At 44.3% G+C, this 288,358-nt stretch overlaps 3 protein-coding genes across 6 annotated transcripts; 2 read left to right on the top strand and 1 right to left on the bottom strand.

The window, feature by feature from the left end:
• Nucleotides 1–18,408: 18,408 nt before the first annotated feature.
• Nucleotides 18,409–97,287, top strand: borcs8 (BLOC-1 related complex subunit 8). Of its 3 annotated transcripts, XM_048559682.2 has the most exons (9): nt 18,409–18,519; nt 20,824–20,936; nt 22,768–22,832; nt 26,231–26,338; nt 29,401–29,428; nt 38,848–39,452; nt 87,014–87,200; nt 91,010–91,208; nt 92,383–97,287. In XM_048559682.2, the coding sequence occupies exons 1-6, from the start codon at nt 18,483–18,485 to the stop codon at nt 38,932–38,934; spliced, it is 438 nt and encodes a 145-aa protein (XP_048415639.1). In that variant the 5' UTR covers nt 18,409–18,482; the 3' UTR covers nt 38,935–39,452; nt 87,014–87,200; nt 91,010–91,208; nt 92,383–97,287. The 3 variants fall into 3 exon arrangements, with proteins under 3 accessions (XP_048415639.1, XP_048415641.1, XP_048415640.1); XM_048559684.1 differs by lacking the exons at nt 87,014–87,200; nt 91,010–91,208; nt 92,383–97,287 and having other exon boundaries at nt 29,343–29,428; nt 38,848–38,945; XM_048559683.1 differs by lacking the exons at nt 87,014–87,200; nt 91,010–91,208; nt 92,383–97,287 and having other exon boundaries at nt 29,316–29,428; nt 38,848–38,945.
• On the bottom strand, nt 35,258–51,004 carry tmem221 (transmembrane protein 221). The gene is made up of 3 exons (XM_048559681.2): nt 50,636–51,004; nt 42,504–42,589; nt 35,258–36,241 (listed from the first exon to the last, which is right to left on the bottom strand). The coding sequence occupies exons 1-3, from the start codon at nt 50,947–50,949 to the stop codon at nt 35,742–35,744; spliced, it is 900 nt and encodes a 299-aa protein (XP_048415638.1). The 5' UTR covers nt 50,950–51,004; the 3' UTR covers nt 35,258–35,741.
• A 53,408-nt stretch (nt 97,288–150,695) lies between the features above and the next one.
• Nucleotides 150,696–286,119, top strand: mef2b (myocyte enhancer factor 2b). 2 transcript variants are annotated; one of them, XM_048560102.2, is made up of 10 exons: nt 150,696–150,801; nt 151,965–152,143; nt 214,805–214,931; nt 225,146–225,349; nt 234,464–234,604; nt 241,414–241,594; nt 271,514–271,683; nt 273,169–273,271; nt 277,010–277,154; nt 280,060–286,119. In XM_048560102.2, the coding sequence occupies exons 3-10, from the start codon at nt 214,878–214,880 to the stop codon at nt 280,370–280,372; spliced, it is 1,311 nt and encodes a 436-aa protein (XP_048416059.1). In that variant the 5' UTR covers nt 150,696–150,801; nt 151,965–152,143; nt 214,805–214,877; the 3' UTR covers nt 280,373–286,119. The 2 variants fall into 2 exon arrangements, with proteins under 2 accessions (XP_048416059.1, XP_048416058.1); XM_048560101.2 differs by lacking the exon at nt 150,696–150,801 and adding an exon at nt 151,627–151,821.
• Nucleotides 286,120–288,358: the final 2,239 nt, after the last annotated feature.

Below are 288,358 nucleotides of genomic sequence, written 5' to 3'. Positions count from 1 at the left end.
TGATTAGTAAGGGGATCAAACGGTAAATGGAGAAGACAAGAGAATGTAGAAACATGAACACCATGGTTGAATAACAGAGTAGGCCTGATGGGCCAAATGGCCAAATTGTGCTTCTGTATCTTATGGATTTAGCAATCTCAGTACTCGGATTTGTGTGTGTGGGCTTAAACCTTTGATAACTTGTGCAATAAGAAACAGACAATAGGAGCAGGAGTAGGCCATTTAGCCATTCTATTTGATCATGGCTTATCATCGAACTCTGTTCCAACATTTTCCTTATTCCCTTTAGCCCCAAGAACTATAACTGCCCCTTGAAAAAATTACATGTTTTGGCATCAATTGCTTTCTGTGACAGAGAATTCCACAAGAAATGTTTTGACGAAACTTTTCTTGCTGCTCTTGTCAGGATATCTTGCAAGAATACCAATAAAGGGGCAGCTCTGTTGTGGCACAATGGCAGTGTGCAAACTCTGGGCCAGAAGGTATGTGTCCAAGTCCCACGTGCTGTAGGGATTTACACATCTGAATTGGTTGGTTCAAAATATTTACCCATAAAGAGGAGAGTCATCCTGCAGAAGAAGAAGATATTGTTTGGTTGGCACGTGAACTCTGATATGCAACACCACTATCGATCTCTGTTCTCTCAAACAGCTTAAATTTTTTTTTCCTCTGAAATTGGTATTGCAAAATGTCCTGATGTGTGCAAGTTGCAAAGCTTTGTCAGTATGTCTTTTTTTTCAGCAGCACTCAGGTTCTGTACCATTAAGCATCTATGTCACCCTGGTGTGTGTGTGTGTATATATATATATTCTGCCTTTCCCACAGCTAACTGTTGAAATGAATGTGATACAGGTGAAAACATCAGATTTGAGCAGCAAAGCAAAATCACAAATTAGGGAGGGTTATTGCTAGTGTGTTTTTCGCTTGACGTATCAATGACTTCTGTGGTACAATGGAATAAAGGAATCCAGCCAATATAAGAATTTTAAGCAAACAAGATTGCAACTTGTATGTTTCAATAAGGTCACCTCTCTTTCTTCTAAACCCAATGAGTACAGGTACAACTACTTGTAAGATAATCCCTCCATGCCTCAGGATCAATTTGTGGACTTCCTCCAATGCCAGTATGTTTTGTTTTAGATATGGGGGCCAAAACAGTTAATGGTCTTCCTGCTGTGGTCTAACTAATGCCTTGTATAGTTTTACCAAGACTTGCTATTGTTATACTCTGGATAGACGGCAAGGTGAGGGGATCTGAATGAATAGCAGATGGAGTCTGGAGGGATTGGTCAAGGAGAATGATCCGAGATGTTAGGGGAACAAGGCTGTGGTTCACAGCTTGTGGAGGAGTTGTCTTGGAACATAAATGGGAGTTGGATGGAGGCCAGTTCCACAGTGCTTCTCCGGCAGACAGTAAGCTAAACCTGGCGACACTGGTTTGGCACTGAATTTAGCTTGTTTCTGGAGTGAATGAAGCTGTCCTTCACTCACTCTTGTGAGAAAGGCCACTTTGATTTAAATATATTTTGATGCAATCAAAGCTTTACATCAATGCCAAAAGCCCATCAGCTCGTTTCAGCTTCACCAACCCAGCATTACAATTTTACCATCTCCCTAATGAAGCATTGGCTGTTTCTTACATGCATCCAGTATCAATAGATTTTACAGAATAGGATGAGGCCAATCGGCCCAAACTGCCTTACGGAAGACCTGTCTAATTAGTCCCACTCGCCTGCTTCCTTGTAACCCTACAATCTCTCCTAGCCACAATCTCTGAAGATCCTGATACCAGCTCTCATTCACCCACTTTTTGATGTGTCTGAAACTTGCTGTTCTCAATACAATCCTTGTGCCCTCCCCCCACATCTGTGTTGCATTCTTCAGAGCTTTTGTAGACTGCTGCTGGTTTGCCCATTCCATTCCATCAAGTGTGTTTCCAAGCAGTGTAAATACTGGATTCAGACATGTTGCTTTCTTTTGCAGTACCTCTGGCCCTAGAGTTTGTCTTATCTAATCACTTTCCTGGTCATAGGAATCAGGGAACATAAGAATAGGGTATTCTACTCTTCAAAGCTACTCCATCATTTTAGATCATACCATATTACCATGCTATTCCCATATCCCTGAGTATCGTTCACAACCAGATGTCGTTCTCTGTCTTCAAAATTAATGACTAGACTTTCACGGCCTTCTGGAGTAGGGAATTCAAAAGGTTTGCAACTCTCTGAAAACATTCCTCCTCATCTCAGTCCAAAATGGCTTGTCCTTTGGTTGAGACTGAGCCATATGGTTCTTGACCTTGTGACTGGGGAAACAGCCTTTTTTACATTGACTTGCCTATCACTTACAGAATTTTGTAAGTCTCCATGAGATCTCCTCGGAGGTCAATCCTACATCCCAGGAATCTTGCAGACATCTGACAAGTATATCCTTCCTTCGGCAAGGCGACAAGAACTGCTCAAAATACTGCAGTCTCACTAGACTTCTATGTAGTTGAACTAAGACTTTGCTTTTGTACTTATTGTTGCTATAAAGGCTGACATGATGTTTGCCTTCCAAATTGCTTGTTGTACATGCATGTTGCTTTCAATGACTGATGATTAAAGATAGGTCCCTTTGGATATGAACACTTACCAACCTGTTACCATTCAACAAATGTTCTGCGCCTATCTCCTCCTACCAATATAGATGACCTCACACTTAAGCACACCATATTCCATCTGCCATATTCTTGCCCACTCATAGCCCTTAAGAATCCCCCAAATCCTCTTTACATTCTCCTCACAACTCATGTTCCCACCAGAGATAACAAGGTGTAGAGCTGGATGAACACAGCAGGCCAAGCAGCATCATAGGAGCAGGAAAGCTGACACTTCAGGCCTAGACCCTCCTACCTACATCCATGACACCACCACCTCCTCCAGGACTTCCAATTCCCCGTCCCCAACACCTCATCTTTACCATGGACATCCAGTGCCCATACAGAGGGCCTAAAGGCCCTCCGCTTCTTTCTGTCCGGCAGACCCGACCAGTCCCCGTCCACCGACACCCTCATCCGCTTAGCCGAACTCGACCTCACCTTCAACGACTTCTCTTTCGATTCCTCCCACTTCCTACAGACAAAGGGCGTGGCCATGGGCACCCGCATGGGCCCAAACTATGCCTGCCTCTTTGTAGGTTACATGGAACAATCCCTCTTCTGTATCTACACTGGCCCCAAACCACATCTCTTCCTCTGTTACATTGATGACTGTATTGGCACCGCCTCGTGCTTCCACGAAGAGCTCGAACAGTTCATCCACTTCACCAACACCTTCCATCCCAACCTTAAGCTGGACCATCTCTAATACCTCTCACTCCTTCCTGGACCTCTCTGTCTCTGCATTTCTGAAGAAGGGTCTAGGCCCAAAACGTCAGCTTTCCTGCTCCAATGATGCTGCTTGGCCTGCTGTGTTCATCCAGCTCTATACCTTGTTATCTCAGATTCTTCAGCATCTGCAGTTCCTGCTATCTCTGAATCATGTCCCTACTGGGTTTTGTTTGGAGGTGAAAATATTATGTCCAAATCATTAATATAGATTGTAAATGTCTGGGGTGCAAGCATTGATCCCTGAGAATGATCCCTTTGTTTCTGCTATCTGCCTAATTAGCCAATCTTCAGTCGTTGCTTGTAAATTACAACCAATTCCATGCACTTTAATTTTGTTCACTAACCTCTTTTTGTGGATTTTGCTAAAACCTTCTGAAAATCCAAATCCCACCACATCTGCTTGTTCCCCCTAGTGACAACCTCAAAAACTATCATGTTTGTCAAAAAAGATTTTCCCTTCCCAAATCTATGTTAGAAATCACACAGCACCAGATTATAATCCAACAGGTTTATTTAAAAACACAAATTTTTGGAGCCTCACTCTTCCTTTAGTGTTAGACTATAACCTGGTTTCGTGTGATTCTGACCTTGTCCACCCCAGTCCAACACCAGCACCTCCACATCGTAAATCTGTGTTGACTCTGCTCACTCAGACAGTTATTTTCTAAATATCCAGGAGTCATGTCCTGTTGGGAGCATGTTATCTCCCTTGACCCTCAGTCAGAATGTTATGGGTTCAGGAACCACTTCAAAGATTTCAACAGACTATCTAGGCTGACAATACCAGTATAGCACAGAGGGAACATCATACTGCCAAGTGTGGTCCTTTGAATGAAATATTAAATTAAGGACCCAATCTGCTGTCTTGGCCAGGTGGAAGATAAAAATGTTATGGTACAATTTCAAAGAGGAGAAAAGGAGTTGACTCTGGCGTCCTAAACAGTATGTATCACCTTCAGCAGTCCCAGGTGGTCAATCATGATTGTTTTGCTGTTTGATTCCTTGCTATGTATAATTTGGCTGCTGTATTCCCTGTGTTACATAATTAGCTACTCTTTAAAAGTGCTTCCCTGGCTTTTGGACATCCTGAGGACGTGCAAGGTGCTGTACAAATTAAATTCTTTCTTTCCTCCTACAGTTTTCCCCATGGAGCACAGAACCAAGGGTCTCGGAATGACCTTTGACGTTGGGTGCAGTGTGCGTACCTAGTAAGTGAAACCCTGCAGCAAAACTTTCTCAACAGCACCTTCCAAATCCACAACCTCCACCAGCTGGATTGATGAAAGCAGCAGGTACATGTGAAACCATCACCTCCAAGTTCTGCCCCATCCTAATTTGCAAATTTATCATCATTCTTTTAATGTCACTGGTTCAAAATCCTGGAACTCCTTACCATGCATCACTGTTAGAGTCTTCATTCCAAAGTCAGAAGCAGTTGAAGAAATTGGCTCCACAATGTTTTCTCAACGGTAACAAAAGATGGGCAATTTATGAACACTGTATATCAGAAACAAAAATAGAACTTCCTGGAAAAGCTCAGCAGGTCTGGCAGCATGAGTGGAGAGAAACCAGAGTTAACATTTCAGGTTGAGTGACCCTTTCTCAGAACTGGGCAATTTCTGCCAGCTTTGTCAGTTACGCTCACCTCCTCACTTACAATTCATTCCAATGTTCCTAATTCCCAAAGTGACAGTGCACCTCAACTCCCTGCATCAAACAAGAATTTCTTCACAGTTCAGTAAGTGAGCATCCACCCATTGGTTTCACTGATGCTGTATGTCACTTTGTCAGGTTTATGCTTGGACAGAGGAGGGAACTAGCTCTGAGGTTCTGGTGTTTGAATGGAGTCATAGAATCATACTACTTGGAAGCAGACCCTTTGGTCTAACTAGCCCATGCAAATGACGTTCCCAAATTAAACTAGTCCCACCTGCCTACACTTGGCCCATATCCCCCCAAACCTTTCCTATTCATGTACTTATCCAAATGTCTTTTGAATTTTGCAACAGTATCTGCATCTATCACTTCCTCTGACAGATCATTCCACAAACAAGCCACTCTCTGTGTGTAAAAAGTAGCCCCTCATGTCTTTTTTAAGTCTTTTTCCTTGCACCTTCACAGTATGCCCCCTAGTTTTGAATTCCTCCTACTGAGAGAAAGGACCTTTGCAATTCACCTTATCCATGCCCCTAATGATTTTATAAACCTCTATAAAGTCACCCCTCAACCTCCCATGCTCCAGGGAAAAATGTCCCAGCCTATCCAGCCTATTTTAAAACTCAAACCCTCCATTCCCAGCAACATCCTGGTAAATCTTTTCCAAACCCTCTCGAGTTTAATGATATCCTTCCTATAACAGGGCAACCGGAACTGCACTCTACTCCAGAACAGATCTCACCAGCATTCTGTATAAGGTCAACATGATGTCCTAACTCCTATACTCAAAGAGCTGCGCAATGAAAGCAAACATGCTAAATGCCTTTTTAACCACCCTTCTACCTGTGATGCAAATTTCGAAGAATTAAGTGCCTGAACCCTTTGGTATCGAATGGATAGACTAACACAGCCCAAACCTGTACTTTATGAAACATGTAAATAGTATTTCAATGATTGAGAATTTAATGAACTCAACCAGATAGCCTATGATCCATGGACAAAATGCAAGATGTTATTCAGTCTTACACTTTTATTTTGTAAATTTACGAGACCTGCATTTTGCAATTAGTTATAATTAGAGGTATAATCACCACAGTCTCACTGTCTCATTAGAGGTGGTGATTTGACCTGAGGGCCATAATTCCTCGGGAAAGGAGGGAGATTGAGAAGGAGAGTCCTTCATGGTGACCTCAGCTGGTACAGGAATTGAACCTATGCACCTGGCATCACTCTGTTTTGTAAGCCATCCGTTTAACTGACACTCGTAACTGTGTAATCTTTTATTATCTTACATTTATGTTAGTGATTGCCCACAATTATGCCATGAATTTTGATTACTTGTTTCATTGATATTTTCCTCATTAATGTGTTCAGCAATGTTATAACTCTAGAGCAGGTGAGATTTAAACTATCATCAAAATTAGGGGCATGTTGCCATGATGAGTGTAGCTATGGTCTCAGCAGTTATGTGTAGCAATATGGCAGAGGAAAAGGTGGCGAATTCCAGAATGATTTATTTTTGTCACTCCGTCATCTCTTGTCCTTGCTGAGTCCTGCATTGATGGAGGTGTAGGGTATCCCTCACATACAACTAAACATCAGTGGAATCTGTAGTGTGTAATTTGTGGGAAGCAATGTTTAAAGCGGTTTGAGCATCATATTAAACTGCTGCTGTTGATAGCTCAACAATAGGCCATTAAATCCCTCACAGGAGAAAAGACTAGATATCACCTTCATTAATAATGCAAGAAGTTGACTTCAAGGGAAATTACAGAAATCAATCGTACCTTAGGTTAGTGGAACTGATGTAGGGAGAGGAGGGAGGCCCAGGTTTAAGTCCCATGCACCCTGTGTGAGTTAACGGATCTCAGCAGGCAGGGTGGTGCAGCAGTTAATGTTAGTGGGTGAGCAATACAGAGGCCTGGATGAATAATTCAGAAGAACGTAAGTTCAGATATCATCACGGTGTTTTTAGCATTGGCACTCATTTTAGAGAAAATCTGGGAGGTTCTAGGATGTTGAAAACCCGGCTGGTTAATTAATACAACAACTATTTATGCCTTCAATGTAACATCCCAATTTGTTTCAGAGCAGTATTTGGAAACAAAATATGGCACTTGAATCATTCAAAGAGTCATTAGGTGGCATGGTGGCTCAGTGGTTAGCACTGCTGCCTCACAGCACCAGGGACCCAGGTTCAATTCCATCCTCAAGTGACTGTTTGCACATTCTCCCTGTGTCTGCGTGGGCTTCCTCCCACAGTCCAAAATTGTGCAGATTAGGTGGATTGGCCATGCTAAATTGCCCGTAGTGTTCAGAGATGTGTAGATTAGGTGTGTTGGAGGAGGATGGGTCTGAGACGGATGCTCTGAGGGTCAGTGTGGACTTATTTAGGCCGAAGGGCCTGTTTCCACACTGTTGGGGTTCTATGAAAAGTCAGATATTTGTAGCTCAGTCAAAGAATCTTGTTTTAAAGACCATCTTAAAGGTGTAGAGTAGGGAAAGATGTTAGGAAGGATGGTGGAATATTTAAAATCAGACAAGATCAAGAGGTCAGAATTGGAACAGTGCAGATCTCTCAGAGGGTTGTAACGTTGGAGGAGATTACTGAGTTAGGGTGGAATCAGGCCATGGGAGGATTATAAAATGAGTGTGAGCACTTTAAGAACAAGATGGTGCTTGACTTGGAGCCACCGTGGGTCAGCAAGTGAGTGAGGTGTCAAGTGAACACGACTTGATATGAGTTAAAAACAGGTGTCAGAACTTTAGCCTAGGCCTCAGGATCAATTGCTCCGTTACCACTTCTCCACCACCTTCTGAAGTATCTGGAGTCATATGTAGGGCAGAAAAGGTAAGGATGGCAAATTTCCTTCCCTAAAAAGCATTAGTGAACCAGATGGGCTTTTACAACAACGGTTACTTTTTAAAATTCATTTATGGGATGAAGTTGTTACTGGCGAGGCTAGCATTTATTGTCTATCCCCAATGGGCAGTTCAGTGTCAACCACATTCCTGTGGGTCATATGTCATAAACGGATTAGACCAGGCAGTTTCCTTCCCTGAAGGACATTAATGAAGCAGATCTTTTGGTTTCACAGTCATCATCAAACTCTTAATTCCAGGATTTTTTTTAACATTCAAATTCTACCATCTGAGATGACAAGATTTGAACCCAGGTTCCCAGAATGTTAGCCAGATCCCTGGGTGAACAGTCCAATGATAATACTACCAGACCATCATCTCCTCAAAGAGGGGAGGATATAATTTTACTGCAGTTCTTTATTGAATTCATGTGTCACCATCTACTGTGTTGGGATTTGAACCCCTGTCCATAGAACATTAACCTGGAGTTGAGGAATTTCTCGTCCGGAGATATTAACGCAACAACATCACCTCCCGCTACCTAAAATATCTCTCAGATCACCTCACGTTCCACCCACTTGGGACAGCTTGGGATAGACAGCACGTGCCTGTCACATCAATAACGTCCACAGTCCAAAAGAATTAAAGTACAAAACAAAATAGTTATAGATGCTGCTGTGCCAAACAATGAATTGGGGGTGGGGTGGGATTCCCAGCAATTTATCTTCCAGCAGGCAGAATTTATTTACTTAGCACTTTCGACAAATAAAACAGTTGTGACTACAGTTTGTACATCCATTGCTGATTGTGGCCAAAGCAGCGGTTTTGATTTTCATAGAAAAACACGTTCAACTCTGTTTGGGTGATGGTGACCCCAGAAGCCAAACCGAGCATTTATTTCACATGTCAGAACAGATTGCAAAGCTTCAACTGAAACAGGAAACTGCAAAACAAAGTAACAAATTAACAAAAGGATCTGTCAGGGAGTGGAGGAGCTGTTAGGAACCTGACCTAGTTCCCAGCTGTTTTCTTCATGAAATGATGAAGGCCTCAGACTGTGAGCCTAATGTGATATGTACATCTTTAGGAACAGCTCTGGTGCTCGTTATGAAAGGCTAGAAGGGGGTGCTGGGGGGAATTAAATGATTACATGGTGCAAGCACAAGGTAATGAGGATGTGCTGTTGTGGCTGGGGTCAGGGGTGAGTGGGGCTAATGTCGCTGGCTTGTTTTCCAGGCTGTGTGAAGCGTCCAGGTTTGTGCAGCGTAGCCTCAGTGGCAACATGGGAAGGTTAAATCCTTGTCCTCATCAATTTCCTCCAGAGGCACCATGAGGAAACTTTCTTTTGACACAGCGAATGTACTGCCTGGAAAGGCGTTAGCAGATGCATTGTTAACTTTCAAAAGAGAAATATTCCAAAGGGAGAAAATTCACAGGATTTTGGGGAACAGCTGGGGGAGGACATCCAATCAGAATAGCTCCACTGGGCACTCAGCAGGGTCAGGAAGGGCTGTTATGCTGTGCAATCCCTAGTTTCTGATCTAGAACTTGCCTACCAGTGTGAAAAAGCCCCTTTCCCACTCTGTAGGCCTGTAAAAGTTAAACAACATCTCGCACCTCGAGCAGTAAAGTGCCTCAGTCCTCCCACAGGAGGGCTATGTGCCAGATATCAGACACAGAGACGAAGGAGATTTCACAACTGATTTTAAGGAAGGGAGAAAGGTGAAGAGGAATTCTAGATGTTAGGTTCCAAGGGGAGCTCTTGTGGTGCCAGTCTCCCTGCCCTGAGATGAAAGCTCTGGTTTCAAGACCCACTCAAGACTTGATGACCAAGGGAAATACATCCACACATGCTGAGTATGTGTTATTATAAAGACACAATGCAGTAATCTGAAATGAAAAGACAAAACACTGGAGAATGTTAGCAAGTTCTGAAGAAATCAAAAGTGTGTTTTTTTTTGAAGAGTCACATTGGACTCGATGTATTGACTCGATGTATTAACTCTGTGTTCCTGCTTCTACAAATGCTACCAAGACTTGATAAGTAACTGCAGCATTTTCTCTTTTTATTTCCATATCGGTTGTAGAAGGTAATGGTTCTGGAGGGGTTAATGTTAGCCACTTCATTAGGCTGCATCCAATCTGATGACTTCAAAGGCTCCTGGGTGGAGAACGAGAAGTTTGAAATTCTGATGGGGCAGGGTGTCATTGCTGCCCCTGATAATCTGAATAATTTTAAGTCTCCCACGTTGCAATGGTTATATCCCTATCTTTAAGCCAGGAGGCCCAGGTTCCAGTCTTACCTGCTCCAGGGGCAGGTGATATCATGTCTGAACACAATGATAAGGAAAATATCTTGAAAGATTCTCATCCATTAGAGTTTGTGTTCACCAAAGACTTAAGCTCACTCACTGAGATTGAAATGATCAACATGACAGCAAAAGGACTGTTATATTACAGTGGTAGTGACTCCACCTCTGGACCTGATGGTCTAGATTTAAATCCCATCTACTCCATATATACAACATAACATTTATAAAGAATGTCCGGAAATGAAGCATCTGTTGAAGTGGAGGCAAAATGGTAAAGTTACCGGACTTGTAATTCAAAGTTTGAAGATCTGGGTTCAAATCCCACTATGGCAGATGGTGGAAATTTAATTGAATTAAAAGTCTGGAGTAAAACTTGTAATCACTGTCAATTGTTGTGAAAACAAGTTATTCGGTCACTAATGTTCTTTAGGGAAGGAAACAGCCATCCTTACCTGGTCTGGCCTACATGTGACTCCAGACTCACAGCAATGTGGTTGACTCTTAATGGCCTCTGGGTAATTAGGAGCAGGCACTAAATGCTGGCCGAGGCACATTCCAAGAACAAATTAAAAAGTTTTATCCTCATTGAACTGGTTCACCAATAAGTTAATATCACCCTGCAGATCCTTCCAACTTACTCTAACAGCAGGCAATAAAAGCAGGAGTTGGTCAGCCAGGGTGAGTTGGCTTCTGGAAGTGAAAGATGCGAACCATTGTTTGTGCTAAACTATAGGTTTACAATAAAACAGTTGTAAATATCTGAAAGCTTTTGTTGTCTAATTTAACATGCAGAACTTATCTGAAATATTCTAGGGGTTCAGCATCATAGTGTCTTGTCACAAAGCTCTAGGTCTGTGACAAGACAGCTTGTCTTGTCACAGCTGTCTGTGGGACATGGCCCACAGACATGGGCCATCGCTGTCTGGGCCATCTCATCCCTAAATGCCCTTGAGAACATGGGTGTGAGCCAATTTCCCGAACCTCCATGTGCTGTAGGTAGACCCATAAGGAGGGAATTCCGGAATTTTGACTCAGTGATACTGAAAAAACGGCAAAACATTTCCATGTCAGAATGGGTAAGTGGCTCGGAGGGGAACTTGAAGAGGGTGGTGATCCCATGTATCAGCTCCCCATGTCCTTCTAAATTATAGTGGTCATGGATTTGGAAGGTGCTGTCTCAGGGATGACCTCGTAGAGGTTTATAAAATCACAAAGTTTAGGGTGAATAGCCAAGATCTTCTTCCCGGCATGGTTTTAAGGTCATAGGTGAATTTCTGCAGTGTATCTTGTAGATAGTACACTGCTGCTACTGAGCATCGGCGGTGGGGGAGACTAGATGTTTGTAGATGTGGTGCCAATCAAGCTGGGTGCTTTGTCCCAGATGGTGTCAAATGTTGTTGGGGGCTGCATTCATCCAGGCAAGTGGGGAGTATTCCATCACACTCCTGTCTTTTGCCTTGTAGAAGGGGATAGAGGAGTCAGGAGGTGAGTTACTTGTTGCAAGACTCCTAGCCTCTGATGCAGGAATTATGTCCCTGCATGAGTTTCCACATTGTCAGGAGAGAGGGTGAGAAGTGCAGAGAGGAAAAATAAGAAATGCAAGCGAAACGAAGACTGTAAATATATCTCAGTGAAACAGAGACAGCAAGCTAACAGCCTGGCACCCTGCTCTTACACAGGAACTGCCATTTAGTGTCATTAATATTCAGTTGAAACCTGAGACCTTTTTCAAACAGAGTGCTCATTCAATCATCCTAGCAGGACAGTCTGAAAGCCAGAGATAATGGGGACTGCAGATGCTGGAGATTCCAAGATAATAAAATGTGAGGCTGGATGAACACAGCAGGCCAAGCAGCATCTCAGGAGCACAAAAGCTGACGTTTCGGGCCTAGACCCTTCATCAGAGAGGGGGATGGGGGGAGGGAACTGGAATAAATAGGGAGAGAGGGGGAGGCGGACCGAAGATGGAGAGTAAAGAAGATAGGTGGAGAGAGTGTAGGTGGGGAGGTAGGGAGGGGATAGGTCAGTCCAGGGAAGACGGACAGGTCAAGGAGGTGGGATGAGGTTAGTAGGTAGATGGGGGTGCGGCTTGGGGTGGGAGGAAGGGATGGGTGAGAGGAAGAACCGGTTAGGGAGGCAGAGACAGGTTGGACTGGTTTTGGGATGCAGTGGGTGGGGGGGAAGAGCTGGGCTGGTTGTGTGGTGCAGTGGGGGGAGGGGACGAACTGGGCTGGTTGAGGGATGCAGTAGGGGAAGGGGAGATTTTGAAACTGGTGAAGTCCACATTGATACCATATGGCTGCAGGGTTCCCAGGCGGAATATGAGTTGCTGTTCCTGCAACCTTCGGGTGGCATCATTGTGGCAGTGCAGGAGGCCCATGATGGACATGTCATCAAGAGAATGGGAGGGGGAGTGGAAATGGTTTGCGACTGGGAGGTGCAATTGTTTTTTGCGAACTGAGCGGAGGTGTTCTGCAAAGCGGTCCCCAAGCCTCCGCTTGGTTTCCCCAATGTAGAGGAAGCCGCACCGGGTACAGTGGATGCAGTATACCACATTGGCAGATGTGCAGGTGAACCTCTGCTTGATGTGGAATGTCATCTTGGGGCCTGGGATGGGGGTGAGGGAGGAGGTGTGGGGACAAGTGTAGCATTTCCTGCGGTTGCAGGGGAAGGTGCCGGGTGTGGTGGGGTTGGAGGGCAGTGTGGAGCGAACAAGGGAGTCGCGGAGAGAGTGGTCTCTCCGGAAAGCAGACAGGGGAGGGGATGGAAAAATGTCTTGGGTGGTGGGGTCGGATTGTAAATGGCGGAAGTGTCGGAGGATAATGCGTTGTATCCGGAGGTTGGTAGGGTGGTGTGTGACCACCCAAGACATTTTTCCATCCCCTCCCCTGTCTGCTTTCCGGAGAGACCACTCTCTCCGCGACTCCCTTGTTCGCTCCACACTGCCCTCCAACCCCACCACACCCGGCACCTTCCCCTGCAACCGCAGGAAATGCTACACTTGTCCCCACACCTCCTCCCTCACCCCCATCCCAGGCCCCAAGATGACATTCCACATCAAGCAGAGGTTCACCTGCACATCTGCCAATGTGGTATACTGCATCCACTGTACCCGGTGCGGCTTCCTCTACATTGGGGAAACCAAGCGGAGGCTTGGGGACCGCTTTGCAGAACACCTCCGCTCAGTTCGCAAAAAACAATTGCACCTCCCAGTCGCAAACCATTTCCACTCCCCCTCCCATTCTCTTGATGACATGTCCATCATGGGCCTCCTGCACTGCCACAATGATGCCACCCGAAGGTTGCAGGAACAGCAACTCATATTCCGCCTGGGAACCCTGCAGCCATATGGTATCAATGTGGACTTCACCAGTTTCAAAATCTCCCCTTCCCCTACTGCATCCCTCAACCAGCCCAGTTCGTCCCCTCCCCCCACTGCACCACACAACCAGCCCAGCTCTTCCCCCCCACCCACTGCATCCCAAAACCAGTCCAACCTGTCTCTGCCTCCCTAACCGGTTCTTCCTCTCACCCATCCCTTCCTCCCACCCCAAGCCGCACCCCCATCTACCTACTAACCTCATCCCACCTCCTTGACCTGTCCGTCTTCCCTGGACTGACCTATCCCCTCCCTACCTCCCCACCTACACTCTCTCCACCTATCTTCTTTACTCTCCATCTTCGGTCCGCCTCCCCCTCTCTCCCTATTTATTCCAGTTCCCTCCCCCCATCCCCCTCTCTGATGAAGGGTCTAGGCCCGAAACGTCAGCTTTTGTGCTCCTGAGATGCTGCTTGGCCTGCTGTGTTCATCCAGCCTCACATTTTACAGTCTGAAAGCCATATCATTAAAACAAGCCATTATTTCATTTTAGATGTTTTGAGGCAGCATGGTTTGGGAGTGGGGAAACACAGGAGAGAGGCTGCAGTCTGGGCAGAGCTGACCCTCCCTCCTGTTTCTTACTTCCCTGAACAAAGGTGCTGGCTCTCCATGAGGGACAGCTCCCCACCCCGTATTCATTCCTGGCATGGCCAGAAACCAATTACAGGGACTGAATTCCATCATGGAAAACAGTTGTGTGAATTTTCATATACACCTGAGCAAATGGTAATTGTTTACTTTCAAAAGCCGAGGCAGTGAATAGGAATGGGCTGCTCGACTGGGTAAGGCATCAGGGTCTACCTCAATTTTGTCCTCAGGTGACATTTGCACCTCTGTGGCAGTTACCATCAGTGGAGAGAGCCCTGACAGATTGTTTCACTGATGCCTCCCACAGGGAATCAGCTATGTTGCCAGGGTTGAAGGGTTTGGGCGAGAGGGAGAGGCTGGATAGGCTTGGGCTATTTTCCCTGGAGTTTTGGAGGCTGAGGAGTGACCTTATAGAGGTTTATAAAATATGAGGGGCATGGATAGGGTGAATAGCCAAGGTCTTTTTCCTGGTGTAGTGAGAGGGGATAGATTTAAAAGGGACCTGAAGGCTAGCGAGTTTTGAGAAGATTTGTAGCTCAGGTTGAGGTTCTAGATGTGAGTTTGCTCGCTGAGCTGGAAGGTTAGTTTTCAGACGTTTCGCCACCATTCAAGGTAACATCGTCAGTGAGCCTCCGATGAAGCCTAAACAGATAAATAGAAAGCGGGGCATAACACCAGCGCGTCGGAGGCTCACTGATGATGTTACCTAGAATGGTGACGAAACATCTGAAAACTAACCTTCCAGCTCAGCGAGCAAACTCACATCCAGGACCTGAGGGTAACTTTTTCATGCAGAGGGTGGTGTGAGTATGGAATGAGCTGCCAGAGGAAATGGTGGAGAGTGATATAATTACAATATTTAAATGGCATCTGGACAAGTATATGAATAGGAAGGACTTGGAGGGATATGGGCTGAATGCTGGCAAATGGGACTAGATCAGTTTAGTATATCTGGTTGGCGTGGATGAGTTGGTCTGTTTCCATGGTGAATAACTCCATGATTCTACTGAAGCTGAAATCATCAGATGGGTTTAGTCTGAATTGTCCCAGGACAAATTTGGCAGGAGCTCATCATGAGTGAGGAGGGTAGTGTGCCAGAATGCCACTTTCCACGGCAGCTGTCACCGTTCAATCTAAATCAATCCTTGCTCAAATCCATAAACATAGTTTCATTGACTGACAAGTGGAGAGATACCACAAGCTCAAACTCCGGCCGGTTGACATCTTGCAAACCCAGAAGGATTGGCTGACAGTGTACTTCGTGTGTGCCATCTTAATTGGACCTACCAAAGGCAGGAACACAGGAGAAAGCGACTCATTCTCCCCCTGCCCCCAGAGGTTTGCTCTGCAGTAAATCATGTCCTTTGGGTTCCTCAATCCATTAACCAATTTCACCTTCCCCGACGAAAATCAACTGATCTCAGGCTTGAAATTTTCAAACAGTCTCTAGTATCCACAGCCTCTGATAAGTCCACAGGATGGGGACATCACTGACTGGGCCAGCTTTTATTCCCCATCCCTAATTGCCCAAGAGGCAGCTGAGAGTCATCAATATTGCTGTTGGTTTTCAGTCACACATAGGCCAGGCCTGGTAAGGATAGCAGATTTCCTCTCCCCAAACGCCATCAGATGGGTTTTTAATGACCGTGGTTAAATGGTCAGTATTAGATGAGCTTTTTACTGAATTCAAACTTCAGCACCTGCCGTTTGCTGAAGGTTCTGGATTACTGGTTAAGTGACACTGTTAAAAAACCATCACACCTGGTTTACTGAGATAACAAGGTGTAGAGCTGGATGAACACAGCAGGCCAAGCAGCATCAGAGGAGCAGGAGAGCTGACGTTTCGGGCCTAGACCCTTCTTCTGAAGAAGGGTCTAGGCCCGAAACGTCAGCCCTCCTGCTCCTCTGATGATGCTTGGCCTGCTGTGTTCATCCAGCCCTACATCTTGTTATCTCAGATTCTCCAGCTTCTGCAGTTCCTACTATCTCTGAAACAATTTTAACCCCTGGTTTACTGCAGGACTATCTTTCAGATTCCTATTCCAGATTTTCCTCTCGAGGTGCGGATCTGATTTTAAGATTACATCCTCTTGTTCTGGGCTTTCTCCTGGCTTTCTGCAGCAATTTCTGTTTTTGTGTGTTTCAGGTTTCCATCATTCCCAGTCCTTTGTTTTGTTTTAAGTTTATTAGAAATTGGCATTTATTTGCCATACCTACTGAGTGTCTCCAGCACTTTCTGTTTCCATTTGATTCAGATCTTCACCATTGCCAGGCATACAGCCATAGAGTATAGAGATATACAGCATGGAAACAGACCCTTCAGTCCAACCCGTCCATGCTGAGCAGATACCTGAAGTAAATCGAGTCCCATTTGCCAGCATTTGGCCTGCCCACCTCTAAACCCTTCCTATTCATGTACCCAACCAGATGCCTTTTAAATGTTGTCACTGTAACAGACTCCACCACTTCCTCTGGCAGCTCATTCTATAAATGCACCACCCTCTGTGCGAGAACATTTCCCCTTACATCCCTTTCAAATCTTTCTCCTCTCACCTTAAACCTATGCCCTCTGGTTTTGCACTCCCTCACCCCAGGGAAAAGACCTTGTCTATTCACCCTATCAATGCCAGTCATGATTTTATAAACCTCTAAGGTCATCTCTCAGTCTCAGATGCTCCAGGGAAAATAGCCCCAGATTACAGCCTCTCCCTGTAGCTCAAATCCTCCAACCCTGGCAACATCCATGTAAATCTTTTCTGAGCCCTTTCAAGTTTCACAACATCCTTCATGTAGCAGGGAGACCAGAATTGAACGCAGTATTCCAAAAGTGGCCTAACCAATATCCTGTACAGTTGCAACATGACCTCCCAACTCCTATACTCAATGCACTGACCAATAAAGGCAAGCGTACCAATCACCTTCTTCACTATCCTGTCTACCTGCAACTCCACTTTCAAGGAACCATGAACCTGCACTCCAAGGTCTCTTTGTTCAGCAACAATCCCCGTGACCTTGCCATTAAGTGTATAAGTCCTGCACTGATTTGCCTTTCCAAAATGCAGCACCTCACATTTATCTAAATTAGTGCTACACCTGCCCCTAAACCTCCTCCCTCACCCTCATCCCAGGCCCCAAGAAAACTTCTGCATTGGACAGATGTTCACCTGCACATCTGCTACTGCAGTATATTGTATCCGCCGTTCCTGATGCGGCCTCCTCTACATCGGGGAAACCAAGCAGAGGCTTGGGGACCGCTTTGTGGAACACCTACTCTCTGTTTGTGACAAATGACTGCACCTCCCAGGCGTGAACACTTCAACTCCCCCTCCCACTCCTTGGATGACATGTCCATCCTGGTCGTCCTGCAGTGCCACCTGTTCCACCCGAAGGTTGCAGGAACAGCAACTCATATTCCGCTTGGGAACCCTGCAGCCCAATGGTATCAATGTGGATTTCACAAGCTTCAAAATCTCTCCTCCCCCATTACATCCCAATACCAGCTCCACTTCTACCCACCTCCTCGACCTGTCCATGTTTTCTCCCACCTATCCACTCTTCCCACCTCAACACCGCCAAACCCATTTCGTAGCGACTAGCCTCATCTCCACCTCCTTGACCTGTCTGTCTTCCCTCCCACCCACGGCACCTTCCTCCCTCCTCTCTGACCTATCACCCCCAACTCCCCACCTTCACATACCTTTACTGGCTCCATCCCCACCTCCTTGACCTGTTCGTCTCCACTCCCACCTATCTGCTCCTCTATCCACCTTCTTTCATTGCCTCCCCCTTGCTCCCTATTTATTTTAGAGCCCCCTTCCACTCCTCCATTTCCGAAGAAGGGTCCAGACCCAAAATGTCAGCTTTCCTGCTCCTCTGATACTGCCTGGCCTGCTGTCTTCATCTAGCTCTACACCATGTTGTCTAAATTAAACTCCATTTGCCACTCTTCGGCCCTTTGTCTTGTTTCAAATTTCTTACAAATTGGCATTTATTTGCCAGACCTGCTGAGTTTCTCCAGCATTTTCTGTTTATGTATGTTTCAGATCTGCAGTGCTTTGTTGTGAATGACCACAGGAATGAGCCCTGACTTTAATTTCATTCTGTAACACAAGGTGAAGCTATCGAAAGGAAAACCTTGATTAAAGAAAAAACAAATGAGGAATTAGAATGAAATTTAGTCAAATAAGAGACAATTCAAGGGAGCCCTTCGTCTGTGGGCAGGCTGTGGAGGCGGAACTATTGTTGATGGCCTTTGGTTTCCTAGAGGGGAAGGAAGGACGGGCGAGCACTTCCGGGGAATGGGGACAGATTGAAGATGGAGGATCAGGAGATGTACCTGAAAGTTAAGAAAGGTGAGAGTTTTAACTGTGGCTCCTAGCAGGAGGCAGTTAGTGAGAAGCCGAGGGTGGAATCAAAGGGGCAGGACTCGAAGCAGTCGGCTGCGGAGAGCAGAAGGAGGACATTTTGTATTTGTGTAGCGCCTTGCGCATCCACAGGCCGTTCCCTCAGCCGCTGAAGGACTCTGGGTGCACAGTCACGGTTAGGAGACAGGACACTGCGGGGGGGGGGGGGAGAGGGGGTACAGCCGCACACAGCAAGATCCCACCAGGAATCTCATTTTCGTGATTAGATTAGATTACCTACAGTGTGGAAACAGGCCCTTCGGCCCAACAAGTCCACACTGCCCCACACCCACGACACACTCCCGATTCCACACTCCCCACTCCCCCTCCCGTCACAACACACTCCCCCTCCAACACTCACTCCCACCCACCAACACCAAAACTCTCAACACTCCCCCACCCCTCACCCCCAAAACTCCCCCCACATCCCAAGCTCAACATCCACCCCCCCCCCTCAGAAAAAGAACTCACTCCTATTCGGAATATTGCTGCGGGATCTTTAGTCTTTGTCTGAGAGGGCAGAACGTCTCATTCAGTGGGGTGGGGGTAGGGCCATCATGGTCGCTGTTTGTGGAATCTTGCTGTGCATTTCAGAGATTCTTTTGGGTGTTGTGGGCGTTGTTAGTCCTCTGCCCCTAATTGCTATCAAGGAGATGATGGTGAGCTGCGTTCTTGACTCACTGCAGCCCTTGGGGTGTGGGTGCATCCACTGTGCTGTTACTGTATGAAGCACTTTGAGATCTCCTGAGGTTATAAAAGAATTTGAAAGTCTTGTCTTTTTTTTTGGGAAAAACAAAGTGATATTAGAGGGGGAAAGGAAAGTAAATCACTGCTTGACTGGATCAAGGGTCAACTGGCAAAACCTCTAGGCGTTTGACCAGCTAGAGTTGGCAATCCCAAGGGAGACAGTGATGTCAGTGTCAGTGTCTGGGGAGTTAGCACAGAAAGGAGCCAAAGAAAGAGTGAGAGGCCCCTCTCAGTCATGATGTTCTCTACTCAGGCCTCTGAGCCACTTCATTCTAATTACCTGCAAAGTTCAATCTTTGTTTATTCTCCAGAACCTGAGTTGCCCTTTTCATTCACATTGTGTATCTCAGTTATTTGATTTCATGCTAGAAAAATATTAACATATACAGTCGTAGAGTTGTACACACAGAAAGAGACCCTTTGCTCTAAATTGTCCATTCTGACCAGATATCCTAAATTAATCTAGTCTCATTTGCCGGCATTTGCCCCATATCACACTCACCCTTTCCATTCATGTACCCATTCAGTTGCTTCTTGAATGTTGTCATTGCACCAGCATCCACCACTTCCTCTGGCAGCTGATTCCACACATGCACCACCCTCTGTGTGAAAAAGTTGACCCTTTGGTACTTTTCAAATCTTCCCCAGCTCACCTTAAACCTATGCCCCGTGGTTTTGGATTCCCCTACCTTGTGGAAAACATCTTTACACCCTATCCACGCCAGTCATGATTTTATAAACTTCTATAAGATCACCTCTCAGTCTCTGGCGTTTCAGGGGAAATAGCCCAAGCAGGGAATTAAATGGTTAATCATGCAATTTTACATGATGCTGAGGTGAAGGAAGGGTATTATTAAGAAAATCTTTTCAAATAAAAATATGTTAAGTTGCCCTACTCTGCTGATTTAATGTTCTGCCCCTTCTAACAAAATAGTAGTAGAAGGATTTAAAGTGGTAAAAATATGAACTGCTTTCAAATGGCTAATTTAAATTGAAGCTAAAAGAAAAGGTTTGCCTCACAATGTCCCAAACGTTTGTCTGTAGCAACTTGTGTTTATAAAATGTCTGTTATGGAATAGTATATCCCAAATGGTTCTCTAAAAAATATTTGGTGTCAGGCTGTAGAGATGGTAGGAAGATAAGTAGAAGCTTGGACAAACAAATAGGTTCTTAAGGGAGCAAAGAGATGCCAAAAGCTATAGTGGGGCCGTGGAGCTGGAGGCATGGATGATGGCTGGAGGCTAGAATTAGTTGAGTGCAGGCATCTTGCAAAATTGTGGATTTTGAGAAGATGACAGAGAGGAATAAGACCATGGAGAAAAGTGAAAATAAAAGTGAGAATTTTGAAATTGAGGCCTTGCTTAAGCAAAGTGCCTCGTGTTTTGTTTTACAACCTGACCGACCCTTTATAAATGCAAGTTGTCTCAATAACCTCAGTGGGATTGTTGCCTGAGAGAAGAGCAGCCCCCAATTCTCTGACAGTCTAACTCCTGGTCTATTCTCCAGTTACAGATAAATTCACCGAAAGTATGTACTTCTTGGCCAATGAACCATCATTGGCTCTGTACCGATTGCAGGAGCATGTGCGAAGATCCCTCCCAGAGCTGGTGCAGCACAAGGTGAGGCAAGTTTAAGGGAGTGTTGCAGAATTATTGGGTTACAGTTGTGTCATTTTCACTGTCTAGAACTGGTGAAAAATAAATTCAGCTAAAGTCTGACTCACCTGAAACTCTCTCCACCATCCAGCTGTTACTTCCAAGCTCCTCTTCCTTCCCAGCCACCTTGTCATCAATACTTGATATTTGCAGTCAGCGGAAACTCTTTCACTACAGAAGCCATCTGGACAATTCTGAATGTCCTAGCTGGACTTCCTGCAGAGTAACCACAAGTAGGCTTGTTTCTGACTTTTTAAAAAAATAAGTTCCTCCTCCTCCTACAGTCCTCAGAGCCACCTAAACCTGATGACATTGATGCTGGTGTGACATTGGCCAGGACTGGGAAGATTAACATTAATTTTTCTTTAATCCCTTCATGAGATGAAGGCATTACTGGCTAGCCCAGGATTTATTGTCCATCCCTAATTTCCCAGGCGACCTTTAAGAGTCAGCCACACTACTGTTGGCCTGGAGTCACGCATAGACCAGACCGTGTAAGGATGGCAGTTTCCTTCCTTAAAGGGCATTAGTGAACCAGGTGGGTTTTTTCCAACAATTGACAATTAATTCACAGTCATCATTGTACTCTTAATTCCAGATTTTTTAAAAATTCAGATTCCGTCATTTGCCATGGCAGGATTCAACCCTGGGTCTCTGGATTAATAGTTCATCAATAATACCACTTGGATGTTGCCTCGTTGAGATTTTCAGTTTGGCAGCAGACAGGCATGAGATTGCTCCCCTGAGCCATCAGGAATCACGACCATTTCTCCTGCAGTGTAGGTGTTGACCCACCATCCCAGTAATGTTTAGTCTTTAGTGGTGAGCACCTCCAAGCAGCTGTGCAGTTTAGAGGGAACATTAGTGTTGACCCCGCTGCAACATTTGCTCAAATTTTGTTACCGCCTGCGTACAGCAGTGACTTCTGAAAGCAGAAATTAACGTTGCAATCAGCATGCTGATTGCCGTGTGCAGAGCATTGGAGCAGCTGCAGACATGTGCGTTCTGGGGGAGCATTACCTGCAGACCTCCTGCTTCTCACCGTCAGCTTATTAGGGCAGCAGATGCATGGAAAGACTCCATGTAGACAATCACCATCCTGACTTGGAAATACATTGCGGTTCCTTCAGGGTCAAAATTTTGGAATGCCCTGCCCTATTGCATTGTGGGTGCCCCTGCAGCACATAGACTGCAGCGGTTCAAAAAAAAAGCTCATCATCATCTTCACCAGGGCTCTTAGGGAGGGGCAGTAAATGTTTGGCCAGTCAGGGACAGCTGTATGCCATGAATGAACAAAGAATTAACTAGGTGGGGAACTGGAGAATAAGGGAATGAGAGATGGCCTCCACAGATTCACTGTCACTGTTGGTTTGCTGGCAGTCAGCAAGAGAGGGGAGCTGCACAAATAATGGTGCCTGCATATTCCTGAATTTAAAAGCACCTTTACATAGCAAGCACACAGGGAACAGCTCGCCCACTCAGACATTCTATCACACACAGGTGACAGCTAAAAGCAAAACAAACATTTCTGTTGTTAGCTATGGAACTAACAAAGTCCCTTGTGGGTAAACCATAGTCACAGGCCCACTTCAGATTCTTTTGGTGTTGATAACTGGGTGTCAATGCCATGGAGACCACCCCACTGGATGGATGGCACAGGGAGTGCCGGTGTAAAGCAGATATGGTTCTGCTCAGACCAGCTTTATGAAGGCAAAGGCCTTTGATTACTTATAAAATGTTGTGTTTACTCAGCGATGATGTGTGTTAGATTTTCCTCCTCTTGCTCCCCCTGCAGACAGACATGCAAGGAGTGGAAGAGCAGTGCCAAGGTGCGATCTATACTGTTGAATATGCCTGCAGGTGAGACGATAGCCCAAGACAATATATTCTAAATATTTATTGTGTGAAAGGGACTGAGTATAAGATGCTTATATCAACCCTAGTTTGAATTACACAAGTTAATTGTTGCAGCTGATATGACAGCGATGTTCTAATAATCTAGGCCTCCAGTAAAGAAGAACTGTCCCTCTGAAGACTGTGTAGTGATGCTGGCTGGTGTATCCTGGTGTGTTGCAGTAGTGGTCTAAAGGAGCATTAGGCTAGAGCTCCCATTGTCAGATAGGCAGCTTACCATTTGTTAGCTGGGTTTGACTTAGGTGACAAAGTGAGTTATTAATATGCTGCTTAGGTCTATCGAACCTGTTTCTACCAGGGGCACTACTGTCCAGGGACAACAAAAGAAATATCTGTAGCATCAGCTGATTGTGGCCATTGTACTGTTCTGTAAATGGCCTATGTCTTTACACTTAGGCTGATCAGGGTGAGGGATGTTAGTGTTGGGAATTGAATGCTTGATCAGGTTGTACAATTACAGCATCTAACATTCTCGTTTTATTGGCAGTACAGGGTTAGCTATAGTGTCAAGTTAGCCTCCGCAATATCCCCATCAAACACTCCCATGAAAAAAACAGCACAGGTTCAATACAGAGTAATGCTTCCTGTACTTGTTTAAGCTGACAGTTTTCTCCACACTTTCTGTCAAACACTCGCAGGTCAGGTACAGCACATGGTTAAGTACATATAGAGTAAATGTTCCTCTATCCTTTTAAACTGAAAGTAAAGCTTCTTCTCCACTGTCCCAAAATTATTAACCGAAAGGAGAGGTTGGATAAACTTGGATTATTGTTGCTAGATCATCAGAGGCTGAGGGGCGACCTGATTGAAATAAATAAAATTATCAGGGCATGGCTAGGGTGGATCGTCGGAGTCTCTTTCCCAGGATGGATATGTTAAATACTAAGGGGACATAGGTTTAAGGTGAGAAGGGAAAAGTTTAAGGGAGGTGTGTGAGGCAGGTTTTCTATGCAGAGCATGATAGATGTCTGGAATGTGCTGCTAGGGGAGGTGGCAAGCAGATATGGTAATAACATTTAAGAGGCATTTAGACAGACACACAAACGGGCAGGGAATAGAGGGATATGGACCATCTACAGGTAGATGGCTGTGCTGTATGACACTATGACCATTAATCAGAAACTCAATTGGAATTGTCACATAAACACACACAAACACGCCATAACAGCAGATCAGAGGCTAGGAATACTGCAGCAAGTAACTAATTTCCTGACTGCCCATGGTCTGTGCATCATCTACATGTCAGAAGTATGATGGAATACTTCCCACTGGGCAGCTCCAGCAGCACTCAAGAAGCTTGACAGCATCCACGACAAAGCAGCCCACTTGATTGGCAACACATCCACTCCCTCCACCACCAACACTCAGTGACAGCAGTGTGTACCATCTGCAAGATGCACTGCAGAAATTCACCAAAGATCCTTAGACAGCACCTTCCAAACCCACAACCACTTCCATCGAGAAGGCCAAGGGCAGCAGATACATGGGAACACCACCTCCTGCAAGTTCCCCTTGAAGCCACTCACCACCCTGCTTGGAAATTTACCTCCGTTCTGTCTGAGTGGCTGCGTCAAAATCCTGGAATTCCCTCCCTAATGCCACTTTGGATCAATCTTCAATACATGGACTACAGCAGTTTAAGAAGACAGCTCGCCACCAGCATCTTGAGGGCAACTAGGGATGGACAATAAATGCCCAGTGATGCCCGCGTCCCGCGGGTGAATTTGCAAAGTGCATGGGGTTAGATACAGCAGGAATTTCCATCTACACTGTCCCCAACAAATGCTTCCAAGAAAGCTTAGATACAGAGATGATGTGACTCTGAATTGAACCCTCACCAGTAGGGTCAGGGCAGTGTTCGAGTTAAGGTACTAGCATGGATTGAGGATTGGCTGCCTGACAGAAGTAAGAGAGTTGGGATAAAAGGCTCTTTTTTGGAATGGCAACCAGTGACAAGCGGTGTCCCGCAAGGTTCAGTGTTGGGGCTGCAGCTGTTCACTTTATATGTTAATGATCTGGATGAAGGGACTGGGGGCATACTGGCGAAGTTTGCCGATGATACTAAGTTAGGTGGACAGGCAGGTAGTACTGAGGAGGTGGGAAGGCTGCAGAAAGATTTAGACAGTTTAGGAGAGTGGTCCAGGAAATGGCTGATGAAATTCAATGTGAGCGAATGCGAGGTCTTGCACTTTGGAAAAAATAATACAGGCATGGACTATTTTCTAAACGGTGAGAAAATTCATAAAGCAGAAGTATAAAGGGATCTGGAAGTGCTAGTCTAGGATTCTTTAAAGGTTAACTTGCAGGTAGAGTCCGTGATTAAAAAAGCGAATGTAATGTTGTCATTTATCTCAAGAGGGTTGGGATATAAAAGCAGCGATGTACTTCTGAGACTTTATAAAGCTCTAGATAGGCCCCATTTAGAATACTGTGTCCAATTTTGGGCCCCACACCTCAAGAAGGACATACTGGCACTGGAGCATGTTCAGCGGAGATTCACACGGATGATCCCTGGAACGGTAGGCCTAACATACGATGAACGGCTGAGGATCCTGGGTTTGTATTCAGTAGAGCTTAGAAGGTTGAGGGGAGATCTAATAGAAACTTACAAGATAATGCATGGCTTAGAAGTGGTGGACGCTGGGAAGTTGTTTCCGTTAGGTGGGGAGACTAGGACCCGTGGGCACAGCCTTAGAAATAGATTCACGCCTTTCTCTCAACTACAGTACTAAAAATGAATATGTGGCTGGAGGTGCAAATTTACAGTCCAACTTCACAAAGATATAGAGAGAAATGCACTGCAAATATGATGGCGAAGAAATGCTGACTTAATGAAACCTCCCGTGGGGAGTATATATTTTTGAAGTTTGAATGAAATAGTCTGTTTATAGCAATTTAGAACGGAAATGAGGAGATATTTCTTCAGCCAGAGAATGGTGGGCCTGTGGAATTCATTGCTGTGGAGCGCAGTGGAGGCCGGGACGGTAAATGTCTTCAAGGCAGAGATTGATAAATTCTTGATCTCACGGAGAGTTAAGGGCTACGGGGAGAGTGCGGGTAGGTGGAGTTGAAATGCGCATCAGCCATGATTATAGGCCGAGTGGACTAGACGGGCCGAATGGCCTTAGGCCCACTCCTATGTCTTATGGTCTTAGTGGCATTTTTCCAATGCCCAGTGAAAACTCAAACTCATTTAATAAAGCAGTATTCTTCTGATCAATGAATAGAGTAGTCTTTCTTCTCAGCTATTAGGCCTGTCACTCTAGTGTCTGACTGCTGCTGGCATCTAAAACGAAGGAATTAATTCTGCTTTTTTATTTCCACCTCCTCCACTCCCTCTGTAGTGCTGTGAAAAGCATGTCCAACAGTGGGGCTTACTTCAAGAACATTGAGGGTCTACTCCGACACGCTATCAGTATCAAGGACCAGATGAGCTCTCTACAGAGCCGCAGGTACTGTGAGGGTCGTGGGTTCAGCTTGGTGCGCCCATCGTTTCCAGCCCCTGTTTTTTTAAGTTTCATTGTTCTGTTGTCAGCTTGGGTGTGTATCAGGAGGTATCATTGAAAGCAGGGAAGTCATGGACGCTCATTGCATTGGAGTGAAGGTAGAATTTGTAGGAGACAAACTGTCCTGATTGAGTGAAGTGACCTGACAACTTCTCGAGGGCTTGGGGAGGGGGGCAGGGGGGACAGTACAAGAGGTGGGATACAGGTAAATCGGAGCCACATACTGGCCACAGTCTGCAATTAGTGTGACAGACGACATTGGCAAATCTAAGCGAAAATGTTGATAAACACTTTACAGTGATTACAACTCACTTATTTTGTGATCACGCCTTTCTCTCAACTACAGTACTAAAAATGAATATGTGGCTGGAGGTGCAAATTTACAGTCCATCTTCACAAAGATATAGAGAGAAATGCACTGCAAATATGATGGCGAAGAAATGCTGACTTAATGAAACCTCCTGTGGGGAGTATATATTTTTGAAGTTTGAATGAAATAGTCTGTTTATAGCAATTTTTAGTTCTGTGAGTACTGAGCGTCTGCTTTAGCATCAGGTGCGTTTTTCAGTGTTTGTGACTTTTCCCCGTTACACCTCTTCCTATGACCTGGGTGCTTTCATCAGTACTTGCGCAGCAAATTGTGTGTGTGAGAAGCGCTGATAAGTTCTTCTCTATGCAAACAGTGTTTGATTGCATCAAAATCATCCACACTTTTGTGTGGCCAAGTGAAAGATTTTTCTTCAGTACTGGAAGACTATAGTCTGCAGTGTGTGTGGCAGTGATGGTGTGTCTAACTAGTTGGTCCCAGGAATTCTTTAACCTCAGGTTTTGAAGAAATTAAACTTTCACACTGTCCCCTCTCATGTAGTGTTACTCAACTTCAATTTGGAGTGCTGTTTCATGGGTTCTTCCCCGGTGCCCCTATACCTCAGTACAAGAGGCCATTCCTCAGAACTGAGCCCCAGTAGCCAGTGGCACAGAGAGATTCAGAGTGCTGCCTTATCCTCCCTTAACGTCCACTGCGTTTTGCTACAGGAAGTTACTGAACAAGAATGATGCAGAAATTCTGGCTAATAGTCATAGACGTCTTCTGCATGGAAACAGGCCCTTTGGCCCAACTTGTCCATGCTGCCCAGTTTTCAAAATTTAAACTAGTCCCATTTGCCTGTGTTTGGTTAATATCACTCCATACCAATCCCATCTATGTACCTAAAGAAATAACGGGAACTGCAGATGCTGGAGAATCTGAGATAACAAAGTGTGGAGCTGGATGAACACAGCAGGCCAAGCAGCATCATAGGAGCAAAAAAGCTGATGTTTCGGGCCTAGACCTTTTCTGATGAAGGGTCTAGGCCCGAAACATCAGCTTTTGTGCTCCTAAGGTGCTGCTTGGCCTGCTGTGTTCATCCAGCTCCACACTTTGGTACCTGTCTAAATATTTCTTAAATGACAAAATTGTAATCTTGTAATCGCTTCTGCCACTACCCCTGGCAGCCTGTTCCAGACACACACTACCCTCAGTGAGGAAGAAATTGCCCCCTGTACCCTTTTGTATGTCTTCCCCTCTCACCTTAAACCGAAGCCCTCTACTTTTAGACTCCCGTCCCACAGGGAAAAGCACTTGGCTATCTACCTCATGATTTTATGGACCTCTACTAGGTCACCCCTCAGTTTCCTATTTTCCTGTAAAAAAAAAACAGGTCCCAGCTTATCCAACCTCTCCTCATGACTCAAACCTTCCAGTCTAGGTAGCATCCTCGAAAATCTTTTCTGCACCCTTTCTAGTTCAATAATAACCTTTTTATAGTGGGGCAACCAGGACTGCGTGCAGTACTCCAAAATGATAATTGAGTCATTGTGGGAATCACACTTTCATTAATGAGACTATGATAGATTGAGAGACTGGACAGAATGAGTCCGTCTTTTCTGAGGGTTAGAAGATTGAGATGTGATTTTATTGAAATGTGGAAAATTCTTATTTTGATTTGATAGGGTAGATGGCCTGAGGCTGTTCTCTCCCCTTCCCAAGAGTCTAGATCTAAGAGGTCAATTTTCAGCTGAAGGATTGGGACATTCGGAATAGAGATGCGGAAACATTTTCTCGGTCTGGGGATCGTGAATCTCTGGAATTCTCTACCGCAGAGAGTTTTTGAGTATGTTCAAGAGTGAGATGGATGCATAGGTTTCAGATTCTGAGGGAATGAGTTATTTGATACTACAGCAGGACTGTGAAATGAAGTGTGAGTTATAATCTTAGTAAATGGTTTGAGGGGCTTTATGACCTACTGCCATTCCCATTCAAGGGTTATTAAGGGCTGTGAGCAAGAAGCAGGACAGTGTGGTTGAGGATTATTATGATCTTGCTGAATGATAGTGCAGACAGAATAGGCTGAATGGCCTGCTTCTGCTATTTCTCAGGGTCTATTCATGTGGCTATTATGGTTGTGCCCTGAGGCATGCCCTTGGTGGTGGCAAAAGTGGTCATAGTCTTACAGGACCATAGACCTGCTCTCTCATTAGAGAGAGATGACTGGTGGTGATTTAACTTAAGGGCCACCACTCCTCAGGAAAGGGGAGAGGTTGAGAAGGAGAGTCCTTCAGTGTAATCTGAAGCAAGCCGTTGGGATGTCACCATTTTATTTCCGAGCACGCTACACTCATTGCACCTTGTATTTTAAATTACTTCTATGGAGTCACAAAATATTATGACCTGAAAGAAATCTATCTCATTCCTAAGCATTTGTCGGATGTTAGATTTTCAGAATCTGAAGGACTGATTAAGCTTGTATGTGTGGCAGGACTAAGTTTGTTCCCTGTTTTGTAACTTCATTTAAATTGCACGATTTAAAATGCACCCTCAGTACTCCAGTATTTTTGTTGCAATTTGGCATTTTGTTTTCTTTCACCCCACCACTGCATGCAGCTTTAGTGATGTGAGTGTCTGTTACAGTTCCGTTGTTACACAGGCAGTTCCTGAACCTCCCTCCTTCTCTTCTTCCTGAGTGCAGAGCCAAGCGTGCGCCCCTTCCTTTCCAGGTTAGTATTGCTGAAACTGGGAGCTCAACCAAAATCTAACACCAGGCTTGAGGCCTACGCGGCTTCAAGTACAGTTGAATCTTGATGAATGCTTGACAAATGCAGACCTTCCAACCTGCCACCGTTTTTGAGCAATCTGCTGAAATAATTCAATCATAATAAGTATGTCTTTGCTTATAGTTTTGTATCAGACCCAGTTAAAAAAAGGATTAGCGGCAGTCCAAAGTTGAAATCAATATCTGAAACACCAGTCGATATGTTTATACTTCAAGGCTTTGGCTTTATTACCACTGGAATGAAAGTTAACTCAAGGTTGGGAGCTCTGTTCATGTGTCAAGAGTTATATTTTTCTCTCCATTTTCCTTCCGCCCTAAACTGTTCAATCCACTCCACACACTCCTCTGATCTGTAGCGTTGGTGGAAGAGCAAGGGCGACACCATATTCCTAACAAGGATTTTCAAAGTATTTTAAACATCTTGAGCGTTTGAGCCTGACACTGTTGCATTGTTAAACTGTAAATCAGTATGTCACATGGGATAGATGAGGCATTTGAGGTCTATCGAGAGTAAGTGAGATCAAGCTCAGATTTCAAAGATTCACAGATAGGAAGATGGACGTAAGGAAAAGGAGAAGTAGGACACTTAGCCTATCAAGTGTGTTCTGCCATTCAGTAAGGTCTTGCCTGATCAAATTGTGGCTTTCATGCCCCCATCTCCATAACTTCTGATTTTCTTGTCCATCTTGCTTGCCCTTGTAACACTGACTCCTTGATCAAACACCTGTCTAACTCAGCCTTGACCACGTTCAACGACACAGCCTCCATTGCTCATAGGTGGAGAGAATTCCAAACACTGTCAATCTCCTGAGAAAAGAAATCTCGCCTCTTATTTAGAAACTGTGCCCGCCCCTTCTAAAGTCTTCAATGGAGGGAGCATGTCTGAGTACCCATCCTTTCAAGCCCTGTCGGAATCTTACGTTTCTAGAAGATTGCCTCTCATTCTGCCAACCTCTGTGAAGTCCAGAATCCACCTTTCCTCATAAGCAGAACAAACTCTATACTTAAGGAAGTTGAGGATTTGCGAGCTTTGTGGTCCTAGGAGAGAGAATGTGTTAAGAGTGATGATTTTCTGTTGGAATGCAAGGTGAGTTTAGGATTAAAGGTAAGGCATGATCATCATAGTCTACCAGACCATCGGTCTGCTCTCTCATTAGAGAGAGAGAGAGAGAGAGAGAAAAATGACTGGTGGTGGTTTAACTTGAAGGTCATCATGCCTCTGGTGAGGGTAGAGTCTTTCATGGTAACTTCAGCAGGTGTGGGAATTTAACCCATACTGTGTCAATCTTCATTATTTAGGGTTGCAACTCAATTGAATATATTAGCTTTGTTCATATCGTGGTATGGGAATGTTGCTGCAAATATTAATGCCCATCACTAATTTACCTTGAGAGGGTTTTGGTGAGCCATTTCCTGAAATTGCAGAACTCTTGAGATGCAGAAGGATCTGGACATTCTGGTGCATGAATTGTAAAAAGTGCAGCAACTAATTAGGAAAGTTAATAAGAATATAAGGGAGGGAAAGTGAATACAGAAGAAGAAAGGTTATTCTGTACTCATGCAGGGCGTTGGTGAGACCACATCAGGAATACTGTGTACAGTTTCGTTGTTTCTACTTAAGGAAGATGTAAATGTGTTGGAAGCAAATCACAGAAGGTTTACCAGAATAGTACCTGGAATTGGGGTTTGTCTTATGAGGAAGAGCCGAACAGTTTTAGCTTATGTTTGCAACAGTATGTGAGAGTAAGAGGCTACTTGATTGGATTATATAAATGCTACCTGACCCGCTGTGATGTTCAGCGTTTGTTGACATGATACATTATGGGAGGACCTAGAATTCAAGACTATTGTTTCAAGCAACAAGAATTGTCCATTTAAGACAGGAATAAGGAGATTGTATCTTTCCACAGAGAATCATGAGTCTTTGGAGCTGTCTTCCTCAAAAGATGGTGAGAGCAAAACTTCTGAATATTATTAAGACTGAGGTAGATAGATTATTGATAAGCAAGGAGGTGAAAAGTTTTTTTTCATTCACTCGTGGGCTGAGGGCATTGCTGGCTGGCCAGCATTTATTGCTCATCCCTTGAGCAGGTAGTGGCGAGCTGCCTTCTTGAACCACTGCAGTTCATGTGCTATGGGTAGCCCTACAATACTGTTAGGAGGGAATTCAGGATTTTAACCCAGCAACGTTAAAGGAACGGCAGTATGTTTCCAAGACTGGTTGGTGAGTGGCTTAGAAAGGAACTTGCAAGTGGTGGTGTTCCCATCGTGGGTAGGTCAGCTGTGCTATCTTTGGGTGGTGGAGTAGACTCATGGGACCAAATGGCCTACTCCTGCTCCAGAGTTACATGTTCATTTGACAACTGAATTTTTTTTATTATTCCCTTGGGACATGGGTGTCTTTGACTAGACAGATATTCATTGCCTGTACATAGTTGCCAGGCCTATCTAGTTTATATCAGAGGGCACTAAAGAATCGACCACATTGCTGTGTTTCTGAAGTAATACGTAGGCTGGACCAGGTAAAGGTGGCAGATTTCCTTCCCTAAAGGACATTAGTGAACCTGATGGGATCTTGCGTCAGTAGTTTCTTCCTGTCTTATTCCAGTTTATTTAATTCATTAAGTTTTAAATTTTCCAGTTGATGTGGTGGGATCTTAACTTGCATCACTGATGTTTAGTCCAGAGTTCAGGGTTACGATTCCTGTGACGACAATCTGTAGGAACAGATGCATCAGATATATGACCCCACACACCCACCCACCCACCCCCCACCCTCACAGTGTCAAAGATGATTGCTCAGCATCTGCATACTTCTATTTTTTTTTCATTCATTCATGGGATGCGGGTGTCACTGGCTAGGCCAGCATTTATTGGCTGTCCCTAATTGCCCAGGGGGCAGTTAAGAGTCAGCCACATTGCTGTGGGTCTGGAGTCACAATGTTGGCGAGACCAGGTAAGGATTGCAGTTTCCTTCCCTAAAGGACATTAGCCAACAGATGGGTTTTTTCAACAAACGACAACAGATCATCATTAGCGTCTTAATCCAGATTTTTACTGAATTCACATTTCACCATCTGCCATGGTCCCCAGAACATTAGCTGAGTCTCTGGATTAATAGCCTTATGATAATGCCACTAGGTTACTGCCTTCTCTGTGGCACCTCCTTCCAAGGCCATTGGGAAGCAAACAAGCTGAACTTTTGCCCTTGAATGTCATCTTTGACTTGTCTTCCAACATTCTTATAACAAATAATGTTCAAACAAAACAGGAAAAGAAATCACCTTTATCTTAAAGCCCTATGTTTATTCTCCTAGAGGTGCTTGCAGCAGGCCTCTGGAAATCAACCTTTTGATAGCTGCAGACTCTGGGGACAATACTGGAGCATTGGCCACCCCTGGGAGATTGTGAGGGATGTGGCATTTAAAACTTCAGAGAGGAGACTAGCAATAAAACAGAGAAAAGACATGGAGTAGTTGGGATTAAGCCAGAGATGGCAAGTTAGAGATCAGAGCAGTGTTGCACGTGGAGAGGTCAGAATGGGCCCTCCACTGGTATTGATAAAGCACTCTGAGAATGTCAGGTGTGAAAGTGATAGAGACCAATCAGATTGAACAATGATGACCCAGTGCTGAATGAAGGGGATTTGGTTGGCGAGGTGAGGGGGGGGGGGGGGGGGGGGGGGTGCTGACTAAGTTGGCGGAAATGGTGACCATCAGTAATTTCAAAAGGAAATTGTATTGGCACTTGGATAGAATAAACACGCAGTGCTGCTCAGGTAGAGTATGTGGATTCAGTTGCTGAATAGCCTCCCTCTGTGATATAACCGGCCACTGCAAAGTGGATTCAGTCTGGTGATACGGCATTAACCAGCCATCAATCCTTCTGAGCAATAATGCAGTCAGGATGGCGATAAACAGAACTAAGGCCTAACAGATCTTGGCCCTCATTGCCAAGACTGCTGGTTCTTGCTGATTGGTTAAGGAGTCAGTCTCTCTTCCTTTTAACTTGTTTAGCTAAGCCTGAGTTTCTTTCCTTCTGTAGTGTGGATGCAACAAGTGAAAATAATGCTGTTTGCAACTGGGCTTGTATAGTGTTTTTTTTCCCCCCCTGACTGGACAAGAGTTAGCAAATGACTTCTTTCTGTAATCCATTACAGAAAGTGATGTGAGCATGCCCTGAGCTTGAAGAGAATGAGTGTCGTGAACATCGTTCCCAGCCTTACAAAGTTAGGTGAGCTAAAGGCAGTCATTTATTCTTCTTCAACCCTTCCTGATACCTCCCTCAATCCCGACTCCACCTGCAGAGCCCCTGATTTTTCACTTGACCGGTTGGGCAAGGTTGGGAGACAAGTGACAGTGACAATGAATCCCTTCATTTGGATTCCATCAACTTGAGTAGTGGGCTCACCACCTGCCTCAAAACAAAGAGGTTTCTAGGCCAGCCTCAAGGCTGACGTGGAGAGTTTAGATCACACTTGGAGAGGAGCAGCCCATTTGGTCTCGAGCCTCCAGAGCTGCTGTTGACAAGACATGCCCTCCCCACACCTCCACTGAAAGGTGTGTGACCTAGCTATTGTTCAGAGGAGGAGCGGATTGAGCAGGATCACAATGCTGCAGGAGATGGAGTGTCCCACCCAATTGCTCTTGATCTGGATGTCATCTTTGGCAGTGAATATTGGTAGGCTGTTTGACTGTGGAGGCATCACAGCTCAGCTCAAAGCTTCCGTTTGTTTGTTCTGGGGCTGCTAAGGGCTTCTGTGACTAGCACAAGTAACTTGACATGATTCTGCATTTGTGGGCATTCCAAATCGAGGACTTATTTCTTTATATATTTAGCAAATGTCAGATCCTGGAAACCACCTTGTTTTCTGAGCTTGAGGTAATTGGTCCACCATTTAGTCTGTGGAGGGCTATCTGTTAGTAATGTGCAGCATTGTTTGTTCTTCTCCACATGTGTGTAAGCAGGTTTAGACTGAGGTCCCAGCTGCGCAGTGAGCCTGGCTTGTGTTGAACCTGTGCTTGTTTAGAGGCTGCTGTTTGATGGATGGGGATGGTTACTGGGAAATTGGTAACTCTTGCTGAGGCAGGTTCCTACAAAAGAGGTGCAGGAATAGGAGGTGGGTCATAAAATCCATTGAGGTTTTCCCTGTGGCTCATCAGCTGGAGTAGGGTTCAAATGTGATGCCTTTCAGTGTCAAGCAGCTTGATGACACCTTGTAGGATTTGAATGCAAATTTAAAAAGTTGTCTAGGACTGCTGCCACTTTTTCTTTTTTAGTAACCCTTACATTGTAAAGTGGAAAAAGGATTAGTTAAAAAATATATATGTACATCTGCAAAATATATATTTTTAGGTTAAAACGGACTGCCATTAAGACACACCTCTCCTCATTTGATTAATTCTACCTGTCCTTTTAAGCAAAACAAAAATTGCCCTGGTCAGTAAATAAAATACAGTAAACATTTCCACTTATGCCTGGTGCTTTTGTGCTGTTTCTTTCCTCATGAAGGTGGGACTCCTGGCTCTCTGAAATTGGCTTAGAATTTGCTGCCAAAATAGTTTCAAGGGGCTGACACTTCTCAACGGTTAAGGAGAGGCAGTGATACCCTGTAAATTGATCATGACCACAAGCTGCTGGACTGTATGCAGTAACCCCTCCCCCCCGTTAGCCACATGTAAACAGCAGCTTGCTCGTAATTTCACCCTGAGTTTTGTGAAATTGCTACATTTTGTGCATGATTAATCTCAATGTAGAAAATCAGAATTGCAACTTAGTGTTAAGTAATGTTTTAATGAGAAAGTTTACATTCTTGCTCACCTTCTCCTGCCCTGGAAGAGAACAGTTAAATCTCCAGATTCTCATTCCTTTAGTAAATTGTTAAAAGATTTTGAAGTTTTTTTTGTATACATTTCCTTTCAAACCTTAATCCAATCATCATGTCCCTCTCTTTATTTCTCTTCTGAACTTTGTTCGATTCTGATTCTCCCTACATCTTTCTCCATCGCTCCTTTCCTCCATGTTTGGTTCAGGAAGTTAGTCCTGTCATTTACTGACATGCCAAATACCCTGTTGCCTGAACCCTGCAATGCCAAAGCCAAAATCTCTCTCTGACCTGAACACTGAGGTTGTAGGGGAGCAGAGGGGGAAATAGGTTTAAGAAGTCTTCACTAACGGGGTCATGCATGCTCCTGTGGGATCTGTGCCAGTGTTGCCAATCGCCACACCAGCCTGATTTCTGCTGGTTGACACTGAGCTCAGACTAGTGTTGAGTCTTTCCGACATACGGTCCCCTTGTGTGCCAGTACCCGCCTCATTTCATGTGTCACCCCGTCCCAGGGTCCGGTGCTAGGCATGCTGCGTCCTGCTGAAAGCGCCCGGGCATGGCCATACCCATCCCGTCCAGTTGGTGTGGCTCCAGCTCGGCTTGCCGATGTGGCCACGTAAAAGGCTTTCTGCTCGCGGTAGCGTTCGTAGGCTGTCTCCCTGCGAAAGGCAGGCAAATGTGACTCCTCATCCTCCTCGACCTCGGCCCGGGGATCCGAACGCTCCGGCTCTGGCCAGCCACCCCTTGGAGCGCGGTTATTCTCGAACATGGTGGTGCTGTGCTCTGGGAGTCGGCTCCTGTCAGTGCACCGAGCCTTCACCACGGCGTGGATGATGATGATGAAAAGCACCAACACCCCAGCGGCAAGGACTCCAGCACTCGCCATTGCACTCTCCTTCTCAAACTCCAACAACACGTAAATGGAGAACGCTGGAAAAGAAAGCACAGGCATCTCCATATAAAATCTCACAGACCCGACAATAAGGTACAGCCCAAATCTCTGAGCTTTAGGACTGCAGCCTGGCAAAATCCAGGAGCTGCTCCTTTCAGTTCATTGCTTTTTGAGTCTACCTAAGGTCAACATCTGAGATACTGAGACCAGCTATGGTACAGGGTGAGGTACAGAGTAAAGTTCCCTTTATACTGGCCCATCAAACACTTGGAAAACAGTTACAGCATGGGGCTAGTTACAGAGTAAAGCTGCCTCTGCACTGTCCTCATCAAACACTCACTGGACAGGGACAGCACTGGGTAAAATTCAGGGTAAAAAAACACTTTTAAACTCAAAATAATCTGCAAATAAAGTTCCCCCGACATTGCCCCCATCAAATACTTTCATGACAGGTGCAGCACATGGTTGGACAGAGTAAACCTCCCAGCCCAGCCACAGAAGGGATCGTCATTTGGCTCCTGGGAGACTATCATAACAGCTACATAGGATTAAAGCTCTTAGCAGTGTGAGACAGAGGCATATTCACATTACAATCCAGTTTGAGCACTGCCTCTCGTAGTTTAGTGAGATTGCACTCTAAATTGACCAGAATGAAAGTGGGGCACAAATAGTTAAATTATGAGAAAAGGTTGCCCTGATTAGCCCTGTGTTTTCTTGAATATGATAGATTAAATTGTAATGTTCAAGATGATTTACAAGTTCATAGGCTCATTAGAGAAATAATTCTTTCTCATGGGGGAGCCTGGTACAGAGGATGATATCAGGAAACAGTGCACAAAAATGTTAGTGCAATGTGAAACTCTGTCCCCTCCAAATTGCTGTAGATGCTGGGAACTGATTATGTGGTTCAAATTGAGAATGAAAGCTTTTGGTTGGTCAAGACTTTGAAGGACTATAAATCCAAGACGGGACGATGGAGTTGAGAGACAGATCAGCTATGAACTACTTAGAGTCATACAGCATGGAAACTGACCCCTTGATCCAATTCATCTGCACCAACCAGACATCCCAATTTGACCTAGTCCCATTTGCCAGTGTTTGCACATATCCTTCTAAACCCTTCCTAATCATGTAGCCACCCAGACGCCTTTTAAAAGTTGCAACAGCCTCTACCATGTCCTCTGGCAGCCCGTTCCATACACATACCACCCTCTGCGTGAAAAAGTTATCCATCAGGTCCTTTTTAAATCTTTCCCCTCTCACCTTAAACCTATGCCCTCTAGTTTTGGATTCCCCTATCCAGGATGGAAAAGATGGTGGCTATTCCCCCTATCCATGCCCCTCATGATTTTATAAACCTCTATAAGGCCTTCTGTCAGTCTCTGACACTCCAGGGAGAAAAGCCCCAGCCTATTCAGCATCTCTTTATAGCTCAAATTCTCCAGTCAGCGCAACATCTGAGTAGATGTTTACTGCACACTTTCAAGTTTAACAAAATCTTTCTTATAGCAAGGAGACCAGAAAAGTATGCAGTATTCTAAAAGTGGCCTTACTGATATCCTGTACAGCTGAAACATGACCTCCCAACCACTTGAATGGCAGAACTAGCTCAAGGGGCTGAATGGCCTCCTCTTGCTCCACGTACTGGAATCCTGTTAAAGAGGATCTGGTCTGAGGCTAGAGAACCTCATTTTGCCCAGCATGCTTAGCTATATTTTTAAGGTTCCAAAGCAATTCCCCATATATTTGCTACTGCTTGACCCTCTGAGAAATTTCAACCATTGCTCCTGTCAGCTTATATCAGTTGAAGGGATTACTTTCAATTTTGTGTTTTACAGTTCAGTTGTCTTGCCTGTATCTTGAAACAGGAAGACTGACCCTAGTTTCAAAACTGCTCTTCAGATTTGGAGTTTTCTCTCAGACACTTCTCTTTGTACAGCTTTAGATCAAAATGCCATTTCAAAGTGTCCTTCACTTAGAGGAGTCAGCAGTGATTTGTCACTGCTCTGACTGGAAGGTTGTGGGTTTAATACTCTGGAACTGTGTGCCCCTGATCTGGGTTGAAATGGCCCCCACAAGGGAATGGTGCACTGTCAGAGGTGCTGACCTTTGGATAAGATGTCAAACCAAGATCCTTCCTGCCCTCCCTTTCCTCAGAGCCCTAAATGGATTCACTTTTTAATTACAGCAAACTTTTTATTAATCGGACCAGGAGTTAATCAAGACAGCCACATAATCAATGTAAAAACACACATTAAGAAATAGAAACATAATGCAAGGGATACACACATCACTGTTATATTTTGTTTACAGTATAAATCACTTAAACAATAATGCAACTTTAAATAAAACTTATCAGCAGAGAGCCTTCTCACTCACACCTTTGACTGATCTGACATTGTGGAGATCGTAATAATACGGAAACTTCTGGTATTTGAGGGATATAATTTTTACCAGTTTATTAAGAGTGCTGGTTCATAAAGTACCAGTTAAAACAAAGTTTGCTGTATTTAACTTTTCTTTTGAAAGTGTTGATCATCAGCTTGTGCCCTCTGGACTTTAGGGTCAATGTTTACCTAACAGGATCGTTTTCCCACTGAGTCTGACACTAACGTGGCTGATGTTTGGTTTGGTTTCTCTGCAGTGTTGGATGGTGTATTCAGTGAACAATGGTCGCAAAGCTCGTTCTGGGTCGTGCGAAGAAAAGGAATCAGATGGAATAAGGTTCTGAAAGAGTTGGACAGTTAACGGCACTGGTGTATCTACGCGTGGGTGTGTTTGTATGCGTATTTTCACAAGCATAAGATACCTTTTTACTTTGCCGAACGCAACTTCTCATTCTTCCCGACGGCAGTTTACAACAGCACTGATGTGGAGAAGCTAACTGATATGATTTCCCAATGGTCTGTCTCTCCGTTCCCTCAAAAACGCTTATGCTCAGAGAATGAAGAACTAATTTAAGTTACTGTATGAAGGAAATCTGCTCCCTTTATCGTCCTGGCTAGCTACTCCCTCTCCGTGGTACCAAGAAGGCACAGGTCTGTTTCCTGCATTTGCTAAAATATCCTCACTTCCAATCTCAGGATACAGAGACCGTTGAGAACAGAAGCTGATCGAGGAAAGGTGGTTGTCATTTCTTGTATGGGTTCGCCTTGACTGAAGCATCCTGTGCATGTTACAGTAATAAATAAATGGATGGAGAGAGAGCGAGACAGGTCAAACTGCTTTGGTTTTCTATCTTCGTCACAGGTTGGTAACGCCATTGCATACTTTAGTCTAGGTCGTGCTTCACCAATTCCCTGTAACCCTGCACTAGCTTACATTGAATGTTATATAACAGGAAGAGGCCATTCAGTCCATTGGGTATCTGCAAATGTTTATGCTCCACAGGAGTCTTCTCCCTCCTTTTATCACTCTATCACTGTCTCCCATCCCTGGCCCTCTTATGTTTATCCAACTTCTCCATGCATCAATTCTGCACATGTTGATCATGCCCTTTGGTCGTAAGTTCCACAGTCTCTATTGAAAGAAGCTTATCCTGAATTTCATAGTATCCCTGCAGTGCAGAAAAAGGCCACTTGGCCCAATGAATCTGCACCAACCCTCCGAAGAGCATCCCACCCTCCCACCCCAGCCCCCTAACCTTGCATGTAGGGTGTTTATCATGGCCAGTTCATTTCACCTGCACATCTTTGGACTTTGGGAGGAGACTGGAGTACCCGGAGGAAACCAGCACAGATACAGGAGAACGTGCAAACTCCACGCTCACCCAAGGCTGGTATCGAACTTGGGTTCCTGGCACATTGAAGCAACAAGTGCTAACCACTATACTGTCCAATTTATTGGAGACTTATATTTGTGTAGCTCTGGTTTCCTTCTCAAGTGGAAATACTTTCTCTTCATTTTCCTACTAGGTTACTCCTCCACCATCTCTACAGGAGAGAGTCCAAGCTTGTTCAGTCTTTCAGGATAACAAAGTGTGGGGCTGGATGAATGCAGCAGGCCAAGCAGCATCTTAGGAGCACAAAAGCTGACGTTTCAGGCCTAGACCCTTCATCAGAAAAGCTATTCTGATGAACGCAATCAGAAAAGCTATTCTGATGAAGGGTCTAGGTCCGAAACGTCAGCTTTTGTGCTCCTAAGATGCTGCTTGGCCTGCTGTGTTCATCCAGCTCCACATTTTGTTATCTCAGATTCTCCAGCATCTGCAGTTCCCATTATCTCAGTCTTTCAGGATAATTATTTTTGTTAACTTTTTCATGGCAAGTGGGTACCACTAGCAAGGTCAGCTTTTATTGCACATCCCCAGTTGCCCTGCAGAAGGTGGAGGTGAGCTATCGCCTTGAACTGCTGCTGTTGTTGGGATATTGAGATATTATGTCACAGGGTGGCAGGTTGTGGGGCGATTCTTGCGATTTGCCTGTACCTACTGAGGTGCTGATTTCAGTGCTAAGTATCAAAGCGAATAGCACCTCATTTCCACTCGGGAACTCTACAGCCTTCTGAACTCAATCAAGTTCAACAAGAAAAAAGGGCTTGAGGCACCTTTTCCCTTATCCTTACCCCAAGCCCCACATACCAGGCCTTGTTATCACTTGCTCTGCTATTACACACACCCCATCGTTACCCACTAATAGTCCCCATCAGCAGCTATTCATTCTCCCAGGCTGATTGTTATCCACTTCTTAGACTGTCCAACTGTTCTTCTCTCTCTTTGGGCTCTACTCCACTTACATTTACTCTCTCTCTCTCTCTCTCTCTCTCTCCCCCCCCCCCCCCCCCCAACCACCCTATCTTCTGCATTAAAAAAATTTCTTAGCTATCATCTGTTCTGAAAGAGCAGTCACTGCACTTGAAGCATTAGCTCTGATTTCTTTCCACAGATGCTGCCAGACTTGCTGAGCTTTTCCGGCAATTTCTGTTTTTATTCCTAATTTCTAGCATCAGCTGTTCTTTCAGTTTTTACTTAGAACATCAGTAGGATTCTCTGACCCTGACCTAACCAAGTGCAACCTAAGGTGCTGCAGGGTTCACCACCCTAAGGTGGCTCCCACTTACTTGCTGGAGGTTGTTTTCGGATTGGAGTTGGAGAGCAAGAGGAAATGGGTGAGGCCATCTGATTGTTTACTGGGCAAACTCCCCCTTTTATTCTCCAGGCAATACTGACAGTCCTGCTAGTGACCACGGGTCAGCAACCTGGCAAACAGTGAACTGGGACTGACTGTGATCCCACTTCTCCAGACACTGCCACCTCTGCTGGTCTAACAGGTTGCTAAGCCTCTCCGTCTAGTCTCACAGGATAAATGGCCAATTGCCTGAGGCTTGAGAATGGGTGATGTGGTTGCCAATGGGTTTGAAAGGAAGTATTTGCTGATATATACTGCCTTCTGCATTTTTTTGGACATGGCACTGTGCTGAACACCTGATGATTGAAATATAGCCATCCCTGTACAGGAAACGTGACACAGCAAGATCCCATAAAATAACAATGAACAGTTTGCTCATTGTTCTGATAGTGGCAAAAATGAAGGTTGTGTATTGTCCAGGAATGTTCTGTTCCTCAAAAAGAGTACCATAGGATCTGTTCCCTCTGGTGACATGTGGAAACAGCATCAGTTTAAAGTCCCTGACAAAAGGTGGTACCTCTGACAATGCACCAATCCCTTAGTACTGCACTGGGCAGTGTCCGCTTGCATTGTGTTTAAGACTCTGGCATGGGGATTGAACCTCTGGTCCTACAGACTCCAAAAGAGAGAGCTATGCACTTGAGAAAGAAATAACAAAGTGTGAAGCTGGATGAACACAGCAGGCCAAGCAGCATTTTAGGAGCACAAAAGCTGCTTGGCCTGCTGTGTTCATCCAGCTTCACACTTTGTTATCCCGGATTCTCTAGCATCTGCAGTTCCCATTATCTCTGACCACTTGAGAAAGACTTGTGTTTCTGTGATGATCTCAGGACATTGCAAGATGCTTTACAGCTAGTTAGTTGCTTTTTGAAGTATAATCACTTGTAATGTAGGAAATGCAGCATATCATTTGTGTGCAACAAGTTCCCACGAACAGCAGTGGTATAATGACCAGATGAGCAAGTGTTTATGGGGAAGAGGGGGTGGGGAGATAAATATTGATGCAGGACAATGTGGAGAACTCCCCTTGCTTGTCTTCAAAATGGTGCAGTCTAATCTTTCACATCTCCCCAAGTGGCTCTTAGCCTAGTGTCTCATTCGAAAGAGAGCCAAGGTGACGTCTCGGTTGTTGTGTGCGGGAGTGTTTGGGGGAGGATGTTGTTTCACAACGTACCTGCCAGATATACGATAACACCCAGACAGAACGCACTGAGGGCCACATGGCGGGAAGGGCGGCTATTCAAGAGAATCCAGTCAGATCTGGAACGGAAGAAACAGAGCCACAATCAAAATACTCACTGAGAGCAGTTATATACAGTTTTACACAAGTAATACTTACAATAGTGCATCTGCTACAAAGTTACTGATCTTTTCTTTTATATTCCTCTGTGACCCAGACCTTCTCAGTTTTTGTGGTGTCCTTAAATCCATCAACATTCAGATGTCCTAACCAGACCAACTCCTGCTTAATTTCCCCAGTTTTAATCTCTTCATTAGTAGTGACTCTATCTTCAATTGCCATGTTCCGGAGCTCTGGAGTCTCCTCCTTAACCTACCTTCCCTTATCCCTCATTGAAGAAGCTTTTCACGGCCTACTTCTATGTTTTCCTAAATGGCTTGATGCCAGACTTTATTGGATAATGTTCTTGTGGAGTGCCTCGAGATGATGTAATATTTTTGAAGGTGCTATAAACATGGAATTTGATCTGAAGCCTTAACAGCTTCCCTGCATTGGGATGCCTTATTTTCCCTTCCAATTCTATTTTGATTTAGTCCTTACCCTCTCCCCTCACTCTCTCATTCGTGTAAATGTTGCCCCAACCAGGCCTTGGCTTGGCACTGGTCCTTTGGTCACATGGGTACTTTCCTGGTGGTGGAGTATTAATAAAGTTATTTACACAACTCATGTTTCTCTGTGTCCTGCAGCTACACACACACACACACGGGAGGCTAGAGGACAGAAAGAAAAAGCAGACCTATGTGATGATAAGGGATAGTAAGAACTGCAGATGCTGGAGTCAGAGATAACACAGTGTGGAGCTGGAGGAACACAGCAGGCCAGGCAACATCAGGGGAGCAGGAAAGTTGACATTTTGAGTTGGGACTACCTGTGATAATAAGGCCTGATGTATGTGGGGGTTGGGGTAAGTACATGGGCGAAGGTGTCTCGAGCCTTAAAATTGTTGAAATCAATATTGAGGCTAGAAGGCTAGCGAGTTTTGAGAAGATTTGTAGCTCAGGTTGAGGTTCTGGATGTAAGTTTGCTTACTGAGCTGGAAGGTTAGTTTTCAGACGTTTTGTCACCATTCTAGGTAACATCATCAGTGAGCCTCCGACGAAGCGCTGGTGTTATGTCCCGCTTTCTATTTATCTGGTTAGGTTTCCTTGGGTTGGTGATGTCATTTCCTGTTCTTTTTCTCAGGGGATGGTAGATTGGCTCCAAATCAATGTGTTTGTTGATGGAGTTCCGGTTGGAATGCCATGCTTCTAGGAATTCTCGTGCGTGTCTCTGTTTGGCTTGTCCTAGGATGGATGTGTTGTCCCAATCAAATTACCACCCACTTCACTTTCAATAGCAAAACCTACAGACAAACCAATGGAACACCCATGGGATCTCCAATATCAGGGCTCTTAGCAGAGGCAGTAATACAGAGACTCAAACAAACAGCTCTGCCAATCATCCAACCCAAACTTTGGGTCTGCTACGTGGATGACACCTTTGTCATCACTAAACAAAACAAATTAGAGGAATCTTTCAAGACCATCAATAATACCCTTTACTGGCATAACATTCACAAAAGAGGAGGAAAACAACATCAAACTGCCATTCCTAGATGTCACAGGAGAGCGAACAGCCAATGGGGAACTTCAACCCAGCGTCTACAGGAAAACAACACATACGGACCAAATACTGAACTACAGGAGCAACCATCCCAACACCCACAAACGAAGCTGCATTAGAACATTATTCCAACGAGCCACCACACACTGCAGCACAAAGGAACTACGCAGAGCAGAGGAAAATCACCTATACAGCGTATTCAAAAAGAATGGGTACCCAATGAACACAGTCTGCCAATTTCTCAGTAACAAACCCAAACAAACAGACAAAATGTGCCCAGAAACCATAACCACTCTCCCCTACGTCAAAGACATTTCCGAAATGACTGCCAGACTACTCAGACCTCTTGACATCAGGGTAGCCCACAAACCCACCAACATACTAAAACAGCAGTGAGTTTTGAGAAGATTTGTAGCTCAGGTTGAGGTTCTGAATGTGAGTTTGCTCGCTGAGCTGGAAGGTTAGTTTTCAGACGTTTCGTCACCATTCTAGGTAACATCATCAGTGAGCCTCCGACAAAGCGCTGTTGTTATGTCCCACTTTCTATTTATGTGTTTAGGTTTCCTTGGGTTGGTGATGTCGGCTTCGTCGGAGGCTCACTGATGATGCTACCTAGAATGGTGATGAAACGTCTGAAAACTGACCTTCCAGCTTAGCGAGCAAACGCACATCCAGAATGAAAACAGCAGCTAATGAACTTAAAAGACCCTATGCAGACAACAAGCAAAACGAAAGTCATTTACAAAATACCTTGCAAGAACTGTGACAAACACTACTGGACAAACAGGCAGAAAGCTAGCCACCAGGATACATGAACATCAACTAGCCACAAAACGACATGACCCACTATCACTAGTATCCTTACATACAGATGAGGAAGGACACTACTTTGATTGGGATAACACATCCATCCTAGGACAAGCCAAACAGAGACACACACGAGAATTCCTAGAAGCGTGGCATTCCAACCGGAACTCCATCAACAAACACATTGATTTGGAGCCCATCTACCACCCTCTGAGAAAAAGAACAGGAAATGACATCACCAACCCAAGGAAACCTAAACACATAAATAGAAAGCGGGACATAACACCAGCGCTTCGTCGGAGGCTCACTGCTGATGTTACCTAGAATGGTGACGAAACGTCTGAAAACGAACCTTCCAGCTCAGCGAGCAAACATATCTAGAAGGCAGTAGAGTTCCAAAGAGGAAAATGAAGTGCTGTTCTTCCAGCTTGTGCTGAGCTTTGCTGGGGCACTGCAGCCAGCCTGTGACACAGATGTTGGCCAGGGGCTAGGGTGGTCTGTTGAAGTGAAGAAATTTACAGCAGCCCTTTAACAAGGAGATGGATCTACTGAATGTCTTGTACACGGTTAATCGTGTGTCAAAAGTCTGGGTTTTCATTTCTGAATTCTGGAGTCTATTTAAATTTCAAGTCTGAACTCTTGATGGGTAGATTATCAAGGGATCTGGGAGCAAAGGATGGTCATGGAGTTGAAGTTAAGATCAGCCCTGATTTGACGAGTGTGGGCTCAAGGGCCTGAATGGCCTCATCCTATTCTTACATGTGACCTTTTCCTTGAATCTCTGGAGTCAACATTTTGTGAATATCTTCAGGCACATCATTATTTAATTAGGGGAAATGAATACGAAACCACTGTGGCAGTGAATTTTACACTATTGTAATGTAATGGAAGAATCAGAAGGCTGTTTGGTCCATCAATCATTTACTTATCCACATGCAAAGAATAACCAGGGATTTTAGCAAATTCCGGACAAAACTGCAAGCAATACAAACCTTTTTAAGGGACTTCTTGAGAATCAAAAATTGTTGCAGAGTTAGTGGATTGGTTGGGCAGCTTAGAAGGCAGTAGAGTGCGTTTGCTCACTGAGCTGGAAGGTTAGTTTTCAGACGTTTCATGTCCCAAAACATCCATGAATTGGAGAGGAATTTCTTCAAGGTTCATTTTCTTATATTTGAGTAGTTATTTATAAGCCAACTTGTGGTGGAATCCTGTTTCTGGCGTCAGCTGTGGATAGTACACCCATATGGGTCTTGGTTCAGGGATTGAGCACAAAAAAGTTTTCTGATTCTCCAGTGCAGTACTGCTAACCTTCAGGTGCAATGTTTTCCTGAAGTCCCATCTGCCTGCATGGCTGAATGCAAAGGATCCCATAGCACTGTTTTGAAGAACAGCACTCCTGAAAGCCTGGCAAATACTTACCCTGCAGTCAATATTTATATGGCTGTTTTGGGAGATGGCTGTGGATAAACTGAATTTTGTGTTTCTTACAATGCAACACTGACTACACATCAAAAGTATTTCACTGGCTGTAAAGCACTTTGAGAGATCAGTGATTGTGAAAAGCGTTATATAAAGTCAAGTCATTCTTTGCTTTGTTATGTGGCTCGGTGTGAAACTGAAAAAGCTCCTGTGAAGTATCTGAAGATACTGCATTATGTTGAGGACATTTTATATGCAGCTTCGTTTCCAGAAATGCTCCGGAGGAGCTTTGTGAGGTATTCTTATATGGAATGGCTTTACACTGTGACCTGACGAGTCCTTTCACCCAATACTTTTTCGATGTTTTCTCTCCTTCCTCTGCCTCTTCCAATCTGAAACCAAAACCACCCCCAACCAAACTGCGATTTTAATTGAATTCTTGTTAAACAAAGTCAGTGGCAGAGTAGCAACAAGTGATGGATTGAAGTAAGTTCACACACACTGAGATTCTGTTTCAAAACAGTTATTGCAAACTGGCAATGGCCACAGAGCAGACAGGTTTAAGGTGGCACGTTCATTCTGCACAGGGCCAATCTGGCTCCCTACTAGAGAGGCCAGTCCTGGGGGTCTGCCTATTGAAGAAAGGCTCACACAAAGACTGCGGCTCATTATACTCCCTGCTCACGCAACTCAGAGCTTTCTCCTATGTTATGACTGATTACAGAACTAGGTTTCTCAGCAAAAGCAGCCTGTTCTTTAGACAAGCTCAATCTGTGCTGCCTCCGTTCTTGCATGCCCTGACTGTTGTGATGTAGAGAGATAGACGCAGACAAGCAAATAACTGAATCACCGCACTCCTGGGGAGGCAGAGAAGCCATCTTTTAGACAAGATAATAACTTAGGTCCTATCTGCTCTCCCAACTGGGCATTAACAATCCTCTGGTCACTATTCCCATAAAAAAAAGCAGGGCAATGCTCCCCACTAACTTGGCCAATATTTATCCCTGAACCAACATCATCAAAAAAAAACCCGGCCATTGTCTTGTGCAAAACTTAGAAGTTGTGTTTCCTATATAATTCCATATTTGTGCTCCAGAAGTACAGGAGTTAGTTTATACTCTTTTGAGTCAGGACTGAGGATAAAATCAGTGAACATGAATATTGAGCAGTTACTATAATGACCAGACAATATATTACCAGCATTAAACTTGACAAAGATTCGAACATCAGCGGGCTTCCTTGCTATGATTTGCAGTATTCATCCTACGGCCCAGTAGCCACAGAGTGTTGTTCTCCAAGCAACACAACCTGACCTGGACTGTGACTCATCCTGGCCAAGGGCTGAGCCCACATTGCACGGTTCGCACTGGAGTTATACAGCAAACAGACTGAACCAAGCACATGTTGCCTTCTCAAGGTGACTTCACAGAACTATGTGCCACTCTGCTGTGGACTGAACAGGACTTATATTCCAGTGGTTCAAACCAAAATTACTGGAGAAACTCAGCAGGTCTGACAGCATTTTGTGGAGAGAGAAACAGAGTTAATGTTTCAAGTATGACATAAGATTCGTATCAGATGCAAAACATTACCTCTCTCTCTTGCTGTACAGATGCTGCAAGACCTGCTGAGTTTTTCCTGTTTTTTACTTTCAGATCTCCAGCACCTTGTTTTCATTTTATTGTGCTTATCTTTTATCTAGACTAGGACAGTGGATTGGTTAAAGAATAAGAGGCCATGGAATTGACAGAGGAACACAGCAGGCCAGCAGCATCAGTGGAGCAGGAAAGCTGATGTTTCAGGTCGGGACCCTTCTTCAGAAATCTGAATAAGGGTCCCCGACCAAAAACATCAACTTTCTTGCTCCTCTCATGCTGCTTGGCCTGCTGTGTTCCTCCAGCTGCATACTGTGTTATCTTTGACTCCAGCATCTGCAGTTCCTGTGATCTCTGAGTGGAATTGATGGAGTTGCCCTTGCAATCAATTGGCATGGACAAGACAGAGTGAATGGCCTTCTGTGCTGTGACAGTTTAGTCGTTCTTGTTGGGTCTAGTCTTATGTCATCCGCATGGATGGAAACTCAGTGAACCCGTCTGCAGCCAACATCACAGCCTGAATCTGTATCCTGTTTACTGCTGGAAGACTGGAACATTCCCTGGTTTAATGAATCTGGCAAACTTGTTTCATTATTGCCACGATGTCTGCATCAGGCATCAACATTATGGTGCGCTGCCCAGACTTTAGCCAACCGCCCACCTCTAGTCAAGCAAGTTGGTGTGTGACTGGAGTCACATGGACCATTGTTGTTCATGACAACAAAGAAGTCAAGGCCAAAATGTAGAAGGTGAGTGTATGGAACGAGCTGTCAGAGGAAGTGGTGGAGGCTGGTACAATTACAACATTTAAAAGGCGTCAGGATGAATAGGAAGGGTTTAGAGACATATGGGTCAAATGCTGGCAAATGGGACTAGGTTAGTTTAGGATATTTGGTCGGCATGGACGAGTTGGACCGAAGGGTCTGTTTCTGTGCTGTACGACTCTAAGAGATAAAGCTCTGGAAGCTAAAGGGGTCAAAGGGTATGGGGAGGAAGCGGGAACAGGGGACGGAGTTGAATGGTCATTGAATGGTCGAGGGGGTCAAAGGGCCGAATGGCCTGCTCTTGCTCCTTTTTATCACGAATGAACCTGTTTCGTGGTCCAGTTTCTCATCTCTATACTGTCTTCAAATTCTTACATTGCCACAATGACGTTTAAATTTACATGCTGAGGATTTTCAGTTTAAGCCTGGCTTTCAGTCACACTAATCCTGTGCACAATGCTATAAAAACAGGGGCATGTTTGCACATGTATTGCTGCCTCGCCCCTTTAGTTAGATTTGACCCAGAGATGAGCCTTGAGCCATCGCTGAGACTACCTTTTCCTGACGACCGCATTGTCTGCCTTTTTCCTCACCTTAGCTTCTAAATCGCTGAAGCCTTCATCTCTACTTCTATTACCTTGGAACTCAACTGTTTCAACCGCCCACAGTCTAAACCCCCTCTCCCCATAAACTGAGGCAATCCAAAACTCTCAGTTTGAGCCCCCGTGCTCACCAACGTACACTGGGTTCCCAATCAAAAAATGCCTTGATTTGAAAACTTTAAATCCTTGTTCACAAATCCCTTCATGGTCTGGTCTCTCCTTGACGCTAATCTCCAGCCTGACAATTCACCCAGCTGTCATCAATCCCCCAAAACTTGGCCTGCAGGCAACCTCTAATTTAATCAATTCACCACTGAAACGGACATAACATGGTGTAGAGCTGGATGAACACAGCAGGCCAAGCAGAAGCAGAGGAGTAGGAAAGCTGACGTTTCGGGCCTAGACATTTCTGATGAAGGGTCTAGGCCCGAAACATCAGCCTTCCTGCTCCTCTGATGGTGCTTGGTCTGCTGTGTTCATCCAGCTCTACACCTTGTTATCTCAGATTCTCCAGCATCAGCAGTTCCTACTATCTCTCACCACTGGAACAGAGGTGAGGTCCCAATCTTTGGAATTCCCTCCCTAAAATCCTCTCCCCCCCCCCCCCGCTCTCCTCCTGTAAGAGGGTCCTGAAAACCTTCTTCTTAGATAAAACATTTTTGTGGGGAATGAGCTGCCAGAGAAGGTGGTGGAGGCTGACACAATTGCAACATTTTAAAGGCATCTGGATGGGTATGTGAAAGGTTTAGAGGGATAGGGGCCAAATGCTGGCAAATGAGACTCGATTAATTTGGGATATCTGACCGGCATGGACGAGTCCGGCCCAAGGGTCTGTTTACGCGCTGTATATCTCTATGCCTTGTCCAATTATCTCATGTGGTTTGATGTCAAATTTTGCTGAATAAAGCTCTAGCAAAGCTCCTTGGGTTTTTTTTTACAGCATCATCGGCGCAATATCACCAGAGGGCCATAGATTCAATTCTCACCTGCCCCAGAGGTGTTACCTTGGACAAAATAATTTTTAAAAGATCTATAAATGCAAAAGGATGGGCACCAATTCAGAGGATTTGGAAAGCGCTAGCGCAGCTAGAATGGGACGAATGGCCTCCTCCTAGGTCGTCAGATTCCAGGATTCCACCCGGAACGATATGAAAACCTTGTGAACTTGTTCTGTAGCTTGTCAAAGCGAGTCTCCACACACCAGATTTTGTCAGCTCGGTCCCCCTTGACAACTCCGGCTAAAAAGGCAGGGTCCTGATCTCTGGTCATCCTTTTACCTGTCTGGTTGTCCCCCGCAGAGATCGGCGGCCAGGTAGCCTTGCATCAGGGCCAGGAGCAGGCAGCAGAGGTGCAGGGACACCGAGAGAGATGCCAGCCCCTGCGACACCGAGCGCAGGAGCCGCCGAGGCAGCCCGCCGGGCACGGGCGACAGAAGCTCACCCGGCTGCTGGCACCGCAGCTGGAGCAGGAGCACGGCCGACAGCAGGGCCATGAGGCCGGCCAGGGTCGCCAGCGAGTGCACGGCAGCCAGGCAGCGGTCCGTGGACAGGTACCCGGAGCCCGGAGCCGCCCTCCCCACCGCCGGCTGCATAACTGCATCAGCGTGAAACTTTTACACAAACTTTCCCTCTTAACTTCTGAAGCCCCTTCACTTCTTTAGAGCAGTCATTTCCGGTCATTTATTGCATTTTAAGTACACGGTTTGAAGTTAAAAAAAAACGTGTTTAGCATAAAATAATTAAATGAACTCAGACATTCTAATGAAAAAAATTACATTTATATAGCGCCTTTCACATATTTCGTGCCAAAACAGGTCAACGATGTAGAACAGTTACTGCTATCCAGAAGCAACAAATTTTCACACAGTAGTTTTCATAAACAAAAGTGGGAGTTTTGTTACTTATTGGCGAGGCCAGCATCTGATGTCCATTTCCGATTGCAACCTAGATTTTTTTCACTCATAGAATTGTTACTGTGCAGAAAAAGGCCATTCAGCCCATCGCGGTTCATCACTGAACATTTGACTTAGTGCCAATTCCTGCCTTTTCCCTTAGTGTAACGCATTGTTTCTATTTAAATAATGATCTAACACTAGCTTGAACCTGCCTTCATCCCATTTTCAGGGAGAATTATTCCACCCCCTAACCAGGTCAAGCTGTTGTAGTCCCAGAGGACTGTTCCCTCATTAGAGAGAGGCACTGGTGCTGACTTTAACCTTGGGAGAGGGGTGAGTTTGAGAAGCTGGCACTTGCATGGTAAGCTCAACCGGTAAGGGTCTAGGCCTGAAAAGTCAGCCTTCCTGTGCCTATGATGCTGCTTGGCCTGCTGCGTTCATCCAGCTCCACACCTTGTTATCTGGGAATGGAATATGTTCTACTGGCACCACTTTGCACATGAGGCAGCTGGCCAGCCAACTGAGATAACTGACCCCCTTCACACTCTGCATGAAAAAGAAATTTCTTCTCACCTTGTATTCGCTTCTTTTGCAAACCACTTTAAACCCATGACTTCTGCATCTTGATCCTTCAAGTAAGGGCAGTTTCCCCCTTTCCACTCTGTCCAGGCCCTTTATAATTTTCAAAACATCTATCAAATCTCCTCGTAACTTCTTTTCCAAGGAAAACAGAGCCCCCCTCCAGTCTTTGAAGTTTCCCATCCCCGAAATCATTCTTGTAAATTGCTCTGTGCTGTCATTAATGAATTCATGCCCTTTACAAAAGTGTGGTGCCCAGAACTGTACATGATGCCCCAGCTGAGGTTTGGCTAGTACTTTATGCAAGTCCAGTATCATGACATTGCTGTTATACTCAATGTTTCTATTAATGAAGCATAACACGGTGGCTCAGTGGTTTGCACTGCTGCCTCACAGCACCAGGGACTCAGGTTTGATTCCACCCTCGGGCGACTGTCTGTGTGGAGTTTGCACATTCTCCCTGTGTCTACATGGGTTTCCTCCCACAGCCCAAAAGATGTGCAGGGTAGGTGAATTGGCCATGCTAAATTGTCTGCAGTGTTCTGGGATGTTTAGGTTAAGTGGGTTAGAATGCAGGGGTAGGGGAACGAGTTAGGGTGGGATACTCTTTGGAGAGTCAGTGTGGACAAGTTGGGCCGGATGGCATATTTCCACACTGTAGGGATTCTGTGAAAGTACTGTATGTTTTATAACAGCTCTATCTAATCTGCCACCTTTACTGACTGATGTACCAATACACCCAGCTGTCTCTGCCCTCTGCACACTGTTTAGAATAATACCCTTTAATATATAGTCTTCCCATATTCTTTGCACCAGGAGGTAGCATCTTGTAATTTTCTGCGTTCAACTTCATCTGCCACCTGTCTGCCCACCCTAAAGACCAAACTCTGAAGAATTTCACTACAAACCTGCAATACTCCCTATTTCCCATTCCTCAGCCAAAGTTGTATCCATGTTGCAATTAGTTGCTTACTCCAGAGCTCTAACTTTTCTTACATGGAAATTGTGCATTGACACCTTTTGGAAGCCCAAGTACACCACATCAACAGAATTACACTCATCAATCCCTTCCAGCTATCTCTCTAAATAATTCCAGCAAGTAGAGACCTGAATGTGTCCATGCTGTCTTTTCCTAAGTAATCCACATTTCTCCAAGGGACTAATAACTCTATCCTGGATAATTGTTTCCCACTGTGACCCCATTTGGATTTTAAAACTGGCGACCACCCAGTGAATGGTGAGGAAGCAGGAGGAGACCCACAAGAGCAGGAGAAAGTGGCAGTGATGGTGTGGAGTCATTACTGTTTCTGAACACGCAACTCTGAAAGTTCAGTTTACAGGGGGTCCTCACCCTCACTTTGGGATAATCTGGAGTTTGTAATGTGTGTTAAGGAATTGAGGACGTCTAAAAAAGCAAGAAAGGCAGAGGACATTAAGTATGAGGTAGCTAGCTGATCATGTAAAAGAAGATTGCAAGAGCTTTTAGATATCTAAAAGGTAAGGGAGAGAAGCAAGAGTAGACATTGGACCACTAGAAAATGAGGCCAGAAATGTAGTAATGGGGAATGGGGAAATGACAGTGGAACTGAGTAGGTACTTTGCATCAGCTTTCACAGTTGAAGATGTCAGTAGCATACTAGAACTTCAAGAGAGCCAACGACAGAGGTGGTGCAGTGGCCATCACTTTGGAGAAGGTGCAGAGGGAGTTGACAGGTCTGAAGGTGGATAAATCACCTGGACTGGCTGAACAGCATTTCTGAAGAAGATAGCTGAGGAGATTGTAGAGGTATTGGTGGCGAACCTTCGGGTATCACTGGAGTCAGGGAGGGTCCTAGAGTACTGGAAAGTGGCTGATATAACACTCCTTATTAAGAAGAGAGGGAGGCTGAAGACAGGATGCAATAGGTCAATTAGCCTGACCTCAGCCACTGGTAAAATTTTAGAGTCTATTATTAAGGATGAATGTTATGGACTGTACCAAACCACCTCAAAATATATTGAGAAGATAGCCTGGAGACTACCTTTTTATTATTTTAAGGGTAAGATGTTGCATTCCAGATACAATTTGATTGGTCAAACTATTCGACTTTAAGCAAAACACACTGTATTTTTACATTCCACTGAAAATACAGACAATATAAAAATAAGAGAATTGGCTCAACCGTAACTCTATCAAAATGCTTAACAAAATATATGTATTAACTACTACTGATGAACTGATCCAATTTAGTAACATCCTATAAACACACCCTTGGCAAAGGCAAATTCAATAAAATACATTGTAACACATGCAATTCTAGCAGTAGGAAGAGAACCCCAGCTTTTAGCTGTATAGAGAGAGGGATAAGAGCTTCCTCATTCAGCCTCAAGACCCTAGCAAAAAAACCTCTTAAACACCCTCTTAAAGTCATAGTATCATCTCATGAGATTGCAAAGTACTAGTACAGGTAAAATAGGATTGAGGCAGCACAGCTTCATTATGGGGAGGTCATTCCTGAAAGACCTGTTGGAATTCTTTGAGGAGGTACTGAGCAATTTAGATAAAGGAGAACCAGTGGATGTGATCTATTTAGATTTCCAGAAGACCTTCGAGCCAGGAGCTGCGAAATAACATAAGTGCCCTTAGTACTGGCGGAAAGGTAGTGGCACGGTCAGAGGATTAGCTGACTGGAAACAGGCAGAGAGTGGGGATAAAGGGTTACAGAAAGGTAGCCAGTGACTAGTAGAGTTCCACAGGGGTCAGAGTTGGGACTACAGTTATTCATGTTGTACATTAAGGATCAGGACTAAGGAACTGAGGGCAATGTTACCAAGTTTGCAAAAGAAACAAAAATAGGTGGTGGGACAGGTAGTGTAGAGAATGCAGGGAGGTTGCAGAAGGACAGGCTACGCGAGTGGGCTAGAAATTGGCAGATAGAACACAATGTGGAAAAGTGCGAGGTCATGCATTTTGGTAGGAAGAATAGAGGTGTAGACTATTTTCTAAATGGGGAAATGTTTTGGAAAACTGAAGCGTAAAAGGCCTCTGGAGTTTTCGTTCAAAATGCTCTTAGGTTAATATGCAGATTCAGTTGTCAGTGAGGAAGGTAAATGTAATGTTATCATTCATTTCAAGAAGTCTAGAATATAAGTGCAGGCAAGATGAGGCAGTATAAGAATCTGCTGACCTGCATTTGGAATATTGTGAGCAGCTCTGGACCCTCTAAGGGTCTGAGGACCTAACCACAATCCTATCTAAGGAAGGATGTGCTGACATTGGAGGGGTTCAGAGGAGGTTTACAAGAATGATCCTGGGCCTGTGCTCGATGGAGTTTAGAAGGATGTGGGGGGATCTTATTGAAACTTACAGAATCCTGAAAGGCCTGGGTAGAGTGAACATGGAGAAGAGGTTTCCACTAGCAGGAGAGACTAAGAGCTAGGGGCACAGTCTCAGACTGAAGTGATGACTATTTAGAACCCTTGAGATGAGGAAGAATTTCTTTAGTCAGAAGCTGTTGCATCTGTGGAGATCATTGCCAGTAGAGAGGGCTGTGGAGACTAAGTCATTGAGTGTATTTATGACAGTGATACATAGGTTCTTGATTAGTGAGGCAAGCAAGGGTTATGGGAGAAGGCAGGAAAATGGCGTTGTGAAACATATCAGCCATACTTGAATGGTGTAGCAGACTCAATGGGCTGAATGGCCTAATCCTGCTCCTTATTTTATGGTTTATTTAATGTTTTGCTCAGAAGGGCTCCCCTGCACTTCAAAATAGTGGGCAGAATGTCCTGGTCCCAGAGGTGGCATCTTTAGGTTGGAAGAGGCATTGAATTAGCTGATGTACCAGGTGATTAGGTGATGTACCAGTCTCCTGCTGCCTTCTCACCTCCACCACAAATTACATCTGGGCTGGAAGGCCCATGGTAGACTATTTCATTCTGCCACCCTTTGTGGATCTTCAGTGGCCAATTACTAATGACGAAGTGTCCTCCTGCTGCTTCTGGCATGAACCCAGTTGCAGGCAGATCTGTCACGGTGCAGTATAGATGACAGCTGCTACTCCATGGGAAACCTTGTCAGCTTGGGATATGGGGTAGGCAGACTCTCAGTTAAAGAGCCAAGTCAAGGGTTTGGACATCAGGAAGTGAAAGGGAGGAAGGGCAGTGGTGCTGGAAGCCAACTCCCCCCAACCACAGTCATGGCTTCTGATCTGTTTGCTCCTGCTCTTTCTGCAATCCCTTCCCCATCCAACGTGAGAAATCCTACCCCACTGGAATCTCTTTTCCCCTGGTTCTCTGTATTCTGGAACTCAGGAGGTGCTGTTCTGCCAGCAATGACTGTGTTCTCTGGGGTGCTGCTGAGCAGAACAGTTGCCAGTCTCTAATTGGCCAGCAGATCTCACCGGGTGTGACTTATTCATGTCGGTATCAGAATTTATCACCATTCAGAACAGCTCGGCAGGATTCAGCGGTGGGTAACCTTTCTACATCTGCAGTCAATGTGCTGTAGTAGACCCACAAAACCCAGGAAGGACTGCCAGGATTCTGACCCAGGAAAACTGAAGGAATGACACTATGTTTTCAAGTCAGATTGATGAGTGTCTTGGAGGGGGAAGTATCGCTGGTGGTTGAAATAACTCCACGGAGGCCAGTATCCAATTACCCAGTCACGCTTAGTTCACATATGAACAGTGCTTGACTACAGTACTGCCTCATACAGAGCCAGGCACCATAGTGTCAGTATCCTTGACACTCTTGTTTATATCTGTCAGGCAGGGCTCCCAGATTGGACCAGGTTAACAGCCCCAATCAGGGAACTCCTATTCTATGATGTCCAGCTTGCTGACCTTGTTACACTCACTATAATGGCATTGCTATGTATATGCTGCCCTTGTCCTTCTCGATGGTAGTGATTGAGCATTTGGTTGTGCTGCCTAAGGAGCCTTGGTGAATACGTGTAGTACATTTTGTAGATGGTACACACTGCTGCTGCTGAGCGTCAGGGATGGGGTGAGTGGTTGTTGAAGGTGGTGGATGAGGGACCAAACAAGGGGGTTGCTTTGTCCCACATAGAGTTGATCTTCTTGAGTGCTGTTGGAGTTGCGCCCATCCAGCCAATTGCAAGGTACTCCATCACACTCCTGACTTGTACCTTGTGGATGGTGGACAGACTTTGAGGAGTTACTCGCTGCAGGATTCCTAGTCTCCGACCTTCTCTGATAGCCACTGTACTTATATGCCTAGTTACAATTCATTATCTGGACAATAGTGAACACCAGGAGTTGGATGATCAGAGGATATTAGTAAGAGGCTTCAATGGAGCTGTTCTAATTGTTTCACTGAGTGAGTGGAGTATTTCCAGAGCCAGGAGGATCAGTAACTGTAGCTGATTAGCTGATTGGCAATAAATGGCAAAACAATTTAGAGATGGAGCATTTTTTATGCAGTGAGTTGTGATGTGGAGCACAGTGCCTGAAAGAGCCAAGAAGAGAGATTCAACAGGAACTTTCAAAAGGGAACTGGATATATTTGAAAAGGAAAACTTCACAGGGCTAGGTGAAAAGGGAAACGAGTGGGAGGGATTGGGCAGCACTTTCAAATAGCAGGACACGATAGGACAAATGGCCTCCTTAGCAATAGGACCCTGTGATGATTCTATCATCTTCCTGAGCCAAATTAGTCATTTTTCCATCTTGAAGTCATAATATTATGGGTTCAAGTTCAAATCCAAGCACTCGAGCAGAAGAATCCGAGCCAAGGCTGCTGGTATAGTTTTGTAGGAACGCTTGGCTGCTGAGAAGGTTTTCAACTGATGTTAAACCTAGGCTCTGTTCGCCCTCTCATGTGGACTTAAAAGATGTCACTCTGTGGAAGGAGAACAGTTTCCCCTGATATCCTGATCAAAATTCATTTGTCAACTAAAATGACAAAAAACCGATTATTCGATCAGTATCACATTGCGGTTTGTGGGAGCTTGCTACACCTCAATTGGCTGCTGTGTTTCTTATGCTACAACACTGACAATACTTCACAAGTAGTTCCTTGGCTGTAAACTGCCCCAGGATGCCTTAGATCATTGGCAATATGATTGAAATTCATGATTTTCTTATTTCAAATTTACTAACTTCAAGTTCTGCGAAGAGAAGCATTTGACTATTTAGAATTTGAAATTTATAATTGGTAATCTCCCTTTAATAACTTGGAGAACCGAAACTATAAATGAAAAATTCAATACAAAATAAAATGAGTTTGTCAGCTTTGAAGTAAAAGCTGTGTTTGCTCCCCTAGGTTCAGATATTTTTATTCAAATAAAAAATAGCAAATTTGCAATGGATTCAATATTCAACATATTATTGTTTCGTTGTAACAGATAAGGTCCCTTTTCTGTTTGCTTTCTCGATTCTCCTTCTTCCCTTTACTCTTTTCTCTATTTCCCCATTTCCCCTCTTTCTCATTCTATTTTAATTATAAGTTGCTGATGTGCAGCCACTGACCCAGATGCAGTTTCCCTTCTTATTTCATTTGCATTGTCTAAGTTTCCCAGAGTTTCCATAGCAACGGAGATTAGCACGCAGCTCCAAACTGTGGGAACCTGATCCGAGAAGCGGAAAGAATTTGTGTTAACTGTTTAAGGGACTGAATGGAACTTATGCAGCACCATTTTAATTAAAATTAAAACCATTGCTTCTCACATTGGACCGAACCTGAGACCTGAATTCTGCCTCTCCATGAAAACGTGGAAGGGGCTCCATTATCCTGCTCATCTCCTTAATGTGCTGATTCAACCTGACTCATAATGTCACAAACAACAACCCCACCCCCACCCCCATTTCCCTCCCCAGGTACTCAACAGGGTGGCACAATGGCTCAGTTGATAGCACTGTTGCCTCACAGCACCAGGAGCCCCAGTTCGATTCCAGCCTCGGGTGACTGTCTGTGTGGAATTTGCCCATTCTCCTCGTGTCTGCGCGGGTTTCCTCCAGGTGGTCCAGTTTGCTCATGCAGTACAAAGATGTGTAGGCTAGGTAGACTAGCCATGCTAAATTACCCCATAGTGTCCAGGGATGTGTACTGTAGGTGGGTTGGCTATGGGGAATGCAGGGTTACTGGGATAGGGTAGGGGGTGGGTTTCGGTGAGATGCGCTTTGGATGATCAGTGTGGACTTGATGGGCCAAAGGTATCCACACTGTAGGGTTCTATAATCCAAGCTATTCTTCACCTGAGCGCAGATATGGATGCTGCAGGCTGTTCACTTGTGTAGGCATCACCGCAGTCAAATCTGATCATAGATTGTAGAATCATAGAATCCCTACAGTGTGGAAACAGACCCTTTGGCCCAACAAGTCCACATCAACTCTCAGAACATCCCACCCAGACCCAATCCCCCAATCTACACATCCCCAAACACTACGGGCAATTTAGCATGGCCAATCCACTTAACTGCACATCTTTGGACTGTGGGAGGAAAGCAGAGCACATGGAGGAAACCCACGCTGATACGGGCAGAGACAGTAGGAACTGCAGATGCTGGAGAATCTGAGATAATACGGTGTAGAGCTGGATGAACACAGCAGGCCAAGCAGCATCAGCGGGGCAGAAAAGCTGATGTTTCGGGTCGAGACCCTTCCTCAGAAATGGGGGAAGGGAAGGAGGTTCTGAAGTAAATAGGGAGAGAGGGGAAGGTAGATAAAAGATGGATAAAGGAGAAGATATGGTGAGAGGAGACAGACAGGTCAAAGAGGCAGGGTTAGAGCAAGTAAAAGAGAGTGTAGGTGGGGAGTTAGGGAGGGGATAGGTCAGTCCAGGGAGGACGGACAGGTCAAGGAGGCAGGATGAGGGTAGTAGGTAGGAGATGGGAGTGGGGCTTAAGGTGGGAAGAATGGTTAGGGAGGCGGGGATGAGCTGGGCTGGTTTTGGGATGCGGTAGGGGGAGGGGAGAGTTTGAAGCTGGTGAAGTCCACATCGATACGCCTTGGACTGCAGGGTTCCCAAGTGAAATATGAGAAGTTGTTCCTGCAGCTTTTGGGTGGCATCATTGTGGTAATGTGGGAGGCCCAATTCTCTCTGTGACTCCCTTGTCGGCTCCACACTCCCCTCCAGCCCCACCACACCCGGAGCATTTCCCTGAACTGCAGGAAGTGCTACACCTGCTCTCACATCTCCCCCTTCACGCCCATCCCAGGCCCCAAGAAAACTTTCTACATCAAGTGGATGCTCATCTGCACATCTGCTAATGTGGTATACTGTATCCACTGTTCCCGTTGTGGCCTCCTCACCTACGCTCAGTTTGCAACAAACAACTGCACCTCCCAGTCACGAACCATTCCGTAGATGACATGGCCATCCTGGGCCTCCTGTAGTGCCACAACGATGCCACCTGAAAGCATCTCAAAATCTGCTTGGGAACCCTACAGCCCATTGGTATCAATGTGGACTTCACAAGCTTCAAAATCTCCCCTCCCCTGACGTTTTTCCAAAACCAGCCCAGCTCATCCCAGCCTCTCTAACCATTCCTCCTACCTCAAGCCCCACCCTCATCTCCTACCCACTAACCTCATCCCATCTCCTTGACCTGTCAGTCCTCCCTAGACTGACATATCCCCCCCCAACTCCCCACCTACATTCACCTTTACTGGCTTCATCCCTACCTCTTTGACCTGTCTGTCTCCTCTCACCCTATGTTCTTCTTTATCCATTTTCTATCCGCCTCCCAGTCTCTCCCTATTTATTTCAGAATCCCTTTCCCCTCCCCCATTTCTGGAAAAGGGTCTCAACCTGAAACATCAATCTTTCCTGCTCCTCCAATGCAGCTTGGCAGACATGGGGAGAATGTGCAAACTCCACACAGACAGTCACCCGAGGGTGGAATCGTACCCTGGTTCCTGGTGCTGTGAGGCAACTGTGCTAATCGCTGTGCCACCCTAAATCTTTGTGAATAGCCAGCTGGCATCAAACAGAGCTAAGTGAAGGTAACAGCAGACTACATATTTTCATGGTCATGTTGCAGTTGAGTCAATTGAGAACATGTGAGTTTAAATCTCACCACATTCATTTGCAAAGTTTTGAAAAATTAATCCCTTGTTTCGAGAAGGGAAACTGCCTTCCTGCCCATGGTCTGCCCTCTATAGTGACCTTGCTAGCTAGTGCACTGCACAAGCAGACTGTCTGAGATTAAAGTACATGGGAGGTAGAAATAGGCTAATAAATGCAGACTCGCCGCGTCTCAATTTAAAAAATAACAAAATATATGCTGGATTCTGAAAGGGAATTGGCATTTTCACTGAACGAACAAATGAAACAATCTGGATAACAATTTGAGAGCTAGCACTGATTTGATAGGCTGAATGGTCTGCCACAATACTTTGTGTTCATGCAGGAGGTATTACTGCATTGTGATTGGGGAGGGCTGTCATAGAGTCATAGGGTCATACAGCACGGAAACAGGCCCTTCAGTCCAACCAGTTCATGCTGAACATAATCCCAAACTAAACTAGTCCCACCTGCCTGCTCCTGGCCTGTATTCCTCCAAACCTTTCCCATTATCCAAATGCCTTCTAAATGTTGCAACTGTACCTGCATCCTCCACTTCCTCTGGAAGTTCATTCCATGCGTAAACCACTTTCCCATTAAAAAAAATTGCCCTCATGTCTTTTTTAAATCTCTCTACTCTCTCTTTGATAATCTTCCCTTCATTTTGAAATCCCCCACCCTAGGGAAAAGACAATGACTATTAAATCTTTCTATACCCCTCATTATTTTATAAACTTCCATAAACTCACTCCTCAACCTCCTACACTCCAGTGAAGAAGATCCCAGCCTATCCAGCCTTTCTTTATAATTCAAACCTTCCATACCTGGCAACATCCTGGTAAATCTCTTCCTAACCCTCTCCATATCAATAATACCCTTCCTACAACAGGGAGACTAGAACTGGACACAATACTCCAGAAGAGGCCTCACCAATGTCCTGTACAACATCAACATGACTTCCCAATTCCTACACTGAAAGGACTGCCAAAGAACTCAGGGGATCCCTCTCCCACTGCAACTCTCCTGTAATCTCTTTGTCCTTGAAACTGCTCGACCATGTCCTGAAGCAAACCAGGTATCACAGCCACAGCACCTTCCTCAGCACCTGCCTACGGAACCCTTTTTCTGACGAAGGGTCTAGGCCCGAAATGTCAGCTTTTGTGCTCCTAAAATGCTGCTTGGCTTTCATCCAGCCGCACACTTTGTTATCCCTTTGTAACCACCCTATCTACATGTGACACAAATTTCAAATAAGTATGCACCTGCACCCCTATGTCCTTCTGTTTGATATTTTCTCAAATGAAAACAGAAAGTGCTGGAGAAACCCAGTAGTTCTGGCAACATTTTGCATGATTAAGATTAAAATCTCTGGGTAAGAAAAGTTTATATTCATATATAAGGTACTATTGAGAGCTTCTTTCTTTTAAGCTAAATATCACTGAGGGCATACAAAGACACTGACTGTGGCAGGATCAGTCAGATGGATGGGTGACTATGGTAAAAGGTAAGAATGTAGCTCAAAAGTTCCCTGTGGCTAATCATCTCTCAAACAGATAGCCCATTTTGGGTACAGTTGAAGGGGATAGTCTATCCGAGGGAAATATAAATGGCAGTCAGACCTTAGACACTAAGAATGACTCTTATGTTAAGCAGTGTTTGATAAAATTTAGAAGAATAGTTTTTATGGGGGACTCTTGTAATCTTTAGTAAAAGGCAAAACATTTGTATGACCTCAAGAGACACCACAGTGTACTGGTTTCTAGATTGCCTTCATTGGGCTGTAGTGGTAACTGTTGTAATTCAGGATTTGGTCTCTGTGTTTAGTCTTTCAGTGTACATTGGTAAGGAATTCACCGCTGTTCATTTGTACCATCATTGCGTCTAGAAACGGGAGTTGATTGCTGTTCTCTTCTTCCCTGGTGAACTTGATCCTGGTGAATATGCTGTTAATAAGGTGGTGTGTTTCTTCTAACCTTGCTCGTTTAATGATCAGCCATGTATGTAACCCATAGTTCAAGCTGGATCGGGGTGGTGAGGGGCATTTGTGCTCCGGCCTTTGCATAACAGCTGCCCCTGTGAGCCCCAACACGGGCGAACCAATGGGTGTTCCACTAATTTGTTCAAGTACCTGGCCGTTGAAGACAAAGTGTGTGGAAAGGCACAGGACTAGTAATTTTAGCATGCTGTCCTTCCTGATGGCTTCATTGGAGGCTTGTAGTTTTGCACTGTCCTGTAATGTGGCCAGTTTCTCCTTTGTTACTGTCAAGTCGATAGAGATGAATAGTGCTGGAATGTCCAAGGATACCATCATTTCCTCCGTGTTGATTTTTATGTTTCTGATGTTGTCCAGGAATTCCTGTGCTGAGCGTATGGAGTGGGGTCAATCCTTTGGTGAGGTGTTTTAATCTTTGTTGTAACTCCGTGCTAGCCTGTGTGTCGATGTGCCCAGCAGGGAATTTATGAATTTGGGGGGGGGGCGGTGTCAGATTTGTGTGTTTTGGGTAATCTGTAGAACTGGGGAGGTGTTTGATCCATCAGGTTTCATTTTTAGGAAGTCTGTTCTTGCTATTTGGCCAGCATGTTGCAGTTTCTTTCGTCTTTTGGTGAGTCTGTTCCCTGACTGTGGTGTGGGGTCTGACCCCCTCTGTTGGCAAGTTCCGGTATCTGCAAGTAGTTTTTGTGCTTTGTTTTTACAATGTTGCCCGATTTGTTCATTATAACCATAAAGCAGCCTTTGACTGCTGGTAAGATTATAATGTTCCTGTCCTTGTTTAGTCCTTCGAGAGCTTGTCTATTTGATGTGTTGAGTGTGTTTGCTGGCTTGTCCTGCACTGACGATGTCACTTAGAGGGGAAATGAAACGTTTGCATGGAAACCAGTCAGCTCGGCAAACCAAACAACAGCTCCTGAGCTACAGATCTTCATCAAACCATTAATCTCAGACGTTTGTAAGAATATTAGTGGTGTCACAGTAGGGCATTTTAACTTTCCAAACAATGACTGAGAAAGCCATAGTGTTAAAGGTTTGGATGGGGAGGAATTTGTTAAATGTGTGCAAGAAAATTTTCTTTATCATTATATTTCTACTAGGGAAGGAGCAAAACGTGACCTTCTCTTGAGAAATAAGGCAGGACAAGTGACCGAAGTGTTAGCAGTGGAACACTTTGGGACTAGTGACTATCGTATTATTTGTTAAATTAGTTGTGGAAAATTATAAGTCTTCTGTAAAAGCTAAAGTTCTTACTTTGGAGTAAGGCAAGTTTTAATGGTATGAGACTAGAACTTTTCAAAAGTTGATTGGAGTGAACTGTTCACAGGTAAAGGAATGGCTGACAAGTGGGAGGCTTTCAAAAGTGTGATAACAAGCATTCAGAAGTTTTATGTTCCTGTTAGTGTGAAAGGTAAGTGTGGTAAGATTAGGGAACAATGAATGAATAAAGTTAGAGGTTCCAGTCAAAATGAAAAAAGAATCAGATATTAGATATATAAAACTGGGATCAAATGAATGTTTTGAAGAATATGAAGTGTATAGGGGCATTCTTAAGAGGGGAATTAGGAAGGCAAAGAAGGGATGCAAAGGAGCTTTGGCAGATAAGATTATGATGATCCAAACAGATTCTACAAATACATTTAAGACCAAAAGAGCAATGAGAGAGAGAGAGTAGGGCCCCTTAAAGATCAATAAGGTCATCTTCGTAATGAACCACAGGAGATAGGAGAGATATTAAATGAATATTTTATGTCAATTTTTACTATGGAGAAAGAAATGGAGGCTAAAGAATGCAGGGAAATAAATGTTCGTGTTTTGAAAACAGCTCTCAGAGAGGAGATGCTGGAGGTCTTTGAAAACATAATGGTAAATAAATCTCGAGGACCTGATCAAGTGTATCCCAGGACATTGTGGGAAGTTAGGGAGGAAATTGAGGGACTGTTTTCAGAAATGTTTGTGTCATCTATAACCACAGGTGAGGTGCCAGAGGCCTGGAGGGTGGCTAATGTTGTGCCTTTATTTTAGTAATGAGAACCTGGTAACTATAGACCTGGGAGTCTGACATCAGTGGTGGGTAAGTTTTTGGAGGTGATTCTGAAAGATAGGATTTACATGCATTTGGAGAGGTAAGGAATAATTAGGGATAAGGGATAGCCAGCATGCTTTTGTGCATTGGAAATCAAGCAAGGAAAACTTGAGTTTTTTTTTGAAGAAGTAACCAAAAACGATTGAGGAGGGTACTGCAGTAGACATTGTTTACAAGGACTTTAGTAAAGCCTTTGACAAAGTTCTGCATGGTAAACTAATTAGTAAAGTCAGATCTCATGGGATTCAGGATGAGCTTGCCAGTTGGAAACAAAATTGATTTCTACAGGAGGAGACAATGTGGTGGTGGAGGGCTGTTTTTCAGACTGGGGGCCTGTGACCAACAGTGTTTCACAGAGATTGATACTGGGTCTACTTTTGTTTGTTATTTATATAAATGATTTGGATGGGATAAAGGAGGCATTGTTAGTAATTTTGTGGATGACACCAAAATGGTTGGTATAATGGACCATGAAGAAGGTTATCTAAGATTACAAAGAGATCTTGATCAATTAGGTCAGTGGACTGAGGAGTGGCAGATGGAGTTTAGTTGGTTTACATTGATTAATTTTGGTGAAACAGACAAGGGCAGGACTTATATAATTAATGATAGGGCCCTGGGTAGTGTAGAACAGAGAGACCTAGGGGTTCAGATACATAATTCTTTGAAGTTTGCGTCACTTATCAACAGGGTAGTTAAGAAGGCATTTAGCACACTTACATTCATTGCTCAGACCTCTGAATATAGGAGTTGGGACATCATGTTGAGGCTGTGCAGGATGCTGGTGAGGCCTCTTTTGGGGCAGCTCTGGTCTCCCTGTTATTGGAGAGATATTATTAAACCGGAGAGGGCTCAGCAAAGATTTACCAGAATATTGCTGGAATGGAGGGATGGAGTTGAAAGGAGAGGCTGGGACTTTTCTAACTGCAGCATTGGAGGTGGAGGGGTGACCGAATAGATGTTTATAAAATCATAGGTGAATAGCAAGGCGAGGGAGTTCAATATAGGGGGTATTTTTTAAGGAGAGGGGGAAGATTTAAGAAAGCAAAGGTCAACTTTTCTTTTCCCCCAGAAAGTGGTTCAGGTGTGGAAAGGACTGCCTGAGGAAGTGGTGGATGCAGGTACAGAAATAGGATTTAGAATACATTTGGATAAGTACATGTATACAAAATGTTGGAGGGATATGGGCTACCTGCAGGCAGGTGGGAGTTTAGTTTAGTTTGGGAACACAGTCAGCTTGGACCAGCTGGACTGAAGAGTCTGTTTCCATCCTGTATGATTAAATGACTAAAGGATTGCAGTTGCTGGAAATCTGAAACAAAAATAAATTGCTGGAGAAACTGGAAGCACCTATGGAGAGAGAAACAGAGTTAATGTTTTGAGCCTGGTTAATATTCTTCATGAAATAACTCCACAGAGGCTGTATCCCATCACCAAATCACTCTTTACCTACACATGCAAAGTACTCACACTGGTCCCCTGACACTCCTATTTATAGCTGTCAGCCAGGGCTCCCTGATTGGATCAGGGTTAACAGCCCCAATCAGGGAACACATCTTCTATAAGATTCACCTGGCTGACCCCAGAACCATCACTATACTTCAGAATTAGAGATAATGGGAACTGCAGATGCTGGAGAATTCCAAGATAATAAAATGTGAGGCTGGATGAACACAGCAGGCCAAGCAGCATCTCAGGAGCACAAAAGCTGATGTTTCGGGCCGAGACACTTCATCAGAAAAGGGGGAGGGGGTGAGGGTTCTGAAATAAATAGGGAGAGAGGGGGAGGTGGACCGAAGATGGAGAGAAAAGAAGATAGGTGGAGAGGAGAGTATAGGTGGGGAGGTGGGGAGAGGATAGGTCAGTCCGGGGAGGATGGACAGGTCAAGGAGGCGGGATGAGGTTAGTAGGTGGGAAATGGAGATGTGGCTTGAGGTGAGAGGAGGGGATGGGTGAGAGGAAGAACAGGTTAGGGAGGTGGGGACGAGCTGGGCTGGTTTTGGGAAACGTCCCCTCCCCCCACAGCATCCCAAAACCAGCCCAGCTCTTCCCCACCTCCCTAACCTGTTCTTCCTCTCACCTATCCACTCCTCCCACCTAAAGCCGCACCTCCATTTCCCACCTACCAACCTCATCCCGCCTCCTTGACCTGTCCGTCCTCCCCGGACTGACCTATCCCCTCCCTACCTCCCCACCCATACTCTCCTCTCCACCTATCTTCTTTTCTCTCCATCTTTGGTCCGCCTCCCCTTCTCTCCCTATTTATTCCAGAACCCTCTCCCCATCCCCCTCTCTGATGAAGGGCCTGGGCCCGAAACGTCAGCTTTTGTGCTCCTGAGATGCTGCTTGGCCTGCTGTGTTCATCCAGCTCCACACTTTATTATCTTAAATGTTGGATCTCGTTCATTCTGTGTCATTACTCCAATACACATACAGCCTTTGCTGGGCAGTCACCTCAATGGCTCCCTCCCATGGCCTTTGTTAATAATGCAGTGTTCAGCCGATTGGTCAAAACTCGCTGAATAATGGGTAAATTCCAAAATGGTGGCAAATCATCCGCTTGTTATAAAAACCTCTGATTTTACACTCCATTGAAACCCCAGTCAGCCGTTAAAATGCACACTGAGAGTTTTTAAGTGCCTATTTTTCACAGGTATCTTATTAAACATTGCAATTTAATTACGAGAGGATTTAAGTTTGAATTTTTTTCAGTGTGGACAGAGGCCATTCAGCCCATCAAATACGCACCAACTATCCAAAGAGTGCCGCACTCAGACCCAGGCTGCCACCCCATCATAGTTTACCTCGTTCTCCATGGCTAATCCACCTAGTCTGCAGATTCCTGGATGCTATGGGGCAATTTAGCATCGCCAATCCACCTAACCTGCACATCTTTGGACTGTGGGAGGAAACTGGAGCACCGGGAGGAAACCCACGCAGACACGGGGAGAATGTACAAACTCCACACAGACAGTCACCCAAGGGTGGGATCAAACCCAAGTCATGGGGTTCACAAGTAGGGAATATCATGTTGCAATCATACAGTGCCTTGGTGGGACCAGACATGGAGTGTTGTGTGCAGTTTTGGTCTCCCAACATAAGAAATGATATTTATGTCACAAAGGGGGTGCAGTGGATGTCCACTAGGCTGGAACCGGTAATGCAGCACTGTCCTGTGAGGAGAGATTAATTCAGTGGGGCCTGTATTCATGAGATGAATGAGAGGGGATCTGACTGAAAAGTGTAAAATTCTAACAGGGCCAGACAGACTAGATGCAGGAAAAATATTTTCCCTGATTGAGTCTGTACATTGTAGGTTCAGGTACAATTCCAGAGTCTGAGCATAATAAACCAGGTTAGCACCCAACCGTAGTTACTGAGGGAGAGCTGCATGCTCAGAAGTGTCAACTTTTGGATTGGGTTTTTAACGGTCCCAGATGGAATATAGATCCCAGGATGCTCTATTGAGGAAAAGCAGGGAATTACTCCTGGGTTTCCTGATCCTGGGGGGGTTTCCTGACTGTTATCAATCACTCGATGAACTTCACAGACGAACTTATCTGGTCATTCCTGTCCCTCTGCTTTTTGGGATCTTCCTGTCATATTTCCTAGTTACAGTCATGACTGCAGTTCAGAACCATTGGCTATAAAATGTTTTGGGATGTGCTGAGGTCATGACAAGTGCTATATAAATGCATTCTTTTTCTTTCAATCACTGCCTACTGGAAATGCACAGTGACCCTTGAGGACAGGGGTTGGCTCAGAGGTGACACCCACTCCAGTTGAACTCCAGCGAGTCTCAGGTTTTGTCCTACACTCTTTATCAATCACCTTCCCTCCATCATAAAGTCACAAGTGGGGATGTTCAATTGCACAATATCCAGAGCTATTCACGATTCCCCAGTCTGTGCCCATATGCAGCCAGATCTGGTCCCCAACGTCCAGGCTTGGGTTGTTAAGTGGCAAGTGATATTCACAAATGCCAGGCAATCCAAAAACAAACGGAATGTAACTATCTCTACGTGATGTTCAGTGGCATAGTCATTGTTAAATACCCCACTGTCAATATCCTGGGAGCTACCATTGACCAGAAACTGGACCAGACAGACAGTACTGTGGATGCAAGAACGGATCAGAAGCTGGAAATTCTGTGAGTGATTCACTCACCTCCTTTATCCCCAATGTCTGTCCCTCATTTACAAGGCACAAGTTGGGAGTGTGTTGGAATATTTTTCACTTCCCCGAATGAGTGGCAGTTCTAATAACACTCAAGAAGTTTGACACCATTCAAGAAAAAACAGCCAACTTGACTGGCACCACATTCGCCTCCTTTGCCATTGTACAATTGGCAGTTTACCACCACCTTCTCAAGAGCAACTCGGGATGGCCAAGAAATGCAGGCCCAACCAGCGATGCCCACAGCCCACAAATGAATAGAAAAAAAATCGGTGTGTACCATCCACAAAATGCATTGCAGCAATTCACCAAAACTCTTTCGACAGCACCTTCCAAACCCACAACCTCTACAAACCAGGAGGATAAGGATGGCAGATACATGGGAACATCAGCCCCTGCAAGTTCCTCTTAGCATCCTGACTTAGAAATACCAACAATTCTTCATTGCTACTGAGTCAAAATCCTGGAATTGCCTCCCCTCCAGCACAGCTTTGTGTATCTACCCTAGATTCTCTGCATCAGCTCAAGAAAGCAGTTCACCACAACCTTCTTAAGGAAAAGTACAGTTTGTCAATAATTTCTGGCTTAGCCATTGATGCACATGTTCCTTGAAAACACGTTTTTAAAATCTGGAGGCAAGAAGATATCACATGAGATTCAATAAATAACAGGACTTGCATTTATCTGCATAAAACATTGGTTAGGCCCCAACTAGAGGATTATATGCAGCTCTGGAAACCACTTTTTGGAGAGCTGTGGTTGCAGTGGAAAAGTGCAAGTGAAATTAATCAGGATATTGTCTGGACTGAGGTAATGGGAACTGTAGATGCTGGAGAATCCAAGATAACAAAGTGTGGAGCTGGATGAACACAGCAGGCCAAGCAGCATCTCAGGAGCACAAAAGCTGACGTTTCAGGCCTAGACGCTTCATCAGAAAAGGGTCGAGGACTGAAACATCAGCTTTTGTGCTCTGAAACATCAGCTATTGTCTGGACTGGAGAGTTTTAGTTAGGAAGCGACTTGGATAGCCTGAGATAGTTTCCTTATAGCAGAGAGAGGACATGTTTGAGATGTATAAAACTACAGGGGGCATAGACAGGGTAAATAAGAAGAGACCTTCCCCCTTGGGTGGAGTAGATTGAAGTTAAGGGGCAGAAGATTTAGAGGGAATGTGAGGAAATCATTGTCACCTAGAGGATGGGTGGACATCTGGAGTTCATTGTCGGTAAGAGTGATAGAGGCAGAAACCCTCCTAACATCTAAGAAGTATCTAGGGGCCCACTAGCAATGCCAAGGTTATGGCCAAATGCTGGAAAAAGGGACAAGATAAATTAGGTATCAAAGTGTGGAGCTGGATGAACACAGCATCAGAAAAGGGTCTAGGCCCGAAACGTCAGCTTTTGTGCTCCTGAGATGGCGCTGGGCCTGCTGTGTTCATCCAGCTCCACACCTTGTTATCTCGGATTCTCCAGCATCTGCAGTTCCCATTATCTCAGATAAATTAGGTAGTTGCTTTTGACCCGCGCAGATTTAATGGGCCAAAACGTCTTTATTCAGTGCTGTAGATCTCAATAATTCTCTTGTACCTTCACAATTTCAGGACATTTCAAAGCCCTTAAGGCCAATTAATAACTCTTTTGAAAAGTAGTACCTGCTGTAAGTCTAGAGATGCCACAGACAATTCTCATGCAGCAAATTCTGACAGACATCAGTGTGATAATTCCAGGATAAAGTATTTTTGAGTGTGCTTGGTCGATAGACAAATGTTACTCGCTGGGTAAAAATTCTGCCTTTCTTTGTAATTGTGCCATACATAATCTTGTTTGAATATATTTGCTGCATAAGTCAAAGACGTGGATGGATTGAGGGTGAAATGCCAGCAGACCACAACAGGGGGAGCTAGTCACCAACAAATGGGGCGGAGGCGAGTCTAGCAGCTATCATTGAGGCAGGGTGGGACATTCACCTGAAACACAAAAGGATCTGTCCATTAGGTACAGTGACTTCAGCCACTTCATTTTAACTTCATCAGTTTCTCTTAAAATACATGCATCTCTGCTCTCCAAACGTTTCAATAACAACTCGTTTGAATACGTTTTGAATCTCTGATTTTAATCACTTCATCATTGGTGTTTGTGTTTTTTGCTGCCTGGGCCCCATGCTCCGGTGTTTCCCCTAAACCTTTGCCATCCTCCCCTCCCTTAAGGACCTCCTTAAACCCTATCTCTGTGACCAAGCTCCTGTTTGTTTTGTGATAATGGGAACTGCAGATGCTGGAGAATCCGAGATAACAAAGTGTGGAGCTGGATGAACACAGTGGCCAAGCAGCATCTCAGGAGCGTGTCTCTGCTAAGTTTGTTGATTGTCCTATCTTGGTGTTCAAATATACCTCTCCAAAGTAGCAATAGTTCCAGACTTGGCTACAATGCCCTGGAAAGGTAGCCAATATGATGAAATAGAGATAATGGGAATTGCAGATGCTGGAGAATCCAAGATAACAAAGTGTGAAGCTGGATGAACATGGCAGGCCAAGCAGCATCTCAGGAGCACAAAAGCTGACGTTTCGGGCCTAGACCCTTCATCAGAGAGGGGTCAAATGAGTTAGGGGCATGGATTGAAAAGTGGAGTTGCACTGTTGTTGCCATCACAGAAACGTGGTTAAGGGAAGGGTAGGCCTGGCAACTCAACCTTTCAGTGTATAGGATCTTCAGGAAAGACTGGGAAGGGGGTGAAAGAGGAGGTAGTGTCACATTGTTAATGAATAATTTCAATGATGAAGGATGAGAGATGACTTGACAGAGGTGTACAAAGTGATCAATGGTATAGTTGGAGTGGACAGCCAGAGACTTTTTCCGAGAGTGTAGATAGCTACAATGTGGGAACATAGTTTTAAAGTGAGTGGAGGTAGATATAGGGGAGGTATCAGAGGTAGGTTCTTTACTCAGAGCGTGGTTGGGGCGTGGAATGCATTGCCGAGGAGGGTAGTGGGGTCGGCCTCATTAGGGTCATTTAAGCGGCTATTAGATAGGCATACGGATGATAGTATAAGGTAGGGGTGGAGGGAGTTCGATAAGCCTTAGGTTAAGGGTAAAATTTCGGCACAACATCGTGGGCTGAACTGTTCTATGCTCTCTGTTTTGAGGAAGCTGTTACTGTAGTGAGGAGAGACAATGTCTTGGAAGAACCCTGTGTGGGCATAGTTTAGGAATAAAAAGGGGACAGTGACTCAAAAAGGACTGTATTATAAATCCCCTGTCAGTGGGCAATAGAGGAACAGACATGCAGACAATTCACTGAGGTGAATAAAACCTGCAGTAATAGGGTGATTCTATTGGGAAATTACAATTTCCCTAATATTCATTGTGATTGTCATATTGTAAAGGGTTTGGAGGAGCAGATTTCTTTAAATATATTCAGGACAACTTTTTATACCAACATGTAGGTGGTCTTGCAAGGGACAGTGCAGTGCTGGACCTAACTGTGAAATGAAGCTGGACGGCGTTTGAGGTGGCTCTGGGGGAGCATTTTAGCAACCACAACACCGTATGGTTTCAGTTTGATATGGAAAGGAAAAACATGATCTGCAAAAATCAACTTTGGATTGAGAGAAGACAGATTGTATTAATATAAGACTGAAACTGGCCAAAGTAGACTGGGAACAACTTTCTTTGGGAAAATGTGCTGCAGAATAATGGGGAGAGGTGATGCATGTTAAGGGTGGGGGTGGAGGGATGGAATTGAGTAGCGTGCACTGGGTTCACTAGGATGATCCCTGGTAACTCTTGTGAAAAGGCTAAACAGGTTGGGACTCTACTCACTGGAGTTTAGAGGAATAGAACATTGAACATTACAGCACAGTACAGGCCCTTCAGCCCTCGATGTTGTGCCGATCTGTCATACTGATCTGAAGCCCATCTAACCTACACTATTCCATGTACGTCCATATGCTTATCCAATGAGAAATGTTCTCATTGAAACATGTGGGATTCTTAAGGGTATGGACGGGGTACATGCTGAGGTGTATGTTTCTCCTAATGGGACAGTCTAGGACCAGAAGGCATTGTCTCCGAACCAATTTAAGACTGAGATGAGGAGGAATTTCTTCTCTCAGATGGTTGTGAGTCTTTGGAATTCCTTGTCACAGAGAGATGTGGGGGGAGAATCCTTGTGTATATTTTATGTGGAGACAGATAGATTCTTGATCAATCGGGGGCTACAGGGAAAGAGCAAGTAAGTGGACATGAGTGTTGTTGGATCTACCCTGATCCTATTGAGTGGCACAGTAGGTTTGAGGGAAAGAATAGCCTACTGCTGGACCTATTTCTGATGGTCTTACAGGCCCAATATGTTCCCTTTAAAGTGAAATGAAGAAACAACAAGCCCAGAGGATCCTAGATGTCTCGGAATATCTGGACTGGATTAAAAGGAAAGGAGAGTCTTTTGGTAAAAACAAGGGGAGCAAATCACTGGAAGTCCCAATGGAATTTAGAAAATGTAAGGGAGAACTCAAGAAAACAATGAGGAGAACAAAGTGGTGGCATGTCAAAACACTGATGGGTAAAATTAATGTGAACCTCAAGATAATTTATAAGTATATTATGGGGAAAAGAAAAACCAGGAAAAGTGTAGGACCCATTAGGGATCAAGGGACAACTAGAGGACAGTAGTAGAGAGAGAAATGAATATTTCACATCTATTTTCAATTAGGAGAAAGGTGCAAGTGCAGAATTCAAGTAAGTGGACTGCGAAAATTGACATATGAAGCAAGGAGATATTGGAGGTTGTGGTGGATTTAAAAGTGGACAAATTCCCAGCTCCGGATAAATTGTATCCAAAGCTGCTGTGGGAGGTGAGGGAGGAAATGACAGGGGCCCTGACCCAAATTTTTAATTCCTCTCTGGCCACAGGTCAGGTGCCAGAGGGCTGGAGGACAGCTAATGTGGTTGTACTTTTCTAGAATGGCGATAGAGATTCACCAGTGAACTAAAGACCAGTGAGCCTCACATCAGTGGGAGGGGAAATATTGGAGAAAATTCTGAAGGAGAGTATTTATCTCCAGTTGGTGAGGCGAGTTTTGATCAGGGATACTCAGCGTGGCTTTGTCAGAGGGAGATCATGCCAAACAAATTTGATAGAATTTTTCAAGGAGGTGACGAGGTGTGTAGATGAGGGTAATGCAGTTGGTGTAGCTTATATCAGAAATAATGGGAACTGCAGATGCTGGAGAATCTAGGATAACAAAGTGTGAAGCTGGATGAACACAGCAGGCCAAGCAGCATCTCTCTGATGAAGGGTCTAGGCCCGAAATGTCAGCTTTTGTGCTCCTGGTGTAGCTTATATATGGATTTCAGCAAAGCCTTTTACAAGGTTCCACATTGGAGACTAGTAAAGAAAGTAAAAGCACGTGGGATCCATGGTAACTTGGCAAGTTGGATCCAAAATTGGCTTTGGGATGGGTGCCAGAGGGTGATGGTAGGGGGCTGTTTGTGTGCCTGGGTCAGCCTGCAGTGACGTACCACAGGCATCAGTGCTTTGTCCCTTATTGTTCATGTCATGTATGAATGATCCAGAAGAAAATGTAGGGGTGGAGGGCATAAGTAAGTTTGTGGATGATGCGAAGATCGGCCTGGTAGTTGACAACAAGGAGGAAGGCCATGGTTTACAGGAAGATGTAGACGGATTGGTCAGATGGGCAGGTAAGTGGCAGATGGAATTTAACACTGGTAAGGCGAGGTGATGCACTTTAGAAGAAGTAATAAGACATGGGAGTACTCAATGAGTGGCAAAACATTAGGAGGCTCAGTGGAACAGAGGGATCTCGGGGTACTTGTCTACAGAACCCTGATGTCAGCAGGACAGGTTAATAGGGTAGTTAAGAGGCTTAGGTGACACTTGCCTTAATCAGCCAAGGCTTAGATTTATAAGGGCAGCGCAGTTATGTTGGGGATGTACAGGACTCAATTAGGCCATAGCTGGAGTACTGTGTGCTGTTCTGGTCTCCACACTGTGGGAAGGTTAAACTTGCACTGGAGTGGAGTGCAGAGGAGGTTCACCAGGATGTTGTCTGTGATGGAGCGTTTAAGCAAAAAAGAGGGGCTGGATAAGCTCGGGTTATTTTTTGGAGCAGGAAGGATGAAGGGGGGCCTCTTTGAGGACCTGGTTGAGGTGTATCAGATTATGAAGGGTGTGGACAGGGTGACTAGGAACTAGCTGTTGCCCTTCGTGGAAGGGTCAACTCAAGGGAGCATCATTTTAGGATGAAGTACAAGAGGTTTAGAAGAGATTGGAGGAAAAATGTTTTTACCTAAAGGCTGGAGGGGTGTCAGGAATGTGCTGCCTGGGATGGTAGTTGAGCCAGGAAACCTCCCATTCTTTAAAAGGTTCTTAGATGAGCACTTGAAATGTCATAACCATCAAGGCCACGTGCCTAGTACGGGAATTGCAAACAGTGTTGGTAGGTTGGCGTAAACTTGATGGGCTGAAGGGACTCTTCTGTGACTCATTAATGAAGAATGGAAAAAGCACTTGTGCCTGTAAAAAGAAAAGTCATTTCTGAAGAAGGGTCTAGACCCAAAATGTCAGCTTCCCTGCTCCTCTGATGCTGCTTGGCCTGCTGTGTTCCTCCAGCTCCACACTTTGTTATCTCAGTGCCTGTAAAAAGTTTGCTTCCATCCCGACCAAAATTATTCTCATGCTCTACCTTTTTCATTCAAATTCTGGGCCATCTAACTGAGACTAGCATTCCCCCTAGAGAATGTTGCACAATGAGAGGTGCTGGATTTGAGACGGAATGTTAAATGAAGTTCTGCCTGTCCTCGCTGCTGTGTGTTAACAAACCCGTGGCACTATTTTGAAGAAACATTAGGAGAACTCTCATCAGTGTCATTGATCAATATCTGTCTCACAACTAAACTTCTGTTCCTAATCACCTTGATGCCTCTGGGATCTTACTGCGTGCAAATTTAGAATCATCGAATCTCTACAGTGTGTAAGTAGGCCGTTCAGCCATTGAATACACAGCAACTTTCTAAAAAGCATTCCAGCCAGACCGCTCCCACCCCTACTTTGTTGCCACATTTCTGACATTGAAACATTGGTTATAATTGAAAGAAAACTGTTCTTGATTGGCTGTAGAGTGCATGATGCTGTCCTTCTTGCCTTTTGAATTGTGAAACAATAGGAAGAAAGATTTGCATTTCTACTGCGGCCTCTTTGAATATTGCAGATCTGGTCGCTCCATTATAAGAAGGATGTGGGAGCATTGGAAAAGGTGCAGAGGAGATTTACCCCGATGTTGCCTGGTCTGGAGTGAAGGTCTTATGAGGAAAGGCTGAGGGACTTAGGGCTGTTCTCATTGGAGGGAAGAAGGCTAAGAAGGGATTTAATAGAGACATACAAGACGATCAGAGGATTAGATAGGGTGGACAGTGAAAGTCTTTTTCCTAGGATGATGACTTCAGCTTGTACAAGGGGGCATAGCTACAAATTGAGGGGTGATAGATTTAAGACAGATGTCAGAGGCAGGCTCTTTACTCAGAGAGTGGTAAGGGCGTGGAATGCCCTGCCTGCCAATGTAGTTAACTCTGCCACATTAGGGGCATTTAAACAGTCCTTGGATAAGCATATGGATGATGATGGGACAGTGTAGGGGGATGGGCTTAGATTAGTTCACAGATTGACACAACATCGAGGGCCGAAGGACTTGTTCTGCGCTGCATTGTTCTATGTTCTGTGTGTTCTATAGCACCCTTCATAATCACTAGCTGTCTCAAAGAACGTCACAGCCAATGAAGTACTTAGTGACTGATGTAATGTGGGAAATGCAATGTTCAATTTGCACACAGCAATACCCACAAACACCAACACGACAATAGTCAGATATTCTGATTTATGGTGTTGATTAAGAGATAAAGATTGAGGACACCAGGAATAACTCTCCTGCTACTCTTTCATATAGTGCCACAGGGCGTTTTACTGCCGGTGGGCTTGATGTCTGGGCTGAAAGATGGCACTGTAGCAGTCCCTCGCTATTCCTGTCAGCTTTGATTGTGCTCAGCCCTTGAGCATTTTGAACCACGGACCTTGAACCTCAAGGACGAGAGTCTTGATAAAAATCCCAATTTCAAATCTAGGAGTGAATGTCTGTTCAATTTGTAAAGTTTGTCCTCGAATGGTTTCTGTTCCTCGCAGGGGAGGGAAAACTAGTGTAAATTCAGCCCGTGCAATATTTCTCACTGTGCCACCTGCCTCCACACACAGTAGATACTGCAGTATTCAGGATGCTCTGCTCTGTTCTGCTCAAGTCCTGAAGGCAGCAGCTGCTGTAAGGTCAGAGTCTGAGGGTTTCCTGTTGAGGTCTCAGTGCACACTGAGACAGAACCTGACAGATAGGCAAGCTGAGTGCCTGTGGTTAGAGAGACCGCCCAGAAAGAATAAAGAAGCACAGAGAGTGTGAAAGAGGGAAGGACAGAGAGAAAAGAGAGAAACAAACAACAAAAAAAAAAGCAGACAAGGAGAGAGAAGTGAGGGACAGTGAGAAAAAGAGCACAAAGGCAGGAAGAGTGAGACAGAGAGAGAAAAATGGATGTGAGACTTTTGGAGCAGGAGAAAGTCATTAGCTCCTTAAACCTGTTTTGTCAGATCACGGGCTAGTCTGCTCCTTATCATTTATGTTCCTTTTCTGGGATGCTTTTATTTCCCAGAAACGTATTTGTCTGAAAGGCTTGAAAGACTCAGTTGATCCCAGCATCTGTAGCCTCTGAATGGCTTACACTTCTGCAACACACTGAGTGCGATTCTCAACTTCCTCCTAAATAGCCCCACGCCTGACTCTTCAAGGGGTCTTCCCAGCAAACAAAACTTTCTCTCTGTGTCTGCACCTATTGAATCCTTGCAATGCCTTAAAAGGTGGAAAATGGATCTAATTTAGATAAATGTGAGGACAGGCAAGCTTGGAAGGGCAGAATTTATACAGTTAATGGTAGGGCCCTCGGGAGTGATGCTGAACAAAGAGACCGAGGCGTGCAGGTGCATAGTTCCTTGAAAGTGGAGTCACAGGTAGATGGAGTGATGAAGAAAGCATTTGGCATGCTTCCCTTCACTGGCCGTTGCATTGAATAAAATAGCTGGGATGCCATGTTATAGCTGTACAGGACATTGGTTAGGCTGCTTTTAGAATACTACTATAGGAAAGATGTTGTGAAACTTAAAAAGGGTTCAGAAAAGATTTACAAGGATGTTGTAGGGTTTGAGCTACAGGGAGAGGCTGAATAGGCCGGAGCTTTTTTCCCTGGAGTGTCAGAGCTGAGGGATGACCTTATAGAGGTTTATAAAATCATGAGGGACATGGATAAGGTGAACAGCCAAGGTCTTTTCCCCCAGTTTAGGGGGGCCCAAGATTAGAGGTTACACGTTTAAGTTGAGAGGGGAAAGATTTAAAAGGGACCTAAAGGGTAACTTTCTCATGCAGAGTATGGAGCGTGTGTGGGATAAGCTGCCAGAGGAAGTGGTGGACGCTGGTACAATTTCAACATTTAAAAGGCTTCTGGATGGATCTGTGAATAGAAAGGGTTTAGAGGGAAATGGGTCAATGCTGGCAAATGAGACTCAATCAGTTTAGGATATCTGGTCAGCATGGAGGAGTTGGGTTGAAGGATCTGTTTCTGTGTTGTACATCTCTATGACTTTGATGAGTTCACATACCTGCCATTCTAAATTAAAGTCAGCTATGGCATTCTGTCCTTACAATGTAAGTGCCTGAATAGAAGAGTACAGCACAGGACCAGGCCCTGCAGCCCACTGTGCGTGTACTGACCATGATGCTATTCTAAACTAGCCTCAGTTGCCTGCACATGGTGTGTGTTCCTACTCTCCCTGCCTGTTCATGTGTCTGTCCAAATGCCTCTTAAATCCTGCTGATGTATCTCCTTCTACCACCTCCTCTGGCAGGCACCTACCACCCTTTGTGTAAAAAACAACTTGCCTCATGCACCTCTTTTAAATGCCTCACCCTCTCACCTTAAACCAATGCGCTTATTATTTGACATATCCACTTTGGGAAAGAGACTTCAGACATTGCCTCTAATAATTTAAATACTTCTATCAGGTCACCCATAAAACATAAGACCATAAGACAGAGGGCAGAAATTAGGCCATTCGGCCTTTCGAGTCTGCTATGCCATTCAATCATGGCTCAATCACCCCTCATCTCAAGCAAAATCAGTCCAAATTTGTCCAACCCCTCCTTACAGCAAATACACTCCAATCCCGGCAAAATCCTGGTGAATCTCTTTTGCACTTTCTCCAAAGCTTCCACATCCTTCTGATAGTCTGATGACCAGAAGTACACACAATACTCCAAATGTGGTCTGACTAAAGTCTTTATGGAGCTACAACATGACTTGCTAATGTTTATACTCAATGCGGCAACCAATAAAGACAAGCATTTTGTAAGCCTTCTTTACCATTATCCACTTCTGTTATCAATTTCAGGGAGCTATGGACTTGAACCCCAAGATTCCCCTGGTTATCAATGCTGCTAAGGGTTCTGCCTTTTTCTGCATACTTTCTTCTTGTGTTTGACCTTAAAAGCCATCACCTCACAGCTGCCTAGCTTAAAACTCCATCTGCCATTTCTCTGCCTATCTTTCCAGCTGATCTATATGCTGCTGTATCCTTTGATAACATTCTTCACTATCTACAAATCCACCAATTTGCATGTCATTCGCGTACTTACTAATCGAATCACCTGCATTTTCAAGAAATCATCAATATATGTTACAAACAACAGCAGTCTCAGCACTGATTCTTGTACAACATACTGATCACTGACCTCCAGTTAGAAAAACACCCCTCCACAACTACTGTCTACCTTCTATGATCGAGCCAATTTTGCACCCAATTCACCCTGGATCCCTTAAAACTTAATTCTCTAGATCAGCCTACCATGTAGGATCTTCTCACATGCTTTAGTAAAGTCTACATAGACAACATCAACTGTCCTACTCTCGTCAATAATCTTCATTACTTCTTCAAAAAATTCAATCATGTCTGAATCTTCACTGCATCAGTTCCAAGAGGTGATGAGCTAGAACTGAGTGCAGTTCCCCCAGAAGGGCTTTAAACAATGCTTTGTGCATCTGAGCAGAGAAGAGAGAGCAGGAGAAAGAATATGAAGAAAGTGAGACAGATTAACTGATACAGAAAGGAAAGAGTGATGGAAAACGTAGGACCAGAGATAAAGAGTGAGGGAGATACATGGAGAGAAAATGACAGATAATGTGAGAAAGACAAAGAACCAGAGAGTGTGGTCACTGTAAGACTGTAAAACCCAGGAGCCCCCTTCCCCTCCCCTATTTCTGAAGAAGGGTCCTGACCTGAAATGTCAGCCCCGCTCCTTCCACCACACTGACCAATCCCCACCACTACCTACCTACACTCACCTATCACCATCCCACCTACCTTCCATAGCCCAGCACCCCTTTCTATTTATTTCAGAGCCCCTTCCCTTCCCCCATTTCTGAAGAAGGGTCCTGACCCAAAACATCAGCTTTCCTGCTCCTCCGATGCTGCCTGGCCTGCTGTGTTCATCCAGGTCGCGCTGTGTTATCTCTGACTCCAGCACTGGCAGTTCTTACTGTCTCTGTAAAGCATAGGAGCAGCCCATCAAATCTGCTCTGCTATTCAATAAGATCATGGCTGATCTGATAGTCAATTTCACTTTCTTGTCTTTTCCCCATTACCCTTGATTCCCTTGCTAATTAAAAAATCTGTCTGTGTCAGACTTGAATATATTTAATGACACAACCTTAACAGCTCTGTGTGGTAAAGAATTCCACAGTTTAACTCCCCTCTGAGAGAGGAAACTCCTCATCATCTCTCTGTTAAATGAGCAACCCCTTATTCTGAGATTATGCCCTTCGGTTCTAGACTATCCCACAAGGGGAAACAACCTTTCCATATTTACACTTCCAAGCCCACTAAGAATCTTGGGTATTTCAATAAGGTCGCCTCCCATTCTTCTAAATTCCTATGAGTACAGGCCGAATCCACTCAATATTCCCTCACAAGAAAATCCCTCTAAACTTCGAGTTAGCCTAGTGAACTTTCTCCGGATTCCCTCCGATGCCAGCAAATTTTTCCTTAGGAACGAAGCCATCAACTGTTTATAGTGTTCTAGGTGTGCCTGCCCCCACCAAACATTGCCAGGGCCAGGTATGGAACAGAATTAGTGACAGAATAAAGCTTCCTCTTGACTTCTTCCATCAAACACTCCCAGTACAGGGATAGCATGACTGTAGAAACAGAGTAAAGATCTCTCTACTCTTTTAAACTGAAAGTAAGCTGAAAATAAGGCACCCCTGACACTGTCCTTATCAAACACTCCCAGGACAGGGACAGCATGGGGTTAGATACAGAACAGCCACAACTGAATGAAACAATAGTACAGGCTTGAGGATATGAATTACCAAATTGTGTTCCTGTTTTCTTTGATACTTGGCCTGGATACAGAGTAAAGCTTTGATTATTGCTCTCTCCATCAGTGAAACAGCTCCTGTGTGTCGATCCAATTGAATCTTTGATTTTTGTAAACATTGACTGCCTTCAATATAGTTCATAGACCTGAAGCTGACCTATGCGTGTAAGGTTCTCCCTTAGGGTTAATTAGTGTGGTGCCAGGTCAATAGGAGCTTTCATTAAACTGTAACAATTGCTGCTTGATCCTTAGGTCTTGCTCCGGTTGGTATTGGTTGGAGGAGGCTAGTGGATGGAGAAAAGGGAAACAGTACAAGGGGTGCTCTATCAATTTTAACTTCAAAATCCTTTGGCAAGGTTTGAGTTGCAATGTCTGTGAAAAATCCAGCTCCATATCACCCCACCAGCTTGTTACTGCTAGGTACTGGGACATTGATCAGGGTACTCTGGAGTGAGCTGGCAGAGATATGATGCACTAAAGTGCCTGCCTCTGTAATAATTCTCTGACTGGGGATTAAAAATCAACTTTGGGGTTTGCTGAATCTTTCCTGAACTAGTTACCTCATTCGTCATTTTATCTGACGGCTCTAGGTCAGGCGGAGGCAAAATTGACCTAACATATGACCATATGAACAAGAGTAGGCCATTGACCCTTCGAGCCTACTCTACCATTTAATGATCTGATTTTAACCTCAACCCTCTACATTGCTGAATATCCCCAACAATCTTTGTTATCTCATGATATCACACATTCATTGTAAATGGCAAAAGAATGGCATGGAGAAGCGGAGATGTGCCTCTTTTGTGAAGCAACTTATCTGTGGAATGCAGTGTCTGTAAGGGCATCGAAAGAAAATTTGAAGGTAGCAATCAAAATAGAATTGGATAGATTCCTTGAAGGGAGACCATTTACAAGGCTATGGGTATGGTTTTGATCAGTCAGCTTGGTCAGACATGCAACGGGATGTGAAGGGCGCATTTTCAGAGAGAATTCAGACCTGTTCAAACTTCCCTGAGCAGGATACTCTGAGAGTGTTTTGCATTTTCACACTGCCCTTTGACAGGATTATAACACTAGTCCATTAAGGATCGGTTAGCCTTTCTCTCCACACATGACTCTACAGGAGCACACCTCTTGTATGCCAATGTCTGGGACAATGTCTGGCCCAATGCCTTTAGTATGACACCAGGCACCCTTTCAGCATAGACCTGCTTTTGGAAGGACCATTGAAAGACAACATGAACATTCATGGGAGACGGTGATGTGTTGATAATGTCACTAGACTGGTAATTCTAAAAATCAGGTTCAAATCCTTTCTGGTAGCTGATGGAACCTAATTTTAATGAATTTGGTATTATGAAGCTAGGCTTGGTAATAGCAATCAGTACAACAATCATCAAATCTAAGACAATCATCAGAAGTTATATGGTCACTGTTACACCAGCTTTTAATTCCAGATTTTAAAAAATTTAGTTCTGAATTCACAATATGCTGTGATGGGAAACCATCCCACATCCCCAGTGCATTACCCTGGTGGGTCAGGATTACTAGCCTAGTGACATTATCACTATGCCATCATCTCGCCAATGCCCTTGGGAAAGTGGTGGTGAGCTGCCTTCTTGAAGTGTTGCAGTGTTACGAGTGTACATACACTCAGTTGCTCTGTGGGAGGCAGCTCCAGCATTTTTGACCCAGTAGCAATGAAGGAATGGTAATATATTGCCAAGTCAGGTTGGTGAGTGGCTTGGAGAGGGACTTTGCAGGGACTGGTGGATCTGCTGTTCTTGAAAGGGAAGGAGTTGTCTAAGGAGCCTTGGTGAGATACCACAGTGCAGGCTGGTGAGCCTTACGGCAGTGGTAGGTAGATTGTTGGAGAAGATTCTTAGGACTTGGATTTACTCACATTTGGAAACTTATGGACTTACTAGTGATACACAGCACGGCTTTGTGTCGGGAAGGTCATATCTCACAAACTTGATTGATTTTTTGAGGAAGTGACAAAGAAGAATGATGAGGGCAGGTTGGAAGATGTTGTCTGTACGGACTTTAGCAAGACCTTGACAAGGCCCCTCAGGACAGGCTGATACAACAGGTGAGGTCACATGGGTTTTGCAATTTGTATCCAAAAGATGGATACAGAATTGGCTTGTTCTTGAAAGACAGAGAGTAGCGGTGTTTTTTCCGACTGGAGATCTGTGACCAGTGGTATTCCGCAGGGACCAGTGTTGGAACTTTTGTTGTTTGTAATGTATACAAATGATTTGAAGGAGAATGTAGGTGGCTTGATTCGCAAGTTTTCCAGGTGACACAAGATTGGAGGAGCTGTGGATAATGAGTAGAATTGCCAAACGATACAACCGGATATAGATAGTCTGGAGATTTGGGCAGAGAAATTGCATTGCAGTTTTAATCCAGACAAATGCGAGATGATGCATTTTGGGAGATCTAATGTGAGATGGAAGTATGTAGTAAGTGGCAGAACCCTTGGTAGCATCAACACACAGAGGAATCTAGGCAAACAGTCCACAGTTCTCTGAAAGTGGCAACACAAGTGGATAAGGTGGTCAAGAAGGCGTATGGCATGCTGGCCTTCATTGGCCAGGGTATAGAGTATAAAAATTGGCAAGTCATGTTGCAGCTGCAAAGAACTTTATTAAGGACACATTTAGAATATAGTTCACAGTTCTCATTGCTCCACTACCAGTCGGAAATGGTGTCTTTGGAAAGGGTACAGAAATGGTTTACTAGGATGTTACTTGGTTTGATAGATATTAGCTTTGCGGGGAGAGCTAGTTTTATTTTCGCTTGAATGTTGAAGGCTGAGGGGTGACCTGATAGAAGTTTACTAAACCATGACAGACATCGGTAGAATGGATAGTCCCAGGGTAAAAATGTCAATTACTAGGGGACTTAGAGTTTAAGGTAAAAGTGGGTAAATTTAAAGGGGATGTGAGAGACAAGTCTCTTCCATTGAGGGTGATAAGTGTCTGGAATGTCCTGCCAGAGGAAGTTGTGGAGGCAGATATAGTGGCAACGTTGAAGAGACACTTTGACAGATATATTCACAGGCAGGGAATAGAGGGATATGGACAGCGTAGAGGCAAAATGCTTTTAGTTTAGAAAGGTACCATGTGTCCATGCAGTCTTGGTGAGCTGAAAGGCCTGTCCTTGTGCTTTGTCCTTTATTCCTGATGACAGTACACACTGCTGCTGCTGTGTGTGGTGGTGGAGACAGTGAATGTTGAAAATAGTTATTGGGTGTTGATCAAATGGGATGCTTTGTTCTGAATGGATTAAAGGAATTGACAGGGGGCAAGGAGTGTGGAAAGAATTCAGAAGAGACATGGGGAGGGGTGGAGCACAACCTTAAAACTTAGGAAGGACTCCCTCACATTAGGAGGAATTGGAATTATATCTAAACCCTTCTTGAAAACATTCAATGTTTTGGCTTCAAATCCTTTCTGCAGCAGATAATTCCACAGGCTCCCCACTCTCTTGGTGAAGACATTTCTCCTCATCTCAGTCCTAAATGGCCTACCCCATATCCTTAGGCTGTGAACCCCTGTTACTGGATGATCTCCCATTCAATGTGATCATGGCTGGTTGTCTGTCTCAGCTCTATCTTTCTACTCTTGTTCCATACATAAATGTTTTGAGGACCTAGAAATTTATTCATTGCTTTCTTAAATATACTCAGTTTGTGGCCTCTGCCACTTCATGTTGTCACTGCTCTCTAAGTGAGGATATTTCTCCTCATCTCACATCTTACCCTTATCCTGAGATTATAACACTCAGTTCTAAAATCACCCTTCATGGGAAACATTATCCCTGCACCCATTGTATCCATCCCTGTCAGAATTTCTTTTAAACTCTAATCTTGTCTACAGGCCTAGTTGAGCTAATCTCTCCTCATACAACAAACCTGCCATCCCAGCAATCAGCCAGTGAACCTTTGATGCACTCCCTCTATGGCTAGTAGGGGTTTTCTTTGATAAGGAGACCAAAACAGTACATGTTATTCCAGATGTCGTTTCACCAAGGCCTTGTACAGTTCCTTGCTCCTGTGTGCAAATTTTCTTGCCTTCCTAGCAGCTTGTTTTCACTGACTAGCGTACAAGGACATCTGGTCCCTTTGTAAGTCGACATTCCCTGATCTATCACCATTTAAGTAATGCTCTGCTACTTTGTTTTTGCTTACAAAGTGGGTAAGCACATACTTATTCACATTATACTGTATTTTTCATGTACTTACCCATTCACCAACTTGTCTAAGTCACTCATCTTGATGCTGCCAGGCCTGCTGAGACTTTTCAGCAATTTCTGTTTTCATCACATTATTTTTCCTATTCTCTGTTTTCCACCAACTAACCAATTCTCCATCCATGCCAATATATTACCACCAAGCCCACGTGCTTTAACTTTGCGTAATAAACTCTTGTGTGGACCTTATTCAAAAGTTTCCTGAAATACAAATAAACAATACCCACTGGTTCTCTCTTATTGATTCTGCTGGTCACATTCTCAAAACAAATTTGAATAGGTTTGTCAAACATTACTTTCCTTCCGTAAATCTACGTTGCATTGTCAAATCAAGTTGATACTTTCTAAATATCCTTATGAATAGACTCAAGCATTTTCCCTGCTACTGATATTAAGCTAGAATGTAATTCCCAAGTTCCTCTCTCCTTCTCTTTTTCAAACAGTGGGGTCTATTGGCATTAAGCTGGCACTTACAGACTTTTGGAAGATGACAACAAATGCATCCACTATCAGGCCCTGGAGATTTATCATCTTTCAGTCTCATTGACTTATCCAGCAATATTCTTTACCAATACTAATTTCCTTCAGTTCTTCCTTCCCAATAGAGCTTGTTGTTTTGATTGTAACAAGGTCAGCCAAGAGGATCTCATACAATATGAGCTCCCTGATTGGGGCTGTTAACCTGGTGCAATCAGGGACCCCTGGTTGACAGATATAAACAGGAGTGTCAGAGATTCTGTTCACTCTGAGGAAGCTAGATCAGTGTTAAGTGGGCAGCACTGTGGCATAGTGGTTAGCACTGCTATCTCAGAGCACCAGGGACCAGGGTTAGATTCCACTGTCAGGCGACTCTCTGTGTGAAGATTTCACATTCTCCCCGCATCTGTGTGGGTTTCCGCCCACAGCCAAAACATGTTAGGTGGATTGGCTATGCTGAATTGTCCAGGGATGTGTCGGTTAAGTGGATTAGCCATGGGAAATGCAGGGCTACAGGGAAAGGATAGGGAGGGTGACCCTGGGTGGGATACTCTTCCACAAGTCGGTGTGACTTGTTAGGCCAAATGGCCTGTTTACATACTGTAGGGATTCTATGATTCTCCATGTATAAATAAAGGGGGACTTGGTGACAGGATACTGGGTTCTGTGGAGTTATTTCACTAACTCTTCCTTTGCTTGCTTGTGCAGTTATTTGTGACTCTTTCCATGAAGACTGAACAAAACAATTATGGAATCATACAGCGTGGGACAAACCTTTTCGTCTATAGGAGAAAGTGAGATCTGCTGATGCTGGAGTCAGAGATAACACGGTGTGGAGCTGGAGGAGCACAGCAGGCCAGGCAGCATCAGAGGAGCAGGAAAGTCAACGTTTCAGGTCAGGGCCCTTTGGTCCAACCAGTTTTTGTGCAACTTTAAACAATTCCTCTTTTCATCTGATGCTATCCTTAACTTCTTTTGTGGGGCAACGGTGCTTTTACAGATGGCCCAAATTGTTCCAAGCTGTGCCCATGAGCCATGGAAAAACACTGAGAGTTAGCCTCTTCAGAGATGTAAGTGAAAGGGAGTGAGAGGAACAAGCTGGGGTTAGATTATGAGATGACAGAATGAAGGCATTACCTGTTTATCAGAAGAGGTCAGCGAGGTTACTGAATACTGTCATGCAGACATACTGTCAATGACTATGTAAAGCGGTTCTGGTAACTTGTGGGTGATGGAAATCTAATGGGTGTTCTTTCAGCCTTTTGTGTTTACACTAAATACCTGAAATTGTTGGTTTTGCTGAGGTTGGAAATAATAAAAAAGGACATTAATATAGTGCAAAATTATTTACAACAGCTTCTGAATGCTACGTCTTTGGGTCTACCATCTCACTTGCTCCACCATCTTTCATATTTTGCCTCCCTTGAGATAGAATTGAGTTGCGGGCAGCTGAAAAGCTTCATTAGAGTTGTCGAAGTCAGAGGCAACATCCATCCTATGGCTGTAGCTGGCTCAGATGGATCAGCTTCAATGTGGAAGCTTTTTGTGACTGAACAGACTAATGAGTAGCAGTAGTAAGTGTTCAGCCACATGGACTGCCGTAGTTTAAGAAGGCTACTCAACACCACCTTCTGGTGCAACAGGGCAAATAGCAAATTATTGTAAATATTGATCCAGCCAGTGCTGCCCACATCCCATGAAGGAATAAAAAATACTCAATTAACCATCACTGATCTCCTCCCTCAACTGTCCTATCCCATATATCTCCCAATTCCCTTTGGACTCAAAACTCCTATCAATGTCAGTCTTGGATATACTCAATAACTTAGCATCTACATTGAGTAGGGAGTTCTAAAGATTCATAACTCTCAGAATGAAGAAATTTCTCCTCATCTCAGTCCAACATATGAACATATTAGAAGGGATTCTCAAGGATTCACTGTCATTACCTGCGGAGATAAGGACATCTGCAGCCCAGCGTCACAATTTTCTGACACAGATCAAAGCCTGAGAGGTTTTATTGGGTCAGTGCCATCAGAAATGAAATGATGCCATCTAGATCTTGGAAGCTTTGCCAGGAAAGTGTCATGAGGTCATTATAACATAGGGGATAGGAGTAGGCCTTTCAGCCTTTCAAACCTGCTCTGCCATTCACTAAAGTCATGGCTGATCTGATTGTAGCCTCAGCTCCATTCTCCTGCATGTCCCCCTCAGAACATGACTCCCTTTTTGATCAAAAATTCAAGTCATCTCTTGGCAGTTCCATTTTCAGTAACTGATTGGGTCGCAGCCTTGCCTCTGAATCTGAACATTGTGTGTCCCACCTCTGATCTAAGAATGTGAGGACAGAATGACACACCTTTTAGTCCCAAAAGAAGACTGAAAGAGTAATTCACTGTCTTCCAGCTAAGATATTGGATGCCTACTTTCACTTGGATGCAGATTTTTAGTGGCACTATTTCAAGGAAGGACTGTGATGGTTCTCCCTTGGATCCTGGCCAAGATTTGCCCCCAGTCAGTGTTGCTAAAAAGAGATTATGTACTCATTATCACACTGGTGTTACTGGGAGATTCCTGTGTGTAAATAGGTTACTGTGTTTTTTTTACAAACATATTCATGATACGCGGCAGTTGTTGGAAAATGCAACATTTATTGCAAACATTTGTAAATTCCCCATATTAGAACAGCAAGTTCCATTTCAAAAGTACTTTATTGTCTGTAAAGCACTTTACAGCATTCTGGGAGTGTAAAGGTTGCCACATAAATAGAAGTTTTTATTTTTTCTTGGTATCTTCCCTTGGTTGTTTTGTAGCTGTAAGAAAGTCTGGACTGTTAATCTCCCTCTCCAGGTGTTCTGTCTGTGGTGAGAATCATCCTCAGTGTGTCGCTCATGTGGTTAATCCTACTTCTCCATTCTTTCAACTATGTACAGTTGGGAATAATCAAAGTGGCCAAGATTTTATTATGTGGTACAACAGGCTCGAGAGGCTGAGTGGCCTATTCCTGCTCCTATAATACATCTGTTTATATTCTATATGCATGAAAACTTTCCCAACAGAAACAATTAAATCAATAAATATAACACTGGAAAGGCAATTGAGGAAATCAAATCTGTGTAGGCTTTATTAAAGATCTATCCAATTATTTCCACTTCCTCCTGCATTGTCACCATAGTGTACTTTTCAATTGTATACATTCATCTTGCTTTGGTTGGTGACTATTGAATCTGCTTCTCTAGTGATAATAACAAGGTCAGCCAGGTGGACCTTTTAGAACATGAGTTCCCTGATGGGTGCTGTTAATCTGGTCTAATCAGGAAGCCCTGGCTGACAGACATAAGCAGAAGTGTCAGAGGTTCTGTTCACTCTTGACAGCTGGCTCTGAGGGAGCTGCGACAGTGTCATTTCACTCCACATGTAAATAAAGGGTGACTTGCTGATGGGATCGTGACCTCTGTGGAGTTATGTTAGCTTCCATTGCAATTTCAGACAATGCATTCCAGATCATAACAGCTCACTACCTCAGAAATAAATCTGTTCCTTTGGTTTTCTACAGTGGAAACTCTCTTTTTACTATTTACTCTTGTCAAAACTGTTCACAATTTCAAGTGCACCTGCTAAATATCCTCTTAATCTTGTCTGTTGTAAGGAAACCAAATTCATTCCCTCCAATATAAACAACGTCCTCTCCTTCACCTACATATGTAATAAGGCTGTGTTTACATGGCTATTCTGAAGGCTGGCTTCTGAGATCTGTGTGGGAAGGCGGTGATGCAGTGATAATGTTACCAAACTTGCCATCGCCAATATCAGACCAGTGCACTGGAGCCACGTGTTTGGTTCTTATCACGGCAGATGGTGACATTTGAATTCAATAAAAAAAATTCGAAATAAAGAGCTGGCCTAATGATGACCACGTCCTCGCTGTCAGGAAAAAACTATCTGGTTCACTGGTCAGGGAATGAGGAATGAAAGAGTGAGAAACTGAGTGGGTCGAAAGTCCACAAAGTCGGGGGGAGAGGGGGGGGGAATGCTTCATAAAGCTGCAGCGTGACAGCAGATGGCGAAATCGATAAAAACGATCCCACGTCTGTGGCGAACGGTCCAGAATTGCTGGATGTCCCCGCCTGTGACTGCGATGGAGGATGGCGCTGGTGAGGGCCTGCTGCTGCAGATCTGATGTCCATTCCTCGTGACCACTGTGGCAGCGGCTTTATTGAAGGCTTCACCGTTGGTGGGTCTGGTCGGTTCCCCCTGGTTTCAGTAGTGGCTATAGCGGCAGTGGTACAAAGGTTCTGGTTTGCTCCGCATTGCTTTGGCGGCTTCGGGTGGCGATGGATTAAGCGGCGGCTTCATGGTTGGTGGCTTGATGGGTCCGGTCTGTACCTCCTTGTTACGGCAGTGATGTAGTGGTTTTGGTGTTGGTTTCAGCGGTGCCAGAGTGGTGGGTCCTATCCAAAAATCATGGCTCTGGCAGCCTCCGGGGCAGCTTCGGCAGCAGCGTTCTGTAACCACTCCATAAACCCAGGAGCTGTGGAGGGAACAAAACATAAACTTGTCCCAACTTTGTGTCAATTATTTCTTCTAATAATTTCCGTAATTGAAATGATGCCAAATTGTGACGTCTTATTCACATCTCACCGAATTTTCTTTAATGCAAGTGACAATAAATTGCTATTCTGTTCTATTTTCATGCCCTTTTAGGGAAGAAAAACCTATCAGCCTCACCTGATCTGGCCTAAATGTGACTCCAGACCCAAAGTGATGTTGTTGATTCTTAGCAATTAGAGATGAGCAATATACGTCCACAACCTGGAAGGAATAACAGGCTTACCCAAAGCTCCTCAGCTGAAAGCAAACCTCTTGAATTTATATGGTGCATTCTGCTCTGGTCTTCCCTCAGGTTTGAACTCATATCCTAAGTAAGAATGCCTTGAGACACAAATTACAGGATTCGTAGTGGATGTGAGTTTGCTCACTGAGCTGGAAGGTTCGTTTTCAGACATTTCATCACCATTCTAGGTAACATCATCAGTGAGCCTCCGACGAAGCGCTGGTGTTATGTCCCGCTTTCTATTTATCTGGTTAGGTTTCCTTGGGTTGGTGATGTCATTTCCTGCATTGGTGATGTCATTTCCTGTTCTTTTTCTCGCGGGGTGGTAGATTGACTCCAAATCAATGTGTTTGTTGATGGAGTTCCGGTTGGAATGCCATGCTTCTAGGAATTCTCGTGCATGTCTCGGTTTGGCTTGTCCTAGGATGGATGTGTTGTCCCAATCAAAGTGGTGTCCTTCTTCATCTGTATGTAAGGATACGACTGATAGTGGGTCATGTCGTTTTGTGGCTGGTTGATGTTCATGTATCCTGGTGGCTAGCTTCCTGCCAGTTTGTCCAATGTAGTGTTTGTCACAGTTCTTGCAAGGTATTTTGTAGATGACGTTCATTTTATTTGTTGTCTGTATAGGGTCTTTTAAGTTCATTAGCTGACAACAACAGACAACAAATAAAATGAACGTCATCTACAAAATACCTTGCAAGAACTGTGACAAACACTACATTGGACAAACTGGCAGGAAGCTAGCCACCAGGATACATGAACATCAACCAGCCACAAAACGACATGACCCACTATCAGTCGTATCCTTACATACAGATGAAGAAGGACACCACTTTGATTGGGACAACACATCCATCCTAGGACAAGCCAAACCGAGACATGCACGAGAATTCCTAGAAGCATGGCATTCCAACCGGAACTCCATCAACAAACACATTGATTTGGAGTCAATCTACCACCCCGTGAGAAAAAGAACAGGAAATGACATCACCAATGCAGGAAATGACATCACCAACCCAAGGAAACCTAAACAGATAAATAGAAAGCGGGACATAACACCAGCGCTTCGTCGGAGGCTCACTGATGATGTTACCTAGTATGGTGACGAAATGTCTGAAAACGAACCTTCCAGCTCAGCGAGCAAACTCACATCCAGAACCTCAACCTGAGCTACAAATCTTCTCAAAACTCACTAATTCTGGGTGGAATTAACCTCTCGATTTTTATCATTCATTCGCAGGAACTGGATGGTGCAGCCACCTGTTGTATATTTGGGGTGGTCCTCAGAAGGTGCTGGTGAACCAGGTTCTTCGATCACGACAGCCATTCCAAGAGCACATTGAAAGTCAACCATGCTGGTGTGTAGGTCAGAGGTCACTTGTAGGCCTGACCAGAAAAATTGGCACATTTCCTTCCCTCAATTATTTTGGTGAACTAGCTTTGTTTAACTATTATTTAATTGTTTTGTGGTCATTAATGTATAAACTGATACAATATTTTCAATATAGCCATGCAGTAATTACATCCTCCCCTGATTATTAATGGGGACTATATTATTAGTCCCGTAAGGCAGCCACTGCACCAGTGCACTGTTGGAGTCCATTGTGGCTCAGTTAGCTCTCACCTCTGAGCCTAAAAGCCATGTGTTCAACCCAAATCCAGAGAATTGAATAACCTGATGAGCTATTGAGGGATTGCTGTGTTAGTGGAAATGTTGTTACTTGGGTAACACATCACATTGATGCCAGCCTGAATTTTCAGGTAGATGACAAGGATTCAATCTCATATTTTGAGGAGGGGCAGAGGAGTTCTCCCTGGTGCCCTGGGCCCGTATTTAACATCCATGAAATCAGATTATCGTGCCAACCATGGCAAATAATTTGGTAAGTGAATAGAATGTTAGCCTGTTGTTAGCCCTTATTGAAAGGGAATGGAGTGTAACAGTTGGGAAGCCTTGCACAGATCTACATGGGGCATTGGCGAGATCACACCAGAGAACTGTGTGCAGTGAATTGAGGATGTGGGAATGGCAGAAGAATAAAATTGAAGGCCAAGATGAGCAGTGATAACATTGAGTAGGTTCAACAGCCCATGCAGTCTACTCCTGCTCCTGCTTCCTCTGTTCTTGCGCAGATTTGGACACCTTCTGAGGAGGCATTTACTTGCATTGGAGGCAAGTCAGAGAAGATACACTTGGTTGCTTTCCTGAGATAAAGAGGTTGGACCTGTGCTCGTTGAGGTTCATGTCCCGTTATCAAATTGCCTTCAATGGAATCTTATTGTGTGCAAATTGTCCACCACACTTCATACACTACAGCAGTGACAACATTTCAGAAATACTTTGGATTGTGCTTTAAAAAACTGAGGCTCTGGTTTCTTTGCTCCTATTTCCCGTGTATAAGCAATCAACAAGTATTGAGAGCATCCTGCTCATGATCACTCTCTGAAACTCCAATCTGTCTCTAGACACATTGGCGTTTGGTCTCACTTCCTCACACAGATGTTTTCTGAAGGCAGTTACAACCAGTTACATTTTAAATTCATGACTTTTTTTTCACATTTGAATCTCAGATGCACAGTATAAACTAGAGACGAGTCCTGGCAAAAAGGAGTATGACTTGAGATTATTAACACAGTGTCAAAATGTTTCAAAAGCCTCTTTGTTTGGGAAGACAAAGTGTAGGGCTGAGAATTGCTGTGCGGGATCCCACTCAGAGGGAATTAATAACAAGACGTGTTATATCAGGAAACAGTCATTGACTTACAGCTCATTGGAACACATGGATGCCATTTTGCCCACATTGCCTATGTTGTTCTTTGTTGAAAACAGTTATGTTTAGTCCCAAGTCATTTCTTCTTGTCCTTTTCGCTGTAAGTTCCTTCTGTTCAAATTACTGTCTAATTCCCTTTTTAAAAATGCTTACAAAATCAGCTTCCAACATTCCAGGTGGAGTATTGTGATTTCGACAACTCTCTGAATGAAAGAAAAAATTCCCTCATTCCTCCACTAGATCATTTGCCATTAATCTTAAACGTCTAGTTAGGATGCCAATTCTGACAGGTTATTGGAAGTGAAGATGAATGAGGGAGTGGGTTAGTGAAAGGTGGGGCATTGATTTTTGTGGGAAACAGGAAAGGAAGATTTAGAGATGTAAACATCAAAACTTTGTTGATGAAATCTGCTTGCATACATGAATACAGCACTCTGGTCGTTATTTTAATGGTTGAGTTGTCACAGGATGTGAACTCACACTCCCATTATAACAGTATGGAAAATTTGATCTCAGTTTTAAAAACTGAAAGCTAAAGTTGTTATGTGTAAACTGCCACCTCATAATCTCAACTGTCCTTAGCTGGCCTGACCTAAATGTGACTAGTCCCAAAACAACCAGGTTGACTCTTAATTGCTATCTGAAAAGCTCTGGAAGGTGATACCCAACTGTATTGAGGCAAAGATGAATGGGCTAATAAAATTTTATTGAGGCATCTCAATGTGGAGAATGCAGAATGAAGACAGTGCAAAGATTGTGGATGATACGAAACCTTGAAAGCATTGTAATATGAGGAGGACAATGCAGAACCACAAAAGGATGTAGGCAGGTTGACGGAATGCATAGATAGTGTCAGATTATGATCAATGAAGTGTCGACCGTGCACTTTGGGTTGGAAGAACACGGACAGAGAATGTAACAAAAGGGATGCAAATCTAACAGGGGTGTCAGAACAGAGGCATCAGGGTGCGTATGTGCGTAGATCATTGAAGGTGGTGAGACAGGTGGAGAGAGAAGTGGATAAAACATGCAGTATCCTGGACTTTATTTATAAAGATGTAGAGTACAAGAGCAAGAAAGTGATGTAGAACTTGGATAAGATACTTGATAGACCCCAGCTGGACCATCATATACAGCTCTGGGTGCCACATTTACTGGAAGGTTGTGATCACATTGGAGAGAGTGGAGAAGAGAATATTTCCAGGAATGAGAAACTTCAATTATGCAGACAGATTGGAGAGGCTGAGACTGTTCTCCTTTGAGAGAAGAAGGCGAGGAGGAGATGTGGTAGAGGTTTGTGAAATCACGAGGGAGCTCAATAGAATAGATGTGGAGAAACTGTGACTGCTCTAAAAGGAAGAAAGAGCGAGCATAGATTTAAGGTGATTTTCAAAACAAACAAATGTGAACTGGGAAAACTGTTTTTCATATGGTTTCTTTGGGTGTGGAATCTCCTGCCTGGAAATGTGTTGGAAGCAGATACAGCTGAAGCAGTCATTAGGCTATTGGATGGTTATTTAAATAGAAAAAGCATGCAAAGTTACAGGGAAAAGGCATGAGAATGGTACTAAGTCATTATACATATTTGAAGATGTAGTAAGGACATAATCTAAATGGCCTCTTCCTGCACCATTAACAATTCTATAAAGTTGATTTCTATTGCACCTTCTGTAATTTTACATTTTTAGAACATACCTTGACAGGTTTTATGAATAATGTATAATTTTGAAGCAGAATTGGATGTATGGCCTACAAATGCTAGGCAGTATTGCGTACCAGCAACGTTGATATTCTGAGAGTGAATTTAGAGAAGTGTATCTATGTTAGAGAGGTAAGAAGGGCCTACGTAACAAGCTTGTACTTATTTAAAGGAGTTTCAAAGAGCTTTCTGTATTGTGAGAACAGCATTTGAGTCTAGAATGAGAGTATTGGCTTTAGCCAAGTTCAAGCATTGAGGAGAAAAGAAGGCTTGAGAACGAAATCTTGAGAATTTCTGTGAACCAGTGTGCACATGTATGTAAATGTAAGGAGCCCAGTTCGTGATAAATGTGTTTGCATGTGTTTTCTAAAATTAGGAGGTTACTGCAAAGGCTCAAGATAGATTAGCTGGCCATGTAAGCGTGAGTTAATGCTTTGCTTAGAATTCATCGTGGGTCACTCTCTCGCTTGCATTCTGCAGAAATATCCGAGTCAGGGTTTGCATGGGTGGAACCACCTGTCTCAGGCGATAAACCTTTTCCTCAAAAGAGATGGACTAGGGTTCACCGCATTGAGACAGGAATACTATTTCTGTTAGTTATCACTGCACCGCAATAGCTGCAAAAGCAGTATTGAAAGGAGAAGTTAAAAAACAAGAGATTGGGGTTGGATAGCTGTGATGATCAGAACTTGGACCTTGGAGGTTAACTCTGTCAGAGCTAAGTGCCATTGCACAGCCAATCCACAACTGCACAGAATGTCAAAGCAGATTGTGCAAAAAAAGAACTACATTGGTATAGCACCTTCCATTGACATTCCCAGCATCCCATGACGTGTGCTTACTCTTATAATGTAGGCAATGCTGCACTCAATGTACACTCAATAATGTCCTGTATAAGGGGAGGTGATCTGAAAGGAGACATAGTTTAAATTCTCCTTTAACAGATCACAGGTCTGCAACTGAAGCCCTCTTGCTATACTGTGCTGGGGAACATCAGTCTGGATTTTGTGTTCATTTCTCTGAAGCAAGTCTTGAACCTATGGCCTTCCAAGATAGGAATTAAAGCACTGCCAGTTGGTCAAGGGGTAGTCCAAATTAGGCCTTTAAAAGCAAAACTGTCCCTAATTTGTCACTGAAGTAGCAACTGCATTCGGAGATGGTACAGCACCTAACGGTAAAGGGATAATTGTCACCTGGGTTGAGTATCAGTCATTTAGTTGGTGCAGATATTTTCAGTGCAATGTTCTCCCCAGCTTCCCACCAATACTTTGTTTTAAGTCATCCATGGGATATTTGCACCTCTATTGCCCATCCCTAGTTGCCCTTGAGAAGGCGGTGGTCAGCTGCCTTCTTGAACTGCTGCAGTCCATGTGCCATAGGTAAATCCACAATGTTATTAGGGAGGGAATTCCAGGATTTTGACCCAGCAACACTGAAGGAATGCCAATATATTCCCAAGTCAGGATAGTGAGTGGTTTGGTGGTGAACTTGCAGGGGGTGGTGTTCCCAGAACCTGCTGCCCTTGTCGTTCTAATGAACCTTGTCTTAATTTTACTTATATTTATGTATGACTTCTGTCATTGTTATAAGCACCATGTGTGGTGAATTACACAACTTTTCACTGTATTTTTCACATAAAAGTCCACGTGACAATAAATTTCTATTTTCTATTCTAGATGGAAGTGGTTATGGGTTTGGAAGATGCTATCTAAAACGCCTTTGTGAATTTCTGCAGTGCATCTTGTAAATGGTATACACTGCTGCTACTGAGTGTCACTGGTGGATGGAATGGATGTTTGGATGTGGTACCAATGAGGTTAGCCAAATGGACACAAAATTGGCTCAGAGAGACAGACAGAGGTAGTGGAAGGTTGATTTTCAGACTTGAGGCCTGTGACCGGTGGTGTGTTGCACAGATCAGTGCTGGGTCCATTGCATTTATGTAAATAATTTGTATGTGGATATAGGAGGGATGGCTAGTAAGTTTTCAGGTGATACCAAGTTGGTGGTGTAGTGGACAGTGAAGAGTACAAAGGGGCTTTGATCAGATAGGCAAATGAGTGATAAATGGAATTTATTTTAGATAAATGTGAAGTGCTGCATTTTGGAAAGGCAAACCAGGGCTGGACTTATATACAATGGTAGATAGGACCCTGTGGAGAGTTGCTGAACAAGGAGACCTTGGGGTGCAAGTTTACAATTCCTTGTAAGAGGAGTCACAGTGAGACAGAGTGGCGAAGAAGACTTTTTGTACAGCTGCCTTTATTGGTCAGTATATTGAGTATAAGAGTTGGGAGTTCATGTACAGGACATTGTTTAGGCTACTTTTGGAATACTGAGTGCAAATCTGATCTCCCTGATGTAGGAAGGATGTTGTGAAACTTGAAAGGGCTCAGAAAGATTTGCAAGGATATTGCCAGGGCTGGCGCATTTGATCTGCAGGGAGAGGCTGAATAGACTGGGGCTATTTTCCTTGGATCTCAGAGGCTGATGGGTGATCTTATAGAAGTTTAAAAAATCATGAGGGGCATGGATGGGGTGAATAGTCAAGGTCTTTTCTCTGGGGTAGGGGAGCCCAAAACCAGATAGCATAGGTGTAAGGTTAGAGGGGATAGATTTAAAATGGACATAAGGGTCAAATTTTTGACGCAGAGGGTGGTGAATGTATGGAATGAGCTGCCAGAGGAAGTGCTGGAGGCTGGTACAATTACAACATTCAAGGAGCAACTGCATGGGTACATGAATAGAAAGGGTTTAGAGGGATATGGGTCAAATGCTGGCAAATGGGACTAGATTAATTTAGGATGTCTGGTTGGCATGGATGAGTTGGAAGAAAGGGTCTGTTTCTGTGCTGTACATGCCTATAACTCTGTGACTGTCAGTGGACTGCTTTGTCCACGATGGTGTCAGCTTTCCAGAGTGTTGTTGATTAATCCATCAATCAACTTCAGAAAAACAGAACTCCTGGCCATTATCACATTGCTGTATGCTGCACACAATTCGGTTGCCCACGTTCTCTACATTACACCAGTGACTACATTGCAAATGCACTTTTTTTGCTGAAAAGCCTTTGGGATGTTCTGGAATTTTGAAAGTTTACAACAATAATAATTTCTCTTTACAAATTGGTTGACCTCAGGGAACATGTTACTGACTGTAACTGTGTGAATTGTGACTCTTTTTTGCAAATTTCTGTCTTGATTTAAATTCGGGAACATTAAGAAGAGAAGGTCACCTTATCTCATTAAGCTTGCTCCAATGAGATCATATTTGACTTCACCCTGACTCAATATTCCGAGCTTTTCTCTGTATCTCTTGATACACTTATTCAATGGAAATGCGGCGAACCACAACAAAAATTCTTGGAGAAACTCAACAGTTCTGGTAGCATCCATGAAAAGAGAAACAGAGTTCATTTTTTGAGTCCAGCGACCTTCTTCAGAACTCAAGAAATCTCTTGATCTCAGTCTTCAAAGTACCACTTGTCCCATTTAGTATCAATGATCTTTTGGGGGAGAGGGTTTCAGATTGCCACCAGCCTTTTGTGTGAGACAAAGCAATATGAAAAATGATCAATAATGTGATATGCAGAAATGGCTGGGCCAGTCTGCAAAGAGGGAACTTAGATCTTAAGTGGTAAATTCTCCTTTTCGAAGCAGATATCTGATCACAGAAATTGTCAAACGCTTTGACTTGATATTTGTTAGAATTTTGGCTCCTCAAACTAGTTTCAATTGAAACCCCAACTCGGGTATAATTTGCATTTCTAATTTAAGCATTGACACATGTTGAATGCTGAGAGGCTGAAAGCTACAGCTAACTGCTCCTGATCCTTTTCTATTTTTGCATTGTATGGGTTATTTCTCTTTGATGTTTTAATATCCTTCCCTACCATTTTTCATCCCCCTCTCACAACTGTTGGTTGATAAATGGGCCAGTTACCTCTCCCTTTCAGTTGGTGCCTTGCCCAGTTATCATTTGTAAGCTTAGTCAATGAGAGTGGGCAAAAGAGATCATTCCTTTCCTAAACGTGCTTAGAGCCAACTGACCACCGTTGGAGATTATGGCAGAGACAAGGAACTGAAGTTAGTATGCCCCTATTCTGAATTTCTCATTTACCGCCTCAATCTGCACTGAGTGGGTCAATGGTCGGATTGGACTGCTTAATCCTGCATGATGTATGAGGTGAGGGACGCCATTAGTGTCCCATCCAAATACGTTTGCAGGAAGTACACCCAACTCTTGCTCCTCCAAGACTGTGTTAGGGAACTGGAGCGGGAGCTGGATGAACTTCGGATCATTTGGGAGGCAGAGTCAGTGATAGACAAGAGTTTCAGGGAAGTAGTTACTGGATGTGAGTTTGCTCGCTGAGCTGGAAGGTTAGTTTTCAGACGTTTCGTCACCATTCTAGGTAACATCATCAGTGAGCCTCCGACGAAGTGCTGGTGTTATGTCCCGTGAGCAAACTCACATCCAGAACCTCAACCTGAGCTACAAATCTTCTCAAAACTCGCTAGCACCTATGGGCGCAATACGCTAAAAGTAGTTACTCCTAAGTGTGAAGAAAGCTGGGTAACTGTTAGAAGGGAGAAAAAGCAGTCAGTGCAGGGATCCCCTGTGGCCGTTCCCCTGAAAAACAAGTATACCGTTTTGGATACTGTTGGGGGGATGACTTACCAGGGGGGTGCAGTAGGGTGCAGATCTCTGGCACAGAGTCTGTCCCTCTTGCACAATAGGGAAGGGGGGATAGGAAGAGAGTGATAGTCATTGGGGGCTCAATAGTTTGAGGGACTGAAAGAAGGTTTGCCAGGAATGAAAGAGACTCACGGTTGGTGTGTTGCCTCCCAGGTGCCAGGGTCCGTGATGTCTCAGATCGAGTCTTTGGGGTCCTGAAGGGAGAGGGTGACCAGCCCCAAATCGTGGTCCACATAGGCACCAACAACATAGGTAGAAAGAGGGATAGGGATGTCAGGCAGGATTTCAGGCAGCTAGGGTTGAAACTGAGAGCTAGAACAAACAGAGTGGTTATCTCTGATTTGTTACCCATGCCAAGTGATAGCGCGGCAAAGAACAGGGAGAGATTTCAGCTGAACACGTGGCTGCAGGGATGGTGCAGGAGGGAGGGCTTCAGGTACATGGACAATTGGGGCTCATTCTGGGGAAGGTGGGACCTCTACAAACAGGACGGTCTCCACTTGAACCAGAGGGGCACTAATACCCTGGGTGGGAAATTTGCTAATGCTATTCCGGTGGATTTAAACTAGCTCAGAAGGGGGATGGGAAACTGAGGTGTAGTCCTATTACACAGGAGGATGAGCGTAGGGAGGACATGGTCAGGACCTCACTGTCACAAGAGTGTGCTGGCAGACAGCAAGCTGGATTGAAGTGTGACGACTTTAATGCCAGGAGTATCCGGAATAAGGTAGGTGAGCTTGCAGTTTGGATAGGTACCTGGGACTTCGATGTTGTGGCCATTTCGGAGACATGGATAGAGCAGGGTCAGGAATGGATGTTGCAGGTTCCAGGGTTTAGATCTTTCATTAATGTCAGGAAAGGTGGTAAAAGAGGGGGAGGTGTGGCTTTGTTGGTCAAGGACAGTATAACGGCTGAAAGAACTTTCGATGAGGACTCGGCTACTGAGGTGGTATGGGCTGAGGTTGCCGAGGAAGGTTTATTGACTGAGTCAGAATGGGTGGATGTTAGGAACAGCAAAGGGAGCGGTCACCTCACTGGGGGTTTTCTACAGACCCCCAACTAGCTGTAGAGAGATCGAAGAACTCATAGGCCGGCAGATTGTTGAAAAGTGCAAACGTAGCAGAATTGTTGTTATGGGTGACTTCAACTTTCCCAATATAGTTTGAAACCTCCTGAGTGCAGATGGTTTGGATGGAGCCGTTTTTGTCAGGTGTGTTCAGGAGGGTTTCCTTACTCAGTATGCGGACAGGCCGACGAGGGGGGAGGCCATTTTGGATTTGGTGCTCGGCAATGAGCCAGGACAGGGGTCAGATCTTGCGGTGGGAGAACACTTTGGCGACAGTGACCACAACAGCCTCACATTTACCATAGCCATGGAAAGGGAAAGGAGCAGTTACCAGGGAAAGATGTTTAACTGGGGAAAAGGAAACTATGACCCTCTCAGACAGGAGTTGGGAAGTACAGATTGGGAGCAATTGTTCCACAGAAAGGGCACTGAAGACATGTGGAGGCTGTTTAAGGAGCAGTTGTTGCTAGTGATGCATAAATTTGTTTCTCTGAGACAGGTAAGAAAGGGTAAGATTAAGGAGCCTTGGATGACAGGTACAGAGGTGCTTCTTGTTGAAAGAAAAAGGCAGCGTACATAAGGTGGAGGAAGCAAGGGTCTAGCACAGTCTTAGCGGATTACAGGCTTGCTCGGAAGGAGCTCAAAAGTGGACAGAGGAGGGCCAGGAGGGGGCACGAAAAAGGCTTGGCAGGAAGGATTAGGGAGAACCTGAAGGCATTTTACTCATATGTGAGGAATAAGAGAATGATCAGGGAGAAGGTAGGGCCGATCAGGGATAGCATAGGGAACTTGTGCGTGGAGTCAGAGCAGATAGGGGAAGCCCTAAATGAGTTTTTTGCTTCGGTTTTCACTAAGGAAAGGGACCTTGTTGTGAATGAAAACTTTGAGGGGCAGGAAAACAGGCTTGAACAGATCAAGATTGAGGAAGTTGATGTGCTGGAAATTTTGGCAAACATTAAGATTGATAAGTCCCCAGGGCCAGACCAGATTTATGCTAGGTTACTCTGGGAAGCGAGAAAGGAGATTGCTAAACTGCTGGCGAAGATCTTTGCTTCCTCACTCTCCATGGGAGTTGTACCGGAAGATTGGAGGGAGGCAAATGTTGTTCCTTTTTTCAAGAAAGGGAATAGGGAAATCCCTGAAAATTACAGACCAGTCAGTCTTACATCTGTGGACAGCAAGGTTTTGGAAAGAATTCTGAGGGATAGGATTTATGACTATTTAGAAAAGCATAGCGTGATTAAAGGGAGTCAGCATGGCTTTGTGAGGGGCAATTCATGCCTTACAAATCTTATTGAGTTCTTTGAGGAAGTCACGAGACAGGTTGACGAGGGTCGAGCAGTGGATGTGGTGTACATGGACTTCAGCAAGGCATTTGATAAGGTTCCCCACGGCAGGCTCATTCATAAAGTCAGGAGGTATGGGATACAGGGTGATTTGGCTGTCTGAATTCAGAATTGTTTGGCTGACAGGAGGCAGAGAGTGGTTGTAGATGGTAAGTATTCTGCCTGGAGGTCAGTGCTGAGTGGTGTCCCACAGGGCTCTGTTCTTGGGCCTCTGCTCATTGTAGTTTTTATAAATGACTTGGATGAGGAGGTTGAGGGGTGGGTTAGTATGTTTGCTGATGACACAAAGGTTGGAGGTGCCGTTGATAGTATCGAGGGCTATTGCAGGCTTCAGTGAGACATTGACAGAATGCAGAGCTGGGCTGAGAAATGGCAGACGGAGTTCAACCTGGATAAATGCGAGGTGATGCATTTTGGAAGGTCGAACTTAAATACTGAATGTAGGATTAAAGGCAGGATTCTCGGCAGTGTGGAGAAACAGAGGGATCTTGGTGTTCAAGTGCATAGCTCCCTCAAAGTTGCCACCCAGGTGGATAAGGTTGTTAAGAAAGCATATGGTGTTTTGGCTCTCATTAAGAGGGGGATCGAGTTGAAGAGCTGCGAGGTTATGCTGCAGCTCTACAAAACGCTGGTGAGACCACACTTGGAATATTGTGTCCAGTTCTGGTCGCCCTATTATAGGAAAGATGTGGAGGCTTTGGAGAGGGTGCAAAGGAGGTTTACCAGGATGCTGCCTGGACTGGAGGGCTTGACTTACGAGGAGAGGTTGACTGAGCTCGGACTTTTCTCACTGGAGAGAAGGAGGAAGAGAGGTGACCTGAACAAGGTGTACAAGGTAATGAGAGGCATGGAGAGAGTCAATAGCCAGAGACTTTTCCCCAGGGCAGGATTGACTGCCACGAGGGGTCATAGTTTTAAGGTGTTAGGAGGAAGGTATAGAGGAGACATCAGAGGGAGGTTCTTCACCCAGAGAGTTGTGAGCGCATGGAATAGTTTGCCAGTGGTAGTCGTGGAAGCGGAGTCATTAGTAACATTTAAGCGACTGCTGGACATGCACATGGACTGCAGAGAATTGAGGGGAATGTAGGTTTGGTTATTTTATTTTTGGGTTAGGATTATTCCACGGCACAACATCGTGGGCCGAAGGGCGTGTACTGTGCTGTACTTTTCTATGTTCTATGTTCTGTGTTCTAATCCTTTTGAATGGTTTCAATAGAGAAATATAGATTTACACCCTCTAAGCTCTTTGAATGGTGTTCCAACTCAAGACCTACGTTGAGAAAAAGCGCATGTACATGCCTTTTTAATTAATTTGCTTATATAACATGGGCATCGCTGGTTGGCTCAGCATTTTATTGCCTGCCCCTAGTTGCCCTTCAGAAGACTGCAGTGAGCTGCCTTCTTGAACCACTGCAGTCCACATGTAAAGACGTAGCAAAGACGTCAATGGTCAAATGACTGACTCAGAGTTCATTGTTCAGTTGTAGTCCTTCAAGAACAGAGAAAATGTCCCCATCCCCCCCTTTAGCCCTTCCCACTTACACAAACAGAGAGGTGCCCATGCCTTGCTCACACCCTATGTTGGTTGGACACTGAGATAGATTTTGAGCTGGGAAGTGAGAGGTCAATCAATGGGCGTGATTCTCACATCCACGACTATTTAGCATCCATGAAAACGTCAGGTTCTCTGGACGGAACGTCTCTGCAAATTTGGGCTGAGTGTTGTACTTCAATAGAATTTGTAACCAATCCCGTGTATTTCCTTTTGATACATTTTCTGCTGATAAATCAGGGCAAAATCAGTAGCACAGATATTACTAATGTGGAAAGGAGGTGAATCAGGAATTGAAGAATCATAAAAGAAATACAAAGCAGTAGGAGGCTATTTAGCCCATTGAATCCATACCAGCTCTTTGCAGGAGCAACTCAGCTTGTCGCACTCCCCTGCTTATTTCTGTAAATGTGCAACTTACCAGATAATTATTCAGTTCCTTTTTAAAAGCCACAGTTGAAGCTGCCTCCACCACACTCTCAGGCAAGCTACTAACCACTCACAGCATTTAGAAAAAGCTTTTCCTCAGCCCCACTGTCAATTATTTGGATCCCAGTACCTTGCTGATTTTAAACTGGAGTTCTGATTGCCAGTTATAGGAGAAATGAAGAAAATGTGAAAGATTTAGGGCAGTGGAACAGTTCTAGAAACTCATAAGTTAGAGCAATGCCGAGGGATAGGATATTGAGTCCTCATCAGAACAGCAATGTCAATCCATGAGGGAGGAAAATGATGCAGGAAAACAGAACAGGTACTCAGAACTTATTTTTAGGGAGAGTGACTGTAAAAATACTAATCCCATAAACTTAGACAAGGAAATTTGTGACAGAGATAGGTTTGGAAGTCAAAGAGAATCCTTAATTATCAGGAGTCTTGCTTGTTTTCCACTCCACTGGAGAGTATAGGTTTAAGGTGAGAGGGAAGAGATACAAAAGGGTTCAGAGGGGCAATGTTTTCACACTGAAGGTGGTGTTTGTCGGGAACAGGCTGCCAGGGGTAGTGGTGGAAGTAAGTACAATTTTGCCATTTAAGAAACATTTACACAGGTATATGGATGGGATCGGTATGGGGGTTTGGGGTGGATATGGACCAAGTACAGGCAAATGAGGCCAGTTTAATTGTGAAAACTGGGCCGCATGGGCTAGTTGGGCCAAAGGGTCTGTTTTCATGCTGTAAACCTCTATGGCTCCATAATTCCCATCCAGGAATTTAAGAAAGCCATCCTAAAATACAGTTTCAGTATTCGAGATGGCCTGGACTGAAGCTTTGTAAAGACTTGAGGAAGCAGAGACATGAAAGAGGATGCAGCTTTTCTAATGAAGCACAGGTGGCTTTAAGTAGCAGCTGATAGCAAGATCCCAGCTGTCGCTCAGTCTGTAGTGCAGCGCCCTTTAAGTTTGAAGGCTATGAGTTCAAGTCCCTTCATGTATATTTGGACAGGCAATAGCCTTGTGGTATTATTGCTAGACTGTTAATCCAGACACTCAGATAATGTTCTAGGGACTGTCCTTTATGTCAAAGCTGTTTGCAGGAGCTTGCTGTGCATGAACCATCTGCCTATATCACAGCAACACTTGATTTTTTTCTGATGAAGGATCTAGGCCCGAAACATCAGCTTTTGTGCTCCTAAGATGCTGCTTGGCCACTGTGTTCATCCAGCTCCACACTTTGTTATCTCGAATTCTCCAGCATCTGCAGTTCCCATTATCTCTGAATACTTGATTGACTGTAAGGCTGTAAAGGGTTAAGGATGTGAACAATAGCTTATACATGCAAGTACTTTCTCTCTGTTGTTTAAGGGCCTAAGAATGCACAAACCATCAGCATCTCCTGATGGCAAAGTGTAAAGCCTCTTATCAGGTCCAATAATTTTTTTTCAGTAAAACAAAATGCTTTGCTGAGTCATACAGAGTTTACAAAACTGAGAATCTTTAGGGAACTGCTAATGAGGCTGATTAATACAATAGCATTTGGCCTCTCAGGACTAACCCATCAGTCTAAGTTGCACTCAATGCAAACAGTTGCTTAAATAGCATTGTAATAGTATCTACTGAGGTGGTTTGATTTGATCTTCATCACTTTGTTCCATTTTTCTTTTTGTCCTTTGCTTCCCAGCTTCCTGACTCAGAATGGAGCTTTGTTACAGGCAATTTCTGGCATCCCATGTTGACCCTTCCTTCTGGCTGCTTGTGGATGGAGTGCCTCAGCGAGTTATGGGGAATCATTTAGAAGTGAAGGGTGAGGGTCATGTGGAGCACTGGTAGTGTCCCTACCTCTGGAAGTGCCTTAGTGAGCTATCAGGAGTAGCTTAAAAATGAAGAATGAAAGTTTTGGGGAGCATTGGCAATGTCCCTACCTCTGGGGCCAGAAGATACTGAGTTCAAATCCCACCTGTCCTGGATGTATGTCATCACATATCTGAATAGGTTGACAAAACAAGGGTGGATCCCCTGCTCACTCCAACATCCACAATTGCCCTCACTCTCCCAACAAAGAATTCAAAATGGAACCCACTCTGATATTTCCTCTCCTTGGCCAAATTTTGCAACTTCAGAAGCCTCTTTCGTTTTTAACTGAGAGCGAACACTTGAACCATTCCAAGTTTAGGGTAACAGAAACTAGGGAGGTTTTCAGTTGTAAAAGGTGCAGACCTGTTTGGGTGGGTGGCAGATCGATTGGTAGAGGAGAGCGAAGGGGAGAGATAAAGGAAGGAAGCAGCTGAGAGAGCTGTGGGGAGATTTTTTTTTAATAAGTTCTGGCCTGTTGTGAGGTGGAATGTGCTGCCTGAAAATGGACATAGGGTCAGTAATAACTTTCAAAATGGGGTTAGATAATTATTTGAAAAGAAAAAAAGTAGCACAGGGTTAAGGGGTTAAAGGAGGGAAGTTGGAATCATTGTACATTTCTTTCAAAGGGCTGGTATGGGCAGGATGGCCCAAATGGCCTTCATCTGTGCTGTAAATGTCTATGATTCTACTATTGGTATCGTGACTGACTGAGCATATACATGTGTGCACACGCAGGCATACATACTTATATATAAACCATCTTGATCTGACATTTGTTTCCTGTCAAACCCCTGTGATCATTAGAGTGGCCTTAATAGATGTATTTTGTGTTTTTTTTAGGACAGGGATTATAGGTTTCTGGATGTGAGTTTGCTCGCTGAGCTGGAAGGTTAGTTTTCAGACGTTTCGTCACCATTCTAGGTAACATCATCAGTGAGCCTCTGACGAAGCGCTGGTGTTATGTCCCGCTTTCTATTTATCTGTTTAGGTTTCCTTGGGTTGGTGATGTCCTTTCCTGCATTGGTGATGTCATTTCCTGTTCTTTTTCTCAGAGGATGGTAGATGGGCTCCAAGTCAATGTGTTTGTTGATGGAGTTCCGGTTGGAATGCCATGCTTCTAGGAATTCTCGTGCGTGTCTCTGTTTGGCTTGTCCTAGGATGGATGTGTTATCCCAATCAAAGTGATGTCCTTCCTCATCTGTATGTAAGGATACTAGTGATAGTGGGTCATGTCATTTTGTGGCTAGTTGATGTTCATGTGTCCTAGTGGCTAGCTTTCTGCCTTTTTGTCCAATGTAGTGTTTGTCACAGTTCTTGCAAGGTATAGGTTTCTTGAAAGAAGCAACTCCCTTTATTCTGTGCCTTGATTTCAGCCTCAGAATACAGCTAGCAACAGTACCATGGAGACAGCTCAGAAGAAGTGTTCTGATTTAGAATAAGATGTTAGTTGTGGTTCAGTGGGTTGCCTCAGAAGATTCAAGTTACACTCCAGAGACAACAGTAAAGTTGTAAGCCATTGTCCGTGGCTGAGATTTCCAGTGCCACCGCTCATGGAGTGCTGCACTGTCAGGCGAGAGGTTAAACCAAGTCCTCTTCTACTGTCTTGGGGGACATCAAAGATTCAATCTTTCAAAGAAGATCGTGACTTCTGGCAATTCATATCCCTCAGTCTCCAGCATAAAATGAGGGATGGCATGATGGCTCAGTAGTTAACATTACTGCCTCCCAGCACCGGGGACCTGGGTTCGATTCCACCCTTGGGCAACTATCTGTGTGGAGTTTGCATGCTCTCCCAGTGTCTCTGTGCATTTGCCCCCATAGTCAGAGATATGCAGGTTAGGAGGATTGACCATGCTAAATTGTCCCATAGTGTCCAGAAGTTACAGGGAAAGGACCAGGGGATGGGTGTGGGTGGGATGCTCTTCAGAAGGATGGTGTGGACTTATTGGACCAAATGGCCTGCTTCCACACTGTAGAGATTCTAAAAATATGATTATCCTGACATTATCATTTGGCTGTGCACAAATTAGCTGCTATGTTTCCTTCATTACAAGTGACTCTATTTCGAGAAGTACTCAACTGATGTGCTTTGGGACATCCTAAAGTTGAGAAAGGTGCTATACAAATACAAGTTAATTATTTCTTAACAGTACGTTAGTGCAGTCTAACAATGTAAAAAGGCCTGCCATGTCATCCAGCAATGGGACAGCTCTTTGGCTGCCTGTGGCTTTCTGCCAGAAGACCTGGGACAACACCAATCACTCCACACACCCCACTGCTTCTCCTGCCCAGTCCCACTCCGAACCTCTACCCACCCAATGAAGGTACATCACCAGAAAAGGTCAATGTTGTTTGGAGGGGATGGTGGTGGCTTTTGGGGGGGTTGGGTTCACAGGGAAGGAGATACAAGGTGTTTCGTGGGTGGTTCTCGGTCACCTCCATAGAGATGTAACGAACTGGACCTCATAGAATCTGAGCTCCCTGATTGGGCTGTTAACCTTTAAAATTAAGAAGGTGCTTAGCACGTTTGCCTTCATTGTTTAGACCTTTGAGTAGAGGACTTGGGACATCATGTTGAGGTTGTGCAAGATGTTGGTGAGTCTTCTTTTGGAGTACTGCGTCCAGTTCTGGTTGCCCTGTTATAGGAGGGGTATTATGAAGTTGGATAAGATTCAAAAGAGAATTACCAGAATCTTGCTGGGAATGGAAGGTTTGAGTAATAAGGACAGGCTGGGCCTTTTTTCACTGGAGCGTAGGAGGTTGAGCGATGATCTTTTAGAGGTTTATAAAATCATGAGGCTTATAGAGAAGGTGAATGGCATGTGTTTTTTCCCTAGGGTGGGGGATTTCAAGGCTGGGGCATATTTTTAAGGTGAGAGGAGAAAGATTTCAAGAAGATACGAAGTGTAATTTTTTCACACAGAGAGTGGTTAGTGTGTGGAATGAACTTCCAAAGGAAGTGGTGGATGCGGGTGGAGTTACAACATTTGGAAGACATTTAGATAATTACATGTGTAAGAAATGTTTGGAGGAAAATGGGCCAAGAACAGACAGGTGGAATTAGTTTAGTTTGGGATTATTGTCATGAAATAACCGCATGGATGGCCAGCATCCCATCACCAAGTTACCCTTTATTTACAGGTGCACAGTTCACTGAATGTGTCCAACCAGCTCGAAGTCAGTCGCTGAAGGGAGGAGATTATGAGTCCCCTGTTTATACTGGACAGCCAGGCCTCCCTGATTGGCCCAGATTAACCCCAATCAATGATCTCATGGCAATAGCAATCACTTGCTTCCAATCACTACAGGTCAGCATGGTCTGGTGGGACTGAGGGGTCTATTTCCGTGCTGTATGATTCTATAGCCTGGTCCAAACAGGGAGCCCTGGCTGACAGATATAAGCAGGAGTATCAATGGTTCTGCTCACTCTGAGAGCTGGCTCTGAGGGAGCTGGATCAGTGTCAAGGACCTTCCACATGTAAATAAAGGGGGACTTGGTGACCGGATACTGGCCTCTGTGGAGTTATTTCAATCTCCTTAGCTCTTGACCCTGGGTCTTGTACAACTTAGTACTAATTGTTGGCCACAACACCCACCAACCCCCTTCCACTGACCAACAAATTGTGATCCCACATGCACTGGTTATTCAATCTCTGTCTCACTTCACCTGGAGCTGCAGTAATTGCAGGACAGGAAGAGTGAAAATGTTATGAGGTCACGCACAGACCACTTTAGGCCTCAATTGATAGTGGGACTGTAATGTCAAGTTTTGGCCTTCCTGGCCAGAATTTAATTCCAGTTGTGGCTCATGTTTCTCCCTGATGTTTGATTGTCTTCAAGTCCCCAGGTTCCCCCCCACCCCCCCGCCCTGTGTTGTAAAGTTAAGAGTTTGTCATGGATGAATGTCAACAAGGAAGGTGATGGTCTAGTGGTATTGTTACTGAATCAGTGACCCAGGTAATGTTCTATGGACTGGGTTCACATCTATTATTGATGATCATGAAACCATTGTCAATTGTCAGAGTCCATCTGGTTTACAACAACAGAGGCTGTCATCATCCGGTCCACATGTCATTCCAGACCCCATAACTGGTTGATTCTTAACTGCACTCTGAGCAATAAATGAAAGGCCAGTCATGTCCTATGGATTAATTCACAGACTTGCTTAGTGGATGAGATGACCTGGAACTAGGGTCTTGTTTCTGATGTTAAGAGGATGCAGAAATTAATTTGAAAGTGAGAACAAGCCTAGAAAATAGAAGTCGGCCATTCAGCCCTGCCTTTCAATATGATCGTGCTGACCTTCCAACACAGACCCCTGTTCCTGCTTTCTTCCTATGATCTTTAGCTCTAACAGCTGTATCTAACTCGTTCTTGAAAACATTTAATATAATGACTTCAATTGATTTCTGTGGTAGTGAATTCCACAGGCTCGCTATTCTCTTGGTGAAGACATTTCTTCTCATCTCAGTCCAAAATGGAGGACCCTGTGTTGCTTACACTATGACCCTTGGTTCGGGATTCCTCAGTCATTGGGAACATCCTTCCTGTGTTTACCCTGTCTGGTTCTGTTAGTGGGTTCTAGGTTTCTATGAGATATCCCCCCATTCTTCTAAACAGGGGATGAATGCTTAAAATCTGACTGTTTGGTTTCTGTTGTTGCAGTGGCTAACACCCTACAGTGAGAATGGACCTTGCTACTTTCTCTGCATATGAATCTCATAAGAACTGTTATTCATTTCCAGGAACCAATACCATTGCCCATAAATAGACTCACAGAGGTTGCTTCTTATCAGATAACCAGTAAAGCAGAACCTATAAAGGAGAACTTTGATGTCCCGGGGGGCTGGTGGTGTGTGATACTGTGATTCATAAACATGTGAAACAATTTTAAAGAAAATGTTTTTTAGCATGTGATGCCCTGATGCTAACGGTTATTTCTCGGGCACAAGAAGCAGAGGTGGACTGATAAAAAAAAACATCTCTCTGCTTGATAAGATGGCTCCTCTTGAGGAACATGAGAAACCCCGGGTGAAGGGGCAAAGGATAGACAGAGTAGGAAGAGAAGTTTATTGATGAACCGAGAGGTGATAGTTGTGTTTATCTTCTAGTTGAGATGTTAAACTGAGGCCCCATGAGCCATCTCAATCAGGTGAGTGCAAAAGATTCCTTGGCTCCATTTCAAAGAAGAACATGAGAGGCTGGTTCCAGTAAGCTGGCCAATGTTTATCTCTCCATCAACATGTAAAAGCAGATTATCTTTGCATTTTCACAACCCTTGAGGGATCTTGCTATGCACAGAAGGGCAACAATCTTCTGTTTTGCAAGTGAAATAGGAGTCCAAAGTAGATCTGGAAAACCAATGTTTCGAACTTTGGGAAAGAGTGGGCCTGACTCAGAGACAGGCTTATTTATGGCTAATAGTATCAGACAATGAGTCTCCATTTCAACACTGAGGATAAAAGGAAATGAAGATTGTGTGGGATGGAGAACTTGAGCTCAAGAGTAGGAAGAATGAAAGTTTGAAAATGCACTGGGGTCTGAGAGACGTGGTGAAACAGAGACCTACAGTGGGTTGAATTTTAACATAAATTTCAATAATCATCAACTTAACATTGTCAAATGATATACAGGAATCTTGGAGAAGAAGCATTTCTCCCAGATTTCTGCAAGTCCTCAGCTTCATGGTTAGGAAAGTGTCCACATAGTTCCATTAGAGTTAGTTTCTTTTGGGTCAACCTCTGCCTGAAGACTGAACTGTACCTCAGTGGGTGGCACTCTAGCCTCTGAGTCAGCAGCTGATAGGTTAAAGTCCCAATCCAGATTGAACAAATGAACAACTGAAAAATTAGAGCACGGGAACAGGCCCTTCAGCCCACCAATCCTGTGCCCTAATTAATTTTTAAAAAACCTGTCATTTTTTGATCTGTATTCCCCCCATTCATGTACCTATCTAGGTGCCTCCTACATGTCTTCAATGTCTTGAACCGCCTCTTCTGGTAGCGTATTCCAGACTCTCTGCTTGAAAAACTTACCTCATATATCTCCCTTAAAATTTCCCCCTCTAACCTCGTGTAATTGAAACTTCAACCCTTTGAAAAACCCTCTGACTATCCACCCTATCTATGCCTCTCATAATTTTGTAGACCTGTATCAGGTCTCCTCTCAGCTGCCATCTTTCCGGTGAAAACAATCCTAATCTTTTTATCCCTTTTCTCATAGCCATTGCCTTCGAGACAGGGCAACATCCTGGTGAACCTTCTCTGCACTCTCTCCAAAGCTTCCACGTCATCCCCAACATTCTTTTGGTAATGTGGCGACCAAAACTGCACACAATACTCCGAATGCAGCTTAACAAGGGTTTTATGTAGCTATAACATGTTTTGCCAACTCTTGTACTCTCCGCCCCAGGCGATGAAGGCAAGCATGCTGTATGCCATCTTAATCACCTTGGCTACGTGTGTTGCCACTTTCAGGGAACTGTGGACCTGCACGCCCAGATCCATCTGTGTGTTAGTGTTCCTCAGGATTCTACCATTTACAATATAATTCACACCTAAATTTGAACCTCCAGAATGCATCATTTTGTCTTTTTCTGGATTAAACTCCATCTGCCAGTTCTGTGCCCAAGTCGCCAATCTATCTATATCCTGTTGTGTACTTTCATAATTGTTGACACTATCAGCAACTCCACCAATCTTCATGTCATCAGTAAATTTGCTTATCAGACCACGCACATTTTCCTCCAGAACATTTATACATACCATAAACAACAAAGGACATAAGGCTGCCCTCTGTGGAATACCACTAGTTATAGGTGTCCATTCTGAAAAACATCCTTCTACCGTTACCCTCTGTCTTCTACGACCAAGCCAGTTTTCTATCCATCCAGCCAGGCCACCCTGAATCTTCATCCCACCTCCTTGACCTGTCCGTCTTCCCTGGACTGACTATCCCCTCCCTACCTCCCCACCTACACTCTCTCCACCTATCTTCTTTACTCTCCATCTTCGGTCCGCCTCCCCCTCTCTCCCTATTTATTCCAGTTCCCTCTCCCCATCCCCCTCTCTGATGAAGGGTCTAGGCCCGAAACGTCAACTTTTGTGCTCCTGAGATGCTGCTTGGCCTGCTGTGTTCATCCAGCCTCACATTTTATTATCTTGGCATTCTCCAGCATCTGCAGTTCCCATTAACCCTGAATCCCTTGTGATTTTAGTTTTTGTATGAACCTACCATGTGAGACTTTATCAAATGCCTTACTAAAGTCCATATAAATTACATCCACAGCCCTTCCCTCATCAATCGTCCTTGTTACCTCGTCAAAAAAAATCAATCAGGTTGGTGAGACATGAACTTTCCCGGTCAAAACAATGCTGTCTGTCACCAACTAGTCCATTTACCTACAAATGTCTATATATCTTGTCCCTCAGTATCTTCCCTAAGAGATTCCCCACCACAGACATCAAGCTCACTAGTCTATAGTTTCCTGGATCAACCCTGCATCCTTTCTTAAACAAGGGAACAACATTCACTAATCTCCAGTCCTCTGGAAATTTGCCTGTGGTCAATGAGGATGTGAAGATATCTGCCGATGCTCCAGCTATTTCCTCCCTTGCCTCTCTGAGTAACCTGGGGTAGATCCCATCTGGCCCTGGAGACATCAATCTAAATGCAATTTAGGATTCCCAAAACTTCCTCTTTCAATACGTTGACATTCTCTAGAGTATTCACACACTCATCCCTGACCTCAACATTAGTCATGTTCTTCTCCTTGGTGAAAACCAATACAAAGCACTCATACATGATCTCCCCCACTTCTTCTACATATAACTTCCCTCCTTTGTCCTTGTGTGGGCCTACTCTTTCCCTTGTTACCCTTTATCTCCTAACATATGCATAAAAAGTCTTGGGATTCTCCTTGCTAAAGACATTTTATGGTCCCTTTTTGCTTTCCTAATTGCACACTTAAGTTCCTTCCTAATTTCTCTGTACTCCTCAGACTTTGACAGTGGGTATCTGCCTAGACTTGTGATATGCTTCCCTTTTACTTTTGACTAACCTTCCAATTTCCCTTGTAATCCATTGTTCCTGAATCCTGCCATTCCTATCCTTTAGGTTTGCAGGGACATGGGTGTCCTGCCTTTTAGCCAATTGCTTTAAAAGCTTCCCACATGTCAGAGATAGATTTGCCCTGAAATAACTGCTTCCAATCCACATTCTGCAGTTCCTGTATAATTTGGGTATAATTGGCTCTTGCCCAATTAAGCACCCTTGCCTGAGGGCCACTTGTCTCCTTTTCCATGACTACTTGCAATCTTACGGAGTTATGGTCACTACGCCTGAAATGCTCTCCTACCAATTACCTGCCCTGGCTCATTTCCTAGGACCAAGTCTAATTTGGCCTCCTCTCTGTTTGGATTGTCAACAGGCTGCCTCAAACAGTCTTCTGGACCAACTAACAAATTGTTCTCCATCCGAGCCCCTGCGTCTAAGGGTTTCCCAGTCAATAAAAGGAAAATTGAAGTCACCCACTACAACTACACTGCTCTTTTCTCACTGTTCCAGTACCTGACTACCTATCTGCTCCTCTATCTCCCGTGGGCTGATGGGAGGTCTATAGAAAACTCCCAACACTATGATCTCACCCTTCCTATTCCTGAGCTCCACCCATAATGCCTCAATGCAAGGCCCCTCCAATGTGTCTCCCCAAACACTGCTATGATTTGATCCCTAATCAGCAGTGCAACACCCCCACCCCTTTGTTTCCCTTTCTGACCCATCTAAAACAGCAATATTCTGGAATGTTAATCTGCCAGTCCTGTCCCTCTTTTAGCCTTGTTTCTAACAATACAATAACGTCATAATTCCAGGCAGTAATCCATGCTCTTCATTCATCTGATTTACCTACTATTTCTTCTTGCATTGAAGTAAATGCACTCCAGTCCTCCAGTCCCTGTGAACCCCCTGACTTCCCTCTGCCTGCTCTCATTCTTGTTGTGCATATCTCTGCCACACTTTTGACCCCAGTCCCTGCACTTACTGGCCTGTTGTTTCAGTTCCCAACCCCCTGCCACACTAGTTTAAACCCTCCCAAAGAGCTGTAGCAAACCTCTTGCCCAGGATATTGGTGCCCCTCCTGTTCAGATGCAACCCGTCCTTCCTGTACACGTCCCACCTTCTCCAGAAGACATCCTAGTGATCCAAAAATCTAAGGCCCTCCTTCCTACACCAGCTCTGTAGCCACGTGTTCAACTGTACTCCCTGTCTGTTCCTAGCCTCATCAACCCGTGACACAGGCAGTAATCGTGAGGTTACTACCCTGGTAATGCTGCGTTTTAGCACCCTACCTAACTCCCTGAATTGTCCTCACAGGACTTCTTCCTTCTCCATACCTATGTCATTTGTGCCAATGTGGACAATGACTTCTGGCTGTTTTCCCTCCTACTTCAGGATACCCCTGTACCCACTCAGAGACATGAAGGACCCTTGCATCAGGGAGGCAACACACCATCCTAGAGTCTTGTTCACGGCCACAGAAATGCCTTTCTGTGCCCCTGACTATTGAGTCACCTACTACTATTGCTCACCTGGACTTTGCCCCACCCTGCTCTACGGCACAACCGGTTGTGGTGACTGGCTGCTGTTTGTACTGTCCCTGAGAGGCTACGCCCTCCCGTCCAAAGGCATCCAAAGCACTATACCACTTTGAAAGGGGAATAGCCACAGAAGACTCCTGAACTACCTGCCTGCTTCTCCTGGTGGTCACCCACCTACCTGCCTGGACCTGTGGTGTGACTACCTCCCTAAAGCTAGAATCATCACTCCCTCTGCCCCCTGTATGTGGCACTGTGTGTCCAGCTGCTTCTCCTACCGAACCATACAGGGGCCCGTGAGGAGCTGCAGCTGGCCACACTTCCTGCAGATCTACTTGTCAGGTGCACTAGGCTTCCCCTGATTTCCCACATCTGACAGGAGGAGCATACAACCACACGGACTGCCGTCTCTGCCCTCTTGCACCTAAAACAAAATAAAATTCTTACCTTGCCTCAACACAATGCAGTGCTTTACTTTTTGCTTAAGAGGAGGTGGAAGTTGGGGGGAGCATTTCAAATCCCCCTCCCACTCCTTGGATGACATGTCCATCCTGGGCCTCCTGCAGTGCCATAATGATGCCACCTGAAGGTTACAGGAACAGCAACTCATAATCTGCTTGGGAACCCTGCAGCCCAATGGTATCAATGTGGATTTCACAAGCTTCAAAATCTCCTCTCCCCCACCCGCAAGCCAAAACCAGCCCAGCTCGTCCCCGCCTCCCTAACCTGTTCTTCCTCTCACTTACCGCTCCTCCCACCTCAAACCCCACCTACATCTCCTACCTACCAACTTCATCTCTGCCCCCTCGACCTGTCTGTCTTCCCTTGACTGACCTACCTCATCCTAACTCCCCACCTACGCTCACCTTTACTGGCTCCATCCCTGCCTCCCTGGCCTGTCCGTCTCCTTTCCACCTATCTACTCCTTTATCCATCTTCTATCCGGGTCCCCCCTGTCTATTTATTTCAGAATCCCCTTCCCCTCCCCCATTTCTGAAGAAGGGTCCAGACCCAAAACATTACCTTTCCTGCTCCTCTGATTCTGCCTGGCCTGCTGTGTTCATCAAGCTGTACACCTTGTTAACTCCTTGAGACCATTCCTCTGAGATATTCAGGCTGATCATGGAGACTGCAGTGCCGCCTCTGAGGAATTCCTCTCAGTGATGTCTCTGCTGCTTTCTGATTCTCAAGTCCAAAATCCAGGTTGATCCAACCAATGCAGTACCAAGGATCAATGCAGGGTCAGTAATGCCACCTTTCGTAAGATATTGAACTGAGATCCTGTCTCTCCTCTCATGTAGACAGCCAGCAGTGTTACTTAGAAGAAGAGCCAGCAAGCTACCCCTGAAATCCAGGCCAATATTTATCCATCAATTAAACACATTTAAAAAATCAGTAGAACATATTTGCTGGCCACTACCATTTGATTTGATTTGATCTATTGCAGCCACATGTACCTAAGTACAGTGAACAGCTGTGTTTGCAATCATCGATCATAGCAAACAAGGACATACAGATCATAGGGTGCTGAGACAGAGTGAGACATACAGGTCACAACTGCACAGGAGATATGCGAAGCAAGATCAACATTAGCAAGATCAGCATTATTTAAAATTAGAGAAGTCTGTTCATCAATCTAATAATGGCTAGGAAGAAGTTGTTCTTGAACCTGTGTGTTCAAGCTTCTGTATGTTCTGCCTGATGGAAGAGGTTGTAAGACAGCATTGCAAGGTGGAAGGGATGTTTGATGATATTTTTCGGAAAGTTTGCTGTACATCAAATGGATTAACTTATTTCTTGTATTACAACAGCGACCACGATTCAAATGTGTTTCATTGGTTTTAAAGTGCCTTGGGATGCTGTTAAAGGGAATATATAAATGCAAGGTTATATTTTTTTCAATTGCTTTTACAAAAGCTTCACTTTAATACAGGGAGCATATAGGAATGGGTCTTGATCTGGACTGGAAGCCCAGACTCACTTATTATCCCAGGAGTTCTGAGGGCAATTGTGAAATCTCTGGCGCTCAGCTGAACTGAGCGATGCTAACTCAATGCAGAACCTGGGACTTTTCACAAGATCACAAGAAATAGGAGTAGGAATCGGCCATTCAGCCCATTGACCTGGACAGCTATTCAGTATAATTGTGGTTGACCTTGAGTATCAATTGCACTTTCCTACCCATTCTCAACATTTCCCCCATCCCCTGGGAATATATCAAATATCTGACTGTGCCACCCATAAATATACTCAATGATGGAGCAGTCATTACAACCAGGCATGTCCACAACTTAATTGATGTAATGTGTCCTCATCTTAGTCCTAAATGATGTACCCCTTATTCTGAGGCTGTGCTTCTGAGTTTTCGATTTCATAACCAACAGAAGCAAACTCCGAGTGTCTACCTTACCAAGCTCCTTCAGAATCTTGTACAGTTCAAAGAGATTGATTGTCATTCTTCTACAATCTGCAAAACATAAGCCTGCACTCACTTACAATGTTCAGTTGTGACAAATAACATTAGTTTAATTTATTTCCAGTAGGAGTGGCAATAGAGGAAGTGAAGGGGCATATTGTATTCACTTGTGAAATTCCAAACTTTAACTGGAATTTTTTGTTTATGCAGTAACTTGTTGTGATCTTGTATTTACTGCCTGAAAGAGATGGGGAAGCAGATTCAAAAGTGACTTTAAAAAGGGAATTGGGAAAGGAAAATTAATTTCAGGGATATGGGAAAAGCGAGCTCATAGAAGAAGATATTCATAGAATTCTTACAGTGCTGAAGGAAGCCATTTGGCCCATCGAATTGCACTGGCCTTTCAAAAAGCATCCCATCCTGTTCCCTAACCCCACATTTCCCATGGCTAATTCACCTAACCTCTATATCCCTGAACACTACAGGGCAATTTAGCATGGCCAGTTCACCTAACTTGTACATCTTCAGACTGCAGGAGGAAATCGGAGCCCCTAGGAAAACCCACATAGACATGGAAAGAATGTGCAAATTCCACACAGACAGTCACCAAAGTCTGGAATCAAACCCGGGTCTCTGGTGCTGTGAGGCAGCAGTGCTAACTGCTGAGATCGGAGCAGCCATGATCCCATTGAATGGTGGAGTAGACTCAATGGGCTGAATGGTATCCTTCTGCATCGTGCAATTGTGTTTCTGAAGCTTACGCCGGCAGAAATGAGTTCCCAATCCTTCACTCCCAGAGGGAACCTATAAAATATGGGATTGCAGACTGGAGTGGTGGGATCACTGCTTTGTAGCTCTATCTTTGCCTCACGCTTTGAGTGCAACTATTCTGTTCAGCCAATGGAATAACAGAATCAGGAGGGTGTTGTACCAGAACACGTTAGGAAGGATAATTTTAAAACAAAAGCTTGTGATTCTTTCCATTTCCCCTTCTCCCCTATTTTGTCACGCTTCTCCTTTCCTCACTTATGAACCTTCTCCTCTCCTGCCTCTGATTCGTCCTGGGGCTTAGTCCCATAAATCACTGCAGTGTGGTGCTCAATTGGGCATTTTTCCCATGTGAGCCAAGACATTAATGGCAAGTGGGCTATTTGGCATTAGGGGGCAGCATAACCAAACTAGGCTCTGCCCCCACATCAGAGTACACATGCACATTCCAGCAACAGTAGGAGGCCACTAGATACAGACCAGGAGTCAGAATTCATCTTGCTGTTCCCCTTTCTAACTGTGGAAACTGTTGAGATCAGATGGACCCTTCCATCTTCCCACCCTGTGTTGTTTCAGTCCCACAGATGATAAATCATTTTAACCGCACTGTTCTAATACGGGGTTTGTCTATTCAGATAAGCCCGTGGCAGACGTCAAATTGCCAACATTATATGCACGAGGGCCTTGCATTCAGGACCTCAGCCCTAAGCTGCTCCAGTTCCAACCTCACAGCAAAGTCACACTCACATGATTGCTAGAGTCTTATGTACCCCTCACCGTACATCTAAGCACTCATTAAGCCCTACTGCTACATAAACAATTTTAAAATATTCCCTTTGACAATTCACATGAAACCCTGTCTTCAGAAAGATTCTTTATCCATAGTTAGAACAAAGGGAATGCTCCCCGTCTTGATGGTATTTGAAGATGCTCGCTATCCTGAAAGTCAACAGTACAAGGTAATGTCACTCTTTATATGAAATATCCCATTCAAAACAGGAAATGGCTGAGTGTATGTCTAATTCTCCAGTCCTGATAAAGAAGGTTCTGTCCTGTATGCCAGTGATGAGTCACAGTTTAATGCTGAAATGGCCTACTGTTCTGATAATATCGGGTTCTAGGAATTCTGTCAATGCTCAATAACTCTCCTTAGACAAGGAGTCTGTGCAGGATGAGTGATCCTGTTCATAACAAATCCATCTACCCCAATCTTCTTCTGAGAAAGAACTTCTCATGTATAAAGGTCACTGATGTCCCAAAGTGCATGACACTACTTTTTGAAGTGTTGTCGTTTTGTGGAAAGCAGGAAGCAATTTGCACAGCAAGCTCCCACACAGAGCAATGAGGTAACAACCAGATCATCTGAGGTTGGTTGAGGGACAAACATTGGTTGCAGGAGGCTGGCAAGAACAAACTCGCTAGCTCTTCCTCAAATAGTGGCCATGCGATCTAACACATTCCCTTGAGATAACAAAGTGTAGAGCTGGATGAACACAGCAGGTCAAGCAGCATCTTAGCAGCACAAAAGCTGACGTTTCAGGCCTGGACCCTTCATTCCCATGAGTTTCGGTTTATTGTCACATCCGAAAGGTAGCATGTCCGATACTGCAGCATTCCCTTTTGCAATTAAGGTCCTGAAGTGGTGATTGAACCCACAACCATCCAGCCTTAGACGTAGGAGTGCCACCACTGAGCTGTGACTGACATCTGGGCTGGTCAACTTTGCTCAAATTACTTTATTTTCCTTCTGACCAAAAGAGTGACATTGTTGATGCTTCCTTTTTGCTTCCTTATTTTCCTCCATTTCTCCCCTGAAGCAGATATTCCATATCCCATGCTGTGGAACATGTCCTTCATTCGTATTGCAAAGCATCAGCACCGGCCTGCTATTTGACTGTAGGAGGCTTTTCCATGAGTATAGTTTTATCCTCATTGGCTCTGAGTAAAGATGGTTGCCTCATCTATTGTGATTCACTGGACAACAAGTTCCAGTCAGGAACCATAGCTTGTGCCTCACCTAATTTGCTACTCCAATGCAGCTTTGGGTTAACGCTGTCAATGGTGATCATTTGAGATGGAAAAGAGCAACAAAATAATGAACTAATAAATTTTCTATTCTATAGGTTTCAGTGTGTGGGCTGTGCATCCATCCACTGAACCATCAGAACGTGGAACTCAGCATTAATGAGATCAGTGTGTGTAGCTATTAAAAGATACAAGTTCAGGGGGATCAGTGTGTTTGACAAAAACAAATTTGCATTCATATAGCCCCCTTTCAGGATGTTCCAAAGGACTTTCCAGTCAAGGAAATGCTTTTCATAGAATCCCCACAGTGTGGGAGCAGGCCGTTCAGCCCATCAGGTCCACACCAATCCTCAAAAGAGAATCCCACCCAGACTCATCCTCCTTACCCTACAATTCCCATGCCTAATCCAGCTAGTCTGCACATCTTTGGACAGTGGCAAGAAACCCACACAGACACAGGGAAAGCATACAAACTCCAGTTAGGCAGTGACCAGAGGGTAGAATTGAACCCTGGTCCCTAGTGCTGAGGCTGCAGTGCTAATTAATGAGCCCATGCTGCCCATGTCATTGCTAATCTTGTAATCTTGTGTGGGAGGCAACTTCCTCATAGCCAGATCCTACATATGCCCAGGAGGCTCAGGTTCAAGGCCCATCTTTTCTAGATGTGTGTAATAACATCTCTGATCAGGTTGATTAGTTCAATTTTGGGCTCATGTTGTGTAGTGGTAGTGTCCCTATCTCTGGGTAAGGATACCCAGGTTCAAGTTCCACCTGCTCCAAAAGTCAACACAACAGGTTGATTAAAAACATCTAGCCAGAACAGCAGAGAGAGCTTTTGAAATCCTCTTTGGAAATAATACTGTGGGATATTTCATGTTCACCTGAGAGGGGCAGGCTAGGGCCTTAGTTTAGCATTTCATCCTTTGATAGTGTCGTCAGTGCTGCACTGGATGATGGCATGAGAATAGAGCCTCTGCGAACAATTGTAAGGTGCATTAACTCTGGGGATTTAATGAATACGAGTGTTAAAGGGCTGGGGGTCTAACGTTGAATTAAAATTTCAGCTGGAAAATTGGCAAGGTAGGTTGGATTGAGCATTTTATACCCTGCTTGCCCTAACTCACTATTGCATTTTGAAGTCCAATTGCCCTCAAGGCCATTTTGCAAGGGCTGAGTGGCAGACGAGTTGCCGACTGTATACAATTTGATGAGTGTAAGTGTAAGATGACCAGAGTAAGAAAGAAAATTGAGAACGAGTGACAACTGGAAAGGAACCTGGGTCAGATACCCAGTGCGCAAAACGCAAACGCTTTTTACTTTTTCACAACAAAGCAAAAATACAATGAGGAAGGTCATAAGTTCCTAGGCTCATGGGGGTACCAGCGAGAGATCTAAAAACAGCTCAACACTTCCGTCGATGTGCGGAGCATTGCAGTGTGTCACCATGCCGGGGGAGGGGAAGGTGGGGGTGTGGCAGGAGATGAGTTGACACTTCCTCCTCTCTGGAGATGTCTGAAGGATTTTTGAGAGAGATTGCAATATTGCAAATCTCTCTGCCTCACCCTTTCTAAACTCACACTGGGTACAACATCTTTTCCTGCCTTGCCTTTTTGCGCGATGACCCCCGTCAGCCAAAGCTTAAAGATGCACAGTCATTCTGTCTGGCCCCCTCTTTCAGCACAGACACAAAGCCAGGCAGCTTGCCCTGATTGTCAGAAGGCACTGATCGAGAGTGCGAACATGTTACTGGATGCTACCCATGCTAAGTCAATTTCATACCCACGACCATGTGCCAAAGACTTCATGCTAACCATGTGTCAAAGTCAAAGGGCAGTTGTTCTCAGTCAACTCCAGGGAATCACCATTCAGTCAGTGCATCCCAGCAAAGTCAGTCAAATATAGTGTCACAGACAACACAATGTGGAGCTTGAGGAACACAGCAAGTCAGGCAGAGGAGCAGAAAAGTTGCCATTTTGGGTCGGGACCATTCTTCAGAAATGGGGGAGGGGAAAATGAGCCGGGAAATAGAGAGAGGACGGGTGGGGCTGGGGAAGGTAGGTGGGATAATGATAGATGAGTGCAGGTGGGGATTGGTCAATGGGATGGGTGGGACAGATAAGTGGGAGAGAAGATGGACAGGTTGTGTCAGGTCAAGGAGGCAGTAGGGAGGATGGGTGGGTCTGGGGAAAAGTGGGTGGGATGGTGAGAGGTTGGATGCAGGTAGGGGGTAATGGGGATTGGTCAGCTGGAAGGGTAGGGCTTATGGATAGGGAATAAGATGAACAGGTTGTGTCAGGTCAAGGAGGTGGGGTTGAGATGGAGAGTCGGAAATAGGTTGAGGCCAGGGCTGGTGTTGGATATCAGCCCAGGAGCTTGGAAAGCGCCAGTCAGCAGCTTGGGTGTCTGTGGTCAGAGTTCTGGGGAAATAGGCAACAGTCAGTCTCCCACCTCCAACGCAATCAGTCCAGAGAGCTGTGGTTATCTGCTTGGGGAGCTCTGCAGGGATCTGCCAGAAATATGGTCAGTCATCAGGTGGGATGTCCAAGTCGGTCATGGGGGTATGGGTCAGCTCAATGAAAGTCAAAGGGGAGGAGAGGTTATCAGGACCACTGCTGTCGTACGGAAGTTGAGAGGTCAAATCTGAGATAAAAGGCAACATGTTGAAGGGAAAAATAATCGTTTTGTGAGTTGGTAGTGAACTGGTATTTTCACTTTACGATTAATATAGAGACCCAGTAATGTTCTGGGGACCAGGGTTTAAATCCCACCATGGCAGATGGTGAAATTTAAATATAATAATAATATAATGGTGACTCTGAAACACTGTTGATTGCTGTAAAAACCAATCTGATTCACTATTGCCTTTTAGGGAAGGAATTTACCATCCTTACCTGGTCTGGCCTGTGTGTGACGAGGTCCACAGCACGTGGTTGACTCTCAAATGGCCCATTCAGTGATATCTGCTAAAATATTCCCTGCAAAATCCTAGATAATAAAATGTGAGGCTGGATGAACACAGCAGGCCCAGCAGCATCTCAGGAGCACAAAAGCTGACGTTTCAGGCCTAGACCCTTCATCAGAGAGGGGGATGGGGTGAGGGTTCTGGAATAAATAGGGAGAGAGGGGGAGGCGGAGAGGAGAGTATAGGTGGGCAGGTAGGGAGGGGATAAGTCAGTCCAGGGAAGACGGACAGGTCATGGAGGTGGGATGAGGTTAGTAGGTAGGAGATGGAGGTGTGGCTTGGGGTGGGAGGAAGGGATGGGTGAGAGGAAGAACAGGTTACGGAAGCAGAGACAGGTTGGACTGGTTTTGGGATGCAGTGGGTAGAGGGGAAGAGCTGGGCTGGTTGTGTGGTGCAGTGGGGTGAGGGGACAAACTGGGCTGGTTTTGGGATGTGGTGGGGAAAGGGGAGATTTTGAAGCTGGTGAAGTCCACACTGATACCATCGGGCTGCAGGGTTCCCAAGTGGAATATGAGTTGCTGTTCCTGCAACCTTTGGGTGGCATCATTGTCGCACTGCAGGAGGCCCATGATGGACATGTCATCTAAAGAATGGGAGGGGGTGTGGAAATGGTTTGCGACTGGGAGGTGCAGTTGTTTACTGCGAACTGAGTGCAGGTGTCCTGCAAAGCGGTCCCCAAGCCTCTGCTTGGTTTCCCCAATGTAGAGGAAGCACCCACATGGGCCCCAGCTATGCCTGCCTCTTTGTAGGTTACGTGGAGGCACCCGCATGGGCCCCAGCTATGCCTGCCTCTTTGTAGGTTACATGGAACAGTCCCTCTTCTGCACCTACACAGGCCCTAAACCCCACCTCTTCCTCCATTACATTGATGACTGAATCGGCGCCGCCTCTTGCTCCCCAGAGGAGCTCGAACAGTTCATCCACTTCACCAACACCTTCCACCCCAACCTTCAGTTAACCTGGGCCACCTCCAGCACATCCCTCACCTTCCTGGACCTCTCAGTCTCCATCTCAGGAAACCAGCTTGTAACTGATGTCCATTTCAAGCCCACCGACTCCCACAGCTACCTAGAATACACCTCCTCCCACCCACCCTCCTGCAAAAATTCCATCCCCTATTCCCAATTCCTCCGTTTCCGCCGCATCTGCTCCCACGATGAGGCATTCCACTCCCGCACATCCCAGATGTCCAAGTTCTTCAAGGACCGCAACTTTCCCCCCACAGTGGTCGAGAACGCCCTTGACTGCGTCTCCCGCATTTCCCGCAACACATCCCTCACACCCCGCCCCCGCCACAACCGCCCAAAGAGGATCCCCCTCGTTCTCACACACCACCCCACCAACCTCCAGATACAACGCATCATCCTCTGACACTTCTGCCATCTACAATCCGACCCCACCACCAAGACATTTTTCCATCCCCACCCTTGTCTGCTTTCCGGAGAGACCACTCTCTCCGTGACTCCCTTGTTCGCTCCACACTGCCATCGAACCCCACCACGCCTGGCACCTTCCCCTGCAACCGCAGGAAATGCTACACTTGCCCCCACACCTCCTCCCTCACCCCTATCCCAGGCTCCAAAATGACTTTCCATATTAAGCAGAGGTTCACCTGCACATCTGCCAATGTGGTATACTGCATCCATTGTACCCGGTGTGGCTTCCCCCATGGGCCTCCTGCAGTGCGACAATGATGCCACCCGAAGGTTGCAGGAACAGCAACTCATATTCCACTTGGGAATCCTGCAGCCCAATGGTATCAATGTGGACTTCACCAGCTTCAAAATCTCCCCTTCCCCCACCGCATCCCAAAACCAGCCCAGTTTGTCCCCTCCCCCCACTGCACCACACAACCAGCCCAGCTCTTTCCCTCTACCCACTGCATCCCAAAACCAGTCCAACCTGTCTCTGCTTCCCTAACCTGTTCTTCCTCTCACCCATCCCTTCCTCCCACCCCAAGCCACACCTCCATCTCCTACCTACTAACCTCATCCCACCTCCTTGACCTGTCTGTCTTCCCTGGACTAACCTATCCCCTCCTTACCTGCCCACCTATACTCTCCTCTCCACCTATCTTCTTTTCTCTCCATCTTTGGTCCGCCTCCCCCTCTCTCCCTATTTATTCCAGAACCCTCACCCCATCCCCCTCTCTGATGAAGGGTCTAGGCCCGAAACGTCAGCTTTTGTGCTCCTGAGATGCTGCTGGGCCTGCTGTGTTCATCCAGCCTCACATTTTATTATCTTGGATTCTCCAGCATCTGCAGTTCCCATTATCACTCTGCAAAATCCTCCTCACCATCATTTGGGGTTTAGTACCAATATTGGGAGAGTTGTTTCACAGACTAGTCAAGCAACAGTCCGACATCATCATTCTCATGGAATCATACCTTATAGACAATGTCCCAGACACCAGCATCACCATCCCTGGATATGCCCTGCCTCACTGGCAGGACAGTCCCAGCAGAAGTGGCAACACTGTAGTATATAGCCAGGAAAGAGTCCAAACATTGTCTCTGGAGTCTGTCATGGCTTCAGGTTAAATACGGCCAAGGAAACGTCCTGCTGATTACCACGTACTGTTCTCCCTAAGCTGATGAATCAATATTCCTCCATGTTGGAGGAAACACGGAGTGGCAAGGGCACAAAATGTACTCTGGGTGGGAGATTTCAATGTTCACTTTCCAGTGTGGCTTGGCAGCAGCACTACTGATCGAGCAGGTCAAGTCCTAAAGGCAGATGGTGAAGGAACTAACAAGAGAAAAAAAGCATAAATGACCTCACCCTTGACAATTTTCCTGCCTCAGTTGCATCTGTCCATGACAGTATCGGTAAGAGTGACCTCTGCACAGTCCTTGTGGAAATGAAGTCCCACCTTCACATTGAGCATACCCTCCATGGTGTTGTGTGGCACTATCACCGTGCTAAATGGGACAGACTTCAAACAGATCTAGCATCTATGAGACACTGTGGGCCATCAACAGCAGCAGAATTGTACTCCAGCACAAGCTGTAACCTCATGGCCCAACATGTCCCCCACTCAGCCATTACCATCAAGCCAGGGGGTCAATCCTGGTTCAATGGAGAGTGCAGGAGGGCATGCCAGGAGCAGCACCAGGCCTACCTAAAAATAAGGTGTCAATCTGGTGAAGCTACCAAACAGGACTATTTGTACACTAAGCAGCATGAGTAGCAAATGGTGGACATATCTAAGCAATCCCGCAATCAACAGATCAGCTCTCAGCCCTGCAATCCTGCTACATCCAATCGTGAATGGTGGTGGACAATTAAACAACTCCCAGGAGGAGGAGGCTCCACAAATATCCCCATCCTCAATGGTGGAAGATGCCAATGCATTGGTGCAAAAAATAAGACTGAAGCATTTGCAGCAATCTTCAGCCACATGTGCCAAGTAGATGATCTATCTCAAACTCCTTCAGAAGTCCCCAGCATCTTAGAAACCAGTCTTCAGCCAATTCAATTCACTCAATGTGATATTAAGAAATCATTGGAGGCACTGTATGTATTAAACTTTGGGTCCTGCCAACAATCTGGAAATAGTACTGAAGACGCGTGCCTCAATATTTGCTGCACTGCCAACTGAGCTGTTCCAGTACAGTTACAACACTGGCACCTGCCAGGCAATGTGGAAAATTGCACAGGAATGTCCTGTACATAAACAGCAGGGCAAATCCAACCCAGCCAATTACCAACCCCTTCAGTCCACTTTTATTCATCAGTAAAATGATGGAAGATGCCATTAATAGTGCTGTCAAGCAGCACCTGTGCTCTGATCTGTTTCTGCACCTTTCCTGACGCAGCATCATTAGGCTATTTGACTGCATCATGCGATCACTTGATCTTCACTCACAGGCACTCTATAGAAGGAGTTTGTAACTGGGATTGGGTACTCTTTCCATGTATTTTTGTTCACAATTCACAATCATCAAGCAGACTTGAAAAGTTGAAAGACCTACTTCTGCTCCTTCATCTTAAGATTCAAATTGAAATAGAAAATACCAGAAGGATATTTTAGCTGCTAAATAATAAAGAAAAAACTATGTAATGCCGTGAATAGGGATCTTTCATTCTCTACTGCAAGTCCTTTCTGAGCTGCTTCCCTCACTCTCCCTCTGACGTTCAAACTCTTCTTTGTTCATTTCACTCTCCATCCATCAAGGTCTGGTGGCTGTCCCTTCCCTACACATCTATCCCTCCTATTACTCTCTGTTAAAGCCCCAGCCAAGCCCACCACCACCATCAGCAATAGGTTTCATGTTGTTATAGCTACAATAGCCACAAGTCTTCTTCACCTTCTCTACCATACCCACCTACCATCAAAAGCCAATTCAAAACCTAATTCTTCGACCTTTCATTTGACCACACACTTTTTCACTCATAGTCATTAGATAGACAATCACCCACCTTTCCAAAAACGTCCAATTCTGAAAACCTGTTCAGCAATGATTGAGAGATAATGGGAACTGCAGATGCTGGAGATTCCAAGATAATAAAATGTGAGGCTGGATGAACACAGCAGGCCAAGCAGCATCTCAGGAGCACAAAAGCTGACGTTTCGGGCCTAGACCCTTCATCAGAGAGGGGGATGGGGGGAGGGAACTGGAATAAATAGGGAGAGAGGGGGAGGCGGACCGAAGATGGAGAGTAAAGAAGATAGGTGGAGAGGGTGTAGGTGGGGAGGTAGGGAGGGGATAGGTCAGTCCAGGGAAGACGGACAGGTCAAGGAGGTGGGATGAGGTTAGTAGGTAGCTGGGGGTGCGGCTTGGGGTGGGAGGAAGGGATGGGTGAGAGGAAGAACCGGTTAGGGAGGCAGAGACAGGTTGGACTGGTTTTGGGATGCAGTGGGTAGAGGGGAAGAGCTGGGCTGGTTGTGTGGTGCAGTGGGGGGAGGGGATGAACTGGGCTGGTTGAGGGATGTAGTGGGGGAAGGGGAGATTTTGAAACTGGTGAAGTCCACATTGATACCATATGGCTGCAGGGTTCCCAGGCGGAATATGAGTTGCTGTTCCTGCAACCTTCGGGTGGCATCATTGTGGCAGTGCAGGAGGCCCATGATGGACATGTCATCAAGAGAATGGGAGGGGGAGTGGAAATGGTTTGCGACTGGGAGGTGCAGTTGTTTGTTGCGAACTGAGCGGAGGTGTTCTGCAAAGCGGTCCCCAAGCCTCCGCTTGGTTTCCCCAATGTAGAGAAAGCCGCACCGGGTACAGTGGATGCAGTATACCACATTGGCAGATGTGCAGGTGAACCTCTGCTTAATGTGGAATGTCATCTTGGGGCCTGGGATGGGGGTGAGGGAGGAGGTGTGGGGACAAGTGTAGCATTTCCTGCGGTTGCAGGGGAAGGTGCCGGGTGTGGTGGGGTTGGAGGGCAGTGTGGAGCGAACAAGGGAGTCACGGAGAGAGTGGTCTCTCCGGAAAGCAGACAGGGGTGGGGATGGAAAAATGTCTTGGGTGGTGGGGTCGGATTGTAAATGGCGGAAGTGTCGGAGGATAATGCGTTGTATCCGGAGGTTGGTAGGGTGGTGTGTGAGAACGAGGGGGATCCTCTTGGGGCGGTTGTGGCGGGGGCGGGGTGTGAGGGATGTGTCGCGGGAAATGCGGGAGACACGGTCAAGGGCGTTCTCAATCACCGTGGGGGGGAAGTTGCGGTCCTTAAAGAACTTGGACATCTGGGATGTGCGGGAGTGGAATGTCTTATCGTGGGAGCAGATGCGGCGGAGGCGGAGGAATTGGGAATAGGGGATGGAATTTTTGCAGGAGGGTGGGTGGGAGGAGGTGTATTCTAGGTAGCTGTGGGAGTCGGTGGGCTTGTAATGGACATCAGTTACAAGCTGATTGCCTGAGATGGAGACTGAGAGGTCCAGGAAGGTGAGGGATGTGCTGGAGATGGCCCAGGTGAACTGAAGGTTGGGGTGGAAGGTGTTGGTGAAGTGGATGAACTGTTCGAGCTCCTCTGGGGAGCAAGAGGCGGCGCCGATACAGTCATCAATGTACCGGAGGAAGAGGTGGGGTTTGGGGCCTGTGTAGGTGCGGAAGATGGACTGTTCCACGTAACCTACAAAGAGGCAGGCATAGCTGGGGCCCATGCGGGTGCCCATGGCCACCCCCTTAGTCTGTAGGAAGTGGGAGGAGTCAAAAGAGAAGTTGTTGAGTGTGAGGACGAGTTCCGCTAGGCGGATGAGAGTGTCGGTGGAGGGGGCCTGGTCGGGCCTGCGGGACAGGAAGAAGCGGAGGGCCTTGAGGCCATCTCCATGCGGAATGCAGGTGTACAGGGACTGGACGTCCATGGTGAATATGAGGTGTTGGGGGCCAGGGAATTGGAAGTCCTGGAGGAGGTGGAGGGCGTGGGTGGTGTCACGGACATAGGTGGGGAGTTCCTGGACCAAAGGGGAGAAAATGGAGTCCAGATAGGTGGAGATGAGTTCGGTGGGGCAGGAGCAGGCTGAGACGATGGGTCGACCAGGGCAGGCAGGTTTGTGGATTTTGGGAAGGAGATAGAAACGGGCCGTGCGGGGTTGGGGAACAATGAGGTTGGAGGCTGTGGGTGGGAGGTCCCCTGGGGTGATGAGGTCATGAATGGTGTTGGAGATGATGGTTTGGTCCCTGTACACCTGCATTCCGCATGGAGATGGCCTCAAGGCCCTCCGCTTCTTCCTGTCCCGCAGGCCCGACCAGGCCCCCTCCACCGACACTCTCATCCGCCTAGCGGAACTCGTCCTCACACTCAACAACTTCTCTTTTGACTCCTCCCACTTCCTACAGACTAAGGGGGTGGCCATGGGCACCCGCATGGGCCCCAGCTATGCCTGCCTCTTTGTAGGTTACGTGGAACAGTCCATCTTCCGCACCTACACAGGCCCCAAACCCCACCTCTTCCTCCGGTACATTGATGACTGTATCGGCGCCGCCTCTTGCTCCCCAGAGGAGCTCGAACAGTTCATCCACTTCACCAACACCTTCCACCCCAACCTTCAGTTCACCTGGGCCATCTCCAGCACATCCCTCACCTTCCTGGACCTCTCAGTCTCCATCTCAGGCAATCAGCTTGTAACTGATGTCCATTACAAGCCCACCGACTCCCACAGCTACCTAGAATACACCTCCTCCCACCCACCCTCCTGCAAAAATTCCATCCCCTATTCCCAATTCCTCCGCCTCCACCGCATCTGCTCCCACGATAAGACATTCCACTCCCGCACATCCCAGATGTCCAAGTTCTTTAAGGACCGCAACTTCCCCCCCACGGTGATTGAGAACGCCCTTGACCGTGTCTCCCGCATTTCCCGCGACACATCCCTCACACCCCGCCCCCGCCACAACCGCCCCAAGAGGATCCCCCTCGATCTCACACACCACCCTACCAACCTCCGGATACAACGCATTATCCTCCGACACTTCCGCCATTTACAATCCGACCCCACCACCCAAGACATTTTTCCATCCCCACCCCTGTCTGCTTTCCGGAGAGACCACTCTCTCCGTGACTCCCTTGTTCGCTCCACACTGCCCTCCAACCCCACCACACCCGGCACCTTCCCCTGCAACCGCAGGAAATGCTACACTTGTCCCCACACCTCCTCCCTCACCCCCATCCCAGGCCCCAAGATGACATTCCACATTAAGCAGAGGTTCACCTGCACATCTGCCAATGTGGTATACTGCATCCACTGTACCCGGTGCGGCTTTCTCTACATTGGGGAAACCAAGCGGAGGCTTGGGGACCGCTTTGCAGAACACCTCCGCTCAGTTCGCAACAAACAACTGCACCTCCCAGTCGCAAACCATTTCCACTCCCCCTCCCATTCTCTTGATGACATGTCCATCATGGGCCTCCTGCACTGCCACAATGATGCCACCCGAAGGTTGCAGGAACAGCAACTCATATTCCGCCTGGGAACCCTGCAGCCATATGGTATCAATGTGGACTTCACCAGTTTCAAAATCTCCCCTTCCCCCACTGCATCCCTCAACCAGCCCAGTTCATCCCCTCCCCCCACTGCACCACACAACCAGCCCAGCTCTTCCCCTCTACCCACTGCATCCCAAAACCAGTCCAACCTGTCTCTGCCTCCCTAACCGGTTCTTCCTCTCACCCATCCCTTCCTCCCACCCCAAGCCGCACCCCCAGCTACCTACTAACCTCATCCCACCTCCTTGACCTGTCCGTCTTCCCTGGACTGACCTATCCCCTCCCTACCTCCCCACCTACACCCTCTCCACCTATCTTCTTTACTCTCCATCTTCGGTCCGCCTCCCCCTCTCTCCCTATTTATTCCAGTTCCCTCCCCCCATCCCCCTCTCTGATGAAGGGTCTAGGCCCGAAACGTCAGCTTTTGTGCTCCTGAGATGCTGCTTGGCCTGCTGTGTTCATCCAGCCTCACATTTTATTATCCAGCAATGATTGAGCACCCCTTTCCTATCTGTCACTTCCCCTCAACTTTTCTAAATAAACAATGTTTCTTTTTGTCTTGTCTTTTTGTTACATAATGTTTTTCAATGTTGAAGACATTAGAGAAAAATAAACCATTGTCAAACTGAAAATCGGACTGAGGATTTCTTCCACAATATCTTTCAGATGTTACAGAGATGTACAGCATGGAAACAGACCCTTCAGTCCAACTCATCCACGTCGATCAGATATCCTAAATTAATCTAGGCCCATTTCCATCATTTATCCTGTATTTCTCTAAATCCTTCCTCTTCAAGTACCCATCAACTTGCCTTTTCAAAGATGCAATCATGCCAGCTTCCATTACCTCCTCTGGCATAATTACACATGCACATTACCCTCTGCATGAGAAAGTTGCCCCTTAGGTCCCTTCTAAAACTTTCCCCTCCCACCTTAAACCTATTATGTTGAAAGAGTTTTGTGACTTCTCTGACCTCGCTAGTTTCATTCTTTAGCCCCAATCTAAATCCAGAGCAAGGCTAAGGCAAGCTAACTCAACACAGAGCAAGCAATGAACCTGTTCTGCGGTGACTCAATTCCAACACAAATTGTGTCATGATTCACTGGGGAAGTGCTCTAGAAACCAATTCCCAGAATCATCACAAATGTGAAAAGATGTAATCATACTATCGCAACTCCCCAACAGATCTGAAAACCGAAAGAACTGAGGATGCTGTAAATCAGAGATAAAAACAGAAATTGCTGGAAAAGCTCTGCGGGTCCAGCAGCATCTGTGAAGAGAAATCAGAGTTAATGCTCTGGATTTGGTGACCCCTCGTCTGAGCTTTTCCAGCAAATTCTGTTTTAGTGTCCACAGTGGATCTGACTGATAAACTCAGGTTGAAAGGAATAATATGCCAGGTTTCTGTACTTAACAAGGAAATAACTATTGACTGCAAACACATTGTCTTCAACCAATGGCAATTAGGATATATGAATTGCTACTTTATAGCATGACAACTTAAACTCTACACCTTCTTAAATGTCTACTTTAGAAGCAAACAGACACACAGAAACAGATAAAGCACACAATGGAAAGTTAGGAAAAGGATCACCAGGAAAACATTGTTCACTGGCAGTGGCTGGACTATGGTATTCAATGAATGCATCCTTTCTCTTCATTTTAAGTTTTTTGCTGTGGATGTGGTGTTGTTTGCATACCAATGTCTTTGTTTACTCAGTAGTTGAAAATTCATCCTTTCTCTGTTTTATTAGAATTACAATGAATTAGAATTAGAATTAAACTTTATTGTCACATATACTCAATGAGTACAGCGAAAAATTTATACTTTGCCACTTACAGCATCATTTTAGGTACAAAGATGCCTAGGTACAGCTTCTTCAGTTACAATATCTTAGGAAATAGAGAAAGAAAATGTCCAGCATTGCAGGAACAAAAGTTCAGAACAACAATCTTCCAATCTAGACCAAGCTAGCATCTCACCTCCAGTCCGCACTGTGTCCTAGCTCCAGACTGTGCAGGGTTCAACCTTGAGGATCATGACCCTGGGAGTTTCCTCCTTCAAGAGAGAACTGCAGAGAAATGTGAATGGAAGACAACAGGTTGTCACTGGGGATCTTCCAGAACCCCCACACAAGAAAGCGAGATATAGAAATATTTTCATGCTTTCGATTTCCAGGCTGGATGATTCTCTGCTACATTGTTCCAGCATGGTCAGCTAGTCAGAAGCCATTTCATAACATTGTCACCAAGCACCCATCTCTTATGTCAGAACCTATTGATTGTACTGTTTGTGTTTGCATCCACTGTTAAAGGAAAATTTAACAGTGTATATACACTAGAAATATGCTACAAATAAATGTAACTATCTTTTTCACAATTTCTTTGGTTAAAAGCAGTATCTTCCTTTCTTAGCCCAAATTCCAAAAGGAAAGATATGAAGATATAATATTTACATGCCTCCACCCCTAGGAGAGATAAAATTTCATTTCAAAAATGTGCTTCATTGTAAGGTATATGTCACACAGACTTAGACCGTATGAAATTGGAACAGGAGTAGGCCATTCAGCCCCTTGAGCCTGCTCCACCATTCAATAGGATCATGGCTGATTGGACATTCCTCACACTTGTTTCCTGCCTTTTCCCGTAACCCCCTTGATTCCCTGGCTGATCAGGAATCTAACCAACTCAGCCTTAATTATACACAAGAACTCTGCCTCCACAACTCTCTGTGGCAATGAGTCCCAAAGACTTGCAAACCTTAGACAAACTTTCTGAGGCTATTCTAGACTTTCCCACATGGGCATATTTTGTTAACTCTCAAATCCTGATTTCATTAGCTTACATTTTGGATACGACACCTGAAATCATATTGTCCTTATCAGCAGTGTGAACACTCTTTATATTGAATGGTTGAACCAATAGACTTCAATTGAACAGTCCTACATTTTAAGCTTTGCAACGATGTAAAAATGAAGCACAATCGCTATGGATCATTTATTTCATTGTAACTCAGTCAGAAACTGACTTCAAAGTGTTCAAGGGCCGACAGTAATCTTTAAATTCCCCTTTCCACAGTTAGTATTGGTTTAGTTGTTTTGGAAATGTATCATCCTGCAATGAGACTGTACCTACCTCCAAGTCATTGGCATTGATTGCCATTTTAAAAAGGTTTAGTAAAGTCAAGTGCAGCTAACACTGCTTCACTTAACAAGATTACCTCCAGCTCATCAATAGCTTCCTTGTATTCTGCTGACTTATACCAATTTTGTCTGTTTCCATTCCAAATTTACTAAATGTACTGCCACCGTGCAGAAGTTAGGCACAAGTTTCTTGGAAAAATCATGCATTCCTAAAAAAAACTCATGACCTCATATTTAGTTTTAGGAAAAGGGATTCCATCAAAGCTTTTAATTTTACTGTTCTTGGAAATAATTGCTCTTCTCTTACGTCATTGGTGAGTTACTCTTGCTTTTAAGAAATAACTTTTGGCTAGGTTTTTTTCCAAGCTGGCTAACTGTAATTGTTTAAATTGTTTCTCTGTAATTCATGGTCAACCCTATTAATATGATGTCCTAACAGAGGAACTATACGGAGGAATCTGTTTTTGTAACAGTATTTACTTTCTTGTAGCCAATGAAAAATCTAATTAATCCATTTGGCTTAGGAACTAACACCACAAGTGAGCGCTAGAGGCTTTGGCTAGCTCCAATCAAGTGATTGTCCAACGTGAATTGAGTCTATATTTCCAATGGAGGTTGTTTCTTTGGGCTCAACAGATAAAGTTGTTGCTTTATCAGCACTGAGTCTCCTATCTTCATGTCATGTCTAGCTAACATGGTGCATCTTTAAAGATTTCCTATACTTCCGCAGTAACGTTACTAGATCTTCCTCTACAAACTATTTCTGCATTGGTTAGTTGTTTTGTGGAAAGTTTGCTTGGTGAACCGTATACCACTCTTTCTACATCACTCATTATTTGTATCATCTTCTACTACTCCTACCACTTCCTCTGTATCCTCTTCCCTGCAATGGTATTGGTTCAATGTGTGAATGTAACATCTCTGATTCATTGTCCTGTGATCGGGATTATCTATCAGCTTTACCAATCCCCCTAACCACCTTCTCAGACCACTGAATTTCACTTTCAGAACTTCAACCTGCAAAGGCGATAATAACTACACTTTTTCTGTGGTATGAAATGTTGTAGCTGTGATTTGTTTTTACTGCCTATTCATTAACTGTGAAGGTTTTAAATGCTCTACTACTACTTTACATGTTTCCTGTATCTCTTGAGAAACATCAACACATAATCCAACACTGAGGATTCATCTTCCTCCTTTAAGGAAATTTCTTTAATTGATTTTAATGGACCTCTTATCTCATGGCCATAAATTAATTCAATAGACTAAATTCAAGAGATTCATTTGGAAAATCTCTGGTAGCAAGGGCACCAATTCTTTATCTTATTCTTTTCTGTATTTTATGCCATTATACTTTAAACTTGATTTTAAGAGACTGATGGTATCTCTCCAAAGTTAGCTATGTTTACAGATGAAATGCAGTTGACATCAATTGTTTGAACAGAAATCTCTGAAAAATTTTAGGTATGAAGTAAGAACCCTGATTAGATTGTATTTCAACTGGTAGGACATAGCAAGCAAAAAAATAAATTAATTTTTCCTCTATTACCTAAGGTGTAATTTTCCTTTGAGGGGTAGCCTTAAAAACAAGGTTAATTTGTCATATCCTTAACTATAAAGCCAAATAGAGGTTCTGTTTTTGTTCTGGGTGATAGTCCTGGGTAATCTACATACACTCAAATTAATGTTTCATTGAAAACTGATATGGGTATCCTTATGAAATCTGGGTCAGGTGAAATGACTGTTTCTGGAAGTCTGAATTTTCCATATTCCAAGATGACTTGTTCGACTTGCAATATCTCCCTACAATATCTGAATGGTAGCACTACATGATGAACAACCATCTATCCTTCATCCACAGGTCTCTGAAGTCAGAATTCACATGGCACCAAGTTATAATCCAATAGGTTTATTTGAAATCACAAACTTTCAGAGCACTGCTCCTTTGCCAGGTAAGACTGATGAAGGATCAACACTCCAAAAGCTTGTGATTTCAAATAAACCTGTTGGATTATAACCTCGTATCGTGGGACTTCTAACTTTGTCTATTTCAGTCCAACATCGGCACCTCCACATCAGGCCTCTGAAGGTATGAGTACTTCCATTAAAAAAAATCCATTGATCAATGCAGGGTTAACAGAAAGATTCTTGGCTGTGTGGAGGAGCAGAGGGATCTTGGGGTTCATGTCCACTGTTCCCTGAAAGCTGCCACCCAGGTGGATAGAGTTGTTAAGAAGGCTTATGGTGTGTTAGCTTTTGTTAATAGAGAGATTGAGTTCAAGACCTGTGAAGTTACGCTCCAGCTATACAAAAGCCTGGTTCAGCCACATCTGGAGCATTGGGCCCAGTTCTGGTTGCCTCATTACAGGAATGATGTGGAAGCATTGGGAAAAGGTGCAGAGGAGATTTACCAGGATATTGCCTGGATTGGATGGAAGGTCTTAAGAGGAAAGGTTGAGAGAGCTAGAGGTTTTCTCTTTAGAACGATGAAGGATGAGACGTGACTTAACAGAAGTGTACAAAGTGATCAGTGGTATAGAAAGAGTGGACAGCCAGAGACTTGTTCCTATGGTGGAGATAGCTATTGCAAGGGGGCATAGTTTTAAAGTGAGTGGAGTTGGATATAGGGGAGACGTCAGAGGTAGGTTCCTTACTCAGAGAGTGGTCAGGGCGTGGAATGCATTGCCGGAGACAGTAGTGGAGTTGGACTCGTTAGGGGCATTTAAGCGGCTATTAGATAGGCATATGGATGATAGTATAAGGTAGGGGTGGAGCTTAGATAGACCTTAGGATTAGGGTAAAAGTTTGGCAGAACATCGTAGACTGAAGTGTCTGTACTATGCTGTACTGTTCTATGTTCTAATGTAATAGCACTCCAGAATTCCTTCAATCTCAGCTTCAGTGTGATTTGCCTGTGTTAACTTATTTAATGCTGAATCTACTTTCTGAGTCTCCATTAATGAGGACATGCCAAATATTTCCTTTGAACCGTCCTCAGCATTAAGGAAAACTTAGGCTGTGCTAACATCGGCTTGAGATATGACTTTGACCTCTGGTGATGGACATGGTTTAGAAAAATAACTGGAAAAATGATCTTGTAACTTTTCCACCTCCTTAACATCCCTCAGGCTTTCTGTGATTAAGGACAAAGCAATAGCCTTCAATCCAGCCAAATCATTACCCAGGAATAAATCTACTTCAAGCATGGGCAATATCTTAACTTTCTACCACCACAGGTTCCAATAACAAGTTACAATCGAAATGCACTTTGTACAATGGAACTGTGATATACTCTCGACCTATCTCACTTACTAACTCCATTGCTTTCATTGAACTTTCTGAAGGGAAAAGAATTTGAGTAGCCCCTGTGACTCTTAGTATAGTTAAGGGTTTAGGTGCATCATTGCAGAAAAAAAGTGGTATCTTTTGACAAAACTCTTTTGGTCTCTCAACTACCCTATTATTCACTCCTGTATTCATAGTATGTTTTACCCACAGTTCACTGGTTAAGCTAAAGCTGCAATTTAATCTGTGTTAATTTCCTTTTGGACTCATTTTTGTGAACTCCAATAAGTTCCATTGACTTCCCTTCAATTTCTGAATGGTGTCCCACTTGATTACAATGGAAACACTTACACTTCTACTTTTCTCCTCAGTACATTCCTTTCTGATCCGAAGAGGAGATCAAAGGACATTGCCAGCTATCCATACCTGGCTGCTTGCCTTCCTTCCACTCTCCCAGTTTTCTATCCCTTTTCAATTTATAAGCATGATGGAAGAAAGGTTTAGTTTTATGGATCAGGTCATGATTATCAGCCAATATAGCAACCTGTCTAGCAGCTGCAGTGCTTTGGTCCTCAGCATGGATTCTTATTACACAAGGTAGTGAATAATCTCTCTGACAACGTCATAAATGTTTTCAACTCTTAATGCTCACAGCGACTGTCAAAATTACTTTGCTTAACTCTTTCAAATTCAGGGTAAGTTTCCCAACTTTTCTTTAAATTCCAAGCTTTTTTTTGTAAATTCTAAGCCATTTCTCTGTATGCTTCAGGGACTAACTTCAGTCCCAATACAGATCCTTTTTACACTAGAAATTCCTTAGAAACATCCTCTGACAGTGAAGCATAAATTTCCTGTGCTTTGCCTGTCAACTTGCACAGCATAGGCTGTTTTCATCTTCCAGTTTCTAGTTTTCCTTTGCACAATTAATTTATTTTGCTACTTTCTGAAATGACATGAAAAATGTCTTCCCATTCTTTTCCTATAATTTAGTAGTGCCTGTACAAATGTAAACATTTCCTTTCTGGACCTCAGATTACTATTGGAATTCTCACCATCAGTGCCTACACCAGCATCTAGTGGCTTTTTAAAAACTATGTTAGTCTAATCTTGAATTCTTTAGTTTCTTTCCTTTTCTCTTGCATCTCTAATTCCAGATTTTAGTCTTTTTTATTATCTTGTGCCTATTTCTTAAATCCCAACCTTTTCAGTTTCATTCCCATTCCTTGGTTTTTAATATCCTGCTGTATCTTCAACTTTTAAGCTTATTTTTCCATTTCAAGCTGCTTTAACTGTAATTCAATATTAGCTGACTCCAATGTATCATTACTTGCAGTATGTCAACTCTCCTGCCTTTCAATTAAAAACTAATACCGTGCAAGAAAGTTCAAGCTCGAGAGGGGTCAGAAGAGATTTACAGGGATGTTGCCATGTATGGAAGGTTTGAGTTACGAAGAAAGGCTAGATAGGCTGGGACTTTTTTCACTGGAGCATAGTGGGTTGAGAAGTGACCCTATATAGGTTTATAAAATCATGAGGGGTATAGGTGGGATTAATGGTGGGTGTCTTTTCCCTAGGGTAGAGATTTCAAGACTAGGAGGAGTATTCCTAACGTGACAGGAGAGATTTAAAAAGACGAGTGGCAAATTTTTTTACACAGAGGGTAGTTCACATGCAGCTGAAAAGAATTAGTAGAACTCGCCAAAGTCCCGAGCTGACCTGACCAATAAACTCAGGTTGAAAAAAACACTCACCAGGTTTCTGTCCTTAACAAGGAAATAGTTGCTTACTATGAACAAATTTTCTTTAACAAATGGCAATTAGGAAATATGAATTGCTAATTTATAACTACAACTTAAACTTTATGCCTTCTTAAATATCCCACTTGAGGAATGACCAGACACACAAAGACTCCTTGTTTTGAGACCAGTCTTACAGCCAAGGGAAAAAAATTTCCCAGATTCTACAATGTAAAGCCCATTAACTACGTTACATGATTCAATGAAATTACTTCAAATTCCTTTAAACCAGAGGGAGTTTAGCAATCTCACCATCCCGAGAATCAGTCTATTGAACCTCCATTACATTCCCTCCCAGTAAATATATTCTTCCTTTTGTAAGGAAACTAAATTGTATACAAAGCTGTTATTAATCTCAGCCACAGCTGAACCATGGTAGACAAACCTTTCAGCCTATTCTGAAATTCAATTGGGAACATTCATACTGATTTCTTAATAAGGATATCTCAATTTCACGACGATAACAGACAAAAAAGGTGGTAAAACAGTGTAACTGCTCTTGAGCATGACATGCTGTTGGAGGCTCAATGCTTTTTAATTCAATTATATTCTGAAAGATCCAGTCATAGCCAACATACACTAGGAAATCCTGTTGCCTGGTCAAAGTTTCTTGTGTCAAATTTCTCTCCATCCTACCCATTTGACTTTTGGTACTTCTTCAGAATGCCTTTCATTTTCTTGGCCTTGCTTCAAGCACACTTTGTTTTTGCTTGGCCTCCACGTCTTGTGAAGATTGCATTTTTAACATGGGATAGTTGTTGCCATATTTTCCTTGTCCTGCAATTTCTCCAAATTTAGAATTCATCGAACTGTCACCTGCTATAACTAATTCTTTCCCAGAAATGTAGACATCCTCACCTCCCTCAGACTCCCCCTTTTTCCTATAACCCATAAGATTTACAAACACCTGGGACTTTCTCACCTTTTTCAAACTCTTCTCAGCTCAACGTTATAAAACTAACTTCTTATGCCTGTAATTCCATCGTTTAGTGTGAGGTGATGGGACTGATTGGATTTTTCTCTTGGACCCAGTAGGCTAAGTGGTCTCTTCCTGTGCCATAATGGCTCCTGCGGGGCATTAACTAGATTTAACTTTGTCAATTGAAAGGGATGTACAGGAGAGGTAATGGTGTAGAGGCAATTTCACTGGATTAGTAATTCAGAACCCCAGGCTAATGTTCAGGGGACAGGGTTTTGATTCCCAATGTGGCAGGTAGTGAAGTTTGAATTCAATATTAAAAAAAACTGAAATTAAAAAAACAACCATACCAATTGTTGTAAACATCCAACTGGTTCACTATTCTCCCTTGGGGAAGGAAATCTACATGCGGTGAGGCTAATGAGTGACAATCCATACAAATCTTGCCTGCACCTACATATGACTCCAGGCCTGTAACAATATGGTTGTTGGTTCAGTTCTCAGGGCAGTAGGGAATGGCCAATAAATGCTTTCCTAGCTAGTGGCATTTGCAACTTGTGAACAAATTTTTTTTTAAAATGGTGAATTACGAACCAAAATAAAGTTTTCCTTTGACCGAAAGCTTATTGACTTATTCACCATTCTCCTTATAGTCCACAGTGCCACCTGTCCTGCCTTTGTAGATACGTATATATACCCAGACTATTAATTAATTAAAATACAAAACGTCTTTACCTTTTCACCTTAAATATGTGACATTAACAGCATAACCCGTTTATTAAAATAATTGGACATTAACATTGTGAAGTATCCTGAGACACTTCATTATATTAAAGGCACTCTGCAAATGTAAATTATTGCACTTCATGTACATAATTTACATATTTTTGAAAAAATTAAAACTTCATAACTGTGGGTGTTGTTAATTATGCAATGATATCACCATGCCAACTGAGAATGTCATTTTACCATCTGCTTTTCCCTTATATGTCTGGAACCCTTTGCTTACACACCTCACATTGGCATTGCTGCCCAATTTCAGTTTTCCCGTTTCCTCCTACCTTTTCTGGATAAGCACAAGGGCGATCAGCGTCAATGAAACTTAGCTTGTACTCTCTTGGTTCCATGGCCATTAAATTACGGACTATTCAATATCATTCCCTGGCCACCAGATCAGCTGGCAAATGTAACTGGACTTCTGTCCTCATTGAAAACTATCATAACCCCCACCCCCCAGCCTCCCTGGCACGCATGCACACACACACACCTTTCAAAGCAACAGCCCTTGTGCTCTCTATCAAGCCCTAGATCCAACTCCTTTCCTCCAACATCATTGATGGTGCTGCACTCCCCTCCAGCAAAATGTTTGGGACATTCGCTTTGCCCATTGTCCAAATTCCTACCACTCCCAGCCCCGACAAAAATCTGTACCAGACCATCGATTCCACTCTGCTCCAAGGCCATCGTCTTGGACAGAGTTAGAATATTTATAACCTTAACACCCAATTTGCCAGTCAGTAGATGAACAGAATCATACAGAGGACCATAGCATAATTGCTGCCCAGTAATATACTGTGAAGGCAACATATGACGGAGTTAGTTAAGAACAGAATGAGCAGTTGAAGTATGGGGCAGCTCCTCTCGAGTTTGCTGCAGGTTTGCTCAGGCACTCCTCATTCATTAGGCTTTGCTGAAACTGAAATGATTGCAACAAGACACGGATAACATGCAAAACACTCTTCAGCTTAAAGGGACTAGTTTCCTTTGGGGCCTCCCTTGATGACACAATCAGGCGAGGGACATTAACCACCGAACCAGCATTAATTTCTTTTCCATTTTCCATACCAGATGCTTTTGTGCCCTCTGAGTGAGATTGCTAATTAGAGCTTGTGTTGGCCGATTGATGTTTGCATTCACAGCCTACGATCCCAGAGGTTCACAAACTCACTGCACCAGTGATTCGGTGCAAAAAAATCAATTCCAAAATATAGAAGACAAATGTTTGATTAATGAAGATGTTTATTCCCCCAGTATTTATTTCATATTGAGTTCAGCGTATTTTCCTGAGTCTTGGTACATTATAATTATTGGTGGCAAGGATATTCAGGGATGCTGTCTACATAGTATTGTGAATTTCTGCTATAGCGAGCAGCTTCTGGATCCACAGATCTTTGGGTACATAAAGTGGGATGCTCTACAAAGCAATGGGATCCAGACTGGAGGATTTGCTTCCTTGAACCTTGGGGAATTAGCTCAAGTAGGAGAATTCCCCCTTCGTATGTGAGGGACAGTGGGATCGATACCTGCATTCTTCATTACAATGATACTTATACATTCGGAGATGCTGGGACTGTTCTCTTTGAAGCAAAGGAGGTTTGGCAGAGACTTAATAGAGCTTTTCTAACTGACAAAGAGTTTTGACAGAGTAATTTATTCATTCATGGGCTGAGGGCATCACTGGCTAGGCAGCATTTGTTGCCCATCCCTAATTGCCCTGGGTCTGGAGTCACATGTAGGCCAGACCAGGTAAAGATGGCAGTTTCCTTCCCTGAAGGTCATTAGTGAAACAGATGGGTTTTTCCAACAATCGACATTATCATCATTAGATTCTGAATTCCAGATATGTATTAAAATCAAATACCACTATCTGTGCGGTGGTATTTGAACCTGGGTTCCCAGAATGTTATCTGGGTTCTCTAAATTAACAGTCCAGCGATAATACCACTAGACCATCACCTCCACATAAGTAAGCAAGGAGAAACTATTTCTAGTATCAGAGGGATCGGTAGCAAGAGGATAGGTTTCTTGGCAAAAGAAACAGAAGGAACTTGAGGAAGCATTCTTTTATGCATGAGTAGAACATAGAACAGTACAGCACAGAACAGGCCCTTCAGCCCACAATGTTGTAGGTATGATCCAGACTGAATTGTGTAAAAGACTGCATTCAGATTCACTTGTAACTAAGGCAAGTGGACACATAGATGAAGGGGAACTATTTGCAGGGCTTTACTGCAGGAAGAGGGGAACTAAGTGGATCTCACCCTCAATGTCATAGTGGATAAAGACCACTGTGCCATTGTGTGATGCAGCACATGGGGAAGAGAACCCAACATTTCCTTCATAATTTCATAATACTTTTTCTTAAACCTATTTTCTAATCAACCAGCTCAGAGATGTTAGTAGACACCTCTGGAACAGGTGGGACTTGAACCCAAGAGTCAGTCCAAAGATAGGGACACTATCACTGTGCCACAATATTAAACAGTCCAAAATGCTTTTGTCACAATCCCCAAAGACCAGATTCTTGGAAGAGCTTTTCTCTGGCAGATACACGCTCAGGTTCACAGGCTGTGGATGGAATCTTCCCCCTTCTGAACAATGTAGGTCATGGGGAGAATTTTGGGAAAATTGGGTGAGATTTCAAGCCAAGCATTTCCCAACGGCGAGACCAAAATTTTTGAATTTCCAACTATATGTCACATCTCGAGACATGATTCTCAGTAGTGAGAAGAGAGAGGCCTATTTACATGAATTGTTGCTCATTAGCCTCATTATTACTTAATGTTGCCTCATTAATATTCAGTTTTCTATTCAACCATCCATCAGATAGAAATTGGAAGCTGAGAATTCTTGACATGAAAATCAGAGTAGGTTCCTGTCAATTCCATCTTAATACCTCGCTCATCCAGACCTGCATGTTGAACAATTGGCATCTACATCTCAGGGTACATTCCATGGGCTGCCCACGCCTACAGTCATTGGCATCCAACCTGTACCTCGTGACCCATTTCTGATTGTCTGGTTCTGCACTGCCATGCTGCACTTTGGATCTCTGGCACCTCTCAATGCAATGCTGCTGCAAGGGGACTTTGTGTGCAGGGTAGGTACCCAGCTCATGGGCTGAAGCTCACTGTATCTGAGGGATCTTCCCACGTTTACTTGGCATTTGCTCACTAGTTGCCTACTTAGCTGCACTTTGAAAGACTTCTTATTTCTCTCTCTCCCACTACGTCACTGTGTGGTTGTGAATTGCCTGGTGGGGTGAAGAGAACCTGCCTACAGTGGACCCCGTTGGTTTTGGAGTTTTGGTTGGGTGACTCTTGGGGTACTTGTGTCTAAAGGACCCTCAGGCACTCTGAGTGTGTCCTGCAAAGGCTAGCAGGTGGATTGGAAGGCCCAAGCACCTTTGAGGTGTCCTGACTTGTGGGGAGCCCTGTATGTGGTTCCTCTCTGTCTGGGTGCCTCCTGGCACTGCCCTGTGTCCTGGTGAGGATAAGGCACCCAGAGCGAGCTCAAGGTGTTGCTGAGCGCTAACGCCCAGAATGACAGAGTGCAGATTCGTGTGCATATCCTGCAGACTCTGAGACTGCTGGACCTGGTTCTCCATGGCCGCTGCCAACCTGTCCAAGAAAGCAGCCAGGTGGTTGCATGCCTGAAGCAGCATGGTGTCTGACGGCATTGCTGCAACCCTGTACCCTCTGTGCCAGTTTGCCCACTGCCTTCCCCAAAACCTGCTGCTCCTGTCCCTGCTCATGCATGGCAGCAAAGTCTCTGGTTGTCAAACACCACAGGCTCCTCTCCTGTGTGGGTCTGAACAGATGCCTGGTCTCTGGCAGAGCTGCAAGTGCCAGCTGACAAGGGTGTTTCTTCCCTGACCAGCTGCAGAGACGTGGCAGTAAAGAGATCAGCAGCAGCTGACTCTGATTCAGTACCTACCGAGCTGTCAGTACCTGATCTGTAGGGAATGCAGGAAGTAACTTGTCTGGTTCGTTCTCTAAGGCATCCTTGCCCTCTTCCTCAGACGTGGAAGAGGGATGTCCTGTGGCTTTGCCTTCTTGACCACAGACACTGTGGCAATGTCACTGGTACCGGTAAAAGGCAAAAGAGAGATGCACCACGACCGAGGGTTAGGTGCTCTGGCACGTTGAGAATACACATGCAGTGGGACTCACAGGACAGTAGCTCAGTAATGAATATTGCTTCTCACTTGGTTGCTGAGACATGGAGGTTTCTGCAGGATCCACAGGACCCTCACTAAAAAGGTCCCAAGATCTTGGGGGAAAGGAGCAAAATGCAGGGCAGTTTTTGGCTCTGTTGTGGAGTGGTTTCTCCTGGAATGAGAGAAAAGAATGCAGTGAATGAAATGAAAGCGTGCGGTACATCTGTTGGCGCTGGCAGTGGAGGGGAAAGGTAGTGAAGAGGCCTGAGTGAGTGAGTAAGCAGTGCAGAGGGTTAGTAGGGTGGGGATTTGGGCATTAGAGAGTGTTAGAGCAAGTGAGAGAAGATGTCACATGGAATAGTGAGAGTAGTAGAGCATGAGTGCCAGTGGGAGGTGTGTGCAGTGGCAAAGATAGAATGTGAGGTGGCAGAGAGAAGATGGTGGCACTAAACCTGGAAGAACAGAGAAGGTCAATGACTTTCTTTGAATACTACTGGGCACCCTGTGTACTGTTGAGACTGCACTCATCCAGGTGGCAGCCTGGACAAAATTTCCAGTGTCTGGAGTCATGGCCTCCTCTGCTGATTCTGGGGAAAAGAGAATGCTACTCCACTCTGTCACCCTATTCTCCCAGGACCACGAAGTGCTTCTCCATAAAGTAGCGTGCCAAGGCCCTATTACCTTCCACTTCTGGGGCAAATTAATTCAACCTCACAAGGTAGCTCTGACTGCCGGTAACTGATTGGGTGCACAATTCCTTTTAAGTGGCACTGGCACCAGAAATTCTGGAATATCCTGGCAGTGCAGAGCACTTGTGCTATGCAAGAGGGAGACTCACACTAGCACAGGATAATTAGGATGCTATAGGGATGTGGTGTCTCATTAATGAGCTGTGTTTGGATTGATGGCCCAAGAAAACTCATAAGCTTATGGAGGAGAAACCCTCCACAAAACACAACAAAACCAACACTTAGAGAATTTCTTGTAAATTCACTTGAATGCTTCCTCTAATTCTTCCTTGTGGAGTTCCTGAGGTTCACACAAGTCTGTGTCCCCTATAAGTTTTTGTTAGATAACCACAATGCATGTTAACTTAAAGAGATCAGTTTGAATGTACAACTTGAAATAGGGTTAGGGTTAGTATTGGTCATTGTATCTGAATAAGGGATTGGTCATTTAGGATTTTTGGAGTTCTCAGCTCCAGCAACTGTGAATATATTTAAGACAAGCCTATTAGATGTCTGAATATTTAACAGAATTCAGCAACGCAGGGATAGTACAGAAATGTCCATCCATGGTAGGAGATCAACCAGAGAGGTGGAATAGCCTCAAAGGGCAGATGGCCTACTCTTGCTTTGATTTCTTATGTTGTTAATTGTTTCTTTTAGGTGGAGAATATTTAGTTACAGAACTATTGGTTAGGATAATATGTTTCTGTCCTCCTAACAGAAGGTTATCTAACAACTAAATCTAATCTGGAATTGAAGTATTACAATAGAGAGACACTACATTGTGAAGCATTTTATGGGAGACTTTACCATATTTGCATACAAAGGATGACACAAAGATGTTGTTGAATAATGTGAACAGAAGGCCAAGATTCTCAAACTATTACCAATTTTGAAAAGGAGGGGTCAGAAAGTGATGCCAGTAAAGCAAAAAAAAACAATGAATTGCGGATATTGGAAATCAAAAACAATAACAGAAATTGCTCGATATTCTCAGCTGGTCTGGCAACACCTGTGTAGAGAAAATAGAGTTAACGTTTCGGATCCAGCAACCCTTGTTTCGAACTGATATTGGGTGATGTTATTTGTTCTTTTAGTGTGTCAGCCTTGATTTAGTCAGTAGCTCTCCCACCTCTGAGTCAGAATGTTGTGGGATTAAGTTCCATTTCAAGGACATGAGAACAAAATTACAGACTGACACACCCGCTGCTGGATTGAGGAAATGCTGTACTGTCATGGGCATCATCTTTTGCATGAGATTTCAACTGTCTGCTCTTGAGTCATTGAATAATTTTAGGGGACTGATAAATTGATTATCGACTTATTCCTTTCCTTCTTCTTAGATAGTCCCTGGGGGTTGTGGATGACTTTCTCCGGCTTTGGTTTTGTGGGTCTTGAGATGACTGGACAGTTCAATGCTGTACCCACACTTGTAGCTGTAGGTGGGGCTGGTGGTGTTTGGAGAGGCCAGTGGTTGGGGTGCTCAGGTTTTCACATGTTCCCTCCATTGTTTATACTTGGCCTCTGCTTGGGGCAGTCGTGGTGGTTGGCTCCTTCACAGATGCTTCTTGTCCAGTTTGGATTTTTGGATGCTATAGGGATGGGGTGTCTCATTAATGAGCTGTGTTTGGATTGATGGCCCAAGAAAACTCATAAGCTTATGGAGGAGAAACCCTCCACAAAACACAACAAAGCCAACACTTAAGAATTTCTTGTAAATTCACTTGAATGCTGCCTCTAATTCTTTCTTTTGGAGTTCCTGAGGTTCACATAAGTCTGTGTTCCCTATGATATTTTGTAAGATAGCCAAGAGATTCCCAAGAATACTGGGGATGTTGGGTTTTTTCAGGGAGGCATTGAGGATGTCCCTGAAGTGTTTTCTCTGCCCTCCTGGTAACTGCTTGCCAGGATGGATTTTGGAGTCGAGAGCTTGTTTTGGGAAACTTTGTGTCAAGCGTGTGGATAATCTGGTGTGGGACTGGATGAACACAGCAGGCCAAGCAGCAGCTTTCGTGCTCCTAAGATGCTGCTTGGCCTGCTGTGTTCATCCAGCTCCACACTTCGTTATCTTGATTCTCCAGCATCTGCAGTTCCCATTATCTCTGATGTGGATAATCTGACCCAGCCAGCACAGCTATTTGATAGAAGCCTGTACCTCGATGCTGGGGATGTTGGTCTGAGAAAAGACACTGATATTGGAGTGTTTATCCTGCCATTGGATTTGTAGGATTCTGTGATAACAATGTTGGTGATGTTGCTCCGGGGATTTGAATTGTTTGCTGTCCACATGCTCCAACACATACAGAAGAGAAGGTGGTATGACTGTCCCATAGTCTCTTGACTAACAAGAGTTTCAAAGGTTATCAGGGAGATGTGGAATTGAGGCTACAGTCAGATCGACTCATGGAACACTGGGCCAGGTCAAAGAGGTTGAATTCCCGCTGCTTATACCTACGTACATATGTCTGCTCCCTTGGGTGGACATAAAAGATGGCAAAGATGAGCAGAGTTGTTCCCCCCGGTGTCCTGCCTATTTCTTTTTATTCAGAACATGGGCATCACATACCAGTTGATGGCAGTTAGGAGTCAAACACATTGCTGTGAGTTTGGAGTCACATGTGGGTCAAACCCGGTAAGGACAGCAAACTTTCTTGCCTAAAGTGCAGGAGTGAACCAGATGGGTTTTAAGACAATCAACACTGGTTACGTGGTCACCATTGGACTGATTTTTAAAAATTGAATTCAATTCTCCACGTTAGGCTTTGGACCTATGTTGCAGAAAATTAATGTGGCCTAAGGTTGTTGACCTGCTCACCGAGCTGGCTTGTTTTTGTTCAGATGTTTCATCACCATGCTAGGTGACATCATCAGTGAAGCTTCTGATAAAGTGATGTTATTCTACTCCACTTGGAATTTATACTGTCCGGTCCGTTGTGGTGAGTACTGTCATTTCTGGTTTTGATCTGTATACGTCAATCAACAACATATAGAATTGGACCCCTTGTACAAACCCATACCCATCAAAACCACCTAATATTTATCACACAATCAATTTTTAAAATATTAAAAAATTCAGTCATGGGATATACTTATCACTGGCTCGGCCAGCATTCAATACCCAGAGGACAGTTCAGAGTCACCACATTGTGGTAGATCTGGAGTCACATGTAGACCAGATTGAGTAACAGGCAGCAGATTTCATTCCCTAAAGGGCATTTGTGAACCAGATGGGTGTCACCCCGACAATTGGCAGCTGTTTCTGGTCATCTGTAGATTCTTAATTCCAGATTCATGTTGAATTCAAATTTCCACAATCTGCAGTGGCAGAAGTCAAGCCCAGGTCCCCTGAACATTATCTGGGTTTTATGGATTAATAATCTAGCTACACTACCACTAGGCCATCGCCTCCCCAGTTGAGAGGATTGATTTGGTCACTACCACGTGTAGGAGTTTGCTGTGTACAAATGCACTTCTGTACTTTCCATGTTACAACTGCAACCACAGTCCAAGAACACATTTAGTTGACTATTAACTGGATGAGATATTTATGCTGCTGAAAATATGATAGAAGTGAAGCAAAGTTTTCAGTGAATTGTTTCTGAAACTGCGTGTTTTGTGTGTGTCGGTTAAGGCACTGGGAGAAATCTGTGCTCGAAATAGTGCCAGGAGGATGATCAACATCGACCGGAACTGAGATACGTATTTCGATTTACCGACAATACAGCCAACAATCTCTCTGTAAGTGCAAATTTTATATTTAAAAAAACCTATTATCAGGAGCGCTACAACAGGATCAAAAATGGAATCGAGAAGCTGCGACATAAGGGAACGTCTCCAAATGAGATCACACAACGGACACCTTTTGGGGGATGATGCTATGGTTCGGAAAATTAAAAGACGTGGGTGGAAATCTGGGCGCGTTGTTCTTGAGCCTGCGCCTCTCCGCTTATAAAATAAATAGATACCATAAGAAATGCAAACAGGCGGTTGCTTTTCTTTCAATATCCCTATTCTTAACCACCCTCTGGGCAATTAGGGATGGGCAATAAATGCTGCCTAGCCAGCGACGCCCTCATCCTGTGAATGAATAAAGGAATAAAGGATCAATCCGTTTTGGACACGGCCCCTAAAAGCTGGGATCAGTGACAGTGTTGAGGTGGCCCCTTTTGAAACAAAACAAAATGCGCCACAATGCGGCTGGTGTAAAGACGAGGCTGAGAGAGAGGCATGAGAATGAAAGTAATTAACTGCAATAATATGCATTGTTTACAAAAAGGAGACATAGATGCGTAAAGATAAAAAAAAATGCAAAATCGGAAAGTGCTCCAGTTTTAATCCTGTGGATGATTGACAGATGGTGGTTGATTGGCAGTCGGATTATTCAATAAGGAGTGAGTGCGGGAGGATGACCAATGGAAAGGGGAGGGAGAAAGGATACTGGTCGACAGGCTGCCAATGGGAGCGGTTACATGCTAATAAGGGGACGAGGGGGCACCAATGGGAACGGGGCGGGGGCCGCCCTTGAAACTTTTTTGTAACAAACACATCAGCTGGAGGCTCACGTGGGCCCGCGGTGTCCATCAGTTCCAGGCAGAGAGACAAGATCTAGTGATGGAGCGAAAGCTTTCACTCCGTTAAACTGTAAATTAACTGAAAACATAAATAACAGGGAAAGTGCAGGGCAGGAACAGTGTAATGAGGCCGAGCACTTGGTACTGCAGCGATTGACAGGGGTTGTCAAAGCTCCTAGCATCACCGGTACAGTATTGTAATGCGAGAGGATTTTATCCTCTTGACATCCTCTTGCTCTCCCTTCCTACTCTTTTTCTAATATATACATATATATATGAGTGTGTGAGAGACTGTGTGTTATTAACTTAGTCTTTACATTCTGCACCAAGATCCCGTTGCAACCTTCAAACAGAACAAGGCGGTGTATTTGAAAAGCGAAGTGTTTTTCCTTCTGACGGTCGTGCCCAGTTTTTAATCATCCCGGAGTGGATTTTCCTTTTCGTGTTCAAGTTTTCATCAGAAAACGCCGGAGGAGTGGATTTTGGGGAGTTCGACTGCGAAGTGTCAGGTTCGTGACGTCTTGCTAATTGCTGAAAGCTCATGTTTGTTGGATGCCGGTTTAATTTATAATTCGATTCGATTGAATGTTGAAATGAATCATTGGTGTCAGTCAGCGGACACGCATATTTTCGAACAGCCGCTGTGATAAGGGGGGCAAGTTTTATGTCAATTTGCCATTGGGTAGCCGAAGATTGTGGCTTCAGTTCAGGACCGTAGCGATTAAGATTGCTTTGTTGAAGGTATAGCCGTTGTTCTGGCGAGATCTTTTCTGAGTAAAGAGTTCAGGTGGAGATTAAAAATCCCGTTGCAATATTAGAAGTGTAAGGGGTATGTTTTGATTGCCTAGCCACCATTCATCCGCACCCAACGCTACTTAAAACAGTGAATCGTTACAGTGTGTCTGTACCCCTGTGCCGTAATGGTTTTGCTACGCAATGATGGATATAAAGTGCTTTTGAAAGACTTCGCAACCATGTGATACATGTAAGCACTGCGAAATAAAATAAACGGGTTTGGGGCTGGGGTGCCAGATCACACAAGCCATTTCAAAATACGGAACTGCGCTTTATTCTTTTCTTTTTAAAAAAAAGTTGCAGGTGGCACTTTCAAAAGAAAGTCAGTTGAACCGGTCCCATATTGAAAGCGCAAAGTTGCACTGCAGGAGTTTGCAGCAGCCGGAGGCCACTCGGCCCACAGTGTCCTGTGCCAGCTGTTTCCTGCCACGGTTCAGAAGAATCCTGGAAGCTTGCTCTCCCCATATCCCTCAGCGCAGTGGCAGAGAGGCCTGGGAGGTGGATGGTCAGATGAGTGTGTGCGTACTTGTGTAAGGAGGCACTTAGAAATAAGGGGAGTGTTATTGCCTTGGTCACTTACACTTCGGCTGTTTCATGTTTGAAAAGCAACATGCATTTGTATAGCACCTTTTAATGTACCAAACAGTCTTGAGGATTTTCAAAACAGGCATGAAAAGAAACCCAGTTTGATAATGAGACGTTTGAGCAAGTGACTAAAAGCATATTTAAAGTGGTAAATGTTAAGAAGTGGCTTGAAGGAGGGGGGGTAAGAGATGATTGGGTGGGGGGAATGCGAGTCGGCATGTGGAAAGATTTAATGAGGGAATTCCAGAACTTGGAGCCCAGCCATCTCAAGGCACAGCAGTCAGTGGTGGCGGGATTAAAAGCTAGGGATGCACACGGACCAGCATTTCAAGAGTGCAGAGATCTCTGAGGACTGGAGAAGTTACAGAGACCATGAGTGGCAAGGTCATGAAGGAATTTGAACATGATGAGAATTCTCAAGATGAAGCATTCCCAAACTCTGAGCCAATGTTGATCAGACAAACAGAGAAGAAGGGCAAAGTTTGGTCCCAAGCAACTAAGTTTCAGGATTATGCAAATGTTTATCGGTTGAGGTGATAGGACCTGAATGTATTGCTCTTCACATGTTTCTTCAGCCTGTTTTTATTTTAAGTTTAATAAAGTAAGAACAGCCGTGTGACTTCTGGTGATTTATACAGGGCAGTATGGTTGTATTTCCTTTGGCTAACGAAGGTGGAAGTTCGACAAGGTTCCTCTCTTTGTCTATTGGTATCAGTGACTCCTGTTTGAAAGTGAGGATTGACTGCTTGAGCGCAGCCACACACAGCTGAACAACCTGTCAGCATTGACTGTGAAGAATGACCATTTAGGCTGAGATATTTAGAACCAGTTCCCCTGGTAGGAATGGGTGTTTACAATGAGAACTGGGAAAACATATATTTTACAAAGTAAGTTTTCACTGCAGATTTATTCCAGGGGTTCTAGCAATCAGCTGGTGTAACCTTTATCCCAGCTGCTAATTACCATAACACCAAAGGAACTTGTGGGCATTTACTTAATTCTGGCTTAAATATTTTGAAGCGATTTATTAATTTCAAGCTCTGTAAAAATAATTCACCATGGAGTTATTTTTTAGGGGCAGGGGATGTTGGAAATGATTGAAGTATCAATGGAGAATGCAAGCCCTCCCAAATGTCCTCTTTCATTCCCTTAAAATCTCTCTTTGCTAATGGCTAGTGCCACTTGGTCTGAAGGCTATAGTGAGAGCCGTCTTGCAGAGACCTGACACCCCTAGATGAATTGTTAAACTGAGATTCTGTCTGTCTCCAGCACCCCCACCCCCTGCTATAATTCGTGGAAAAGATCCTGTGGGAGTATTTTGATGAGCAGGGGTGTTCTATCTGATCTTGTGTCTGACACTTGTCCTTCAGTCCCCGTCGCAGTTTGTCTGTTTATTTATCCCACTGCTGCATGTCTGATCTTGCTCTGCACAAATTGGTGACTGCATTTCCCTCCAGTGCAACAGAGGGACAGTGTAAGAAGAATTTGAGGGGCAGTCGAGTGCTTTGAGATGTCCTGAGGTTGTGAAAGGCACTATGTAAACACAGGTCTTTATGTTTGTAGTTATAAAGATGGAGATTGTTGAGGGAAAAAAACTGAGTAAGGGGGAGGTGCAGCACTTGAAAGGCAGAAAAATGAAACAAAATTAATAACGAGTGGAAATAAGCAGTAGGTCTTTCGGTATGTGGAAGAAGACTGATAAAAGTTTGTTGAATTACTTTCTCTGCAAGGTGACACCAGTGAAATAATCAGCTTTGCCTTTATCTGGTGCTACTGTGGCCCTTTTCTATTTGTATCATATGTGAATACCAACCCATTAGAATTTTGAACCTTGTCACCAGGATTTGACTGTATGACCATAACACTTCCATAAGGAAGACTTCACCCACAAGTGAACCAGTGGGTGGAATGGTGATTGCCAATTCCTGGCGTTCATTGTATGCTAGGGTTTGGGTTGGCGTGCATAGGCTTTTGAGCACATTTCATGATGCCTCAGCCACCCCTGACTGAGACTGTGTGATGTGGAGTGGGTTAGCTGGAAAGTAGAGTTGAGGTCACCTTCCAATCAGCCACAATCTTATTAACTGTTGGAACAAACCCAAAGGCCTAAATGGCCTACTTCTGCTCCAAGTTCATCTGGTCAGAAATCACATGGCATCAGGTTATAGTCCAACAGGCTTATTTGAACACAGTAGCTTCTGGAGTGCTGCTCCTTCCACACATGTAAAGAGACAAGAAGTATCAAGGCAGAGAATTTATAAGTAAAAGATCAAAGGATCATACAACTGGCGAGAATGTATTGAATAAACCGGAGTTGGCTGGCTGATTCCCTCCTGCTAAATCCTTAATCAAAACCTTCGTCTCATTCCTAACACTACAGCCAAGGAAGGAGCAAAGCTCTTAAAGCAAAGATAATAAAGTGTGGGGCTGGATGAACACAGCAGGCCAAGCAGCATCTCAGGAGCACAAAAGCTGACGTTTCGGGCCTAGACCCTTCATCAGAAAAAGTCTAGGCCCGAAACGTCAGCTTTTGTGCTCCTGAGATGCTGCTTGGCCTGCTGTGTTCATCCAGCTCCACACTTTGTTATCTTGGATTCTCCAGCATCTGCAGTTCCCATTATCTCTGAAGCTCTTAAAGCTATTGTCTTTAAATAAACCTGTTGGACTAAAACCTGGTACTGTGTGACTTTTTTTTTGACCTTGTCCAGCCCAGCCCAACCCAACACCAGCACCTCCACATCATGGCTAGTTCATCTGTTCATATCCTGGGCGTTCTATTAGTTATGGGAAAGAGTGCAACAAGAAGGAAGGTACGATAAATCTTTATAACTGACAGGTCAGTTCAGCTGGTGTATTGTGTCCAATTCTGGGCATCATCCTATGGGAAGGATATCAAGGACTTAGTGAGGATGCAGAGAAATGATATTAAAATGACACCAGTGATGAAGGACTTTAATTTTGTAGAAAGACTGGATAAACTGGGTTGCTCTCCTTAGATTAGAGCAGCTTGAGTGGAGATTTGATCAAAGATTTCCACATCAAAAAGGATTTTGATAGAATAAATAACCAGAACTGTGACTGGCAAGAGAGTTGATAACTTGGAGAACACATGTAATATGATTGGTAAAGGGAACTGGAGGTGAGATGGTGAGGATTTAAGAAAAAATGATCCTGAGAATATTGTGGAAGTAGCTTCAGTCAGACCTTAAAATAAAGAATACAAAGGGTTATGGGGCAAGAACATTGGAGTGGCACCTCATGGAGATCTGAAACTGGAGTAGACACAGTGGGCTGAATAGCTTCCTCTGTGTTTTAAGGCGCTGAATCTAAATCAGTGATTCTTAATGAGCCAAGGCTAGGCAAGCGTACGTTATTGAAGGACATTTCTGATGGGCTGGGACAATACAGAAACACAAGCTGAAAGAAACAAAATCCATTTATCTGTGATAACAAGGTGTGGAGCTGGATGAACACAGCAGGCCAAGCAGCATCTTAGGAGCAGGAAAGCTGACGTTTCAGGCCTAGACCCTTCATCAGAAAAATCTTTCTGACATTTTTCTGAAGAACGGTCTAGGCCTAAAATGTCAGCTTTCCTGCTCCTAAGATGCTGCTTGGCCTGCTGTGTTCATCCAGCTCCACACCTTGTTATCTCGGATTCTCCAGTATCTCTAATTCCTATTATCTCTGATACAATTTATCTGTGAATTTTTATGTACGTGCCAAACTGTGCCTTTTCTTTTCAGAAAGAAAGTAGCAGTATTAGTGGTTTCAAACTGGGCCTTTTCTTTTCAGAAAGAAAATAGCTGTATTAGTGGTTCTGAACAGAAGAAAAAGACCAAAGAACTTAATCCTGTAAAAGACACGATTGCAAACAAATTGCTTGTAAAACAGTTCAGGCTACTGCAGAAAATAATCTAGAACAGCACCAAAACAAGGAATACTCTGATTTCTCTCCTCAGATGCTGCCAGACCTGCTGAGCTTTTCCAGCAATTTCTATTTTTGTTAGCAAAACAAGAATAGCTGGAGAAACTTAGTAGATCTGTCAGCATTTGTGGAGAGAAAGCAAAGTTTGCTGTTTCAGGTTCAGTGCGCCTTCAGAACTACATATAGCCAGGAAAAGTCCTGATGAAGGGTTTTGCCCTGTAACATTGACTTTTCTGATGCTGTCTGATTTTCTAGCTTCACACCTCTAGGCTCTGGCTTCGAGCATCTTATTATCTCCCATTCTCTCTGTAGCCAAGGAAAGGTCGGTATCTGTGTTGAAGATGGGGGAGGGGGAAACACATTGGTGGAGATGGAGGTCAGAGGGAGAGAACAGCAGCAGAAATAATCCAGGTTCTGCTTTCGAGTACTCTGCTGTGGTGGTGCTGGTAGTCAGAAATGCCATCTTTTGGATGGCACCTCAGACCAGTGTCTCATTTGTCCTCTTGTGTTGCCGTGAAAAAATCCCAAGGCTAGTGTTACTAAAACAGATTATGTAGTCATTTGACTTAAGCAAACATTGCTGGCGAAGTTCTGCAGCATCTGTAGAGTGCAGTTCTGAGTGTTATTTTCTATCTCGTCATACATCACTTTATGCCCCACAAGCTCTCAAAGTGTAAATTGGCTGCTGTGTTTCGGACATTACGACAGAGCAATTTTTGAAAGTACTTCATTGGCTGCAAAGCTTTAAAAGTTGTGAATGGCGCTATATAAATGCAAGTCCTTTTTAAAAAAAACTGTCTGCAAACTGCTTTGGGACAACCTTTTAACATGATGAGGAAGGTTTCTTTTCTTAAGCAGCTCTCTTTTGTCTTATCTCCCAAAAGGACGAGAGACTTGCAATAAACTGAATGCTCTGATAATACAAGTTCTGTGTTGTTTCTGGTGAAATGCCTTTGATCAGGTGCATCCCTGACATCTTTTGATTCAGGTGTTGTCAAGTGTAAGGATCTCAGTCAGCAAAGGAAGCAGAGTGCTGTCTATGTACAGAACCTGTGAAAATATTTTCTCAAGAATAGATCAGAAAGTCAATAGTGACCCTTTAGGTGACAGGAGTCTCATTTCTTATCCAGATGAGGTGTGTTCAGAGTTGATGGAGTGATAAAGGCAGCATCCGTGTGGCATTAAAACTTACACACCATGCCTGGCCTGTGCTGAGGCATTCACTCAGTTGTTGAATTGAGAGCTCCATCTGCCCTCCCTGGGTATAAATTTCCTGTAGCTCTGTTTAGAAACGTAGCACCGCAGAATGGGAGTAGGCCATTCAGCCCCTCAAACCTGTTCAGCCATTCAATGTGGTTGATCATCCAACTTAGTACTCAGTTCCTGCTTTCACCACCCCCCCCCCATGCCCTTTGATCCCTTTAGTCCTAAGAACTATATGTTACACCTTGAAATTATCACTGTTTTGGCCTGAACTGCTTTCTGTAGTGAAAATTCTTCAGGCTTACCACCGTCAGGGTGAAGAAATTTCTCCCCATCTCAGTTCTAAATGGCCTACCCTCCATACATTAGACTGTAACATCCTGATTCTAGACTCTCTGATCATCTGTAACCGTCTTCCTGTTTTTACCTCTGAGTCCTATTAGAGTTTTTTTTAGGTTTCAATGAAATCTCTCCTAATTCTTCTAAACTCTGCTGACTGTAGTCCTAACTTTTTCCTGTTTAAGAGGACTGAGGGGTAGGAGATGGGATATTCTCCCCAGCAACTTGTCCAAAATCTATCACTTACTGAACATTCTGGACTAAACACATTCTATCAACTTATTATCACACTGCTATCTGTGGGATCACACTGTGCTCAAAACAGCAGCCATGTTTTATGCAACGCAATAGTGACTATACTTTCAGATGTGCTTCTTTTGGGCCTGAAGTACCTGGGGACGTCAGCAGGATGTAAAAAGCTACATACGAATGCAAGGTTCTGATTTTAACGTTGCACAATGGTTGGTGCGCTCTCCTTATTATTTCTGACAGAAGGAGGCCATTCAATCCCTTGACTCTGATGCACTATTTAGTTATATTATGGCTGGCTGATGTGGGCCACAACATTGTATCAAATCTCTCGGAACATACACTGACCAGTCAGTCGTGTGTGAGAAATGGAGGAGCTGTCAACTGGAGGGTTCCTTCTTCAAGTCTAACTCACGAACACTCACCACTCAAAATCACTGATCACAGGGAGATCTTGTTTTGAAAGGAACAATAGGTTTGGATTAAAGGATGAAGGTGTATGATGGCACTTGGCAATCAGCAGTCATTAAAAAAAAATGGATGGGAGCAGGAGTGGGACCCTTGGCCCCTTGAGCCTTTTCTGTCATGTGATAAGATCAGGGCTGATCTTTTGGAGACTTCGCATAGATGCGATGGGTTGAATGGCCTCCTCCTGCATTGTAACCCATCCGTGATTCCTTAATGTTATCCCAGTGAGTTACTGTCTACTGGTGTCATTTAACTGAACTGAGAAGGAGGGGAAGGAATTCATAACAGACGTTCAGGAGCTAGGGAGAGTGAGGGCAGAAATTTTCTTTATACATGTTTTTACGATCTGGAATTGGAATAAATGCTTCGAGTAGGAAAAATATTGCAAGGCTATGTGGAAACAGCATGGTTAGAATGGGCTGAGCGGCCTTTGTGTGTAATTCTATGGCTTTCACTTTGCAAAATAAGTCAGAATAGTAAACTTGGCAAGTTGACCTTTAGATGGAAAGTGATTGCTTGTTCCGTTTGCTCATAGAGAGTTAGATGAGAAGCACGTGAACCTCTGTCCAGTCAAGCATTGATTTGGTTCTGTCATAAATTCTAAGTCATCGTAGTTTTTGCCTAAATGGTATCTTCGCCAACTGGAGATCCCTGTAGACCAGAAAGACTAGGTTTTACTGAGAATCTTTTTCTGTGTGTGGCTGGAAATTTTGCATTAAGTATAATTTGAATCTGTAATTGGCGTGCTGGTTTAATTGAAAGTGAATGATGAATCTGTACTAAAATATTCTGGAACTAAATTATCCTAAAATGTGGAACCTGCTTAAGCGTTCTCCAAATATTCCCTTGAAGAATTTTTAAGATCTTCCCATTAAGATGCAGCACCAAATACTGTCAGGGCCAGGTTTTGCACAAAGTTAGATACAAAGTAAAGCTCTCTCAAAACTGTCCCCATCACATACTCCCAGAGTAGATTTAGGGGAGGCGATGGCTGAGTGGTGTTATTGCTCGACTATTAATCCAGAGACCTGGGTAATGTTCTGGGAGCCCAGTTTCAAATCCTACCATGGCAGATGGTGGAATTTTAAGTTCAATTAAAATCTGAAATTAAGAGTCTAACAATGACCATGAAATAATTGTCAATCACTGGAAAAACCCATCTGGATCATTAATGCCTTTTTCAGAAATGGAATCTGCTATCCTTACCCAGTCTGGCTTGCATTTGACTCCAGGCCCACAGCAATGTCACTCTTTACTGCACTTTGGGCAATGAGTGCTGGCCTGACCAGTGATCTTTTCTTTTTCAAAGGATTTGAATAAAGGTACAGCACGGTGTTGGATACAGGGTAAATCTCCCTCTTCACTGCCCCTATCAAATGCTGTCAAGTTAAATTCTAGCCTGACATTATCTGCCCACACAGCAGCATTCTGTGGCTCTAAGAAAGGTTCCGGAGGTGGGTTGTACACAGTAGGACCTAGGTTGTGACTTCCTAAGCCCATTTGACACAGTATAGAGATAAGAGGAACTGCTGATGCTTGAGAATCTGAGATAACACTGTGTGAAGCTGGATGAACACAGCAGGCCAAGCAGCATCAGAGGAGCAGGAAGGTTTGATGTTTTGGGTTGAGACCCTTCTTCAGAAAACATCAAACTTTCCTGCTCTTCTGATGCTGCTTGGCATGTTGACACAGTGTATAGATGCGTTTATGCAGTCACTCAGACCAGCCAGGCTAAAGAGCTGTGAGAATGAGTTGACTGACAGCAGTATACCAGTTGCTCAAGGTGGCACTCTACTAGACGTTGGGTATTCAAGGCTGGATGGAGCAATTTGATGTTTGAACTTGCTCCAGAAGTTTGGAGGCCTGTCCAGTTCCATTCGACACTGAAGTGAGACTTTAATGCCTGTTGAATTGTGAGTGAACGTTGTAAACATCTGGAATCAGCAAGAAAGAGTGTTTCTTTGTGCTTTGACAAGAATTAGAATATTGACTCATCTTGGAAGTGCTTTTATTTGTCAGTTGTTGCACCTTTAATTGAGAGTCATGCTTTTCTCCAAGATCTAAACTGCCTAACGCACAGGATTAGAAAATGTTTCAGTGAATTTCAAAACCGCCTCCAACAGCAGATGTGAAATAACCAAATATATATCAATAGCTTGAATTGGAAAGGAGAGGAGAGAAATCGCCAAGTATCCTGGGGCTCACAGGAGGATTCCCCTCATTAAATATAAATCCTTGGTTGATTTATTATCTGTAGGTGTATTTCTGATCATTGGTCACTTTGGACCTGCTCTATTGAACACTGAAAGGCTAAAGAATCACAAGACTAGTAGCCTGTGAACAACAGCGAAATTTTAAAATAGTGAAAAGTTTATTGGGATGTAGGAATCACTAGTAGGCTGGCATATATTGTCCATCCCAGACTGTCATGATTGTGATGTGGAGGTGGGGGATATTGGACCTGGGTGGACACAGTCAGAAGTCACACAACACCAGGTTACAATCCAACAGGAGTTGTGACTTCTGATTTTTGCCTTGCCATGTCACTTCAGAATGCAGTCAAAAGTCAATTATATTGGATCTGGGACTGGAGTTGTGTTATGATCCAGAATAACAAAGCCACTATGTTTCCTCTGTGACAGTACATTAGTGAACCTGCTGGGATCTTCAGCTGAATTTTATAACCTTGCCATCACATTCACCAAAACCAGCTTTTCACTTTCTTTAAAAATGGATCTCCAAAATCCAGGTTGAATTCTATTGCATGTTCTCTGGATGATTGAACCAGTCTCAGGTTACTGATCCAGAAACATAACCACTGCCCTCCAGACTGGCCGTCCTATTTGAGGTCATTTGTTTTGGAAAGGATTGAATAGATAGACAGAAGGAAGATGTTTCTGCATGTAGGGGAGATTAAGACTAGATCTTAAAGTCTGAGAAAGTCACTAATAGAAATAGCCAGAAATTCAGCAAGTCTGGCAACATCTGTGGAGAGAAAGCAGAGTCAACATTTTGGCAACAAAAATAGAAGTTGCTCTAAAACCTTAGCAGGTCTAGCAGCATCTGTGAAGAATATAATCAGAGTTAATACTTTGGGTCCGCTGACCCTTCCTCAGAACTTGGTCAAAATTTTGGGTCCACTCGACCGTCAGTAAATCCAGGGCAGTGCTGTTTACCCAGACCCTGGTCAGAATGTGGATGTTGTTACAACAGGGAGTGGTTGAGGTGAACGGTGTTGATACATTTGACGGGAGGTAGATGAACACGAGGAGGCAGACAGAAATGGAAGCATCATCTGGTGGGGTGGGAGGAGGCTTGTGGGGAACACATGCTGCCATAGGTCACTGGGCTGAACAGTACGCTACTCTGCTGTACAGATAAATGCATGCTGTACTTTCGTCTCTCATGTAACATGGTCCCCTCATTGTACCTTGAGACGGAAGCAGCAGCTTGGGAATGGGATCTTCTAGCTCTGCTCAACTTGAAATGGGTTGTGTTGGGGGGAGGGAAAGCAGAAAGCAACTGCGCTTTCTAAATAAAACCCTGTCTGACTGACAGTGGAGGCCGCAAATTATAGGTTGTGCTGGTGCTTTAGTCTGACATCAGAACGTGAAAATTACAAGGTTTGTATTTTTAAATACGATTAAGCGTGCTGTGTGTGTGCGTATAAATATACATGCTACTGTAGCCCACTGCAGTGCTTCTGTAATAGCAGACAGATAGACAGACATGATTAGTGCTCAAATAACTTCTGGCAATTCCAAGAATTGTAATTGCTATTTTTAAAGACAAGGTTTGCAGCTGAGTTTGGGGACAGGGGAGGCACCTCTGTCATGACTTCTGTTGCCCCCTTTAGCTCTCTTTCCTGATTCTCCATCCCTCCCCTTGCTGATGATATAACACTTGTTGCAGAAGAATTTGCACATTAGTTCCTCAAAGTGACCGTTCCTCATGTGGGCCGTAGAATCTGCACAAAAAGTAGTCATTCGGCCCGTCATGACTTTCCTGACTCTGAAAGAGATGTTCAGTTAATACCACTGCCTTTAGCTCTTTTAGTTTACGTTGCAATTCTTACTCTCGTCAGGAATTGACTTGATTTCCTTTGTTCTTGGGTTCTGTCACCTCCCCCATTGTCATTGCATTCCGGATCACCGCCACTCAATTTTCTCCTAATCTAACAGTTTTTCCCAGTTGGTGAACATTTGACAGGCTGTTTGACTGCGTGACACTGCACCCTGCCCTGATCTTGTCTTTGCCAGGCACAAACATAGGATGGTGGGCAGGGACCAAAGGATAGCCTGGTGTTTCTTTCTGTCTCCCCCTGACAATTCCAGTTGTGTTCCTTGGTTTAGTATTACAGCAACTGGTCAGTGAGCCTGAAACTAGAGTAGTTTTAGGGGTTTTTAGACTAGTCTTATACTGAATGACTCTCTTTTTAAACTACTTCACAACAGCCGTTGAGAATCAGCCACGGTGTGGGACTAAAGTCTCACAGCAAGGCTATCAGTTCTACTTTTCTACATGACATCAGTTGTGCTTTTTCATGCTGTAACTTTAGCCAATACCTTCTTTTGAGATAAATTTGGCAATTGAACTAAATTAAAATCCTCTCAAAACTTCTTCCCTTGATGGCGATTTAAATTCACGGTCTCCTAGATTAGCAGTGAGAGCTGTGGAATCTGGATTTTCGTAACATAGCCACTCCACTCTGTGTCAGGTCCAAAGTACAGTGGGAGCTTTGCACCTACACATCTCTGTAAAGGGCTGATGGGGCTGGCTGCTCAGTTTCACCCTGCCTGTGGCTGGGTCAGTTTCTTTAGCTTACATTTGTGTGCACCCCGCCCCTCTCTCCCCCCCCCCCCCAGTGTAAATTGTTGCTCCCTTTGAAATTTGGCATTCTTGCGTTTTATCCTGATAAGCGCAAGGTGAAAATCTTCCAAACTCTGCATCTTTCTTGGGTGATATTCAAATTCTGTACTACACCAAGACGACTTATGGGAATGCTTGTAACTGTTTGTACCTGTCTTGGCCAACACTCTTCTTGCACCATCATGAAATGATAGGTAGATACGGAGAAACTGTTTGCAGCGGACAATGCATTGGTTACCGGAGGACACCAATTTAAGACCATTGCCTAGGAACCATAGAGCTAGGAGGCACAGTGAGCAGCCGTGTTAGTTCTGAGATGAGGAAATGCTTTGGTCAGAAGATGGTGAGTATCTGAGTTCCTACAGCTTTCTGGGGAGTAAAGAATTCCAATCACTGACGGTGTTCAAGATGGAAATCAATAGATTTCTTGAGCCTAATGATGTCAAGGGATGCGGACCTAGTGGGAGAAAATGGTGTTCAGAGTGATGCTTCGCTGTGACCTACTTGAATGATGCAGCAGACTTGATGGCTGAAGGCCTGCCCCTGTTCCAATGTGACCTAAGGAAACTTTTATATTTATGCAGCCAGTTGTTACAAATTGGAATACACTGCCTGAAAGGATGGTGAAACATATTCAATTTTAACTTCTAAAATTACATTTGAAAGAAACACAATGGTTGCAAGGTCCTAGGGAGTAAAGAGGTGGCGTGGCATTAATTGTGTAACTGTCTCAGAGTCAGAATAGGCATGATGGGCTGAATAGTTTGCTCTGTATCGTAATATTATTATTTATCAGAAATAAAATGCTTATTCACTCATGGGACATGGGTGTCGCTGGCTGACTGGGCCAGCATTTAACTCCCATCTCTAGTTCCCCTTGAGAAAGGGGAAGTGAGCTGCCTTCTTGAAGCTCTTCACTGTTTGAGATGACAGTACACTCCTATTGGTATGTGAGGAAATTCCAGGATTTTGACCCAGCAGCACTGAGGGAACAGTGATATATTTCCAAGTCAAGATTGTTAGTGGTTTGGAGGGGAACATGCAGGTGGTGCTGTTCCCAAGTATCTGCTGTTCTTGTCCTTGTAGATGGAAGTGTCCATGGGCTTTGAAGGTGTTGCCTAAGGAGGTATAAATAACCAATAGCACTAAAAACAACTCGTCATTCATTCCTGTTGTTGCTTGTGAGACCCTACAATGCACAAAGTATCAGTTTTACACTTGTTTGTCCTATATTGCCTTGGAGAAGTCTCTAAACGGTGTGATAAATAAAAATTTGTATAAATACAAGTCTTTGAACTTCTTTCTCACTGTTTTAAGGCAGTGACAGTGACTGGTAAATGTTAGTTGGCATTGTAAGCAATGAGTACTGTCATCTGCAGCGTGAACACTAGAATATGTGACTGTATCTGTCACTGCAGCCAGACTGCTCTTCCATTCTGGCACTTGAGATAGCATTTTTTTCTAAAAGGAACGTTTTCTCAGGACTTGTGCATGACTGGCAACTGTGTGGCTTTCTAGGCTCTTTCAGAGGACAGTTATGAGGTATTTTAATGTGACAACGTGAAGCGATGGGATTCAGTTGGAGTCTGTTTTGCACCTCTCCTGATTTTTATTGCTGTCGGCCCAGTGTTGAGTGCTTCCAGAATTCTGGAAGCACTCAACACTGGGCCGACGGCAATAAAAATCGGGAGAGGCGCAAAACAGAATTCTGGAAGCACATGTAAATGGAGTTTTACAAATTGAGTAAAAGGCTTGGACATTCCTGGAGAAGGGGAAATCTGGCCTTTTTGCTTCACTCACAAGACATGGGTGCCGTTGACTTTACATTTATTGGCCATCCTTGATTGTTCCAGTCAAAATGTAACGTTGCCTTGGACAAAGGAGGCATTGCATGTGATTAAATCCCCTACCCGTATCCCACCCAAGGTGTTTCTGTGTCTTGTTTTTCTGCTTTTTTTTGTGGGATAATCTGTTGACCTCTTTTGTTCCTTTTGAATGGTATCTATTTGTTGCTCAGTTTTCTCTCAAGTCCAAAGATTGTGACCTGGTGTCCCACCTCGGAGTCTTTAGCCTATATTCCAGGCTTATTATTTCTGGGTCTACTGAAGGAATGCTTCTCTGAAAAAGATGACACCTCTGACAATGAGGTACTAAACTTTCTGCCTTCACATGTACCCATGATGCAGTGATTGTAACAAAGTCAGTCAATTGCACCTCATAGAATGTGAGTTCCCTGATTGGGGCCGTTAATCTGGCCCAGTCAGGGAGCCCTGGCAGACATGGGGCAGCACGGTGACTCAGTGGTTAGCACTGCTGCCTCACAGCTCCATGGTCCACCAGTCTGTGCAGAGCTGCACATTCTCCCTGTGTCTGCATGGGTTTCCTCCTGGGTGCCCTGGTTTCCTCCCACAGTTCAAAGGTGTGTAGGCTAAGTGGATTGGCCGTGGGAAATGCAGGGTTACAGGGATAGGGTTGGGAATGTGTCTGGGTGGGATGGTGGTCATCGGGCTAATGTGGACTCAATGAGCCAAATGGCTTACCTCCCGACTGTAGGTAGCCTATAAGATAAAAAGGATGAATGTCAGGGATACTGACAGTCTGAATGAGGTAGTATTCAAATCAAGGACTGCTAATGTGTAAATAAATGGTGACTTGGTGATAGCCTGTGAGGAATCATTTCACATCTCAGTTCTGAAACCAGTTTCCCCAGCAGTCTGTTCAAAATTTATCTCGGAACCAAAGATCACTGTGCAAACAAGTCATTGGCCTGTGGGATCTTACTGTGTGAAAACGGGCTGTTGTGATTCCTACATTGTATCAATGTCTAGATTTTGCTGGTTGTAGAGTGCTTTGGAGTGTCCAAAGGATATGGCAGTTGCTACAGGAATGCTGGTTCTTGCCCTTTCGGTCAAGTGCCGAGTGGTCTCTGATAGTGCTGATAGCCATGGAAATGAGGGGGTGGGATTCTCCGAGGGAATGGATGTAAAGTCTTGTGCCCCTGACCAGCTATCCAACTGCCTCTAGGTGCAGGGCAAAACTCCAGTCTTTTGGGATTTACGTTGATGTAACTTGATTGTAATTTGATTGCACTGGTGAGGAAACCCCGATGAGGATTTAATGGGAGGGGGTACTGGGGGGAGGGGAGTTGGGGTCAGATTTTCCGTCTGTGTCACAAACCAGGTATTAGCTGGACTTCATTTCTGCGAGATCAGCACTTTAACCCATGAGCCTCCAAGGCCATTTCTAACTTCCTGTTGGATTACTATAAATAGAATACAGACCTAATCCTGTTTCCTGTTTGCCATGAATTTTGTTTCCACTCCTATTAATTGCTGCACATTGTCCAGTGATGGCTTTGCTTGTAAGGGGGTGGGTGGGGTCTGGGTGGGAGGGGCTGATTTGTGCTTCTGTGCTCAACAAGTTTCTTAGAGCCTCGCTGCCTGTGAGAATTTCAGTCAGCGTCAGAAAAACACACACTCATTTCAAAAGCACTGCATCGTATTTAACCCATTGGCTCCACTGACACCAATGCCCTCTCTTCCTGCCCTCGTACTCCCAAGTTCTGATCCCTCCTTTTGGGTTCACAATTGTCTGAGAATTGAGTTCCCTTCAGATGGAGTCCTAAGTATCCACCACACCCTCCCCAGCCCTTCGACACCACCCTAACTCCTACCGTGCCACATGTTCACCTCTCTTCGCCCTAAGCTGTGGAATTCTGAGTTTCTCTGCCTCTCTGTCCCTCTTAAGATGTTCCACTGTTTTGGAAGACCAGTTCCTCCCTGTGTGACTGCCTCCCTGTGTGTCTGCCTCCCACTGTACAGGTCTCTGTGTCTGTCAGGCTTCAGTGTGACTGGAAACCCCCTGCTGTTAGCTGAATGTTAACCCACTCTCCGAGCTGAGCTTGTCTTGAGGAACAGGTAAGGCATATTACGCTAAATTGCAAGAATGCCATTGAAACTATATTTAGAACTGAGCTGTGCAGAACACATTTAGTTCCAAGTTAAATATAGCTCTGAGCCAGAGTGGGTGGTGGGGGCGAGGGGGAGGGTCAGGGAAGAAGGCTGTGAGTACCTTGTCTTTAAAGCATGAAATGTGATCTGTTGTATGACGTGGCCCATTCCTTGGCTCCTAGCCAGTGTAGAAAGGAAAGAGATGCCCGTCACTTAGTGCTGTCAGTTCAAGTGTTGAAAGCTATTAAATCCATTGTAAATAACTCATTTCCTTTTTGCAGAGCTGTCTGATTCAGGGTTTGGGGCGGTGGGGGAAGGGGGCTGTTGTGTGGGTATGGTCAGTGGCAAATTGAGCTGGAGGGGGGAGCTTTGGTGGAGACCCGCAAGAAGCTGCAATCGTTCAAATTTGGTTTTAAACGATTGATTTGTTTTATGAGCAGAGATTGAGCAGTCAGAGTGTGGTCGGGACATGGAATGCATTGCCGGAGAGGGTAGTGGAATCGGCCTCGTTAGGGGCATTTAAGCGGCTATTCGATAGGCATATGGATGATAGTATAAGGTGGGGGGGAGGTTAGATAGACCTTAGGTTTAGGGTAAAAGTTCAGCACAACATCGTGAGCCAAAGGGTGCTGTGCGCTCTGTGCTGCTGGACTCCAATCTTATTGAAACACACAAATTCTTGCAGGCTTGTCAGGGGAGATGTGGACAGGTTGTGTCTCTTTGTGGGAGAGTCTAAGAGCAGAGGATGTGCTCTGAATAAGGGGTCACACACTTGAGACAGAGACGAGGGGAAATTTCTCCTGAGAGTAGAGCGAGTTAACAAAAGGGGCAGTCGAGGCTGGATCATTAAGTATATTAGAGGCTGAGAGAGACCGATTTAGAATTAGTCAGGAAGTCTAGGGTTTGGGAAAAGTGGAGCTGATGACCAGATTTGCCATGATCTCATTTAATAGCAGAGAAGATGGGCTGAATGGTTTACATCTGCTCTTATGTCCTTGTGGCTGGCAAAAATTTCTTCAAAGGCTAGGCAAATGCTCTCTGTTCCCAAAGCCAACCTGGGTACCAGTGCAGGGCAGAGCTAGGTTTATCCAACAGGTTGAATGATCCTGTGAAGGTGTTTCAAATCCTGCCAGGGCAGGATTTTAGACTTTGGCTTTGAAAGGCCTGAAATGGTGAGGACGAAATAAAAAGGCAGCTTGAAGCTGTCAATAGGTAAAGACAAACAGGTCCACAAGCATAGCCCAGGAAAAGAAGCCTGTACTTTGTTGGAACCTAGCCAAACATCAAAGTGGCCTCATCCTTCTAGTCCCTCTGCAGTGGCTGAGCAAGTGGTTACCGGGGAATGGCCAATGTGCTGACAACTTGTTAAAACCCACACCTCAAATGAATAATTTAAAATGATAACTTCTCTCCAATTTTCTTCTTCAAAAATTGAACATATTTAAGTTGTAAATTCCCAAACTCCAGGCGGGAAGCTTGCCCTCTTGGAAAAAGTGAAAGTTTGAAAGTTGCGGGTGAGCTGTGTTGTGGTTTGTTTTTTTATTAATTTATTGTTCATTCACAAGGTATCAGCTTAAATCAAGGCAAGGCCAGAAATTTAATAATTGAGAAAAAAGTGTCTCAAACGGATAAATGAGACTTATTCATTTGACACATCTCATACACTTAAAAATGGAACTGCAACGTGAGCAGGGTGTTCGTTTCTCAGTATAACTGTTTTTTGATTTTAAAACATTTCTCCCCCTCCCTCAGTGTGCTGCCTTGAACTGATGTTGTTTATGTAGTGTCAGCACTCCCACAGTGCTGTTAACAAGGCAGTCCTAGGATTTTTCACCCGGCAACAATGAAGGAACATGTATTTCCAAGTCAGGATGGTGAGTTGCTTGGTGGGCAATTTGCAGGGGGTGGTGTTCCCATGTATCTACTGCCCTTGTCCTTCTAGATGGAATTGGTCGATGTTTTGGAAGAGCATTGGTGAGTTGCTGTTATGAATTTTGTTAGTGTTACATGCTACTGCTGTGGTGCATTGGAGGTGGTGAGAGTTGGTGTTGAAGCGGGTCAGAAGGCGTTAATCAAGTGGTGCTGCTTTGTCCTGAACGTCCTTGAATTGTGGACGGACGTTGTCTTTGTCTTTGAAATGCACAATGGGTAATCAAGGCATTCATAAAGTGTACCAGTCCGGTATCGTACAACCTAGGTTCACCATTTCAGATTATTTTGAATAGTCTGGCCTAGGTGCTAGGCTTTGGTCTCCGATTCTGTTGTGGGTCATGGGCAAACAATATTATAGTTCATTGTTTCAAAGATTGTAGGAGCTGCAGATGCTGGAGAATCTGAGATAACAAGGTGTAGAGTTGGATGAACACAGCAGACCAAGCAGGAGAGAAGGAGGGCCTAGACCCGAAATGTCAGCTTTCCTGCTCCTCTGATGTTGTTTGGCCTGCTGTGTCCATCCAGCTCTACACCTTGTTATCTCTTTTATTGTTCATAGTGGAGCTTTTATGTTCAGTGTTTTGGCCACTAACGGTGGTTTTGTTGTCTTGGCCTCCATTTTGAAATTTTTATCCTATATGTTCTGGGGTCCGTCGCTGCTTCCTACCTTTCAGAAGAACAAAGTGTTACCATTTTATACAATACCTTTTGATAGCCTCAGAAGATTCCATGGAATTATTCACACAAGAATTTTCTCTAGTGTTGAGCCCAAACTGATCACTCGACCAAAATCAGTATTCGAATGAACGAGTGGCTGTCCACTTTGCTATTTGTAGTAGCTTGCTGTGTGTAAATTAGTTGCCACATTAATTGCAACTGATGACAACTATCTTCAGAATTGCTTTGGTTGTAAATTGCTATAGGACATCTTGAGGTTGAGGAAGTAGCTGTAGAAAGTTAGTTTGCCTTTTATCACAAAGGGAGCAGGCTGTCTGGCACAGGACAAGCTGAAGGGGTTAAATCTTATCAAAGTTCCAGAAGTATTGCTTGTGCTTTTGCTGACTTCCCATCCCTGCGAAGCCAAGGGCTTGTTGTCTTTTTGTTTATCCGCATTGAAATGGAAACTTGTAGCTGGGCCAGTTATGGATTGTGTCTTTGTTTGAGATATCACAGTGCAGAAAATTACTACAGTGCTGCCAGAGCATCTGTGGAACAGAAATCTGATTACGTCCGGGAAGTTTTCTCTGCATCCTCAGGAGGTCTTTAGCATGTCTGACTCACAGGTTCAGGATTATTACCTAGTTTCCTTCTTCCCAAACCCCAACAGGAGTCTAAATCTTTAAAATGTGGGTGTCGGAGCAAATGGAGTAAATAATTCATTTTGAAAATATTTGCAAAAACAGGCAGTTTCTCCAACTTTTTTCAATCTCTTCTGGATTGTGAGGGTTTTGCAATTTAAACAGCATTGCTAGTTGAGTTTACTTTCTGGCAGAAGAGCTGTGTCTGTTTTGGAGATGCGATCAATTCAGTGTCTGAACTTAGAAGGTGCTGGTGGCAGAATCAAGGGTGGAGAGTGGCATGGGCAACTGATGTTGAATCTAGCCTAACCGTGAACAGATTTCTAGAATGGTACAATACATTGGGAATGACGTAGTTAATAATCTTTGTAAAGGCACCTCTGGAGATGTATGCTCAGAAAATGATGACATTTTCCATTGAGTTCAACTGTAATACAATCCAAAGTTAGGGTTCATCTAAACAAAGGGAATTACCAAGGGATGAAATACAAATTGACTCTGGTAGACAGGGCCAGTAACATTAAAAGGTATGACAAAGGGAATGGGTGGCTAACGTTTAAAAGAAACATGGTTTACAACAATTTTAAATTCCTTTTGAGTAGAAACACAGTAGGAAAGATAATCCAACTGTGTGGTTAACAAGATGAACTAAAGATCATATCAGAACAAAGGAAGAGGCTTATAAAGTTGCCGAAAAAAGTAAACCTGACGTGAGAGAACTTTAGAATTCAGCGAACAAGTAGCAAGAAACTGAGTTTTTTTTTCTTTTGAGAAAAGAGAACCTCCAACATTCTCCCATTGAGAAACATGGGAACAGACTAACAACTTCTGTAAATTTGAAAAACTCCGCAAGACAAATGTGGGTTCACTGCCCGCCTAAACAGGACGATTTGTGATGTGGAGGTGCCGGCATTGAACTAGGGTGGACAAAGTCAGAAGTCACACACCACCAGATTTATTTGAAGTCTCTCGAGCTTTTGGAGCGTTGCTCCTTCGTCAGGAGAATTTGTAATAGACAATAAAGAAATAGAGAAGAAATTTAACATGCTCGTCTGCCTTCATGGAAGAAGATTTAAAAGATACTCCCAAGATTATTAGAAAATAGTGGGACTAGCAAGAATGAGGACCTAAAATAATATTAATTATAGTGTTGCACTGGGGGAATTAATGGGACTGTTCAGCTTTCTGCAATGTAGATCATTGGGCCCAAATTATTTAAAACTTTCAGTTAATTTCTCCTGTTGTTTACCAGCTTGGATCTGAGCCACATTTCAGGGTGGTGAGATGTGGCTGTAGAGCTCTGGAATGACTCCTGCAGATCGGGAGGTTGTTGTAAATGGAACCTCACTATTTCAGAAAGTAAGGAGAGGAAAAGTTGGGAACAGTAGAACTGATAACCAGGCATCGTTTGTAGGGAAATGCTAGAACTTTTATCAAAAGGGTTTTGATCAGGTACCACAGATTGATGTAGTGAGTAAAATTAGAGAAGATGGGATATACTGGCATAGATTGAGACTTGGTTAATGAGCACTAAACAGAGAGTAAGGTTCAATGGATCATCTTCAGGTTGGCAGGCTGTGACTAGTGATCTATTGTATTGCTTTAACCCCTGACAAGCTGTTTACTACAAAATTGGATGTAGGTACCAATAGAAAGATTTACAATTTTGCCTATGATGCAAAATTAAGTGCAAATGTGAGTTGTGAGCAGGATAATGAGATTAAACTGTTTGAAGGAGGGTTCAGATAAGAAGTGAAGGGTATAAATGCTCTTGATGATTGAGTTGAAAGCAAATCAGTTTCACTGAGAAAGCAATTGAGATGACTTGGAAAGTTCTCTTTTTCTTTTTTAAAAAAAAACATTTGGCATGGGTATGGTGAAAAAAATACACACCCAATTTGTAATATAATTTATGCTTGCATTGTTCAATCACTTTGTCTCCAGCGTACCTAATTAGACCAGCCAAATTCTGTCTCTTGAAAATAAAACTGAATTGCTGTGCGAGTGTACAGTTTTTATTTCCAGCCAGTCCATTCAACCTGTGGAAGTGCAGTGTTTCTGCAGTGTTGTGGTTGTCATATTCAACTCATGAACATTATCAGCTCCACCTTGTTCATCAGCTCTTTCAGGTTAGTGTTGGGACTACTGTCTATCGTCTTCATTGATATTGTTGGTCTTGAGTGTGGCTTCCAGTGTAGCTAGCCATTCTGTTTTGTTGGCTTCCCTGAAGTTGTAGTTCAGTCCCTGGGTGAGAACAGCTTTTTCCACGTCTGTCGGTTTCCTGTCAGAGAGGTTCCTTATCCATCCATCAGTTCTGTTGTAAATGCGTAAATATCCAGTTGCTTCAATAATTTTTTTTTTGTTTTGCGTGCAGTACCAGCAGATCATAGCAAACAAGAACCTGCAGATCATGGGGTGCTTAGACAGAGCGAGACATTCAAGGTTACAGCTGCACAGGAGATGCACAAACTAAGATCAGCACTGGGTTTGAAATGAGAGGTCCATTCAGCAGTCTAATAACAGCAGTGAAGAAAATCTGCCACCCTTTCCTGGTCTGGACTATATGTGACTCCAGACCTCCAAGGGAGGTGATGACTTAGCGGTATTATTGCTGGACTGCTGATGCAGAGACCCAGATAATATTCTGGGGACCCCTGGGTTCGAATCCCGCCAAGGCAGATGGTGGAATTTGAATTCAATAAAAATATCTGGAATTAAGAGTCTAATGATGACAATGAATCCATTGTTGATTGTCAGGAAAAACCCATCTTTAGGGAATGTCCTTTATGGAAGGAGACTGCCATCCTTACCTGGTGTGGCCTACATGTGACTCCAGACCCACAGCAATGTGAGGTTGACTCTGAAATGCCCTCTGGGAAGTTAGGGATGGGCAATAAATGCAGCCTCACCAGCAACGCCCTCATCCTGTTAATGAATAAGACATAAAATGTGGCTGACTCTTAACTGAAAAGGCCTACAGAGACACATGGATCAAGGGCAATTCAGGGTAGGCCGCAAATACTGGCAAAGCTCACACCAGTGAAAGAATAAGCTAACTCCTCTGAACTGCTTCCAGCTAAGCCAGCCAAGAAACATGGGAAGCAATCGAAGTAGATGCAATGGGTTTGAAAAAGTGGATTTAAGAGACTAAGAGAATGAATGTTGAGAGAGAGGTCGGGTAGGAAAAAGAGAAAGGTAGGTAGGTGGAGTAAGAAAGATGAGAAAACGAGAGAGAGAGATCGGTGAATGCCGAATAGCATTCCCTGACTGTACCATTTGGTGGAAGATGTACCAGTTTGTCGTCCCGTAACTGAAATCAGTGGAACTGACAGCAACCTGCCTTGATTGGGGCACATAGGGCCGAGTTGCTCCTGAACTCTGGGCCATGGTTATTCTAGGGGTCATCGTTTGGGAATCCCCTCATGTTGAGCAAGAACAATGAACTTTTCTGCCTTGTCATGAAGTTGTGTTAACAGTGGGTGAATACGTTGTGCTCTGAAGAAGCCAATGACACGGTGCCAGTAGTCCCCAGGACATCACAGAGCCAAATGGGCCCAATTGATATAACACGGTGACCAGAACTGGACACAGTACTCTGGAAGAGGTTGCACCATCATTCTGTATAAATTCAACATAACATCCCAACTCCTATAGTCAAAGGTCTGAGCAATTAAAGCAACCATGTTAACCACCTTCTTCACCACCCTGCCTACATTATGGCACAAACTTCAGAAAACTATGTACCCAAACCTAGGTCTCTCTGATCTACAACAGTGCGCAAGGCCCTACTTTTAATTGTACAAGCCCTGCACTCCTTTGTTTTTCCAAGATGCAATACCATATTCATTACCTTGTTGTATAATTTTTTTTTAATCAAATTCGGATTTTACCATCTGCCATGGTGGGATTTGCACCCATGTCACCAGAGCATGAGCCTGAGAATCTGGGGTACTAGTCTAGCGTCATTACCATCAGGCCAATGCCTCCCCTTTCTATCATTGTGTGACTGTCGTTGGAAGGTTAGCATTCCATTACATTCAAATGCCCTTGTAACACGTTGACTGGTGCTGTTGATGCTGTAAGCGAGTGAAGTCACACTGAGTGAAGCCATTTTTGGTTGAATGTGTCTTTGTCCTATGTACAGGATGAGAATAAAATGGAGGACAGTGACAGCCGAACAGCAGAGTGTTGGTCAGCTAAATGGAGGTTAGCTAAGGCCTTAGAGTTTAAATAAATTTAGGCCATGATGTTGCTGTCCCAGCAAAAGTCGATGATAAACCTGGGATTCTCTGCCAATATTGACATAATTCCAGTGACCTTATAAAATATTGACATGCACCTAGAACTTGGCTGGAAAAACTGACACACTCCCTAGGACCCCCTGTAAATATTTGGCAGACTTCTTTGTACATTAACAAATAACACTCTCAAAATAGTTCAATATGATCCAACTCATGTGGACAATATTCATTCAGTCTTCCCGCACAGATGGCCCATCATGCCAGTACTGTCTCTTAGAGCCATCCAGTTTGCTTCACTTACTCCGCTTTTCCTCATAACCCTGCAAACATCCTTTTTATCTGAAAGCACAATTCCCTTTTGAAAGTTGCTTTTGAATCTGCCTCTACTGCCCTTTCAGGCAGTACATTCTAGATCCTAGCAACTCTCTCTGTAAAAGAATTCTCCACATTGCCTCTGCCTCTGTTTGTTACAAAAATTTTCCGAAAACTCTGGCATCTGGTTACTAACTGTCCAGTCAGAGGGAACAGTTTCTCCCAATTTACTTGTTTGCTTCTTTGAGTTCTCATTAACCCTACCTGCTCTGAGAACAATCCCATCTTCTGTAGTCTCTCCACGTCACTGAAGTCTCACATCATGGATGATGGATGATGAACACCTCCGCTCAGTTCGCAACAAAGAACTGCACCTCCCAGTCGCAAACTATTTCCACTCCCCCTCCCATTCTTTAGATGACATGTCCATCATGGGCCTCCTGCAGTGCCACAATGATGCCACCCGAAGGTTGCAGGAACAGCAACTCATATTCCGCCTGGGAACCCTGCAGCCTAATGGTATCAATGTGGACTTCACCAGTTTCAAAATCTCCCCTTCCCCAACTGCATCCCAAAACCAGCCCAGTTCGTCCCCTCCCCCCACTGCACCACACAACCAGCCCAGCTCTTCCCCTCCACCCACTGCATCCCAAAACCAGTCCAACCTGTCTCTGCCTCCCTAACCTGTTCTTCCTCTCACCCATCCCTTCCTCCCACCCCAAGCCGCACCCCCATCTCCTACCTACTAACCTCATCCCACCTCCTTGACCTGTCCGTCTTCCCTGGACTGATCTATCCCCTCCCTACCTCCCCACCTACACTCTCTCCACCTATCTTCTTTACTCTCCATCTTCGGTCCGCCTCCCCCTCTCTCCCTATTTATTCCAGTTCCCTCTCCCCATCCCCCTCTCTGATGAAGGGTCTAGGCCCGAAACGTCAGCTTTTGTGCTCCTGAGATGCTGCTTGTCCTGCTGTGTTCATCCAGCCTCACATTTTATTATCATGGATGAGCCCTAGTCAGCTTCTGATCACTGTGATTGTTGGCTTTAGCCTTTCATTCCCAGGCAATTGTTTTTGGAGAGTGCCCTCCAGAAAGTTACCTTGAAGGATACCCATATAAAGCTCCTTTAAGTGCAGAAACTGCTGAAGAAACTCAGCAGATCTTGTACCCCTTGTGGAGAGAGAAACAGAGTTAATGTTTTGAGTTATGACTGTCTTCTGGGGACAGTACTTGAATCCCAAAGAAGGGTCCTATTGTACTTGAAATCGTAATTCTCAGTTTTTCACCATAGATGCTGCCAGACCTGCTGTGTTTCTCCAGCGCTTGTTTTTATTCTGAATCTCCATCATTCAGAGTTCTGGCTTTTATTTCAAGTTTTTAGTTGTTTTAAAGCAAATATGCCAAAGATTGTAGTACCTTTTACCTATCAATATGTAGTGACTGCATTTGCACTTCTATAAGGAATTGCAGATGGAGTTTAATTTGGGTAAATGCACAGTATTGCTTTTTTTGGTTAAAAAAACAAGGGTAGGACCTCCAATTAAAAGTAGTGCCTTGGGGGATGTTGTAGAACAGAGACCTAGGGGTTCAGGTACATAATTCTTTCAAGTTTGCATCACATGTAGACAAGGTGGTTCAGAAGGCATTTGGCACGCTTGCCTTCATTGCTCAGACATTTGAGTGTAGAAGTTGGGAAGTCATGTTGAAAGAAGGATATTATTAAGCTCGAAAGGGCTCAGAAAAGATTTACCAGGATGTTGCTGGGAATGGGAGATTTGAGTTATACTGATAGGCTGGGACTTTTTTCACTGGAGTGTCAGATTGAGGGGTGACCATGTAGAGGTTTGTAACATCATGAGGGGACACAGATAAAGTGAATGGCGTCTGTCTTTTCCTCCAGGGTGGGGGAGTTCAAGACCGGGGGCATACTAATAAGGTGAGAGGAGAGAGATTTTAAAAAAACACATGAGCAATTTTTTTTAACACAGTGGTTCATGTGTGGAATGAACTTCCAGAGGAAGTGGTAGATGTGGGTATGGTTACAACGTTTAAAAGACATTTGGGCGAGTACATGAATAAAATGTTTGGAGGGATGTGGGCCAAGCACAGCCAGTTGGGACTAGTTTAGTGTGGGATTATGGTCAGCATGGACTAGTTGGACTGAAAGTCTGCCCTGTCCTGTGACTCTATATGGATGACAAGGCAGTCAGCACCTTAAAGCCTGGGCACGACATGTAGGAGATTTTTTATCAATTAGTCAACTCTGGCTTTGGTTCAAAAACCAATAGAATTGTGAGTGTAAATAGATAACATTGGTGTTAATGAATGCAAAGAAACCTTATAACATTCACTTGAGGTTCTTGTAATCAGGGCTTTTCAAAATAAAAATACAAGAGTGCACAAAGGTAACATCAGCTGAAAAGTGGACCATTGAAAATATTCTATGCCCAACCTGCTCTGAGATGTTATTACACACCTCTGGAGCAGGTGAGAATTGAACCGAGGCATCCTGGCTCAGAGCTAGGGACACTACCGGTGTACCAAAAAGACCACAAGTCAAATGAGCAGAATTAGGCCATTCAGCCCAATGAGTCTGCTTAGTCATTCAATGATGGCTGATACATTTCTCAACCCCATTCTCTGCCTTCTTCCTGTAAACACTGATTCCCTTACTAACCTAGAACCTACCCATCTTTGTCTTAAATACACTCAATAACTTGGCCTTCACAGCCTTCTGTGGCATTGAGTTCCACAGATTAACCACCCTCTGGCTGAAGAAATTCCACCTCATCTCAGTTCTATAGAGTTGTCCCTTCACTCTGAGGCTGTGCCCTCTGGTCTTAATCTCTCCAGCCAGTGGAAACATTTTCTCCATATCCGCTCTATCCAAGCCTCTTAGTATCCTGTAAGTTTCATTGAGATTCCCCATCATCCTTCTAAACTCCATTAAGTACAGACCCAGAGTCTTCAACCACTCCTCATATGACAAGTTCTTCACTCTCAGGATCACTTTTGTAAGCCTCATCTGGATCCCCTCCAAGGCCAGCACATCCTGGATAGGAGTGAAAGTAACAGGGTAGTTGTTATGGAGGTCTTTAACTTTCCAAATATTGACTGGAAACGCGATAGGTCGAGTACTTTAGGTCAGTTTTTGTCCAATATGCACAGGAGGATTTCCTGACACAATATGTAGATAGGCCAACAAGAGGCGAGGCAACGTTGGATTTGGTACTGGGTAATGAACCAGGCCGGGTGTTAGATTTGGAGATAGTGACCACAATTTGGTCACGTTTACTTTAGCGATGGAAAGGGATAAGTATATACCACAGGGCAAGAGTTATAGCTGGGGGGAAAAGGCAATTTTGAGGCAATTAGGCAAGATTTAGGATGCATAGGATGGAGAAGGAAACTGCAGGGACTGTACACCATTCAAATGTGGAGCTTGTTCAAGGAACGGCTGCTGCATGTCCTTGATAAGTATGTACCTGTCAGGCAGGGAGGAAGTGGTCGAGCGAGGGAACCGTGGTTTACTAAAGAAGTTGAATCTCTTGTCAAGAGGAAGAAGGAGGCTTATGTAAAGATGAGGCGTGAAGGCTCCGGGTGTGTGAGAGTTACAAGTTAGCCAGAAACAACCAAAAGAGAAAGCTAAGAACAGCCAGGAGGGGACATGAGAAGTCTTTGGCAGGTAGGAGCATGGAAAACCATAAAGCTTTGTATAGCTATGTCAGGAATAAAAGAATGACTGGAGTGAGATGAGGGCCAATGACAGTAGTAGGAAGTTGTGCGTGGAGTCCAAAGAGATAGGAGAGGCGCTAAATAAATATTTTTCGTCAGTATTCACACAGGAAAAAGACAGTGTTGTCGAGGAGAATACTGAGATAAAGGCTATTAGACTAGATGGGATTGAGGTTCATAAGGAGGAGGTGTTAATTCTGGAAAGTGTGAAAATAGATAAGACCCCCCCGGGCCGGATGGGATTTATCCTAAGATTCTCTGGGAAGCTAGGGAGGAGATTACGGAGCATTTGGCTTTGATCTTTGTTGTCATTGTCTACAGGAATAGTGCCAGAACACTGAAGGATAGCAGCTGTTGTCCCCTTGTTCAAGAAGTGGAGTAGAGACAACCCTGGTAATTATAGACTAGTGAGCCTTACTTCGGTTGTGGGTAAAGTGTTGGAGCGGATTATAAGAGAGGATTTATAATCATCTAGAAAGGAATAATGTGATTAGGGATAGTCAACACAGTTTTGTGAAGGGTCGGTCGTGCCTCACAAACCTTAGAGTTCTTTGAGAAGGTGGCCAAACAGGTGGATGAGTGTAAAGTGGTTGATTTGTTGTGTATGGGTTTCAGTAAAGTGTTTGATAAGGTTCCCCACGGTAGGCTATTGCAGAAAATACGGAGTCATGGGATTGAGGGTGATTTAGCGGTTTGGATTAGAAATTGGCTAGCTGTAAGAAGACAGAGTGTGTTGGTTGATGGGAAATGTTCATCCTGGAGTTCAGTTACTAGTGGTGTGCTGCAAGGATTTGTTTCGGGGCCACTGCTGTTTGTCATTTTTATAAATGACCTGGATGAGGATGTAGAAGGATGGCTTAGTAAATTTGTGGATGACACTAAAGTCGGTGGAGTTGTGGATAAAATGTGGAAGGATGTTGCAGGATACACAGGGACATAGATAAGCTGCAGAGCTGGGCTGAGAGGTGACAAATGGAGTTTAATGCGGAAAAGTGTGAGGTGATTCACTTTGGAAGGAGTAACAGGAATACAGAGTACTGGGTTAATGGTAAGATTCTTGGTAGTGTGGATGAGCAGAGAGATCTCGGTGTCCATGTGCATAGATCCCTGAAAGTTGCCACCCAGGTTGATAGGGTTGTTAAGAAGGTGTACAGTGTGTTAGGTTTTATTGGTGGAGGGATTGAGTTTCGGAGCCATGAGGTCATGTTGCAGCTGTACAAAACTCTGGTGCGGCCACACTTGGAGTATTGCGTACAGTTCTGGTCGTCGCATTATAGGAAGGATGTGGAAGCATTGGAAAGGGTGCAGAGGAGGTTTACTAGGATGTTGCCTGGTGTGGAGGGAAGATCTTACGAGGAAAGGCTGAGGGACTTGAGGCTGTTTTTGTTAGAGAAAGAAGGTTAAGGGGTGACTTAATAGAGACATAGAAAATGATCAGAGGTTTAGGTAGGGTGGATAGTGAGAGCCTTTTTCCTCAGATGGTGGCTAGCACGACAGGACATAGCTTCAAATTGGGGGGTGATAGATATAGGACAGATGTCAGAGATAGGCTCTTTACTCAAAGAGTACTACGGGCGTGGAATACCCTGCTTGCAACTGTAGTAGACTTGCCAAGTTTAAGGGCATTTAAATGGCCATTGGATAAACATATGGATGATAATGGAATAGTGTAGGTTAGATGGGTTTCAGATTGGTTTTACAGGTTGGCACAAAATAGAGGGCCGAAGGGCCTGTACTGTGCTGTTATGTTCTATGTTCTTCCCTAAATACAGGGCCCAAAACTGCTCTCGATATTCCAAATACAGTCTGACCGCAGCCTTGTACAGCCTCAGCATTAGATCTTTGCTCCTGTATTTTAGCCCCCTCAAAATGCATGCTCTCCTCTCAGTTATAGAACTAGACAAATGGTCTCCCTCATTCCTGGTTCCAATCTGGAAACTCACCTCTTCACTCTCTGCAAGGCCTTGACAATGTAAGAAGTTTGAGAGGGGAGCAGGTATGGACTATTCAGTCTGCGAAACTCACTCCACCATTTAATGTGATGTTGGCTAATCTTGGACTTCAACTCCACCTTAATGCCCTTTCCCCAGAAATCTCTCAATCCCAATCTTAACCATATTCAACAATGGAGCATCCACTACCCTCTGGAGTAAATGGAGCAGTGCTTTGGAGAAATTTCTCCGCCTCTCGGCCTGAAATGATCAATTCCTTATCTTGAAACCATGTCCCCAAATTCTAGACCCCTGGGAGGGAGACACGACCTCTCAGGAGCCAACCCCTACATGAGGGTTAAGCTCCTTCGTAAATCTGAATGGTTAATTAAGATCACCATTCATTTTTCTAAACTCATCTTGTGTATAGAACCAGACTCAAAAACTTACAAAGTTCTTAAAGGGAGTGAATGCAGAAAGGAGGTTTTCCCGGGTGTGGATGCTACAGGTGTCGGAGAGGGGTTTGGATTCTAAGAATCTTAGAATAAAAGGCATGCCATTTATGGCGGAGATGAGGAGGAACTTCTTCACTCTCTTCAGTTCCTCACTAAGGCGGCAGGTACATGGGAATACCACCACCTGCAAATTCCCCTCCAAACCACTCACCATCCTGATCTGGAAATATATCACCATTCCTTTTAAGGTCAACATCCTGGAAATCCCTCCCTAATGGCATTACGGGTATATCTACAGAAAGTGGACTGCAGCGCTTCAAGACGACAGCTCACCACCACCACCTCAAGGGGCAATTAGGGATGGGTAACCATTGCTGACCCAGCAAGCGACACCCATGCCCCATGAATGAATTTAAATAAAAAATTGCAGTTTTCTATTCTAGAAGTCTGTAAAGACCAAACATTAAATTTAAGACAGAGATTTGAAAGATGTCTAGTTACTAATAACGACATTGAAGGCTGGTGTGGGAGTATTCTGTTGAGGTGGATGATCTGTACTGGTGGAACAGGCCTGCGGTTTGCCTTTTATTCAAAGACTACTGAATGGTTTACTCTTACACCAGCATCTTTAAATGTTTAAATTCAGTTTAAAACCTCATGTGGTGAAGAATAATCCAGGAACTGATGTTTGCTAAGCCCTTAAAGAGCTGCAGGTAATACACGTGAAACATGGACATGTGTCACATACTTTAGAAGTGGGATTTGAACTAAAGCTATTTGTATTGAAGGCTTTTACATAGCTACATGAGGTGATGTGCGGTTATAAATTGTTTTTGCTGAGTTTGTAATGTAGATGGTTTAGCCGCTAAATAACAGCACGTGATAAGGTTCACAGGCTCACCTGGTGGGCCTGCAAGGGAGGAAATCTTTATCACTGGTTAAACCTAGTCCCAACTTTTCAAACTTGCTTGATTTTTTTAAAAAGAATTTGCATGACCCATTTGTCAGGTGTGAGCCTGTGTGTAAGTTCAGTAGGGACTCACTCACTTGAGCTTTACAGCATTTGTATGGCACCTTCCGTGACCTCTGTGTCCCGATGCACGTTGCAGACAGAGAAATATTTCTTGAATTGTGGTTACTGTTGCAAAGTAGGAGATTTATGCACAGCAAGATCCCACACTAAAACAAGATGATAGTTAACTAAATTATTTTCAAACGTTCAAAATCTCCCCGGCCCCTTGACCTGTCCCGTCCTCCCTGGACAGACCTATCACCTCCCTAACGCTCCGCCTACACGCTCACCTTTACTGGCTCCATCCCGGTCTCTTTGACCTGTCTGTCTCCTCTCACCCTATCTTCTCCTTTATCCATCTTCTAGCCACCTCCCCCTCTCCCTATTTATTTCAGAATCCCCTTCCCCTCCCCCATTTCTGAGGAAGGGTCTAGGCCCGAAATGCTTTCCTGCTCCTCTGATGCTGCATGGCCTGTGTTTATCTGGATCTACACTTTGTTATCTCTCTAACCAAATTATCAGTTTTTTAAAAAAAAATTAGTTGTGCTGCTTTGTTGGATAACTGTTAGTTAGCACACTGGGGAGAAATCTTTTGTGAAATGGCCTCAGAATTTTTAAGCGTTGGTCTGAGAGGGTAGAGCGTGGTTAACAGCTCATCCAGAAAGGTGTTACTGCTGACAGTGCAGCATTTCCTCCGGGTTGAATGCGTACTCAGATCATTGGGATGGAATTTAGTGACCCTCTGGGACGTGAGTTTGGAGATGGAAGTGCGTTGGAGGGGACTGTAGTGGTGTTGAGTGGAGATCCTGATTATCTCCAGATCAGGAAGGCTTGTGGACATCCTGAAGCTCCTGGTATTTATGTAGGGCTCATTGGAGAGCTCTCAGGTTGGTTTGTCTGTGATCTTCAGGGGTGGACGTCTAATAGAGAGATGCAATGTTTCCTGTTGGAGGGGCCCTGCATAGTGATGGGGATACTTCCCACAGGATACCCCTGTTCTTTTACTGTTAATCCCACCCCATCAACCCATGCTACCCCATTCACCCCTCTCTTATAGACCCATCACCAATCCTTCAGTAGGCCTCAGTGCTTCCAGTAAAGCTACAATGGAGCTAGCAGCTTCTGTTTTTGGGGGAGATGGGGCTGTGTGATCTGTAGCCACTTGGGCCAGTGGAAGGCTCAACACTGTGTCAAAGAGGAGGCAGGCTGCCCCTGGAAGGATGAGTTGGGATTCCCACCATTTCTCCGATCAAAGATCTGGGGTAAGTTGTGAATTTGCCCCTGCACCATTTTATTTAATCATAGAATCCCACAGTGCGGAATCAGGCCCTTCAGTCCAACGAGTCCATACTGATCCTCTGAACAGCATCCCACTCAGACCCCACCCCACCCATGGCTAATCCCCCTCGGCTGCACATTCTTTACACTGTGGGCAATTTAGCAAGGCCAATCCACCCAGCCTGCACATCTTTTGACTGTGGGAGGAAACCCACGCAGACACGGGGAGAATGTGCAAACTCCACACAGACCTGAGGGTGGAACTCAGTTCCGTGGTGCTATGAGGCAGCAGTGCTAACCACTGAGCCACCGTGCCACCCCTGATGTGGTTTATGTTATCCCTCCTAATCTTAGAAATAAGATGTAGACATTGTGGTATTGAAACATCTAACAGACATTGGTTCCAGCTAAATATTATAATCAGACACCACACTGCTGGTGCAATGAGTGTGAATGCTTACATTAAACTTTTAGATTCCAACAGAAGAGCTCACTTCCAGAAGTGTATTATAGTTCAAGAGATCTTCGGGTGAGGTGGAATATGAGACCATTATACCCCTGGGTCTCATGTCATAATAATTTGTTCTATCAAGACTGTGGCTCTTTAAAGCTATACTGTGTGTCATAGCGCAACAGTAAAAGTGCTGCTGTTTCAGTCAAGAATGAAAAGTGCAAACCAGGCTTTCATACAGAAATATGGTGTAGCCCACGTCCCATGAATGAATTAACAGCAAAAAGTGGTGAACCTACAAGTTTCTTTGCAAGCAGCTACTCCGCTCTGGGTTTCTTCTTAAAAGAAAAATCCACACACGAGATATCCCAAATATAAAGCACAGGGAACATGCTGATTACAAAGGTCTGATGCCTACCTCTAATTAATGTAAACTTTAATTGGCCCTTCTCAATTACAAAGCCAGCAGCTCTTATAATGACATTGGGACCTGAATGGGAGATGTGTATTTCGTTTCTGTACAGATTTCTTCAGACCTGGAGCTGAAAATTATCACTGGATTTTTTAGTTTATAAATGTTTCACTGAAGTAACTTTTTAGATGCTAATTGCCCTCAAACTTGTGCTTATACTCGGCCACAAGGGTCTGTGATGTTCAAGAAGTGGATGTCTGTCCCTACAAAAGATTGGTGTCTGGGTTAATTTGAGTGGCTAAGGTGAACTGCATGGATGTGTATAGGGGGAACAAACCGTTCAGGAAAAAGTATTCTTTTGTTGGGTGAGGATGTCACTGGCCAGCATCTGTTGCCTATTCCTAATTTGTCCCCCTGAACTGAGTGACTTGCTAGAACAATTCGCAGGACAATTCAGGGTCCATTACGTTGCTGTGTTTCTGGAGCTGTTTGTGGGTGAGACTGGGTCAGGGTATGAGTGAGTTACACAGGTCTCTGTCAATGGTCACCATTACTGTGACGAATTGCAAATTCTGGATAAAAGACGAAAGAACTGCAGATGCTGTAAATATGAAACAAAAACTGAAATTGCTGGAAAAGCTCAGCAGGTCCAGCAGCATCTGTGGAGAGAAATCAAAGTTAATGTTTTGGTTCCAGTGACCCCTCCTCAAAACTGTTCTTTAGAAAGGTCACCAGGCTTGAACGATTAACACTTAATCAAAGTGTTAACCGTTCAAGCCTGGTGACCTTTCTAAAGAACAGTTGAGGAGGCGTCACTGGAACCAAAACATTAACTTTGATTTCCCTCCACAGATGCTGCTGGACCTGCTGAGCTTTTCCAGCAATTTCTGTTTCTTTTTGTTTAAATTCTGGATGATCTTTTATTAATTAAATTCAAATGCCATCAGCTGTCAGTGTTGGAATTTGAAGTCATGTCCCCAGAGTTTTAACGTGGGGCCTCTGGATTACTAATCCAGTCACATTACCACCACCTTCCCTGTAAACTTGACACACTAGAGACTGGGTGGATTTTTGCAGGGTAGTGCAGGATGCTGCATGATGGTTTCTGTGTTTTCCCCCTCCTCCAAGTTCTCTCCTCAAAAGACCACGGCCAGTGCAGGCCAGCGCCCAGTTTGAAAAGCGTGGGAGAGAAATGAGACTGAATTGACGCCAAACATGGGGATTTTTGAAATCTGATTGTGGGGGATGAGGAGACAGGCATAGCTCAACTTACAAGAAAGAATGGGCTGCAGTAGGCAATCATTTAATGAATAAACATGGGATGCAGAAGGAGGGGAGTGTTTGCAGATAACTGTAAGGAGAATCGAGATAGCCTTATTGTAGGAAATATTCGATACAGTTAATGTTTTCATTACGTAGCAGTCAGTAAGGCCTGGACTTTGGCAGGCAGGATTTGCTCATTGACAGCGGTGATCACAGGCTGAATCAGTGGTTAGCTGGAGCAGAGCTACCTGAGCCTTGCAGTCTGAGTGGGATCATGTTTTCTAACACCTTTCTAAAATTCAGAAGTTTCAGAAATATATTTCAGTGAAATGCAATTTTATTTGTGTGTGCTGTAATGATGGAATTGAATATTTTGGGGATAGTTTGTGAACATAGAGTCGATGTTGAAGATCAGGCTTGATCTTAATGAATGATGAGGCAAGGGAAGGGGCTGAATGGTCTACTTTCTTTTCATGTTAATCCTTTCAAAAATTCTTTTCAGCACGACATAGTGAATGGACAAAATAAATACTCCGGTGGCAAGGTTTTACTTCAGGCCCCAATGTCATTATAAGAGCTGTTAGCTTTGTAATTGAGAAGGGCCAGTTGAGACTTACATTAATTAGAGGTAGGCAACAGAACTTTGTCATCGGCATGTTCCTTGTGCTTTATGTTTGGGATATTTTGTATGTGAATTTTTCTTTTTTACAAAACAACTGTTTGGGAACAAAAGAAACCCAGAACTGAGTAGCTGCTTGCAAGCATTTTGGATGTGGGATTTAGAGACTTGCCTTCATTACTGTGTTTAGTTTAATCCATTAGAGACTTCAGTCTGAGGTGGGGCTTGATGCTGTTTTATTTTCCATATTTTCTTGTATATGACATGGCTGCCAAGCACTTAGGTTGTTTCATATTAGGTCACAAAATAGTTTCTCTTCGACTATGTGGACAGGGTTCATGCTGTGAAGTTGTTGCACAATGTAGAAGATTGTGATATAAAGGGCAGTCATTATGCGTCAGTTCCGTTGCTCACCCCAAGATGTGAGGACAGATAAAATCTTGCTTTAACTTACGAGGGCCTCGTGGGAGACTGAAGAGCAATTGCAATGGTATTGTGTGTCTAGGCGATTGGCTCAATGGTAGCTCTCTTGCCAAGCAGGCAATAGACTGTGAGAGAGCTGTAGTGTTGAAGGTGCTCCCTATCAGGTGAGACATTAGACCTGCAATAAGACTAGGGTTAGACTGACGTTTTGAGCGGGTGTAACCAATTCTTACTTTTGAGGCAAGAATTGTGTGTTACCTTCCGTTTTCTGGCAAATATTTGTCCCTCAACCTGCATTACTACAATAAGACATATTATCAAGTTACAGTCTTTACAGCACAGAAAGTGGACCCTTCTCCACGATCATGATACTGCTTGTTTGCTGTGCGCAATTTTCCTTTTGTTTTGTAAGTTAGAGCGGTCACTTTTAACTTAGAAATTTCTTCATTGGTTTTAAATCTCATTGGAGTGTCTTGATGTCATGAAAAGTTTTAAGTCTCAATGGCATCATTAACTCCGTGGTGTGATAGTGGTTCAAGTGACCACAGAAGTTCCACATTTGGTCAGTGCTGTATTCACTGGCATCATCTGGGATGAGACAAGTGTTGCTCAGCACCAGGTTACTGTCTTGTGGGTTTGAGGGTGAGAGAATAGGGCATTCCTGGTCCTGACTGTTAGCCCATGTCACCTTGAGTTATCACCAATGGATATGTCATTCACGTACCCTACCACCCCACTCCTGTCTTTGGTCACCTGACATGTTTGCCATCCTCAAGTCACTGAAGCCTTACAGTGCAGGAGACCACTTGGCCCAATGTGCCTACACTGCCTCTTCAAATGAGCACCAGTACCTCGTGCCTATCTCCTGTTTTCTTCCTATACCCTTGCACCATATTTTTCTCCATTGCCCCCTCTTGAATGCCTCATTTAAACTTGTCTCTGCGACATTTCCAGGCAGTGAGTTCCACACCCTAATTACTGAGGGTAATTTCTCTTTTTGTTCTGTTATCAACCTTCATTTGCATATAATTTCAAATCTGTGTCCTCTCATTCTTTGTTATTTTTACAATTAGGACCAGCTTCTCCATATTTACTCTATCCAGCCCACTTATGAAATTGCAACATGAATTTCACAGCACCAGTGCTAGAACTAGCTTTCACTTAACCAACTGAACATAAATTCTGTGAGCTGCTGTGAGATTCGAGCCCATTTTCCTCAGAATTAGCTTGGCCCTCTGGATTACTTGTCCAATGTCATTACTGCTGCACTTTCATCTCCCTAATCTTATGGTACCCATCTCCATGTACTTGGCAAATCAACAGATTTGCCATTATCCAATTGGACAATCGACGACTATCAATTTCCCAGTGTCTGAACACACTTGTTCATTAGTTTAAACAATATTTTTGCAAAGATTTCTTTCAAGATCCATGTGTGTTTTTTTTTGATTCTCCCATAATTGCATGTAATGGTGTGCTGGAGATTGCTGTTCAACTCCTGAAGGTTCCAGGGCAGTCCTGGAGAGTTGGCAACATGGATGAGTTTTGATGGAAAGAACAACCTTGTCAAGAGAGTCAGGAGTGGCTGTGCTGGCCTTGGAGAGAGGGCAAGCTGCAAAATGCTAATGCTGAGGCTCAGACTTTGGGGTGAGCTTTCACACGTGGGTTGTAGGCGAGGAGCGACAATTCCTTGCCAGCACAGGATGTTGGGATGCATTAGGGAAAAAAAAATCAGCAGTCAAACAGTTTTGAAAACTCAAGTAAACAAAACGGTGTTTATTTTCACTGAACTCCCCCCACCCAACCACCTGTTTTAGTCTTTAGAAAGCAGTCTTTACCTTTGCATTGTGGGTTCCCTCATCACCTACATTTTGATAACTGTAAACTATCTCCCTCCTCTCGGTGAGCTAATGAATAATGTGTTAAGGCAATGCCCAGGGGATTGGCATTCTCTTGGATTTAAGGTAATGAGTAAAGTTCTCGTTAGAATCTCTGGAAGCTGTCTTTAGGGAGTTTGGTAATTAGAAGTTCAAGGATCCTTTGAGGTTGACATAGAGTGTGGGGCAGGGAGGGAGTGGGGAGATTCTGTTCTGAAGCCATTGCTTCTATTCAGTGACTCTCTTCTCAGCTGGCCCTTGGTTCCAACCAGGCGAACATGCCTGACCTCATTGGGTATCACTCACCCCCATTGGTGTTCATGACTGAGATGGTGTGAAGGGGAAATGAGAGAGCCCTTGTTTGAAACAGAACTGTACTGCTCAGGCATAAGAAGCGGTTTCAAAGACAGAAGTTGCTGGAAAAGCTCAGCAGATCTGGCAGCATCTGTGAAGAAAACAAATCTCAGTTAACGTTTCAGGTCCCAGTTCTGAGGAAGGGTCACCAGACCTGAAATGATTAACTCTGATATTTTTTTTTCTTCACAGATGCTGCCAGGCCTGCTGAGCTTTTCCAGCAACTTCTGCTTTTATTCCTGATATACAGCATCTGCAGTTTTTTCTTGTCTTTTATACAGGTAGCAGTTGTATGTGTCTGGACTGCAGCCTTCACTCTGGAGAATGTGATCTACTCTGGGTGGGCAGGGCTCCATTATCAAGAGAGACTGGATTGGTTAGGTCTCTACCAACACCTTGAAGACAAGATAATAAAATGTGAGGCTGGATGAACACAGCAGGCCCAGCAGCATCTCAGGAGCACAAAAGCTGACGTTTCGGGCCTAGACCCTTCATCAGAGAGGGGGATGAGGTGAGGGTTCTGGAATAAATAGGGAGAGAGGGGGAGGCGGACCGAAGATGGAGAGAAAAGAAGATAGGTGGAGAGGAGAGTATAGGTAGGGAGGGGATAGGTCAGTCCAGGGAAGACGGACAGGTCAAGGAGGTGGGATGAGGTTAGTAGGTAGGAGATGGAGGTGCGGATTGGGGTGGGAGGAAGGGATGGGTGAGAGGAAGAACAGGTTAGGGAGGCAGAGACAGGCTGGACTGGTTTTGGGATGCAATGGGTGGAGGGGAAGAGCTGGGCTGGTTGTGTGATGCAGTGGGGCGACGGGACGAACTGGGCTGGTTTTGGAATGCGGTGGGGGAAGGGGGAGATTTTGAAGCTGGTGAAGTCCACATTGATACCATATGGCTGCAGGGTTCCCAGGCGGAATATGAGTTGCTGTTCCTGCAACTTTCGGGTGACATCATTGTGGCACTGAAGACTGGTGTGTTAGATAATTATTTACATTGAAATCCATATTCACTGTTATGGGGGAAAATTACAGTAGAAAGGCACCAAATTTTGAGCTGGTGCAGATGAAGTGGGCCAGATCCTGCTGCACATTAACAATTCCTTGTCTGCAAAATGCCACTGGACACTAAATATTCTCATACAATTAGATTTGAAGGTCAGAGTTGCAATTGAAGCTATGTGGTCTGTGATCAAATGCAGACAGTATTATAATATCTTGCTCGTTATTGAACTGTCCCATATCTCTACCTAGTTGCACTCCTCATTCACATGCAAGTGGGTGCTATTGACAAGGCTGATGTTTAATACACGTCTCCAGTTGCTATAAGTGAGCCCTTTCTAGAGGGCAGTTAAGAGTCAACAGCACTGCTGTTGTACTGGAGTCACGTAAGCTCTGACTGGCTTACAATAGCAGCCTCTTTCCTAGCAGGTCAGTTAGGTTTGTAACCGACAGGGTGACTTCTGGCAAAGCTGGCTTTTCTCACTTGCAGCTTTTTAAAAACATGAATTCAAGTTGCTGTGGTGGGATTTGAACTCCTGCTTACTAGATTATTATTCCAGGCCAGTTTCAATAATTACTGACACAAACTGTAAAGAAATTGCTTGGAAAGCTCAGCGGGCACGGTAGCATCAGTGAAGAAAGATCAGTCTGATGACCCTTCTTCAGAATGATTGGATCAGAGTATCTTTTGGATAATAGTCTTTCGAATGCCATATTATCATAAAAGTGGAGGAAACTCGATAATAGAACAAATGTGAAGACTTTAAATGCTTCATGCATCAAGATATAGAATAAGAAGGTAATTTTTTTTAGAGTGGTTAGTGTGTGGAATGAGCTTCCAGACGAAGTGGTCAATGTGGGCACAGTAAGCTGGTCTAAAAGACATTTTGATAAGTACATGATAACAAAGTGTGAAGCTGGATGAACACAGCAGGCCAAACAGCATCTTAGGAGCACAAAAGCTGACGTTTCAGGCCTAGACCCTTCATCAGAAAAAAATGAAGGGTCTAGGCCTGAAATGTCAGCTTTTGTGCTCCTAAGGTGCTGCTTGGCCTGCTGTGTTCATCCAGCTCCACACTTTGTTATCTTGGATTCTCTGGCATCTGCAGTTGCCATTATCTCTTGATAAGTACATGAATGGAAATGTTTGGAGAGATATGGACCAAGCACAGGCAGGTGGTACTACTTTTACTTCTGGCTTATGGTCAGCGTGCACTAGTTTGTTTCAGTGCTGTGTGACTTTGACTCTTAAGTTGGATGCACTGATGGTGCAAATCAAGTTGACATGGACTTCAACCTAGATAAAGGCAGGAAGGGCTCTGCCAAACTTCTTGAAAGTTTCCAGAATGCATAACAATGCTGAGTATGGAAATAGTCTGGAATCTAACTTCAGGCATAGAAGGTAAAGGGTGAAATATGAATAGGGAGGTAGTCAATGCAGGACTGAGGGCGTTGTACGTAAATACATGCAGTATACAAAGCGAGGGTAAGTGAACTCGTAGCACAGATTGAAATTGTTACGTATGAAGTTGTGGGTATCACAGAGACATGGCTCAGAGAAAGTAGGAATTTTCGATGCTGGCGTCGGAGATAGCAAGGTGTAGAGCTGGATGAGCACAGCAGGCCAAGCAGCATCAGAGGAGCAGGAAAGCTGACGTTTCGAGTCTGAACCCTTCTTCAGAAATGGAGGCGGGAGGGGGCTTTGAAGTAGATAGGGAGAGGAGGAAGCAATGATAGAAGGTGGATAGTCGATAGGTGGTGAGAAGTGGACAGGTCAAGGAGGTGGGGATGAAGCCAGTAAAGGTGAGAGTAAGTAGGGACTTGGGATGAGCGTTGGTCAGTGAGGATGAAGGGGTGGGGGTAGGTGGGAAGACAGAGGGGTCAAGGAGGCGAGGATGAGGTGAGTGTAGGTAGGAAGTGGGTGTGGGGGTTGGTCAGTGAGGTGGGAGGAGTGGATAGGTTAACGTGCAGGTTCATTTTATCAGTTAGGAAGGCAGATGTAATGTTAGCATTCATTTCGAGAGACGTAAAATACAAAAGCAAGGATGGCCTGCTGAGGCTGTGTAAGGATCTAGCCAGACAGCGTTTGGAATATTGTGAGCAGTTTTGAGCCCTGTATCTAAGAATGAATGAACTGGCCTTGGCAAGAGTCCAGAGGAAGTTTACAAGAAAGATCCTGGGATGAAGGGCTTGCCATATGAGGAGTGGTTGAGGTCTGTGTGCCTGTATTCAGTGGAGTTTAGAAGCTGAGGGCAATTTGACTGAAACTTGCAGAGTAATGAGAGGCCCGGACAGAGTGGAAGTGGAGAAGATATTTCCACTAGTAGGAGATACAAGGACCTGGGGGGTACAGCCTCGGAGTGAAGGGCTCTTGGTTTTCACTTCTTTGTGCGAAGAAGTACCTCCTAAGATCACCTGTAACTCACTCTGCTCAAAATTTCAGGTTCTGTTCCCTTTTTTTATAACAGTCATACAGTATAACAGTCATACAGCATGGAAACAAACCCTTTGGTCCAACCAGTCTGTGCCAAACATAATCCCAGACCAAACTAGTCTCACCTGCCTGCTCCTGGCCCATATCCCTCCAAACCTTTCCTATTCATGTACTTATGTCCAAATGTCTTTTAAATATTGTGATTGTGCTCACATCCAGCACTTCCTCAGGAAGTTCATTCCACATTCTAACGCTTTGTCTTCTTTTAAAACTCTCTGCTCTCACCCTAAAAATGTGCCCCTGGCCTTAAAATCCCCCATCCTAGGGAAAAGACACTTACCATTAATCCTATCTAAGCCCCCTCATGATTTTCTTTAACTTGTGAAAGGTCACCTCTCGGTAGCCTATGCTCCAGTGAAAAAAATCACAGTCTATCCAGGCTGTCTTTGTAACTCCAACCTTCCATACCCGGCAACATCCTGGTAAATCTCTTCTGAATCCTCTCCAGCTTAATAATATCCTTTTGTGACTTCTGGACTCTTTCTTTATTCCTCACCCTGAAGTATGCATGCCAGATAAAATAGGTTTCCCTGTGTCTAGCCTCTCAAGGCCTTTTGATGATCTTAAACTTCTCAATTAAACCACACTTCAAAGATCTGTGTGTTGATTTTAAACCTGAATTGAATGGATTTTACTGGATGAACGCAATTTGCAGACTCTCCTACAGAATGAGCAAGCCTATTAATTACTCTTCACTCCAGCAGCTATCTATTGCTGTCAGTCCAAAAACACCGCTATATGGTACCTTTTTTTTTCTATTCATTTTGTGGGATGTGTGCGTCGCTGGCTGGCCCAGCATTTCTTACCTGTCCCTAATTGTCCTTAGGAAGGTGGTAGTGAGCTGCCTTCTTGAACCACTGCAGTCCTCCTGCTGTGGTTTGACCCACAATGCTGTTAGGGAGGAAATTCCAGGATTTTGACCCAGCAACAGTGAGGGAACCACAATATATTTCCAAGCCAGCATGGTGAGTGACTTGAGAGGAACTCAGAGGGGGTGGTGTTCCCATATATCTGCTGCCCTTGTCCTTCTAGACAGAAGTGATCGTGGGTTTGGAAGGTGCTTTCTAAGGATCTTTGGTGAATTTCTGCAGTGCATCTTGTAGATGGCACACACTTGCTACTGAGCGCCAGTGGTGGATGGAGTGAATGCTTGTGGGTGTAGTGTCAGTCACGCGGGGGCTGCTTTGTCCTGGATGGTGCCAAGCTTCTTGAGTGTTGTTGGGGCTGCACTCGTCCAGGCAAGTGGGGAGTATTCCATCACACTCCTGACGTGTGCCTTGTAGATGGTGGACAGGCTTTGAGGAATCAGGAGGGGAGTTATTCGCTGCAGTATTGCCAATGTCTGGCCTGCTGTTGTAGCGACTGTGTTAATGTGGTGAGTTCAGTTGAGTTCCTAGTCAATGGTAACCCCCAGGATGTTGATAGTGGGGTATTCACTGATGGTAACACCATTGAATGTCAAGGGGTGGCAGTCATAGCCTGGCATTTGTGTGGCGCGAATGTCACTTGCCACTTGTCAGCCCAAGCCTGTGTATTGACCAGATCTTGTTGCATGTAAACACGGACTGGTTCAGTGCCTGAGGAATCACGCATAGTGTTGAACATTGTGCAATCATTGACAAACATCCCCACCTCTGACCTTATGAAGGTCATTGATGAAACAGCTGAAGATGGTTGGGCCTAGGACACTACCCTGAGGAACTCCTACAGAGATGTCCCGGAGCTGAGATGGTTGACCTCCCACAAACACAACAATCTTTCTACGTGTCAGGTATGGCTCCAACCTCTGGAGCATTTGCCCCCGATAACCATTGATTCCCGTTTTGCTAGGGGCTCCTTGATGCCACACCTGCTCGAATGCAGCCTTGATGTCAAGGGCTGGCACTCTGCCCTCACCTCTGGAATTGAGCTGTGTTGTCCATGTTTGAACCAAGGCTGTAATGAGTCAGGAGCTGAGTGGCCCTGGCGGAACCCAAGCTGGAAATCACTGAAAAGGATTTTTTTCACCTTCAGTCTGTCTCTTGTAGTCTGATGGAGATCAATTGTTCTGATTAGTCAATAACTCCATTATTGTTGGGTTACGTGACTGCCAGGGTTGGAAGATATTAACTAAATGGATCTTACCATTTGTTTTGGTGAAAAATGACCATGTGCCACACAGCAAAGTCCATTCTTGGAAGTCTTGTGGAAAACTCATGACCTCTAGCTCCTTAGCTTCCTCTGCACTGCACGGAAAGAGGCTACTTTATTCTGCATCAAGCTCAATTTGGCTTATTCTGCCTCCTAGCCCCCATAGTCCTGCAAAGCCTTTCCTTTCATTCACTTACCAGCCTTTGGAAAGGCCTGATTGAATCTGCCTTCGCCACCATTTGGGCAATGCATTCGAAACATCACCTAACTTTTCCTATTGTTGCCTTAATTCTTTAGTCCCTCACTTTCACTTGGTGCCTTCTGACTATTGAGTCTTTTATTTCACTCTGCCATGGGATGTGGGTGATGTTGGCTGAGCCAGTATTTACTGCCCAGCCCTGACTGCCTGGGAGAAGGTGATGCTGAGCCACTGTAGCACTGTGTGTCTCCTGCAAATGGAAACAGAAGGCAGTGAGAAATTGTCACAACTCTTTGAGCACCCCTGAGTCTCTGCCTGATTGTGTTTTTTACAGAAGAAAACACTAGCTTCCCCAATATCTCCATGTAACTAATCTATCCGTCACCCTGGAGCCACACAGTCAATTCTGACTAGTAAACTGTCAAACGTCTGGTCACCTCATTATTTCCAAAAGTGATTCTCTACCAGATATTGGTTGATAACAGCTCCTGGAAAGCACCTTGAGACACTTTACCTTGATGTAAGTGCTATGTAAATGCGACAGTCGCTGTTGTGTAGATGACTCATGCAGATACTGGGAGCCTGGAGAAACGCGGTGTTCTATCCCCAGTATTAATGGCTGTCACTTCCTGCTGTTTGTGGGATTGTATTTCTCATTCACCTACCCCCACAGTCTGGTTTCCACTCTTTCTTTGTAAAGACAGCAGAAGCTAGTGGTAAGCTTCCAGGAAAAGCAGATCAAGCCTTTGCCGTCCATGAAAGCAGAAGCAGAAAAGGATCTTCTGAGAAGTAACTCGAAACCTGAATGTAAGGAAAAACAGAACAAAACATTTACTCAGAATCTTTGGCCTGGCACTGTGGTGATTTCGCTGGACCAAAAATCTTGAACTCAAGGCTAATGTTCTGGGGACATGAGTACAAATCCCACTGTAGCAGATGGTGACCTTTCAATTCCAGATTTTATTGAATTCAAAGCTTGACCAGTGGCAACTGCAAATGTTGGCAATTGTCATAAGAACTAATTTGGTTCACTGATATCCTTTTTAGGCAATAAAATCTGCTGATCCATGGATTCTTGGACCAGAGGGCATAATCTCAGAACAAGGGGTCACCTATTTACGATAAATAAAGAGGAATGAGGGTAGTGAATCTGTGAAATTCTTTATGCAGAGGGTTGTAGATGCTGGGTCATTCAGTACATTCAAGACTGAGATAGACAGACAGATTTTTAATCAGTAAGGGAAATCAAGGGTACTGGGGAAAAGGCAGGAGCGTGGATTTGAGGATTATTGGATTAGCCATATTCTCATTGAATAGCACAGCAAACTCAATGGGCTGAATGGCCTACTTCTGCTGCTACATCTTATGGTTTTCTGGTATGTTTTAGAACCCAAGAGATTCAGGAAGGTCAAACCAATGCATCTAGTCTGTGTGTAATTATCTCTGTCAAAAATCTTGGGATAGAGACCATCAGATTCAGGGGATTTGCTGACTTTGAATGCCATTAATTTTCCAATGCCACCAATAGTTACAAGTTACTATTGAATCTGTTTCCACTGCCGTTATAAGCAGTATCTTCCAAATTATAACAAGTCATTGACTTATAAACATCAGATGAAAGAGCAGACAAAGAGACCTATGGAACCAGATGTTTTCATGGTGAAATGTTGTGTGATCTGGAACCTACTGTCTGAAGGGGTGACAGTAGCTGATTCAATACAAGTTTACGCTTTGAATCAAATTTGAGTTTACCGTTTGGTGGAAAGATCAAGGAAATAGGATTAATTGAATAGCTGCAACAAATGGACAACTCTAGCGCAGTGGGATTAGTGGCTGTTTCTTTGCTTTATGGTTCTACGAAATGTCTCCGCTATGAGCCAGCTCCTTTTCTTCCCTTTCCTCCTCTTGGCTGTGATATCAACCAGCCATTCAACTTGAAAGTGCACCGTAGACGAACCCGATCTTGTCCTTCAGCAGCCTGAACGGTGGCCGCTTCTCTGTTGTAGCTCCAGCACAGCTATTGGGTGCGATTGTCCTTCTTCGTACACCTCTTACCCTCGGCATGGGTTAATTATAGGTCTTGCTTTTTGCCTTCATTAGCTGAGATCAGTAAACTTGGCATTATCAGGAATAGAACCTGTGACCTCTTAATGTCGCATGGGTTAGTTCTTTTACCCATGGGAATCTGTGAGAATCTCTCTGTTTTCCATCACGCCCCAGCCCCCACCCTCACCCCATATCCCTGGTGTCTAATGTTGCTGAAGACCGTGCAGTGATATTCCAGGAATGAAACATGTCTGAGGAATAGGGAAGCATGTTGGCCCTCTGTTCCTTTACAAAACTCACCAGCTACACTGTGTGGCACATGGATCATACCCTTATGAGGAATGGGTCCATTGACGTTGGCAGTGGAGGGAATGCCTTTGCCATGACTGTAGCTGCCCCAGTGTGACAGACTAGGTGTCAGCGAGGTCGTGGGAATAGAATCACTATTTCCGTTCTTAAGCATAGATTGTAGGGACTGGCTAAACATAGTCACTGTCAAACAAGGGCAACTCAAACATTCAGTGAAAATTGTTTGGAGGATAGTGTTGTAACTTCATTGCTTTAACTGTCCCTGCTTATGACATAACCCATTTCCTTTTTAATTGAAGGTGCTGATATAGCTCAGAGTGTTGGTTCCGGTTATATACCCCACACCTGGGGTGGGGTTTGAACCCATTAACTCCTAGCTCTCACTGGAATGCAGTCAACTATTCATAGCTTTCATTGTTGCGTTTTCCTTTTTGAACCTTTTCGGCCTTGCTGCTCTGGCTTGTTTGGAGAATGTCATCCCTTGCTGTCAGAACCTTCTGGCATATTCCCACAACAAGCAGGAACTTACTTACCTCAGGTGCCCAAATTCTTCTAATGCACTTAAGGTCAACTGTCCTTGTGTTCCTTTGAGCCTAGAAACTTCAGCAGTGACCCAGTCACGATCATCAGAAGGATTTGATAGGGTGGATCCAGTGAAACTATTTCCCTTGATGGGTGTCGGCGGAGTGGGGAACAAGGGGAAATATAACGTTAAAATTGGGACCAGGTTGTTCATGAGTATAGTATATCTTCACTCAAGGTATGTGGAACTCGCCATATTATTGTGCATGCTGGGACATTGCACTGTTCAAGACTGAGCTGGGCAGATTTTGTAACCCCTTCAAGGGGTATGCAGAAAGCATTGGACTAATGGATTTGGGGTACAGATCAGCCATGATCTAATCAAATGGTGGAACAGAATCGAGGGGCGCCAAAATTGGAGGTTTGGTCTTTCATAGTCCCATGGGATTTTTTCCACCCACCTAAGAGAACAGTCAGGCCGTTGCTTTAACATCCTCTTCTAAAGGCGACCCCTCCAACACTGCTGCACCACGTCAGCACTGTGCGAGAGAGGGTCAGCTGGGATTGGGCTGTCAAGTCACTGACGTGGGATTTGAACCTGTGACCTTCTAGGAATCTCGGACAATGAGACCTCGTCTTAGAATCAAAGCCAGCCCAGTGTGGAACATGTGCTGTCCTTTTCATTTTTCTCTCACACTCACTTGTACTCTTCTGGAGTTTTTTGAGGATGTAACTCTGAATAGATAAGGAAATACCAGCGGATTTTCAGAAGGCTTTTGCGAAGATCCCTGCAGAGGTTTGTGGGCAACGTTAAAGCACATGGAATAGGGGTAATATATTGGCATCGATTGAGAAGTGGGAATAAGTGTGTGTTTTTTTTTTGTGGCAGGGAGTGACCAGTGGTATATGGCAAGGATCAGTGCTTGGGCCCCAGATATTCACAATATATTTTAAATGACCTCCAGTGAGACATAGCCTGGCCTACATATGAGTCCAGACCCACAGCAATGTGGTTGACTCTTAACTGCCCCCGAGGTAATTAGGGATGGGCAATAAATGCTGGCTTAGCCAGTGACACCCTCATCCTGTGAATGAATATTTTGTGAATGACACAAAACTAGGTGGCATTGTGAGGCTTCAAAATGATTTAGATAGTTGTGTGAGTGGACAAATGCATGGCAGATGGAGTAACATGCCTATGTGTTAAGTTATACATCTTTTAGTGTGAAAAACAGGAAGGAAGAGTATTAAATGAATGGTGTACTTTAGGAAGCATGGATTTACAAAGGAATCTAGGAGTCCTTGTACACCAGGCAATGAGAGTAGACCGGCAGATGCAGCAAGCAATCGGGATAAATGGTGTGTTGGCCTTAATTTCCAGGAGGAGTTGAGTTCTGATGGAGGGGTATCTTAACTGCAGTTATGCAAGGCCTTGGTGCAACCACACTAGAAATGTTGTGTGCAAGTTTGATCTCCCTGCAAAGAGAGCATGCATTTGCCAGTGAGGGAGAGCAGCGGAGGGTCACTTAGCTGATCCCAGGGCTGGCAGAACTGTCCTTAGGAGAGATTGGTTCAACTGGGCCTGTGTTCACTAACGTTAAGAATGCAAGGGTGATTGAAAAGTATCGAATTCTAACAGTGCTGGACAGACAAGATGCAGGGAGGATACTTTCTCTGAGCGTGAAGTCTGGAACCAGGGAACACAATTGCAGGATGCTGGGTGGATCATTTAGGGCTGAGTTGAAGAAACATATCTTCTCTTGGCAGAGTGGAACCTGTGGAATCCTCTACTACAGGAGGCTGTGGTGGCCATGTCAACGAATATATTCAAGAAAGGGAGGTAACTATTTTTTGATATTAAGGGCATTTTGGAGCGAATGCAGGAACATGGCAATGAGGTAGAGGATCAACCATGATATAATTGAATGGTGGAGCAGGCTCGAAGGACTGAATAACTTACTTCTGCTCCTGGATTCTCTGTCTAGTCTTGCTGGAGGATATTTGAGCAGCAAGCAAACACGATCGTACACACAGACCCTCGTCTTCCTCCTAACTTGCCTATTTAATTTCTGGTTTTAATTCCTCCAAATTACTAGAAGGATAGTCCCAGACTTTGAAGTTCCAGCATTCTGCAGATAATCATCCTAAGGCAGGGTAACACAGATGAGAATGATTAAAGAACTGGAAGCATAGATACAGCAAAATATAGCTTTTAATGATAGCTGGCATGTTCTTCCTGCGATAACAGAGCAAAGAAATGTATAATCAGCAGCATGCAAGATAAATGATTGACCTTCTTATCAGCATTTGCAAACTTAGATCTTTTATGAAATTTTTCTGACCTTCCTTTAACCCAGGTGATAATTTGTAGTAAAAACAGCAAGTTCTGGAGAAACTCAGCAGGTCTGGTAGTATCCAAAGAGAGAAAAACAGTTAACGTATTGAATCCAATATGATGATCCTTCTGAGATAATGGGAACTACAGATGCTGGAGAATCCGAGATAGCAAACTGTGGAGCTGGATGAACACAGCAGGCCAAGTAGCATCTCGGGGGCACCTAAGATGCTGCTTGGCCTGCTGTGTTCATCCATCTCCACACTTTGATTCCTCTTCTGAACTCGTTTGTAGGTTGTGTTTTGGTCCTGTGAAACCTTAACTGTGCATGAGCCCTTGAGTCACTTACTAATGAAGAATAGCCATTACCATCCTTACAGATGGTATCATCTGAGTAGCTTCTCATATAGTACGTGATTATAAAAAGGCAATTTTCAGCCGGTTTCTACCAGTGACACACAGTAGCAGCAGAATGTACCATCCATCAGATCATTACAGCAAGTCATCAAGTCTGCTTCAAAATTATCTTCTAAACTTTTCCATCTAAAAGGACAAGGGCAGCAGATACATGAGAACAGCACCATTTCACTGTGAGATAGTAAGAACTGCCGATGCTGGAGTCAGATAAGTGCGGAGCTGGAGGAATACAGCGGGGCTGGCAGCATCAGTGGAGCAGGAAAGTTGACGTTTGGATTTGAAGGGTGTAAACCCGAAATGTCGACTTTCTTGTTCCTCCAATGCTGTTTTCCTCCAGCCCCACGTTATATTGATACCATTTATCAAGTTCCCTTCCAAGCCACTCACCGTCTTGGCTTGGAAATGTGTCGTCATTCCTACAGTGTCACTGGGTCGAAATCCTGAAAATGCCTTCCTAACAACGCAGAGTGTCCTGCAACCTATGGACTGCAGTGGTTCAAGAACGCAGCTACAGGGCAACTGAGGATGAGGAAAAAATGCTAACCCAGCTACTGACACTCACATTGCTCAAAAGAACACTTAAAAAGAATTCTAAGCAGCCTCCTCCCACTCTACACCTTATTTTCAAAAACACTTTGTCTATTCCTCCCTCCCTCACATACTTGGCCAATTTTTTCCTTAAATGCATTTCAGCCGCTCCCTGTGGTAACAAATTGCACATCCTATCAACTTACTGGATAAAGAGAATTCCCCTGAATTCCCTTTGGGTTAATTCGTAACTTACCTTGTACTTATGGCCCTGGTACTAGTTTTGACCACAAGTGGAAATATCTTCTGTGTCTGCTCCATCAAACCCCTTCTTAATCTCAACTAGCTTTGTCAATTTTAGAGAAAAAGACCCCAGCCCTGTTCAGTTTTTTTTATGCATTGTACTCTGTAATATTTTTAAATTATGCAAATTAGTTTTGGTCTTTTTTTTAATTTTGCACAGCCGTATGTGCATTCTAACTTAAAGGTTTTGCTACCTAAAATGCAACTGAACTTGTGAGCCAGCATTTGTTGCCGATCCCCAATTGCGCTTGAACTGAATGGCATACTGGGCTGTTTTCAGAGGGCAGCTAAGAGTGAACCATGTTGCTGGAGGTCTGGAGTCATTTTATAGGTGAGACTGCGTAAGGATGGCTGGTTTTTGTTTCCCAAAGTTCAGTTGTGAATCAAGTCAGATGTTCTGATGGTTGATCGTTTCATGTTCACCTGGCTAGTTTTTAACTCCAGATTTATTCAAGGAGTTGGAATTCCACCAGCGGGATTTGAACCTGGGACCCCAGAGCATAATCTACCTCTGGATTACTGGTGCAATCATCACCGTCTCCTTGACTGCACAGCAAGCTGTTGTTAGGCAATGCAGTTTGGAGGGATTGTTGTTTTCTTGATGGGGGTGAGCTCTCAGTTTTGATATCACTTTCAAACTTTTTAGTTTGCATCTACTCAAGTATCACTGTATCTTTCCTTCTGAGGTAGGAACCAAAGAGCCACACAGTGCTCTAAGTGTGGCTCAGCCAAGCTTCTATTCAAATTTAATGGAACGTACGTAAGATCATAAGAAATAGGAGCAGGAGTAGGCCATGTGGCCCATTTAACCTGCTGTGCCATTCAGTAAGAACGTGGCTGATTTTTTTTTCATGGACTCAGCTCCATTTATATGCCCGCTCACTGTAACCCCTTTAATCCCTTTACTATTCAAAAATTTATCTATCTTTGTCCTAAAAAACATTTAACGAGGTAACATCAGTTGCTTCACTGGGCAGGGAATTCCACAGATTCACAACCCTTTGGATGAAGAAGCTCCTCCTTTAACTGAGCCCTAAATCTGCTTCCCTGTATTTTGAGGCTATACCCCCAAGTTCTGGTTTCACCTGCCAGTACAAAGAAAACCCTCTTGTTTCTATCTTAGCTTTTTCCTTCATGATTTTTATACGTTTCTATCAGATTCCCACCCCCCCCCCAATTCTTCTAAATTCCACTGAGTACAGTACCCAGTCTACTCAATCTATCTTCGTAAGGCAACCCTGTCAACTCTAGAATCAACCTAGTGAACCTGCTCTGCACCCCTCCAGTGCTGTACATCCTCTGTCAAGTAAGGAGTCCAAAACTATACCCAGTATTACAGAATCCCTACAGTGTGGAAGCAGGCCATTTGGCCCGTTGAGTCCGCACTGACACTGCAAAGAGCATCCCAGCCAGACCCACCAAACCTCCCCCACCCCCATCCCTGTAAAGCTGCACTTCCCATGGTTAATCCACCTAGCCTGCACATTGTTGGACACTATGGATAATTTAGTGGCCAATCCCCCTGACCTGCACATCCTTGGACCATAGGAGGAATCCCACGAAGATAGGTGGAGAATGTGCAAACTCCACACACAGTCACTCGAGGCTGGAATCGAGCCCAGGTCTTTCATGCTATGAGCCAGCAATACCAACCACTGAGTCACAATGCCACCCAGATGTACTCCAGGCACAGCCACACCACCACTCGATAAATCACCTTCTCATCTTTTTGGCCTTTTCTTTTCAGTTCAATTCGGGAAATGAAACTGAGGGCGTGGTTTGCTTTTTATTGGCTTATTAAATGAGTGGCACTATCTTTAGGCTTGTGTATCTGTAGCCTCGTATCTGCACCCTATCTAATTGAAACATTACTCTTCCAACGAATATGTGGCTGCCTTAATATTCCTGCTAAAATGTAGCATCTGACTCTTACTTACAACTGATCCTCTCCAAAGTGAGTTACAGTCAAGGCTAAAGAGTCCCACGTAGCCTTATGATGGTCAGAGGCTGGTGGGCCACCCTCTCCCCATTGTTTAGATACGCTGTACTTTAAACAACAACTGGTGAATAATCAGGGACACATTGCAGTCTAGTGGCTGAAGCTGCGTAAGGTGATGATTAAACACTTTTTCTTTGCCCAATTCTAAAGTGGAGGTGGGGAATACTATTCCTGAAAGCCAGTGATAATTGGGAACTGCAGATGCTGGAAAATCCGAGATAGTTGGCCTGCTGTGTTCATCCAGCTCCACACTTTGTTATCCTGAAAGTCGGTGATTGCTTTAAATGTTTTTACTAACCCACTAGATAAGGGAAGGTGATAGCCTTGTGGTATCACTGGACTATTTAGCCAGGAATGCAATTAATCTTATGGGGAAACAGAGATAACAAGGTGTAGAGCTGGATGAACACATCAGGCCAAGCAGCATCAGAGGAGCAGGAAGGCTGATGTTTTCAGGCCTAGACCCTTCAGCCTTCCTGCTCCTGTGATGCTGCTTGGCTTGCTGTGTTCACCCAGCTCTACACCTTGTTATCAAAGATTCTGCAGTTCCTGCTATCTCTAATGTTCTGGGGATCTGGGTTCAAATCCTGCCATGGGAGACAGTGGATTTCGAACTCAGTGTTTTAAAAATTTGGAATTAGGAGTTTTATAACAACTATGAAGTCATTGCTGGTTGTTGGGGGAAAAGAGACCCATCAGGTTTACTAACATCTTTCAGGGAAGGAAATCTGCCATCCTCACCTCGTATGGCCTACATGTGACTCCAGACCCACAGCAAACTGGTTGACTCTCAACTGCCCTCTAAAATGGCTTAGCAAACCTCTCAATTCAAGGGTGGTGAGGGATGGGCACTAAATGACCAGGTAGTGATGCCCACGTCGCACGATGGAACTTTTTTAAAAAAAACAGATAATTGAGAGACACTGTAACCTTGTTTCTCCCCTTCGCCTGCTCTACCCATTCCCGCATTTCCCATGGCTAGTTCGCCTAACCTGCGCACTATCGGACAATTTAGCATGGCTCGTCCACGTAACCTGAACATCTTTAGACTGTGTGGTAAGAAAGTAGAGCGCCCAGAAAAAAAAACGCACAAACACGAGAATGTGCAAGCTCCACACAGACAGTCACCCGAAGCTGGAACTGAACCGAGGTCCCTGGCACTGTGAGGCAGCAGTGCTAACCACTGAGCTGCCAGGAATGTCAGATTAGCGGTGGTTGTATTGAATGGCCGGAGAGATTATAGGGGCTGAATGGCTGCTTCCTGCTCCTGTTTAGATGCAGTGTTAGAAATCTTGCCTTCATGCCAATAGCTGAATCCCCGAAGTCTGTCTGCACTCCTTTGCTTTTGTTGTTTTAGCACCAGCAACGTGCAGCAAGAGAGATGTCAAATGGGGTACTTTGTTTGGGATGTGTTCAAAATCTGTTAAAGCCATTTGCTGGATAACTGGACATCTCCTCTTAAACCCACTGTTCGCCCCTGGATTATCTGTTCAATTGGGGGATTATTTTACTCACTGCCAACCTTTTAAATTGCAAACTGCACCCTCGCGTCAGTGGATGGCTGAGAGGCCAGAGTTAGCTCCCTGCTCTCTGATTATGTTGTTTTATCATGACATTTTTAGTTCCGTTTATGATCTTGCTAACTTTTTTTTGTTTATTTATGGTCAGTTATCTCTAAAATCTGGCTATAGTTTGCTTCCGTGAGAGTCGATGTCTCGGTGCTGGGATTGTCCCGCCTCCTTTAATCCATTCAGGGAAGCGGAGCCAGTGGGAGGACAGGGAGACATCCTGTCCAGATTTTGTCTTGTAATTCCCAAGATTTAGGCAGCACTCTGATCTCTTAGCCCCCACAGTGTTTCACGAGCAGGATCACGTCTGTAGAGCAGTAGCTAGTCCCCACCACATCCAAGGCTAGTTGTGCTTCTGTGGCAACATAAAACGTGACTAGGACCCTTCCTGTGCGTACCGCAGGTGGACAGAGTTTGAGTAGGAAGGGTGCTATATATACACAAGATTTTCTTTGAAATTGTACTTGGTTAACTCACTAAACTCGCTAAACAGAGCACACAGGAGACTTGCATGGTTTTTATTTTGGGAAACAAAGGGGTTATCAGCATTGCCAGCTGAAAGTTGCAAAACCGAGTGCCCCCACTGGTGGGAGAGTGTGATTAATGTGTGACAGTTTACATTTGGAGATGCCATTTTAAATGTGAACTGGGAACTTATAACAGTGTAACAACATAGTAAAATTTGGCAGCAGTGCACAGAGATTGGATTTCTTTTTAAATACTGTTTCTTTATATAGTTCTATTTTTTTTTTGTGTGGTTATCGAGGTGATGTGAGATGACACTAGGGAACAGAACACATTCCACTTTGGGTTCCAAGCATTAATGTCAAACACTCCCAGGACAGGGACAGCATAGGGTTGACTTAGTGTAAAAAGTTCCATCTACTCTCTTTTCCTTTTGGGTATGCATTCTTCACTATAAAACCCACTGAATTGCATGAGAGAGAGAGTTCTCAATTTCGTTCCGCTTCCTACGTGGAAACATAATGCACTTCAGTAATTTACGTGCCTGAGCGTCATTAGTTATTTGCATTTAAAATGCCCCTCTGGCTATATTCCCGTATATTAATTTGCATCAGGTATCACGGTTCCCTGTCTTGTTTCATCCAGTAGTGACCAGAATTCCTTGATCAGAGAAGTGTGGGCAACAGGACTGAAAAGTTCAGACAGATCATGTACGCAGTAGTCAGAAAATTTGTGTTTTCTGTATTTGATCCCTCAGAGCTGCCCCAGAATGTTCTATCCAAAGTGCAGTGCCTCCCTGCCCCGTCCCCTAAATGTGCAGGTCTTTGAAGAGTGCCAGTGCCCAGATATTTTAACTACTGTTAACATCACAGTCTGACCTACTCCTGTCCTTTGTGAAAAAAGGGGATAAATTATTAATTGGATTGATACCAATTCATATATAGTGTTTCCCATCACACTATGTATAAGACTTTGTGTAATATTCTACATATAGAATCAACTTTGCCCCTATTTCAGCTCATCTGATCTGAAACATTCATGCACTCTTCTGTCATCTCCAGACTTAACTGTTTTAATGCACTCTGGTCTGCTTTCCCATGTTTCACCTTTTGAAAATCAAGCCCTGTTTCCCTATCGCCCCTCTGCTCTTTGGCCCCCAGTCAAATTAAAATTCTCAGCCAAGTTTTTGGATCTCTCCATCGCCTCGTCCCTGTTTGTCTCGAAGCTCCCCAAACTCCAAGCGCTCTCTCAGCTCCTCTCAATTTGGTCTCTTGTACTTAATCACTCCACCATTGGTAACCATGCCTTCTGCCGAGGCACTGAGCTCTGAACTACCTTCTCTTGAGTTTTGCATCTCTGGAACTCACTTTCCTTACTTCAGGTACTTATCGAAACTGACCTTTTTTTGACTGAGTTTGTATTCATTTAACTGAATATCTCCTTTATGTAGCTCTGTGCCCTATTTTGATTTATAATGCTATTGTGAAAAAAACACGTCCAGTATTGGTTTCCAAGCATTGACATCAAACAATCTCGGATCAGGTCCAGCGTGGGGTCTGGAGTAAAGGTTCCTCTACTCTTCTTTTTAAAACTGAAAAGTAAAGATCTGCACAGTCCCCATCAAACACTCCCAGGACACCTGTTATGCTGAAGATGCTATATGAACATCTGTTGTTGCATATGTTGTAAATATGTATAATGCTACGCTGTGTGGATAATAATTGTCAGTTTTTGTACATGACCCAAGGGTGAGACTTTTTAAAAAATTATGTGGTGTCTGTTTTTCCTGGTAAGGCTGTGTTTCTTACGCATTGTGTGACCTGAGGCGATGGGAATGAGCTCCCTTTTAAACCGTGGCAATCCTTGTTCTGATAGATATCTGTCAGGGTGTTAAATAGATGATTCAGACTGGCCGACGTTACGGCAGCATGTTGGCTGTGTTAGCACCAGTAGTCAACAAGGCATACGGCATGCTTGTCTTCATTGGCCGGGGCATTGAGTTTAAAAATTGGCTGGTAATATTGCAGCTTTATAGAACCTTAGGTAGGCTGCATTTGGAATATTGTGTTCACTTCTGGTCACCACGCTACTAGAAGGACGTGGTGGCTTTGGAGAGGGGACAGAAAAAAATTTAACAGGATGTTGTCTGGTATGAAGGGTGTTAGCTATGAGGAGAGGTTGAAGAAATTGGGTTGTTCTCGCTGGAATGATGGAGGGGGAGGAGGGGACCTGATAGAGGTCAATAAGATTATGAAAGGCATGGACAGAGCGGACAGTCAGAAGCTTTTTCCCAGGGCGGAAGAGCCAGTTACTGGGGGGGGCATAGGTTTAAGGTGCAAGGGGCAAGCTTAAATGTGAAATACAAGGCAAGTTTTTTTTTTAAACAGTGTAGTGGGTGCCTGGAACTCCCTGCGGGAGGTAGTGGAAGCAGATACGATAGTGACTTTTAAAGGACCCCTTGACAAATACATGAATAGGATGAGAATAGAGGGATGCGGTTCCCCGGAAGGGTAGGGAGTTTTAGTTGTGATGGGTGGCATGTCACTGCAGGCTTTGAGGGCTGAAGGGCCTATTCCTGTGCTGTGGTTTTTTTTTTGTTTACTGCTGCCTCACAGCACCAGGGACCTGGGTTTGATTCCACCCTGTGGTGACTGTCTGTGTGGAGTTTGCATGTTCTTCCTGTGTCTGCCTGGGTTTCATCCACGTGCTCCAGTTTCCTCCCACAGTCCAAAGATGTGCAGGTTAGGTAGATTCTCCATGAGAAATGCAAGGATGGGGTAGGTGGGTAGGATGCTGTTCAGATTGTGAGTGTGGACTCGACGGGCCGAACGGCCTCCTATGCTGTAGGGGTTCTGTGATGGATGCACATGTTCAAGAGATGCCTTACTCTTGTGAGGGGGCAGTGTGTCCCCGTGGTATTGTTGTCATTGTCCTTTTTTACTAATGATAGTCTTGTGTATCCTGTAAGCTAAGGGCATCCATAATTGGTTGCACACTCTGTTACATTGTAGGAAGTGTGGCAGCCAGTTTGCGTGCAGCAAGCTCTCACAGGCAGCAATGTGACAATTATCAGATCATCTGTTCCCGTGATGTTATTTGAGGGATAAATATTTTCTGGGACATGAGGGATGTCACCCCTGCTCTTCTTTGAAATAGCCCCGTGGAATTTTTAATATCTACTTTAGACAAGCTGGGCCTCTGTTTCATGCTTCATGTAAAAGATGGTATCTCCGACAGTGCAAACCTCCCTCGGTTCTGCACTGTCAGCTGTGTACCTAGGAGCAGGAGCGTGGGACGTGAAGCTAAAACTTTCTGATTGAGCTCGAGTGCTAAGCAGTGAGCCATGACTGACTCCAGTGGGATGTGCTGAAGGGGCTGAAAGCTGGTATTGTAATAAATGATAGACTATTCTAATGTTACTGAAATCAATACCTTCTGTCCATTTTTAGTTCATCAGTTTTTGAACAACTTTCTATTTACCATAGTTGTGCATTTCTCAATTTTAATATTTAATCCGCCTTTTTTTAATGAAACACATCCTCCAAATTTCTACAGTTACTGTTGAATGAGACAAGTACACCATGGAGCATCCCAGAAAACTGTTCATTTGTTTACTTCCGGTAAATCTTTGGGCTCGATTTAGCATGTTGCACACGAATAGAGCAGCTCAGTCACACATCCTGTAGCATTTTATTATCTTGGAATCTCCAGCATCTGCAGTTCCCATTATCTCTGGCACATACTGTGCTGCCCATATTCCAACGCCTGGGTTCTGTTCACCCATTGCCCTCAGATGCACTGACGTTACTTGGTCCTTAGTCTGACTAAGCCTCAATTTGGTTTCTTCCAACAATTTTTATCAGTTTGTTTTCAAACCTCCTCCACTTGCCTCCCCATCCACGGTGGCTTCACCCTTCCCTTTCCCTCTATTCTTCTCCTGTCTCACACCTGTTCGAGGTCTCTGCGCTGCCCTACTTCAGGCCTCTTGTACATCCAAGATTTTCATCACTCCAAAGCTGTCGCAGCCCTGAGCTCTGGAATTCCACACTGTCACACTTTGTTCCATCAGGGAAGCCATTTGAAACCCATGTCTTTGACCAGACATTTGGTCACCTGTCTGAGGATCTTCTCCTGTGGCTCAGTGTCAAAAATGCTCCTGTATAACCATCCTCGGAAGCAGCTGAGGATGCTTCATGAGAATATAATGGTATTGCAGAGATACCAAGTTGCGACTGTGATGCATTGGTAACTTCCTTCTTCATGTACGGGGAAGTTTCTTGGACCGCAGTAATTAGCCAAGCAGCACTGCTGTTTTCCACCCCCCCCACTCCCAATCCACTCCAAAAAATCCTAAATCACACCCTCACTGACAGCCTTTTCTTTAATTCTTTCATGGGATGTGGATATCCCTGATGAGGCTGGCATTTATTGCTAATTTCCCTTATGTTGAGTGGGTGGCTAGATCATATCAGAAGGCAGTGAAGAGTCAGCCACAATAGTGTGTTACCTAGTGTCCCATTCAAACTGGTCCAGGAAGGATGGCAATAGTGAACCAGTTGAGTTTTACTTCAACAATTGATGGTGACCAGGAAACTGAGACTAGCTTACAGTTCCAGGTTTACCAATTGAACTGAATTTCCAGCAGATGCCATGGTCCAGTTTGAACCCACGTCCCTGAACCGCTGGCCTGGCCCACAGCATTGCTAATCTACTGACATGATCACTGCTAGCAGCTCCCATTAGAGTTAATTGTTATTGTTGCAGCTGTAATAAAGATGCTGCCCAGGGCTTGCATTCCTTTCCCTCTGCCAAACCATTTAAAAAGAGGAAAGATGCAACAGACAGAGAATCACAGAAGTGTTACGGAGCAGGAGATGGCCATTCAGTCCATCGTGCCTTTATCAGCTCGCTAAACGAGCATTATCACGAGTGTCAATCTCCTGCATTTTCCCCATACCCTTATTTTTAGACATTTGGGAAGTATGAAGTGTCTTTTAGACTCATTTTGATTTGCAGCACAGATGAAAGTCCTTTATCCAATCATATCTGCTCTGGCTCTTTTGTGACAGCTCTCCACTTAGTCCCACTTCCTTACTCCTTCTCGTAGTCCTGAAAATGTTCCCTTTTTAGGTATTTCTCCAAAACATTACCCTTCCCTAGTGGCTGGCCAACTTGGTACTCCCACGTGGTGGGTAGGAGGTTGGCAGTTTGAGAGCCAGGGATCACTTTTTTTGATTTTCTGCATTCTGCTAAATCGAAGCTTACAGGCAAGTTATTTTTTTTCCTTGACAGTAACTGGGACAAATTTCTTTACGTGTCTCAGCTCAGGCCAGCTGTAAGTAACCTACAATAATCCAATTTGTAACCCAATAGCCAAGTGATATCAACGGCCTATGGGGACGATTTCTCTGCATCTGTCTTCTCTCTCTTCCCCTCTCTCCCTTGCTGACGCAACTGAGCCTGGAGAGTTCCTGAAGGAGCTGCAGTTCACACGTAAATATTTCAGTGTTGGTCAAACAAACAATCTCATGCCCCACAATTTCCCATGCTGGAGAGAAATGAAAAGAGCAGCAAAACCCTGGGTTTGTATAATGCTGCATGATCCGGATGCTCTTTCTGTCACTTGGTCTGTTCAACTACAGCAATGGCTTGTATTGATATAATATTGTTATCAAATATTTGACACTGAATCACGTGGACAGTCCTGGCCCAGGTGACCAAATGTTTGGCTGGACAGGTAAGTTTTAAAGAGCACCAGATGGGAAGAGGAGGGCAGAGAGTTTTGAGGGAATTCTAAAGCTTCAAATACAGATTTCATTTCCCCCCCGCCCCTTATTCATTCACAGGATGAGGGCATCACTGACCAAGCAGCATTTTATTGCCCATCCCTATTTACCCAGAGGGCAGTTCAGAGTTAACCGCATTGCTGGGGTCGGGAGTCACATGTAGGCCAGACCAAGTAAGGGCCAGTGGTAGGACAAAATATTCCAGGACAGCCCCCTTCTTACTTTGAAATTTTAACTTAAGATCTTCACCATCCGACTCTGTTCCATTTTCCCTGGATGTCTTCACTCCTACTGTCCTGAAGAATCTGACCTTGTTGAGGTATCATTCCTTGGATGCACTTTGTAAGTACCTCCTAATGTTCTCCAAAATGAGATGGGGAAAATGCGGAGGGCCTGCTAACGTAAGCCCTTGTATTCTACAGCAAAGTGTGAAAACTCCAACATTTCTACGTGGCCTGTCTGCCCTGCCAGACAGTCAGTGTTGGCAGCTTGTGTGATTACTTGGTTGTAACTGGATTGGTTTTAAGCACACACACATGTACATACACGAGCTTGCATGCATATGTACATGTGCGCATGGATGTGTTCGTACATGTGCAGACACATTGCATTTTGTACATATATGTATGCACACATACTTGTTCATGTACTGCCAGAGGTACATCAGTTATTTGTAGAGATTGCTGAAGCTAAGATTGTTGTATTTAGAGAAGTATGGCAAAGAGGAGATTTAATAGCGGCATTTGAAATCATGAACAGTCTGACAAGGAAGCAAAAGTAAGCAGTTTGTAGTTGCTGAATAGTTGGTAATTAGAGGGCATAGCTTTTAAGGCAACTGGTAAAAGAGGAGACATGCAGATTGCATTGAGCGGATACAATTTGGAAAGTGTGGCTGATAGGTATAGATTTAACAGTAGACCTCAAAATGGCATTGGATAAATACTTTATGCTTCTCTGCAACTTTTTTTTTCTTCAGAGGAGGGGGCCAACAAGGATTGTTCTTCAAACTAACCTGCATTGACTGGATCGGCTGAGTGGTCATCTTCTGTGCTGTGTTATTTAGTGATTCCTCAATTTTTCAGCATCTTGCTCAATTTGCCAGGTCTTTGCTTAGTTAAATGCCAACAGTTGGGCTACTTAATTAATTTGACAGCATGAGAGCAACCTCTCAACAACACAATTGTGTGGTCAGTGTTTGTACTCCATTTGAATCTCGTCACACTTTGCACCGTTGTTGTGCTATGTCTCCTTGCTAGTAGGCACTGTAACCTTTTTTTTTAAAGAGACATGCTAATGATACCATCACAATCTTAATGCATGATCTGTGGCCTAAAGGTTTCAGACTGTATCTTAGCCAGAGCCTCTTGAAGCATGGCAAGCAAGTGAAGTCATGCTGCTGTGTGTAATTAGCCCAAGCACTGAAGTGCCCATGACTATTATGTGTCTATATACCAGGAGCTGCTAATGGCTCTTGTGGTACAAGTGATAGTGTCCCTACCTCTGATCCAGGAGGCACAGGTTCAAATCACAGCTCTCATGAGGTTTGTATTAATATTTCTGAGTTGGTTGAGTTGAAAACATCTGTGCCAGGAGCTGTGGTGATAACTATTGCATCATTCAGTAGTACATTACCTACCTGTCACAACAGTAGCTAACATATAATAAAATGTGAGGCTGGATGAACACAACAGGCCAAGCAGCATCTCAGGAGCACAAAAGCTGACGTTTCGGGCCTAGACCCTTCATCATATATATTGCCACATCAGGCACATGTGAGCTGTTGAAGGCAAATGTATGCAACGGGGTGGCAGTTCATCTCTGTTTCCTTCAGCCTCTGGGATGTACCAACTCCGTTTTAAATGCATCAGTACCACTTTGCTTGTGACAGGAAATCAGACGGATGCCCTCCACCCAAACTCTCAACTGCCACTGTCCCTAACCCTAACCCGAACATTTGGTGAATTCTTCCGGCAAGTGTGATGAAGTGCAGCTATTGTGCATCTATCCAGAATCAGAATCTTATCAGAAATTGTCCAGTTGACAGTTGGATGGAAGGCAGCCAGGGTCCGTAGAAGATGAAGCAAGGGGAACAACTCGCAATGGTAAAAAACAATGGGTTTGATCACAATGCAAAACCTGTTTGATGGCAGCTGAGGACTGCATGGCACAAGTGCCAAAAATAATTTTATTTGCAAGTTTAGAAATGATAGACTGTGCTGCGTTTGAAGAATACTGAAGGTTACTCATTTGAATATACTATTGAGCATTGTCACCCATCAAGCGCTTAATCATACCAGCAAAAATAGAAGATTGGTTACATTTTCTGCCAATCAGTAATATATTATTGTCAAATTAGAATCCATTCTCCATTCTGCAAGTAGCTTGTGATTGTTCTGCCTCTGGGTTTTATGACGTTGCTTGTGTTAACAAGTGTCATAGTAATTTATTCCCATTTCAAAGCCTCGCATCCCCTGTTTCCTTGTATACAATATGTTGAATTTTAGAGTCGCATTTAAATTACATTTTGACAGCAGTTTGGGAGGCAGTGATGTGGAGTTGATTGGCTGGCATGATTGAGTATTGCAATTCAGTAAATTGGGAGGGCGAGTGAGACTTGCAGAAATCAGGATCTTTAGCAAACTCCAGAGTGTCTTTAAAGAGCACACCACAGCAGTTTATAAAGACTATTTAAAAGGAAAATATTGCCTGAGCAGGACAACTCATGATTAGAATAGGGTGGTTTGTCGAGTGAAATGCAGTGGATAGATGATTATAACAATGCAAATAGCGCTTGGAATCAATCTGAGCCATTTAGGAGCACTCTGTTTGCGGACTAAATAAATTGTAACTCCTGCAATATTGTCACTGCATTAAACCTAGGATTCCCTGCAGAATGTGACATACACCTGACATGGCTCAATGCTGCCAGTGACAGGATGGTCAAATTGCAGCATGCCATGTTTACATTAAAGTTTCCATTACAAATAGGAAGTTTATATTTGATTCTGATGTAATCCATGTACAGTTATAACATGTTCTATGCTATATTATGTGGATGCAATTATTTCATAACGTATGTTCTTTTCCCCCACTCTAGGTGATGACAAAGGAACCGTTTTGTACTCAGATTTGAAACATCAGAGACAATATTGTTTGACAAACAGTGAGAAATGGGGAGAAAGAAGATACAGATTTCCCGGATTGTTGACCAGCGGAATCGACAGGTATGGAACTCCCAGAAGTTAGGAGCAGGGAGTTGTGCAGCTTTGAATAGACAAGATTGATCCCTGTTCACAATTGATTTGTGTGTAGCTCAGCAAGGGGTGGGGGGCGGGGTAGTGCAGCCAAGTCTGCATGCTGACATACTCCATTGGCTGAGCAACTAAGAATGGCAGTGACTGGCTGATCCCTAGCCCAGTCCCATTCCAGGTGTCTCAGTGGGTTAGCACTGCCTCTTAGCGCCAGAAGCCTGGGTTTGATTCCAACCTTGGATGACTGTATGGAGTTTGCACATTTCTCCCCATGTTCGTGTGGGTTCCCTCTGGGTACTCCGATTTCCTCCCACAGTCCGAAGATGTGTAGGTTAGGTAGATTCGCCGTGGGAAGGCTGAGCTGGGTGGGAAGCTGTTTGGAGGGGTCAGTGCAAAATCAATGGACCAAATGGCCTCTTTCTGTACTGTAGGGATCTATGATTTTATCTTGGGCCAATTTGGTTTTCCTTGTGATACTTCATGTTACATGCCAGGTGTCAAAACTGGAATTCTCCGTACCACATTAGGTGTTGACCCTGCCACCTAGTGTAACCAACACCTTGCCAATGTCCTTTTTGTTTAGTAAATTGAGTGCCCACCCTCCCCTTTTAAAAGCAGCATCCTCTTCCAATGAGACCCTGTAAGATCCTGAGAGGTCTTCACAAAGTGGACGTTAAAAGAATTTCTCCTGTTGCGGGAGAATCTAGAAATAGTGGGCACTGTTTAGAAATAAAGGATCATCCATTTAAGAAAGATGAGAATTTTTTTTTCTGCTCAATGGATCACGAGGCTTTTGGAACTCGCTTCCCCAAAGGTTGATGGAAGTAGAATTTTATGAAACTCATTCATGGAGTGTGAGAATCATTGGCTGTGCCAGCACTTAATGCCCATCTTTAGATTACTTTGCAAAGATGGTGGTGAGTTGCCTCCTTGAGCCACTGAAGTCTCTATGGTGTAGGTAAATCCCGAGTGCTGTTAGAGACAGCATTCCAGGATTTTGACCCAGGGATGTATTTCCAAATCTGGATGGTGAGAGGCTTGGAGGGAAACTTGCAGGTGGTAGTGGTTCGATGTATTGCTGCCTTTGTCCTTCTAGGTGGAAGTGGCTGAGAGTTTGGAAGGTGCTGCGTGGGTGTTGCAAGGCAGAAGTAGATAGATCCTTGATAAGCTTATGGGTGGATGGTTGTTGGGGTAGACAGAATATGGAGTAATTGCGTGAATAGTTGTGAACGTGTTAAACAGCAGAAGAGGCTGAAGAGACAGAGTACCCTGCTGTTGCTCATAATTTGTACACTTACCGTTCTTGCCTCTATGCCAATATTGTCCTGTCAGTGCCCATCTGCGCATGAGAACAGACTGGGGAAATCTGGGACCTTGTTTTCCATAGGCCTGATAGCCTGACTGAGGCCAAGAACTTTGACAGAGGGCAAATTGGTCAGGCATCCCTTGCATGCGTGCGCTCCACAGTGAAATGGGGGGAGATCAGGCGCCTGGGAAAAGAGCCCCAGATCAGAAAGAGAGGTAACAATGGTTTAAATTCAACAAATTTCCTTGGCCTTTTCAGTGCTGAAATTGTGGGAAGATGCAGAATTGGGGGCGTTTTCTTGGACTGGTGCTATGAGTCCCCCAGGGAAAGTCAACCATCTGTTTGTCTAAGGGTCGGAGGCAGAATTCCCAAGTTGCCAGCATAAATATAGAACTAAACCGGAATCTTCCCTTCAGGTCCGAGGCATTAGGCAGTATAGGAAAGGAAGTTTTTTTTCTATTTTTGGGAAGAGAGAGGTCATGATCTGGATGAAACATGACCTTTGCCATATTAGGAAGTTTTTGGTCAGGTTAAATCCCAAGAGCCTCCTGAAATAGAATCTTCCATGATCCCAGTTGAAATTCCACCTCTTTTGGTGGTCTGGGAATGTTAAAGTGACAGGAGAGATTCTCAGAATAGCTTGCATAGAATTGTACAGTACAGAAACAGGCTGTTCAGCCCAAATAGTTCATCTGATAATTCTCAGTTCCACAGAACCTTCTGCCCATTCTCTAATTGCTTTTTTTTGGCCTTCAGTTTTTTTTTTAATCTGTCATTTGCTAATATAACTACTCTGTAAATACCGTTTATCTCCAGGGAAAGGTAATGGCCTAGTGGTATTATCACTAGACTATTAATCCAGGGACCCAGGTTCAAATCCCTCCCCATGACCGATTGTGGGATTTAAAATCCAGATATTTAAATTGAATTTGTGTCTCATAAAGACCATGAAATCATTGCCAATTGTGGGAGAGGAAACCCCATCTGGTTCACTAATCCCTTTTAGGGAAGGAAACTGCCATCCTTGGCTGGCCTACATGTGACTCCAGACCCACAACAATGTGGTTGACTCTTAACTGCCCTCTGGGTAATTAGGTGTGGGCAATAAATGCTGCCTAGCTAGCAATCCCAACATGTCATGAATGAACTTTATTTTTAAAACACATTTTCTGCAGCAGCGGGTTCCACACTCCCTGGATAAAATTCCTCTTGGATCCATTATCTTTTATTAATAGCTCAGGTTAATTTAGAAATAAAAAGTTCTTAATACAGCGGAGCTGTAGAGTGAAGGGTCTAGGCCTGAAACATCAGCTTTTGTGCTCCTAAGCTGCTGCTTGGCCTGCTGTGTTCATCCAGCTCCACACTTTGTTATCTCAGCCAAGAATGGTGTCTGGTTTACTCGCTACTCTGTCAGTTAGATCAGAACACAGCTGCTGTAACTGCATTACTAGGGTCAGGCATTGGGAAAGACACTGCTAGAGATCCTGCCCCCAATCTCCATCCCATTGCTCCTGCTGGAAAGTGAGGATGTCATGGTTGAATAGTCTTGGCTGACACCTCCCCTGTTTAGGGGAGCTTGCTGTGTGCAAATTGGCTGTTGCTCTTCTTCCATTACAACATTTCAAAATGTGCGTAATTGGCCTTTAAGTGTTTTGAGATGTCCAGATGGTTCTATAGAAATGCAAGCCCTGTCTCTACTTCTCCGTCCTTGCCCTGTTTGTGCTCCCGAGAGGACCACCCACTGTTTTCAAATCCGTTTATAAAGAAACGGCTAACATATTTGCATCAGATTTGCCTAATTTCTGGTTGTGAGTCAGCAAGTCATAAGACTGACGAGTCAGTGCCCATTCTGTCAATGTTGCAGAGTTTCTCACAGGTGAATTCCCAGGCACGGGCACTCGCTCACCACATGCAAAATCTTTCGTTTCTTTTGGCTATCTTTGGCTTGTGGTATTCTCAGCTAAGTATCGGTTTCAGTCCCTATTAATTTAATATTGAATCAATTTTCTTGTTTATGAATTCCCACTGTCACTCACAATTTTCTCTTGCTGATTACGCACAGCAGACTTATTGACTTTTTAAAAATTGTTCTTGAGCTGTGAGAACCAAAACCGGGGGTCGTGGCCTAAGAATACAGGGTAGACTATTTAGGACTGAAGCGAGGAGGCATTTTGTTACCCAGAGACTAGTGGGCCTGTGGAATTCTCTGCCACAGGAAACAATGTTTTCAAGGAGTTCAGTATAGTTCTTAGGGCTAAAGAGATCAAAGTGTATGGAGGAGAAAGTGGAAACAGGATTTTGAGTTGGATGATCAGCCTTGATCATATAGAATGGCAGAGGAGGCTCGTAGTGCTGAAGGTCCAACTCCTCCTATTTTCTGTGTTTCTAATATTGGCAAAAATTGGCTGGTTGCCATTTCTTGGGCTTTACTGAGAAGATGGTGCTGGGCCAGTTGAATAGGTCTGTGTTTGATGCAACAGAGGGCGAGACTGCTTCAAAGGAGGTGAGTCATCTATGTGACGGTCAACCAGGGTCAGATCTCACTCTCCCCTGAGTCGCCTGTGTGTGAGTATAGTAGCGAAGGGAGTACTGCATTGCTGAGATGCAGATGGAATGTTGAACTAAGGCCCCTGTCCTTTCTAAGTGGATAGAGAAGATGCACGGTGCTAATCTGAACATGGGTAGGGTAGTTTTCCCAGGTGCCCCTCCAATCTTTCTCTCCTCATCAACATCACTGATTTAAAACAGCATGATCTGGTCAGTTATCACAATGTGGGATCGTGTAATGCATATGTTTCCCACATACTGCAGATCCTAACACTTCAAAACTATTTCATTGGTAGTAAAGCACCATTAGACGTCCATGCACTATATAAATGCAACTCTGTCTGTCTTTATAGTATGGGACTGAAGTCACGTTTAGGCCTAGATGGAGAATGAAACATGACATCCCTACCCTATCAGATCTCAGCAAACCCATTGGTTTATTGGGGCAATCTGATTTTCTTCATGGTCACTTGTACTAATCCCAGATTTTCTTTCAAAACTGAATTCAAATTCTCCACTGGACTTGATCCAATGTTCCTGCGATATTAATTTAGCAGAGTAAGAGTCAAGTACAAGTTGACTAAAATGTGAAATTTTGAAGGGGTTAGACGGGATTGGGGGGAGGGTTTGTGGCGAGAATGCTTTCCCTTGTTTGAGCATCTAGAAGTAGGGGTTAAAGTTTAAAGTGAAAGGGTCACCCATTGAAAAGTTTTTCACAGCTCCCTTCATGAAAAAGGAGTGGAAGTAGAAGCTTGATTTTTTTTTTAAAGGGAGAGGTAGATAGATTTTTGATAAAGGGGTGAATGGTTATTGGGAGTAGGTAGGAATTTGAGGTCATCAGATCAGCCATGATTTATTGAATGGCAGAGCAGACTTCAAGGGACGACTGGCCTACACCTGCTGTTAATTCACAGAGAATCTCTACAGTGTGAAAACAAGCCATTCTGCCCATCGAGTGCACACCGAACCTCCAAAGAGTATTCCACCCAGACCCAGCACCTGCATTTCCCATGGCTAACCCACCTACTGTGAACACCCCTGGACACCATGGGAAATTTAGTATTGTCAATTCACCTAACTTGCACATCTTTTTGACGCTGGGAGGAAACCGGAGCACCCAGAGGAAACCTGCGCAGACACTGGGAGAGCATGAAAACTCCACGCAGACAGTCTCCCGGTTTGCATTATTATACATTTCTAGATTACCACTTGCCAAGTGCTACTGGAGCCATTTCTTTCTTTTTCCTGACTATCCCACCCTGTCAAATAACCTTTCCCTGTCCATCACGCTAATGGTTCCACACTCCATAAACATGCTTAAAGAAAATTTTAAAAATCTCAGTCTATTTTTAACACCAGTGGTCCCCCCCGGCAACCCCCACCCACCCATCCTACACCGAATTGACTAGGAGATTCAACTTTAATTCCTGGAGACTCCGGGACAGTCCTAGAGTATTGGTGGCATCCACAAGAACAATTTCCATTAAAGGTACCATATAAATGTAGTGAAACATCCTGATGCGCCTCAGCAATGTAATGCAATGAAAGTTGACACTGCGCCTAATTACCAGACTTTCAGTTAAAGTATTGAAAGCTTGCTGAAGGTTTTAAGAATTGTCTTGAAGGAGGAATGAGAGGTAAGGAAGCAGAGGGCTTCAGAATGAATTCCAGGGTTTAAGGTGTAGGCAATTGGAGGCAGACTCTGTGATTTAGGGGGCCAGAATCGGTCGAGTCCACAGATATCTTAGACACTTGAAAGGCTGGAGCAGATTGGAGATGTCTTGAAGAGTTAATTTGTGTAGTAGGCATTGAGTTAACTGTGAGGCTTTTTGTTTCTCTGTGTCTCCTCTCTCCGAGGCACTGACTCATACTGGGAAACCGTTGCCTGGGTGCTGTATATCAATTGATGCAGCCTGCACAGGAGCAGAGTGCACAGTCAGAGCCGTGCAATCTGTGTTGTCAGGCTTCTGGCTGTACGTGCGAAGCCACAGTCACGCTGCAGGGCCCCAATTGTGGTCTCATGCCAGCTCATTGTGTTCGCATCTCTTTAGTACCTTACCTTTTAGAGACCCAATCTCTTTCCACGTGGCACAGCCTGCTACTGTTCCTCTCTGTCTGTCTCTCTCTATATCTGTCTGTCTCTGTGTCTCAGTGGTCAGCGATTTACATTGTAGAATCTCACTGCCCAAAAAGTGGCCATTCAGCCCAGTATCGCCATTGCTGTTCCAGTGTAAGGACAGTCAAGCAGGTACACTCTGACCTGTTCCTTTACTCACAATGTCTCAACTTTGTTCCCTTCAACTACTTGAAAGTTCTGGAAATATTAATATTGCCCCACTCCCACTCTCTTGCACAAAAGGGGCTGAACAAGTGAACTCGCAAGAGTATTTGAACTGGAGAGAGATTTTGAGTTTATTCGTTCCCCTCTTGAAGGAAGTGACCTGAAGGAGCACAGCCCCAGAAACACTGAAGGCTTTCATTCTCTTGTTCAAGTGATTCTTCATGCAGCAGAGTACAGTGAGTGTCAGAATCAATCGGAGCTTTGTACTGTACTTTCACTGCTGAATATTTTCTGGCCTCAACTGGCAGTACATCTCATCTGTGGCTTAGTGGGTAGCAGTCTATTTCTGAGTCAGAACATGAAGAGTCCTCCTGCAATGGCCCAGTAGTCCAAGCTGGCATTACCAGTGTACTACTGAGGGTGTGCTGCAATGCCAGAGCACCAGCTTTGGCACAAGCCAAGGTTTTGCTCATTTTGGTAGCATGCGTGGGTAGATGTTGTAAAACCTGCAGGATCTTTAAAGAATTAGAGAGGTGGTCTTGCCAGTCTTGAGTCCTCGGGGAAGCAGGGTGACAGGTTATATCGTTCGTCGAAATTGTCTAAAGCTATAGAACGTGGAAAATATTATTGTGTTTTAAGACCACTTGTTTGAACTCTGCTTTATGATGTTTCTGCAATATGGCAAAATGTGACATAAGGTCAGGGTATCATATCCAAACCTGGGAACTATTGCACTGTGGTTGCGATCCAGACCCATCCCAGCTTCCTCAGTCCTGCATTTTCCAATAGGACCCACTGTACATTCATACAAAACACTTTGAATATTTTACATTGAACTCTCTGGTAGCTATCCGTCTCATTAGATATTGGATCATAACAAATGGGAACAGCACTAGGCCATTCGGCCCATTGAATATGTCCCACCAATCAATTAGATTGGATTGTGACCTTTCCCACCTGTTCCCTCATAACCCTAGACTCCCTTGTCAATCAAAATCTGTCTAACTCAGACCTTACTGTTTCCAATGATCCAACTTCCAGAGCTCTCTGGAGAGAATTCCAAACACCGACCCTCTGAGAGAAGAAATTCATCCGCTTTTCCTTCAGTCTTGATTGGGAGACCCCTAATCATCCAACTCTGTCCTTTAATTTTAAATTCACCCAAGAGGAAAAATCTCCCTTCAGTATCCATTTTGCCAAACCCTGTCAGTATTTTGTATGATTCAATAAAATCACCTCTTGTGTTTCTAATGGATATTATTTCCTCAAAAGAATGCCACCTTATTCTAGAATCCACCCACGAACCCTCTCTGAATTGCTCCCTTAGCAAGTATGTCTACCCTTAATTGAAGAGGCCAAATCAGTGGAGATGATGGGCAACTGGAATTATCACTAGACTATTAATCTTAAAAACTCAGTTGATGTTTTAGGGGCCTGGGCTCAAATCCCACCATAGCAGATGGTGGAATCTGAATTCAATTTTTAAAAAAAAATCTGGAGTCAAATGACAATTGCTGGTTGTTGGAAAAAGCAATCTACCATCCTCGCATGTCATGGCCAATGCGTGACTTCAACAGTATGGAGGTAGACCATTTGGCCTAGTGAGTCCACACTGCCCTTCCAAAGAGCGTCCCACCCAGACCCACCCCACCCTATCATCCTGCATCCCCCATGGCTAACCCACATAGCTTGCACATCCCTGGTGATTTTGGGGCAATTTAGCATGGCCAACCCACCTAATCTGCATACCTTAGGGCTGTGGGAATGAAACTGGAGCACCCAGATGAAACCCACACAGACACAGGGGAGAACGTGCAAACTCCACACAGACAACTGCCTGATGGTGGAATCGAATCCAGGTCTCTGGCGCTGTGTGGCAGCATTGAGCCACCGTGCTGCTCGAGACCCACAGCAATGTGGTTGACTCTTAACTGCCCTCTGAAATGGCCTAACAAGCCACTAGGTTCTAGAGCAGTTGGGTAATGAATGCTAGCCAACCAGTGACTGTGCCCCCACTGTGTCCCAGGAATGAATTTTCAAAAAAAGCTGCGCACACCACTTCACTTCAGATGTAGTTTCATCAATGTTCCTGTACAGTTGTGACAGGGCTTACCAGCTCTTACGATCCATCCTCCTTGCTATAAAGGCAATTGCATTTGGCTTCTTCATTCCTTGCCGTATAACATGCAAACTGCTCTTATTCATTCTATTGATTGACCACACGGGTCTTGAGTACAAATTATCAATCACTTATTCTAGCTAGTCTGGAGTGTGCTAGCCTTTTGGAATTTATGTACAAAGACACCCAGATTCTGTTGTATTTTATCATTCTGTCAACTCTCTCCATTTAAATAATAATCTGCTTTCTGTCAGTGTGGACAGCACGCACCTTCCTATAATCTATTCCATCTGCCAGTTTCTTTATCCAGTCACTTGATCCATCCATATCCCTTTGCAGTCTCTTCAGCCTGGACTTTACATGCCCCATTGGACATGTTTTCAGCCTGGGGATGGTATAAAATAGTTCGGGTGCCTAGCCCATTGTATTCTCTCACACCCTGGTGCTCACTCCTCTTAATATATTGCCAAAACTAGCCTATCTGCATACTTAAAGCAATATGGAAACATCAACTGGATTTGTTAACAAATTTGTTTGTTGATCGAAGTAATATGACCATTGTGGTAGAGCCTCTGAATTGGAAGACCTAGGATTAAGTCCCACCTGCTCCAGGTTGGGGTTTAAAAATATCTATGCTACCCATGCCAGAATGCAGTTGATGCGGGCGGTCATGCAACAGCAAGCAGCCCAATTGTGCATGTCTTGACGTAGGGAAATTGGGAAAGAAGTGAGAGCCCCATCATTGTTTCAGGATGGGTGGTTGCAGTGGTGTCACTTCGGTGGTGCGCCTCACTTCGTCTGCCACTTTCCCCCTTTATTTCCAAAATCCAAAGAACTGCGGATGCTGTAAATCAGAAACAAAAACAAAGTTGCTGGAAAAGCTCAGCAGGTCTGGCAGCATCTGTGAAGGAAAAAACAGAGTTAACATTTCAGGTCTGGTGACCTTCCTCAGAACCCTATACCCATGACCTCTCATTTCCCATGGCGAATCTGTCTAACCTGCACATCTCTGGACACAATGAAAAATTTAGCATGGCCAATCCACCTAAACTGCACCACTTTGGAAATGGAGAAGGATGCTAACTCCCTTCACCAAGTGTCTAGGCACATTGCATTGCCCTGTTGGACACAGTTGGCCAGTTTCTATCCCGTGATCGACGTTACAAGAATTAATTATCTGGCAATTGCCACATTGCTGTTGTGGGATCTTGCCTCAGAGTGTGGTGGAGACGGATTCACCGCAGGCATTCAAGAAGGGATTGGATGGTTACTTGGTTAGAAGATAATGTGCAAGGGTATGGGGGGAAAGCAGGAAACTAGCACTGGATGATAACGATGCTCATGTAACAGGCCAATGCAAGGAACAGTGGGCGAAATGGTTGATGCCTGTGGCATAATATTTCTGCCCTGTCATTAGAGTTTACTTTAATGCACCATAAATTGCTCCAACTTACCTGGTTGAGGTTGAGCCTTCACCCATATCATGCAGTGGACTGGGGGCAAAACCATAGGAATGTGCATTTAATAAAAAGAAAAAAAAACATCAAGTAATTTTGGGTGAACTCCATACTGAGAATTCATCTTATTTTGTCAGTTCCATGCGCTCTCTCGATCCTAACTCAAGAGCTTGTACCTTCCTCAGAACAAAGATGACATCCAGTGTTGTCCCAAGGGAGTGCTGCACTGCTGGTGAAACATTAAACCAAAGGGCCACATACTCAAGTGGGTTTGAAAGGTCCAACAATAAAGAAAAGCAGGTGTACGTCCTGGCTGATTTTTATTATTCACCTGGCCATCGTCACATTGTCTGTGGGAACTTGCTGTGCCCAAATAGCTGCTGCCTTTCCCACATTCCAACAGTGGTTACAGTGCTTTAAGTTGCCTGCTGACTGCACAAACTGCTACTTAAATGCCAGTCTTTCTCTTGCATGCAGGTGACCTTCACTAAGAGGAAGTTTGGCCTGATGAAGAAAGCGTATGAACTGAGTGTACTATGTGACTGTGAGATTGCGCTCATTATCTTCAACAGCACCAACCGACTCTTCCAGTACGCCAGCACTGACATGGACCGCGTGCTACTCAAGTACACGGAATACAGTGAGCCACACGAAAGCCGCACAAACTCTGACATCCTTGAGGTAAGGAAAGGGTCACCCATTCTTGCGAGTGGTCTCCTTTGGGATCTTCTTCCAACTAGCCTTCACTGTTGGCCACAACGATTGATTGAGCGCTGGGGAACTGATGTTAAGGTCTAAGTTGGAAAAGATTGACAGTCTTTCATTGCCACCTCCCAGGACAAACCTGAGAGTTATCCACCTTGTGCCTTAATCCCTTGTCTCCATTTTAGTATTGACTTTACAGTCAGCCTCACCTCCTCAGTGTTATTTATCCTGAAGCCTAAAATCTGGGATGGAATGTATCAATTATGAATAGCTAGTGGCTTGCTGCCATGTGGATTGGTTGAAGTGAATAGTTATAGTTGCATTGAAGGGAAGCTGGATGAACATGTGAAAAATAACAAAGTATGAGGTGAGCTGAAGAGAAGGGTAAGCAGGTTCTAGTCCAACATGGACCAGATATGTCAAATAGACTGTTCCTGTACTATGTAAAATTGGATCTAATTCTGTGGCTTTAAAAAGGAAAGAAGGCAGAAGAAAAGGATTTCTTCTTTGATATTTTTAATGTTTGTTTTGCACACAGAGTTTGCTGACAAAGCTGGCATTTATTGGTGATTTCTAGTTGGTGGTGGACCTTCATGGAGTGTTCGCTGTCTGACACAGTCGAAGGGCCTGCTCAGTTGTTTTGCTTTGTGTACAATGATGTCTGTTTGTTGGAGATGTTCTGGGTCTTTGCTGTTGGTTGCCAATCCTCCAGGTTTAACCTAGAATCTCCAAGACAGGGCAGCGAGTGACACACGAGAGAAAGACCAGAGGGAGTCATTCTTTTTAAAAAAAGTTTCCATGAACTTATAAGTTGTAAAAACATTTGAAAATGGAGGGGAAAATTCACCCAACTGCATGATAGCTTTTTTGTTCATAGGGTACATTCCCCATGAGGTTTGATCATTTTGAACGTACCAGAACAGCTCATGGTGAAATCTCTAGACATCTATCCCAATAGTCAAAGCATGGGTGGGGACTGAGTTTGAGTCTATTAGTTGCCAACATCAGAAGCATCCTTGGGCGAGTGATAAACACAACATTTGTATACAATTGCTGAAAGCTTTCAGACCAGCTTCCATTTCCCATGGTTAAACCACCTAGCCTGCATACTTTTTGGACACTGTGCAATTTAGCCTGGTCAATCCACCTAACCTGCACATTTTTGGGCTGTGAGGAACTGGAGCACCTGGAGGAAACCCACGCAGACATGGGGAGAACGTGCAAACTCCACACAAACTGTCACCCGAGAGTGGAATCGAATCCAGGTCTCTGGCGCGATGAGGCAGCAGTGCTAACCACTGAGCCACTGTGCCACCCCCCCCTCCAGAACGCCGGAAGTACACACACAAAAACACCATGTACAAATAAAGTTCATTCAAATCTCATCTGGGCGCTAATAACATTTTCACTGGAGTCTGTGGTTGATACAAATAAAGTGCCAACATTTATACATCTCAATGGACAGTTCGTAAAATTTATTCTTTCATAGGATGTGGGCATCATAGGCAAGACCTGCATTTGTTGCCCATCTCTAATTGCCCTTGGCTTACTCAGTCATTTCAGAAGGCCAAGAGTCAATCACATTGCTGTGGGTCTGGTGTTATATGTAGGCCAGAACCGGTAACAATGGCAGATTTTCCTTCCTAAAAGACATTAGTGAACCAGATGGGATTTTCTAAGTATTGATGATAATTTCATGGTTACTGTTACTAAATTTAGCTCTCAATTCGAGATTTCTTTTATTCGTTGAATTTTAATCCCGCCTTGCTGGGAGTTGGACCCAAGTCCCCTGGGCCTCTGAGTGACAGTGTCATTGGGCCGCTGTTTCCCCGAAAGATGAAGGCAGATAATTTTATGCTTTTCTAATTTTGTCATTTATAAAAGCAATAGCTAGTCAAATCATTGTGTGGGGCTGTGGTGGTGGGGTGGGGGTGGGAGACAGGGTCCTCGACACGTAATTGTGGATTTTAAGGAAGCAAGTTCTGACTTGCAGATCATGAATTTTCTAAAGAAGAAATTGCCAAGCTTTGGCTGTAGGCCCATGTTTCCATGCCAACTGAGCATTCAGTATAGAATCTGCTGGCCACATATCTCTGATCTGGCCTTTGTCTCGCCGAAGAAATAATTTGTTTGACTGTCTAGCAAACTAGAATGGCAAAAACTTGCAACACGCATGAAGACCATTTGGTGTGTGGCAATCCTTTGATAAAGGAGTTGTGCTTAGTATCTCATCTCTGCACTTTGACCATTGCCCTGTAAATTCCCTCATGAAAATACAAAGTGCTAAAGAAAGTCATTGACGTATATGGTAAAGATCCCGAAAAGGTTAATGTTGGAGGCTGCACGAAGCTCCACCCTATCTGATGTCACACAGACTTGGGTAGGGATAAGGCAGAATGTAATTTCAAAACCTGGAGACTGAAGAGCCTACATCCACAGGTCATCTCTCAGTCTCTGTAATAATGTCTAACTTACAAACATGACTGGTTTATTAGCAATTAAAGACTATGGGTGGATACAAGAGCCCCAAGTTATGTAGGTTGTGGTGAGATTTGAGGCAGAAACCAATGAAAAGTCCAGCAAGGCCCATCTTGGTGTTAGGGGTAACTTGCTGCATCTTGTCTGCATTTGCCAAGTGGAGAGACAAGTTTTTCTATGCATGGTGGTGAGTTACTAATTTAAGGGGGATTGGATAGAGGAGATTGTGCCATTAATAACAATCACACTCCATTACTATTCTGCTTCCTACCTTGCCAAATCATCTAAGTGAGCTAGACATTGAGAGTTCTCAACCTGGAAGATGGAGCAGATACCTGACGACTTCAACCCATCACCGGATGTGACCAGCCTGTGTTGCTCAGCACTAAACAACATTTCAGGAAGCCCAGTGAAACGTTAGCCCTTATTTCAACAGCTCAGAGTACAAGAGCAGGGAACTCTTACTGCAACTGTACAAGGTGCTGGTGAAACCACATCTAGAACACTGTGATCAGTTCAGGTAACTTCTTTAAGGAAAGGTATTATTTCATTGGAGGCAGTTCGGGGAAGGTTCACAAGGCTTGATTGCCGGTATGGAGGGATTGTCTTATTAGCAAAGGCAAACAGGGTGGGAGTGTACTCACTCACTGGAGTTTGGAGGAATGAGAGGTAATCTCATTGAAGCATCAAGGATTCTTAAGGGGCATAACAGGGTAAATGCTGAGGGGGATGTTTCCCCTCATGGGAGAGTCTAGAACCAGAGAGCATAGTCTCAGAATAAATTTAAGACCCCACGGCACACTGGCAATGAATACTGCAAGGCTGCTGGAAGGACACTTCCCAGCTCACAGATTGGCCCAGCTTGTATCTCGGGGCTGCTCACTCGCCCTTTAACACTTGCTCACGGAACGCCTACCCTGCATGCTCATAGCATTTGTGCCTTGCCATATCAAACCGTATCATACCAGTTGGCACATTGGTGCCATAGGCTGTCAGTCCTGCCCTATTGATGTGCTGTTTTGAGTAGAGACTGAGGGTGCTTGCCCAGAGCAGGAGGATGTTTTGCTGTACGGCACACCGAGATGTCAATCTGACACCACCTGCATGTACCAAATGCCTACCAGATGACCATGTATCCAAATGGCCATGTTGGAAATTGAGTGGAGGCTAGTCCTGAGTCCAGTCAAGAGGAGGGTGTGGAGAGTTGGGAATACTGTCTGTTTGGGGATCCCAGTCCCAACAGTCACTGGCACAGGTTACACATGGTCCAATGGCTTGGGGCTGCTTATTCATCCAGTTGGGATGGTCACGGTAATGTGATATGCCTGAATTGAGTCCAGGCAGTGGGCACTGGTCAATCCTGCAGGACCAGTAGCAGTGGTTTAAGCAATTGGGTGGCGTCAGCCAGAGAGCATACAGAGATAGTGCTCAGGTATCTGGTCAGGCATGTCCAGGGCGTGCAGGTCAAAGCTGGGCAGAGGTCTGGGTGAGCACTGTGCTGGGAGTTTACTGATCACTGAGGACTCAGTGAAATGTATACCCGGTATGAGCAGAGTAATTGTCACTTACAGCCATAGAGTTATAGAGATGTACAGCATGGAAACAGACCCTTCAGTCCAACTCATCCATACTGACTAGGTATCCTAAATTAATCTAGTCCCATTGGAGAGCATTTGGCCCATATCCCTCTAAACCCTTCCTATTCACATAACTATCCAGATGCTGTTTAAATATTGTAATTATGCCGCTCTCCACCACTTCCTCTGGCAGCTCATTCCATACTCTCACCACCCTCTGTGAAAAAAAGTTGCCCCTTAGGTCCCTTTTAAATCTGTCCCCTCTCACCTTTAAACCTGTGCTCTTTAGTTTTGGACTACCCCTGGGTTCCTAGTGCATTACCTGGGTCTCTGGATTAATGGTCTAGCAATAATACCACTGGGCCATTGCATCCTGTTCTTCTCTTCACTTGCAGCCATTTCTTCGCACGTGTGCAGCGCATGCATCCTGAACAATCTGACACTGTGGAAAATTGCCCAAGTATGTCCTGTACATAAAGAGCAGGATCGATCTAACCCGGCCAGTTACCGCCCCATCAGTCTACTGTCGATCATCAGTAAAGTGATGGAAGGTGTCAGTAACAGTGCTATCAAGCAGCACCTGCTCAGTGACACCCAGTTTGGGTTCTGCCAGGACCACTCAGCTCCTGACCTCATTACAGCTTTGGTTCAAACATGGACAAGAGAGTTGAATTTGAGGTGAGGTGAGAATGACACCCCTTGACAACAAGGCTGCATTCGACCAGATGTGGCTTCAAGGAGCCCTAGCTAAACTGGAATGATTGAGTATCGGGGGCAAACGCTCCAGTGGTTCAAGTTATACCTGACACATAGAAAGATGGTCATGGTTGTTGGAGGGCAATCAATTCCGCCCCAAGACATCGCTGCAGGAGTTCCTCAGGGTAGTGTCCCTGGCCAAACCATTTTCAGCCGCTTCATCAATGACCTTCCCTCCATCATAAGGTCAGAAGTGGGGGTGTTGGCCAATGACTGCTCTATGTTCAGCACTGTTTGCGATTCCTCAAACACTGAAGCAGCCTGTGGCCAAATCCAACAAGATCTGGACAATATCCAGATTTAGGCTGACAAGTGGCAAGTAACGTGTGCGCCATACAAATGCCAGGCTATGATGATCACAATTAAGAGACAATCTAACCACAGCCCCTTGACATTCAATAGTGTTACTATCACTGAATTCCCCCACTATCAATATCCTGGGAGCGATCTTTGATCAGAAGTTCATCTGGACACACCACATAAACACAGGGGCTACAAGACCAGGTCAGAAACTGGGAATACTGTGGCAAATAACTCACTTCCTGACTCCTGAAAGCCTACCCACCATCTACAAGGCACAAATCAGGAATACGACGGAATACTCCCCACTTGCCTGGATGTATACAGCCCTAACAACACCATCCAGGACAAAGCAGTCCTCTTGATTGGTACTGCATCCACAGGCATCCTATCCTCCACCACCAATGCTGAGTTACAGCAGTGTGTACTATCTATAGGATGCATGGCTAGAAGGACAAGAGCAGCAAATAAATGGGAACACCACCACTTTCAAGCCCCTCCAAGCCACTCACTATCCTGACTTGGAAATATATCGCTGTTCCTGCACTGTCACTGGGTCCAAGGTCACTGTCACTGGGTCTGAAGTACCTTGGGCTATTGAATATTGTTAAAAATGGGGTGGCACGGTGGCTCAGTGGTTAGCACTGCTGCCTTAGCACCAGGAACCCAAGTTCGATTCCACACTCAGATGACTGTCTATGTGAAGTTTGCACGTTCTCCCTGTTTCTGCATGGGTTTGCTCCGGGTGCTCCAGTTTTGTCCCACTGTCCAAAGATGTGCAGGCTAGGTGGATTGCCTATAGTGTTCAGCGGGTGTGTAGATTGGTGGGTTAGTAGGCAGATGGGTCTGGGTGTGATGCTGTGTGGGTCAGTGTGGACTTGTTGGGCCAAAGGGCCTGTTTCTGCACTGTCTGGATTCTTTGATTGTCAAATCTTGGCGTTCCCTCCCTATTGGCATTGTGGGTTGCCCACAGAAGGTGGACTGCAGCAGTTCAAGAAGGCAGGTCATCATCACCTCCTCAAGGGCAACTAGGGATAGGTAATAAATGCTGGCCAGCCAGCAACGCCCACATTCCACAAAATGAATATTAAAAAAATTGCTTAACTGCCAAATGCATGTCAAGCAAAATGCATGATGCTATTGCTACTTGAAAATATGCAGAGTTTAACAGCAATGATGTTAAATGTGAACGGTGCAAAAAAAAGCACCCATTAATCGCAGAACTTCCCAAGGTTCTGTGGGAAGTGCAGCCAACTCTCCCTTTTTAATATAACACTCAGCCAGCACAGCACCTTCACTGATATTGGTGTACACGCTGGGACAGGGGCTACTAAAGATACATCTCCACTGCAAGACCTGGTGGAGGTGGTGGGAGCCTTCCAGTATAGTCTGGATGGAGTATGCTGCGTCATCCTGGTGCACTGTGCTCTTCACAATTTGAGCAGGAATGGGATGGTATGATAGATATTGAGGAACCGGGGAAACAGGACCAGTTGTCTGTGGAAGATGAAAACACTGAGCTGGAGGAAACTATCCTTGTCCATAACAGAAGTGAGCTGCATCGGATGCTATGATGCAGACAGGACCTGATTGATCCCTGTTTCCACTTAATGAGAGCTGGGTGCAGCCGACCATCAGGGTATGTAAAATAGACATGGGTCATGATGTCCAAAGATGTGCAGATTAGGTGAATTGGCCATGCTCCAGTTGCTATTTCTATGCCATTCCATAGGATCGTGGTTGACTGGACATTTCTCACATGCACTGTCATACATTTTCCACATAAGTCTTGATTCTGTTACTGATTGAGAATCATTGGCCCACAGTAGGCATTCGGGAAAGAGTAGTGGTTAGTTTGAGAGGAATGTAACTATAAGCAGGTAATTGGTGTGACCCGGTGGTTAAACAGCAATAAAAGTGAGAGAATGGGGTGGTATGTGTGAAGGAGTGTCAGTTGTGTTGATCGAGTGCTATAAACATCGTGGTTTTGTGGCCAACATGCCATGACATTGTTGCTAATGGGCTAACTTGACAACATTTGTCCAGGACACAGCAATTTTTTTTGTTTAGAGATGGCATAAGCACCATGGATGCTGGTCTATTGACAGGTATCCAGTGATTTGCAAATTGTCCTAGAAGAGCATGTGACAAGATTGGGATAGAATGGAACACTATAGGGGGAGGGATGGCATTTAATGGGGAAAAAGTAAAACAAAACAGAAAATGCTGCCAATACTCTGCTGCTGTGGTTGGTTTTCTCTGGCTTCTGAAGGAGAGTCACAATGGACTCAATGGTAATTCTTGTAATCAGAGATAATGGGAACTGCAGATGCTAGAGAATCCAAGATAGCAAACTGTGGTGCTGAATGAGCAAAGCAGCCCAAGCAGCATCTTAGGAGCACAAAAGCTGACGTTTCAGGCTTCGACCTTTTCTGATGAAGGGTCTAGGCCCGAAATGTCAGCTTTTGTGCTCCTGAGATGCTGCTTGGCCTGCTGTGTTCATCCAGCTCCACACTTTGTTATCAATGGTAATTCTGTTTCTCTCTCCACAGAAGCTGTTTCTCCCAGCACTTTTTAAAACATAATTTCCAGTTTCGGTTGCATTTTGCTTTTGGCTAACAGAACAAGTTTTGTCAGGTACAGTGAGGAAGCACTGTAGGCCTTGCCTCCAAATCTGGACCCAACTCTGACTTGACCAAAACAATATAAGATTCACCCCTAAAACTTGATAAGACAAGCTGGTTTAGACTAACCAGCAGTTGATCCTCTGCAGCAGTAAAAGGATCCTTAGACCGAGTGAAGGAGGAGGTAGTGGGTGTTAGTTTTACCCACAAAGACCACACTCGGCAGGTCTGGCGCATCTGTGTGAGAGAGAAATAGTGTTCACATTTAAAGTTCAATGTGACCCTTTTCAAAAGGTTCATTGGAGCAGTGAAATTCAACTCAACATTTGTTTTCCATTCTCCACCAATGCTGGCAGGCTTGCTGAGTTCGTCCAGCATTCTCTGTTCACTTTCTGGATCTGCAGCATCAGCTGTCGTCTTAAGGCCCCTTCTTATCCAGCACACTTCTCAAGGTATTTTGGAATCCGTTGCACCACCTTTTTTGGGGCAGGATAATTAGCAGCTGAGCGTAAAAGTTTTTTTTCCTTCACCTCCCTTGTATGACTCTTCGTTGCTGTTGAAGTTATCTTTGTTTATTGGCCCACTCATCAGAAGGGAATAGCCTCGTTTGCTCTTTCTTTTGCTCTCTGTCTCTGTCACTGTGTTTGTGTGTCTCTCTCTGTCTCTGTCTCTCTCTCTGTCTGTCTGTCTCTCTCGCGCTGTCTGTCTCTCTCTCGCGCTGTCTGTCTCTCTCTCGCGCTGTCTGTCTCTCTCTCTCGCGCTGTCTGTCTCTCTCTCTCTCTCGCGCTGTCTGTCTCTCTCTCTCTCGCGCTGTCTGTCTCTCTCTCTCTCGCGCTGTCTGTCTCTCTCTCTCGCGCTGTCTGTCTCTCTCGCGCGCTCTCCATTCTCACTGTCTGTCTCGCCTCACACTGTCCTCCATCAATACTTCATCTTGAAAACGAGTCCCAACTTTCCCATCTCCCCTTCATATGTTAAGTGCCTTAACTTTCTAACACCTGGAAAGCCTCCACTGCCATTTCATTTCTAATTAAGCTTCTGCAGCTTCCTTGAAATGTGGGGGCCCCTGAGTTGTCCACAATATTCCAGCTGAAAACAGAGCAGTGATTGGTGAAGTTCCTGGCTTTGCTTTTGTATTGTGTGGTCTATTTATAGACACAAGTGACCCATATACTATTGTTTAAAACACTCCCTTATCAATTGTCCCCAGCACTTTTAAGTATTTGTTTACGTGGGCTCTAAGTCCATCTCTTTGCTCATCTGCACTTTTCAAAAAGTCAAGGTTGCCCAGCTGTGACACTGGAAGAATATTCGGGATGTAGTGCTGAATGTTCCTTCAAACTGTGATTTCTGCCTAGACGCTGAGAAAAAAGGGTTTAAATGGATGTGAGAGCCCAGACCTGGAGATTGATGATTCCGTTGAACCAAGCCTGGAGGTAACTGACAAATACAGAAAATATGAAGCAGTGAATCACATGAACAACAGACAAAGGGTTTGTGTAAGTCGTTTGGAATGGTTTATAACATTTTTCATCAAATTTACTTTCTGTCCCTCTTGAAATCCTGCCACGTCACAAATACTTTAAACAGGCCTCAGGCCTCAGGCCTCAGGCCTCTCTCCACTTCGGGATGCTATTGACTTTCTCCCTGCCCCTGTGGAAAAAGGGCTAGCTTTCATTTATCATCCTTATCCCAAAGAGGATAAACTTCTAGAAATGTAAGGTACAGACCCTAAAGGGGTAATTTTATCTCGTCACCACCTTCAACTCCTTTTTATTGTGTAAATAAATGTTCTGAATGTAACATATTTGATACCAGTGATTTCCTGTTGGCATAATCTTCCAAGCATTGACACATTTCTGGGGACTAGTAGCCTAACCTCAGAGGTAGCATATGTAACCAGAAGATATTGTCATTGCAGAAGATATTTGTTAACAACAACTTGCATTATATAATACCTTTAACATCGTAAAACTTTCTAAGGTGCTTTACAAAGAAAAACATCAACACTGAGCCGCAAGATTAGAATAACTGAAACCTTTGTCAAAGAAGTAGGCTCAAAGGAGCATTTTAAAGTTATTTTTTTCCTTCATTAGTTCATGGAATGTGGATGTCACTGGCCAGGCAACATTTATTGCCCAGATGGCAGTTAAGTCAGTCACATTGCTGTGGGCCTAGTGTCACTTGTAAGCCAGACCAGATAAGGATGTCCCCAAAGAATATTAGCAAACCAGACGGGTTTTTCCTGACAATCAGCAACAGTTTCACAGACATAAAGGGACTCTTAATTCCAGACATTAATCGAATTCAAATTTGTCTGCCATGGTGAGATTCACACTCGGGTCCCAGAATATTATCTGTGTTAATAGTCCAGCAACAAAACCATTAGGCCATCACCACCTCCTAGTCAGTAAGCCATAAAGACATGAGGTGGCTAGAGAAAAATAGGTTAAGCGAGTGAACAAAGATCTGTATTATATGGGAAAATATGAAATTGTCCATTTTGGCAGAAAGAATAAAAAGAAGCATGTTTTTTCAATTGTGAGAGATTGGAGAGCTCTGAAGTGCAGAAGAATCTGGGTGTCCTAGTGCATGAATGACAAAAGATTAGTCTGCAGGTACAGTAAGTAATTGGAAAAGCTAATAAAATGTTATCACTTATTGTAAGGAAACTTACGACGTGTAGGGATGTTATGGTTCAGTTATACGGGTGAGCACCATTCCTGCTAATTTTGCTTCCTTTGGTGTAGAACTCCAGGACTGCGTGCAATGGCGAATTCCAAAACTGGAAGTCAGTGCTTGGATTGGTGTACCTGGGCCATTGCAGTTTAGAGGAAATCTGTAGAACATTGGTCACCTTATTTAAGGACATGTGGAAATATGCTGGAAGCAGTTCAGGAAAGGCTTACCAAACTAATACCTAGAATAGGCAGGTTGTCCATAAGGAAATTCTGGATTAACTAGACTTGTATCCACTGTAGTTTAGAAGATTTTGAGGCTGCTTGATTGAGACATTTGAGATCTGAGGGGAATTGATAGGTTGGATGTTGGAAAGATGTTTATTTTTGTGGGAGAATTTAGAACTAGTATTCACTGGTTTTAAAAAATGAGGGGCCAAGGGATGAGGCAAAAACAAAAATTGAGGGCTGTGAAAGTTCAGAATTGTCCTTCTGAAAAGGTGGTGGAAACAAGAGTGCTTGCATACTTTGTAAAGGCAGAGGTGGATAGATTCTTGGTGTGGGAGGGAGTGAAAAACAATTGTGGGGTAGGTGGGAATGTGGATTTGTGGTTAGAAACAGGTCAACACATGATCTTATGGCAGAGCTGGCTCAAGGGGCTGGATGGCCTATTTCTACTCTTTCCATACTTAGCGGGGGATTGAGACAGAGAGGAAGGGAACTCTTGACTTTAAGGTCTAGGTAAGGGACTAGTGGAATGATGAAAATCACGGATGCATGAGAGGCCAGAATTGGAAAACAGTAGAGATATCTGAAGGTTGTAAGATAATGAACATGTATGAGCATCTAAACATTTAGCTCAATTGGCTAGATAGCTGGTTTGCAGTGCAGAGAGACCCAACAGTGTCGGCTCAATTCCTGCAACAGCTGAGGCCTCCGTGAAGGACTTGTTTTCTCAACTTTGTCTGAGGTGTGGTCACCCTCAGGATAAATCACCACCAGTTCTCTCTCTAATGAGAGAGCAGCCCTATAGTGTGGTAGGACAATGGGCCAAACACAGACAAATGGGACTAGTTTAGTTTGGGAAACTTGGCATGTGTGAGTTGGAGCAAGAGATCTGCTTCTGTGCCAGTACAGAAAATGGAACCTTTTAGATACAGTTATACAGAGAGATCTGATCAGGCCCTACCCCCTTCCCTTTATGGTTGTAGATGAGCTGCTGGAAGAGATGGGAAAGCCCCAAGTCTGAATTTATTGGACAGAGATCCAGCTTTGCTCCATGTTAATATTTACACTTTCTCACCAGCAACATCAAGTGGCAGAAGACAGAACTGCATCTAGAAAAGTAACCCCAGCAAAAATCAAACTTGTGCATTAAGGAAAGGAGTGTTCAAAATATCTCCTGCAACTTTGTAGGAAGGACATACATTAAAAATCTCTCACTTTAGAGTCTGAGCCTGCTGGTTAAAACTCCCATTCTGGACGCTTAAGTCTGTAATGTAGATACAATCAAGTGACCATTGCAGTGTCAGACTGCTATCTTTCCAATGGGACATTAAATTTAATCCCCTGCCTCCCCTCTCTCCTCAACGTAGAGGAACCTGTAGAACTATTGTGAAGATAAGATTGGGGCGGGTGGTTTGTTAACACTGTAACCTAGTTAATGAGGTCGTTGACTTGCTCGCCAAGCTGGCTTGTTCTCATTCAGACGTTTCATTACCATGCTCGTTGACATCATCACCCACAACTCGAGCTACAGATCTTTGCCAAAACTTAAAACCTAGTTAATATTTGTTCCACAGCCAACAGCATTGATGGATACTATGACGATGTCTTTACATTGCTGCTTGTGGACCCTGCTCTGTGCAATTTGGCTGCTGCTCATTTCTGTAATTACAACTATTACTACAGTTCAAGAAAGCATGTAATTAAACTCAAACCCCCAATGGAACGTAAAGGTTGTGAAAGGTGCTTTTAAATGTGCACTTGTTATTTATGAAAAGTTTTGCTGGTCCCTCGTTGTCCTTGAGAATGTGGTGGTGTGTTGTCCTCCTAAACCACAGCATTGAATGTGCTGTAGGTAGACCTACACCTAACCCTAACCCTACAATGTTGTTAGGGAGAGAGTTCCAGGATTTCGACCCAGTGGCAATAAAGAACAGCAATTATATTTTCAAGTCAGGATGATATGTGGCTTCGAGGGAAACTTGCAGATAGCAGAGTCCCCCTGCGCATGTCCTTGCAGATGGTGGTGGTCGTGGGTTTGGAAGTTGCTGTCTTAGGAGGTTCAGTGTCTGCGTGGTGATGAGTCCTTTCATTCTGGAGATTTCTCATTAGAATTTCTGTCTGTGGCAAATTATAACAGATATTTTAAATGATCTTTAATTGAAATGGGCTAAGGGGGAGGAACAAGATCAGTCAGGGCTCTTGAACCTGATCTTTGTGCACTGGACCACATCTGTAAAACTTGTGTAAGCTGAGGGTAGCCTGCAGTCTAATGTATGATGGCCTGAAAACGTCTTGCCTTTGGTTGCAAGGTTGAGTTATGGATTGGATAAGGTATGGGAGAACAGACAAGACCCTGTAGCTCTTCACTCCAGTCAAAGCAAGCTTTTACAGGGGTACAAAAAAACCTATGTGGGTGATGAGAGATTGCATATTACAAAATGTCCCCTGCTTTATTCCAATAATTGTGGTGACTGAGACCTTCGTCTAAAGCCTTAATCAAACCATTAAATTCTCTGACAGGCTGCAAGTATGTTTATCACTCCAGAGCATTGTAAAAGTTCAGGCTATATAAGGTCACAACAATACTCACTCACTCACTCAGCCTAGACCTGTAACCCTGAAAATATTCAGGCACTGGAAATATTCCTTCATTATTCCAGCCAAATTCTTGTGTTTCCTTCTTCTCAAATGTACTGTCCACTTGTGATGTGTTGAATCTTGCATAATCTGTCAAACTTTGTGCTCTTCAATGGAATGGCACATTTTAAAGGTTGAGAGGTGTAGAAGGAGGCGATGTTATGGAAGCTAAAGTAGAAGGTCAGGGATTCAAGATGCCTGCAAGACTTCTGTAGGAAAAGCAATGCTCCTTTTCTTTCCCATACTGTACCAATGTGGACGCTATTGTAGGATGCTGAGATACGCAACAAACTTTGGAGTGGGGTGGGGAACACCAGCAGCTTTAGAAAATATGCCACATTCAGTGGAACTCCTCATATTGTGCCTTCTTGTCACAGAGAATTGCGATCGTACGAGTTATTCCTGGTACTTTGTTTAGTTACTTTTGCTGGAGCGTGAGACAATGCAAGTGATTGCACTGGAGAGAGGAAGTTCCCAGCATTCCTAGTGATAGTGAAAGCTCAGGCTCCAAGGTGAGCAAGTTATCACACATCCTCCAGTCAGGTGGATTTTTGGAGCAGAAGATAACATCAGAAGGAAATGTATGGGAGGATAGAACAACATAATAAAATAATTTTACCATAATTGAGGCCCAATCAATGGATATTACTTGCTATTTAGAGTCATAGAGCACTATACCACAAAAGGAAGCCATTGGTCCATTGAAACAACTAGAATAGACCCAAAGAGCTATTGATTTGGATGTGAGATTGCTCGCTGAGCTGAAAGGTTAGTTTTCAGATGTTTTGTCACCATTCTAGGTAACATCATCAGTGAGACTCCGACGAAGCGCTGGTGTTATGTCCCGCTTTCTATTTATCTGTTTAGGCTGTACCCTAAACAGATAAATAGAAAGCGGGACATAACACCAGCGCTTCATCTGAGGCTCACTGATGATGTTACCTAGAATGGTGACAAAACATCTGAAAACTAACCTTCCAGCTCAGCGAGCAAACTCACATCCAGAACCTCAACCTGAGCTACAAATCTTCTCAAAACTCACCAGCTATTGATTTGGTTTCACTCCACTGATCTTTCTCAAAACCGTGCAAATCTTTCCCTTTTCAACTATTTATCTTATGTCCTTCTGAAGATTTTCAGTAAATCTGCTTCCACCATCCTTTCAGCATGAATCAGCATGACTTGCTGTATTAAAACATTTCTTTTCATCTGATCTCTGATTAACTTAAATCTGTGTCCCTCTAGTTCCTGTCCTTCTGCCTGTGGAAACAAACTCTTCCAAGTTTCTTCTGTCAAAAGCCATTGTGCAAAGCGATGTTTTGGGCAAATAAATTCCTGCTGAAACCTCTCCCTTCACAAAAACCTAAGGATGCACTTGATTTGGATGCAGTTTCAAGTAAGGTCTGCTGGATTGATTCCTAGATGAAGGGGATTGTATGATGATAAGGAAAGATTGAGCAGGTTGGGTCTGTACTCATTGGAAGTTCTTTTTAAAAGATATAGAAGTGGGACGTTGTCAGGTTAAATGCTGAGAGGATTTTTCTCTCATGGGGGATATCCCGATCTGTTTCAGAATAAGAGGCCATCCCTCATTTAGACAAAAATGTGGAAGAATTTCTTCTCCTGGCGTCTTTGATCTTTGGAATTCTGTACTCTAGGAAGCAGTGGAAGTTGGGTTATTGATGTACTGAAGGTTGAGATAGACTCCTGGACACATGGAGGGGTTGAGGGTAATAGGAAACAGGCTGGAAGGTGGACTTGAGGCAAGTCAGGATCTTACTGAATGGTGTAGCACGCCCAAAGGGGCCACATGTCCTATTCCTATTCCTTATTGTGACAATCAAGCTTTGGTCAACATTGCCTGAAACTGCTGTCTGCCCCCACCCTCACCCCACCACCCTCATCCCTCAAAGGGCCTGGCTTCTGCCCATTGTCTTCTGCAACAGCATTGGTCAAGGTTAGAAGTTCTGTGAGCCAAGGATCCCAGAAGTGGGGCCAACCTGCTGTTGCTGCCCCAGATGGAAGGTGTTTTGTTTATCAACTGTGGCAATGCCCCTTGGCCTGCCTTCCACCTACCCCTCTCCGTCAACCTGAGCTCACCCCGAACGTCACTGCGTACATCCTGATTTGAACAAAGTCCCGTGCTGTCTTCCTCTCGGTGCTCTCTGACCAATGTTGGTTCCCAGTCTGGCAGCCCCTTGATTTTTAAAGTTCTCATTCTTGCTTTTGAATCCCTCTATGGCCTCAAAACACTTCCAACCCCTCCTCAAGCCCCAAACCTTTTTACGATCTCTGTGCTTCTCTCATCCTGGCTCCTACGATGCCCCAATCCTATGGCTATACCACTGACAGCAGTGCCTTCAAATGTCTGTGCTAAATTCTAAAATTTTCTCCTGAAACCTCTCTGTTTTGAAGTAAAGTGCTCCTGGAAACCTACCTCTGACTAATCTGTCAGATGATAGTCCCAACGGCTGTTTTGTTAGATTATACTCCTGTGGAGCCCATGAGCACATTTAGGGAACTTTTTAAAGGTGCAATATAAATGCAAGTTGTTGTTGTGATTGTAGAGTTTTGTAGCAAAACATTTGACATTTTGATTAATTGCATTTCCTTCAACTTCTCTTCTCCCCTTCTGCTCCCCCTCCACCCTTCTCCTCACCCTCTTTCTCCTCGTCGTGCTCTCTCCTCTCTTGCCCCTCCCCCTCTCTCACCTCCCCCTTTCCCATGCCCTCCCCTTCCCTCTTCCAACTGTCTCCCCTTCTCAGGCAGGCACTCTGTCTAACCATGAAGTGTCCATTCTGGCTGCAACACAGGGTGCCACCAATTTGGCCTACAGCAACCCAACTGGCTCCATCCTAAATCGAGGACCATTGCCACAACCAATCATATCTCGAAGTGCTCATTCATCAGGGTTGACATCACAAGTGTCTACAATTTCACATTCAGGTGAGTTGCTGGAATCTGGTGTTGGAGTCTCGTGTATGTTTAGTTTGAATGTTTGCTGATGTTCCCTCGCTTCAGTTCACATCAATGTCTCATATCAGTTGGGATATATTCTTGTAGAATCAGAGTCTTATGAGTGTGGATGGAGGCCATTCAGCCCATCATGTCCAATCACATCACAGAAAATGGTCAGATCAGAACATAGACTGTTTTCAAGGAGGAGCTTGATATAGTTCTTGGACCAAATGGGATTGAAGGTCATGGAGAGAAAGCGGGAATATGGGGCTGGGTGGGAGAAAAAGCCATGATCATATTGAATGGCAGACCTAAAGGCCTACTCCTGCTCCTGTTTTGTATGTTTCTATGCCTTGTGCTGGAAGAACAACCAATTGGCTCCTAAGACCCTCTCTTTTTATACCAGTGATTCTGAAAATCTTTTTGAAGTTTATGTTTAATTTTTATTTGTATGTTCGTGTTGAATCAGCTTCTGCTATTTCCAAGTGATTACTTCGGAACAAATTTTTCTTTGATCGCCTTTGCCACTTTGACTAATTATCTCAAAATTGTAGTAATGGCACCTAGAGGAATGAGCAGACATGGGAGTTCTGTCTGGCATTGACACACTGCCTACCAGCTGGAAGCAGAATCTGTTTAGCCAGTCCCTGGGTGACCTGTGAAGTGAAGGCTGTTGAGCACCAGGCAGTGGGAGGTCAGCGCTGGGGGAGCCCTAGGCGCTACCCATGCCTGCCCTCTTTTCCCCCCCCCCACCCCAAATTCAGCTTGGAGCTGGTATCTGTGTTGCTACCATAGAGAACCCCAGCACAACTCACTGTGTACAAATTAGCATTGTAGCAGTCACCACAATTCAGGTACTACATTGGCTGTAAAGCGCTTTGGTTGTCCAAAGCGCTATGTAAATGTGCACCTTTCTTTAAAACTGCCAACCATGTTGGGAAGATCCCCTCAAGTGTGCTTCATGGTTCACAGTAAGGTGATGAAGTTAACTGCTATCATTGACATCCTAGAAGGACAAGGACAGCAGATACAAGGGAATACCACCTCCTGCAAGTTCTCCTCCAAGCTGCTCACCTTACTGATTTGGAAATATATCTCCATCCTTCACTGTCATTGTGCCAAAATCCTGGAACTCCCTCCCTAACAACATTGTGGGCCTGCCTACGGAACATGGACTGCAGCGGTTCAAGCAGACAGCCCACCACCACCTTCCCAAGGGCTACTACGGACAAGCAATAAATGCTGGGCCAGCCAGCAATACCCACATCCCCTGGTTGAATTTAAAAAGCTTTCCTACACGAAGAAACAAGCTTTCTGCATCTACCCTGTCATGTCCCCTCAAAATCATGTTTCATAAAATTGCCTCTAATTCTCCCATATTCTCACTCTACCCGATCTCTACCCATTAATTATTACCTGGGATTGGCCGAATGAACTTTCTCTGGACTGCCTCCAATGCCAGTAGATCTTTCCCTGGTTATGGGGCTAAAACTGCTCTTAGTATTCCTGCTGTGTTTTACTGTTTCTCTCCTTCATGAGAAATAGTGGCCTGGCTTTTGAGGAGGTTTATGGAATCCCTAATTCATGACCATCACAACAATTCACACGACTGTGAGAGGTTTGGTCCTCAGTAGATAATATCTCAATGGGAAGAGAGTGTCTACTGAAAGTCAGGCCAGTGTAAGATCGCCACATTTGAATTGATCAAAAGCTTTGCATCAAAATTCCGAAAAGGGAAAGAGAAACCTTACATTTCTTTCGCACTTCTTTCTGAATTGGGAAGCTGACAGCACTTTACAGTTGATGACATGCCTTCCTGACATATAGTTGCTGTTGTAGGAAGCACAGCAGCCAATTTATGCACAGCAAGTTTCCACAAATAGCAATATGACAACAACAGAATAATCAGTTTATTTTTAGTGATGTTGATTGAGGGATATTGGCCAAGATGCAGGGGAGAACTGTTCCCCCATTCATGGCTGAAATAGCGTAACAATATTCTACATGCACCCTAGGGGGCAAAAGCTACCTCAAAGTAACCTCTCCAGAAGACACCAGTTCTGACGGTGCAGTATTCCTTCAGTACTACATGGGTGTCGTCTGGCTAGATCTGTGGGACTGAGTGGGTCTTGAACTCTGGCTGTTGGATTCTGAGAGTGCTGCTCATTGAACTGCAGGTGCTGCATGTTGGTGGAGGGAAATCATTTTCTTTTAAAATCTGTATGAGGGAATCAATAAATTCAACTTGTTTGTTGAGAAATCATCCGTGTTTAATTACCAGTAAAACCCAGTGCACCATGCACTTGGTAATGTTCCTGGCATCAGAGATTCTTGTTTCTGTTCCTGAATCTTGTTGCTATTTTTGTTTTCTCTGAACCCTAGCTATAGCACTGTATTGCAGGCATCTTCCTTCAACTCACATCTGCTTGGGTTTCTTTGAATGAAATTTACATGTAACCCACGCAATTCGGAGAGCTTAGTTTGGTCCATTGAATATCAAAACATACATTCGCTTTTCAGAATGGAATTTCCTGTACCAAGGTTTTCTCCACCTGTCCCTCTGGCTGGAATGAATCTGCCTGTACTCTGGACCCCACACCACTCGAATGTCATATACTCAGGGAATGAAGGGAGCAGGCATGTGCACACACTGTGTGTGCACACCCTGCCCATACAACCCACGCACCACACACCACATGCACCCTGTTCAACACCCCCTCCCCCACACAGCACTAATACATATGCAGGGGTGGCAGTTACACACAGACATAAACAGATTGACTGTCCCCACACGTGCACACATGCCCCCACTGGACAATGGCCATGTACGAAATTCTATCTTTTTCCACTAATTCTCATCCTAGCCCAGGAGGGTAGAGACGAGACATACTGTTTACCTTGTGCCCCTTCTGAGTTCAGCTTGTGAAACACAAAAGCAGGTTGAAGCTGGAAGCCCAGGCTCAGAGTCGCAATCTGAGGCTGTATCAAGATTAGTGGACAACACAATCCAATCTCCTAATTCTGTTTATCCTTAAACTGGAAGAAGTGAATCAAATATTTATGGGATCTGTGTAAGTTTGAAAACCAGTACATTTATGATGTAGGATTGCATGTTTAGTGGCTGAATCATGCACCAGGGATTTCAATTATCACCAATACAGAGGCTGTTTTGAAAAAGAAGTTTTAATACAAAGAAAATTGGTTGTATCATTGATTACTGTCAATAATCAATATTGTGAACAGTAATCAATGACACAAGGCTGCACTCAGGATTTATCAAGGGCTGGCCCGGATCAGATTTGTCCTCGGCTGCTTTGGGAAGCGAGAAATGCAATTGCTTTGCCACTTGCGAAGATCTTTGCATCCTCGCTCTCCACTGGAGTCGTACCTGAGGACTGGAGAGAGGCAAATGTAATTCCTCTCTTCAAGAAAGGAAATAGGGAAATCCCCGGCAATTATAGACCGGTAAGTCTCACGCCTGTCGTCTGCAAGGTGTTAGAAAGGATTCTGAGGGATAAGATTTATGACCATCTGGAAGAGCATGGCTTGATCAAATACAGTCAACACGGCTTTGTGAGGGGTAGGTCATGCCTTACAAACCTTATCGAGTTTTTTGAGGATGTGACTAGAAAGGTTGATGAGGGTCGAGCTGTGGATGTGGTGTATATGGACTTCAGTAAGGCATTTGATAAGGTTTCCCACGGTAGGCTCATTCAGAAGGTCAGGAGGAATGGGATACAGGGGAACTTAGCTGCTTGGATACAGAATTGGCTGGCCAACAGAAGACAGCGAGTGGTAGTAGAAGGAAAATATTCTGCCTGGAAGTCAGTGGTGAGTGGAGTTCCACAGGGCTCTGTCCTTGGGCCTCTACTGTTTGTAATTTTTATTAATGACTTGGACAAGGGAATTGAAGGATGGGTCAGCAAGTTTGCAGACGACACAAAGGTTGGAGGTGTCGTTGACAGTGTAGAGGGCTGTTGTAGGCTGCAGCGGGACATTGACAGGATGCAGAGATGGGCTGAGAGGTGGCAGATGGAGTTCAACCTGGATAAATGCGAGGTGATGCATTTTGGAAGGTCGAATTTGAAAGCTGAGTACAGGATTAAGGATAGGATTCTCGGCAGCGTGGAGGAACAGAGGGATCTTGGTGTGCAGATACATAGATCCCTTAAAATGGCCACCCAAGTGGACAGGGTTGTTAAGAAAGCATATGGTGTTTTGGCTTTCATTAACAGGGGGATTGAGTTTAAGAGTCGTGAGATCTTGTTGCAGCTCTATAAAACTTTGGTTAGACCGCACTTGGAATACTGCGTCCAGTTCTGGGCGCCCTATTATAGGAAAGATGTGGATGCTTTGGAGAGGGTTCAGAGGAGGTTTACCAGGATGCTGCCTGGACTGGAGGGCTTATCTTATGAAGAGAGGTTGACTGAGCTTGGTCTCTTTTCATTGGAGAAAAGGAGGAGGAGAGGGGACCTAATTGAGGTATACAAGATAATGAGAGGCATAGATAGAGTTGATAGCCAGAGACTATTTCCCAGGGCAGAAATGGCTAGCACGAGGGGTCATAGTTTTAAGCTGGTTGGTGGAAAGTATCGAGGGGATGTCAGAGGCAGGTTCTTTACGCAGAGAGTTGTGAGAGCATGGAATGCGTTGCCAGCAGCAGTTGTGGAAGCAAGGTCATTGGGGTCATTTAAGAGACTGCTGGACATGTATATGGTCACAGAAATTTGAGGGTGCATACATGAGGATCAATGGTCGGCACAACATTGTGGGCTGAAGGGCCTGTTCTGTGCTGTACTGTTCTATGTTCTATGTTCTATGTTCTAAATAAGGTACTGATCAAATTCATACAAACACTACAACAATTTGTGAGGGCAGCTATCAAACAGGATCTGCCCAATACCGAGACTGACCCATGAGCCAGTATTGTAAACCAATGATTGATAAACTCAACACTACCCTGAACTGGAGACTTTGGCTGTTCTCCTGAACTGGGACAAAGCCAGTCACTTGCACAATGCAGGAAAGGGTGAACAACTGGATTAACATAAGATGTGTCATCCTCCGTTGAGGAGAGGTCTTCACAAGTGCTGCCTGATCTGTGGAGCGTTTCCGGAACTTGTTGTTTTTATTGCGCACTGCAGCTCCTGCAGTATTTAGTTTTCTTTTCTAAACAGCCTTTTCCCCTTGGGCAGACACTTGACTTGCCTCCATCCCAGTTCGATGGACTCTAAGATTGCTGACGAAGTCAGGTCTGGCAGCATCTGTGGTGGGAGAATCAAAGTTACTGATTTTGGGACAATATGGCTCTTTGCAGTCATCTTAGACTCGACATTAGCTCTTTTTCTTTATGCACAGTTGCTGCCAGACCTGCTGAGTTTCTGCAGCATTCTGTGTTTAGTTTCAGATTTCTGGCATCTGAAGTATTTCGTTTTGAATTAGCTGATTAGGCCAATGTGCAAGGCGCAGTCTTTACCACTTGTACATGATGGTTCAAGGTGGGGGTAAGTTTGTAATATGCTAAAGTGTTACACAGTCCATAGAATACTTCTTAAATGTACTCACTGTTTCACTGTAGGGAATGCAGCAATCAATATTCACACAGCATGCTCTCACAAGCTGTATTGTGATAATGACCGAATAGACTGTTTTGCTGATGTTGGTTGAGGGATAAATATTGGGCAGGATACCAAGGACACATTTGATCCTCAAAAACCAAGGTCACGTTTAATCCTCTGAGACGCCAGACCAGCCTTGGTTGCTTGGAGGCTTGGGGACCGCTTTGCAGAACACCTCCGCTCAGTTCGCAACAAACAACTGCAACTCCCAGTCGCAAACCATTTCCACTCCCCCTCCCATTCTTTAGATGACATGTCCATCATGGGCCTCCTGCAGTGCCACAATGATGCCACCCGAAGGTTGCAGGAACAGCAACTCATATTCCGCCTGGGAACCCTGCAGCCTAATGGTATCAATGTGGACTTCACCAGTTTCAAAATCTCCCCTTGCCCCACCGCATCCCTAAACCAGCCCAGTTTGTCCCCTCCCCCCACTGCATCCCAAAACCAGCCCAGCTCTTCCCCTCCACCCACTGCATCCCAAAACCAGTCCAACCTGTCTCTGCCTCCCTAACCTGTTCTTCCTCTCACCCATCCCTTCCTCCCACCCCAAGCCACACCCCCATCTACCTACTAACCTCATCCCACCTCCTTGACCTGTCCGTCTTCCCTGGACTGACCTATCCCCTCCCTACCTCCCCACCTATACTCTCTCCACCTATCTTCTTTTCTCTCCATCTTCGGTCCTCCTCCCCCTCTCTCCCTATTTATTCCAGAACCCTCACCCCATCCCCCTCTCTGATGAAGGGTCTAGGCCCGAAACGTCAGCTTTTGTGTTCCTGAGATGCTGCTTGGCCTGCTGTGTTCATCCAGCCTCACATTTTATTATCCCAGCCTTGGTTTAATGTCTTATCTGAGAGTTGGCACTTCCAACACTGTGGTACTCCTTCTGTACAGCAACGGGAGTGGGACCTGTACCACCTGCTCTTAAGCACAAAGGCTATTAACTGAGCCTTGGCTGACCCATTTCTGAGCCATGGAACAGAAATGTGGGCTTTGTTGATGGCAGGTGCTTGGTGTTGGAAAAGCCAATCCACAAAAGGAAGAGAGGGAAGATAGGCTCTGAACGGGTTAAAATTTACTCGCTGACTCACCCAACCACACTGTACAGTACTTTGTACCATTTCCTGTCTTGGTTGCTTCAGGAACAAATGAGTTCATTAACTCCATGAGTGCTGCACAGTTTCCAGTCTATGGGCTTTGTGCAAGAATGTGTTAACCCCCCCTCCCCACCCAACTCCACCCCCACCTTTGATTCAGACATGACTGAGGGGGCAGGAGGAACTACGGAACTTGAGAATGACTGGTTTCCTTCACATTGATGACTGTATCGATGTAGCACGACAGGCGAAATGGGGCTTGCGATTGTGTGTGAACTCCAGTGTTATGTGGTACTCCGCGTGGGCCAGGCTCCTGCCCTGCACCTAGAATGGGTTGCTTGCAGGTGGCTCTTGTACGTTTCCTGTGGGCAAGTTGCAGAGAAACGTCAGCACAGAATGACTCACTCTCCAGCCTGAGAACGAGCAGAGACAGTGAGAGAGTTGGAAAAATGACTGTGTTGAATTTAGCCCTCAGTGAGTGTGAGCAGCTGTCCTAAACTCCATTTATCCTGAGTTCTGTTGGAAAGGAGTAGGCCATTCAGCCCTTCAATCATGCTGCTGTATTTAATTGTTTCTTTGCCTCAACTTTATTCACTGACTGGCTGAGGCTGTAATCCTTACATTTTTATTAGGCAAGGATATCAATTAGTCCACATCTTGTTTGTGTTAATTCATCCCCAGCATCCAAGATTTTTTTTAAGGTAGTGGTGGGATGCAGATGGCTTCCTGATTTCCACAACCCTTTGTATGAAGAAGCATTTCCTGAAGTCACTCCGGATCATTAGCTCCTATTTTAAGGTGATGCCCCCCTGAAATCAGCCCACAACAGGGAACAGTTTCTCTCTATCTCACCTTTTGAAATTCCTTTATCATTTTTATCACCTCACTCAGATCAAATTCTAATCTCAAGAAAATAAGTGTTGCATTCCCTCAACTTTTAAAGCACCTTGTGCCGCTTTACACAATAAATTGCTTCTAAAGGGCAGTGACCTTTATTTGTACATTGCAAATCGGGGCACTAACGGTAGGACTGACACTTCTTGACCATCCCCACTGCCTGTCAGAGGACAGTTAAAGGGTAATCCTACCTACATGATACTGAAGTTTCTGAGAGGTCACTCCGAATAAGGGCAGCAAAAAGTAATCATGGTGTAGGGGAGGCATTCTAGCATATTCTGTCTCTACTATGTGAAAATGAACTTGCCAGCCTAAACTCTCATTTCCACCATTGGACTCTGGGCGGTCGACACTGTGCTGTCACCAGTCCACCTTTCTTCTATTTTTAGTACAAACCATTAACATAAATCAAAATTTGACATTGACCAGCCCCTAAGGGGCACTGTAACAATGGTCAAAATCACAAGGGAAATTTAACAATATTTTGAATTAAATGACACCCCCCAACCCCTGTGGTGCCCATGAGTCACAGAAGAATCCTAGTTCCTCTGCTAATTATCAGTGGCATAGAATAAATCTGAGCTGAACAGGCAGAGGCATTTGTCTTCCATAAAAGAGGTAGTTTATTGTACAGTAACAATTGGTATAAGTTATATTAGCTATTTTGTCAGATGTGACATAGTCCTGATGGACCTTGTTCCTCAGATGTCCACACAGAAGGATAAAGAATGAGTGGGAAAGCTGCTTCTGACCCCATCAGGATCTTGTGCAAGACTGCCCAATCCTCCATCTGAATGCCTGAATTAATATTCACTCTTTCTGAATGTATAGTGCATACTTTTGGCACATGGCCTAGATACCTAGTGCATATTTTAGTTTCTTTTATAGTGTGAGGAGGACCTTTTGGGAATTTAGTTCCTGACTCCCACCAACTTCTGAGTTTGAAAAAAAGGTTCCCTCAACTTCTGTCTAACCCTCTGCCAATGACTTTCTATCCACACCCCCTGGTTATTGACCTCTCTTTGAACAGAATTCACTCTAACTACGACCCTCAGAATTTCAAACACACAAAAAACATGAATGTATCAGTTTTTCTGTTTTATTTCAACAATCTATCAGCTTCCCAGACACTCTTGCTGATAACAGATTTTACTCTCAGATTTTTATTTGAGAAGTAATGCTCTGGTTCCCTCATCAAGTGTTGGATGAGTACATGACCTTGATTGAAAAAGCAGCAATTAGCCTCTGAGCCATTAAACACTTCACATGTTCAGAGAAATGATCAGCTAATCTGGAGTACACGTTTCCTGGTCAACCAGTTCAGTGATGTTATTACACACCTCTGGAGCAGGAGGGTCTTGAAACCGGGCCTCCTTGCCCACGGAGGGCTAAACTGGGCTAGGATGTGATTGATTTGAGGGAGTTGTTTAATTGGAAGTATTTTCCGACTCCTCTTCGGATAGTGCCATGTGGTTTCATGACACAAGACTGAACTTGGCTGAAGGGTAATGGGTAGGAATTTAATGGACACTCATTTAGAGGGAGGTGCTGATGTGGTAACATGATTGAACTCCACCTTAATGCCCTGGAGACATGGGTTCAAATCCCACCATAATTGGGACAGCACTGTGGCTCAGTGGTTAGCACTGCTGCCTCACAGCTCCAGGGACCCAGGTTTAATTCTGAGCTTCGGGCTCAACAGTCTGTGCGGAGTTTGCGCATTCTCCTTGTCTGGTTCACATGCTTCAGCAGGACGGGAAAAGGATGTAAACCTGAAAAATTGACTCTCCCTCTGCTGCCTGACCTGCTGTGTTCCTCCAGTTCCACACTGCATTGACTGAAACTCCAGAATCTGCAGTTCTTGCTATCTCCTCATGTCTGTGTGGGCTTCCTCCGGGTCCTCCTGTTTCTTCCCAAAGTCCAGAGATGTGCATGTTAGGTGGATTGGCTATTCCAAAATTCCCAGAATGTCCATGGATATGCAGGATAGATGGATTGGCCCTGGAAATGCAGGGTTGCAGAGATAGGGTAGGAGGGTGGCTCTGGGTGGGATGCTCTTCAGAGGATTGGTGTGGACTCAATGGGTCGAATGGCCTGCTTCCACACTAAAGGGATTCTATAAAAACAAAACTAAATGATCTGGACCTAAAAGTTGTGCCAATGGAGACCACAGTTAATTTCACAAATACCTAACTGGTTCACTAACGTTCTTTAGGGAAGGGAATCTACCATCCTTTACCTGATCTTGCCTACATGTGATTAAACATTAACTGCCCTTTGAAATAACTCTATCTAGCCACTTGGTTTGAGGATTACTTGGAACGGGCAATAAGTGGTGGCGAAACTAATGATGCCGACATCCCATGACCGACATTCCCATTTTTCTTCTGCATTGACCTCTGAAGCCTGTGTGTGGCAGTGACTTGCTGCTCCTGATCTCCATGCACAATGCCTGGGAGCAGTTGAGTATTGTCTATGAGCCAATTAAGGTCTGACTCATGGGGAGTTTGGTGGGGTGTACTTAGATAGGGAGGAGGTTGTGAGATGGGTGGCCTGTGAATGGCCTTCTGCTGTGGCCTGGGAGTGCCCTCTCACAGGTCTCACCCTGCTATTACTGGCATTTAACCAGCAGAGGTTGGGGAACTCCTCCTGCGTAAACCTGAAAAGAAACCCCAGTTGGGTTTGCTTGACAACGTCTGTTTAGCCCTATCAGGTTCTGGATGTAAGTTTGCTCGCTGAGCTGGAAGGTTCATTTTCAGATGTTTCGTCACCATTCTAGGTAACATCAGCAGTGAGCCTCCGGTGAAGCGCTGGTGTCATGTCCCGCTTTCTATTTATGTGTTTAGGTTTCCTTGGGTTGGTGATGTCATTTCCTGTTCTTTTTCTCAGAGGATGGTAGATGGGCTCCAAATCAATGTGTTTGTTGATGGAGTTCCAGTTGGAATGCCATGTTTCTAGAAATTCTCGTGCGTGTCTCTGTTTGGCTTGTCCTAGGATGGATGTGTTATCCCAATCAAAGTGGTGTCCTTCCTCATCTGTGTGTAAGGATACTAGTGACAGTGGGTCAAGTCTTTTTGTGGCTAGTTGATGTTCATGTATCCTGGAAAGCTAGCCACCAGGATACATGAACATCAACTAGCCACAAAAAGACATGACCCACTATCACTAGTATCCTTACATACAGATGAGGAAGGACACCACTTTGATTGGAACAACACATCCATCCTAGGACAAGCCAAACAGAGACATGCACGAGAATTCCTAGAAGCATGGCATTCCAAATGGAACTCCATCAACAACCACATTGGTTTGGAGCCCATCTACCACCCTGTGAGAAAAAGAACAGGAAATGACATCACCAATACAGGAAAGGACATCAACACAGGAAATGACATCACCAACCCAAGGAAACCTAAACACATAAATAGAAAGCGGGACATAACACAAACGCTTCACCGGAGGCTCACATGTTACCTAGAATGATGATGTAACGTCTGAAAACTAACCTTCCAGCTCAGCGTGCAAACTTACATCTAGAACCTCAACCTGAGCTACAAATCTTCTCAAAACTCGCTAACCCTATCAGGTGGTTACAGTCAGCTCAGGAAATTAACGCAGACTAACAGCCCAGGATACCCAGCCTCTCTCATACAAGGCGACATATTCCCTGTCAGAGAGAGAGAGAGCTTTGTCCCACTCAGCTCCTTGGCATCGACTACACCCGCTGCCAACCTGTGCTTCAACCCACTCACTCTCATGCTCATGCTGTCGCAACGCTGTCGCTCTCTCTCTGAGAAAAGAATTGCTGAACATCCCACACATGGGGAAACTTCATGGGGACGGCAAACTAGGGTGATCTCCAGCGACTATGGACCCAGGCAGCTGAAGATTTTCCCTTTAATGGTCGGCAGAAAAAAACATGGGAAACAAAAAATATGGGAAACAGAAGGGAAGGGAATGGTGTTCAAATGAAATTATACAGTCAGGTCCTGGACTGGTCTTGAACCCGATACTTGCTTGTCCTGAGGAAAGAGAACTAATGATTGAGCGAGGCTGTCATCTGGCCAGTTTTAATCAAGTGTACAGGGTTGGACAAAGAACAGGTATTGACCTGTTGGGCTGAATGGCCTGTTTCTGTACTGTCCATTCTATGCCACTTTTGTTTTTCTGTCTGTTTAGGGGTGAGCACATCACTGGTGTCTACTGAGTTCTCGGCATAGTTGGCGAGAGAATTATAAAGTAATTGCCCATTGCCAGAAGTCTCACGACACCAGGCTATAATGCAACTGGTTTATTTGAAATCATAAGCTTTCAGAACACTGCTCCTTCGCCTGATAAAGGAGCAGTGCTCAAAAAGCTTGTGATTTCACATAAAACTGTTGGACTATAACCTGATGTCGTGTGACTTCTGACTTGGTCTGCATCAGTCCAACACCAGCATCTCCACATCTTGCCTGTTGTTAGTTGACTATTACTGTGGCAGACTAAAGCTGTTTACAGCAAGTTTAACATGTCCTTGTCCTCTAGAGGAGCTGGTTCAACATGGCACATTTTTGTTCGAAATAAGACCGATAACGTATTGAGAACAACAAGATACTGTTACAGACAAGGCCAGGATGTACAGAATTAGACTGCAGCTTTTCAGATATAATTATTGAGCAAGTGGTTAGTGTGTTTGCAGAGCCCTCTGTGTCCAAAGGCCCCTTCTTACTGCTGAATATCAGGGGTCGATTAGCTTGTAATCAGTGTACTTTGATTTTGTCATGACTGTTGCAATTACCGAGGTATCTGAAAGGATGGTTAAAATGGAACAAATAGTTTACTTTAAATGAAAAAAGGGGCAAATATTTAAAAGGGAAAGCCTTCTGAGGCCTCTGAGATTGAGCAGGGAAGTGGAATGAGCAGGTTGGTTTTTTTACCAAAAGGCTTGATGGTAGTGCAGTAGAGCTTCATGATACTTACTTGCTTTGTCATCTAGATTCTGTTGGGTGGAAGGAGCCTGGTGGACACTTTTTGAATTTCAGAGATGAAGAGGTGTATAGAAGAGTGGAAATTTACTGCAGACAAATGATTAGTTTCATGGTCAAGTGGCTGGGAGCAGGAACTTGCCTGTTCATTGACAATAAGAGTCCTGGATGTAGCAGATTGATGTGAACCTGTCCATATTTATCTGGAGGTTCAGTGATGAGTCTCTGAAACCTTCAGACATCAAAGCTGCTATGAGTTATTACACAGATCCTGATTTATGTTCTGCAAAAGGAAAATAACTGCACTTCAGCAACATTTTGGCTCTGGGTTCCAAGGTAGTCAGGCGTGCGAGATAAGATGTTGCAATCCTTTTGGTGTAAAGCAGATTTTCAATAGCCCCTCTTTTCAGGCCAAGGCTGTTAACTGTCCCAGGAGACAGCCAGATCACTGGCTGCTGGTACATTAGTGAAAATTCAAACAAGAGTGGAAGAGCGCTAGGATTGTGGCTGGAGTGAGAAGAAACCATCGGAAAATTCACTTACAGCCAATGATCCTTCTGAATGACTGAGGCTGGTGGAAGTGGTGCACTGTATCATCAGTGCCCAGTGAGGATGTTGGTGGGAGCTCAGAGGGTCTGGTGTCAAATTATTTTTATTCATTGCTAGATCTCCTGATCTGCATACATGGAATCTCTGTCTGTGCTCACGATGTGGACTCACCCATTTCTTGGAGATTCAGTGGTGCAATGGTAATGTCACTGGGGCATAGTAATCCAGAAGCCCAGGCTAATGTTCTGGGGGCACGGGTACAGATCCTTAGCCATGGAAGATGGCAAAATTTAATCCCGGGGATATCTGCCATCCTTACCTGGTCGAATGTACGTGTAACTCCAGGCCCACAGTGATGCATTTGATTCTGAACTGCCCTCTGGACAACCTGAGATCGGAAATAAATTTTGGCTTAAACAGTGACACTCATCCCATGAATGAATTTTAAGAAGTAGTGGACGTACAAATGGCCTGGAGGTGGTGACCCAGTGACTTCTTGACCTTACAAGAGGGTCTTTAGGTAAATGGCCATTAATAGTTTTAACTTTAATCCAATAGATTTATTCTTGATATGGAGCCGTTAAGCCTTAGTACCTCCGAGACGCCACCTAGGATTTCTCCATGCTGACCAATACTATTTCTGTCACATTGCTCTTTTTATCCTGTTCTTGAAGAGGCTGTACCTGTCTGGTGCCAGGCTTAAGCAGCCATTCTGGCCTGCGTACCTGGATATTCAACTATGGACAGCATCACAGGAGAGCTGAAGCACAGTTTGCACATGCACTTTTCAGCCAGGGTTCACAGTGTGATTAAGAAGGATAATTTCAAATGTACTGGATTTTAGGTTCTCCCATGCAAATTCTGGCTAAATAGCCATTATGTTACAGTCTTTTTCTGGGTGAAAAAGAAAAGTATATTCAGAGATCTCGGTGAAAGGCCACTTTGCAGGGTGAAATGATGAGCCTGATCAAATAAAGGTTATGTGATGCCGAGCTTGGGTTTTGTAAACCTGAAGCTCGTGGGTGTAGGTGGAGACTGAAGGTTTTTTTCGTTAGAAAAATGTTTAGCACTATCACAGACTCTCGTGCCCATCTGTGCTGAGTTCGGCTGAGGACTGAGAAGTTATGTTATACATACGTGTAAATGTTCCATATTCACGGCAAGACACAGAAATAATAGGTGGGAGTTGGCATCTCCTGCTTTTATGGAGTTTAAACCAGCTCCTTTTAATATTAACAGCAGAATCGCAGGCCCGCATGTTCAATAAAACTAATTATTTTGGGAACACAGACTTGTTTCACACTACGTCAGTGGTTACAGCCTTGTGTTAAAGAGCGGGGAGCTACTGTTTAACTCAATGGAAACTATTTCTACATCTCAGTCAGAAGATACTAAGTTCAAACCTCACTCCAGGCAACTGGAGCTGCCATTCTGAATGTTGCCACTATATCCAGTGGAGTGGTTGTATCTGATGGGTGCCTGCCCCAACACCCTCACAGAAACAGAAAATAGGAGGAGTAGTAGACCATTCAGCCCTTCAAACCTGTTCAGGTTCGGTATGATCATGGCTGATCATCCAATTCAGTATTCTGTTCCTGCTTTCTTCCCCATACGCTTTGATCCCTTTGGCCCTAAGAACATACCTAACACCTCCTTGAAAATGTTCAATGTTTTGGCCTCAACTGCTTTCTGTTACAGAGGATTCCACAGATTTGCGCTATCTGGGTGAAGACATTTCTCTTCATTTCAGCCCTAAATGCCCCAAACCATCCCTTTGCAATGTGACTCCTGATTCCCGGAATCCCCAGTCATTCCTGCATTTACTCAGTTTAATCCTGCCATAACTTTATAGGCTTCTGTGAAATCCCACCTCATTCTTCTGAACTCCAGTGAAAATATTCCAAAACAATCTCTCTTTTTGCATCAGTCCTGCTAGCCCAGGAATCAGCCTGGTGGGTAATGGGAGTACATCCCTTCCGTCTAGCCCCACACACAGTATTGACTGTTAAGATGCTTGATGGCTTTGTGGCCCTTGTTGTGGACTGTGCATGAATTATCTGACTGTGTTCTGTCTGCTAAGTGTGTGGTGTCGCTCAGGAGCTGCGTTCTGGCCCAGAAGTCCCACTCTGGCCAGACAGCCCCTGCTGTATATATTGCAGAGGAAGACGGTAAGGTGCATGACACTGATGGCCTTGGGTTTTCTGGGTCTGCTGTGCTGAAGCCTTCCAGATGGTCAATGCCACATCTCCATGTGAGAGGTGATGGCCTAGTGATGTGAGCACCGGACTGTTAATCCAGAGACCTAGGTAATGTTCTGGGGACATGTATTCAAATCCTGCCATGGCAGATAGGGAATTTGAATCCAATAATAATCTGAAAGTAAGAGTCTAATGGTGACCACGTATCCATTGTTGATTGTCGGTACAGCCCATCTGGCTCATTAATACCATTTAGAGAAGGAAATCTGCTGTCCTTACCTGGTCTAGCCTACGTGTGACTCCAGACCCACAATAATGTGGTTGACTCTTAACTGCCCTCTAGACATTTGAAGATCAGCAATAAACACTGGCTTGAATAGTGACACTCCCATCCCATGAATGAATTTTAAAAGTAGTGGATGTACAAATGGCCTGGAGCTGGTGACTCAGTGACTTTTTGACTGTACAGAGAATCTTTGGTAAACAACCATTTAATTCCCCCTCCAAGTTAGAGATATGGGGTCTCATTAACCAGGGGTCATCAACATGGAGTCCATCAGGGGCTTTCAATTCAACACAAAGAGGATCAGCAGCATTTGGAACTTTATTTGAAGAGCGGGAAGTTCAAAGGGACAAGCTGGTCACGGGTGGTGTGGGGTGTGTAACAGGTTTGCAAGGGAAGGAATAGATGCCTAATGTTAGAACAGACACAGGAAATGAAGTGGACAGTGATCCCAGCCAGCAGAGGAAACTGGGAAGGAACAGGAAAGTGCTTGTTTGAATCACAAACCATCAGATGTGATGAGACAGAGAATGTAGCAGTGCTCAATCCAGGATCAGTCCTCCAACCCAGACTTCCTCAGTACTCATCAGATACAGAGGATTTGTCTTTCTGACCTATGCTGACATCTTATGGCAATTCTTCTGCAGTTCCATTTGAGACAACAATGACTTGCATTTATAGCATCTTTTACCATAGTAAACTACCCCAAGGTGTTTCATAGGAACTTAATACTGGCACCAAGTCTCATCAGGATTTATTAACATGTGGCGAAAATCTCAGCTGCAGAGGTAAGTTTTAAGAAGTATTTTAAAGGAAGAAAAGAGAAGTAGGGAGATGTAGGAAAGGAATTCCAGGGCTTGGGCACCAGGCAGCTGAAGGCAGGTCGTGCCATTACAATTGGAGATGTGTAAGAGGCCAGAATTGGAGGTGGACAGATATTTCAGAGGGTTGTAGGGCTAGGGCAGATTAGATTTACGGAAGGGCAAGGCTGTGAAGAGTTTGAAAATGGTGAGATGGAGGTGTGTTTATTACAGGGAAGTGGTAGTCGGGAAAATAACAAAAGAAGAGACGGGGGCAGCCTTGTTCTGGGAGGGTGGGTTGATGATCTCTTTTTCAAGATGTTAGATTCCATAACCCTAATCTTGAAGCGCTTTGTTTTGCAATAATGCTTCACTGTATCTTCTACTACGCCGTGCAAAGTGCTGATACACCTGACATTGACCATAAGGATTGACAAAGCAATTCAACCACAGTCAGCATCACAGTTGAACCAGATCACCAGTAATTTGTGTTTCTGGGATATCTCTGTGTGATTGGTGAACAGAGACCCCATTGGTTTTCCTCTCTGTAGCAGAGCAAGACTTTTTTTTAAAAGAATTTGTTTAAGAGTCAACCATTTGCTGTGGGTCTGGAGTCACATGTCGGCCAGACCGGATAGGGATATCAGATTTCTTCCCCTAGATACGTATTCCAGATCTTTATTATTCCACTATTTGCCATGGCATGATTTGAACCTGCCCCAGTATATAATCTGAGTCTTGGATTGTTAGAGTAATAAGTGTGTAATTAGAGCATGACCTGACAATGTGTTTTTCTTTTCATGATTGTGGGATCGATATTGACCAGGATATTGGGATAATTCCCTGCTCTTTTTATAAAGCTAATGGGGTCTTTGTATACACCTGAGGCTTCTGGTTAATATCATGTTTGATAAATTGCCTCAGCATTGCTCTGGAGTTTGACTTCTATGCTCAAGACCAGAACTGGGGCTTGAGCCTAAAATCTCTCACCTCTTGAGACGCAAGTGCCACTATCTGAGCTACACCTGAAAAACGTCAGCAGTTCCTTCAACTCGAAATGAACCTATGAAGAGCAAGGCATTTTGGTATTCCCTCTCCCTTCCACCCTCACTCTGCAGCAAGCAAGTGGGCAGGTACATTTACCTCTGCATAACACTTTGAAAACATTTGATTCAAAGTTTTCAAAGTTTCCAGCTGATAACCTTTCTGAGAAGTGAAGTTCCCCATCAGATCAAGATCGTACATGTCACCTACTGGAACAGTTGTGCTGCCTGAAAGCTTCCTGGACAGACAATCGTCCCATTTGACTTTTGTGTGGTTGGGATTTAGCTTCCTGATGTGTTCACACGCACAGCTGCTTCACATCTGCAACAACAATGGCAGGCAATGCTATAGCACCTTTAAAGCAAAGTGAAACATGCCAAGGCTGCTCATAGGTAGAGGATTGGGGCACACACCTCTATTTCAGATAAGACTTGAACCTGGATGTTCTGACTCACGAGAATCGTTAGGAGCAGGATTGAATAGAATGTAATAGCAAGCTGCATGAGGAGATATTAGAACTGGGCTTGAACTCTCCCATGTCCCAGCCCGCTACTCCACACAGCAGGCCTTGTCACTACATACCTTGTTACACACTACCTGTTATTAGTCACTAATAGTCCCCATGAACAATTATTCAGCCTCCCAGTCTCATAGTTATCCACTCTGTCTACCCAACTGCTCTTCTGCCTCTTTAGACTCTCTCGTTTACTCCCTACCCCATCCCCCTCACCTTTTTTTCTGCATATAGACTGATGTTTTCCCAGCCACCATCAGTTCTGAGGAAGGGTCACCGGACTCAAAACATTAATTTTGCCTTTTTCCTTCACAGATGCTGCCAGACCTGCTGAGCTTTTCCAGCAACTTTGTTTTTGTTCCTGCTTTACAGCGTCCGCAGTACTTTCCGTTTTTATTCAACAAAGAGCTGGTTTTAAGAAGCAGCTTTATGGAAAAGAGCAAGAGTGGGAAGACGTTTATTTGGGAAATTCTAGAGAATAGCGGAGTCAGCCATGAGGCCCTGTTCATAGAACATAGAACATTACAGCACAGTACAGGTCCTTTGGCCCTCGATGTTGTGTCGACCTGTCATACTGATCTCAAGCCCATCTAACCTACACTATTCCATGTACGTCCATATGCTTGTCCAATGACGACTTAAATGTACTTAAAGTTGGCGAATCTACTACTGTTGCAGGCAAAGCATTCCATTCCCTTACTACTCTGAGTAAAGAAACTACCTCTGACATCTGTCCTATATCTTTCACCCCTCAATTTAAAGCTATGCCCCCTCATGCTCGCCGTCATCATCCTAGGAAAAAGGCTCTCCCGATCCACCCTATCTAACCTGCTGATTATTTTATATGTCTCAATTAAGCCACCTCTCAACCTTCTTCTCTCTAACGAAAACAGCCTCAAGTCCCTCAGCCTTTCCTTGTAAGACCTTCCCTCCATACCAGGCAACATCCTAGTAAATCTCCTCTGCACCCTTTCCAAAGCTTCCACATCCTTCTTATAATGCAGTGACCAGGACTGTACGCAATACTCCAAGTGCGGCCGCACCAGAGTTTCGTACAGCTGCAGCACAACCTCTTGGTTCCGGAACTCGATCCTTCTATTAATAAAAGCTAAAAGACTGTATGCCACCTTAACAGCCCTGTCAACCTGGGTGGCAACTTTCAAGGATCTGTGTACATGGACACCGAGATCTCTCTGCTCATCTACACTACTAAAAATCTTACCATTAGCCCAGTACTTTGCCTTCCGGTTACTCCTACCAAAGTGCATCACCTCACACTTGTCCGCATTAAACTCCATTTGCCACCTCTCAGCCCAGCTCTGCAGCTTATCTATGTCTGTCTGCAACCTACAGCATCCATCGTCACTATCCACAACTCCACCGACCTTAGTGTCGTCTGCAAATTTACTAACCCATCCTTCAACGCCCTCGTCCAGGCCATTTATAAAAATGACAAACATCAGTGGACCCAACACCGACTCTTGCAGTACACCACTAGTAACTGGTCTCCAGGATGAACATTTCCCATCAACTACCACCCTCTGACTCCTTTCAGCAAGCCAATTTCCGATCCAAACTGCTATATCTCCCACAATTCCATTCCTCCGCATTTTGTACAATAGCCTATTGTGGGGAACCTTATCGAACGCCTTGCTGAGATCCATATACACCGCATCAACTGGCTTACTCTCATCTACCTGTTTGGTCACGTTTGGTTCACTATTTATCCATGAACCGGTGTCTGTGAAACAGGCTTTCTGGTCATTGCCACATTGCTTTTTACTGGGATCTTGCTGTGTGCGAATGGGCTGCTGTATCTCCTAAGTTGAAATAGTGTCTCTGATTCAAGGAATATTTTATTGGCTGTAAAGTGCTCTGAGATTATGAAAGGTGCTATATAAATGCCTGTCTTTTTTACATCATGTTTGAAGATTGAGTTAACATCCATCTGCCAGACAGTGACTCAGTCAGGCTAGGCTAGTCTTTAGAATCATGTAACAGGAATTTTATTGTATTTATAGGGGATCCCTGTAACTAACTGTGTTCACAGGAAGTCTTCAGGAATATCTGCTAGGATTTCCAATTATGTAAAATTTTCTCATAAATATCCTTAATATTTTAAGGTAGACAGCAATTCTGTGCACCCTGATGTGTATCGATTGGCCAAATTTGAGTCCAAGTCTCAAGGGTGAAACAACAGTGTCATTAACCTGTTGCAATACCCAGTTCTCTCTCAAACTTTGTTGACTGAAGTTTGCTAGTTGAAAGTGCCACCCAATTTTGTCAGCAGGAATCAGCACTACTGTTACAGATTTCAGAGAAACATACTTTGAATGAAAAGAGATTCACAATAAGGAAAGTGGATTCTGACCTGACCTTTTAATCTGAGACGACATGAATCTACTCAATGACTTTATTGGAGCCTGTCTTCTGAAGCTTTAATGGATTTCTGACTCTGACTCAGATGGAGAGTACAGAGGGTGACAGGACAATAATGAAATGGTCCCTGATAACCCGACAGGATAATCCCAGATCTCCATAATTTGGTGTGCCATTGGGAAATATGACTATCTGGATGTGGTTCAGTAGAGGTCTTTCACAGTTTCCTCAAAGGCTAATATGCAATTATCAACATTTGTCTGACTCTCAAATGTTACAGTTATCTCAACAGGATTCTGAGTTAACAATTTAGTTGACCATTTAAAAAGTCTATTAGAGGATTATCTATCATTGTGGAATCTGAATAGTGGTCTGCTTAATTCTAAGATTAACCACTTGTGATCTGAAAGATTTTGATTTAATTTCTTGAATAGCAATTTTTTTTTCCAAGATCAGGTAAGAGAACCTGATATTGAACCCTCCGAGAGAAGAATTCATCCTTATCTTAGTGTTAAATTGGCATCCCTTTAATCTGAGACTGTACCTTCTGGTGCGTGGGACTAAATGCTGCATTACATTTTTTTATAAATTCTTTTTTTCATCTTCACAAGGGTGCTGAGGTCTGTTCATGGTGGCTATTAGGTGAGTGTCTGCAGAGGGTGATGGGATATGCAGAGGTATGGGGTGAGTGGAGAGAGTAAGTTGGCGTATGGTGTTTAAGGAGCCATGCACTGGGATGGCTGGGTGAAATGGTATGACAGTTGGAGCTAGAGGGCTCTTCAATATCTAAAACAATTGGGTCAAAGTCCTGGAGAATAGTGGTGGGCTTTCTAACCAACTTGCCTCAGTTCTTGTCTGCCCTGTCATATAGGGTCTGCTTTTAGGACTAGTGGACTTGACTGTACTCCATTCCCTTCTCAGAGTGAACTTGGTTGCGGGGCTGGAGGAGATCACAGTTGGGGAATACTGGAGGGGATTTGGAAACAAGGATAAGGATTTTAAGTATCATTGTTATTGTCTTCAAAACCACTTGCTCAGAGGCCTCAATTTTTTGAAAGTCAGACTTAACTTTTCTTACAATGTTTTCTCCCTTTTTTGCATGCTACATGCTTTCACAGTACAGATCCCTTTCGAGTACCACACCCATTTGCCTTGTCAAGCCATGAGTATCAAAACGTACAACCAATGCCTTATAGAAACAATTTGGCATCACTATTTATGGGATCTTGCTATGTTCAAGTTAACTGCTGCCATTGGCTACATTACAGTAGTGGCTACCTTCTGAGTCAAACACTTAATTGGCTGTAAAGTACTTTGAAGAACCCTGATGTCTTGAAAGATGCTGTATAAAAGGAGAGTCTTTCCTTTCAGTTGTAAGTAGAAGGAATGTCATTATAGGTCATCCCAATTCATGATTAGCCATATCTTAGCCTATGCTTGTTTTTTCCTAATTCTTCCATGAGATCTGGTTATCAATAGCAAGGCCACCATTTATTGCTCACTCCTAAGATCCCCCCCACCCCCGTTGTTGTCAGACTTTTGAACAGACATGTCCCTCCCTCCCTCCCTCTAGCCATCTGTCTGTCTGTCTATCTATATATCTATGGCTGTAAGAGCACTCAGTGCATCAGCATAGCAGAACATTGTATGGTACGATCTCGCTGTACAGCGTGCAAAACAACACTTTTCACTGTGTCTCAGTACATGCAACGACAATAAATAAAATCAAATAATTGCCCTTGAATTGAGTGGTTTGCTAGGACTATTTCAGAGGGCAGATAAGTGTCAGCCCTATTGCTGTGGATCTGGAGTCATATGTAAGCCAGACCAGGTAAGGGGGGCTGATTCCCTTCCCAAAAGTGAGCTGTGAGAGTTTCTAACATTAATTGGTGATAATTTCAGGGTCACTGTCACTAAGACTAGTTTTATATTCCAGGTTTATTTAATCAGGTTCTCTCTATGATATTATATTCCGCAGACAAAATTAAAGAAAGGCATTGACCAATTCTGTATATCAAGTGATATATTGAAGATAGGGCTTTCGCCCCGAGAAGGGAGTTTTTAAGTCAGTTGCATTATCTTGTGGCTTCTACGTTAAAATGAAACTTGACGTCATTTTCACACTTGTATCTCCGGCGAGTAAGCGGATTTCCTGTAGAGCATTACTCACGGCTGTGCAGTTCCAAGGTTTCAAATTAAGATGCTGAGGTTAGAGGGTGAGCTACTGCACACTGCCTGAGCTCTTCACTAGTGCAGCGCACAGATTCACGTTGAGTTACCATGTCATCTGCAGAGTACTTGCCTTGCTTCCCAATATGACAGAGCCTGTATTTCCATTGTACCTTTTGACATAGTAAATGATCCCAATGTGAAGCAATTATTAGAGAAAATTTGACATTGAATGGCAATAGACAATATTGGGACAGGTGACTTCAACCAAGTCAAAGAATTAGGGTTTTTTTTTCATTCATTCACAGTATGAGGGCATTGCTAGCTAGGCCAGCATTTAGTGGCCATCCCTAATTGCCCAGAGAATCCTTGAACATTGCCTTGGTCTTTGGATTAACGGGATTGAAAGGTTTATAGGAAGGGTCCAGACCCGAACCATCAACTTTCCCATTCCTGTGATGCTGCTTGGTCTGCTGTGTTCCTCCAGCTCCATGCTGTGTTATCTCTCACTCCAGCATCAGCAGTTCTTACTGTCCCCAAAATAGATAGGCTGCAATGTTTGGAAAGGAATTTCACATCTCTAGTAGCCCCCATCCCTAAAAATCCCACCTTAAGTTGTTCTTATTCCAAGTCCCAGGTTGACCACAGATGAAATAGTTTTGGAATGTTATTTTGGCTGTGGTTTGCCTACAGTCTGAGCTTCAGTAACTTTAATCTGAGCAATAAACCTTACCCTGTTCCGTACAAAGATACTCCTTGGGCAGTACAATGGGAGTGCTGACTGTCAGAGGTCTTTGAAGTGAGAGCCATATTCATACTCTTTCTATTCTTTTGAGATAGATGTAGAAGAACCATTGGTCACTGCTTCACAGGAGGGCTTGGGAATTCTTCCAAAAGACTATAAAAAATATACACCTCAAGCCTGTTCCACCATTCAAATAGATCATGTCTGATCAGATATTCCTCACATCTTCCTGCTGTTTTCCTGGAACTAATGATTTCCTTACTGACCAAGAACCTAACTGTCTCAGCCTTAAATATACAGACAGATTCTCACACGACAGCTGTCTGTGGTGAGAACTTCCAAAGGCTGTCAAATTCCTCTTTATCTCAGTCTTAAATTGGTGCCCCTTTATTCTGAGACTATGTCCTGGAGTCCTAGACTCTCCCGTGAGAAGAAACACCCTCTCAGCATTTATCCTGTCAGGCCCCTTGAGAATCCAATATGTTTCAATGAGATTGTCTCTCATTCTTCTAAACTGCAGTGAGTAGAGTCCCAACCTGTTTAGCAGTTGGTCATAAGACCGTTCCTGGTATGGAGGGACTATCCTAGTGAACCTTCTCTTCTGGTTGACCTGGCCAATATTTATTTCTTAAATAAAAAGAAAACTGAAGTAGTCGTTAACCTGGTGCTGTTTTGTTTTGTTTTTGAGACTTTACTCCACCCAAATTGAATACTATCTCTTACGTTATATAGGAGAACACTTTTTCTCTCTGTCTCAAAGGGTCATGGGCCTGTGCAGTTCCTTCCCTAGAGAGTTGTGGAGGCTGTTTCATTGAATATTTTTCGGGTGTAGGTAGATGGATTCTTAACTAACAGGTTATCATGGTGGGTGGAAATATGAAGTTAAAGCCATATTCAGATTAACTGTGATCCTAATGAATGGTGGAGCAGGTTCAATGGGCCAAATGGCCTACTCCTACTCTGTTTGAATGTCGGCATGTTTATGATTGCAATTTAAAGCCGATCTAAGTATTTTTGAAGTGCTTTGAATCATTCTGGAGGAATAAAAGATATTTCCATAGTGTCACATTTTAAGAAAAAAGAAATAAACATATTAGATGGATCTGTGTTTTTCTGTACTAGTTCAATAAACAAAACTGGGCTGCTTTCAATGTTCTGTGGAAGTGAGTGAGAGGTTTTCAGCTTGGAACTGCTCTGCTAAATAAATTTAACACTTCCGTCTAAGCATCAACATGAGCTTTTGACTTGAACATCTGAAAGAAAAGAATTAGTATGGTAACTATGGAAACAAAAATCTGGACTTAATCCACCGCCCACGAAAATCTGCAACTGATATAAAAATAGAACCTGTGACAATTCTTGCAATGTACTTGGGCAGAAAAGTCCAAAACTTTTCACAAGGGTTAATTCTTTCTTGCAAATATTTTCCATTCCTAGATGGAAGTACAGTAATACTGTGCCTGGTGTAGGCGACATGTGTAGGCCGAAGCCTGTGATAATAGCCACTGGGTTTCTTCACAATGTGCAGAGCATTCATGTGAACCATATCTTGCTGTACATCTCAAAGTGTAGCTGAGCCCTAAGTCAACGATTGTCTCTAAAGTTCTGCCATAAGCCACCGTCCCACAATCGCACTTGCGGACTGTTCTTGACAATGTTGTAACCTGCTGGCGAGTGAACTGATAAGACCGAAGCCTATGCTAAGATCTGCTTTTACTCGCTGTACAGCCAATGGGATCCACCCATTGTTTGTTGATTCTCCTGCTGCCATCTTCCAAAATTCATTGCTAATCTTGGATTTGATTGTTTTCCAATTATATTGAAACTAGGAGCAGGTGTAAGATACCACAGACTTCATTACCCTTTGAATGAAGAAATGTTTTTCCACATCTTGGTCCTGAATTGCGAACCATGTATCGTGAGAGTGTACCTCTGTTCTGTTCTAGACTCTCCACTGAGGGGGAGTGTCCCCGTGGATCGAGTCTGTCCAGCCTTATTTGAGAGGAGATGGAATTGAATCCTTACTCAGACTAGTAAGGACCCAGGCGAGACAGGTAGCATCTACTGAAGGTGATGACCTAATTGTGTGATGGCTAGACTTGTAATCCAGAAACTCAGCTGATGTCCTGGGGATCTGGGTTCAAATCCTACTGTGGCAGCTCATGGAATTTGGTTCTTGAATTAAGGGTCTAATATGACCGTGAAGCTATTGTCGATTTATTGGAAAAACCCATCTGGTTCACTAACGTCTTTTAGGGAAGGAAATTTCCATCCTTACCTGGTATGGCCTACATGTGACTCCAGACCCACAGCAATGTGGTTGATTCTTAAGTGCTCTCTGGGCAATTAGGGATGGACAACAAATGCTGGCCTCGCCAGAGATGCCTACCTTCTCTGAGTAAATTTTTTAAAAATGCTATCAATGTCTTTGACAACAATGCCATAGGCATTTTTAATTAACCTGTTTGGACATTATGTCACATCGCTGGAGAAGGTGTAGCATGAACATCAGGCTTCTCGTTCAGAGGTAGAGACACCACCGCTACACCACCAGAGCCCTTGGCAATGCCCTTATGCTGTGAGTGTATGCTTCGTGTCAGAAGCCTGAACTGACAAAAATTCCAACCCTGATTGTTTTACCCGGAAGTTTCAACATATGACCCTGTATTTCCAACTGCCGTCGATACCTACCCAAACACGAGTGGGCCTGTGTCCCGTTATGTGAACATATGAGCAAGAATAGGCCATTCTACCCTTCAAGCCAACGCCACTGTTGAATAGGATTGCAACTGATCTGATTGTAACCCCAACTTCACATTCCTGCATACCTCCAACCATCAAGAATCAATATAACTCTGCCTTAAAAATATTTTAAAATTCTGCACCCACTCCCTTTTGGGGGAATGGAGCTCCAAAAATTTGCGATTCCGAAACGCCAACTCTGCTTTCTGTCTGTAGATGCTGCCTCACCTGTTGAGCTTTCCCAGCAATTTCATTTTACAGAGCGATATTGATAGCTTAAATAAGAGGCATTGACAGAAAGAAAAGTTGCCTCATCCTTGTCTTCATTGGCAACTCCTTATTTTATTACTATGATCCCTAGTTCTAGATTTTCCTACAAGAGGAGACATTCTTTCCACATCAAGTCCCGTCAGGATCTTATACATTTCAAACAAGTCACCTGACTCTTCTAAACTCCAGAGGGTATGGGACTAGACTGCCTAGCCTTTTTGTGTAAAGCAGTCAATTGTTCCAGGTATTAGTCCGGGAAACCTTCACTAAACTAGTTCCAATGCATTAACATCCTTCTATAAGTGTGGAGACCAGTAACCATAGATGCTTAGAACCTCCAGGCTAAACCTGGAGAGTGGGTAAATGCAGACTGTCCAGTCACTAGGGTCAGGTTGTAGGACTGTACTTAGGGCTGTAGGTAATTTCTTTCTTCCATGGGCAAACCTGATACTGGGTCCCTTTTAAATAACTTGTGAAAAAATACTATCTAACCAATGACATAGTGTATGCTATACAGAATATAGACCCTATTATTAGAACGGATAGCAAATTAGCTAATGGGCAAGAACCAGTGAGTGGGGATAAGGGGTTCTTTTTCAGGGTGGTGACCTGTGGCCAGTGGAGTTTGACTAGAATCAATGCTGGGACCGCAACTGTTTACACATATATTAATAACTTGGAGGGAGGAAATGAATGTACTGCAGCCAAATTTGTAGATGACACAAGAATAGGTGGAAAGGCGAGTTGCAAGAGAAGGGTCTGAAGAACTGTTGCATGATCCGAAACGCTACCTCTGCGATCGGTCCACAGATGTTGCCTCACCTGCTGAGTTTTCCCAGCAATTTCATTTTACAGAGTGATATTGATATGTTAAATAAGTGGGCAAAACGATGGTAAATGGCATATAATGTGGGGAAAATGTGAAGTTTAGATTCGATTCCCTACAGTATGGAAACAGGCCCTTCAGCCCAACAAGTCCACACTGCCCCTTGGAGCATCCCACCCAGACCCATCCCCCTATAATCTACACACCCCTGAACACTACAGGCAACCTAATCTACACATCCCTGAACACAATGGGCAATTTAGCATGGCCGATCCACCTAGCCTGCAAGTCTTTGGACTGTGGGAGGAAACCGGAGCACCCGAAGGAAACCCGTGCAGACACGGGGAGAATGTGCAAACTCCACACAGGCGGTTACCCAAGGCTGGAATTGAACCTGGGTCCCTGGCGCTGTGAGGCTGCAGTGCTAACCACCGAATCACCATGAAGTTGCCCATTTTAGAAGGGAGAACAAAAGAATTGAGAAAATTTGCAGAAAGTTACAACACGACGGGATCTGGGGGTGACTTATGCATGAAACTCCAGAAGTTAGCGCACACGGGCAGCAGGTAATCAGGAAGGCGAGTAAAATGTTGGCCCTTCAAGGGAGTTGGACTATACGAGTGGCAAAGTCTTACTGCAATTGTACAAAGTGCTGGTGATACTACCTCTGGAATACTGTGAGCAGTTTTGGTCCCATTATTTTAAGGAAAGATACTTTGTTGGAGACAATTCAGAGAAGATTCACTCGGATGATCCCTGATTGGGAGGGATAGCCTTCTGAACGAAGGTTAAACAGGTTGGGACTCTACTCACTGGAGTTTGGAAGAATGAGAGGTGATCTCACTGAGACAATGTTGAGAGGATCTCTTTTCCCCCCCATGGGAGAACCTAGGACCAGAGGGCATATCTCAGAATAAAGGTGCTCCAATTTAAGACAGAGATGAGGAGGAATTTCCTTTCAGAGGGTTGTGAGTCTTTGCAATTCCTTGCCACAGAGAGCTGTGGGGCTGTGTATATATTTAAGGCTGAAATAGATTCTTGATCAGTGGAAAGTCAAGGGTTCCGTGGAAAAGGCAGGGCAATGGACATGAGGATGTCAGATCCACCAGGATCCAATTGAATGATAGAACAAGCTCAAGGGGCTGAATAGCCTGCTCTTTTTCCTACTTGTCATGGCATTAAGAATGGATAACTGGACGTGAGTTACAAACTGGAATCTAATTGAGGGGTAGGGAGTATTTATATTTTGATGTCTACAGGAATGTACTGACTGCAGTACATTCACTTCCTTCCTCCAAGTTATTAATATATGCAAGTATTTAAGATCCAGGAGTTGTCTGTGTTGAGGAGTGAGCAAATGGTGGTCATTTAACTATTTGTAACATTAGCAGAGGTGAGCTAATGTCTCAGCTTTGAAATTGCATCCCATTGCTGAAAATAAATCACCTTTTAACCACGTTGTCTAAATGTATGTACATTCATTAGGCGAGAGTTCAGTTAACAGCCCAAGCCACAGTTTCACAGACTGGGGAGACTTTAAGGCCATGTTGTTACAGTCATAGGGTCATACAGCCCAGAAACAAACCCTCCCGTCAACCAGTCCACGCTGACCATAACCCCAAAGTAAACTAATCCCACCCACCTCCACTTGGCCCATATCCTGCTTATTCTTATTCATGAACTTATCCAAATGTCTTTTAAACACTGTAGCTGTACCCGCTTCCACCACTTCAGTCCACACAAACCACTCTGTTTCTCTCTGCCTTTTTTAAAAAATCTTTCTCCTCTCGCCTCACAAAATGTGCCTCTAGTCTTGAAATCCCCATCCTAGGGAAAAGACACTTCCCATTCACTTTATCTTACACCCCTTATGATTTTGTAAAGCTCTGTAAGGTCACCCTCCACTTCCTATGCTCCAATGGAGAAAATAACGGCCCAGCATATCCAGCTTCTCGTTCTAACTTGAACCTTCCATTCCCGGCAACATGCTGGTAAGTCTTTTCTGAACCCTCTCCAGCTTAACAATATCCTTCCTACAACAGGTTACTAAAAAGATTCATTTTTACTGAGATGGAGGTTTGTTCATGATGACAAGGGGTAACTAATTGTGAGGTTTTGGGGGAAAGTGCAGGGGGGAGTGGGACTAATTTGATAACTCCTTCAAAGACCTGGCACAGGCACAATGGGATGAATGGCCTGCCTTTACGGTGTGTGATTCTGTGACAGCTTTCTTCAAACTTAGCTCCAGGGGCCTTTCTGTCATTTACAACTTGTGTCTGTCTTAGAAGGTTGGATGTTCAACAACCACTCCAAGGGCTTCAGCACAGTGATCCATGATCTTATTGAATGGCAGAGGAGGTCTGATGGGCTGAATGGCCTACTGCTCCTCCTATTTTGTATGTTGACTTGTAAATTGTAAGGAGGAACTTAAAGAAGAGGAAGAGAAGTAAAAATAAAGAGTTGGAGGGGTTGGGGGGTTGGGGGGTTGCTGCTGAGAACCTCTGGAGTTTACAGCTATCTGTCATGTGTGAAAAGGAATGGATTTGGTGGAATTCTGGGATCTTGGAGGGATCCAGCTGCTACAGGGTTCTAATATCTAAGCTTGCTATTGGACCTAGCCTACTTCTCAATTCACCTTCTCTGTTCACCTAATATCTTCACCTTTTGTTCTTGCATCACCATTGTGCGCCCTGGCCATTCACCTAGATTTCACGACAGGTTCTAAAGATAACCTGCAGTGTAAATGTGGTCAGGCCGTGTTTCCTGTTTGTTTATCATTGAATACGTTTTTTCTCTGGTGTGACAGGTGCTGGTTACTTGAATACCCACATCTCACCAGGGATGCTGGTCACCCCTGGTAACCTTAACAGAACTGTGGCAACAAGGTCCCCGACCCCTGTGAACCTTGGGCCTGAGAACCGCAGAAGTGAAATGCACACAGTCTCAACTGGCTCCAGGAACATGGTCGCTTCACTGGTGAGAGTTTACTTTGGATTGATTAGTCACGTGTTGCTACATTTCAAGGTGACCGAAATTACAGTCATACAGCACAGAAACAGGCCCTTCGCCCCAACTTGTCCACGCTGACAAAGTTTCCTGAACTGAGCTACTCCCATTTGCCTGTGTTTGGCCAATATCCCTCCAAACCTTTCCTATCCGTGAACCTATCCGTACCCAAATGCCTTTTAACTGTTGTAATTGTACCTGCCTCTACCACCAGCTGGTTCCACTTATGCACCACCCTCTATGTGAAAACATTGCCCATCAGATCCTTTCCTTAAATCTTTCCTTTCTCAACTTAAACCTACGACCTCTAGTTTTGGACTCTTCTACTCTGGGGAAAAGACCTTGGCTATTCACCCTCTCTCGGCCCGTGATACAGTATTTTGAAAATCACTAAAAGGTCACCTGTTAGGCTCCTACACTCTAGGGGAAGTAAGTCCCAGCCTCTGCTTTATTAATCAAAGCTTTCAGTCTCAGTAACATCCTTCACAATGTTTCTTTGCCCCCTTTCCATTTTAATAACATCCTTCCTATAGCAGAGCAACTAGAATTGTATACAGTATTCCAAATCTGGCCTTACTAATGTCCTGTACAGCTGTAACATGACGTCCCAACTCCTGTACTCAATGCTCTGACCGATGAAGGCAAGTGTGCCAAATGCTGCTTTTACCATCCTGTCTACTTGTGACCCCATTTCAAGAAACTACGTACCTACACCCCTAGGCCTCTCTTCCCAACAACACTCTCCAGGGCTCTAACATTAACTGTGTGAGTCCTGTCCTGGGGACTGTTGTTGATGAGTAAGAAAGAGCATTACTTTGGGGCGGCACAGTGGCTCAGTGGTTAGCACTGCAGCCTCACAGCCCCAGGGACCCGGGTTCGATTCCAGCCTCGGGCGACTGTCTGTGTGGAGTTTGCACATTCTCCCCGTGTCTGCGTGGGTTTCCTCCGGGTGCTCCAGTTTCCTCCCACAGTCCAAAGATGTGCAGGCCAGGTGGCTCAGCCGTGCTAAATTGCCCGTAGTGTTCAGGGGTGTGAGTGGGTTATAGGGGGATGGGTCTGGGTGGGATGCTCCAAGGGGCAGTGTGGACTTGTTGGGCCAAAGGGGCTTGTTTCCACACTGTAGGGAATCTAATCTACACTGGATCTATTCCATGGTACATAGGAATGGAAACAAAGCAGTCAGGCTGCATCCAAGGAGAGAGGAAACAGAGCCAACGTTTCAGTGTGATCATCTCTCTCCAGACGTGGTAAAAATGAGAAATTTAACAATTTACAAACAAAATGCAGAGTGGGGGAACAGTTAGTGATAGGCCGGAGGATGGGAGTTACATCTGACCTGGAAGCTTTTGATGTCAGATTTCAAACTATTTCTCTCTCACTTGTGTAGGAAATAAATGTTGTGGCTTTTAAAGAATTTAATGTGCTAGTTTTAACTTTTAATAATTCTCTCACCAGAGAACGAATACATCAGCTCTACAGCCCACCTCACCGATGGTTACCATGGCAACTCCCAATCTGCCAGGCCATGGATTGGGGAGTTACTCTTCTGCACTGACTGGTTGGTACATTTGCTGCACTTTTTGTTCATTCATGGGATGTGTGTGTCACTGGCTGGATGAACATTTATTGCCTGTCCCTAGTTGCCCCTTGAGAAGGTGGTACTGATGTGTTTCTTGAACTGATGTTGTCCATGTGATGCAACACAATGCTGATAGGAAGAGAATTACAGGAAGTTGGCCATGCAACACTGAAAGAATGGTATTATACTTCTCATGAATGTTGATTAAGTGTGCTTTTAAACTATTCTTAGGATTATTCATTCCCAATATGCAGGCAGTAAGGATGATTAATGAAACCCCTCTAAGCTTTAGTGGGTCACTTCTTCTGTCTGTAGATATTTCTAATCATGCTGTTCAGGGATCTTACGTCACACCTCGGGAACAGTTAGGACTTGGATCTCGGCCTCCTAACCCCCAGAAGTAGGGACTGTGCCACACTAACTCTATGCTTAGAGAGCAGAGGCTCTGTGATTTGATTGTCCAAGACCTACATTGAGATGACTGTTCTCAGGTCGGACCAACAATAATGTGCTAGAACTTTTCGGTAACAAATTTCCGAGTTAAGCTGCTGACAGCGCCCCTTGTGGGATCTTGTGTGAGAAAGGTAAGGAATGAGAGGGAGGAAACTAGATGGAATGGCCCATTGTCAGTTCAGTTCAGTTAGCAGCATACTGACCTCTGACTCAGAATATTGAAAGCCCACTCATTAACCAGGGGATGTATTCTGGGCTGATGTTCCCACTGGCAGCACTAAGAGAGTGCTGCAGTATCAGAGATATGGTCTTTCAGACGACTTGTTAAACCAAGGCCTCCCCTATCTCCTCAGGTGAGCAGAAAAATACCTTCTGACACTTTTTAAACTCGAAGTAAGGGAGAAGTAAAGTTGCTTCAACACTATGCCTATCAAATGCTCCCAGGCATGTACAGCACAGAGACACAAGAGTGAAGTTACTTGTACTGTTTTAAACTGAGAGTAATGCTGTTTTTAATCTTTTCAACTGGAAGTAAAGCCCCCCAGATACTGTCGCCATCAAATGCTCCCAGGACAGGGACAGCACCAGGATCAGATACGGAGTGCAGCTCCCTCTGTTCTTTGAAATTTAAAAGTAAATGGAAAGCAACAAAGCAAAAACAGAAGTTGCTGGAAAAGCTCAGCAGGTCTGGCAGCATCTGTGAAGAAAAGATCAGTTGGCGTTTCAGGTCCAGTGACCCTTGTAAACCTTCCTAGACACTGTCAAATCAAACACGCCCTGGACAGAAACCGCACAGGGTTAGAAACAGAGTAAAGCTCTCTCTATACTGTACCCATCAAACACGCCCAGGACAGAGGCAGCATGGAGTTAGATATAGACCAAAGCTTCCTCTATGATATACCCATAACTGAGCTCTAAATTGAGAATATTTGTGTCCGGGGCCGGTCGTATGATTGTTTGTTCTTCATCACCGGTCCATTCTGCCTCACTAGAAATGAGGCAGCCAATTTGGGTACATCAAATCCCACAAAAGTATAATCTGTCGGATGTCCTAATTGTTGATTCATTCCCACTTGTGTATTCTTTAATGGTGTGAACCTTGTGCGAGGACCAAGGGTGAATGCATATCAGGTATTGGACCCTTACAACTAGAGAATAGCAAAAGCTGCTTCTTGTCATTCTGATCTGAAATAGAGCCTTCTGATGTGAGTGTAATGTAGCTGCTGCTGCTCACACTCTCTCATACTGGCCTATAAATAGCTTCTCAGAGACCAGAAAACACAGCTATAAGAGTTCCTTTGTGGCTACCTTTACTCTATGATGCTTTGAAACCTAGGTCTAAGAGGTGAGCACAAAACACGCATTGTCTTCAGACTATAATGTTAACGATTGTTGGATTCACTTAAGTGAATGATGTTCCTCGACTGATCAAGGATGGCTAGTTGCTTCTTGCTGCCACCTCGTGGTTGAATGTGGTTAAGGCAACCAGATGCCCTTTGGAAAAGGAGTTTATTGTACTAACCCTTGTACTTCCTCTGCCATTCAGTGAGATCAGTGCAAACACTCAGCCTCAGCTGTACTTCCCCATGTTGTCCTGACACTCCGTGTTTCCATTCATGTCCAGGAACCTATCAAACTTGATCTTGAACTCGCCCAGAGTCTAAGCATCTGCGACCCTCTGAGGTAGAGAATTTCAGAGACTCAGTGCTCTGAGTGAAAGGATTTTTTCCCCCCATCACAAAACCTAACAGGGGAAGGATGCCACTGAGTGACAGCAGGTTTTCTGAAAGGGGAGCGTGAATGGCCTGACGTCAAAGTCCCATATTGGAACCAATGACGTGGTCTTTAATCAAGAGAAATTAGGTCCTGTAAGCAGACGCTAGGGAGGGAATTGCAAGGCAGGACATTCCTTGCAATGGATCATTTCTGGACAAGCTGGGAACTGTACAGGTTGGACAGGTTACATCTGAACAGGAATGGGACCAACATCCTTTTTGATGTGGTTTATTAAGCTGTTGGGGAAGATTTAATTTAAATTGGTCAGGAATGGGATTGGGATCCAGACAAGTGGCTCGCAGGAGAGAGAAGCGACAATGGAATTAGATGTTAAAACGCGAGTAAGCGAATCTGAAAGCCTGAGGAAACGTAGGCTAGATAAGAAAGAAGTGGGTTTCACAAGGCCTGCGGAATGAGCCAGATGAGCTGAGAGCACAGTTAGACACAAAGGAGTACAAGATCTTAGCTATGACTAAGACCTGGCTGAAGATGGGCAGGATTGCCAGCTCAGCATTTCTGGTTATAGTGTGTACAGATGAGATAGAAAGGGGGCTAGATGAGGAGGGGAACTGCAGCATTGATGAAGAGGTCAATTATACAATTAATGATATTATGGAAGGGTCATCAAACGGAGAAGTGGAAAAACATAAAAGGTGCAAACGCCAAAATAAAGAAGTTACATCAATATCATGCCTTTCACAGTCAGTGAAGTATATTTTGCAATGCAGTCACTATTATAATCTGGGGGCATGTGCCAGCTGATTTTTGCAAAGCAAGATCCCAGTATGAAATAGTAGCTGGATCATCTGTTTGTTTTCTTGCTTGTTGAGCAATAAATATTGACAAGTCAGCATGAAGAGCTCCCTGATCTCCAGAAACATAGAAACTAGGAGCAGGACCAGGCCATTCGGCCCTTCGAGCTTGCTCCACCATTCATTATGATCGGGGCTGACCCATGTCTCATTCCTCAATTTTCTTTCAGTCCTGGCCATTGGACCTTTTACATCCACCTGAAAGGGCTAAAGGTCTCTCTGATAAACATGTCCTGTGAAAGCCGACACCTCAGACAGTGCAGCATTCCTTTAGCACCTGCACTGGGAGATGGACCGGGGTGGTGGGAGGTGGTGTCAGCATCACTGTCTGCGGTGGATCTTGAACCCTGGGTATTCTCACTCAGATACAGGAGGAGCACTGGCTGAATTCACTGATACTGATTCAGTTAATAGAATCTCATAATCCAGCAGGAGGTCATTCAGCCCTTTTTGTCTGTGCTAGCTCTTTGACAGAGGCAGTCAGTGAGTCCAATTCCTTTCCCCTTTCTCCATTGCTGTACACGTCTTTCTTTATCAAGTGTTTCCCTTTCAAAAGGTTCCTATTGAATTTGCTCCTCCAGGCATATTCCACCTATTTGAAAGTTCTTTCAACCTTAATTTCATTCTGGTTCAATTAAATGTCACTTTTGTTTTCCTGTTCCCTGTTAATGTGCAGGTTACACACTTAACGACAACGCCTCTGTCTCTGCGTACAACTCACCAGGTGGTACCCATCAGGAGCAGACTGCTATTTGGCCACTGCGGCAGCACCACCAGCCGCACCAGGCTGATCTTCAGTCTTCAGCACACTCCCATCTGGGGTAAGTCAGACACATCCTCTTGATTGCCTGTAGGCACGCAGCATGCTGTACATCCATGATCCAGACGTGGACAGGTACCTGCCTGAGAACGTACTTCCAAAAGCCTGTTTTTGTAGCAGACAGCAACTAAACAAGTAATGGAGCATTGCGTTCAGTTCTGGGCACCTTATTTAAGGAAGGACATTACAGCCCTGGAGACAGTTTGAAGGAGATTTCCCAGGAAATGAGGGATTCTAGAAAAAAGGAAAGGTTAGAGAAATTGGGCTTATGTTCCTTGGAGCAGAGAAGACTAAAATGTGAACTTATTGAGGTGTTTAAAATTGTGAACGAATTTGACAGGATGAAAAAGGAATTTCTATTTCCACTAGTTGATATGTCATTAACTAGGGGTCACAATTTCAAGATTGTCTGCAAGGGAGCTATGAATGAGATGAGGAGAAACTTGTTTACTTTGAGTAGTTAGGATTTGGAATGCATGGGGCCTGGGAGAATGGCAGAGGCAGGTTCTATGGGAGGTTTCGAAAGAGAGCTGGATCTGTATTTGAAAGGGATGAAGTTAGAGGGCTGTGGAGATGGGACTAGCTGGGTAGCTCTTTCAGGAGCTAGCTGACAATGAGTCAGATGGCCTCCTTCTGTATTGTAAAATTCTACCTCCACAAACTGTCACAAATACATATCATCATGAAATCTACACTATCTGCTCCCAATAATATTTTTTAAAATTTATTCACGGGATGTGGGCTTGATTGTCTGGGCCAGCATTAATTGCCCATTTCTACTTGCCCCATGCATTTATCTCCAACTGACCTTTCAGAGGCTAAATTCTTCAGCAACTTGCATTGAATTTGCAGAACCCCAGCTCTGTGTGTGTTTGTGTGTGTGTGTCCTGTGATGTTCGGGTGAGATTGCCGGAGAATTGTCCCGAGCACCAGCTGAAGCTGTAACCAGACCTGATAAATGCTACTTCTGATTTTTAACATGAAACTATCAGGGCTTGAGTGAAAGCATTGTTACATTTATCTTCTGCTTTTTGCACCTCAATAAGACTGAACTTGAAAATTGTGCATGGAACACGTCTGACCCACTGATAATCACACTGCATTCGCTATCATCACCTACAGTCTGCATGGTCATGGTCCTGCAGCCCAGTACTTGCCAAGCCAGTCCCTGCTGTGACCCTATGCTCAGGCTTGAAAATCGTCATGATCCCTCAGTAAGAACTGAGGGGGTGGGGGTCTGTTACAGCAGGGGCACAGTTTTTATAACTCAGTCAGAACCTGATGAAAGACCTTGGTTCCTTGGGGATATGGGTTGAGTAGATTAGGATTATTTTCATTAGAAAGACGGAGATTGAGGGGGGACCTGATTGAGGTCTACAAAATCGTGAGGGGTATAGACAGGGTGGATAGCAAAAAGCTTTTTCCCCAGAGTGGGGGACTCAATTACTAGGGGCCATGAATTCAAAGTGAGAGGAGGAAAGTTTAAGGGAGATATGTGTGGAAAGTTCTTTACACAGAGGGCGGTGGGTGCCTGGAGCGTGTTGCCAGCGGAGGTGGTAGACGCAGACACGATAGTATCTTCTAAGATATATTTGGACAGGTACATGGACGGGCAGGGAGCAAATGGACACAGACCCTTAGAAAATAGATGACAGATTTAGACAGAGGATCTTGATCGGCGCAGGCTCAGAGGGCCGAAGGGCCTGTTCCTCTGCTGTAATTTTCTTTGTTCTTCTTTGGGTTCGAGTCCCACTGAGGGCAGAGGGTGACACTTAAATTTGGTAAAGAGAGTCTGGAATTTAAATGGTTTTATTTTACAGTTTATTGAAATAAATTTAATGCTTATATATTAAATAGCTGGAATTTAAAAGATAGCTTAATTACAACCGTGTAAATGCTGTTGCTTGCTGTAAAAGTCTGTGTCATTAATGTCCTTCAGAAAGGAGAACTGCCATCCTTACACGGTCTGGCCTACAAGTGTGGCGATTTAAAGATTAGGGTCATGTTTTTAAAGTGAGAGGAGAAAGATTTTAAGATAGGAGGGGCAGTTTTCTTTTACACAGTGGTCCATGTGAGGAATGAACTTCCAGAGAAAGGCACAGTCACAGCGTTGAAAAGACATTTAGATAAATACATGAATAAGAAGTGTTTGGAGGGATATGGGCCAAGTGCAAGCAGATGGGATGGGTTCAGTTTGGGACTATGTTCGGCGCGGACTGGTTGGAGCAAAGGGTCTGTTTCTGTGCTGTATGACTCTAAGTGACTCCAGGGCCTGAACAATGCATTGGTGCTCATCTATGCTCTGAGCTGGTCGAGTTAGCCATTCAGTGCATGGGTAATTAAGGATGGTCAATAAATGCTGGCCTTGCTAGCGATTGTCTGTATCCCATTAACTTTAAAAGAAAAATCCTGGATGATAGATGTTACAGAGCCACTGACATGCAGGGATAGGGATGACAGATGAGCAAGTTATTGTGAACACAGGTCTCCTGTCATGTAATGCTACAACCTGCAATAGCAGTCACATTGAGTAGGCATGTACCCCCTTCAGTAGCAAAGATTTAAGAGGTTTATAACCAAAGTGTTCAGGATGTTTACAGAAGTGAATAGGGTCAATAGAGACAAATTATTTCCTGTGAGAAGGGTTCTCACAACAAGATGAGAGCTGTAATGAGAGCCACGCCTTTCAAAACAGACCCATGCAAGTGTTCTAGAAATCTGAAACTCTATACCCCAAAGGTTGATGGAGCTCAATGGAAATATCAAAATTTAGGAGATTAATCCCCTCCCAGATAAAATTGTATAAATGGGGTTATGGAAGTAATAATGAGTGAATGGAGTTAACTTTTATATGTCAACCACACCCTAATCTTTCTTTGCCTTTCTCTCTCTCTCAACCCCAATAGGGTTATTGGTAACTCCCACCTGAGCCAAAGCTCCAACCTGGCCTTGCCTACCTTTCAAGCAGTGAGCGTCAAATCGGAACGCGCCTCCCCCCACAGCGATGCCGGAGGTGGAGGGGGTGGGGGTGGTGCCAGCGGAATGTTCCAGCACCACGAGGGACGCTTGGGGCTCAGTGGGCTGGACAGCCCCTGTGAAGAGCCCAAGGATTACGCCAAGGGTTACCAGTGCCCCATTGTGTTGACCAGGCCCCTGGCCAGAGACGAGGACAGCCTCGGGGCCAAGCGGATGCGCCTTGTGGACGGCTGGCAGAGATGACTCCCTGTGGTTAAGCCATTTCAATGAGAAACTGGTGGAGGAAGCTCCTGGATCTCGCTTTTGTATTTTTTTTTGCAGTTATTCCTGCGCTCTTTATCACAGGGGCCAGGAATTAGTTCACGTTGAATCTGTAACCCTTTGAGAACCACTTGTCTGAGGGCGGGGGGGTGCAGAGGAACAGGACAAGAGGTTTGTTCCTCCCCTCCCCCGCCCCTGCTTCTCTGCCCAGAATCCAGGCTGGTTTGAGGCCTTCACTCAGGCTTCTGTCATTGTGTTTCTGTCTACAGGTTGTTTTGTTTTAAATTCCTTCTCCTGCCCTTCCTCCTTCAGTTCTGCAGAAACCCTGGGTAGATGCGTGCTCTGTGCCTTCCTCCTGTTTGTGTGGTGATTTCTATTTGACCCATGAATGGTCCTGAGCTCAGTTCCTGCCTGAAGGAGGAAGGGAGACCCAGACAGGACAGGATAGGGCAAGCACTGAGTGTGCGTGGTTGGCCTGGATGCTGGGGGCCCTGTTAATGTGCAGCCGAAGTGGCCAGCTCTCACCTGTATAATGGCAGGCTGTTTGGCTCTAAGTGGCATCACAGTCATGCACACTCCTCTTTTTTCCTGCTGTGATGGGATATGGGTGTCGCAGGCTGGGCCAGCATTTATTGCCCATCCCTAGCTACCCTTGAGAAGGTGGTGAGGAGCTGCCTCCTTGAACCGCTACAGCCCATGTGCTGTAGGTTGACCCGCAATGCCTTTTAGGGAGGGAATTCCAGGATTTTGACCCAGGGAGACTGAAAGAATGTTGATATATTTCCACATCAGGATGGTGAGTAGTTCAGAGTGAAACTTGAATGTGGTATTATATCTGCTGCCCTTATCCTGTTGGGTGGTAAAAGGTAGTGGGGTTTGGAATGCTGGTCAATGAGTTGTTTCTGCACTTTCACTGACCTCTATCCACACACGTAGAGTGGATAGTGAACAATAATGTGGAACAAGGACATAGGCTCAGCTTCCATTCTTTGCCCTGTAAGGTTGTGAGGTGGAATGTAGTATCCCAGCTATAACAGTATGTGGATTATTGTGTTCAGAAATCATGGATGGAAAGGATACATTTTTATCACCAAACAATGGGTGTGGGCTGTAAGTCACCCACAGCCCTGCAAAGATCAGGAAGTTATTTTTGCTTGCCTCACCTTCGCTTGTTTTGTACCAAGGGAAAGCATTAACCTGGGCAAGACTGACGGTGCTATGGTGTCTGGCTGTTCAGAGAGGAGTTGAGGGTTGACAAGGAAATGCAACTGAAAGTAGATGCCATTGAATGGATGTTGTCAATCCCTAACAAATCATTGTCAATCCTTCACCCAGCAGATATGTCTCATATTGACAAGGGAAGGTAGAGATTAATTGAATCAAGTTACCGGGTGGGAATCCTTACGGATTTGGCGCTTTGTACCTGTTTTGATATTGTTCCTCACTGTCTTCGGAGAGTCAAATTGGGTAGGATGTGAAAACACTGTTACAGTTGATCCTGTCAGGCCATGTGGATTAAAATGGCCGTTGGTTAGATATAAATATGGTGTGTTTTGTCATTTGTTACATTTTTAGGGGTTGGCTTGCTCAGTTGGCTAAACTGCTGGTTAGTGATGCCAACAGCATCAGTTCAGTTCCTGCAGCAGCTGAGATCATCACGAAGGACTCTCCTTCTTGACCTCTTCCCCTCGGCTGAGGTGTGGTGACTTCAGGTTGAATGACCACCCATCATCTCTGTCTAATGAAAGAGCAATTCTATGGTCTGGTAGGACTGTGGCAACTTTATTAATCACAGATTGAAAATGGACTTCTGTAAGCCCCGGGTATCTTAAAATAGAATGCAATGACCCAGCTCCAAGTTTTCCAGCTTTTCCCGAATTGCAGTGGGAATGTATCACAGGTTCTCCGTGTTCCTGAATATCTGGGTCTTGAAGGGTTAAAATGCCCCTGGTTTCAAATGGGAGACCGTTCCTTTGTTAAATATTGTTCTGTTTTATATTTTAAAAGTGAAGTTTTTTCGCAGTGCGAATAGATTTGTGTCACTTTTTTCTCTGTTGTGTGAGACCTGTTTAAAGGTGGGGATTTGGGGTTAAGGGGAAAGTATGTGGCAAACCCTAACCCTCTGTGCATTCAGAGAGTGCGTGCTTGTGTTACTGTTTTGTCACCAGAATGCATTTGTCCAAGTGACACAATGCTTTCTTTAACATATTTGTGCTCTGTAAACACAAGGCAGCTTATCAGACGTATTTAAGAACAATTCCCTTCATTCCCCTTTCTCTACTTTTACGTCCCTTGTCCCTCCACTCCCTTCTTTTGCACTCTCCTTTCTCCCCTTCATCTCTCACTTTCCTTCCTTTCTCTCTCTGTCTCCTGTTCCTACCTTTTCCCTCTCTTCCCTTTTTCTCCCCGCAACTCCCCTCTGCACCCCAATAATTAAGAGACAGTTCCTTGTCAAGAGCCCAGCGCCAGTGAGAAAGTAATGATTCAGTGCGGCTTACCCTTAGAAATTCTCATCGGTCGATATAAGCATCAAATATGTATTTGTTAGAGGGAAAGTCAGTATGTTACCAATGACTTGGTATCTTTTAATTGAAGGGTTTCAGTTAATTTTTCCAGAATATAAGAAAACTTTAGTGGTCAGACCATGATCCCTTGCCACTGTACCAAACCCATCTTAAAGCTAACTTCAGGACAGCATTGAACATAGATGAAAGTCTTTTGATCTCAGAAAAATAGGATGTTTGTAACTTCACTGAATTGTCTAGCTCTGAATTGGAGATGATATTGGTCAAGGGAAACCATATATTGAAATAAACTGAACAAAAAATTGGCCATTATTGCTGAAAGTTACAGGACTCTGAGAGACGTCAGTACTTATCGTTTTATTTATAATGGGAGTTACTTGAGGTGTGCTGCGAACTCTGTGCATTGAATTTCAGTCTTACTTTTTATATTTGAAGCCTGTCAAAAAGAGCACACTTCTTTTATTTATCTGCAATGTCCTTTATCTGCATTTGGTGTCATCTCCGTCCCTTGATGTTGTTCGTGCTGTCATTCCCTGATAAAATTGATCCATTGGGAAGCTCTCCTAGAACCTTCCCCCATCTTTGGACAATGTGCAAGAGCAACTTTATGGCCAAATTCAATCTCTGTTTGATTTCCAAACTCTTTGTTGCTCCCTCCAGCGCTGCTTTTCCAATCAATGATCCTTTAACTTTCCTCTCTTTTTCCTCCTCAGCTCCAAATCTCCTGCCATACCCAGTCTTCCCCTTCCCTGAATCTTCACTGACGAGACAAAGACTCATCATAAAGTCACAGAATCAAATCCTTCCAAACAGTAAAGCCTTACATATCTCCCAGTCTCCCTCTCATCTGTCCATAGACTCGCAAGCTTGCTGTCATCCAACCATTGTTCTTGGTTTGCTTCATCTTGACTGATGTGCTACTCATTAATAAACTGAACCAGGTATTCATGAGAATCTTCTTTACCCCAGACAGTGGCAAGAATGTGGAACTTGCTCTCACAAATAGAGATGAATAGCATTAGGTGGTTGCTTAATTAAACATGAGCGAGAAAGGAACAGGGATGTGGATTGGGTTAAATGAAGAGAGGGTTGGTGCAGATCATCAACACCAGAATGGACTGGTTGGTCTAAATGGCCAGTTTCAGTACCGTGAATGCTTCTGAATTTTATTGGTGCCCTACCATTGAGAATCTTCACCCTGGATTCCCAATTTTCAAAATTAAACATTGTGAAAACCATAAATCGATTGTAATGAAAGAAATCCTCAGACTTGGTTCCTGTAATTGAGGGCTGACTTGCCTGAAGGGAGAAACTGTAGATTTTTGATCCTGATGATTAGTCCACAGGGGAAGAGTGCAATAAGACGCAGGTTGTAATACAGCATTGGGTGCGATGGATCCTCAAGTGTGACAGAGATTAATTGTAATAAGGCTTTGGTTGCAAGGGGAAGTGGAGCAGTTGGTGCAGTGAGGCAATGATGGATTGTGATGGGACATGAGCCCAATGCCATTCCAAGGACACTGACTGTAGAGGAGCTTCAGTATGGTAGGAAGGGTTATGTCCTACAGAAGTTGTTACAGGTGATTTCCCAGTCAGTCGATAAGCATTTTCCCTGCAATGAAGTACACATGTTGCCTGTGTCACTGATTGGAACATATTGTTAGGCTATGAGAGATGTCAAAGTAAACGGGTCGAGTCAGATATATACCTGGAGATTTAATCATACGGTCTTTCAGCGCCAAACATCCCACCCAGTTCTGAGGAAGGGTCACCAGACCTGAAATGTTAACTCTGTTTTCTCCTCCACAGATGCCACTAGACCTGCTGAGCTTTTCCAGCAACTTTGTTTTTGTCCCACCCAGTCACATAGTCTTATTTTTCAACTCCATTTTTTTAATTACTAATGAACAAGCATTTTTAAAAAGTGTGTGTTTTTATATTACTGTATTTATTTTAGTTCCTGCTGTAATTAAGCTTCCAGGTTTTGCTTGCAGCAGTGTCCAGGAGATTGTCCTCTTATTCCTGGTGATTCCAGGCCAGTTCTGGACAGTTGGCATCAGCTGATACATCATGACACATGCAGCTCTGCAATTGTTGACGACAGTCACCCTGCACCAGCCTTTAATGGACTGAAGGGTTAGGACACATGCCAGCACAATACAGAACCATCCCAGGGACTGTTTGATTGGTTTGGTTGAACGTGAGACAGGTCAATATCCTCACAACAAGGAGTTGTCTTTAATTTCTAGAATAAAGCCCAACTAATTAGGTCTTGTTTTTAAAGCTACAATGAGTAGCTGTCACTCCTACTGGTCTAAACTTGCCACCTTTTGGGGCGAAGTGGGTCATTATGTAATATCATTTTACAAGGTCCTTTCAGATGTTACAAGCATTGATCCATTTTATCACACAGACATCCATTCTTCTCTCTCCCTCTTCCCCCCCCCTTTGTCCCTCTCTCTCTCTCTCTCTCTTTGTTTTACAATGCCTGGTGACTTGGTGTGGCAAACACTTCCTAGTAACTCGAGCTACAAGCTTGATGGGGGAGCAGGGGGCACAAGGAGGGAGTAGTGCTACAGGCTGGTGAGGAGAGTGTCAGGCACAAGAGAGAATGTGTGACGGTTCTGGGGGACAGGATGATGGACCTTGAAGAGAGGTTGCCCCCTCGGTGCTTAATGTGTGATGGGCTGTGGGAGAACAGAGCAAAAGATGTTGCGTTAAAAATTGGGGACCATGCAACGTTTGAAATGTACACAACGTGGGAGAGTGAGGTGTATCTATGCTGGAAATGAGAGGATCGGATAATCGTGAATGTAATTCCGAGATGATATCCAGTGCTCAGGGAGGGTTAATGGACTGGGGTCCTTTTTTTTTCAGTTTACTAACAACCATTAACTTAAAAAGAAAGAAAATTGATGCAGAGGAGTCTGTACTACTCATCCTTCACTCCGCCAATAATTTGAATGAAGCTACGGTCTCTCAGGGGTTCTCTCCACGCTCAGTGAAGTTGGGTTATACTGCCTGTCCAAAGTTGTGTTTTTTGCTGATGTGCCATTTAAGAATGTTCCAGATCTTTCCAGAAGTCTCTGCATAATTGACTTTAGAGATTTCACTTGAATATTGCAGTGTCATCTTTCTTTTCCAACCCTTGACCCACACCACGGGCTTGTACATAAAGAAGGAGGTGAAATTCTCCAGGGAAAAGTGCTGTTGTCTTTTATTAAGTTAACTTAAAACAAATAAAAGTTCTTATAATTCTTTTGTGTATGCCATTGTCATCCTTGAAGCAAAATTGGGCAAGATGAGGGGGTGGCGGGTGTGGGGGAATGGATCACAGAACCTGACACTTGCAACAAAAGCATAAAACTGCTGGCAATGTTTAAGCAACTTAATTAGCGCCTGGTGAGTGAATCCCTACAGTGCAGATAGAGGTCATTCGGTCCATTGGGTCTGCACCCACCCTCCAAAAAGCATCCCACCTTATCCCTGTTGGAGTCCTTTTAAGCCTCAGCTTCCTGATTGCAAGAGGACAGGTTTGACTTGTCACCAACGCCATTCATTCATCTTGAGAATGACAACTGGCATTTATATAGTAAGCTTAACTTGGACAAAACACCATACGGCAGTTCTACATCATTTGATAAAGCTTTGATGCAATACACTGAGGTACTTAGATAGATCCTTTTATTTTTTTTGGGATGTGAGCGTTGTTGGCAAGATCAGTATTAACCCATCCCTATTTGCCCTTGAACCAAATTAATTGCTCGGCCATCTCAAAGGCAGCAAAGCATCAACTGCATGGTTACAGATCTGGAGTCAGGTGTAGGTCAGACTGGGTACGTACAGCAGATTTCCTTTCCTAAAGGGCCTGAGTAAGCCAGTTAGGTTTTTATTAACAATTAAAGGCAGTTTAATGGTTCATTACTGAAACTAGTTTTATAATCCAAATTTAGTAATTGATATTTTTAAAAGGTCCACCAGCGGCCATAATGGAAAGTGGACCCATGTCCCCAGGATTGGGCCTTGAGAGTATTAGATTCGATTTGATTCGATTAGATTCCCTACAGTGTGGAAACAGGCCCTTTGGCCCAACAAGTCCACACTGCCTCTTGAAGCATCCCACCCCGACCTATCCCCCTATAACCCACACACCCCTGAACACTACGGACAATTTATCATGGCCGATCCACCTAGCCTGCACATCTTTGGACTGTGGGAGGAAATCGGAGGAAACCCACGCAGACACGGGGAGAACGTGCAAACTCCGCACAGACAGTCGCCCAAGGCTGGAATCGAACCCGGGTCTCTGGCGCTGTGAGGCTGCAGTGCTAACCGCTGTTACTCCAGTGCCATTGCCACGACAATACCATCATGTCCCTTTTTGACCAGAAGGTTAAGGTCTGGAGCCTTAAAGGAGGCGAAGTGTAGCAAGATGGGAAGGACTGCCACAGGTTACCCGAGGCACACTTGTCAATGGTGTCACAACTAAAACCAGGAATGTGTAACATGGGCTTTCCCAAGATGCAGAACCCAAGTGGGATCGTGAACTAGAATTTTGCAGTCACAGGCTCTGAGGCACAGAAACCGCCATGGAGCTCTCACTGAGTTATAGCAGCTGTTCTCCCTCTTTAACAGATCCTCAGTCAGACAAGACTCATCATTTTCAGTTTTTTACTGAACAGTCACGACAATGTTAAAGCCTCAAAATTGGTTGTAGTGGGTAAATGGAAAGCCACTGGTGAGAAAGATGTCAATGACACCTGAACCGGTCCATTCCCAGGTGCTGCTTTGTGAATGAAATGCTCCTACAGGAATGCCCCCCCCACCCCCCCACCCCCAGATGTAAATGGGAGAAAGAGTAGATAGTTTGTTTTCATCTCTGTAGGTTATGGATGACTCAATTTGGTTTCAGATGTATTACTTTCAAATTCACATCTACAAGATGTGAACACCACAAAGCTATTATTAAGGATACAATAGCCCATCGTCCCTGATTAATCAGAAGGTCAGTCAGCGTGACTGTTGAGTGAGTGAGTATGACAGTCCAGCAGTCTGAAAGCTATAACTTCAGGTTCCACTCCAAAGGTTGACACATACTGTAGGCTTTCAGGGTGCAGTGCTGAGGAAGTGCTGCAATGTTGGAGGTGCCGTCTTTCAGCTAAGTGTTCTATCAACACCCTGTCAGATCCTAGAAATGAAGGTGCAAGGAAGGATTCCCCATTGGCTGGAGTATATGTGATCATCAAGCAAGATCATCACCCAATAAAGCAGATTATTCCAATCACCATCACGTTGCAGTTTACTGTGGACAAATCAGTTGCCACATCTACTATTCTGAAATGAGGCCTACACATCCAACCATACTTCGTCAGATGCTTCAGTACATCCTGAAACAGTAAAAGATGTCAAAATGCAAGTCTATCCCGCATGTAATAACAAAAAA

The sequence above is a fragment of the Stegostoma tigrinum genome, chromosome 30 (genome assembly GCF_030684315.1).
Source record: "Stegostoma tigrinum isolate sSteTig4 chromosome 30, sSteTig4.hap1, whole genome shotgun sequence".
NCBI lineage: Eukaryota > Metazoa > Chordata > Chondrichthyes > Orectolobiformes > Stegostomatidae > Stegostoma > Stegostoma tigrinum.
Note: the sequence above shows the minus strand (reverse complement) of the source record. Positions and strands in the feature narration are given on the sequence as shown.

Excerpts from the sequence above, each read along its gene's own strand:
- mef2b (XM_048560102.2), top strand. The coding sequence starts at position 214,878 with ATGGGGAGAAAGAAGATACAGATTTCCCGGATTGTTGACCAGCGGAAT. Across the intron at positions 241,595-271,513 it reads GTCTACAATTTCACATTCAG|GTGCTGGTTACTTGAATACC; the intron begins GTGAGTTGCTGG and ends CTGGTGTGACAG. Across the intron at positions 273,272-277,009 it reads TTACTCTTCTGCACTGACTG|GTTACACACTTAACGACAAC; the intron begins GTTGGTACATTT and ends GTTAATGTGCAG.
- borcs8 (XM_048559682.2), top strand. The coding sequence starts at position 18,483 with ATGGAGGATCAGGAGATGTACCTGAAAGTTAAGAAAG. Across the intron at positions 18,520-20,823 it reads GTACCTGAAAGTTAAGAAAG|TTACAGATAAATTCACCGAA; the intron begins GTGAGAGTTTTA and ends TCTATTCTCCAG. Across the intron at positions 22,833-26,230 it reads ACTGTTGAATATGCCTGCAG|TGCTGTGAAAAGCATGTCCA; the intron begins GTGAGACGATAG and ends CTCCCTCTGTAG.
- tmem221 (XM_048559681.2), bottom strand. The coding sequence starts at position 50,949 with ATGCAGCCGGCGGTGGGGAGGGCGGCTCCGGGCTCCGGGTACCTGTCC. Across the intron at positions 42,590-50,635 it reads TGCGGGGGACAACCAGACAG|ATCTGACTGGATTCTCTTGA; the intron begins GTAAAAGGATGA and ends CTTCCGTTCCAG. Across the intron at positions 36,242-42,503 it reads TGTTATCGTATATCTGGCAG|CGTTCTCCATTTACGTGTTG; the intron begins GTACGTTGTGAA and ends TTTCTTTTCCAG.